The sequence below is a fragment of the Gouania willdenowi genome, chromosome 14 (genome assembly GCF_900634775.1).
Source record: "Gouania willdenowi chromosome 14, fGouWil2.1, whole genome shotgun sequence".
Lineage (NCBI taxonomy): Eukaryota > Metazoa > Chordata > Actinopteri > Blenniiformes > Gobiesocidae > Gouania > Gouania willdenowi.
Genome location: NC_041057.1, coordinates 11,822,584 through 12,080,899, shown reverse-complemented (window position 1 = coordinate 12,080,899; position 258,316 = coordinate 11,822,584). Strand labels below are relative to the sequence as shown.

Below are 258,316 nucleotides of genomic sequence, written 5' to 3'. Positions count from 1 at the left end.
CATAATAAATAGATTAAAAAAAAAAATTAATACATAAATCAGCAACTCCTGCACATTTTTAATTGTTATTCCTTTATTATAATTTATTTTGTTCATACATTTAATTTTCCTCCAAGAATAAGCTCAGTATGTCTGCTCAATAATACCTCGGGGTATATTATTTATGAATTTTTCTCCCATCAGTCTGTACTTATTTCCTCACTTTTTTTCCCTGATTTGTGTTGTGTCATGTATTCACTATCTCTGGAAGTCTAGGTTAGTGTCATTTATTTTATTTTACTTTTTTGTAGATGAACGGGAGGGTTGGATGTTGTGTTCAATTAAGTTCATTTAGTGTTTGAATTTATATATGTAAATACATTTTTTTTCAATGTAAATGTCAGTGACTGTACATGTGTTAACATTTCTAAATATAAAGAATACTAAAAACATACCTACATTTTAGGAAAGCATTTCCAGCCCTGGATTCTCTATTATTTCTGCCACTTTAGGAATCTGTATGATAACACACAACTGTACCCTTTAATAAATAAATCTTTGAATAATTTGTTGAAAATAAATCAATGGATTTCTTTACAATACTGATCTATTTCCTAATTCCAACAACCAAATCTTATCTGTTTCTACAAAAGCAAACCACAGCGCCCTCTAAAGGTCCGTCTTCCTTGTTTGTCACACATAATGTCACAAATAGCAGCAACATCCAACGACTAAAAAGCAATCGCCCATCCCAACCCGCTGTGTATTTATATATGCCCTTGAAAATTATCCAGTAAAGGCTCTCTGGGTGTGCAGGCAGATGAGTGGATGTGGATCAATAGAAGTGAGATAATGGGAGCAAGTGAAATTGGGTGGGTAGGGGCCATGAGTGGTTGAAATATTAGCACTCAGATGTGTGTGTGTGTGTGTGTGTGTGTGTGTGTGTGTGTGTGTGTGTGTGTGTGTGTGTGTGTGTGTGTGTGTGTGTGTGTGTGTGTGTGTGTGTGTGTGTTTGTGTGTGTGTGTGTGCATTTGGAGGGGGCTCTGAGTGGCAGCTTGTGACTGACAGTCGTGCACTGGTAGGCGGCATCTGAATATCAAAGTGTGTTTGTGTGTGTCTACGAGTATACCTTCATCAGACTATATATGCTCGTGCTCGTAGGCATTCAACTGTCTTTAGGAAAGAAAGGCCATTAAGTTCAGATCTTCCGCCCAGCCCATTCACTGTGGTAATAATGAACAGCTTGGGTGTGTAAATGCACACAGAGCCTGAGTAGGCTTTTCGTTCAGAAATTCCACCATATCCTATCTAATGGAAGCTAATTACAGCATTTAGGACACGACACAAAGCCTTTCAGGAAACAATCCAAACTAATGCTGCTCATTTCTGCATCAGAAAGAGAAGATTTGCAAAAGCTACAGAAAGAAAGCTGCAGAAAATAGATGCAAAAAGTGTTGCTGATGATGACATAATCGTCTTTTAAGGTCTGAAATTGACAATCACAGTATGTTACGGTTTAATTTTTTAAGACAACTGTTCATCAGGAAATCCATTAATATGGAATTATTGCGAGGAAGTCAAGGAAACTTCAAAGGAAACATCAAAGCGATCAGCAGACACCTCTGAAGAAGACTGGCTTTCCTGAGGAAAAGTTGTCTGAATATTATTTAAATTTATTTAAATCAGCATAGTTGCCTGTAACTGTTTAGTATCTGTCTCAATGAAATCCATGTGTCCAAACCTTTGACTGTGAGCAACATGCTTAATAACCAATGAGCCAACAAGGGCAATTCAGAGATCATAAACCAGGACAGAATCTCTAGATTTTCCTACACTCTGAGTAAAATTGAAGTCTGTAAAAAAAGGAATGAGAATTTTGGTGTATCCAATCTAATTTCAGCAATCTGTATTCATAAATGGTAGATCCGAAATCAAATTTCAGCATTTTGTAATGGGCGTTGTAATTGTTCATACATTTGGAAACTAAGTTGGCTTTTGAGGATTTTGATCTGAGAAAAGTTAAAGAAGGTCCATATTTATACAATAGAAGAGGTCGGATGAAATATAAACATAGCATGTTTTTGTTTGGAGGCTTTTAATAATAATTTATGACTTATGGGAGGTGAGCAGGGCATGGCCTGGCTTAATGCAATCCTTATTGATCTTTATCACCCCCACTTCCTGTGCATATGATACCCTAGACCTCCCTTCTGCTTTGCTAAAAGCCCTCTGCCTCTTGCTATTTGTTGCTTCTTGCTCAAATTCTCTCACTCTTTGTTTTTTGGCCTTTGTCACATGTTCATATTCTCTCTCACCACTCCTCTTGGATCGTCCTCATTTTTCTCATCTCTCTATTGTATTATTGCAGCGCCACAGTACCTTGACACCAGGAATGCTGTCAGGCAGTGGTAGTCTATTCCCAGACTGCAAGGCTGAGGTCAAAACAAAAGTACCAAGGCCTATGAGAAAGGGTTGTGATGCCATTAGCTCACCTAACTAAAGGTCATTCTATTAGTGCAGGGAAAACAGTTCCATCAACACAATAGGGTACAAAGAGGGCAACCAACGAATGTTCCTTTAAGGACAAACAAAGTTCACACCTGCTTATTTGATAATGCAGTATTTTAGGATAAAATGTATTCCAATAAAAGAAAAAAGGAGACTTCCATATCTCCTGCTCCAATTTTAGTGGTATTGTTATGCGTGAATAAGTTGGGTTTTAACATAGTCCAAACTTTGATGGTTTTGACCATTTAAAAGGCACTGTTTTTTTTTTTTTTTTTCATTTTTTTGATGTAATTATCTTTTATTATGGACAAACAATGACAAATACAGCAATAACAGCAATCATTTTTAAAGGATGGTAAAAAGAGGGAGAAAATAACGCAAGATCAAAATCACAACAGTGGGCACAAAAACGACAATGACAGCAGTAATCAATGTTATAACCACCTTAGCAACAACAATAATATAAACAACTGCAGCGATGACCACAGTAATAATAGCCAGTAACAAAACACAAAACTAAACCAAACAGACAAAACAAAATGCACAAGTTACCTCAGGTAAATACATAATGGTAATGGATGATTTTGGATGAATGGTTCCAATTTTCTGTCACATGCTTCTGTCTGCAGCATGAATTCAAAGGTCATTCTTTTGTTTAAATACATTTATTTTACTCCATTCAATGCCAGAGGGTTTTGGTTTAACCTAAATTAGCCTTGGACACAACTGTCACTGTGGGAGCCAATGGGTCTATGTATCTGTCAGGTTCTGTTTTGTTTGTGTTTAGCCCTTGTGGTTCTTTTACTTATTCCGAGTCTTAGTTTATTCTGATTTTCTAGTATGATCTCCAGTGTTTACTCATCTTTGTGTTTCCAGGTCTTCCTGCTCGTGTATCCACCTCCCGGTGATGTCAGTGTGTTTGGGTTGTGACTGATTAGCTCCCTCATGTTTCCACCCAGGTGTGGTCCATTACCAATCAGGCCTCTTCCACTATTTAGCTGAGTGCTTGAACACTGAATGGTTGCTGGTTCATTGTCAATGTCTACACTCCTCGTGTCCTGCTGTGTTTGTTCCTTGGTTTCTTTGCGCTGCCCTTCAGTTTTTTTTAGTTTGGAATAAACATGGACTGGTTCCAGGAACGCTATGCCTGCATTCTGCCTCCATCTCTCTCTACATTTCTCTACCAAACCCTGACAATATCAGCCTTTGTCTGTCTAAGATCTACAGGCTTGGGTTATATTTGATCCCGTGACCACTCGACTACCAATGACTTAATTTTTACTGCAACTCTAAAACTCCATTTTAAGTATGAAAGGCTATTCTATAAATTCTGTTAACCTTTAAACAGCAATTAGGATTGTGCATTTACACACATTTTTAACTGCAGTCCCTGACTTAATGATTTTACCCAATGGAACTACAATTAAAGGAAATCAACTGCAAAGGTTTTTAAGGCACAATATGCTAATTCAACGACAGCAGCCACCTGAAATGATCTTATTTTAATAACTACTCTAGATGCATTTAATCCCTCAGTGTAGCAACAAAATACGCTCATCAAGAAAATGAAACTTGGTACTCGTACTGTCAGGATGAAGTCACAGTTCTGATTATGCATCAATAGACATATCAAAAGAATAATCCATCTCCATCCCATTCAATACAAGTCGAGAAGCGTAAAATGATCATTCAATGATGAATCAATGTTAGCAGTTAACTGTAGTTTAAAAATAATTTAATACTGGTCATTCTAAAAAAAAAAAAACAAACACCAAAGTGCCTTTTTGAGTCCAGACTCTATTGCACGAACCCTTGATTTGAATAAAGTAACTGCTAAAATGTACAAGATTTCATGACTTATTGTCATTATGTGAAAATTACCAACATTTTCTTAATATGCCAGATAATGGTTATTATTTCTACACGTCCAATTGTTTGTCCAGTGCTGCATGGTTACCTTAGTCCTCGTAGAAAAACTAAATCTAAAGACAGTTGCTAAAGTCTAATGGTTAATACTACTAAAAAACAATGTTTATATGGCTATAAAAATAAGAATATAGGTTGTGTTTGAAATGGCATACGCCGTACTAAGTACTACAAACTCAATGAGTATATACTGTCTACTATATATAATAGATATAGTAAGGAGGAATAGGATGGTGACCGTTCCCACTGAAGTATACTTCAAAGTTTCCCCAAGATGCATTTCAAACCTAAAATGACAAAAACCAGAAGCACACTTAGGCTAAATACCTCCATTGATTCTCCACCTTTGAAAGTTCTGAAAACATTTTAAGCTAGAAAGTGGCCAAGTAGAAGATCAACATGTGCTCATTTGATCCATAAAACTCATGTATACACATTTCATGCCGACATTTTGGAGATTTTCGGAGACCCGCCATTGTGCTACTGACAAAACTTCTGGTATACTTCAAAACAAGAGCCCTATTTACAAAAAGGTTAAAAAATAAAAATAAAAAACTAATGGAAGACAAGAAGTGATGCTTTTGTTTGAAAAGGGGATGTTTGAGTTTTTTTTACTCTGAAGTCGGTCCCAGGACGAATTTACATTCCGCTCGCAATGCATCATGGGGCAGTTGAGTACGAGTAGTGTGCCCACCGTACATACAATCTAATGTGAGCGCACTACATACTAATTTTGACGTCAGACTTAGTATGAGTAGTATGTTAGTATGCGATTTCAAACACAGCCATGGTATCAATGTCAAACCAACCTAAAAACGTGCTAACAAGATTGAAGTTACGAGGAAATCCAAGCCATCTGGAAGGTGATTGATGAGGGGTAAGTGATATCAAAACAGAGCAAATGTTGCATTTGACTTGATAGAGAGTTCAGGAAAGAACAGAGGATTGGGAATGTTTCCCAGGAAGTCAGCACCTACAACAGCAATAAAAAAGTAGCAGCAGCAGCAGTTGGCCGACAGCAAAAACAACAGACCCCATCATTGAGTTAAATAATAGATGGGAACACGTGGATGGAAAGGTAGAGACGTATAAGGGAGTCTGAGTGGACGGTGGAAAGAGAACCAGAAGCAAAATTAAGAAAGGAACACTTAGAATGACTAAGAGGACATGGAGAACGTTTGACAGACAGCATGGCGACTCAGAGGGGACAGGGATGGGACATTTTAACTTCCAGCATCAAGAGCAGTGTACAATGAGGCTGTGTTCTTCTGGGATAAGCAGGATGTGATTTAAAAGGACACTTCATCCATAAATGCAACACAGTAAATTGAAGAATAAAAAGTACACAGGACAATAAAAGGATTTTAAAAGCTCTCACCTCTGCTGCTCTCTTCGTCTAATTCAAAGCTCTGTGTTTTATTGCTCAAGTAAATACATCTAGATCTCACAAGTGCTCCATGCCACAGAAATGAAATCCCTCATGCCCCATAAAAAAAAAAAAAAACTTTGGTCAACTGGTCTACATATCACCCACTGCCATTCAATGCCAAATTTCCAGTCATTCAGTCAATACTTCAATAATAGTCCTCTGACATTAGAAACTGGAGCAGCAGAGTGGAGCTGCTGTTTGGAAGTATAGAGGCGTAAAAGGTGTCTTGTAGTGCGATTAGAGTAAGTGATTAGCACGAAACCAAAGAAAAGGAAAGAATGACCCACTTAAAAATGTTTTTTTCTCTTTGATCTTTTCTGGTATCACGTTTAAGTAAATAAACCAGTGCCTTGTAGTAGTTGCTATAGATGGGTGACACTGGTGCTATTTATGCCAGAAAGTAATCCGAGACTATCAGAGAAAAGTGTTTTTTTTTTCCTTCTATTTTGTATTATAGCAAAGGCAGCTATTATATCATTGCATTCCATTTTTAAAATGATTTTGAAGCTTTGTTGCACTTCCTTGTCGACCTTCGTCTCGTTACCTTTCCTCAAATCTCTAATCTTAACAAAAAGCTTTCCATGCAATCCTCTCTTTTTCTCCCCTCTCATCGTTCCTTCCTTTCAGAGATCCTGCCCAGTGATGTTACAAAACTGTCTCAGAGAACTTAATTCCCATCGGAGACCTCCCACATACACGCGCACGTCGCTTCTCCTTTCAGCAACGGGCCCTGATGGGAGGAAAAGTTAATTAACCTTTGCGAAAGGTGGGCTCATTGTAGAAGCTGACCAATTAAGAACAAACTTCAAACAGGTCATGTTGAATGAAACCTCAGCCGCTATAGACGCCAATAAATTAGCAACACTCGTGCAGCCAACATTGCTGTACTTCCCTAATTACCACTCGCTGATATATTGCTTTGCAAAAAGTTCAGGAAGAAAAAAAAAAAAGAAAGTTCCAGTAACAGACCAACTCGTTCATGCTCAGAAACATTTGCTCCACAGATTAGGACAACATTATCATTTTAGAGGTATCTAACTCACTAGGGGCAACTAAAAGTCAAGTTTAATATCAAGTGGGATTTACAACGAAGAACATAGCACACCTCACTTAATAGATGACCTCCAAATAGAGCAACTCTTGCCTATTTCTCCCCCGTCAACTTTATTTGTATAGCGCAAATTACAACAAAGTCATCTTAATGCGCTTATCTCACAGACTGAGACAAAGATCTGCCATTTTCATTTATCTTTCTCTTCTTATTTTATGTACTTGAGTAATTAGCCTTAGTTTAGCAAACGTAGCGCTCTGTAGCGCTGTCTGTATAAATATGAACTTGTTGATATTAAATGCTGAAATTCAACTATTTGTGATTCATGTCATCAATATTGTCTTTCCATAAAAGAGTAGATAGTGTGACACCCTGAGCGATTATGAATTATTAATAACTGTTACACAGAATTTTTCCTCTATTAAAGAGGTGGCACCCCAAAATCTGTTACAAATAAATAAAATACTTCTTCTGGATTCCTATTCTGAGCCTTGTTTTGCTAAGTAGATAAAACTGATAATAAATGGTGTTTATAGGACTTGACTGGCAAGCTCACATGATCTACTACAATGACACCTTATTTAGCACAAAATGACTCTCAAACCTTTTAGAAAATGCATAATTTGCCACTCACAGCGGATGGAAAGCAATAAATTGGCGTAATAAAGTATTCAAGATATTTGTTCTGTTCCTACTTGAGGGACACATTTATTATAGTATTAAAGAGTGATCATCTCCAGGGATCTAATTATTATTTATCCGACTCAAAGCTTGCACACGCACGACACATGCACTCTCACAACACACATACATGATACAGACAAGGATCTCTCAGGCTTTCACCACCCAGACTGATGCTCCCAATGAGACGGACGTAAACGGATCTTATCCCGCTGTCAGTCTGTCGCAGCAGTCATTAGCACTAGTAAAGTGTTTCAATAGATACAAGTGGAATTTTTCCATGACTTTTCATATTTTGTTTCGATTTGGGTTTTTTTTTTTTTCTTAAGAAACGCTACACAAGTGACCCAAAAAGGCGACATTTCAAATTGTGCACTATTACTGCGTTGCATCATCAAAAAACTCGCCAGGGGCAAACTGTTGCCACTTATTCTGGGAAGCCAAAACTGGGACATGGAACTGTTAATTAAAAACAGCCACATCATTGCCAGTTTGACACCTTTTTTTTTTTTTTTTTTTTTAACTGGGAGGCAATGGACAGATTAGACTGAAGTTGCATTAGAATGAGCATGGCAGGGGTTTTATCAGTTCCAATTGTTTCTTCTTTTACTGAATGAAAGCAATGAATGGATCCTCTCACTTTCATGGGACAAAAAGTGCATGTTTTTACAGGTCGGTCCCATATTTCATACTATACCTGTTAACAAGTATAGAGTTGGTCCTTTAACTTGGGCTTTCTGCCTCTCAAACAAAAGCTATCGGTTGCACTCACAAGGACGGAGTGCTGTGATACCTAAATGTAAATTTTGGAAAACATAAATGCTGCAGTTCAATTCATAACTTGTCTAAGTAAATAAATATAAAACATTAAAATGTTCCTGCATCTTAAACATAACATCTCTAACAATACAATACCCATTTCGGTTTATGTTCTCAGAGGACGAAACGCGTCATAAAAATGTTAAAATAATAGTAGGGCTTCTACCAGATTTTAAATAAAAGCCAAATGTGAATCAATCTTGCTTTTCATCACAATATCTCTGTTTCACACAAATACACATGAATGTACAGGCAAGGAAACAGCATCCTAAGCCAGAAGCTAGAGCCAGAAACAAGATTACGACATTGCTTACTTTGGAAGACCACGGCTGCAAGCAGTTGGCATAGCAACGAACCAGGAAAGCCATTTCTACAGAAGGGAGGGAACCAGCGATAGGAAGTTTTCCCTGTTTTCACCCAGAGAAGACACAAAAAATAAAAGATAAAAGGCAAAAAGGGCCGAAAGCTGATTCTATTCTCTGAGCTTTCAACTTGTGTGTTGATTGTGGCAGGAAAAAAAGGAGGATCAGCTGATGACAGTCAGATGTGACTTGAGGAGACTTAAAACCAAGACGAATCCATTTATGCTGAACATTCTTGCTCCTACTGAGCCAATCGCAGAAGATAAAATAGATGGCTGTATGTGGAGCGGTTCAGGAAAATAGTCAAAAGTAAATCCTTGGAAGGAGGTTGCGTTGTTGGAAATATATCATCCAGTTTAAAATGCATGTTCACCACATTATTCTTTGGAAAGTTAAATGCAGGTCCACATCTGGTCAGTATTGTCTTTCTCGGGATCAACTTTCTTTAAAAAAACCAAAGAGGTTTTCCTTTCCCGGAAGATGAGCCCGTCAAAATAAATCGGAAGAGGTTGTCTGCATCTGCAGCCCCTGGGGAAGCACCCTCCTGTCTGGATCATCTGCCTGCAGCTCTGCACTTGTCCCAACTTACTGTCAAAGTCCTCTTGCTTTCTATTTAAAACTCTTTATCGTCTATACGTAGCCCCGGCAGTGCATGGTAGCGCCCCAGCGGTGCGGTCCAATAAATTACAGCAATCTGGAAATCCCGGTAAGCGGGTTTGGTGCTCACACTTCACGCCGGCACTCCCCCTCCCATCCTCGAAAAGAAGCTACCGAAAAAGGGATGCTGCGCTGTGGAGAACCAGCCACTAATGTGAAATGAAAAAGGAGCGGGAGCAGAGAAGGACAGAGGAGGGAGGAGAATCCAGCTGAAAAAGAATGACATCACCTGTACTGGCAGAGAGAGAGAGACAGAGAGAGAGAGAGAGGGAGAGAGAGAGGGGATGGGAAGGGGCTCGAATGAAACCAGCACAGGCAAAACTGCATTAGATGGATTGGCTGCTGAGCAGATGTGGAAATGGAAAGAGAGAAAGTCAAAGGCAGATATAGAGGAAAGCAATGGAGCATCTTTATTGATCTGCTGGTAACATAAAGCTGAGCTCATAAAACACCCCCTCCTCTTTAACAGGGAGCTGCATAAATTACAAAAAAAAAAAAAAAGTGTGTGTGTGTGTGTGGGGGGGGGGTGGGGTGCATAAATGCATAAATCACTAAGCTCCTATCAAATACAAAGACTGACTGGCAGGATTTGCCAAATGTTAAGATGCAACACAATGTGTTGAGCTGATCTCCACATGCAAAAAAAATAAATAAACCCAAAACATCTGGATAACATGTAACACATCAGACTGAAATCTCCACTAACTCTGTCTGACACACTACAACAGAATACTGAGAGAGTTCTGTGGCTGATTATTTTAGGCAGACCTGGATGTGACAATTCCATTCAAGGCCGGAAATGTAAGATACCACCCACGAAAGTTGAGACATTTTCCACTTCTTTTCAAACGTTATCTCTCTGTAATCCATTTATTGTTTCTAGGTAAATGAAATAAATCGACACACAAAGTGAAGAATGAGAAGAAGAAGAAAATGCAAAATCCCTTTGATTTAATTCAAAAATAGTGTCACATAGTAACAGCTTTTAAAAGCAAATCCTACCCCAAAAAGCGACGTATAACAGGGGTTTGGATGCATAATTACAATGTAAAATGTCCTTAACAGTACAGCTTTAGTTAGTGCAGTGGGTTGTTCCAGGATAGAGGAAAGCCTTAGACATAGACTTTGATGAAGACAACAGCATTTTTAGAATGATTTCATGCACAATTTTAGTTTTCTGCACATATATGGAACTTGGAAGGATTCAGATAAGGAACACATTAAAGACAAAGCCTGAAGTACCCCAAGAATCATACATTTTGATTGGTACACAATCTGATTTCCCATTAGGGAGAAGGAAACCTAATGCACACTAAATAAAGTTGAACAGAAGTTGTTGCTATGTTATAGGATGAGTCCGGACTCCACACAGAGTAGCCGTGGTAAACGCTAAAATGCTTCCGGTTAATTTAAGTAGTGTACCGGTTCATTTTTAGACACGTTTCCTCTGCGTTTCTATAATAAAACATGAAAACTGATAGTGTTTAACAGTATGGTAAATGGAAATGTTCCATGTTCAATAATCTAATGTTTTCTGATCACATCTGTCTTGAAATATCTTGCTCGTATACTGCGAGAAAAGTCAGAAACAATAGAGGATGTCTGCTGATATGTGCATGTGGTTTGCTAATAGAAACATCACAGGGGGATTCCACTTTTTCTCCATCTAACTCTTTCTTTGCTGCTTTCTTAACTCCCTCATATGAATAACTGTGCTATTCAAGCCCTAAACTATGTTAATGTAATCCTCTCGACCTAAATACTCACTGTGATATGTCTATGGCTCTCGTTTTGTTGTGCATACATATGTCTATCAACACTGACTCTAGAGTTGTGCCTCCTTGCTTGTATTTTTACAGTTTCTGTCTGCTGCTGTGAACAAGGACTCCTACATCTGTGTGTGTGTGTGTGTGTGTGTGTGAGCGCACAGAAAAGGCGAAGCGCAACTCCCAACTAGGAATGACATCATCCTTTTACTCAGCAGCCAATCGGATTTGAGCACATGGAGGCCTGCCTTCAGAGGAGCCGCATGTACATGAGCGAGAGAGAGAGAGAGAAAGAGGCGGATGCAGGGACAGAACAGCAGACAAAGAGATGGGATGGATAGACAGACTTAATAAAGAGGGTGCTGGTTGAAAAACATGAAACACACAAACGGTAAACAAACACACAGCCGTAACCCCACACCCCCCGTTCCACATGAATGAAATTACCCGGCAATGAATGGATTAAAGACTCCAGGCTTAATGGACGGGTCTGACACTGAGTGTATACAACATTGGTACATTTGTGCGTGTGTGTGTGTGTGTGTGTGTCTGTGTCTGTGTGTGTATCCCTGGCGAGCGCCTGAATGCAAGACACGTTATCGTCTTTATTTCTTGTGTACAAAGCTGCAGGTCTAATAAACAGACTGAAGCAGGAGGTTATTTAAAATATACAAAAAACACAAGGTGATAAAGCTTTGCAGTTTGAGCTGCAGTGGGTTAAAAAAAAGTTACACCGAACAATTTAAACCATCAATACAGGACACATCGATATGTTGGTTATTTAGGCAGAAAACAAATGGAACTACGTATCAATAAATTCATATAAAAACTCAGCTTTTAAAACATTTCATTTTGTTCAATAATAAACGACTCACAGCAGTCTCCTAACCTTTAAATATGTAAATATTACACAATATTACACCTATGAAAAAGAGATTTAACACAAGCTGTTTTTTTCCAAAGGACATATTTTGTCTTAAGAAATAGTCAATTTTGAATACATTAACATATCCTTTCATTCCTTTTTAAAAATGTAGGATTTATTTTTTATTCTATTGTCTGCAGATGTTGTTAAGGTTAACACTACATATCGTGCATTATTTTGTGAAAACTACTGTATACATATTTCATTCTTGCACAACAAAAAATATTAATTATGTTGATTTGTTGTGAAAATCAGTAGGAAGGGAAAGCTAAACTTTATTAGAGAGAAAATATAAAAAGAAAGGGTTTTACACACCCGAGAGGGGAGATAAAACAAGGGAGAGGGAGTTAGGGAGGACAAAAGGAAGGAATACAGTGAAAAAGTGAATGTTTTTGTTGATTCAATGTTTTCAAAGCACAAAAAGAAACTGTTAGGACTGAAAAATATGTTGTAAGGGAATAGAAAATAAAATATGTATAATTATTATAATTATTGTTCTGTTTTGCTCCATTTTAAAGCAAAAATAAATGATGAAGCATTAAAGGAAGAAAAAGTTGTGCTGCAAAGTCTGATGTAAAACAAATAGGTTACCACCACACATAAACAGGAAACGCGTCACACAGGAAACACTTCCTGGAACAGACGAACGTGATTGCGTGTGTGTGTGTGTGTGTTGGAAAGGGCTAGCCTTCCCAGGTAATTAGTTCTGTAAGGCTAATGAAAAAGTGTCAGCCAACTGCAGCTCCTGTAGTTCAGTGACAGTAACAGTGTTGTGTGGACAGTACACACACACACACTGAGGGGTTTGTCTCCACAGCATTTCTTTTACAGAGCATCTAATGAAGCCCACATCACATGGGGGCTGTTTTTGCAGCGCAGATGTGAGAGTTAACTTTGCAGCATCAATAAAGATAATAAGTTGCTGTGCTTTAAGAGGCTGTGTCTAGGACACGTCACACATAGTTTAAGATTTGAATATTTAGGTGACGGTCAATTTCAATAAGTCAGTACCTCCCAAACTGGGGAGTACAGCCTTGTTGATCATTAAGCATGAAAAATAGAAAGACGTTGTGTGGTTTTCTTTGCACTTAAATACCTTTATTGTTACTGTTCGAAAACATATGATTGCACATTTTGCGTTATTTTCAAGATTTTTCAACCCATTTTGTTAAAACTGTGTCACGATCAGAGGACCCTAAAACAAAATGTCATTCTTCAAAGGGGGGCTCAACAGAAAAAGTTTGGGAACCACTTTCTGTGTAAATATGTCATAAGAATCAAACTGCCTGCAGACAAAACAACGATTTGGCTTCATTTGAGTTTTAAACTGTGATATTATTAAAAACATAAAGATGAGAGTGTATTACATTTCTTGGAGGAGTATCAGGATGCATTGGTAACTCAGAGCTAAAATGACACAGTTGCTGTATGTGCCCCAGTAGGCCCTGTTAGAATCTGATATGTAACAACAAAAAATGTAACAAGACCCAAATTGTTATTAAGAATAAAAAAGGAATAAAACCCAAAAATCTAAAAACTGGTCAATAATGTAACAAGATGCTGAGCTCAAAACGTAAAAACTTTTTCTTTACGTTTTGTTATTACATTATGGGCAGGGCAATTTTTTTCCCCCCCAATAGTGTACGGTGATCATTTCATTACATCATAGAGTGAATCAATTATTTATGGATTAAAGGGCTTATTGTTTCAATGTAGAGAGTAGTATCATCATTATTATCCCCCGCCACAAAGTGGCAGGGGAATATAGGTTTGAGCTCAGTCCGTCCGTGCGTCCTTCCATCCGAGTTAAAGTGAACAGCTTTTCACAGAAACCGTTAAAGATACGATAACCAAATTCGGTGTGTGGCTTCAGGTTATCAATACCTTGATGGAGTTCGAAAATGAGAAGCGTGCAACATTTTTTCCGGAATTATTGCCCTTGTTACGTTTCTCTTTACTCTGGGTGAGTTTGTGTGTTTTGACCTGACACTGTTGCCGTAGTTTTCGGAAGTCGCCATCTTGAAAGCCCATGGCCTACTAGTCTCTACTAACTAAGTTCTGGTATTTTCGATTTGAAAAAACAAAGTGTACTGTTTGAAAACACCCCTAAGACTGTGTTTGTGAAAGTTTAGCATAAACACTATGTTATACAAATCACTGCCGATCGCTGTAAATGTTAGCATGAGCTTATACATGGGTTTTCCCGTAGACATTAGCATGAAGCTAGCTGACTTTTTGTATAGTGGAATTTCATCCCCAGCCACAAAGTTTGGAAGGGAGATGAAGGTTTGAGCTCCGTCCGTCCGTCCGTCCGTCCGTCCGTCCAAGTGAAAGGGGACAGATTTTCTCAGAAACTGTTTAAGATACAATAACCAAATTCGATGTGTGGCTTCAGGTTATCAATACCTTGATGGAGTTCGAAAATGAGAATCACGCAATTAATTTTTCCAGAGTTATTGCTCTCGTTCTGTTTTTTTTTTTGGCGGGGGATGTTGACGACTACGTTTTCTTGTTATTATTAAAGATTTTTGGAGACCATTGACATTTTTAGTAACTTTTTTCATATAAATATATGTGTGTGTGTGTGTACAGTATACATACATAAAAAATTTTAAAAAATTTTGCGCTCAGCATTTTGTTATATTATTGACCATTGTAACATTTTAGGTTTTATTGAATTTATTTTATTATTACATATCAAGCTTAGCATTTTTGTTACAATAGTGACCAGTTATTAAATTTTTTTATATATAAAAATTTGGGTCTTGTTACAATTGGAATAATTGTTGCATATCGGGCTCTAAAAAATTCTAAATTAAGACTACGTGTTTTAAACTGGCAACATGTCCTAAGGATGAACACGACTGACCACACCATGTGGCAATAAAAAGCATTGATGATTGATAATTAGAATGATGAGTATCTATTAAGTCCTAAATTATAAACCTACTTGAAACTACAGCTGCCCAGTAATGTCTGCACACAGTAATTGTGTGTTAAACAGTGTGTGTCCTTGTAAAAAAGGACACAACAGGAATTCCTGCACTTCCCTTTCCTCCTGTTCCCTGCAGGGATCGACTGAGGAGAGCGATGAGGGCCACAAACATTAAACATGCAAAATAGTTATTATCCTGCCATAAAAGAGCCAGTTACAGTACAGGCACTCTGAGTTTTAACTGTCAGCTGCATCATAAACAAAGTGTTGTGACAAAAGGAAATAAAATGTCGCAGGAATGATGACAATGTTTCACAAAATTTCAGGGAAAAAGATGTTTGTTTTGATGAGGTGTCCACAATACACTTATTCTGCCATCAACCTGAAAAAAATAAAACAAAAACAAAAAAAACACGAGAGAAAAGAAAAAACACAAAGTAAGAGGAAGGACAATTTAGACAAGCAGAAAAACAGAAGAGACATGAATTGAAGTGGAAACACTTTGCAATCCTCAATGACAGCCTCTGTTTAACAAATAACACACTGTTTTGATTTCCGTGGGGTGCTTTGCTTCTTCACTCAAAATAGAAACCTATGGAAACAATCATTTGGATCAATGGATGAAAAAAAAAAAAAAAACTAATAAAAACCACAGGAAGTTGGATCTGGAAAGACCGGCTTATTGTAATATCCAGTTTCTGTAACACATTTCTGTTTATCTGCAGAACATCAGAAAGGAGGTGGAAAAAAAAATCTGCAGAAAAATCTGTTTAAATAAAGAAAAAAAAAAGCACAGTGTTCTAAGTAGGAACAGCGAGTAACATCCAGTGCGAGTTCAACAAGGTTGTCATCTTAGAGCAGCTGATGTAATCCCTAAAATTAGCAGCAGCAGCAGCAGCAGCAGACAGTGTCCCACTGGTACACTGTGCATACTGTACCTTAGATGCACATGCACACTGTCTGAAAGCAGGCAGCCTTCAGACGTGCATCGGAAAAATATAATCAATATGAAGAAAACGGACGGTGCTAACAACCTCACGCACATACTATTATGTCTAAATGCAGCAACAAAAACTAATGTTGGTTTTGTTGCTATACAAATAAATGCATGAGGAAAACCTTTAACAAATAAAAAATAAAAAAAGAATTATTATAAATAGATTAAAAAAAATTGTGTTTGAACATGCTGTACATCAGAATGCTATTAAAACAGTGCGTGGCAGGGTGATGGAGCTTTGTAAGGTAACATTTCAAAGCATCCGCTCAAGAGAAGAAGAAGAAGAAGAGTAATACCAATGTTTTGAAACCAAAGATACAATTTTAAAAAGTAAAAAAAAAATCATTAATAATTGTATGTTGGCTCTACTTTTTGCCAACAGTTAAGGTTCTACATTAGTATGGGCACTGTAAAGAATAAAAAGTTGATTTTACTTTTTTACAGTGTGTTGACAGATTCAGATTTACAGTATTGTCTGTTTGTTGCACATTGTGGTGGACATTTTCAAATGTTAAGTGAGTTGGAATGAGTAAAACACACCACAGAAAACACCATGAGAACAAACCAGTGGTTTCTACAATGGTTAGCTACACTTCTAACATTTCTATCCTGACTAGAGTCATCAGGTTCTGGAAAATTAAACTGCAAACATGAACACAAACAGCTGCAGTTTGCTCATTCACTTCGCGCAAAAATATGCACAGAACAGTTTCAATTCAAAGATATTCATTCAAGTCCGTGATTGTCCTGATCTTATCTAATGTTACGGAGCCTAAAAGTGAAAGGAAGGATTGTTAACCTCTGCAATGTATTCGTGAGAAGAGAAGTGACATGAAATCTGAGAAGCAGATAATCAAAATGATTCTTTTTATTCCACGTCATTTGGTTGAAAAGGTTTTCTAAGGACATTTACGCCTTTTTAAATTATCTTTTAAAAGTCGTCTTTTGAATTTCTATGTATGCTTTCCGTGCCTATTCTGGCTTATACTCAACAGGTCATAACATGACGTATTTACATGGCTTTGGTTTTTATTTAATTGTTTAATCATTTTGCCCTTGTCTTAAAAAAATATATTTCTTGAATTGATTTTGCATGGCATGCTCACATATACTGTATAGGTGAGGCAATAAAAGCCAAAGTAAGTAAAAATTCAATGCTACTCTGAATATAGTTTTTTTTTTTTGCCTTTCCCTTGACCATGTGCATTGTATTTAATCTAATCTATTTTTCTTACCACATTTTAATATTTAATAATCCACTGTATATCAAACTTAAACCTGTCACATCTAAGAATTTAGAAGACTTTCAATCTCAAACAAATGTCATATTGGTATTGATATTGCAGCGTGTTGCCTTTAAGGAGAACTAACCCCAGTTGGACTCATTTGTTCCTCACATATTCCTGCACTTCCCTTCCTTGTTATTTCGCCTTAACAGCTACCCTCACCTTTAACACCCATTTCTTTTAAATCCCCCTCTGACCTCCTTACAACCTTCACCTCCTTGTTCCCTGCCTAACACCGCTCCACCCACAGTCTCACACATTTTTTTTTCATTAAGGATGAACCCCTATTACCTTCGTTTCCTCTTCCCTTTATCCTTTTACAACCCCTCCATCTTCATTTCAGTTTAATTCTCCAGGAAATCTAAACCCTCAGTTTTGTTCCATCTCTTCTTGCCAGCTCTGCTTATAATAGCCTGGAATATCTTTACTTATCTACGTCATTCATGTGCCCTTCTAACACTCCACCTTAATACCATCCTCTTTTCTGATTACCCACTCCTTCCTTAGAGCGTCCTGCCACCTTTCTGAGTTATCATTATTATTATTTGTTTTGTAAGCTTCCTCGAGGTGCTGATTTCTACCTTGATTATGCAAATTTATTGCTGAATTTCAAATTCTTTGAGTTTATTATGACCTTTTGGAAATTACATTTTCAAAAATATTATTTTAAGTAGTTATTTTATTTTTTGCTTGCATTTATCATCTTATGGTATGAAACTTATATATATATATATATATGGTTTTTTTTTACAAACGTGTTTTTATTTTACAACAAAAATGCACAAAATTATTTGCAAACACACAAAAAATGAGAACAGAAATATACAAACTGACTCCAAAAACACAAAATTGCACAAAATGACTTGCAAAATGCACAAGATGACTACAAACGCACACAAAATGGTAAAAAAAACAAACATAATATATAAAATGTATATACAAAAAACGACAAAATTAGTTCCAAAATACAAAATTAATTAATCAATTAATTAATTGAAATTATGCTTTACTTAACATATTTTATACAATTACTCCATTAATTGGAAAATCGATAAAATACTCTATTACCAAAATAAATGATAGCCATCAAATATTTCGTTTTTGAAATAACCCCACAGGTTATTTCAAAAACAAAATAACCTGTAGGGTCTCCTTTCTTTTCACTCTTTGACTCATCTGAACACAAATAAATTCCTACAGTTCCTATGTTTTTTCCAAAAACACGATTAATTTGAAATTTTAACCACAAAAATGGTTGGTGTTGCACCATGTTGGGATGTAACCTTTTCCTGCAGTACCACATGTAAAATGTGCCCAATATGATACATTTTGAATGCTGACAAGTTGTTATTGATTCATCAGTTGTAGATTATAGAAAAATCCTGCCACACGCAGTAGGCGATTTTTTTTTTTTTTTTTTTTTTAAATCATAGTTCCCCAATATTTAGGAGTAGAATTCTTGGGTGATGAAACAAGTGTTTGGTAAAGGCTTCAAAGAAAAACAAACAGGAAACTAGCTAACCACATAGATTGCAGCAGACATGGATTTTCTCGCTTGCTTCTTTAAAGTCTGCAAAACTGCAAAATGCAGGTTGGTTAATGCTTGACAAACGTGATAACAAATGAAAAAGGATGCGTCTACTTGCGAACTATTGATGAATTACAATACAAGTCCATTGGACTCCTGAGAAAGTCTATATCGACACTCTCGTGGTTCAAATCTGGACTGTGCATGCTGGATTTTCCCAGGCAGATGGTTGAAACTGCATCATGTTAAATTAATGATCCCAGGGTTCTGTGGAGTAGCCTGGCTGTAAAAGCCCTAACAGCAGGTTTCCCCTGAAAGGCAAATGAGGTTATGGGGCGTCTATCCATCTTCCTCCAACAAGAAGCCCAGTAAGTGGGCCAAATATTCAAAGTCTAAATGAAACCACTGCCTGTGTGTATATGGATCCATGTCTGTGCCTGTATGTCATTTATGCATCATATCTGTGGGTTATAGTAGGAAGAGAATGTGAAGGAACCCTGTTTGTTTGGTTTTTGAGTGTCCTGCATGAGGATTAACGTTTCCTGATCCCACTTATCAATAACAAAATAATTTCTGCCATTGCACATAAGAAAAATTAAAAAGTAGGAAAATCAACCATGAATTTCATCACTTTCTGCCTCGAAATATCATAAATATTGCAAGCAGACTAACACAAGAGTGTCAACACAATGTGTTGGATTCTCCTTTAAACATTTTTTTTTTCCTTCACATTTCTCAGGCCTTAACCCTTTCAATTCATAGATTCGGAAACTTCATTGACTCCACTATAAGCCATTAGGAGAGACAAAGACACCAGACACCAGTGAAGAACAGCTAAAATGGATTACTGATGTTATTATGGCTCAATAACGGCACTAAACAACATCACCTGATCTACTGCCCCTGTTCCCGTGTGTGTGTGTGTTTGAGCAGTACATGTAATACAGCCTTACTATCATCACGCATTCATAAAAGGAATTTGAGCAATGTAAAGAAATATCATGCAGTATTCAATGCTAGACAATGGCTGTGTTCAAAAACACTACTACTCATACTACTACTCATAGTATGAAAAGATTGAGTATGGATGTATACTATATCGGGACATTTTTTTAAGTATGCACGTTGGGCACGAGTCATACTTAACCGCCCCGAGCCAACATTCAGGGAATGTAAAACGGTCCTGGGACCGGCTTCAAGCTAAAAAAGCAAACGTCCCCATTTCAAAATAAAAGCTTCTCTTCTTGTCTTCCATTAGTTTTTAACACTTTTGTAAATAGAGCTCTTGTTATGAAGGTAACCGGAAATCTCTGAAATGTCGGAATGAAATGTGTATACGTGAGTTTTATGGATCAAATGAGCACATGTTGATCTTCTACTTGATTACTTTCTCCCTTGATATCAATCTCAATCAATCAATCTTTTATTTGTATAGCGCCAAATCATAACCAATGGTATCTCAAGACACTTTACAGTAGAGCAGTCTTAAGGACGGACTCTTCATTTTATGGATACACACATATGCATATATACGTCTATACACATACATATGTATCCCACACCCAACATGAATTCATGTTGATTTTAGAACTTTCAAAGGTGGCAAATCAACCGAGATATTTAACCTCAGTTTGCTTATCTTATTAATTATCTTATTTCATTTTATTATATCTTTTACTATTGTAATGTGTGCACTTGTATTTAATCCTTATTTAATTAACAATATTTTACTTAATTATGTACGTTTCTCTTTCTTTTTCTTTGTTTAGTGTTTATAGTTTTTATTTGTAATATTTTTCTGAGCAGCAATAACACAAGTCATTTCTGATTCTGATTCTTCTGATTTTTGTCATTGTAGGTTTGAAATGCATCTTGGGAAACTTAGAAGTATAGTTCAGTGGGAATGGTCATCATTCTAATCACGTAGTATACAGTAATTGAGTTTGTAGTATATAGTACAGAGTATGGCATTTCCAACACAGCCAATGTCTTCTAAAGAAAATAAAGTAGCAGCAGACACAGTCTGAACCTAAAAATCACACAAAACACCTCAATGTAATATAGGTTGGCTGTGCACACAAATTAAAATGAGCCATGTTATTCACATTAAAATGCTACAGAAAAAAAATAACCAAAGTAACCACGCTGTGCATGAAGCACTGTATGTATAAGAAATTAAATGCTAATAATACTTAGATACTGATGCGTAATAAAAGGAAATTAATTAAGGCATGGAATGATGGGATGCTATCAACATAGTAACATTAACTTTTACTAATACGACTCTATGGACTATACCAGGTGTATTATTCCAAAGGCAATTTGTTTATATGCTATCATGAACTGTTTGGAAAGTACAATGTCTGTGCTATCTGCTATGTAATATATATTGTTCATAACAATCCCAATACAAAAACATGTTTTTTGATGGTGGAAAGAAATGTAAAATATAAACAGCTTTGGTCTTAAAAAGGGGGGAGAAAAAAAAAGAAGATTTGATTCAATCACAAGTTCCCATTTCTAGACAACAACACCGTTTTTCCATTCTAAAAGAGGCTTAACATCATGTCATCAGCTCATTCTAAAGCCATCTCTGCCCTGTCAAGTTTGACAAACCTTACTACCACCACCCCTCTATTTGTTATGCAGGCAGTTGTTGCTCTTCCCAACATGCATCTGTTAGTTCCTCTCTTAGCCTTCTTCCTAACTGCCACCCACAGTGTCACCAAACAGCAGTGCAAGCATATTAGTGTGTGTGTGTGTGTGTGTGTGTGAGTGTAGGTGTGTGTGTGTGTGTGTGTGTAGGTGTGTGTGTGGCGGCAGCTTCCAATTGACCTGCTTTGCCACCAACATTGCCGTTTCAAAACAACAGGTGTGTTTGTCAGGAGGGACTGAAACACGCTACTGACAAATCAACGCCAGAAGTGAGATAGATGTGGGAGGGATCAGGTTACAAAATGATATTCAGATGTGGAATATGTTCATCTTACCTGCTTGTTGACATAACTCTGTGTAGAGGCAAACCAGGGCCAGAAATGAAAGAGAAACCACAAAATGTAGTCAGTGTTTCTTAAGTTGCTTAAAATGGACCATCATTGTTATTTTAAGCTGTTGCTTCAGAGCAGCTTTGATTTGACCAATAAAACAATGGGGTTTTTTTTGTTTTTTTTTTACTAAAAAGCAAGTGGAGACATTCTCTACTGTCATTGAGCCACGAGTCCAAGCTTCACGTCTGAGCGCCTTTTTTTTTTGCACGTTTGCGCCTTCGTGTCAGAGTGTGCTTTCTAGTGATTAGTTTAAACTGTAACGGACACGCTGCTGGCTGATGTGATCCTATCAGGAAGGAGGGAAATGTAAACCTGTTCAATGTGTACTGTATCTTAATAATTCTCCAGTATGAAAACAATGTCGTTCAATAGCAGTAGGAATGCTTTCAAAAGGATTGGCCTTGATGGTGTTGACGGTATTTAATAGTAACAGTCATGTTATTCATTTTAAGGGTTTAACTTCTTTGTTGAGGCCAAATTTCAAATTGCAATGATAAAAACTAGTGTTTGTGAAGCTTTTATTGATTTTCAGGTCCCTTAGACAAATGGTTCTCAGACGTTTTTGGCCCAAGTACCCCCTTATTCTTATATCTGAATGCAAGTACCCCCTTTGCCCGACTGCTGCATTTTGTTCAGAATTCTATGAAAACAACAGCTAAAGAGCATAATGATGGAATGAATGATGATAACACACATTTGAAAGAATCCCACTGTAAATAAGTGGAATGAAGCAGTATTTAGTGTCTCCTGAATTAATATATTTCTATAGTTTTTATCATTTCTGGTCATCTCCCACCTGGTGTGGGACCAAGACTAACACTTATATTTTCAGTTCATGTTCTAATCAAGATTATTTTCATCATCATATGATTACTATCATTTTTAACTAAAAATAAACATTACAAAACCCCATATTTTGTTTTTTTTCCTCTCTTCCTCCTCTTTTTCTCCACGTACCCCTATGGGGCTAAGCCAGTGTTTGTCAACCTTGGGGTCGGGACCCCATGTGGTGTCACCTGGAGTTTAAATAGGGTCACATATATTTCTAGTAATTGAAAAAAAAAATAAAAAAATTGAAATGTCCTAATTATCATTCTTTGACAAATTAAAACAACACAATCTCCAATAACAGTATTATGTACTTTTACTTAAATATAAATCTAGGTGTTAAGAATATTAATAATAAAATGCAGTATAAAAATATCTGAGCTGGCACAACTACATTTATAACACAGTGTAACAAACTTAATTAAAAACTGATTCTAGAAAAAAAAAATGTCTTTAGGGTTGCCAGAAATTCTTGATTACAAAACGGGGTCATGACCAAAAAAATGGTTTTTCTCTTACCGTGTGGTGGTAACTGGTTGGGTCTTGGCCATCTGTGATCAGTTCCCGCTCTCCTTTTTGGTTAATCCTCCTGAAGCGCCGTCTGGATCTCCGTTGAGCTCCCTCTCTACGCAAGAAGTTGTCATCCCCCTCGCTGCCGTTATCCACCTGCAAAACACAGTCAAGACTCTCCTCAGGTGGGCAGCTTCTGCAAGGCTGGTATCCACAAGCTTCAGGTGGAGGCTGATCCTGGTAGCTTAAGACAGAAGAGCCTGATTCAGAGCTTCTGCGAGTTACAAGATCCGACAGATTTGTTGATTCCACGTTTTGGCTCTCGTTTTGTGATTCCTGTTCTTTGTTAGGGGAGTTTTGTGACTTAATATCGATTGAATTCTGGAAATCTGAGTTATGATGATCCGGAGACATGCTCTCCTCGCTTTCCTTTAGATCTGCTCTGTTTTCATGAGAGTTTGAGATCTGGCCATGCTTTTCAGCTGGGTCTTGGTTAAAGATCCAACGCTTCCATAGAGTGGAAAGACGATGCCAGCGGAAGACACTCATCCGGACTCAAAGATGGGATCAGGTGACGACATAAAAAGCAGGAAATACCTCAGGGAATGTGAAAAGGGATAAACTTTCACCAAGTTCAAAAAATCCAGAGAGGAGTCCAAAGAATTAAATCCTTCATGTAAAAATACCCCCAAAACTATTTAAATAAAGAAACAGATCAACAAATTCCACAAAAAAGTCCAAATGTGACAGAAGATGTTCTTTTGTCGGGGCAGCGGCGCTCAGCTGCTCAACACGTTGCATACTGAGGGACTTACTCACATGCTTTCTCGCTCTCTGTAGACATCTGACACACACACACACACACACACACACACGGAGCCCACAGTTTCCTCCAGGAAACACGTAAATACACAAATATCCTAAGCAGACTGAAAAAAAAAAAAACAGATTCCGGCCATTCAATTCATTCCCCACAGGCTTTATGTGCTGGACTGTTGTTGCTTTATTTCTACATTGCATAAGGATCAACAAGTCGACATGTTTATTTTGTCCCAAATCAAAATCTTCCATAATGTTCCTTTCACTTTTTCTTTTGTTTCTTCAATGTGTTATAAATGTAATATTATGAATTGCTATATTAATACTATTAACACTGAATAAAAACAGCTTTCAAACAAACAGATGAATGAAGCATGAACTAAAATGACCTGTAGATTGGCTTTACTGTAAATCATTTCAGAATAAAAGCAGGAGACCTGCTAAACAAATTAATCTCAGGTGTCACAACTTAGCATTGTACTTCTGACACTTTTTTAGATTTGATTAAAAAAAAAAAAGAAAAAAAAGGAATTTAACCATGATTCGACCATTTGGATTGTTTTATACAGCAGTTTGTGAATATCTGGTAAATGTGTCACAGATATGTAAAATCCAATGTTCCCATAAACGTGGCATAAGTCTTCATCGGATTTCTATCTGAACCATTTAAGGCTGTCTAAAAAATGTACAAAAAAATATTCAAGGTTTCAGGTGTTTTTCACTTTAAAGAGTGTTTCCATTAATAAAAGCTCAGATGTATTAAAGCAGCGTCAGTGCAGGTTTTGGTCTTTTCATTTTCCCTTCAGAAAAAGATGTTTGAAAAACAAAAAATGAGAATTTTTGAATTTTGAAGTGAAAGTTCAATAATCAAAGATTTTATTTAAGGCATTTTTCTTTATCAGGGTTAAGAAGAGATTCAATTATTTCAAATTTCAAACTTATTCAATTTTTTTGCTTCTAGAGACAAAATAAAATGTTAAAAGAGAAAAACAACCTTTTCTGAACGGAAAATCCAATAATGAACAAAACATTCACAGAGATCTATACAATAAGATGGGCTACACCAAACTATCCCTATTAAATGAGGAGTAGCTCACATGATAATTGCTTATGAAGCATGGGACACTGACAAAAGATGTGTTGATCGAAAAAAAAAACATCTTAAAGTACTAGTTTATAATCATAATAATAATACTTTGTAACTTTTTTTACATTTATTTTTTTATTCATATATATATGTAAAGCTCTAAAACTAATACTGGTGTTTAATCTAATAAATCAGTCGTAAATCTTTCCATTTTGGAGGATGGAATACGTACTGTATACTACAATCATAGTGATTGTAAGTGACCATTGTGTGTTTTCTTCAACAATCCAGTCATGTGTATTCATCACTGACCTCATGACTTACCATGAAAAAGGATAAGGAGACAGAATACAGTGTTTGTGCTGAGCAAAAAAAAAAACAAAAAGGGAAAACAAGCAGCTGAATGAGTAAATCATGATTTACTGGCTACTTGTCTTCCTCCGCAAAACACATATAATAAACCTCATGATAGCTACAACTGGACTATATTCATCCAAGGCAAGAATAACAGCAGTTTGAGCTCAGCTGATCTCTTAAATCGATCAGAGCTCGCTTTTGAAATAAAACCATAATAGAGAAGACAGAGCCAAAGATTTTCTGTCACGGTTTAAATGGGACTCAATTGCTGCGGTGAGTCCAAACAGAGAACACAACAGCCTGGCGTTGCACGAATAACAACTGCATCATGGGTAGTTTATCTTTAATGGACTCTGAAATAACTGCATGAAGGATAGTTCAGCTATAAAAAAAAACAATAACAGTTGTAAAAGGGCCTCAGTGTTGGTGTTGATGAGCCTCGGCAAGTGTCGTGTCGCCCTGCTTAACAGTCTGCATGAGACAAACCGCCTTCAGGTAATACAAGATATTCTACGGGGAAAGGTTAGAACATTCTTTTATTCATGTTTCCACCGTGACCTTATAATTATACCCTATTTTCAACAAGAACATAATTTTATTTTTTTTTTACTGCCAATCTCTGGAGCACGGTGACCACACTTCCTGTTTCCTATGTGCACATGATTCCCTTCTTGTACAATCACAAGTCAGTATACATTCCTCCCCCAACTACATGTGCCTCCAGCATGTACACGCTGATTTCCTGTAGCTACTATTCATTCATACATCTCTTATTATCACTGAGTATTTCCCCTCTTTTTCCTCCATTCCCATCATCCCCCTCCACTGGAATGTGAATGTCCCTCTGGTCCGTCCTGTGACCAGTTGCAAAAAGCCACAAATGAAATGCCCTCTCGTTCCCATTGCTCTAATTAGCTGAATGCTGTCTTCACGATGATATTCAAGTATGGACTTTGTGTTTGTATTGTGCTCATTCCAGTTCGCGATTGTGTTTTTCTTATAAATATCAGTCTTCTTCTTCTTCTTCTTCTTCTTCTTCTTCTTCTTCTTCTTCTTCTTCTTCACAATGTACAGTAAATGGTGAAGCAACAAAATGAAGCAGAAAGTGAACGCCGACCTGATTTTATCATGAATTTACAACATTAAAAGATGCGCCGACACATATTTTTGTAGTCAACACAATCAATTATGTGACTAATCATTTTTGCATTATTGTATATGTTACACACGTCTCGAGAAGGTCTATACAGTAAATTTAATTCTCTTTTTTTTTTTTTGTCGCCCTGGCAGGAATCTCAAACTCCACCTATGGTGGTAACCCTTTGCAAAATGTGTTAGAAAAAAGCTCAGCAAGCCCAGCCCTTAAAGGGATCCTCCACTGTTTTTCTGAGTCTGGCCTAAAATCTTTAAAATGTACTTATTAGAAGATCTCTGACTGTTGAAGACACACAAACAAAAGTCCTTTTAGGTGGGACGGAGCCATCAGAGCGTCAGCTATACACACTGTTTAAGGGAGAGTGAAGGCCCCTTAGGAGAGCTCTTATTCTCTGCTTCATTGTATACGACTAAACCCCAGAGTTGGAACTGTCGCCCCCTGCGGTCATAGATTTTTTCGGGTCACAACTGTTTTGGTAATCGACATCTTTAACTTTTCTTGATTATTTACAGCAAGGGTGTCAAACTCCTTTTAGTTCAGGGGCCAAATACGGACCAGTATGACATCAAGTGGGCCACAGATTTAGGTGGGGAAAAAGAACAACTTTAACATTAATGCACTAGTTTTCCTAGTTAGTTCAGTTCAATTCCCTTCAAATTGAACTTGATTTTGTTACCAATTACTGTGTAATTTAGAGGAATTGTGAGAAAATGCAAGATTTGTGGATACATTTTGTTCCTTCCACAATTTGCAATTAAAAATGACTGCATTCATGTGATATAAACAAAGGAAAAATGCAAGCCCCTAAAAATATTGTGGAGTTGGTGAATTTCAGATATCTACTACAACTGGATATTAGGTCCTTTACAGAATAATGAATGTTTTCTGTCATTTTTACTTTCTCCTGCAGGCCGAATTGGATGCTCCAAAGGGCCAGATTTGGCCGCCGGACCTTGAGTTTAACACAAGTGATTTAGAGCAACCAAAAGCACAGGCAGCACAAGTTAGCATTTTGACCAAAAAAGCTGCTAAATGATCTAAAAAGCAGGCTGAATACTAAACTCCAATAGAAAACAATGGGATGTTTGAAGGCATATGTGCCGTGTGACATCATCAATCACGTGATTTCAGAACTGTAAAGTCCCATTTTCAAAAGGTAATAAAATGAATATTTTTGTATTTTTGTTAGCCATAGATCTTCTAATAAGTACATTTTAAAGATTTTAGGGAAAACTTGTAAAAACAGTGAACAATCCCTTTAAGGGAAACCTTGAATCTTTGAAAATATTGTATAAATAACAAAGGACCTTTAGATTGTTTTGTTTATCAGATTCTAAGCTATAATCTGACTCCATCAAGTTCATTTGAGGTAAAAAAAAAAAAAAAGGAGAGAAAAAAAAAAGCATTTAAGGTATTAGTAAGAAATGTATGACAACAATGTTCTGCTGGTAACCAAACGTAGAACCACTTGATCTAAGTCTGAAAAAATGCGAAATGATCGATAGTTTTCTTGATAAAATATTTCTAGAAATCCTAATTAATATGTGATTTATTCATTAAGGTGGACGGACACTTAAAACACAGACAGAGGTGATCCTGACGAAGGGTTACATAAAAAAAAAAACTTGCAGACGATTGCCTCAGTTTTGCCTTTCGAAGGATGATACGGTTTCATCACGTCTCCCAGAGCAACAGAAACGATAGCGTAGCAACAGAGATCTTAAACGTATGCTTCTTAAAGACACTGGAATAAAAATGCCCCGCGAGACATTACTTTGTCCTTACGATACGAGACAAGGTCAAGGTTTGTTTGTTTTTATTTTCTCAGAGGAGCTCGTGCTGCCGCCGCTTTCAGGGGAAAACTTTACAGCTTATTTTGTCTCATTCTCATCTGATGTTTTACGTCCTCGATGCACAAAGTCGAGGGAGAAAAGATAAGACAGAGGGAAGGACGTTTAGAGAGGAAACTGAGGCGGGATCACAATAAGAATGAAGGAAACGGGACTCCACATCCCACAATGCATTTTGAGAAAAGGAAGAAAAGAGTGTTTACAGTGGAGATCAAAACAAAGTTCCGAGCAGTAACTTCAAACTTTTGCATCTTTATTTAGAAGAAGTGATTTTTAATTTATTGATCTACGACCAACAATGTCTTTATATGGTTAAAAAAAATTGTTTAGGCAAATGAATAGAATAGAAACTGATATATTCCCTGAAATTCCTTATATTTTAAGCTAAACATTACAAAAATGTCAATATTGTTTTCATTACTTATATATTTATTTACTTATTATTTTTTGTGTTGCATTCAAGATGTGTCCCTGAAACGTCCTTTGGTTGCCAATTATGGCTAAAATGATAATCACGATCATTTTGATCAATATTGTCATCACAATCGTTTGTCATATTAGGGGAAAATCTGTGTTTTTATTGCACTAGTTTTGAACAAACAATATGTGTACAGTTTACAGTGCAAAATTAAGCTTTGAAATTGAGAATTAAGAATTTAAAATGCACCAAAGGCTAACTGAATAAATACACTGTTACAGAGAGCAGAGCCCGTATTTCAAATAAATATTGCCAAGGATCAGGTTAAGTTAATCGTGATCACAATTCAAATTTGATTAATTGTGCGGCTCTACCTGGATGTATCAGTTAATTGGAGATTAAAAGAGCATAAGCGTGTATGCCTGTGGCCATCTGTGACTGGGAGGCACTGGGACCAGGCCAAAATGTGCACCGGCTATTGATCTTCATCCAACTCTTTCTGTTAAAGGTTATTTCTTACCCCTACTTTTATGGGATCATCTGAAATTGTTGGAGTTTATATTCTTGTTTTTTTTTTCTTCACATTTTGTCCTCAGATGACTTTGTTTTAATGAGCATTCAAACTAAAAACAATCTTTATCACATTGACATACCACGCATCAAATTTAAATTTGTAATATTTCTTAATATATGTTATTTAAAAAAAAAAAAAAAAAAAAACAACAGTGCCTCCTATCTCAAAGATAAGAGAAGAAAAGATAAGCGTCTACATTTTGTGAGAAGATAAGAGTTAAACAAACGGGGGAAAAAAAACAAAATACAAGCATCAAATAATCCTTCCATGTCGTGGTAAAACATGGACGACTGTCAAAAGATAGAAAGGCGGGAGGATGAGAGGACACAGCATTGCAGGGAGACAAAAGTAGCCTGAGTGTGAAACAGAGAGCGAGGAGGAGGAGGAGGAGTGCCTTCACTCACCACAATCATTTCTGATGGCTCCAAAGTGATGCATTCACAGCCTCGTCTGCCCCCCAGCTGCTTGCCAAAACTGCAGAAAGAACACAAAGAGCAGCCGGTTGAATAAGTCCTTCAACAGTGACTATCTCAATGCAGGATACAACAATTTAGTGGAGATAAATGTATTTAATTATTGTCACACACCCACAGATGAGCCATTATTATAGGATGCTGAATCACAGTAATTGCCCATATCACTGCAATGGCCTCGGAATAAATGCAGCTCGATGCTTACTTCTTTAAACATCCTATTTTGTTATGATGGTTATGTCGATTTCATAGTATTAATCTAAAGCAATTAATTTAAAGCAGTGGTTCTCAACTAGTGGGTCGGGACCCAAAAGAGGGTCATGGACCTGTACTGGGTGGGTCACGAACAGCTGGTCAAAAATAAATAAATACTTAATGTCTCATGTTGAACTTCTTTTTTTGACAGGGATGCTGTGAAATGTTTGTTGCACAGAATATATATGTTGTAAGAAAGATTATATGTGTGTTTTCAACATCTAATTTTTGAAAAAGTAAATTTGTTTGGTTGAATTCTTTTCTAAAAAAAAAAAAAAAAAACGTGGGTCGCAATTTAATGACGTGGCAAAATGTGGGTCCACTGATTTAAAGTATTAAATAGGCACACACATTTGATGATAACTTTCACTTTTCTTTTGGAAAATAAACCACAGTGAGTGGATAGTTTTGATTTTGTGTTTGCGCTAAATTTGTCAGCTGATATGATCAAAGTTCATGATTGTATTGCACATCATTACCAGAAAAAAACACATTTGTATTGGGGAAACAACACAACTGGATATTCTGTTACCGAACATTTGTAATGCAATTTGAGGTAAACATAAAAAGACTGATAACAATGACCTACACTGTCAAAAACAAAACTAAAAAACATTGAATCGACTGAATAGTTATACTTTTGATATGCTAGACTTTTCTGTCTTGGCTGGTGCATTCATGGTTGTGCTTTTTTAGTTAAACTGTTGTGTTCCTGAAACACACCCTATTTCATATTACACAATTTGTATAAAGCATAATGAGGTAAAGACTCATAAATGAGTACCGTGGCATACAATTATTTACAATTGTAACTAAGGGTGTGAGAAAAAATTTGATTTGGCAATATATTGTGATATTTCACCACACAATTACTGTATTGATCCAAAAAATGTCCAAATCAATTTGAAAAAGCACATAATCGTCCAGTCACCAGGTGTCAGTGAACCACATCAGACCTTGTTGAACCAACTCACTCCTTCATGCATTTTAGCTTGGAAGCTGAGTGCACTTCATTTTCATAACACATACTGGAAATTTTTACATGACAGTTTGATAAACATGCCACTTGTTTTTGATATTGGTACTATTATTACTATTGCTAGTTACCATTTACTTGTTCTCGAAAGTTTAAAAAAATTAAATAAATGCTAAACTTGTAAAGGTGAAATGTGTAATTATTGATATTGCAATATATCGCGATAAAAATCCTATTGTTTAGTGTCGGGATATATTGTGGCGTGCAAATCGTGAATCGCATCATATCGTCAGATTCATCCCCTTAATTGTAACACTGCATGAGCATGAACAAGACTTAAGACTCCTCGTGTTACGATTGTTACTCATGGTGACACCTAATACTGCAGGATGTGTACAAGTAGGAAACTTGAAGACAAAGTTATTTTTATCTTTGCATTGAATAACAAAACCTTGAAGCAAATATCCTTCATTGATTCAAAATCCAATTGGAAACCACAGCACTGCAATGCATGGTGGGAAAGCAGCACAACCCGTGCATCATTCGTTCATTCGTTTTTCGTTATGTAACAAAAACATCAAAAAACAAAAAAAACAATTATCTGATATTTGTTTCCAAAACTAAAATGAAAAAAACAGAAAACGCCTTGTTTTTCAAATTCAAGCGCTTTTGCTTCGGTACAGAAAACAAAAAACGGAAAACGAACACCTTTATTCATTTTCTCCATTACCGATTTGCCAAACTACGTGACCCGGAAGCGAAGCGTAACACATTCCGAGATATCTTTAGCTCTGCAACACTTAGGAGTCTCTAAATCCTCCCAAATGTCCGTGAGGAGGTTCTGTGCCCAACACCAGCAAAAACTAAACACGTTTCGGATCCACAGTTGGAAGCAGCAATCTTGTCATGCCGAACTGCCGTTAGCATAGCCGTTAGCGTCGGATGAGAGTACACTTCCGGGTCACGTACTAAGCCAAAATAGAAACAACTACTTTTCGGTCTAAAAAGAGAGGGAAAGAACTTCAACCCCACACAAAGATCACATTTAGGCATATTTGTTCATGCATAAATATGACATCACTTGTTTGAATTTTACCAAATGTTCAAGTCAAAACATTGTGTTTCAAAGACACTTTAGATTCTCCAAACACCTTTGAAACTCCCACTGTGCGCGCATGCCTGTGTTTACGCACACTTTTTCTCAAACACGTCTGTTTTTCCTCTGCACCTTAGAAGTGTCTGAGGGACCTCAGCCTGCACAGCTCGCCCTGCTGTATACGCAGTGAACCTCCGAGAACGGACCGAGCTGTAAACACGTCTCACTCCCTTTGGATCGGCGAAAGTGGTGACTCAGCATTGTTTGAGGACTGCGGGAGCGGCTGGTTTTAATCATGCAGGCGTGCTGAGCTGAAAGAGTGCCAGGCTCTTCATGCACCGTCTCTTTGATTACACTGTTTCATCCCACTGGTTCACATCTTCTCATTTTTCTTTCTTCATGCAACGTAGGTGTATCTTAACACCTGATAGCATCTTTTAATGCCTGTAAACCTATTTTGTTTTTTTTTTATCTTAGTAAATAACTTAAATTATTTCCTATTTTTCTTCTTCTTTGCTGACATCCTGTCTGCTGCTCCTCTTTCTTATGCGTTTATTTTTTTCTTGCCTTGCTACTTTTTATCCCCACGAGCATCACTATCTCCAGAATTAGATTTTCTCTATCATTAAGGATTCCTTTTTATCCCCTTTTCTTCTAAAAATCTATCAAAAATCTAACTTTTATCTTTGCCCCTTTATTTTGCGCCGCTCTCCCTCAGATCCTGTTCCCTAACGTCAATCTTCTGTTTCGGGGCTTAGATGAAAGTCTGTCGTCATAATTTGTTCTAACTGCAGAAACAATGATAACAACAGCTATTGACATACAATTGGCTATTTTTTCTTTTCCAAGACTAGCATTGTCAGTGGTTTCATAGTAGTTGAGAATGTAAAAAAAAGAAAAAGACGTCTATCTTGGTTCTGATGTTTTGTCCAAAAATACCCTTTAAAGAGTAACTAAATCAAATGTATTTGGGTATTAGGAAGTGCTGTTGATTGATCCTGGTCAACTCTCAACATTTTAGTCAAAGTATTTCAATTTGGCGTATTTTGTTGTAAAATGTAAGAGTGACTGCCCTCTATGGGTTGAAACCCAACTACTCCAAGAGAATGTTGCTATTGGCTGAGAACAAGATTCTGTGATGTTGGTGGACCATCGTACGTCACAGTTAGCCCCGCCCCCTTGTAAAAACTAGAACTGTGTTCGAAATGGCAAACTCCGTACACTACAAACTCATTGAGCATATACTGTCTACTAATATAATTAAAATGTGGTTAGTATGACTAGGCTGGTGAGCATTTCCACTGAAGTATACTTCCAAGTTTCCCAAGATGCATTTCGAATTTACAATGACAAAAACCTGAAGCACACTGAGGCTAAATAGCTCCGTTGATTCGCCACCACTGAAAGTTCTGAAATCATTTTCAGCGAGAAAGTGACAAAGTAGAATATCAACATGTGCACATTTGATCCATAAAACTCGTGGGAACATATTTCATGCCATTGTGCTACAGACCAAAATTCCGGTTCACTTCAAAATAAGAGCTCAATTTACAAAAGTGTTAAAAAAAAAAACTAATGGAAGACAAGAAGAATTGCTTTTGTTTTGAAAAGAGGATGTTTGATTTTTAGCTTGAAGCCGGTCCCAGGACCATTTTACGTTCCGCTCGCAATGCATCATGGGGCAGTTGAGTAGTGAGTACTGTGCATAGTTAAAAAATGTCCCAACATAGTATACATCTGGGTATTTCTTGCGTATTCAATCATTCCATACTATCTAATGTGAATGCAATACATAGATTTACTATGAGTAGTACGTTCGTATGCGATTTCAAACATGGCCTGGCACCTGTAAACTCTGCAATCTGTGGTGAGTTGGTTGGACTGAGAATATTGTGAATAGAGTAAAGTATAGTTAACATGACATAGATTGTTTTTTGGAGATTTCATAGTATAGACCAGAGGTGGGCAACTTCTATCACAGCCGGGGCCACAAAAATGTGTTTGTTTGATCGAAGGGCCGCATGATCAACATTCATGTCATCATTTAGAATAATTACCAGTCTGAGCATTAACACAGGAAACAACAAATAGTTTTTATATTAATTTCATGTCTTTGTCTGTCATTCTGTGTATTTTTGTTATTGTCTTGTTTGTCATGAGGCATTTTGTGCATTTCTGTTGTCCTTGTGTATTTTTCCTGTAAAATGTATGTTTTTTGGGTCATATTGTGTGTTTGTGTTGTCATTTTGCATTTCTTTGAGTAATTTTTGTGCATTACTGTTGTTTTGTTCTTTTTTGCAGTAGTTTTGTTTGTTTTTGGAGTATTTTACTGTATTTTCCTGGAATGCTGTAATTCTTTGTCATTTTTAATGTATTCTTGCTTTCGTTACATGTTTTTTTTTCTGTCATTTTGTACATTCACTTTGGGGGCTGCAGAAAATTTGACCGAAGGCCGTATGTGGCCCCCGGGCCACCAGTTGCCCATGTCTGGTGTAGACTGTGCGTGTCTTGACGGCTCCAGGAGCCCCGCCCATAATCAAGGCATTTTTTTAAATTTCCCCCGTAGTGGCAGATCAGCCAAAACCAGGGGGTTTAGTTACTCTTTAATTCCTTGAGGATAATACGCATGATTGCTCATATTAGCAAATTTAAAAAATATATACGGAATTTATCTGAAAATACTGCAAATTACCATTCAACAATTACATGCTGGCTCATTTTTTGACTATTCCTTAAAGCCCTGGGTGGAAAAGAGATCCAGGAGGACTTGTGACTTTAAAGTAATAAACATTTCCATCTCAGACGTATCCTCCAACCAGTCACTGACTAGTTTGGTCATCAAGTCCCACCTCCTATAATCTCCTTTCACACAGTCTGTGTTATTTGATAACAGCTATCTTTTATTGTTTTTTTATCATCTAAATACATACTATGAAACACAGTATCAGTGTGAAAGTTCCCAGCAGAGCGAGGACACTCAAGTGTTTCAATGAAGGAATGCAGTGTGCGGGGCTGAGTTCTCCTGCAGCCCTTAGCCTGGAGGTCAGCCTGACTCTGACAGATCTCTCCTCACTCCAGTGAGGCGAGACGCCTGGTCCCTGTCAGAGCGCACGAAGTCTGCCAAGCATATTTATTCTCCTTTGTGTATGTGTGTGTGTGTGTGAGAGGCGGTGAGAAAGGTTTCCAGAAGCACGTGGAAGAACAGAAGATAGAGTAAGGCGTAGATCACGTGTCAAACTTGTGGCCCGGGAGCCAAATCCAGCCCTTTGGAGCATCCAATTTGACCCGCGAGAGAAAGTAAAAAAGGCAGAAAAAACATGAATTATTGTGTAAATAAAACTCAACAAATATTTTCCCTGTGCTTATATTGCATGATTGCAGTCATTTTTAATGTCAAACTGTTGAAAAAAACTCAATTTTAGTAATCGGTCACAAAATCTAGGAAATTTAAATTGAAGATCCTGTTGGGACTGATATCTGTCACTTATTGCTTGGATACTGTTGGTTTCTTACATATTTTGAAATGTATGTATGTATACGCAGAAGTGTAAACTAGGGCACAATAATGTTGAAATTACTCGTTTTCCTGCATAAAATCTGTGGCCCACTTGAGCTGCTCCGTCTTTGGTCCCTGAACTAAAATGAGTTTGACACCCCTGACGTAGATGGACAAAGCTGTGCATACTGCCCATGTTCATCTTCACCTTCTTCCTCTTTGTTTGGCCTTGTCCTCGTGTGGTGAGAGATTTAAGAGCATACTTTCAAGACTTTACAAAAAAAACAACGTAAATGTTGTTTTAAAAACACTGATTCTCTGCAAGGTCTTTTGGGCGCCCGTCATTTTTTGAGACTTTCTTTCTTATCAGTGTATTTTGGCAACTGGAATACATGCTTTTTAAAAAGAATTTCACAATTAATGTTAAACGACTGACCACCAACGCAGAATATCACTCTTGCCTACAAACTGCCTGCTTTCACAGAATGCTTTTGGGTCATTTTCCATCTGCATTGTAAGACGCTGTGCATTGAATTTAAAAGCAAGAAACAGTTCTGTATTTTGTGTAACAACATCATGTACTGTATTCATATTCATACCTCACTGATGACAATTATTTAAATTTCGGCTTCTGATATAAGGTGACCTTTGAACTCTTTTTCGAGCATAGGGCAGGATTTAGAAATCAGACTCCATAGTGACACCACGGTGGTTAGTGGAACTGCAACCATCAGCCAAGCCACCGCGGGAACGCACATCAACTGTTTGTTTATCAACGGAGCACAGCTGATACTGAGGATAGAGGATGGATACCCGACCAAACCCTGACAGGACCCGACGGCACAGGATCGGTCAGATTCGGAGAGATATTTAGAACTGGTGGTCGGGTTTGGTCACATAGTGTCGTTTGCATCCAGTCTGAAGTGAGTGCAGTAGCAGCCACAGCTGATGTAGCCTTGAAGATTGTACAGTGAGAGCTGTGATCCGCGGTTGATGTAGAATGAAGCAGAGAACAATTTTAAAGGAATACACCATTGAAACATTACTTTTACTGAACAATAACATGAATTATCTTTGATACATGGATTATGTAAATACTGTAGATCTGATGGGTCTCTTGCGTGTCTCTGGTTTGCGTTTCACTTTCGCTTTATAGCTGTGCGCTGATCTGATGCTGACATTGACAGCTTTTCACTGTCTGGTTGGACTCCGCACTCTAACTGTGACACGGTTATTTATTTACTCACTCTCCGTTCATGTGACTGTTTACTGCAAGACCTGTGCACATGCCTCTGCATGCATCTGTGGAACCAAACAGTAGTTTAGTCCACCGTGCTTGTCTTCTTTCAGTCTCCAAACCATCTTTTTCTAATTGTTTTTTTTTATTTCCATGTTATTGGGCCGCCTCTCCAAGCCGTCGTGAACGCGCACCAGCGTCATTTGACGTCATCATCAGCGTCATTTGACTCCACGTCAGCTAGCTGTATATAAGAGTTACAAATGGTTTCCACCTTGTACTAAACCATCTATATGAACTTTACCAGGTTCAATAATATTATAGGATTTACCTAGCACTTACTTATCTCCTTAACGGGACACAATAAAATGTAGCACAGTGTGCGTTAAAAGTTTTATAAATAAAAAAGTGAATAAAGAAAAAGAAGAATATATTTATTCAAATCTACCGCACCCATGTGCATGTGGACAAGGCCTTTGACAATAACAGAAAAGAAAAGAAGAAGCAATAAACCTGTGTGTTTGTACTTCTGTATGTTCACTTGCTCTCATCGGCTTACACAAGATACTTTGTTAGCTGGTGTGAATCCGTCTCCCACAGAGGATATTAGACAAACTTCCAAAACCATGATAAGTCTTCAGTTTTGTGTGCTTGTAAAATAAATGTGCTCAAAAGCATTCTCAATTAAAAAAAGTAGAAAACACTGAAGCCTGAACGACAACATACTTTCCATGAAAGACATCAGATTTTTGCTGCTTTCCTAAAAATACATTATTTTTAGGTTAGTGGTGGTCTGTTGCTTTTAGAATTTAAATTATAGTGCATAAATATTCTCTATATTTCTAATTTTATAGGACTGGCTCCGAGCCTTGGCAGGTCCTAGCAGGTGAGGATTTCTCGTCCGTCTTTTTTTCCAATAGAAACAAGTTGTCGTCAGAGGGGAGGACAGGTTCAGCAAAGGTCTGGTGACAGCTGCGGTGCTGCAGGCAATAAACTGTGACAGCCGGCAGAGAAACTAAGGCCACACACACACACACAGCTGATTAGTAAATTTGAAAGCCAAGACCAAAAAATAAATTAAAAACTCAGAAAACTAACCAAAACTTTGAATACCAGACATCTGTCAGCTTTCAGGAAATTCGAAATTGAAAACTTTAATGTGAAGCATTAATTTATTCATTTGGAAACAGTTTTTTTCCTGTTCTCATTATTATTGGATGCAGCAAAAAAGTATCTCTTAGAAGTAGTATTACTGTTTATTTTGACCTTTTGGGAGTATGAATATGTTTTTAGGAGCACTGGACACAATGATGAAGACTGGTCTCTGATGCTGTAGAGTCCAGAGCTTGAAGCTGCGCTACGACCACACAGGTAAAAAGTTACTGGTGTTACTCTGCCAGTTCAGAAAAGCTACTATGTAACAGTTAGTTTGCTCACAATATTGTGCAGTAATCGTAAATAGTTTGTTTATCTGATGTGTAAAAATCCTCCACTTATGCTCCTCTGATCAATTTTAACACTCCTTTAACCCCCAAAGGTTCCTTTGAGGACTTTGATAGAGATTTAATCAAACAAATAAAGCATGAACTGAATGTGAATTTGCTTTGGGAATAATCAGCATTACAATATGTCAAATAAAAGCCTGTAATGTGCTCTCTATTTAATACAAATGTAGCAGAACTTGCTAGCTTTTATTTATTTGAATGCACATTTCATGTTAGCATGCTATTTAACTACTAATGTGGCACTTTAACACTACTGTGAACCCTTAACTAAACATCTTCTCAAGTATTTTTTATTGTTTGGATTGAAATATTCTAGTTTAATGCTAAAATGAATAAAATATTGTTTTACTATTTTTCTGCATGTGTTCCCACCCAAATTATTAGACTTTAATCAAATACCGCAGTACACTTTAAAAACAGTTTAATAATATACACTTATTTAGATTTTAGTTTTAGTATTGCAGGTAACAATACAGTTAAAAATGAGTTAGAAGAAGAAGTGAATGCAGTCACAGAAGATTATGCCAAATTAACAAAAATATTTTTTGATCAACGGCCAGTACTAGTTAATATAACACATTAACATGTAATTGTCTGATGCAAGCAGTAACCAACTTGTTTGTAAATGCTTCCGCATTAAAATGAAACAGACTTATATTTTAACATGTTTAATTCTCTAAATACCACAAATAATCACTTTGTTTGTTGAAAGTCAGTATAGTCGCAGGTACTCGGAGTGTAAAGTTATTATTTGGCAACTGACAACCAGTGCAGCAGTGTCTGCAGTTATTGTAGTTGTTCTGCTCTTTTCAACAATGGAAAGCCAATAAGAGTTTGACGATAATCAAACCCAAAACGGCATCCTAATGGCATCTATATATGTGGAAAACTGCAAAGAAAAACAAGCACATCCCAAATAAAGGTCATCACAAGCTACGACTACAGTACTTCCCTCGTGCTTTGTTCTTCCTCTCGTTTTTAGCGCTTTTTTGGCAAACAGTGATCACTCTGACTCACATGAACTTCCTTTAAAAGCAGACATGGAGAGCTGGCCAGCAGTCTTTGCTGGAAATAAGTCACCAAAATACACACAAACTGAGAAACTGAGTCATTGGGAAAACGTGGTGGATGAAATTTAGAGTACCGGACATGTTCTATTTACTTTTAATGTGCTCATAAAACACAATAATCAGGTAAAAACCTGTTGGTTCAATGAAATTCTGCTTTATTATTCATTATGACCGAACAGCAGTTAATGTGAAAAGGCATGGTTATATTGTTCTTATTTTCATATTTTTCTGCTACACTTTTCTGTAAATCCTATTCCACAACTTGCTATAAATCATTAGTGTCACAGGGAAAACACCAACATACTTAATGACATAACCCGTAAATAAAAAAAGATGTTAAACACACGCCGGGCGAGTCAGTGACGCACCAAAGCGACAACATGTAGTAGTGCTTTACATTGCTGTGGGGCCCAGCGCTGGAATGACGTCCGGCCACTGTGCTGTGGGGAATTTCTGCCAATCCAGTTGCCTAAACTATGTCAAAGCAAGAAATGTAGCATTCTGAGCTGAAGAATGCATAAAGAAAGAGCGAGGGAGTTTTGAAAGCTCAAGTAGATACCTGAATGAATAAAAAAGGCAGCTCTGTGTCGGAAGTTATTTGATCAAACTAGAAATTAAAAAAAAAAAAAAAGAAAAGCAAACTTGCAGGATTACTGACCAGGCACAGGAATGTCAGGGGTCCGCTTCTTTGTATTCCTTGGATGTGAAATAATCCACATTATCCTCAAAACGCATGGGGAAAAGTTCATAATTCAGATAATCCAGGATTAGATCCAAGTGTTTGTTTTGGTCTCCAGTGTGTACAAGTAAAAAGTTCCCTCAGCAAGAAGAAGTAAGTGACGAGCACGCCTTCAGCTTGTCTTTAATGAAGGGAGGAGGGAGTTCTCCCTCTGTTCACTTCTGTCTGTCTGTCGGCTTCAGTGAGGTGTATGCTTGTCAGTGTGTGTGTGTGTGTGTGTGTGTGTGTGTGTGTGTGTGTGTGTGTAGCCTGCTCATTTCCTGCCTGGATGTGCTTTTCGGGCTCCAGGCGGGCAGGCTGCTTAGGAACACATGGCCAGTCACTGCTTTGCCAGAAGTTCCGCATTCCTCTCACACGCACACGCGCACACACACGGACACACACGCACACACGCACACACACGCGCACACACACGCACCATCCCTCTGTGACCATTACTGAGACTCCAAATTGCTGCTGCTGCTACTCCAACAAACACATATACAAACACCCTCCGGTCTGTTACACAGCACCCCCCTCCCCCACCCCCCCACACTGTTATCAACACAACACGTCACAAAACAACTGCAGATGTAGAGATGCCCTGAGGTTGTTGACACTCTCATCTGTTCATTGTGGTACAATTTGTCAGTCAGCGTTTTGTTGTATTCTTTGTAGGTAATCAATGGAAAAAAAATAAAGCGATAAAAACTAAGCAGTTGCTCTGAACGTACAACAGGAAAAAATATATATCACACATAGATTGTCCATTAATTGTAAAAAATTGGGAAACCTTGTAGGACCTGGATTAACAAATGTGTCAATGACGTATAAGGATTACATCGCAGATGTTTCATAAATGTTTGTATGAATATTATGATGAAAATAAATATATAAATAATTTGAAATCTTATACAAGTCTATAATATAACTAAAATAGGGCAGGAAATACATTTAAATAGAATTAGAGTAATAACTGATTGATATAGACGTCCAAACCCAGATGTTTTTGTTGCATTAGCACATGTGCTAATTTACAACCTTTAAAAAAGGTTAAAAGTAACAGAAAGAATAAGAAAGTAAGGAAGAAAATATGCACTGTGCAAAACATTACAAAAAGAAAAGCAATATTCAAAGTTAAATACAGTCATCAGTTATAGGGCAGAGGTAACGCGTGTAAGAGAGAAACAAGGTCAAACTATCAATGTGAACACCGTTGAAAGAATGAATTATGAAGGTAATTTAGTACGTCAAATCTAAAAAGAAAATCAAAGTGAGCTCACATGTACTAAGTTATGTACATAATTGGTATCTTTTTCTGCATTTAAACCTTTTTTTAATGAAAAGAAATGCAGTTAGACAGAATATTTAGGTGTCACATCATTTACCCAAACACATGATGTTGGATGTCAGTATTTTATTGCTTTCATTGATCCTATATAGGCACAAGCTTGGACAATATCACTTTACACACATTTAAAGTGAATGCTTGTCACTGTGTGTACGTCTCTATTCAACCTTTCCAAATGAACACATCTCGACAATAACCCGCACGCATCCTCACACACTGTGTGCAACAAATGTGATTTGTAGTTGTGTGTGTGTCTGTTAGTACGGTACATACCATCGTCTTGCAAGATACATGTGCTCCTTGACAAAGACGGAGCCTGAGAGCAGGATGTACCAACAGGTAGCGATGCTGTCTGGGCTGGAAAAGACAAAGAAGCAACAGGACAGGTTTTCATGTCAGATATTGCTGCCTTTATGTTCCTTTAGTTCAATAAATACAACACAGTCTATTCATGAAGTCATTGAAGAATAAGAAGTCGTATGAAAGCATAGTGAGCTCATCCCTCATTGATAAAATGATCACTGGTAAACAAAACAGGGGGCAAAGAACAAACAAACTGTAATCAGGCAAAGCTCGAAATCTGATATTGCTTAGAAAAGCGTGTTACAAGAATTATACATAAAGTTGGTTAAATCTGGACTTCTGAAGCTCACTGATTTGGTCAAACTATATACTGCTAAAGGCCAACAATAATGTATTGCCATGTAACATCCAGAAATTATTTTGTAAAAATGAAGGGCAGTATAACCTGAGGGGATGTAGTAACTTTAAAGTCAGGGATCCACCAGGAAAAGACAGTGTGTGTCATTGTGCTTAGTCCTACTCTGGAATGGTTTGGGGAACAATATAAAACATTGCACAAATATTTACAAGTTTAAAAAGAAATATAAAGGGAATATATTGTCAGAGTACAGAAATGAAGAGTAATATTGACTACTGAAAGTGAATTTTGTAGGGATATATATATATATATTATAAAAGGCAATAACAGTGATAAAAAGATTGTTGTGCTTGAAGACGCTGAACTATAACAACAGTAGTGATTTTTTTTAACTAAGAAATAAATGAATACATATATACATATGTATATATATATATAAAGGTAAAGGGTGTATATAGGTGAACAATGAAGGAGGTGTTCTTAGTATAAGAATGACAGGAATATACATTAAAAAAATAAAACTGTTACATATAAGAGCTTGCCAATAGATTGTGATCTACTAAAGTACGTACCAATGTTGGTAACATATCCTTTTATATATTTATGTGTATATACAATTATGTGTAGATGCATATGTATGTTTCTTGCATGTAAACTGTTTATCTGTTATGTTAACTGTTTTGTGAAAGGAAGCAACTACTGATATGAATTATGACAATTACAGGGGTGGGAATTAAGTTAAGTTATTAAGTTATTAAGTTTACTTCCTCCCACTCCTTTTCGAGTTTATGTATATATGAAAGTATGTTAATTTGAAAAGAGTAATGTGTATATGTAATGTACATTGAACCCGGAATAAACAATCAATCAATCAAAACTTATCACAGTTTTCCCATTATCACTAAATTTTGGATGTTATTCTTGATAGTATTAGTTTTTCCATGTCTACAGATTAATATAGAGGGCTACACAAGACAGAAAAAATGTGCCATTAGTAAAGTAAAGCAGTGACATGTTAGCAAAGCAACGCAAGGTTAATGCTGAAAGATTTTTCAGGTAAAGGCATTATTGAGTCGTGACGTTAGATATAACGGTTAGCACATAAATTGGCCAGCATGGATTGCCTTTACATTTTTTACATCCTTGGTATGATATGCGCTATAGGGCCATAAATGCAATCAATGAGAGCTGGAGAATATCTACTGTATTACGATTCCAGTTCACAAATGGAGAACCAAAAGGAACAGTGCCAAAAGCCATATAATACCATCTGCTAAAGACAATATGATTATATCAGGGTTTACTCCTCCTGTACAAATATATTACCAGTTACAAAATCAATTGATGTTTCCAACAATTACAAGTAAATAAAGTGAACATTTGCTAATTAGTTAAAAATATCTGCATAATAAGATGGAAAACTGTCCTTCATGAAGTTTCTATGGGTTTTGACGTGTATTTGTTACTTATAGGTAAAATGCAGTAATGACTGTAGTAACTGTGTGTGTTACTTTAAGACCTGGTGAACCTGTGAACTACATAATAAGAGAATCATTAAAGATGGACTGACTGGTTTTTTTCCTTTTTTTTTTGCAAAGGAAAAGTCAACTTGAGTAAGTACTCTTGTGCTTTCATTGCAAAGACCCTTAATTATTTTCATCTGCTGTCTGTGTAATTTGAGTGTGAAATTGGAGAGAGCAGCCGCTGTGGTCAGAGGTAAGCGACTGAAACTCAGTGGAGAGTGAAAGCATTCTATTGTGGAAGGACTGAATTTGTGCCACTTCTTTATTTGATGATGAATTTAACCAGTGTGTGACTGATGTGATTCCAGCGACCATGCTATTACATTATTTAGCATGTAAAGCTGCTACGTAATCCTTCCATCCATCTCTGTCCTCCCTCCATGTCTCGCACTTCCTCCGGACCTTCATCCCTCCTCTTCCTCACTGTTATCAGCCACCCTCGGTTCGTTTCTCATCTCGCCTTCCTCCCTCTTGACATCGCTCTCCTGTCATCTTTCTTCTTCTTTAGCATATCCGCCTCTTGTTTTCATCCCTCCTTTGCATGTAATTACCTCCTTATAATACATCTCCATTAATCTTGTTTTTGTTTGCTTTTATCTTCTCCCTTTTTATTTCTACTAAGTCTACATTTTTTTTCTCAATACAATGATTAAATCTCCTGCTTTCAACCTTGTACCTCATCCGTTTCATTAATCATTTCTTCGCATTATCAATTCAATTCATCTGTATTAATATCGTGCCAATTACAACAAAAGTCATCTCAAAGCGCTTTCAAAATAAAACATTTGTAATAAAAAAAAAAATAACACAACAAATCCACATGAACAAGCATAAGCGACAGTGGGAAGAAAAAACTCCCTTCTAATGCTGCGTTCACACCGAATGCGTCTTCTGCGGTACTGGATGCATCTGCCACACGAAAACATACCGCAGGGTCTGCGGGATTAAAAAATGTCCCCATTCGCTTCATACGCGCGTCTGAAGTGAAGCCCCGCCCACTTCAGACACATGCAACTCGATAAGTTTCACTGCCTGTTGAAGCGAGGAGCTGCGCTCCTTTTTCTCCTCTCATAAACATAAACCACCAGTGAAAAAAGCCAGTGTGATTAGCGGCTAATGCTATGCTAGCTCAGTGCCGACTTTCAAAGATGAAAACTGCAGAGAGAACTTTTACCTGCTACTACCACCTTCTCACTGATTCTCCTCCACGCCAAATCCTTCCAAGTCTGGTCCCGGTTATAAAGGCCGTGTCATACAGCTCCAGGTGGTCACACACAGTGTCTACTCCATGGTTGAATGGGTGAACAGACCGGTGTCCGTGTTGACGGCCTGACGTCATCGTCAACAAAGACTCTGATTGGCTTTCGTCATGCGAAACAGTCGCAGGAGTTCAATATTTTCAACATATGAGTAAAATCGGGAGTGCGCTCGCACGGCCAACGCTCTTGACGTGCAGATCGGACTGTACCGCTGCACAGGAAAGATTTCGCATCTGGGACGCATCTCTCCATTGACTTTGTATGTAATCTGGACGTTCTGACATTTTGTGACGTATCCGGTGTGAACGCAGCATAATAGTTTCTCTTTTAACAGGAAGAAATCTCCAGCAGAACCAGATTCACTCGGTTTAATTGGACTGAGTTTGTTCCCATTTTTGTACGAAAGGGCTTCAAAGCGATTATGAAGAATAAGCGGAGGAGGGACGCCATTTTCCGTGTTTTTCTCTCGTCCGCGGACGACAACCTCGGCCCACGATGGCAGGCGTGGTGTGAAACAAGACAACCTGGATTCTCCCAGGGAACTGTACCGTTGTCACATAGAGTACTATGGAGGAAGGACAACAGCGGTATTGACTGTTTTACGACTGTGTCCTTATACTTGGTGAGTAGTTCATCTTTCCTTTTTAGCTCCTCAGAAAGGCAACAAATGACAACATGAGATCATTAAAGAAGACAAACAATGAGGAACCATAGTTTCTCATTAGGCAGTGGTATTTTGAAACCTATGGGAGTACACTAAAATGGATTTCTAAGAGATGAACATAAACTGTTCATTTAAAATGTACCTGAGATAAATAATGATTACACACCATCTATAAAGCAGTTAGTAGACATCCCCACGCCCTGTTTAATGAGGATGGCTTCAGATGGTATTAGGAGACATCTGGCTTGTTCCTTTTTAGTTTTTTTAAAGTCATTTATAACTGCAAGGTATCATTTGCCTCATTACAGGTGATCTAAATACTGTTGGTGTTTCAAGGCCTGAGATTTCAGGAAGTGGATAACAACTAATCCACACAAAACTGGATAATGGTAAAGAGGCACAATTATTTGGCTGAAATGTCCCATTGTGGAAAGGGCAATGGTATATACTAGCATGCTTTCACACAACTACATACACAGAGAGAACATGAAAACTCAACACAAAGGACAATAACTTGAATTCAACCCTAAAATAATCTTCTACTGCTGCTGACGACTGTTGAGACAATGCCAAAATAAGATACTGTATATATGCTTTTGTTGCTGATTTGTCTGAATTTGACATTGATTCCTATTTATCATTGGGTCACAGAACAAAATCTATAAAATCTAATAAAAACGAGAAAATCTTGTTCAATCCATGCGTTTTTTTTACCATTTTCAGGCACCAGTCTCTATCGCCATTCTTGCACATAGTCTAGTATTGTCTTCTGTCCCATGTAAAATTGGGCACAATGCTAATCAGGTACGCTCATTCAAAGAGTATACTTACTAGAAGAGGATGTGGTTTGCTTCATGCTTCTCATACCTGGCAGAGGAACACATTGACCTGAAACAGAACAACAAAAAAGGAAACTTTTGACTTTTGTTCCAACACCATCTGTCAGACACTTCTCACTCTAACAACCAAATACACTTTGTCCTGTGAGAAGAATCATTCTGCCTGTCAGAATCACTCACAAATGAATTTCTGGCTGCCAAAAAAAAGTCCCATTTCTTGTTGTTCAGTGTGAGATATGACTGAAGACTTTGGCACTAAACTTTTTTGACTGACTAAAGACCATTTTCTTTACCTTTTCCGGCTGTGTCACTAAATGTCTAGTCTCAATCAAAAATACAGCTCATTAAGAAAGAAAGACGTTATTTGTTAGTGTTGTTTTTATTAGATTACGTAGAGCATAGGAGCCAAACTCAGTTTAGCTCAGGGGCCAAATAAGGACCAGTTTTATCTCAAGTGGGCCGCAGATTTTAGGCCAAAAAAAGAAGCCTTTTTAACGTCAATGATATTTTTTTTTTTTTTCTTTTGTTCTTTTATCAATTTGTGATTAAAAATGACCACCATCATGTGATATAAGCTTGGGAAAACTGTAAGCCCTACAAATATTGTGGAGTTTCATTAAATATATCATTTTGAAGAGATTGACCTATCTACAACTGAATTATTTTGTAATTTTTACAATAATTATTGTTTTATCAATCATCTCTACTTTCTCCTACGAGCCATATTGGATGCAGACACCTTGGCCTAATTCTGTGTGCCCCCCCCAGACAAATCCACCAAAAATTGTAATTCAAGATATTGGAAGTAATACAAAGCCCAACATAATACACAAAATAATTCCAAAAACACACAAACTAACAGCAAAATGCACAGAATGTCAACAAAAACACAAAAAAATGACTCATGATAGACAAACATCAGACACAAAAAAAAACCACCTAAACTCACAAAACAATGGCACATATACAAAATGACACATAATGCTAACACAATTGCATATGATACAATAAATGAAAAAACTCCAAAAAGGCACACATTGACAATAAAGAGAAATACAGGAGAATAACAAAAACACAAATAATGACTCAAATTACACAAAATGTCAATAGAAATTCCCAAAATGACGCATAAATACGCAAAAAGACAACAAGCAACCACAAAATTCTGTTCTTTCCTGTATTAATGCTCAGATTGGTCGTTATTCTTAATACTGGCATGAACGACGGATCGGACAATGACATTTTTGTGACCCCGCTGTGATAAAAGTTGCAAATCCCTGCTCTAAAGGGTCGGATTTGACCCCGGGGCCATGAGTTTAACACATGATGTGACTAAGAGAAACAAAAAAAGGCAAGGAGGACAACATCTCAAACAAGAATGGTATTAAAACCTGAGTGTTTGAAACGTGTTTGGGATGGATGCGTTCTATATATTGCATAACAATGCACAGAATGTACAGTAAGTCCTATGGGTTGTTTCACTAACGTAGATTCTAACAGGGAAAGTTTGAACATGAAGGTAAGACTGACTCACCTGAGCTGATGTTCCCGAAGGTGTGAGAGCACATCCATGTGATAGAGGTGGCAGTAGATGGTGTGTAAGTCCTGGAAAACAGCAAAATGATAAATTCAGTGCGGTTCCATCAATCTGAGAAATTTTAAGATGAACATGCATCTGAAGGTTTTACCGTCCCAATAGTAGGGCTGCACATTTAATCGAATATGAATCGTGATCACGATTTTGGTTGCCACGATTAAATTAGCCTGATCATCTGCAATATTTACATTTAAATTTTTTTTAATTATAATACCATTTTAAAGCTTAATTTTGCACTGTAAACTGTACACATATAGTTTGTTTAAAAGTAGTGCAATAAAAAGACAGATTTTTCCCTAATATGATAAATAATTGTGATTATAATCATGATTACAATATTAATGAAAATAATTGTGATTGTTATTTTGGCCATAATCGTGTAGCCATACTCAATATACATTAGGAAAAGCAAGGAAAACTGGTGGCCCTCAAATTGCAATTGTTTGATGGAAACGTTCTTTACACGTTTAAATGAATTTGACCAAATTAAGTAATTGTTTTTGTAGTACAAAAATTATGACACTCAGAAAGAATGTGAAATACAACACAATACACAAAGTAACTCACGAAAAAAGAGAAAAACAAAAACGACAAAAACGACAAAAATACACAACACAAAAGAAGACAAAAAAACACGAGAGAGAAATAGACAAAACGGCAACATAAACACTAAAAATAAGAATAATGAAAAACAAAACGACAGCAAAAACAACAAAACAACTGAAAAAATATACAGAAGAGAAAAAGATCACAAAATAACAATAAAAATACAAAATGACTGCAAAAATACACAAAATACCAAAAAAAAAAAAAAAGAAACGACTAAAAAAAAATACACAAAAAACAGAGGAAAACCATTTACTCTTTCATTTTATTAATGTTCAGATTCAAGTCATTATTCTGAATGCTGATTAAAAGCTAATGTTGATAATGTGGCCCTCGGATCAGACAATCTCATTTTTGTGGCCCCCACTGTGAAAAAAGTTGCCCGTCTCTGCATTAGGACATACTTAAATCACCGATGTGACAATAACTAGAATTTAATTATCAGAGGCTTTTAAAAGATTAGCTTGTTGTTATGTCAGAGTGGATTTCTGTGCTGTGTGTAAATCATCTTAATGTTTGTGATTTGGCAGAAGCTGTTACGACTCTACGATCCCTGCAATCAAAACACATCCTTGAACCAAGCAGACAGGCAAGTCACTGACAATCTCAACTGACAGCAGCGAGGCACATTTACAGTACATACACCCACCTAGTGCCCACATAAAAAAATTGTTCCATCAAAGATAGCTGTCAAAATATTAGGAAGATGCTTACATACACACAAAGTCAAGCAACATAAAAGAAATGGTCTGATATCTGAGGAACTTATGTTTATTAGTTTCACATTTTGGATTAAATGTTATGCAATGTGGCTAAATTAACGGTAATTTAAAAAAATATACCAGGTTAGTTGTTTTTAAGTACAATAAAAGGGGAACATTTTCTTAATCTTAATGGATATTTTTTTAAGTTTGAAACAATACCAGAAAGTTCATTTTGTCTTCTTTTTGAATAATATGTTAAGGTTTCATTTTTATCAGGAAATTGACATAGATCTGACATGTTTCGACTGTCAACTGCCAGTCTTTTTCAGAGGCATCTGCTGATCATTTTATTAACAACATATTATTCAAAAATAAGACAAAATGAACTTGCAGGAATTACTACGCGGAAGTCAAGGACACATCAAAGTGATCAGCAGACACCTCTGAATAAAACATGTCAGGAGATCAAAGTCAATTTCCTGAGAAAATCAGGAATAATTGAAACATATTAAGTGTGAAACATAATTAAATAAAAATGTATGTTTTATAATAAGGTTGTTTTAAAGCTTTACTTTTAGCTTTTTAAATTACGAGTGCAGTGCCCGTAGAAGTCTGTATTCATAGATGCCTAGGCAGACTATCTATATTATATAAATAGTCTGCCTATGCATGTATGTAGGCGTTTGTGTACATGTACTGTATGTATGTACTTGTGCAACTGGGCGCATATGTGTCTATATTGATATTTGTAAAATTCTGTACCTAACCTTTTCCACTCATAACTTAATTATAAATTTGTTACACATATACAGGTATAAAGCAAAAGCCTATTTCTATTTTTATTTTATACTTTTATGTTATTGTTTTGCACATCACAAATGTAGCTGTACAATGTAGCGGCTGATATGAGTCCACACACACCGTGTACTGAGGCCAGGAGGTGGGCTCTCCAGCGATTGGCTCTGGCGGGCACATTGCTACGTGGGCGCACGTGACTGTGGTGCCTCTGGTGGACGAAGGACAACGGCATTTATGAAATACAGTTGTCCCTCACTATAACGCGGTTCACCTTTCGCGGCCTCGGAGTATCGCAGATTTTGTTTACAGTGCAATTTTGAATACCTTTTTTTTTACAACGTATAAACGCGCATTGTGTTCTGTGTCCTGATTGGCTAAGAGAGAACCCGCACATTGTGTTTTGCGTCCTGATTGAAATTATCAGAGTCAGGCCGTCAACACGGACACCGGTCTGTTCACCCATTCAACCATTGAGTAGAAGCTGTGTGTGACCACCTGGAGCTGTGTGACATGGCCTTTATAACCAGGACCAGATTAGGAAAGATTTGGCGTGAAGGAGATCAGCGAGGAGGTGGTAGTAGCCGGTAAAAGTTCTCTCTGTAGTACTGAGCTAGGATAGCAACTGATCACACCGGCTTTTTTCACTGGTGGTTTATGTTTATGAGAGGAGAAAAAGGAGCACAGCTCCTCATTTCAGCAGGCAGTGAAACTCACCGAGTTGGATGTGTCGCTGGTGGGCGGTGCTTTGCTTCAAACACGCATATAAAGCGAATGGGGACATTTTATGATCCTGCTGTATGTTTGCAAGTTTTCTCCCTGACAAAACCCCCACAATGTCGACGTCTGTTTGAGAAAAGTGTATAAAGTGTGTGGTGAGGGGTTTTACAGCCTTAAAACATGTATAATAATTGTAAAAAATAAAGCTGACTACTTTGTGGATTTTGCCTATTGCGGGTCATTTTTAGAATGTAACCCACGCGATAAACAAGGGACTACAGTCATGTCTTAACGATATTATTGCAGTACAACAAAATTCGACGTGGCACACCCTTGAACCAAGCAGCAGCCATGTTGAAAGTCTTATGGCAGTCTGAGCCTTATCCGCAGAGATAAGGGCTATATGCACAGTGACGTGACGTATTTCCGGTTGAAAATAAGACTGCTGACGTATTTCCTGTTACCGCTTTCAGACAGTCAAAACAGTGGAGAAGTGAGCAGTCACACTTTTGAAACATGTTTTTCACAGCTTTGTTTTATTGTGCCTGTGTGTGTGGTTGTGTGTCTACACAATGACATTCAAAAAGAGGAAGTTTACCTTCCAAACAAGAAAAGATAGCACATCAAGATACCACTGTTGCATCCTTAAGTGTCCTGCTTCAGCTAGATGTAGTTCTGCTTTGTTTTTTTACGTTCCCTGAAGAGGATGAGCTGCGAAAAAAGTGGGTCATCAACATCTGGAGAGATAAATCCTATCTCTAACCCTGACATAAAGGAGTGATCAAATGCACAACGGCGTCGGTGAAGCTGTCCCCGTTCTTTTTGAATGGAATAATTACTCCCTTCTTGCACCTCGTCCTGGTGTTTGGGAGTGAAGCAAGCGACCAACCTCTCCCTCTGAGGACCCCGAGGAGGACATGATGTACCATGTCCTCACCGCGACTACCGCGACTACTGTGCTGAGCTTGGTGCATTGGACTTAGCCCTCAGTGTTATCGAGATGGTCCGGGTGGAGAACGCAGTGCTCCGGTGACGGTTTGCAGCTTCAGATGAAGACATTAGGTTTTATACAAGGTAAGAAATGCTATCAAAACATAGCTATAGCTAGTAAAGTAGCATTAGCGCCTAGCTAAACATAAAACAAGAGGAACAACTCTGAATAAAATTATCCTCATTGTGTGTTTTTAAGCCAATTTTATGTTTCATTGTGCTGAATGTGTTTCATTGTGCTGAATGTGTTGTTGTGACCGTGTCAAAAAAAAATTTCTGTCACTGCTTCAGGCCAGACAATAAAGTCTATCTATCTATCTATCTATCTATCTATCTATCTATCTATCTATCTATCTATCTATCTGTCAATCAATGGGAAAAACAGTTTGTCGGTGAAAGGCCAGTAGCTTATGCAAATAATGTATAAGACGTCCTTTGCTATTTACTGCTATTTTTGAGTTGTGTGAGATTAATATGAAAACTATAGTCATTTGTAATAATAAAGAACCGGAAGTTCTTTAACGGTCTTCACTCAAACACGGAAGTGAGGCGTGCATATAGCCCATTTGAGGAACACATAGATAGACAGACAGTCCTTGCTTTATAGATAGATAGATATTATTATAGAAACATTTAACATGATTTGTATTATATGATTTAAAGATACTTTTGTGTTATTTTATTATAATTACCCATCTAATAGTTCCCTGCTTTAGATAAGCTTTGACTTGTTTCATTATAAGAGATTAGATGGTCGGCTAAGACTGAACAGCATAAGCAAAGCAACACAATGATATGATCAAGAGTCAATAACCAAAATAATCAGCATTCAGACAGAACACGCATGAAATGCTCTAGTATGTAACTTATGAATCAGAACAACACTTGAGGATAGAATCCTGAAGCAGGGTGGAGTCTTTCCGCTCATCATCGCTTTTGTTTGTATAAGGCAAAGTCACAATGACATGTATATAAACTATGTATGTGTTAGTCCAGCTATTGTCTGTGTGTACTCAATCTTTTGCCCTCGGCCCTTTGCTGTCACTTGTCAATCCTTTTAGAGGCCATTTCCAAATTCTTGGGAACAGGGGGTTATATTCAGATGAGGAACGTAATCTAACCACCAACCTTAGGCAGTGACTAGAAGGCGGTCATTGGAAAAGCCCGGTTCACAAGTGGAACAGTATTGACTTCAAATAGCATTTAACTGGGTGAGTGAGCACAACATCCTGCTGCAGTCCTGTGAAGCTGCTGAGCGTGCATGTGTGTGTTTGTCATCGTACAGCTTTGAGGCTACAGGTCACTCTTTCACCATGTGAGCTCAGATTGAGCCAAACGGACCTGACACTCAAGTTCCTGGTTTTCATTAACCGTAGAGCCTGCTTTAAGTAAGAACCACAACATAATGTAGATCAGCAATTCTTAACTGGTGGGTCAGGACCCAAAAGTGGGTCGCGGATAGCTGGTCAAAAATAAATAAATACTTAATGTCTCTCATGTTGGACTTGTCTTTTATTTTGAAAGAAATTTTTCTTTTGACGGACATGCTGTGAAATAGGGTTGGGAACCTCTGGGCACCTCACGATACAATACGCGATACAAAGCTCGATATGACAATGCTGCGATTATCGATATATTGGTCAGAAATCAATCTACAATAATCTATGACATAACCAGAAGAAAAAAAAGATTAAGTGAAAAAAATAACTTATTTTATATCTCTGAAAGACAATAAATGAAAAAGTGTCCTATGAACAGTGACACTATTTTAGTGCAACATTTCTGTAAATAAGTGTCAACATAACAATGTAAACAAATAAGTATCTCCAATAGTGCTTTCTGTAAACAAAAAATAGGGTCTTTCTTACCAGTGACACCATTATAGTGCAATATTCCAGTAAACAATATATTGGTTCCTTCAACAAATAGTGACAACATTTCTATGAAGACCTACCTGCACATTTTAGTGAAAAAGCAGAAAAGTTTTTCTAAAATAACAAAATAAATCTTAAATTTCCCCGCAAAAAAAGAAATTTTTTTTATTATTTTTTAAAATCAATACTTAGCGCGAGCATATCGATAATTGATCTTGCAAAAAATAGCCGTATCGAGATATTGATACACTCCTACTGTGAAATTCATGTTGAACAGGAAAATACATAGATTTATGTTTTAAAAAAAATATTATATATGTAAGTAAGTAAACTTTATTTATTGAGTGCTTTTCACAGGTAAAACCACAAAGTGCTGTACAAACATTTCAGTATCATCCCGTCAAAAGAAAACATCACACATATAACAACAAATGACAAATAACGTGGGAGACAAGAACAGGAGAACTGTGGGTCGCCATGGGCATTGGAGACGCCCTGAATTTAGATGAAAAATGGGAAAAACAACATAAAGGAGAAGTGAGGAGAAAAAGTAGATTTTGAACTGAATTAAACATGAATTAAATATTTTATTGCATAATTGTGTCCATCACCAGCCCTCCCTAAGGAAGGGTAAGAACCACGTTATTAAAGGGAGAATATAAAAAGAGAGGGAAGTGTTACACCTAGGTGGGGGGGAAGGGAACAGGGAAGAAGGAGTCAGGGAAGGAGAATCAAAGGGGTGGGGAAGAGTTGATTCTTTTAAGGTGAGAGTGAAATGTAATGTTATAGTTGTGCATCTTGCATCTTGGTTCGCGATTTAATGACCGTGGAAATGTGGGTTCCATGGTGAGACCAGTTGAGAACCCTTGATGCAGATCATTAACTAGATTATAGACTAAATTATTATGCTGTTGCTTGCGAATACAATTTACTACTATTGAACAATTTTGACACTAAAAAGGCAAGCTTAGCCTCATTGAACTAGAAACCTTTCTGTAAATGTTGACACATATTGAATAAGAGTAGGGGGGTCATTATTCAGGTAAAAATCATGTCTTGATCACAAAGAAGACTAAAGACAAATATATGTCTAGACCATTAATCAGACTACCTGTAACTTGTGATGTTTGAAGTTTTTTGTGCTATTTATTACATCAAAAATAACATGAAGAAATATATTTTTAATATTTATTTGGAAATTTTCTTCAGACTAGAAACATTGTTAAGACAGGTAACAATGTTCACCACACAACGGGGGATTTGAAATGAGGTCGCAGCCGTTTGCTGTGAAGTGAGATTGATTCTCCTTTAAAAGGTAATTAAGTTTCCGCCCACACGTCAACAACAGGTTGGAAAGAGCCACAACTAGACTGAGCCACAAGCCAACCTCCTTCTGATTTTATGTGCCCCTCATACAAATACATATATAATAAATCCAAAAGCACATTAAATGAAAGGAAAGATTTAAAAAATGAGTCCAAATTAACACAAAAAGGCAACAAAAATACAAAAAAGGATAGAAAAATACACAAAATTACAGAAAAATACACTATTTAGAGGTCGACCGATATGGGATTTTCAAAGGCCGATGCAGATACCGAATTAAAAAAAAAAAAATTCAGCCGATGACCAATATCTAAAGCCGATATACTTTTTCTTAAAGCACATTGATTATGAAAGACAATTGAAACGATCATGATAGAAACGTATATATTAGAAATTAAATGAAATACACCAATAGAACTCTTAACATTTATTGAACATTAAATATACCCGTACACAACCAAGTAAAACAAAAATCCTTATCCTATTAAAGATATAATAGGATAAGGATATTTGATCAGGCACTATTATATTATATCCTTATCCTATTATATCGGCTTTTTATTTGTAAGCCTATTGGCTTCTACTTCTCCCATGCACATGCTATTATAATTATTACTTTTTTGTTTTTTCCTTTAATGGCTACTCTAAAGTGCTAAAAAACTTTGGCCGATGGTCTATTTTGAAAAAAAGTCCATATATCGGCCTGCCGATATACAACACAATTAATGACAAAAACAGACAAAACCTTTGTTCGCTACTGCATCAATGCTCAGATTGGTCATTATTCTAAAGGTGGATATGTATTTTAATATTGTGGCCGTCGGATCAGACAATCACATGTTTTGGGCCCCCACAGTGAATAAAGTTGTCAATTTCCTCCCTAGAGTTTAGCACCCCACAACCAATAATGAAACCGATGTAGAAGATAGTTGGAGAAATGAGGACGACGCACATCCATTCATTGATTCCAACCTACATGGCCTAACATGTATGAAACTGGACTGTGGTAGGAAATTGGGGGTACCAAGAGAAAACTCTTAAGGTCCCAGATGTGACAACAGCTGGACGACAAAAGGTCTCAACTCCAAGCTCAATTTAAATTGTAGAATAATTTCAGAAACAAGTGCTAGACTAATAAAGATTCATTCAGTTGATCAACTACACTCTAATATCTTTAAAATGTGTCCCACACATGACCAACATCAACTAAAACAGAAATAAAGAGTATTACATGGTAATGCAAATACCATGTAACATCTACAACACAAAATGTCTCTACTAGACACTAGACAGAAATTCATACTCTATACAACCGATCTGTAGGACTCTAAATAACAAATCCACCAGATGACTTGTGACAATAGACAGCCATTGTACTGAGAGCGCCATCACTAATAATGCACACATGACTCCAACTGTCCTCCTTTTTTGTATTGATTAGAGTGAGGCATGTCATCAATTGGCCTAGGATGAGAGCTTTGCTTTGACATTGTCCTTTGAGACACACTCACAGTGAGAGGATGGTAACGTGATCCCAGCCTGAGACCAATGCCAAACTTTCTTAAACGCTGAATAAAACCAGTACAGGTTGGTCTGGAAAAGAGCTGATTCCAGGACTTTGCTCTAATGCTCCAAAACCTACTGTATACAATAATGAAATTCCAATCCAATCACAGAGTTTTGCATTGGAAATCGGTAAAATTAATCAACTGTACCTGCCTTTAACAGGCACTATGAGCACCTTTATATACACAAATATTGAACTTGATTTTACGAGGATGAGTTACATGTCCATCCTCCTGCAGAAAAGCAAATGACGGACGATCAATCTCCTCCTGGTGGCTCCTGACCTCTGACCCTCCTCCCCAGAGTCTCATGTGATGGCCTTTATGACCTTATTTATGATTACGACGTCACATAGACAGAAGACCCATTCATTAACTCATCACCAGCTGAGTTTAAAGCATTTTTACTTGAAATCGACTGATGGAGATTAAACAGAAATGGAATGCTTGGAAACCACTGAATGTGTTACAGGATTGTGTTAGCAACACACAAAGGACAAACAATTCATTATAGGTGTTAAAAAATCAATATGCTATATGTTTAGGAAAGAACTGGAAATACACAATTGCTGAGTCATTTATTATTTCTCTTTCATGTTGCTCAGGCCAAAAAATAGTTGTTGGGTGATTTAAGTAATGTGTTTTTGTAGGTGCAAAAACTAGGGAATAACTGGTGAATGAACTGTATGGCCATCTGAAGTGAGCATGCATTGCTGCGTGTGGTAACCTATATCTCAGTACAGTGCTGCTGCCACCTCCTGGTAGAAACGTCACAATTAGAGACTAATGGACCAAGAGATTAAATTGCATGATACCACAAAGCATAATGCAATTAAAAGAAGAGAAAGATTAAGATACTGGTACTTTGAGGACTGCTGGTTTTCTAAGAGAAATGTAGCTTTTTTATTGTACTAAGATTTAAAAAATGAATTATTATCTAAAGAAATGATCAAATAAAATCCCTTACACAAACAAGAATAAATTAGTCTTTCATTTTTTCTGGTTTGTTTTTTTTAACATTGGTTAACCAATTTAATCATATATTTATTTTTCATAAAATGACTCAAACCTGGGACATGTTAAAGGTATGCAATTAGAAATTTGTAAGGTTCTTACTTTGATGTGTTTTTGCTTTTCTTGGTTCGTTGATTAAATTTTTCTGTATAATATCACATTGGATTGTTATTGCTCTTTATTAATCTAGGGAAAAAAAAACTTAAAGCTGTTGGGTAGAATCCCTCACATTTTTTAAACCATACCCATGTAAATCATCCAAAATTTGTTCTCATCCACTACTAATGCCAGTGTGACCCCAAAGATGCACTTTCTGGTGTTGTGCCAAAACAATGACGGGTATTGATGTTGTGGCTTTCACGGAAACACCAGAGTACCGCCAAAATGTAATATCTCTCGCGAAGTCACGTCATATCACAACAGAACACCATAAACAAACCAGAACTAAACTGGTGTCAAGCGACTCAATGTCTTCCTTGTCTGCCAAAAAAACACAAGTAATCACAAAAAGAATGAAGTAAAAATACTTATTAAAGAAACTTTTCTGCTTTGGTTTCATCTTTGCATTCTTCAACAGGATTCCCAATCCCACATTGCAATGCGGAAGATTACCAACATTCAAGTCAAATGACCATTTGTCAACAAACTCAATGTTTGTGATGGCGTCAAAAACAAACTTGCGAGCGGTATTTTCAACCTTTCACATTGGTTTGTGAGTAAATTCTTGAGTTTTCCGGAAGAAATACTTTTGATTATTTTTATCCATGACGCGTAGATGATATCTGTGTTATAATCAATGTTTGTTATTAGGTATACGGCCTGCCCAGCTATACTGATGGGGATAAGCTATGTCAATAAGCACAACACCTACATACTGTACATTCACATTTATACAATGTGCCTAAGGACACAGTAAAAATGCCATTGTGCCCCTTATTATTACTCCTTAACTCACATTACATGTTTGTGGTATAATTTTCCGACCTATCCTTACTGTTGTTTCCTACACTTACATAGCAGACGGAGGACAAGAGACCCACCTAAGCACTAACATGCTTATTAATGCGGTGTAGCCTTTTTAACTATGTTTTGCAATAATTTTAGATCCGTTTAATAGCTTCCAGGCCCCTAAAATCTGACAGGATACTAAGGACGAGACATGCAGCTGCCTGAAATATGTATATTACTCACGCACACACAAGCTGTGGCAGCACTCAGCCACCTACGACTAGGCATACAAAAGCAAGTTGTTACAATACTGTACAGAGGTTTTGTCCCACCCACCTCATTTCTCCCTTTCCAATCCACAGTCAGCCTTCAAGCAGAGATTTATTATAGCCAGAGCCCCTCCTACATAAGATGAGTGGCAAGGAAAGAATGTTACTTCATTGCCAAACACTACCAACTTTACCCTTAAACCTTTTCAAATAATTGTATATTTTTAAGTTTTCAAAAGCAAGTGGGTTTTCTTTGTGTTAAAGTTAAAACTTTGCACTTTTCATGATCCGATAAAGAAAGAAAAACTATTTGGGACATGTTTTAAGGACTTTTGAAGATAATATTTTGAGAAAGCGGAATTTCTCCCACTTGTGTAGTGAATTCAATCAACCATATGCCCACACCCACCTCCAACCAGAATGAACAATATCCCTCACAACGGATACAGAGGATATTGTAGACAGACTGAACAGCATGTCCATTCAGACGGGGTAGAACAAACAGCTTAGCAAACATCCTGCCTTCATAATCGGCCTTGAACATTGCATTACATAAGGGCACTGACAACATCTGTGTCAATACTACACGGGCATTTACTCACAATGAAGAAAACAAGGCTTTTAGTGTTCAAATCAGCTTCCATTAAGGATGAGTGGGTTACACAGTACGACAGTGAATCTGCCACCTTATTGTTTATGAGGACAAGCTGCTTGTCATAGTCTCATGCTAATAAAACAGGCTGCTGTTTGACCTACAGCATCAGAAGAACTTTCCGTCTCATACAGATGTCACATACTTGCAAACACACTTTGTTAGATGAGGTTTCTCGGAAGCTCATGTGTCCATATGGTTGTCACATACTTTAAACCTACAAACACACAATACCTCAGTGTAGAACTTTTTATGGCAACACTTTTTAGATTGTGCCCCCATTTAATTGAATTATTGACAATCCTATTCATTTGCTGTTTCCATTTCCATTTAAAAGACTGTTACAGACTAACACTGGTCAGCCTAACTGTAAATAACAAGAACGCCACGATAAGGATTTGAAAGTAAAGCAGTTGCCAATAAGACGTTGCATGAGAAAGATAGGGATTCAGCTGGAGTGTTATCTAATGTGCTATAAATGCTATCTATGTGCCCTGGCGTGTTGAGGGGAATTATAACCTGTGGTGAATAATTAAAAGCCTTGAGTCTTATTGAGAGAGTGTTTGAGTTTCAGACCCATTTTGTAACAAATGATCAACTTGAAAATGTGAGTAATGCGATACTGATTAGTTTGCTATCCACTTCCTAAAGGACACATACAACACTTTTTAGTTTCAGTGGCTTCTCTGGTTCTAGTAGTTGGAATTTCTAAACATTTGTGTACTGTTGGCAACTGCTGTTTGTTATTTGTGCGGCTAATGGTAGAAGATGAAGGAATCTACTGCGGTTTCAATTGCCTTGATCTGAGAAGGAGAACCTAGAAAACTGCCAACGAGGAGCAATAAAACACTGAAGAATCACTCTTTCCTAACATTCACAGTAATGGTAATGGCAATATAGCGACCCATTTCTGTAGCTTCTATACACCAGCAGTCTCATCCTTTAGTAACCATCCTCCGAGATGACAATGGATATTGTGCTATAACTGAGACGGATGATAAATACTCACATTCAGTCTTAAGTTTTTTGTTAGTATCTTTGTCTTTTTGTTTCATCTAATTCACATTTCATACTAGGGATGCACCAAAATGAAAATTTGAGGCCGAAGCCAAAGCCGAATAAAGTATAAACGCTTGGCCGAATACCGAATACCAAATATCGAATGCGGTTAAGTTTTTCACTATTTTTTAAATAGTGCATAAATAGCCTAGAATACATTTTTATACATGTTTTTTAAAGTAATGTTTATTGAATATTATGACATTTTTTTAAATATTCCAGTAGCAACAAAGTTTTTCATTTATATTAGGCCTTCAAATAAAACAAAACATGCATTCCAAAAACAGCTAAACTGCATTAAATGGGAGGTATGATGAAAAAAATCACTTTCTAATGGTTTTGCGACAGTGATATAATCCCTTTAACCTCATTCAGGGGTACAAAGTTGAAAAAGTTCTTTCCTCCCTCCCTTGTTATTCCACATTTTGTAAAAAGTCAGCTCCAAATGGGACAGATGGATTTTGCTGGTAGGTGACGTCACCTCCTAGAATGTGAGCTCCTCCCTCTCCAACTATCTAACAGCTAAAACACTGCGGTTTAATATAGAATATAAGTTATACTTTATTGCCATATATGTAAATACAAACTGCACTACTTTTTCTGCTGCCGATCGTGTTGGGAGTCACTGCTTGGAGCCATGGACCCATTGTTTACACACATCAGCTGATAGCACTGCATGCTAATGCTACACCAGTCTATGCAGCAAGACCCGGTGTAGTGCAAAGGAAACAATGGGGATGTTAAAGGATTCGTAGCTCACAGCACTAACAACGGACTTGGTTGTGGAATTGGACGGTTTCCAACTTTTACGTGGTGACGGACGATGGAGAGCAGAAAGGAGAGAGTCTGGTTGTGTTTGTGTGCGGAAAGGAGCTGCCGCTGCTGGTTCTGCAGCAACGCGCACACACTTTTCCGACTCAAGATCACTGCACGTTGTTTGATTGCGTCACACGCTACTATTCGGCCTTGCTTTTAACTCACTAAACCGAAGGCCAAATGTTGGTGGCCGAATATTCGGTGCATCCCCATTTCATACATTTTCATGTTTGAAGATGACAAAAGACAAAAGATAAAAACACCATGATGAACAATAGATCTCTGGCATAAACCACACACAATGAATCAAGAAGTTAAAGCTTAACATTAAACACAACACAGCATTATTACCGCTTAATAGTTTGACCATTAGTTCAGCTGTGATCCTAAGCTGGTTTCATCCCTCGAAACACAGTTAAACTGGAAATCCCCTGCTTAGCAGTGGACCACACTCTTAACCCTATTGGCATTGGTAGTGTTAACTTTTAATCACCCTTTCACCAATTAACTGTTTAATCCTGCTCCGTTGCTCCCAGCTCAGCCTGCTCCTTCTCTCACACAAAGACAATACTTCCATGAACAAAGGTTGAAGGAATAGACTTGTGACAGAAAGCTTCAAACCCTGCGAACACAAAGTCATTCTGAAAGATAAAAACAAGCCAGAGACTGTGTGGCAGACTATTTTAAGAACAGACTGACAGCATTTGATTTCTTGTGAGCAAAAGTGCTTTTAAAAATCAAGAGAGTCTTGTAAGACTTTCCGTGCAGGGGAAGAAAGAAAAAAGTCGGATACATAAAAAAAAGTCCAGTGACGACAGTGGTGTGAGCGACTTATTGAAAACCATAGAAAGGAGGGAGTGAGTGATGAATGGAGAGGAGAAGCATGCAAAACTTGAGTCTCAGATGGACACCAACTTGTTTGTATTAAAATGTAGAAAATGAACCAAACACCAGTAAAATGTTAACTTAACATTGTTCTATTTTCAGGTCACACTTATATATATATATATAAGTTCATATGCAATTTAAACATTTGTCTGCAATGCGACCTCACATTTTAGTATAGTATTCGAAAAGGTCTGCTATCTTTTCTCCAATTAAAAGAAAGAAAGGCAAACACGGGTAAGTGCGACACCAGCTGTGTCTTCACCAGCCAAACCCAACCACCAGAGACACACAAAAACACCACAACGGAAAATCTGAAAGTTTGTCTAATCTTAGCTGCAGTATGTTTCTTACCAAAGTGTATGAATGTATTGACAGAAGTAAACTTTCTTTTTGGAAATAAAAGGTCACTGGCGTCATCAGGTATAATTCAGACTTTTCCATCACTCCAACAACTTTTAATCTCTTGGCTTTACAGCAAACATTAACCATTTAGCAAAGTTTTTAAGTTGTTGAAAATATTTTAGTTTTTTTTGGACCCAAAAAATGTGAGTGCGGATGGGCTGAAAGACTAAAACATCAGGAGCATTAAAAATCTAAACAGATAAGCAATAAACAGGTATGCACAGTTATGGATCCGCCATAAACATATTTTCTTCCAGATTACAAAACAATGTTTCGGTGTAGTGTGTACATCACTTCCAGCTTTACTAAGAAATGTCTACCTCCAGAGACTGACTGGTGCCTGGCAGCGCCTGAGATTTTGAGTCTTTAAAAACTGTTCATGCTTGAAGGTGTAGATTGGCACAGAAACACAAATTAAAAAACATCAATTATGTTCTTATCAACAGGTTAAGACAGATATTTTTGGGATTTTGTTTGACTTTAAAGTATTTTTCGTCAACTGGCAGCAGGGTATGTATGACATATGGCAGCAGATGTTATAATGCTGGTGTCAACGTGACTTTTTGCCTGTTCTGATAGAGGAGAATACTGAGGGTGGTACTGTGTATGTAGCTCAAGAAAGAAAAGGTGTAAATGTGAGCATAGAAGTTGCAAACGAACACTGCAGCTCTTGCTCACCACTCACTTGGCGCTTCTTGAAAAGCTGTCATCTACGTCTCCTCACAGTCACAGGCAGGCTGTCAACTAGCCAAGATACGAAAGAGATATCCTCCACCAATCTGTTCAGACAGGCAGCCCTGCTACGTTTCTCACACTCTTACCTCAACGCCATGAATCAAAGACACAAACAAGCAGACCAGCTATACAATTTATTTCCTTATTTCGGACTGCAGAACCAATAAAAACAAGCGTCTGACAGCTGGGTTCACTTGCTTCTGCCTGCCTGCGGACTGAAAGAATTACTCCTGCTTATATTTAGGGTGGTTTGGGTTCATATGAGCCTCAGATGTTAGAAGCCCCTCGGGCCCAGTTCAAACTACGTGAAGTTTGAATGCTTGAATTTTCTGATGATGGTAAATATCAAGATTATCTAACCCTGAATACCATTATACAAACAGGTTTAATTCTTTATTTTCAGTTATTTTTAAACACAAAATCAACTATGCTTAATGGGTTTTTAATGACAGCCATTCTGATTAAAATCTAACATTTATTCGAAGTTGAAGACCAAAAAAACAGACCTTTCAAAAGTTCACACGGTTAGTGAGTTTAAGATATGTTACACTGACTCACTAAACAAAGAAGCTCAAGTGCACATTTTGTATGAGTTTGCATTAATTTGCATAGAAAATACCTTGTTTTGCCAGAGTGAAACTGAAATATTAAAGGACAAGGCAACACAAGACAACTAGAAACACATCCTAGTGTACACCTTCATGTCTTTGCAGTTTGCACCCTATTCAACCCTATTAAATCCAATCCAGTTGAAGACCGTCTCGCTGACCTTGGCGCCTGTGGTAAGTAGCCACAGAAGTTAGTGAGAAAAACACATTTCCACTGAACTGGAAGTACATGAAATATTTTTAGTACTATGACATTTATTTATCTCCTAAAACTAAGAAAAGCGCACATATCAGCACAGGCAACTTAGCCTATGTACAAACTGTGGAAAATGCGACCTAAATCCGTTTTTATTTTTGTCCATATGCGACATGTATACAAACTGTTTCAATAGCACAAATCCGATTTTTTTTTAAAATACGAACCAGGCCACTTTTGTATGTGGTCCTAAATCTGATAGGAACCCGATATTTTGCAAAGTGAACGAGAAGGTCGCATTTATCCGACCATTACATCATTCGGGAAAGGGAGGGGGGGGGGGACCGTCCATCAAAGTTGATGTAATAAGTGTATGGCCATGTATTACCTCAGTACACCTTTTGGTCACCCCAGGGTCACAATCAGTTCATACCCTGTGGCCAAAGTCTCTCGTATGTGAAGACTTGCACAGGTTATATGAACTTTACACCAAGCTGTAATGGTAACCCAAGAAATGTGGTTGCTTTGCTACCGCATTAATGTATGCTGTCAATCATGTTGACTGCTAATGAGGGAACTATTCACTCTATGACGCTAGATAGTGTATCGTGTTTTCAGAAGGATAGAGAAGGCTTGGGAGTAACAAAAGCAAAAACTTTGGTGGTGAAGTCTACGTTGGAGTTTTACTTTGCTTCTTGTGGAGGTGGGTGGGCACATGTGAAGTTGTGAAAAATTGTCAAAAAAAAAATCATAAAACATTGCAAAAGTATTTTGCACGCAGATTTGCTTTGTTCTCAGCAGAACTCTGAGGTTTTTTTATGTGCACTAAAGCAAGCCGGAAGAAAAGAGAATGCAGTAATAACATTGCCAGCATTCCAGAGGTGAACACGGCACATTCTTTTCAGACATGTCAGTAAAGAAGTTGACCATACAAAAGTCAAGGGATCATTAAATCAAAGGAGCGAGTGAGTCAGCGAACAAACAAACTCATGGTAAGCACAATGGTGAAGAAGAAAAAGGAAACTAAAAATCAAAGTGGTGTTAAATGTAGAAAAATGAAAGCGACAGCATGCCAAGCTAAAAACATTATGTGTACGCTAGTACCACTGCTTGTTGTTCTTGTTACATGCATACTTCTATTCAAACCAACTTGTGCCAAGGCATTCATTCACACTCAAATATTTCAAGAATTCTTGTTGTGCTGCTGTCATGCAGCTCCATCACAGTGCTACTCTAGACTTTCAACTGCTGCATTCCCCCATTGGCTGAACGTAAATTTTAGGAAACTTCACTGCACATCAAAAACATCTCTATATTAATGTGTCGTAATGTTAGAACAGTAAATTGTTCTTTTCCTGCTCTGCTTCATTCTTTTAAGAATCTAGATTTAGCATTTATGCCATCAGGCAGAAATGTTATTGGTACAAATCCTCATCAGTGGCATGCAAGTTTTCTTTTATTGGAGACAAGCACACGTACTTGTGACTTTATCTCTACCTTTAAGAACAGTTCAAATCTATGTCTCCAACCAAAGAAACGGGTAAAGCACAGAAAACCAAATGCTGAAGAAGTTTTATGTCATTGTAGCAAAATAGTACGCAACATAAAACTAGAGGTCGACCAAAATATCGGGCCAATATATGTGCATACACAAAGACAAGCGTTTGAAGAGCTGACAGAGGCATGGAATCGAACATAAATCAACTCCAAATGATCAAATTGGTGCGGAGAACCAACACATCTTGACATTTATTTCAGAATATATTTTAATTTTGAAAATAGGACTGTTTCAAGTATGCACCTTTCAATTAAATACACAAGATATGTCCTTACAGTATATTCAAATTTAGTGTTTGTGATAAATATAGCTCGTTTTACATTATTTGCAAGTAGTTGTTTTAAAATTCTCCTTGAAGGAAATGGAAAACACGTTTGGCCAAGCTGAAGTAGTTAGTTTTCAAAACGTGGACCAATTGAGTGAGTAATTGAATAGCCATGGTTTTAGGGCTAAAAGAAGGAGAGTAGAGAGTGCAGACAGTAGTCGGCTGCTCGTGGTTGTGATGTGGACAGTGACTCAGTGTTTCCACGGTGGGATCTGCCAAACAAGAGACCTCCCACCTTACTGCCTCTGTCAGCAATCCAGACTTAATCACATTCAGTAGGAACGGCTGGCAGTTCCTCGTGTCTGAGGGATTTTTGCGGACATTGAAATGTTACTGAAACCCGAAATCAATCTGACAAACAATTGGTTTGTGATTGTGACATTCTGAACTTATTTGAAGTCTCTTTTTGGTAGACAGTTCGTTGCCATGTATCAATAATTGCACTTGGTAACTTTTTGCTTCGACGATATTGTCTAGTCATGATGACTATTGTAAAAACGTTTTTCGCTAACTCTCCTAATAAATTATTTATGCAATGCTATTTTAATTTACTAGAATGATGCAGCCATTTCAAAAAATTCTGTTTCTGATTTGAAAACAATTTAAAACAAGGCTTGATACAAACAAGTTTGACTCAAGTCTGAACACGTCCTATCCAAGTTCACATCAGGTGCCATGCTGCATAGTCCCTGGCCTGGATAGGGTGCCATTCTGTTGTAGACCCAACGCATAAATACTGACATGACATTAATTTACCCAATCAACAAAAACAAAAAATCTCCAACATTTGACCTTTCCTACACTTGATCTTAGCCAAAAGGCAGAGAAGCAATAACATTTGACCTTTCCAAGCATGAAAAATCAATGGGAGACTGGGATGTGTTATGTAGCCAAACAAATGAAACTCAAGTCACTCTGTCACATATTAAAAACATGTGCAGACTGCTCTGGACAACTGACGATGTTTGTAATGATCCATTTATTGACAATAAATCAACAGTCTTACATTGTTCTTGTACTACAAGAACATTCTGTATAAAGTCAATGCTTGAAAGTAGACCTTGTGGTGTTTCTCGGCCTGTCCTCCTGACGTAGAGCTCCAGGGTTTTTTTTTTTTGGCTATAAATGTCCGTTCATTGTGTTGTACTTGTGTTGTGTAGTCTGCAAAGTAACATGCCGGGGTTTCTAAAAATAAGACTTAAAAATCCTGACCGTCAGCATGCTCCATAACTCACCGTCAGCACCACAACCTGGTCGAGAGCGAGTTGATGAGCGCCTATGAATTTTGCTGCTTTTTATCTTTCAAATTTTCACATACAGCATCAAAATATGTTGTACAAAAGCAGTCCCATCAGCTATTTTTTTCCCTGGTTGCCTTGTGTATCTGCGGTGCCTGGCTACAGTGGCTACCGTAAGGAATGTTGCTGTTGTTGACCTACTAAAGCCTGGTCTCTGAGGATCTTAAACGGTAGAACATTGGGTAGTTAAATGCAACATATTGCCTTGGCTCCTCCTGAGCAGGCCACACATGCTTTATCACTGTGACAACAACGCTAGAGGTGAGAAAAGCAAGAGCATGTGTGAAGCCTCCACTGCAGAAATGTCACCTGATGTCTGTTATGTATTTAAACCTACAGATGTAATGAAGTTAGTCCAGATTGACTTTGCACTGTCAGGAAAGTACAAGTTGAGGATAATGCAAATGGAAATGTTGCACTATAATGCTTTATGTTTGAAGTGTTTGTTCCTTCCAATGAATGTTTATCACGTCAAACTTTATTACAATACCAAAACGTTTTCCTAAACAAGTTTGAACACAGTTTTTTCCCGTTTGCATGTTTCCTCTAGTAGTTACTCATTTTTCCTCCCATAGTCTAAATAAATAGCAAGTCTTCCTTGTAAAAAAAAAAAAAAAAAAAAAAAACAATATTGGGATATAATTGTAGCTTTGACAAATAAATGGAAGCAGGTTGAATCCATTGACAATGTAATGACATTAAATGAAGAATCTAAGGTCGTAAAAAAAAAAATGAAAAAAAAACCCTAAATCCATTGTTATTTCAACAACTTGGTCACACACACATACACACAAATACATATAAGTAATAATACCTCAACCTTGATTCTGTTTAACCGCAATCAGTGCAACAAAGACAAACACACAGCTGGAAGCGTCTACTAGTTTCCTTTATTTGACACACATTCCAGACCAGTTTTGCAAGCTTGTAAAACAGCCGTAATAAAAGTATGGCAGCAACAGGTTCCTGCACAAGTTGCTGCCTGGCTTACTTCAACTCAGATAGACATTATATTAGTGGCGATAGTTAGTTACCTTCCAAATGATTGCTTGTAACCAACTTTTTAGGGGATATTTGTTACAATAAAACAAGTATTTGAATTTTTATTTATTGTATTTAGATCGGACATGTGCAGCTAACACATGCGGCCCTCAGTCTAATTCTGTGCGGCCCCTCTAAGATTAATGCCAAAAATTACTCCAAAAATACACAAAATGACAAAAAAAATGTGAAAAAACAAAAGGAAATAATACACAAAATGACAACATACACAATATTACTGCAAAAACACACATCACGACAAGAAATATACACAAAATGAGAAAAAAAATGTGCAAAATGACAACAAACGGAGGCTCTGCGGCAGAGCTGCCGTGAACAGCGCTCTGCTCCAGAGAATAATAAGGTGTTGACAACAAACTTGTGGGCAATTTTGGCCCGTGGAACAAGGTTTTTAGGGGCATTATTGGCCAAACTGAGGGACAAATGGCCCGTGGCCCTCGCTAATTTCCGACATGGACATTTATTGTTTCTATCGTGGGATTACATATTCTTAACGGTGAGAATGTTTTTGACGATATATCGGGAACAACGATATATGGCACATTCTTAGCTGACATGAATGTTGATAATGTGGCCCTTGAATCAGACAATCACATTTCTGTGCCTCCCTACCATGATAAGAGTTGCCCATCTCTTATTTAGATACTACAATCTAAAAAAAAAGAGAGATAACAAAATTTGTTTTCATTACAGTTATTCTTAAGACATGTGATCCCTTTAGATTCCCCGAGCCCAAAGTGAACATCTGGCCAATGAGATGCATTTAAAAACATCCATCTTCAGATATAAATCTGTCATCGTATTCACAATGGGACAGTCAACACACAAGCCAGAGACCAACCACAGGAAGCAAGAAGTAATCTTAGACACTGTGTTGATGCAGGAAATACTTCATTTCTGAAGCCTTCATCACAAACTATTGATCCACTGGTTTTTCCAATTCCAGTTCTGAAAGGCTTGGCGAGGAAAAGTTATATTAAAATGGAATGATTCTTGAACTTTACCAAAAAGTTTGTGGCCATAATTAGAAATGATCATCTGACACACAGCATGTGAGTGATTCCAAGGTCATGTGTGACAGGCTAATAAAACTATGCTTGATGAGTCCACCTGTAGCCATGATCTGCATTCCCCACAAAGCAAACAGGTCAGAGCAGACATTATCAGCCTGTCCATGCCTGCCGTCCTGCGAGGAATGCAGCTGCACACACGCACACACACATACAGTAGCAGTGACGTGTTAACACTGTTTGCACATGCACGACCAGGCAAACATGCGCACACACCTTGGGCAGCAGGGTAATCGCATGCGGTACCCAGAAGGACAGCTGATGTGTTTACATAAAAACAATGCCCAGTGTGAACCGACACGGCTGTCATTGTGGACTTCTGTACGAAAGCAGCTTTTAAAAATCTGGCAATTAGAGCCTCACAATGACTCACATCTGTCTATAATACAAGCTTAGACGTACAAGTGGATAAAACATGGTTAAAACAGCAAAAATCTGTGACAAACAGAACTGAACTTACTTTGTAATGAGATATTCTTCTTGTTTTGCAGCTAAAATATATATAATCGTAAAGGCTTTATAGTTAAATATTTGTTTTATTTTAACATCTGTAAATGCTCCTTATTATTCTCAAAAAACAACGGAAATTTGAAAGACTTCAGTTGTAATACTTCACTGCCTGAAAAACTCCAATAAATCAAGATTTAGCAGTAAAATAAATATTATTTACTACAGGAAAATTTAATGCCTATTTCCTCTGTATTCACACACTGCCAATGCGCTTGGCCAAAAATGCTTTCAAACAGACTTCGGAGAAACTGTGAGCTTCAAAGATCGAGATAAATTTTGTAAATCCAAAAGGAGAACAGGGGAAAAAAGTCTGCAATAATTTACAAAAATGGAAACTGATATATCTCAGAAGTATTACTCGCTTCCGCGAGTAACGCCTGTGCTGAATAACAGCACAATATGACAGAAACGGGTATGGAAACACTAGAGTAGGGCTGCTCAATTAATCAAAATTCGATTTCGATTATTACACCCGATTACAAAAATAACATAGTCGAGAAAAAACAATTATATATATTTTATTTTATTTTTTTTTAAAATACATTTTGTTTGCTAAATAAAACAAACCCACTATTTCGGACATCTGGAAATAATAAAGCTTGGCACACACGTCATTAATATTAGAGTTATTTCACTAATGCACATGCAAGCTCCTCCCCTCCGCTCCGCCCCTCTCAAAGTCAAAGCTAGCCTGCAGGCCAACACGTAGAAAGATGTTGCAAGCGGTTTTGAAACATGGCAGGAGAAACGCAGCAAAAACACTTGGTAAACAAGCAAAACAAGTCAAATTGTCCGATATGGGAACACTTTGGTTTTGATGATGAAGACGTAGAACAAAGACACATCACGTGCAAAATGTGTTTTGTTTTGTGCAAAAGTGAACAGACTTGATTTTAGTGTTTTTTTGTACAAAAAATAAATAACTGTGGTTGACAAATAATCGATTATTTTATTTTCTATAATCGAGCAGCTCTAATGACATGACACCTGCCATTAGCATGAATAAGGTGTCATGAAGGTTGTCAATACCCTAACTCTACCTAACCCAACAAATGCCAACATAGCTCCAAAGGTGTCACGATTTAGCAAAAGGTGTCAAAATTTAACACTTAATGAGTGCCTTCATGACACCTCATTCATGCTAATGACAGATCAATTATGACAGCATAATGTCAGCCTTGTGTATAAAACTTCAAGTAAAGTGTTACCCCAAAAACTATACGTACAGTGTCCTACTGTGGAGGTCTAACTCAAGTGTTACCTTTGCAAGAGTCAGCTTTCTAAATACATGCATTTACTGTCAGCGCTGACCAGATGTTGGTTCTTACAAAACTATGGTTATTCATAACATCTGTCAAGTGAACCAGCGGAGTAACGGCGGTCTTAGATATCCAAACAACACCAGCGGCAGCGCACCAATCACATTGGAGCCTCCCGTAAAATGCACCAACCCCATGAAAATAAAGGAGCTGTACAAGGATGACAATAAATTATTACAAACTCTGACTTGTGGAAACAGAGAACACACACTTAACAACACTTTATCAATGTTGAGCAGCAGTGGGATGTTGTCATTAAAGTTAGCACACTTGGCACAGACAAAGCTACAGACAGAGCTACAGACATTTTACTGCCAGACACCTGCCATTAAAACATTTCCCTTCCATCCTGCACAGTTTCCAGTGCACAACAGTATATTTGACACTGTGGTCCATTATTCATGTCTATTTAATGTTTTTCAATTGTTAAAGAAAGGTTAAAAAAAAATCTATGTGACTGACATTATCATTATTATTATACCAAATAATTACCCTATTTAACCTAACTAACATTCCTGTATCCCTTTCATTCATTGAGTCATTTAATCACTGTTATGATAATGATGATGGATAGATATTAATGTATTTTGAAGGAAAAACACCCCCCAAAAAGAAGAGAATTTTTTTTCATAAAACATGTCTTTTCAAAAATGAATGGATTTCTGATGCGATTTTATGATACTAATGAAAAACTAATAAACAAATTCTGATAATGAGACACAGAGGCAAGCTACAATGGCCTCATGAAAAGGATTTTCAATATCGGCGAGTGGTGAAATAACACAAAGTCACATAAAGAAAAATAGTTTAATATCCCAAGAAAGAGTAATCTTTAGACTATAAATTAAAACAGATTTTTTTCTTACATTCCCACATGCAGTTATGGGCCAATGAAAATGTGTCATAAAAGTACTTTTTTGGATTCCAAGAGAGTTTCAGCCAAAAACCAATGCATATATCGGACTAATCATTAGTGATTTGAACAGTCTATATACATAACTCAAAGCTGATCAAAATTACAATGATCTGAGAGATATGCAAAGTAGTTTACTGAAGGCCCAAACGTGTTTGAGCCCGAAACCCTGACATACTTTTTTCCAAATTTGAGGGGCTGGCATGTCCACCAGATAGGATGTATTGCAGATATTTCTTTATATTCTGAGAGAGTAGGTGGAGGCTGTATTATTATACCAAATTTCAGTTTCCTATGTGATGGAGTTACTAAAATATTGGAAGCTGAAAATGGAAGAAAAATAAGGACAAGTGAAAATTGATATATACAGTATACTGTACCCACCTCATTAAATTGGCCATATCTCAAAAAGTTTGTTGAAATGACATAGAATGACCCATTTATCCAATTTTTAAGGCATCATCCAGCTCACAAAATTCTCTAGTTCATAATGGAAAACTAGCGAGTACCACCACACCCCGTACAGCAGACAGGACCAAGAGTTCACTCACAAAACATTAAGTCATACAAGGGTATTCTTAGAGTGCGTTGGCTTTGCCGGGCACAAGCTCAGTTAGAAGCAGGTTTTATTTTATCCATAAGGAGGGCTTTCATCAGCACGCTGGGTCAGGAGAAGGCTGTGTTTATTCACTGATTCAAACACAAACACACTGTCTTCTACTATTTCCACCTTCACTTTGCTCGTCAATGCTGCTACTAATGCTCGCCTGTGTGCGTGCTTGGGAGGAAAGCTGCTGTGCATATTGGTTGACACAGGTCAGAATATACTGTATATAGCTGTGAGCAATCCAAGGTGAAATGCAAGCTACAGTAAAGCAATCAAGCCTGTATGAAAGTGATGTGCCACTTTCTCTTTCCTTTACAGCTAATCAATTTTTACCTTTTGTATTAACCCGTCATTTCCAAACAACACATGTATGTTTACTGTCAATGTTGTAATCATACATGCTTGTCGAGCAAGTTTGTCATTGGCTGTGTCATGTGATTTCAAGTATGTTTGAGTGACAGCAAGTCACAAGTTGTCAGTTTGGTTTCACATCTAAAACATGTGTTCTCCAACAAGGTTGGAATCAGAACCAGAATAAAAATGTTTTCTCTCTGCAAAAGTTTTTGGAAAATCAAAGCATAAATATTAATTGCTTTATAACGGAGGTGGCATATTTACATTATATTTATATATTAGGAATCAATAGGATGTCTAAAGTTTCCATTCACTCAGGTCAAAAAGAATAAAAACACTGAATAGAGGGGTATACTTTTTAATGCAATAATTGTACGGTTATCATTCAATTTCACAATATATATTTACTTAGAAACATCCACTAAACAAATAAACACCTTCTATATATAACTGCATCCTTTAAAGGGGACATATGATGCTAAATCCACTTTTTTAGCCCTTAAATGCATTTTGATGTATATTTAGATTGTTTAGAAGTACAGAAAAGTTCAAATTAATCTCTTCAGGTGCTCCGTTGATATCTTTATATTCTGTTTTGGTCATATTTTTCAATCTGTTTCGATTTTTCGATTCTCTATTACGTTTTTGAACAATAACGTCACAGTATTTGCAGCGGAACTGTCAAATTAGGACATCAACTCCAGGCCCAAAACTTCGAGCAAGCCACCATTTTATGTCTCGCTTTTATTTTGTAGTCCAAGCTCAAGGATGCCGAAGTTACGAGAGGATAAGTCAAAATGTTTGGTTGTTGGAACCCACAAGCTTCATTACAACGTCTCCCAGCATCAGAACCTTTTCAAAGTGCCTGGTTGAGTTTTATTTTTTATTGAAATGTACCCACATCTGTGGGTAAGGTCATTTTTGTGTGCGCTAAGCACTTCAAGGATGACTGCTTCTGCAACCCCCGCCAGTATAAAGAAGGATTTGCCGAAAGACTTCGTCTGATTGAGGGTTCAATTCCTTCTATCTTTGGAGACGACGAACAGAGCACTTCGGTAAGCTGTAAATAACGCTAAAAAGTGTGATAAGACGTCCCTGTCATTGTTTTGTTAGCATTAGCAGTTGCACCGTCTTCAGACTTCATATGTTAGCGCTGTGTGCTCGTTTTAGATCCTTGATGATATGGCCTACGTGATTTAATTTAAGTCTAAAGTTTTCATTAGTCATTTCATTTTGCCGTTTTTGTCTCCGAAAAGACTGTATTAAAATGCATTTCGTGACGTTAGCTTGGCGCTAGCGTTAGCTCGGTGCTTGTGTTAGCTCACTTGTTAGGGTTCTGCAGGTTCATCATCTTCATTTTCATCTCGCTCCACCGGGTCCGACTCTGGCTCGAACATGTAAGGCTGGATGGACAAGTCTTCTGTTGTTGACATTTTGTAAATAACCTCTGAATAAAAAGTTTATGCGCCGCTACAAAATCGTATTTCTTCTGTCAAACTACAAAAATGGCCGAGCAGGTTGGAGTTGAACCGAGTGTCACCTCTGTAACCTGAAGAGGGGGCGGGGTATGGAGTGTCTCATTTGCTTTTAAAGAGACCGCACCAAAACGAGTTGCTCTCAGAAGCACATCAGAAAAGGGGTAGAAAAGGGGCCTGTGGAGCTATAATAATGAGGAATTCAGACCCAAGCATTGCATTTCCGCTTTCTATAGACCACAACTGTATGATTTATATGTAAAAAGAAAGGATTTAAAACCATGATATGTCCCCTTTAAAGCAACACCATGTAACTTTTGGCCACTAGGGGCGCTAGACCTGTAACTTTCATGTCAAGCGCCCCCTAGTGGCCACAAGTGCCGCAGCGCTGTCACAAAAATCAACAGTCAGTCTGTCGGGCCAGCCTCCCTTGTCTTTTGATTGTGTATGCAGACAGTAGTTGACCTGTTGGTTGAAGAGATATCATCGATTCATTATTAAACAAAAGTAAAGTTAGTTTTATGTCAGTAGGAATCTGTCGCTTTTTAAGCGACAACTCTCCCATCCTTCACTGTCTGTTGAGCTGCAGCAGTGCAGAGGGCTGTTCGGCTGTACTACACTTTTAAATTAAAGAGATTAACTTCCTAAATAAGCCTACATTCTGAATGAACTCCGTAAGTTGATAATTTAAACCGTAAAGGCAGAGCTATCTATGATAAGTGATGTAAACATATGGCCGGAGTAGAAGGAAAAGAAGTGATCAGACCGCTCTCTCTCTCTCCTCTGTCACCGCGCACACACATACACACACACACACACACACCAAAAAGCACCACTTAGTGAAAAATAGTAGCAAAAGCCTTAGCTTCATTATACCAGAGCCTGTGGTCACGTGACTGCCATAAAGTGAAACATTCTCCAGGTCACATGACCTGGTCAAAGACGGCCCGTCTTCTCCAAACTTACATGGACGGTAGGGCTGGGCGATATATCGAATATACTCGATATATCGCAGCTTGTAGTCTGTGCGGTTGTGTGAAAATGACCATACCGTTAAACTCGCGGACTTTTTTTTTTTTTTGAAATGTCATCTTAATGACAACATGCACAAAAGGGCACTATTTTTTTTTAAATATTGTAGTGGCATTATGTACAAAAAGTGCACTTAATTTGTGTGTTTGAAATGCCATGTGAGTTGCATCCTGCACTAATGTCTTGTTTTGAAATGTCTCTGTGACAATTTTGCACAGAACGTGCACTTTCTGTTGACAATTTTATGTTGAGCCACTCACTGTTTAATAAATACAGTTATGTCAACTTTGACTTAGTTGTGATATTCCCCTTTTTTGCATGAAAGTTTAAAATTGGCATATATAATGCAGTATGATCAAGAATGTTTTAATGTAGACATATAGAATCATCATACTGGTGTGATTTTGTGCATTAAAGTGTTAATTCAAGGGTAATGCAAAATATCGAGATATATATCGTGTATCGTGACATGGCCTAAAAATATCGCGGTATTTATAAAAGGCCATATCGCCCAGCCCTAATGGACGGTATTTCAAGAGGGAAGCCCCGCTCAGTGCATTGATAGTGTCAAGCTCTGAATATTGGCCTGAGGAATCGTTGAAAAAAGCAACTCTTTAGGTCACAGAGTCTGCTGTGTGCCTTTAAACATTTACTTATTTCTACTCAAGAGCTGACAAACGTGTGTGTGAAAGGTGAAGTATGCCATTTGCATCATCAGTTTTTTGTTTTAGTTTTCACCTCATTCATTGGAGATTTGTCCTCAGGCTAAAATGACATGGCACACTTCTTCAACATGTCAGGGCAAAATGATTTTACCAGGTTACAGTCATGCTTTAGTTCAAATGTGTTGAGTAACTGTGTAATAACAGACTTTTTGGTAGTATTTTTTTAGTTGTTTTTTTTTTGGGGGGGGGGGGTTATGCATCTGTCAAAAAAAAGCAAGTTTGGCTTGTTGATAAATTCAAACGTACTGGTAAAATTTCACGTTTTGACCAGAAAACAGACTGAGAACCTACTCTTCTGGAGTTTGCATTTACACTAAACTTTTTTAGACGTACACGCAGCTTGTAGGCTGTAGTCGAAGATTACTTTAGGGACAATCAGATTTTCACACAAACCTTTAAAGTCTATAATTAAGAGGATAAAAGGGTTGTATTTACAGAATCACAATCATATAGTACTTGATAAATATGGTCAGAAAGAACAGAGGGGAGTTCATCAACATAAAATATGCATCATAGAAAGTTCTACATACTCACGCTCAAACCTAGTGATATATTTTTTTCTTTAAATTTACTGAAAATCAAAGGATAGTACAAGTTATGACGGGTCTGTGTTGACTAACATCGCCAATGCTGTGCCGCTTTGATTTTCTAGCACTTTCTCATGCCCATTCCCATTGAATAAGTAAACCTTCCCCTGAGTCATGATGCTAGTCACCTAATGTAGCAATAGACATTAAAATACGTTATATACAAGGATAAGAGTGTATTTCACATAGCAACACTTCTGACTACCATCCAAGTATGCATCTGTTTCTTTGAGACTGACATTTTATTCCATTCTTTATTGAACCGTTCTATAGAACAATTACATCATAGCTGCATAAAAAAACTAGATCCTGTTTTTGCTTCTGGACTATATCGTCAGTTCTGACCAGTCCGTGCTGGAGTGAAAACCATTAAACTGAAAGCATTCAGTTCAAGCCTCAGCCTAGAACTGTATGATTTTAGTTTAAGATAAATATTACTCTACAATGTACAAGGACGTTATAAACTCAGGAAGAAACCCTAAAAAGTAGGGGTGAGTATTGGCAAAGATGTTGCAATATGATACGTATCACAATACGTGGGTCACGATACAATATTATTGCGATATATTGCAATATTCTACCCGGTTAATATCAAAATTAAACGTAGAGATGAAAAATCAAGTTGCTGTATATGTACATCAGAAGATATTGATCATTCAGAGGACAAATTGAGTCAGAGAAAATGCAGTGTTACACACTGCCATCATAAAATAAAGTGCAACAAGAGTTCGACTCCTGTCGCATCAAAAGTAAATTTGGACGTACCTCAGAGTCATTACTATTTAAACTCCCAATGAACACCAGTAGTTAGGGATGTAACGATTCATTCAACTCCCGATACGATTCGATTCACGATACAATTCTCTCACAATTTATTCTACAAAATGGGACTCTAGTCAAATGATGACAGAAAAATATTCCTTTATATTTTTTGGGAAAAAAACTCGAAAATACTGTATTGTTTTCCTTTTATTTTTCATTGTCAAAAGAATCCCTTGATAAACTATTCAAAACAATGCAATTTAACTAAAAATAAATCTTGAATGAAATAAATAAAGGAATAATACAAATGAAGAAGAAACCTATTAATTTAAATTCTGGTTCTATAGTAAACAATGCAAAACTGCATAATAGGTCTTTTTCTTTTTAAAAGTGCAACTGAAAATGTATTTGTGCCTTAAACAATTGGACTTAAAAAAAAAAAAAAAAAGGCATTGCACTGATTTACGTCCGATATTTGTTTTGACCAGCAGAGGGCGCTGGTAACCCCAGTGTCGGTTGGCATGCAGATATTCATGCAGTGAAGAAGAGATGCTATGCTAGCAGACAGAGCTAATAGAAAAAACGTGACTTTACAGATATTCACGTAATATTACAGATATTCTTTGGCGCTAAAGGAGCAAGGTAGGGCTGGGCGATATATCGAATATACTCGATATATCGCAGCTTGTAGTCTGTGCGGTGTTGAAAATGACCATACCGTTAAACTCGCGGACTTTTTTTTTTTTTTTTTTTTTTTTAAATATTTTAGTGGCATTATGCACAAAAGGTGCACTTAAATTTAGTGTTGTTTTGAAATGTCATCTTAATGACAACATGCACAAAAGGGCACTATTTGTTTTAAAATATTGTAGTGGCATTATGTACAAAAAGTGCACTTTAATTTTGTGTTTTGAAATGCCATGTGAGTTGCATCCTGCACTAATGTCTTGTTTTGAAATGTCTCTGTGACAAAATTTTGCACAGAACGTGCACTTTCTGTTGACAATTTTATGTTTGAGCCACTCACTGTTTAATAAATACAGTTATGTCAACTTTGACTTAGTTGTGATATCCCCTTTTTTGCATGAAAGTTTAAAATTGGCATATATTAATGCAGTATGATCAAGAATGTTTTAATGTAGACATATAGAATCATCATACTGGTGTGATTTTGTGCATCAAAGTGTTAATTCAAGGTTAATGCAAAATATCGAGATATATATCGTGTATCGTGACATGGCCTAAAAATATCGCGGTATTTATAAAAGGCCCAGCCCTAGAGCAAGGAATCATTTATGAACATGTTTAAGAGTAGTTGGCGGCCAGAAACAAAGTAGTAGCAGATTCCGCCCGCTGTGTACACTGCTGGACAAGAAAAGGGATACATATATAGCGCCCTCTGCTGTTTAAAAAAAGTACTGCGATTCAATTTTCAAAGTATCGATGTCAATCGTGATACCTATGAATCGATTTTTAACTGCCTTACGATTAATCGTTACATCACTACCAGTAGTATCATATCCATTACTTCTTGAGCAATGTCAGCATGGTGCAAACCTCCCCTTTGTGAACTCTGCAGAAACAAAAAAAAAAGAACACATTTCGCAGCAAATACAGCAGGAATACAGCAAAGCAAAGAGCGACCACACACTGGTCTATCTCTCCTTTACCGCAGCACGGACGATCGGTCAGAAAGAAAAGACTTTGCCACATAAATCTGAGCTTAGCTCTCTTCCCTCCCTTGTTCCTGTGGCTTCGTGATGACTGGAATTCCCATAAATGTCCAATCTAGACTGACTGGGCACGGTCAAAACCCACCATGAAACTGTGAACTGATTATACCACCAAGTAGTCTGGCTACAAACAGGTAAGGAAAGGAGAGATGAAAAATCTAACTGGGAAAGATTGACAAGGCAATGAAGTTGCGGTGGGAGAAGTTGCTCGTGAGCCAAACTTCTGCACATGAGAGTCACTGTTATAGCAAAATGATCCATTCATGTATTCAGGAAATATAACTGACACCACAAAAACATAAAGGGAAAGATAAATAACGGATGTGCTTGAAATGGTACATTAACTTACTACACTATAAACTCAATGAATATATACAGTCTATCTACTATAAGAATGATGAGGTTAATAACCATTCCCAATGAAGTATACTTCCAAGTTTCCCAAAATGCATTTTGAACCTAACCTGGCAAGAACCAGATTGATGTGTAGCCCTCCCTCTAACTCGAGTTTTCCACATCGATTTGGGTCTGTGTCGGCGAATCCTTTCGGAACCAGGGAGGGACATGAACAAGAATGCTTGAAGCTGATTGGGTGAAGCGCCTGTTCACCAGATTTGTTTTAGCCAATCACATGTCGTCATCGGCATGTGCCGCAGAGACGAACAACAACAAGGCTCCGTCTTGCCGTCTTTACCGTCCACAAATGCACAAAACCACCTCTCGCTGTTGCTCTTTCAAAAAGGAAAAGCTGGATTCTTCTAAAACTGAGTTTATAGCAGCTTCCACCCATTCATCCTCCTGCGTCAACATCTTTCTCTTTTGATTCGGAGCTATGCTAATAGCGGTAGCCCAGTTTCTTCCTCTCCTCGCAACTGCGCATGCGGCAGTTTGGCTTCGGCCCTTCTGCATTCCTCACACCCGGATATCCCGTCCTAAACCACAACACTGCCTGGTTTGAACCGGTTCGGTTCGCATTCGAAAGGCAAAGGCGCTAACAGCACAAGATGGATTCTGGTGTTTTGTGAAACACCAGAATCCATCTCGGAGGAAAGGTCATTTCAAACCTACAGTGATAAAAATCTGAAGCACACTGAGGCAAATCTCCATTGATTCTCCACCTTTGAAAGTTCTGAAAGCATTTTAAGTGAGAAAGTGACCAAGTAGAAAATCAACACGTGATCATTTGATCCATAAAACTCACTGGTACACATTTTATTTCAACATTTCGGGGATTTTTGGAGACCCGCCATTGTTCCCTAAGTTTAGAAAAGAAAAGCCCTCTGCACATGCGCAAAACTCTACCTGCACAAGAGGGAACGCCTATGTGTGCGAGAGAGCGTGCACAAGCCCAGTTTTCCACATGCACAGCTCTGTTTACAAGTTGGGGTTGGCATCGCTCATACAGGATTTCCTTCCAAAAGAAGATTTGCACTATTCCCACTATGTCAGACTCGCCACCAGTAAGTGAAAATCAATTTTCAATAGATAAGATGATTCACCCAAAAGTTGAAGCCAAAACAACATCGTCCACAATACATTTCACTTCAAAACAACAACCCCAATTACAGAAGCGTTAAAAAAACATGGAAGACAAGAAGAGATACTTTTGTTTTGAAAAGGATATGTTTGATTTTTAGCTCCAAGTCGGCCCCAGGACGATTTTTTACGTTCCACTCGCAACGCATCATGGTCTGGTTGAGTATGACTAGTGTGCCCACCGTGCATACTTCAAAAATGTCCCAATATAGTATACATCTGTGTATTTCTTGCCTACTCAATATTTTCATACTATCTCTAATGTGAACACACTACATACTCATTTTGACGTCAAACTTAGTATGAGTGGTACGTTAGTGTGCCATTTTGAACACAGCCAAAGAAACAAAAATTATAATTTAGCAGAAGATTCCTTGGAAACCTTCACCATGTCAGACGACTCCACTGGCTTATAATCAAAGTGACTTCCCTGACATTGATTCTTGTTGATAGCAATTTACGTTTGCGAAAAGCTTAGGCTAACGCTAACTTTAGGTGAGATGAATGATATGTAATCAATACAAATAAGTGCTTTCAACACAGGTTAGTGCTAGCTGTCTCGAGACCAAGAACATCATGGCTCCCTAGGACCCCATTATAACATTCCTACATTTATGGACTTCAGATATCTGGAAAGGAATTGGAAAAAAAAAAACACACAAAAAAATGCATTAACTAACTAAATAAATTGTTTGAAAAATAAAATCAAGTTTTTCCAAAAAGTAATGAAATATTTTTAGCATACAAACTAAAGTCCATGTGCAAATAAAGTGAAGTGCTTGTACTTCCAACTAGTGGCAAGGAAACCCCCCAAATAATTGGTCCAAGACTCATTCTGGGTCCTGATCCAAGGTGGATCATATGTGAACTATTGCTGTCTACACAGCCCAGATTTCATATATGGAAATATTTTTTTTTTTTTAAATATCAGCATGTCTACATTTTCTGGCAGCATTTGAGACCTTTAGATATCGACTATGTCTTCTGCAGTTGAAAAGACCCCAACACACACACACACACACACACTATGCGTACCCTTGACGATAGATCTTCTGACGTTATAATATAGTGATTTAATGTCACACAAGATATTGTTCTACCTTTAATTATCACTGTCAACTCTGCGTCCCAACACCACTGCTTAACAACAAAGCATTTTATTGGATTGAGTAAACAAATGTGTCATTTCTGCGTGTATTAAACACGCCTGATATGGTACGTACAATAGCCCACTATGAAGGCGTGAAAGAGGCTTTCTACCTCTTAAACACCCACAAACAAACAGAGGATCAACACGTTTAAAAGGGACCCTTACAGATGTGTCATGCAAAGCTGAAAGGCTTTTTTGAGGGGAAAAAACTTGATACTTTGATACTCGTTCTTGCACTAGTTTAAAAAGTGATTACCAGCAGCAGAAGAACATGGAAGGGAATACGGCGTGAGCTATTTTTGAGCAGAGAGTGTAAGTGAAGCAATGACAAGCCAGCTGTGTTTCCACAGCTTCATGTGGGGAGGAGGAGGGGACGGGAAAACAGCGATGATTACATTTAACTGGCTCCATTCAAGCTCAGGTTTACACAAACTCACTTGTGGGATTTTGGGGCATAAGCCATCCCATGGGAAAGTGTGACGTTATGTTTTGTTTGCAAAGCCTGGGTCCAAGATGTAATGCAGTCGGTTCATTTTGTCGCATCAAATGCAGGAAAACCTTTACATAATGTCGGATTTGCATCTTTTAATGCACACGTTTTCTGTTTTTAATACCTCATACAGTGCATATATAGTCCTTGGAAGCAACTTTTCTCTTTTAAAATCAATTAATTCAGAAAGATGCAAAGTGCGACATTTACTCGCCTGTAACTTCTGGAGGAAATTTGAGGTTCACCGAGTAAATCTACAATACAAACATTGATTAAATGTGGAACATTTTAGTTGCTCTGCTAAGATTTGTATTACCTTTTTAACTTCACTTCACTGGATACATTTTTTTTCCCTCCCAGAGTAATTTGTCAAGATGCATAGTCATTCCCATTCCATATCAAAATCATTGATAATCAACCTGGGATTATGAGTACGAACAGGAGATATTCCCCTTTGCTGGCATTTTTCTAGGCTATGCTGCTATATGTTTGGCTGCAGGGCAGAAATAAATCTGTATTTCACCAATAAAGTGCAACTAGAGGGTAAAACCTGAAATATTAAAAAGGAACTGAAATTTAAATTGCAAATAAAGTTAAAAATTTGAGATTTCGACATGAAAGAAACAAAAAAAAAAAAAAAGATCCTTGAAAGCTAATTTGGTCAATGAACGTGTGCATTAGCATAAATCACCTTAAGGCAACACAGGCTCTCCATAATAAATGTAGAACCTAGAAAAGATGTCTTCATATAAACTAAGTCAGGGGTGTCCAACTCATTTCAGTTCAGGGGCTAAATGCAGACCAGTTTGATCTCATGTAGGCCACAGATTATATTTATAGGCAGAGAAAATAAGCAATTTCCACATTAATGTGTCCTAGTTTACACTTCCCTAAATAAATGATATGTAAAGCACTGACAATATGTGGGCCATATCAGTCCCTGCAGGATCAACGCTAAATTACCTTGATTTTTGTTAACAAATTTCTATTTATTTAAGGGAAATGTTGTGGAATAATTTAAATATAATTGCAGGATTGATGTGGAGTTTTGAAAATGATTGGCATCATGTGATGTAAGCGCATCCTGCTAACTGCAGCAAATAATGACGAGTGTCATTGAGTTTTTGTGTTTGGAGGGGCTGAGATAAAACTTAATTTGTTGTAATAAATAAATAAAAATCTGTTATTTTGACTTTCTCCTGCTGGCCAGCTTCAAAGCAGACATGTGCAACCAGCGGCCCGGGGCCCACATGCGGTCCTCGGACTAATTTGGTGCAGCCCTCAAGGTAAATGCACACAATGACTCCAAATATACACAAAATAGCTAGATTAAAAAAAATGTAACTTACAACAAATATACAAAAGACAACTAAAATAATCTAAATCAATACAAAAACACACAATATGACTAAATAAATAAACCAAAATAACAATTTTTTTTAAAAAAACAACAAAAACACAGCAAATGAGAAATAACATGTACAAAACAGCAGCAAAAATGCACACAATGACTTTAAAAATACATAAATAACATAATAACATAAAAATACAATTACACAAAAAGACAACTACAATAAACAAAATTAATCCGAAAACACACAAGATGATGAAAAAATAAACCAAATGACAACAAATTGTGCAAAAATTGCAACAATAATACACTAAATGACTCCAAAAACACACAAAAGGAGAAATAACATACAAAACAGCAAAAACACACAGTGAGTGACTACAAAAATACACAAAACGAGGACAAAACAGAAAATACTTTGTTCTTGCCTGTTTTAGTCATCATATTAGTCATTATCCTAAATGCTGACTGAATTAAAGTGAATAATTATGGTCCTCGGATCAGACAGTTTTTGTGGCTCCAGCTGTGATTAAAGGGCCCCATCTCTGCTCTAATTTGGACCGAATTTGGCTCCCCTGGCCTTAAGTTTGAAACTCATAAACTGAAGGATTACATTTAAATATCCATACAAAGTGCTGGTGTTTTGCAGGCCCGTGATGCACAGTATGCACTCTTTATCTTTATGGAAGGGCATGTTGTAAAGTTGTGATCATGTCTTTACTAAATCGCGCCACGCTGATTAAAGAAGCGATTGATTTGTTTACCTCTGCTGTCCGCAGCGGGGGCGGCTTCTTCAGGGCCACTTTAAAAGAACTTTCCATGACTCCGGTCATTTTCATAACTTCAAATCCAAGTCAGTACTCCTCTGTTTCAAAAAAAGCGTCCTCCTATTCTCACTTCCACGCTTCTCCTCGCTGCTCCGGGGGTCTGTGGTCACATCCCCGTGATTTGTGTTCCCACCGGACGGAGCATGGATGGAGTTTAATCGGAGAACACCTTCACCTCCAGCCAGCCTGCGGTTAGTTACAGCTTCTCCACCAAACTACAGCTGGAACCAAGCCGAACGGAGAAGTAGACCGGAGGGTTCCGCCTGCTTGGTTTCCGTACATCGTTACCGTACAGTAAAGTCCACCGGCTCGCTAACGATAGAGAGATCCAGGAGTTGAGCTTTTAGTCCCTCCTCCTCCAGCGGAGCGCACGGAGTTAACGACATCTGTCGACACGGAGGCGGTGATGCGTTCATGTAAAATGGGAAATTAGACAGATTATACCAACCAACACTCATGATTATATATTATATATTTTTATTTTTTTTTTTTTTGTGGCCACTATGGATTTTTCCCTCTGGAAATGGAAAAAGCCTAACATAATATTTGTTAATAAATTGATAATAATAATAAATTAAGAAAAGAAGAAATAATAGAAAAAGATGAAGGAAAACAAGCAAGAAATTGAAGCATAAATGAATATTATTAGTAGATTATAGTATATTATTATATTAATTTATTTACAAATAATGTATGTTAGGATTTGTTAGTTTATTGACATTTTTATTATTAATATTAATAATAATAACAATAATAATAATACTTTAATTAGCGTGTGTGCTTGTTTATAAAAGATACAATACAATAATAAAATAAAATAAGACACCAGTCGTGAATACTCTCACTATTCAGTTTTCAAAAAGATATATTCATAAAGCCATTTTATATTGTTATTATGACATCTAACAGTCTGTGATGTTGTTATTTACATGTGTATAACCAATACCCAAGTTCTTTCAAAAGGCCTGAGGCAAAAGTATTTTTGGTTTTATTTTATTTTATTTGTTTAACCTCTGTAGGATGCATATTCTTGAAAATATAAGGTATACGGCTGTTCACTCTTCTCTCTTTTTTTCATGTGTTATTAGTTACTTTGATGCAACAACAATCATCTCTATGGCTTTGATGTAAAAGTTAGGAATTACATTTTTTAAAGTTATTTTTTGACTAGTATAATAAGAATAAAGTAATCCTGTGTGATCAGAAAGGTGGTTTAATTGGGAAGAGAACATGCAAATTGCTGGTTCATAACGCCACCCTATGATTGAAAATGTGTCACTGTTTAAAGGAGGGCGTGACAGAAATAATGTGAGAACCACTGCAGTTAAAGGAGACAGTTTTAGGTTGGTGCATTTTTAGCTGCAAAAAAAAAAAAACGTGTGATCCAGATGTTCACCACCAGAAGCTTAAGAAGCAGCGATGTGAACAAAAGAGCTATTCAGACAGTTGGCTCTTATTTAAAGCAACTGTACAGCTTGTTTCATGGCCATTAATGTAGCATTGGGATTAGGGCTGCATATACATACATGAATACCTCAATTACAAAAAATGATTGGTGAACTTTCTCAGCTTCGAAGCCACCTTTTAATAAATAAATAAAAACACTTTTTCAAATTATTAATATATATATATATATATATATATATATATATATATATTTTACCATGCCTTGGATTTAGGGGATTTCTGCGACAAATAGATTTTTTCGACTTTGCATGATACATAATAAAAAAAAAATGTTTATTTTTTTCTTAAAAAGGAAACAAATCAATTTGTATTATTATTACTTGTGCAGTGGCCGTAGGAAGTACATATATATTTAGCACTGTAATATAAGCTAGCATACATCTACAGTCTGCTGAGAGTTAGAACTACAAATGAACTTTCTTCTGTTAAATCTTTTTTTTTCTTTTTTTTCTTCACTAATCAATCAATCCTTATTTGTATAGCACCAATTCATAACACGTGTTATCGCAAGACACGTCACAGAAAGTCAACATTGAGCTGTTCTAACTTATCCCGAGTTACCATGACTACAGGTCAACATCAGTTCTCACAATTGTCCGCTCCCGTGGGGGTTGGGCGTCCGAACAAATCTGACGTTGTACACTATTGAACCAAGCAGCAGCCATGTTGAAAGTCTCAGCTCTGTCTGTCCCTGAACCGCAGAGATATTTGAGCCACTGACACAGACAGTAATTCCTTGCTTTATAGATAAGATATGATCGGTCTTACTTTCTATTGTATATTTTAAATATAGTTTTTATTAAGCAAAAGCACATTTGATCTGATTACTTGATATAATGAAATTATTCGATTGCTGCAACCCTTATTGGGATTGTTAAGGTCGATCAAAATGTGTTATTTGGTAATGATTACAATGAAAAATAAGAAAATATTAAGTGCAAACAAGTCGACACTACACATGCAGTTTGTTTTTTCCGATTAAATCACTTCAGTTTTACATTAGAGAAATGTTTTTATTAATCTGGATCACTTACTGTTAAAAAATAAAACAAAACATACAATTCACATAAATTCTCATCAGCAAATTTATTGCACAACATTCCCATAAAATTGGGAAAAAAAATATTCCAATGACAGATCGTAAAAGACATTTTGTACAAATGCATGAAAACAAAACAAAACACAATATGTACAGATTACAATGAACCGTTACACTTTCGCATCAGCAACTAAATAATTTAATCATATACAAAGGGGGAAGAGCAGATATAAATTCATACCTTAGAAACGCATTGTCTGTACAAAATGGATACCAATATAGCTGAGCATCTTACATACAGTAATAAGCGTGTATGCATGTAGCTCACGCAGCTAAAAAAAGAAAAAAAAAAAGCTCTGGAAAACTTTCTACGCCCCTTTTTCCTTTTAAGACTTGGGTTGCATTGAGGATGCGATTGGAGTCAGGAGACAGAAAGGTACACATGGTGCAGTTTAGAGGATGTTGGTGCAAACGATTATTTTTTAATTAAACAAAAATATTTTCCAGTCACCAAGCGCCTACAGGAAGCTTCAAACCACCTCCAACTCTACTGTAATTTAAGAAAGTAGCTTTGACTACTCTTTGTAATCACGTCTTTTGCAATCACATGTTTTTACTAAAAAGTCATCCAGTGAACATTTTTTTCCTGTATAAATTATGGGTGCGACTTGCACTGACAATGCCAAATATGCTTTTTTTTTTCTTCTATTGAAAACAAACAGGATGACTCAATATATGGCAAAATTACTACTTTCACTTCAACAAAATCAAAAAAAACTGAAATAAATGTGTTGGTTCACAATCTCTCGAGGAGAATCCCTGCTGTTAAATAGAATAAACAGAATTTATTTCAGATATTCATTTAAATGCTGTTAACTGAAACTAGACAAACTGTAAAAAAAAAAATCCTGTCGTTTTAATTAAAACCAAATTTAAATCATATTTTTGTGATATAAAAGCAAAAAACAAGACCAAACTAAAATGAGATATTGTCAAAAGGTTTTACTACAGTTACAGAGTACCTGGTACTTCTGGTATCACAGTGAGACGTATTTATATTTGTATGTACTATAGCAAAAACAAGGCAGAGGATTAGGTTAAACTTTGTCACATTTGTAAATATGGACAAAACACTGCCATGAACCTCTGTGTGCCAACTGATGAGGGTGGTGTCAAATTACATGCAAATATATATAAAAATAAGGGTGAACAGGAAATATTGAATTATATTCCAACAAAAATGCCTTTTAGTGCAAAACAAACCCTGACATGAGTGTAAAAAGTTTTCTATACAATAAAATGAACAGAAATGTAGTTAGTACTTTAACAAAACATGTCTATTTTTTAATTCGTAACTCAAAACTCAGATGAGTTTGTTAGCGGGTTTGACTTTATTTCAACTTTCCTTTCTGATGTTGGAAAAAAAAAACTTTGTAAAATAGGTCAAATGACCTTGAAGCTTCAATAAAACTACAAAACCTTAATTTCAAACTCAGTAATTGCACCCTGCTGATCCAGCATGACAATTAAAATCTTTAATCTATCAATGTTTGTGTGACTGTCATTTAAAAAGGAGCAGAGAAACAGTACGCACTGTAAGGCCAACAACTGTGCTCCTCTCAGCAAACATTAAAGCCATAAACATCATAAAAAGGTGACAAAGCTAGAAAAGTGTGAAAATATTTCAGCATTTTGGTTGTAAATTAGGAGCTAACATTTTAGCTTTTACATAGTATAAAGGGGCCCTTCTACATCACATTCGGATGCTAAAATTAGTTGTTTTTTTTTTATTACTACTACTGAGTAACAATCATCCTTGGGAATGAGAAAACCTTCCCTTATTTAAAGAACACAGCATAGAGTCGGCACAGTTTGACATTCCTCTGATTAAAACTAAATAATAAAAATCAGCTCTGGGTTTTTCTCCTATGCAGATCTGAGGTAGTGCTGTACCTATGATAAGAATGTCAAAGCCACCATCACTAACCAAAACAATTCTCTGTAGAGCTAAAAATCACAGGGAGCATCAATGGCTCAGCCTCCGAACGCACGTGGGCTCAGAATTCTTCCTAAGATGACTCAGCACATCTCATAAGCAGTGAGAGTAAAGGATACATAGGCCTTGTAAACAAACAAAAGGACGATAAACAACGATAGGGTTGGCGTGGGACAAAGGAATTTTCAGTAAAAATAACACCTCCGCCAAACAAACAAAATAATAAAATAAAATCATCCATCCTTTATCCTTTCATTCGACAAGGTTTAAGATTGTACAAGAAAAAAAGCAACTGAAGCGACATAATTGTTAATAAAATAAATTGATATTTGTAGGTATTTTCAACTTTCTTTCTCACCAGGAAAAACAAAAGTCTTTGGCTTTTTTATGTCAAAAATTTTAAAAAGTTCTGGCATGTCAACATGGAACATTCAAAAACAAGAAAGTAATTGAGGGAGGATTAGTCCAGTCCCCCCCCCACAGAGATCCTCCATATCCACATCTGTGCTCACCCACTCCACCCTGTGGTTTAACGGCCACATTGCTCCATGTTGTCAGCAGTAACAGCTGAAGTCTCCGTGGTCCAACAAAAAGTCTCCCCCCCCATGACTCTGCACAAAGAAAGATCAGGAACCCATGATGGGGCTCTGCTGGAGAACATGGATGGCAGATGTTGGGTGCTGTAGTGATGTCACCTACAGCTGAAAGCTCCAGGTCCAGGCTCAGAGTAAGATCTGGGCAACATAGGGGGAGTGAGTGCTGGCCACAGCAGCCAACAGGGGAAGGTCACTGGATTCAATCCTAAAAAAACAAGAGGGGAACAAACAGTGTCAATAAATGAAGTCATAAATCAACCTATGAGAATAAAGAATACCAACAAATATGACTGGTTAAGTAGGATTTCTACAGGAATTCAATATAGATCATCTGTTGGCTTTAAATTGAGCTGACCAACACATTAATGTGGGTAACTGGGCATCTTCTACTCACGACTCATTGCTTATTAACCTTGACTAATTATTTATTAGAATGTTATTATATTTAAGTTAAGTTGAAAAAGTTCTGTTTCCTCCCTCCCTTGTTATTCCACATTTTGTAAAATGTCAGCTCCAAACGGGCGAGTTGGATTTTCCCCCGTACCTGATGTCACCTACGGGAAACTCCTCCCCCTGACAATCCTTTCTCCTCCTACCATGGACATTTTTTGAGCAAATAAACCTGATTTGAATTAATTAACATGGATTTATCTGATAAATAAATTATCGTCCTTAGCAGCTTTAACCACAGCTGGTGCATTTAGATGATTAAACAAAGATTTGTACTTTAGGATTTTTAACCACCACATGCTCCACCATTTAGCCTTAGAAGCTACTCTAAATGTAGGCAAAACTTACCCTAAAACCATTCCCAGTTCTTTTACATGAACTCTCGTCTGGCCTTTCAAATACTCTGCCAGCATCTTACTCTTGAAATAGATCTCCTGCAGGCGGTCCTCAAGGTGCATTATACACTGAGGGGAGAGAAAGGCAACATTTAGAAAGACGTGCTGTGAGCAGAAACCACGGGATTTTGAAGGTGTGGGAGGAGCATCATACAAAGTTGGGTGAGACGTTGAGTTTGTAGAGCTGGTGAGTGGACTGCAGTAAACTGGACACCAGGTTGGACACCAGCACTTCTTTGCCCAGCTTGTTGACGTCTGTGGCTCGTCTCTGGCTGCTGGCCACCTGCACCGTCCACTTGTCTGTGTCTGCGATAATGCAGACGGCCTCGGCTATGGGCTCATCCAGTACTGGATGCTGCAGAGGAAAAAGTGTTGTTAAAGTGAGGAAAGGTCAAAAGCATGGTTGGGGCCAATTATAATTGTAATCATGTAATTAATAATGAAATCCAATTATAAATGTAATTTTAAAAATCTGTTGCTGTTATAATCATAATGAAATTGTAATTGAGTTTAGATCATTGACACTGACCATGTTACAGTTGTACACATATGTAGTTAATTATTAAAATATGTTTCATATCAAGCATTCCCACATCTTATTTAAAAAAATATATAAATCGAGGGGTACACCGACACAAAAAAGGCTCAGACGCTCACACCAACAATTTCAAGAGCTATATTTTCATTGATTAGGAAGCTTAACAAGGCAACCAATAGATAGGAAAGTAGATGATAGATATTGGTTTTTAATTTTAGTCTTTTTTACAGCTGATTTAGATGCTAACACGAAAGCTAGCACAAGAGGAAGGCAAACTTTTACTACGTTATTTATTTCTGGCTCAGTAATTGTGATTAATTGTAATCGAACTTTAGAAACTGAGAACGTAATTGTAATTGACTTTCTGATGATAAATAAATAATTGTAATTTAAATTTTAACTGGAAAAAATGCTGGTCACTGTAATCGTACTTGAATTGTAACTGAATATGGGTAATTGAAAAACGTAATTGTAACTGAAAAATGGAATTGACCTCAACCCTGATCAAAAGTGATACATTTTACAGCACATTTTAACGTCAATATGTTATGCATGCACATTGTCTGCTCCTGTACCTGAACAGCATGAGTTAATTCAGTGGTGAGGCTTTGCCGTAGCTTCTCATCACTGGGCATCCCGTGCAGTACAAAGTCTGGCACATATGTAGGGCAGTAACCGCCAAAGAGAGACCGACCAAAGTTTGCAATACTTGGTTTGCAGTAGTTTTCCACCAACTTTGACCTATGTATCAGACAACAGCTGTGTTACTAAAATCTGTAAATGTCAAATGGTTTGTTTTCCTAAACATCGTAGTACTCACCCAGGGAAGGGCAGCAGGTGCTCCTCCTGCCAGTCCTCAGTCTCCTCACTCTCACTGTCTCCCAGAGCGCTGTCCGAGCTCTCGTTCCGAGGTATTTCCCAGTCATTAACGGGTGCAATTTTGCACTTTTGGTCGTCTTTGCTATTTCCATTCTGCAGATTAGGAACCGTCAGCACAGCATCCTTATCCTGGCCAGCAGGACTGCTACTGCAGCCGCACACGTCCGACGAGTCCGTAGATCTACATCTGCACCTTCTTTGAACCGCCAAAAAAGGGTTTTCTTTCCTGGATGAGGGAAACTCACCACGACATGAACTTTGGACCAAACTGGGACCCCTGGCTGTACTCTGAAATGTCCGCTCTGCTGAGTCATTGAGCTGGGGACCACGTAAAGGACCCAGCAAGCCTTTGTGCACATTGTCCGTGGTGCTAGTCTCCAGTCTGACCACATCGTCGATTGTCCTCGTCTCCACGGCGTTATCTTGACTGAAATACTCATCGAAATGGTCAACAGAGTTGAGGCTCCACTGGGGCATCTTACTGGAAACCCTCTGCAGCCCTGGAGCCACCTTGGTCAGTTGATTTTGGTCCTCTAATATAGTAGTGCTGCTGGTTTTTGAGTCTGCTTGGTGCTGTGGTGATGGTGGTGGTGGTTGTGGAGCTTGCTGGTGTGTTTGATATTTATCCTTGAGGTGTTTCTTGTGCTTTTTGAACTCCTCCTCTACCTTCCTCCTGCGGCTTTCCGTGTCGGACTCAGGTGACATGGAGTCTCCGATGAGGAAGGTGACTTTAGTTGCGGGCTCGTCATCTTGCGTTAACGTCAAAGCCATGGGCCTCGTCGCCGTGTTTCCTGTCATTACTGGTACTGGTGCCGTAGCAACCAGGATCTTATCTGGGGGCTTTTTCTCCAGACAGATCCCCAAAGGCCGAGGAGTCAGTGCTTTGGTTGGCTGGTCCCTTGTTGATGTTGTTGTTGTTGTTGTTTCCTCAATCTCAGCCTCCACTCCAAAGCTCATCACTGGACTCTGGTTTAGACTCGTTGCTATGGATGCAACAGTTGATTTCAGGTCCCGTGTGATCTCCGTGTCCAGCACACAGATCTGCCCTCCAGAGGCGGCCGAACCAACAGGCAACACCACCTCCACTCTGGTCTCTGGAGTCACTGGACTGATGGACTCCTTGTGCACCTCTACAGTTTCTACAGTCCTGGGACCTGACTGAAGCAAACTGCTCCTAGATCCCTGACTCTCACAACTTTCTTGCTCATCTTCCTCCTCCTCCTCATCTTCCTCCTTAGGCGTGTTGTCAGTGCTATGTTCCACCTCATTGTCTGTGCATGTGCTGCTTTGGAGGCTGTTGTCTGAGGGGTAGCTTCCATCCTCCAATTCACTCTGTAGACTGTGGGTCCCCTGGGACAGATAGTCCCCACTGGGCTTGTGTACCGTCACCAGGATGTAGTCCGACTCTTCCACCTCACCCTTCCTCAGGGAGGTGGTGATGAGGGAGCCGGGTATGACGATGGCCTCATCCTCGGCGCTGTCCAGCATGTGGGTCTCCAGCAGCTCCGAGCAGCGGATGAAGTACGTGAGGACGTAGAGAAGTCTCTGGACCAGCTCCTGTCTCCGGCCGATCACCACCGTTCTGGACAGACGCACAGGTGATCCAATGGCCCCATACAGGTCCCCTAAAAACCAGGGAAAGGTTGTAAAATTGTCAACAGTTTTCAGAGATACTTGAAAATATGAATACACAATTTGATACATATGTGAATGTAATACGCTTTCTTTTTTGCCGTTTGGTATTTTGGGTATATTTTGGTATATGTGGGGCGGCCCCCCTGGCGGGAAATAGAGACATGATAGGTGGGGTGCGAAAAACATGAGGACATTTCACTTTTACATTTGTTTTTATGCCGGTGATTAGTTTAATTTATTTTTTGAGTTTTGATTTATTTATGAAATATGTTACTTGTTCCCAGTTAGTTAATTTCCTATGTGCACTGAATTTCCTTTTTGCTTTCTTAAAGCTAGGGTAAGGGATTTTCTCCAGATACACGCTGACAGAGTTAAAACAGAGTTTTTGGTCACGTTTTTTAACATATATGATGGTAAAGTTTATTGTTTACTTACTGCTGAATGAGACATGAGACAACATAATTTCTACACAATAAAAGCGATGAGCTGAGCTCCTCTTCTGCAGCAGCTGTGCGCGTGCATGTGAGTGAGACGGAGCACAGAGGGGAGGGGGTGCGGGGGGAAAGGCGGAGCCTTCGGGGAAGCTACATTCAAAATCATGCTAGCTTTCGAAAATCACACAAATTGTGGAATACCCAGAAAGGTTTTAGAACCACTGGTGTAAGGGCAGAAAAATAATCACATGTAAAAAGATAGAAACTTGTGTGTGTAAGCCCAATAAACAAGAATGGAATGTTAGGATTTAACTTATTGACCCGAGTAGTAATGCTGAGTGTGGATGATCTAGTTTAAGTTGACAGAATATAGTAAAAGCTGGGTTCCCACACTTTTTTTATTACTAAATTTCTGTGACTTAGTCCTGAACACTAAGATATATTTAAGACCTACTAGTGTAACAGAGGTCTGTGAGTGAGCCACGGTTCATAACAAAAGTATGGCCCAGAGAATTGTGTCCATCACTTATTTATCATATAGCATCGTACAAAGGTGCAATTGCCTTTAACACCCAATTTGCAATATTTTTTAAATAACAATGCATCAGTTATTGAATGTATTATTAAACAATAACTAACTACGTTTAATGTTTAATTATAAGTCGACAATTTCATTTAGCAGACACTTTTATCCAAAGCGACATACAACACAAGGTGTTACGGTTAAGGAACTTAACTGATGATTTTAAATTATGTTCTTATAGATTTTAAGCTGTTGAATGTTTTCTGTTCATTTTTGATCGTGTAAAGCACATTGAGTTGCCTTGTGTATGAAATGCACGATACAAATACATTTGCCTTGCCTTGCCTTGAATGTCCCATAGTAATAGCAAAGGTTGGAGTTTAAACATTAAAATAAAATAAGCTATATTTCCAAAACAGTTAAATTATTCCATGACTTTTTAAGACTGGAAAAATCAGCTTTTCAAATCCCATAACTTTTCCAGGATTTTCACTACCGTGGGGACCCTGGAAAGATAATGTTTTACTGGATGTTTTTCCAACTGTATGTTTCAGTTTCCACTGATGTCTGGTGTAATTGCATATTGCAAACACTAGGTGTCAGTAATGTCCAACTTTCCCACCGTTAGGGAGTCACTTAAGGTGAAGTTGCAGAGCACCCGATCACATGATGCTCCTTTCTATAGGCTCCTATAATCAAATGCTGGTGTTCAAGATATCAGCAATTTTCATTCATATCTTATCTTTGCATCCTGGTACTTCAGAAAATAACGTTTGCTTTTCTAATTTAGAAGATTCTATTTCCTGATACTGTGATGGTTTACAGTTAATTATATTTAACACATAGTTTGGGAGAACCATGTGAGGTGGCATGTAGTCCTGCCCTAACCTGAATCCATGCACTTATATTTAATAATGGAACATTTCAACTGAAATACAAGCATCACTGTTGCGTTTTTCCTTCCAAATACTCATGATGCACATCTCTGAGGGTTTGTCTCACCTAGCTGTGCCCACAGGGGGTTATAGGGGTGAGTCTTAGCCAGCATGTTGACACTCTGCGAAGAGTGTTTTTCTAGGAAGATTTTGATTGGAGGTTGTCCGTTGGGCATGACGGTGGGGACCCAGGCCAAATGATTGGTCAGGATAGCCGTCAATAATGCAGGGAGGAACCTGAAATAGAGAACAGCGTCACATATAGGTTTTACTAATTTACCACCTGAACTCCCTTTTTTCAGCGAAACTACAACTGCTGACACTCATGCACACATTCTTTACACATGATTCATTTCTGATTTTCAACCACAAACGTCTACGTGTGTTCCGTCTCGTGAGTCAACACTGCTCTGCAGACAGAGTTCAGTCACATGCTAGAGAGGAAATGCAGAGCCAATCAAAAGCCACAGGGGAACAAGGACTTTGCCTTCAAGAATATATGATGTAAAAGAGGAAAAATGTTTGTTTCCATGGAAACGCTGCTTCATACGCTGTTCATTCAGCTTTGTAGAGGCATAGCTGTGTCATCTATATCCTGAACAACAGTGATGGCATCGCTAAATGCTTGCTCGTGTGGATCTTGTTGGGTTTTTTCTTTCTTATTATGAATTTTATATTTCGATAAGCGCATTGAGATGACTTTGTTGTAAATTGTGCTGTACAAATAAAGTTGAATTGAATTAATAATAAAAAAAAAGGCATGGGAGAATTCCATGTGTTCTACACAAAGTATAAACCCAAGAATGTGTTTCCTGTTTGGATAGGCAGTTTTCCAAAACAGGAAGTCCATCCAAATAAAGTGCTTTTAAAGCTTTCTGACACGTAGAGCAGTCCTGTCCAACTTTCAGTGAGCTGTGACACCAAATGCATTAAACACCATCAATATACTTAGACCGCATTACAGCGCTATTGTGCTACATAATCCCATCTACTGACGTGGAAAATAAGCATTATCCCTATGCATGTTAAAAGTACTAAGAGCTTTGGAAAGCAAAATATTGCATTGTATTGCATGTACTGTATACGACAGACAATACGGTTTTTAAAAAAAACTTCAACATCCGCACAAAAAATTTAAATTAGGAAAATCTAGAAAATATATTTTTAAAAACACACTTTTGGAGTTATTTCTGCATATTTAAAGGTTAACTGTGGTATCCTTTTCACACACTGTTGCCAAAACTGGCTTTGACTTTTTGCCAGTTTAGTAGATTGAATGCAATTAATACAGAAAACAGCAGTGAATGTATGTCGTGTGTTCCATTAAAGCCTTTTGTTACCAATTCATTGGTGTACAATCAGCTCATGGTGTGCTTTGGCTTGGCTTTGTAACCACAACAATCAGCAGTTGGAGGCTAGCAGGGATCTTCTCATTCACAGATTCTATTTAAGCAGCAATATTACACTAAGAGAGTGAGAGGAGAGATAGTGAATAGTCTGTCAGTGTTACACTGCTCATAATTCTGTCACTGAAAGAGAAAAATCAAGAGGAGACGGGGTCTGAAAGTGAAAATACATGCTAGGGCTGCACGATTATGGCCCAAATTATTTTAATCAGTATTGTAATCACAATTATAATCATATTTGTTTATCATATTAGAGAAAAATCTGTGTTTTTATGGCACCACTTTTAAACAAACAATATAGTTTACAGTGCACAATTATGCTTTAAAAGGGAATTATCATAAAAATATAATAAAAAAATAATTAACCAAAGAATTTAAAATGTACCAAAGGCTACCTGATTAAAAACACTATTACAGAGTGCAGAGCCCCTATTTTAAATGTAAATATTGCCGACGATCAGGTTAATTTAATTGAGTAAGAAAATTGTGATCACAATTAAAATTTGATTAATTGTGCAGCTCTAATGTGCTCATCTTTGGAATGGTGGCAGTCTGATTGCTTCCTTTTCTCAGGACACTTTGTGATTTTTTGTTTTTTTTTTATTGTTGTTGTAGAATAGGGTAGAAGGCAGAAGACGACACTCAACTGGTTTTTAAAAGCCTGCTCCATCAGCAGAGAGAGCTCCCTCATGAAGTGACCACAGAGCTGGTTCTTCTCTGACGCCCCGGACATCATCGTTAACCAGACGGGCTCGGCAACGCGAGGCATGGTGTAGAGATCGCAGATGGTCATCCTGTAGGTGAGGTGTGGGGAAGAAGCAAGGCATGGAATGAAAGGAAGAGAGGGCATGGAGGGGGCAAATGGTAGGGAAACAAAGAGAAACAGACAGGACAGACGTGTTATTGTCTCTCAGGGTGAACAAAGAGATCTCAGCTCACAGAGGCTAATAGGGAGATCCTCGCTCAGAATGTGTTCGTGTGAGCAACAAACTTACACACACACGCACGCACACACACGCACACTTACTGTACAATCTCACAGTCTGTGGAGCATGAGTACTAGTGTATGCGTGGGAGCGCTTGTCTGTAGATCTGTCTGTGTGCGGCTCAGCTAGAGCGTTTGTCCACTGAGAAGGAGTGGAGTTTCCATGGAGTGTGGGACATGTTGGTCAGCATGTCTTGGCCACAGGTCAAGCCTTGACACAAAGAGGGGGGCTGGAGGGGGTCTGTGCAGCCTTAGAGCTGTGGAGACTATTTTTCCTTAAAAGTTGCAGTATGAACCAGGGTTGTATACCCGTAGAAGTGTATGATGTTACAAGCACATACTTAATGAGATTTACTTGAGCTTTCGGTTTTCATTATTAGCCTATCTAATGTGGCTAAGCAGACTTGTGCCAAAAGGACAATAATTCATTTGTTGTGGGTTTATCCACTTTAATACACTTTAGTTTTTTTGGAATGCATGTTTTGTTTTGTTTGAAGGCTGAATATAAATGAAAAACTTTCAACTTACAACAATGTCAGAATATTCAATAAACATTTACTTTTCTTTAAAAAACATGTTTAAAAATGTATTCTAGGCTATTCATGCACTATTAAAAAAAATTGTGAAAAACTTAACCGCATTTGATATTCTTTATTCGGCTTCAGCCACAAATTTTCACCTAAAAAAGCCTTTATTATAATTCTATTTTAAAAAAAAAAACTGTACTAAACCAATGCATGACGCATCAGCAAGTGTTTTAGACTAAGATTTAGTGAATCATCAAGCACAGCACTTAGCAACACTAACAGGGATACGTTTTGTCAGGTTGCATCCAGTTGATCCTGGTTTAACATTCTAAAACTTATTGCTTACTCTTTACACCAGCCTGTCAGCACTGCAGCACAGACGTGTCATTTTAAATGCAGCATTAAATGACTCCATTACGCTTTGTTCATTCCTGTTCCATGAACAGGTTGACTCATCAGCGAACTCGCCACTTTTTTTTTCCCCCTTGACTCCATCGCGACTCAAGTGCGCTTGTCCACCATCGAGCTCGAAGCCAAGTATTTGTTGGTCTGCTACAGCTGCATGGATAAACTTTAAAGTACATACTTGTGATGTACGCAACCTAAATGAGGTGTCAAGCAATCAGAATGGATTTAAATTACCTCACTATAAAGGGCAGTCATTTATTTATGACCTTGTTTTTTTGGCATTGCTCAGTTATTTTAAGCTACTTTTAAGTTAAGAACAAAAACAAAAAAAACAACTGCAATGTAAAACTGCACAAAATAAGATTTGCATCGCTTTCTAGCAAATAAAAATGGCTTTTTCCCTTTCTTGCAAGCAGAAGAGAATTTGAACTGCTCTTTTTAAAATTTCAACCAAATTTGCATTATTTTCTATACACATGCACTAACAATTCAATACATTTTTATTATTTTTATTATTTATAGTCAGGTGACGCATTTTGATTGGTCCGAGAAAGGTGCAGAAATTGATGCTGAGGAGGTGAAACGAAGGCTGGCAAATAAAAAATATTGTTTTCATTCGGATTCGGACGGGTTCAGCCTATATTCTGTCAAGCTTGGGCCGTGTCGGGTCTGACTCGGGGAACAGCGCTACGCTATACTTATCTAGTCTATTTAAAATGGTACCGGTACATTTTTTAACGAAGAAGAAAAACAAAATTTCAAAAAGAAGCTGGACAGTCAACTCCCACATTCTGAGTGATACATCACATATTTCACCTTTACAAGTACAAAACGGTATAAAATACAATTTATTTCATTATTTTTTTATACTTGCGAGAACAAGTAAATGTTACTCAACTTCCAAGCTAAAATGCATTGAGGAGTGAGGTAGTTTAACAAGGTCTGATGTGGTTCACCTAGTGACCGGGCGTTTACGTGCTATGCATCTTAGCGCAATTACATGTTTTTTTCGTAAAAAAATAAAATAAAATATCCATTCTGATATTTTTTGGATCGATACGATAATCGCGCTGTGAAATAAAGGGACTACTCTTTTTTTATTCCTGAGGGTTTCCTCACCCAGGAGTCTGACTTTTATAATCAACTTCAAACCCTGACATAACCTTTTATGAAAGCATGCCTTCACTAATAGCACAGCTTATCTCTCCCAGCATGCCTGGGTGTATATGTGCGTGCCCACCCAGCAGCTACGTCAAAGCTCAACCAGCATTGGGGGAAAAGTATTTTTTCCAGTTTCCTCCAGCACTGTTCCATGAAATCAAACCCCTGGAATGGTAAAGGTGGGTGCTGGTATATTTAGCGCCAGACTCAAGGTGAGATTTTACAGATATTGTCGTTTCATAGCACAAACATTCTTTCTGCTGGCACTTGCATGTTATTTACTATTCTGGAGCTCGTGATAAGTGTCTGGGGTGGATAGGGTTGCTACTCTGCGGCTTTGGGTTGCAGGGAATGGCTGCCAGCAGGCGTATAACTGAGGGGAAGACGACACCCCAAACAGGGGACTGACAGCCACTGTATTGTGAGTGAAAGCTATGGTGGGGCCAAGCATGTGTGCTCCCACTCATAACGCACATAAACTTACTTTATGACTATTGAACGGTCATACATCACTGTGGAGAATGTCCCCTGAATACACACACACATACAGTTGATCAAGCCTCATTAGTGCAGATTTATGAGTCTTTCCTTAGAAGTTACGTTTTCCAAAGTCCAATGAAATTATGAGCAGAAACAAATGTGCGGTTTGTAACGCCTTAATGAATTAAAGGTATTATATTTGATTGGATTTGTGTTTTCTGTTTTTCAGTCTGCTTTGTTTTATATTGAATTCTGCACAAAATTGTTTTTTCTACACCAATAATGACAAAATGATTATCATTCATGAAACACATGATAATCATTTATCTTTTTTTTACTCACAAGATAAAATCTGAACATTTTCTATTAGTTGCAGCTTTTTCAGTTAGTCTGATAAAAGGAGTTAACATAATTCAACAATTTAACACTGTTTCAATAGATAATAGAATTCAAACTGGTGGAAAACCAGTTATTTATTTTAAATTGATTTCCTTTTACAAGAATATTTTTGTATATAAAAGGCTTGCTGTGTTTGTTCTATTTGTAGATTAAGTTACAAGACAGATTTGGATGAACCTTTGGATGTAGATCTGAGAAAAGCTTCATTGACACAAATAATTACTCCACCTGAACTCGTTGAGTCCGTCCACCATTCGGCTGTATGCCAAAGCTCGCTGGCTAGCATCAGCTGACCGTCTACTCATCTTCATGGCCTTGGAAGTATAAAAAAACAAAATTAAACATCCATGCCGAATTACACAGGGAGGGGCTGACATAACTATGGTGGGCCAAACTGGAGGAAATCCAGAGGCTTGTGCCAACGACAGGCATGTGTAAACTGAGCTAAATATATTATGTGTAACTAACCACTTTATCTGACAGCAACCGTACTCAATACAACAACAAAGAATAGAGGGGTCCACCTTATTTTGTCATATGCACAGGCCTTTGATGTTTCACCTGTTCAATTGCGCTTTTAAGTTTGTTCATGTGGCTCTCAAAGAGCGGGAAGTGTGAGAAGAAGAAGTCCTGGAAGCGGTTGTTCTCCTCTGTGTTAGGCGACAGCATGAAGATGACTCCGATGGCAATTTTCTTCTTACGAGCCACGCCAAGGCCTGGTCCACCGCTCTCATCGGACATGTTGAAGCTCTCCTCCACTGACCTGCGGAAGGCCGGGGTCAAAGGCAGGGGATGTGCTTTTTCAGTTCACGGCTTAGCCCTTTCATTTATTATTTATTTGAATCTCATCATTTTATTGTGGAAAATGCTTTTGACCTCCTTTAATTGGAAAAAAAATGATGCAAACCTCCCTCCTAAAAAATCAAGGAGGAATACTTCCTAAATCCATGTGCATTTTTCCCCTCGTTAAAGTACAAGTGCATTTGCATGCTTGACTGTGCATTCCTCACCATCGAGGAAAGACGCCATTCTCCAAGCTGGTGGTTTGACTGCGGAGCCATCGGCGCTGGTAGCTGGACGCACAGCTGCTGGTCAAGGAGGAGCCGGGGGACGGGAAAGGAGTGATCAACAGGCTGCTTAGAGAAGCTGAAAGGACAGACGGAGGAGGGGAGAGAGCAGATGAATAATGAGCACAGAGCAGGAATGAGGAGGAGGAGGACAGAAGGGTGAGGGGAACAGATGGAGGGAATGGTCAAAGACAGAGACACAGGAGCAGATCGGACAAGACTCAGTCACACATTCTGTCAGACAGACACCAAAGTCATTGGGATTCTCAAGAAAATGAAAAAAAGCATCCTTTCAAACAAAGTTGGATGGGTCCACTAAAAACCAAAAAAAAAAGCTATTAGTCAAATGTGTTGGCTGCTGAACAACATGGCTCACAGGGTTGCAGGCTCAGCTCAATCATCAGATGACTTAGGTTTAAAAAAGGTTAAAAGCAAACTCTCACATTAGGAAATTAAAAAAAAGACAAAAACTACTGGGCTAAAACCATAAAACAAAAAGGAAATTACAGGAAAAATATGTGTGTGTGTTTGTGTGTGTATGTGTGTGCGTGTGTTTCCTATGTAATTTCCCTATGTAAAGAAGGCCTTTGATGTCTTCCATGTTTAAGCTAATAAAAAAATAAATAAATGAGGTTTTCAAATATTTACCAGTAGTATTTTTCTTTTTTTTAATGCCTAAAAGATCTTGGTAACTTAAATACAGTTATCAGGTTCAGCGATCAATTTGTTTTTCAGATTGATTTTATTATCATTTGTATCAGTTATTGATGATAAAACATGTTTCAATGGATCTCAAACATGCATGTGTGAACTTAAACCTAGTTGGTTAAAGTTAGCTTTGCTTTGTAACCATGTAAGCTTTTCACCCTATTCCACAAAGAACATATAATATTACTGAAATCATTTTAACTCATTGTGGATCATCTCAAAAATAATATAAATAAATGTCTTTAACCATTAAAATTACATCTGAGGGCAAAGTGTAAATATACTTTTGACATTCCTGGGTTCTTTAGTCCTGACCAAAATAAACACGTCATGAGTCCAAGCTTGGCTACAGCACAGAGTGAAGGGCAATCCAGGCTTTGGCTTTTAGTCTCATTAGCCTACCTGACCTGGCGATGCCACTGTCCCTTTCATCATGCAAACCTCGACCAGGCATGTCCATTGGATGACTGTGGCCTTGAAGAAAGAAGAGAGAACGAGAGATGTAATATAAGGGTAAATTGGTGATCTGAAGTATAACGGAAGCAAGTCAGATGATAGTGAAGCTATAGATAATTGTATCCTCAATTATCAGCAGAACTACACACCTTTCATTAAAATAAAAGTCGAAAGTTATTTGAAAGTAGGGCTGAACGATTAATTGCATTTGCGATGTTATCGCAATATAAAACGAGATTTTCTAATCGCAAAGGCTGCAATTGTGAAAAAAAATTTATTTAAAAAAAATATATATATTATTTATTTTTATTATATATTTTTTATTATTATGTACTGTCCTGTTAAGTTCAGAGTTTAAGAAATGCAGTCCACATGTTTCATGAAACGTGAAGTTAGTTAGATATGTAGAAGAGGTAAAGCCAGCTTAAAATGTATATTTTATATAAATTTAAAGTTTAAATACATCTGAAATAGTTTATTATGAAACAGATTGATTTATTGCCTGTGTTCATTGAAAAAAAACATGACAAGATGCCCTTGAAAAAAAAAAAAAAAAAAAAAACGCATATTAAATCGCAATATTGAGGGGAAAAAAAAAAATCGCAATTACATTATTTTCCAAAAATCGTTCAGCCCTAACAAAAACTTATGCATCAACCAAACTTTGTCTTAAAGTTTGCAGCAGGTTAAAAAAAATCATCAGTTCCCATCTAATTCTGATCTTGTAACATTATGTAAACGACCAAGCGGGATGTGTCACAAAACGAGCTCTTCTGTTGCAATATATATACCGTACTCTAACCACCGACCTCAGTTCTGACTTCTCTAACTTTCTACACACGTCACATGGCTGTTTGTCTGCCTTGTCAACACTTTGGAGTAGAACATTGAAAATGTTGGTGCTGCTCACAGCAGACAGGTGGGAAAAATGACACTTATGTCGTATGGTGCAATGTGAAGCTGGCTAAGATGATGGATGAGTGAGGCATGTGACATATTTTACACACTTCTGTGTGTTCCTGTAGTTTACAACCACTAGCATGCCATCCATGACAGCTCAATGGAACATGGCAAAGAAGGTTTCTAATAATCAATCCTGACCTTACAGACTTTATACGGCTTATTGCATTAATCAAGCTACTTTTCTTAACAAAACTATGGTATTTTGCATTTCTTAGGACAATTCAAAGAGATTACAAAATTAGCCAAAAAGTAGTTTTTTTTTTTTACGCTGTTTATTCCAAAAGTGACGGCCTTATTTATAAGACGTAATTGGGTTTTAAGAAGTAATAGTTCTGAAAGAACATTAGGGCTTGTTTCTACTGCTTAGCACAGTTATAATAAATAAATCAAAATAAAGATGGGACTTTTTTCCCCCAATGTGTTCGAAACACTGGGTTAACAAGAGGAAAGAAATAACCACTGACGTTAATGACTTTTTGAAGGAAAAAAAAAAAAAAAAAAGCCACCCAGCTGTGAGATCGATTGTGAATATATGATATGATACTAGAGCTTTTTGTCAATGAAGTGAGTAAATGAACTATGCTTCTGGATCTGTGGAGTTGTGACAGATTCTACAAAAAATTTGGACTAAATAATTTAGCGAAATGAATAAATATATAAATAACTTTCTGGCCTAATAAATGACTAGCTCCTCAGAGGATTTTCTAGTGTATGGTCAGTGCCTTTTCACACTTTTTTTTCCAAATTATGTTATATAACATTATTCTTGACACTTGGAGCATGACATGTCCAATAGGGATGTCCCGATACAACTTTTTCATTTCCGATATGATACCGATATTGCAGCCTTGCGTATCGGCCGATACCGATATTGATCTGATATCAGCATGAATCATACATACTTTTTTTTCCTCTCTCTTTTCTTTAATAAAAAATACTTATTTTGTAGTGTGGAATGTTAGAAAAGGTTTGATCAAGTGATGTTACTCAAACAGAGAACAATAGTCAGCAACAGTAGGTATGAGTAAAACTGAAACAATTATTCACCAATTGGTTACATACATTTTTCACCTTCAACATAATATCCACAGTATTCTACAATTGAATAAAATAAATAAAAAAGGAATTGACAAAAATTAATAAATAAATAAATCGGAAAATCCGGAAATTTGAATCCAATATCCGATATTCGTTTTCAAGCTAATATTGGACCGATATCCGATATCAATATCGGATCGGGACACCCCTAGTGATAAACACAGAGAGAGAACACCAGTAAACTGATCACCAAGCACGCGAGACACGTCAATCCATTTCTTCCCAGTGGTGATACATGAACAACTACTGACGATCAATTACAAGTACTCTGCACTGATAGTACATTATGAGTATGAACACAAGGACACAGGACATATCACATGGCGCACTATTTCTGCAGTGGGGCTGAGGGCGCCATGTTACTGGTTTAAATGTTTGAACAGGCTGAGAAAATGTTCATGTAGGATGTATCTTTCTTTTTTTTTTTTCCTTTAAGCACACAGACACACCTCGCTACTATTTGCTCAATTATTGGACTGATAAAATGTGTGGAAAGGCATCGTGCATTAGTTTACAAGCATTGCCCAGGTACCACCAACACTGAGGAAGACAATGTGTTAGTAGTACAAGCGAGTGGAAACCAACAAGGAGATGGGAAAAGACTACTTCTAAATACAGCGCTAATGCTCCAGCCACCAACACCACTGAAACCCTCATGCATGATGTGTGTAAACTGCAGGCCTGGGTCAGATACTACAGTTGACACCCAATGATAACCATTTGGGCACTCTTATTATGACAAATTGTTTGCACCTGACACAAGCAATTAAAATTAGAAAATAAAATAAAATACAGATTATTTTTAGTGATTTGGTTTCATTTGGATTTGAATCAAAAGTACTATCTGACCCTGGTTTTTGCAGAAACTAAGTATATGCATGCCATAATGACTCCTAGCATCACACGAGCATGCAACCACTGGAAGAGAACTCCTCTAAATCCAGTACTAAAGCAACTACAGCCTACACACACACACACCCATGCAACTGGCACTTGACAACGTGGCCAGTTTTAAGCGCCAACCTGAAAAGAAAGACGCGCTCTTGATGAGGCGCAGAGGCCCCTGTTCAGAGAAGGCCCGGCGAGGGCTGCAGAGCTGCGAAAATCCTGCGCAGCACAAAAACATGGAAGGGAAGGAGAGGAGAGAGAAGACAAAAAAACAAAACAAATAAACACATGAGCCATGATTAGTGAATGGACAAGGGTGGAAAAAAGGGGGGCTGCTTCCTGTTGGCAGACCATCTTAGTAACAGAAGACAGTTGTCAGCATCCATGGGTCAATCAGAGAAAACACAAAAGCATGCGAGATCACTCACAGAAAACAATAATTAAACTCCAGAATGAGATTTGCTGTAATGGTCCCACTTTATGGGACTTTCTTATTCAGGTTGAACTGGTTATAGCGAGGGTGGCAGTGGGAGGCCGCTGCTAAAAAGTAAAATTTTGTCCACGTTTTGTAAAATGTGCAATAAATACCTGCTTTCTTCAGTGCAACTGAATTATACAAAATGTTGCTAAACTTGTAAAGCTATGATAAATTTTAACTTTCTATGTTTTGGCTGAATTAATGCTAACAAAGGAAAGCAAATTGGTATGTGGGCGATGATGAAAAAAGCACCAATAACGAGATAACAATAACAAATAACAAAATAAGAGGATTTGTTCTTTCCTAACACCAGTCATAAAATGATTGGTGTTAGGAAAGAACAGAATATTTTTGCAATTTTAGAAATACAGAAGTGATTGATTAAAAGGGCTGATTGTGTTATGAAAACTGTCAAAGCTAAATTTTAGAACTATGTATTTTTAAAAAGCTATATTTGTGGTTTTGTACAATAGCATTATTTCCGTATTTTCTGTGAGGATGTCAACACGTGTGTCAAACAGAGGATTGCCAACAATTCTCTAAAGTTAATTTCAAAACATTTTTAATCCATAAAACGGAAAAAAAAAAAAAAAAAAAAAAAAAATCAACAAGATTTGAGTTTACCAACTTAAGGAGAAGCTGTTAGCAGTGTGTGTCCAGTATTTTAGGAATTCAGACAAAAATGTTAAATGGTTAATTGAACCCATTCAAGAAAGCCTTTGTGAAGCTGTAGTTAACCTGATAATGTCCGCTTTGGCAAGTGTTTCACAAGTGATTACTTTTTATTTAAACTCTGGTCTATCAACATCAAATATGAATAAGTGGTTGCTATGGTTACCAAGAAGACTGCTGGGTCCGGTGTTGTGCTCAGGTCTCAGAGTGTTGCTATCCTGTCCTATGAACTCCAGACTGTCCTGTAACCTGCGTGGATGAAACAGATCATGAGGCTCATAAAAAGCAAAAAAATACAACGGTGTAATTTCACTAAAATGACACTGATAACATTGAAATTGGGGAAAATGCCTACGTGTTGAGGCTGCCGTACACACTGCCTCCCGTCCTGGCTGTGAAGACCTTGCTCAGCATTAGCTGAGGTGGCGATCTGATATGATGAGAAAGCAGGGACAAAGATCACATGTCAGAGTTGCTGCTGAATTCATGTGCGTGACTGGGTTTCACTTTATTATTATCTTCTGACATTAAAGTCTCACCTGATTTGGTGGATTTTGAGAGTGGAGCCTTTGTAGCTCATGGCAACAGAGCCAAACATCATCTCCCCCAGCATGTTCGCTTCAGACGAACACTTTGAGCCCTAGAAAAAAAAAAAGAAAGTTAAAGCTAGGGTAGGCAATTTTCTCCAGATACACTTTTTAAGTTATGCATGTGAGTGCATGTGAGTGACGGGGCACAGAGGGGAGTGGCGAGGGGAGTAAAGGCGGAGCCATCGGGGAAGCTACACTAAAAATCATGCTAGTTTTTGAAAATCGCCTACCCTACCCTAATCTTTTAATGAGGTGGTTACCCTCATAGTCAGACCCTCGTGCAGGGTCCAGGCACAGTGTGTTACCTGAAAGCGGAGGCCCTGCTCCTTGGTTTCAGAGGTGCATGAGGAGGAGCTGTCCAGAGAGCTGCTGCTGCCTCCTGTGGGCCGCAGCTGGCAGCATTTGCCAAACATCTTCGCCTGGCCCTCGGTGCTCTGTGAGACACGTGAAAAATACTTTGAAATTAAGACACACTGCCACAAACACTGATCGATAATAATATGGCTTCTAATTATTACCAGTCAGGAATACTCGTTTAAAATAACTGATAAAAACTAGTGATGCACCGAAATTCCAGCCACCAAAAATTGGAGATGCACACGGTCTGGCTCAGTGGTAGAGTGGGTCGTCCATTAACCGAATGTTTGGGGTTTGAATACCGCTCTAACAAAGTAATTTGCCTTGGGCAAAGCAATTTACCCATATTGCCTCGTATAAATGGGTATGAATTGTGGATGAATGGCGCAAAATGGCAGCCACGCTTTTGTCAGTATGCCCAAGGGCAGCTGTGGCTTCATTGTAACTTACCTCCACTGGTATGACTGATGTGAGTGACTGGTGTGAATGAATAATGGTTTCTGTACGTGTTTTTGAGTCTCCTTGAAAAAAGCACTACATAAATCTAAGCCATTATTATTATTATTAAATAATGTATGAGTCGGGTCAAGTTAAACATAGTATTATTTTTATTTTATTATATATTGTCCATTGTTGGAATGTCAGTGCTAAATAAATATTTTCGTATCTTTAATTGATTTTTCATTTTAAGTACAAAATTAATTCATACAATTTTTGGTTTTGGCCAAGATTTTTCATGTCAGTGCATCCTTAATAAAAACTACAATGTTTTCAATTGTTCATGAAACTGAACGGCTGCTCTCTATTCTCCATGATCTGGTAAATAATGTACATCAGAAAGTGAATGTTTGTAAAATATTTGCCTCACGTGAAAAGAAACAAATCAATAAAATCTTATATTGCAATATTAAAAAACTAATAGATGATTTTAAGAGAACAGATTGTACAAAAAAATTGACAGGTTGTGCTGGTAATCTAAATCTGCCATCAGCCTACCAAATATGTAAAAAACCTTGTTATTCCTGTGAATTTCTACGATAGTCTACACAGGCCTGCTCCTCCTGTCTGCTCCACGTCTGAATAAGAGTTGTTTAACAACACTGTATGGCCATTTTTCAGATTAAGGTCACCGGGCAGGAATCGAGGAATAGAATTCAAGATTCGAAGACATTGCTGCTAGCTGGGACCATTACCCCAATATTTGATGGAAAAAATATAAATGCTTTTTGTAAAAATAAATAATTCAACCCCAACTGTTTACAGTTGCACATTAAAGTGTAACTATAATGCTAAGGAGGTAATTGTGTCACTAAATAACCCCGTAAACAGCTTTGATGCCAGTTAAAAGGGATCAAGCGGACTCAACTTTACCCTTATGACCTGACATTTTAGTCCCAAAAATAAAAGGTCATAATGGAGTAGACTTCTTAATGGAAGCCCATCCATGAAGCATAATGTTGGGAGTCAGAAGCCAAAGAAATTGAAACCTGTGGCACTTATGTAAACAGCAAGCTAAAAGCAATGTGAGCTCAATCAGCCTGTGTCATGTGCCTTCTTAACTTGGCCATCTATTCAGAAGGAATGCAAGGGGGGGGAACGCCTGTGTGCGTGTGTGTGTGTGTGTGTGAATAAGAAAGAGAGAAAAAGCAAGAGGAGACATGATTATTGCATTCACCATGTTGCAAACCCCATAAAATAGCTGAACATGTATTAAAATTGTTGCACATTAAAGGATTTTACTTGAGCTATGTTTGGGCAAGCACATGGGTGTGTATGTGAGGTATGTACACAGAGTCCAGCAGCATGTGACTGCCAGTCATATGACTCTCGCTGAGAGCTCGTGACTGAACAGCACTGCAATCATTCACCCCTCCCTCCTGCGCTCGCTCTTCCTCTCCTTTCCTTCCAGCTTCATTCCTCTGAGCGTAGCAGAATTTTAGCCCTTATGTTTACATCTAATCAAGTGCATCTACTTTCTTGCTTTTAAAACAAAATATTTTTGCACCTCTTTTTTTTATCCCTTTATTCCCTGCATTTCGTCTCATTTTGCTCGACAGCATCTCTATTGCTTTTTCTCTCAGTCCTCCTGTGCTTTGCATTAGAAACTGTTGATCTCTACACACACACAAACACAAAAAAAAAAACTCAGTTGACGAAAAGAGAAATCTTGTGATACAAGTCACATGGTCTCTGTCATTGACCAATATTGACATGGAGCCAAGTAACACTAAGGCAAACTATAGTGACCTTTCTTCCTGCGTTTATCACAACAGTAGCTTGTGATTTAGGAATACACATCAAACCAAATTCACAGTGAAAATAATGATAGCGCTACTCATAAAAAACAACTGCACAACAAGTTTATTCAGATAAATTAAGTGAATAAATAGAAAATGCTTTTTGTATTTGCTTTTTTTAAAAAAAATAAATAAATAAATTGATTAATTAGATTGTAGCGATAGAGTGATTTGTAACACAACATCACCCAAACGGTCATGGTCAAAATAAAAATGATAAACCGAACCAGATCTAGCCAGTTTGTTGGTTAAGAATAAAATCACATGGTCAGGGATATTTTTTCAGTTTTTATTTGAAAGCAGCCAGGTGACCAACAATTCTAAAAAAAAAATATTGTTTGGTACTTTTTAAATATTTCTGTGAAATTCAATTCAACTTTATTTGTATAGCGCAAATTACAACAAAGTAATCCCAATGCGCTTATCAAAATTCCAGTTATTCTATTTTTTGAAATTTCTCAAAAAAAAAAAAAAGAAAAGACAAAACAGACTGATGAGATTTTTTTTAATCAATAAACACTGAAAAGTAGCTTAAGTTAGAAAGATTAAGGGACGGTAAACAAAAACGAGATCACAAGAGACTGACACTGGACAAGGAAAACAAAGAGTAAATAACTTCAAAGGGGTGGATAAGGCAGACAAAGGTAAAGGGTGAATGATACGTGTGTCATGTGAAGATGAAAGAATGCTGCTTAGACGTGGCTGTCAGCTGAGGCCATTGTCATTGAAGATAGGAACACCAGAACAAACCGGCCTGCATTAATCACAAAGCAGCACTGTGAACATATTCTATTCAAGATGATTTCCATAATACAATGAGACAACGTTTATCATAGTTTGGTCAAGAATACAAATCTCAAAACACCTCAAAGCTAGATGTCAAAACAGATCAATAGCTGGGTTTCAGTCACGTCATTATGACAACGCGCGAAGTGGGTATGATTTCAGATGGAGGACAGGAAGTAAAAATAGAGAATACACCTATCGAGGAAACCGTTGCAGAGAGTCCGTATTGTACTGATTTAGATTAAGTTTCAAGACAAAGATACAAACAAACAATTAACAAATATGTTAGGCATGACCAGTATCTCATGAAGATGAGTGAGTTCTGTTAATATCAAAGACTATCTGGTCCTTCAGACATCCTAATACACCAAACAGCAGACGAAAGCCTATACAAGTATGGAGAAAATTCCCTTTTTTTGTGAGTGGGTGGGTCCACAACCTCGGTACGGAACGGCTCCACGATGACTGTAATTTGGTCTTCGCCAGGGTGAGTGTTTGTTCTGATATTATTTTATGTGTTAAGATATTAGCAGCAACGGCTATTATGTAAACAAACATGCAAAACATCTTTACGACACCATTAGCCTGACAGTCAACGATACAAGAGGTTTGACGGCGTTGTTCTGTGAGCTTTTTACATTTCTCACCTTTGTGAATGACAATCTTTGGTACTCTATAAAATCTCTTTTCCTTTTCTCAGTTAGAACGATTGAAGCAGCCGTAAACAACACAAAACATGGGCATTTTGATTATTGTAGATAGCAGATTCTTAAGCCTCACTTCCTGCCCTCCATCTGAATTCCAGGCTCTCGCGATACAGCAATGTGACGTCACGTGAAAGCAACCTATTGCTAACTACAGTTAAAATGTACTGCAAAACAAATCATTATGCAGTATCATGTTTTCCTGATGTCAAAATGCCTGAGACATGTGCTTACCATCAGATCACATGTTTATAAAACATAATGACAATGGGTAAACAATAGAGGTGGAACAATACACTGTTGTTCACATCACAATATGAAATATTGAGTTTATGAGATTGATACAACACTAATTATTAACCTACTACCTTTTAATATTTTAGAAAAGATTATTGTATTCATTTATCATTATTATCGTATTTATTAAATTTAAATTTGTTTGACTGAAATCCGTGTGAGCTTTAAAAGTTTCAAACTTAATTTGAAAATAAATAAAACAATAAAATGAATCAGACTTTCCTTGTAAAGTGCAAAAAGTTTAAGTTCCACTGCCAGTCTGACAATTCATGGCTGTCTGAGACTAGGACCATTTAGATGTCATCACAGCAGCAGGACTCACAGTAATGGGGGTTTCTTCCGTGGCTCTTTTCTTGGCATTGGAGTCGAAGAGGATATTTCGGCCACGCCTCTCGCAGTCCTGGTACACGATGAGCCTGATCTGACTGGGCTCCAGCTGGGGAAGTGGCCAGCTACCAGAAGGAGGAGAGCATAGAAAGGAAGAGGGATGGAAAATGGTAACAGGACAGCATGGAAGAAGGGAGGGAAAACAACACAGTAGATTAGTTGTATTATTAATAAACAATGTAAATAATTAAAATAATAAGTATTATTTACCCCTCTAGAATGTATTTGGGAGACCACAGTTTTAGTGTAAATCCTTATGTATCGATGTTCAATTAAACATAGTAAAAGTTATAATTCCATCAAATTCATTTTGTCTTCTTTTTTTAAATAATATGTTATGGTTTAATTCGTTCAGACAACTTTTTCCAGGACATTTACTTTGAAATGTATTTTACTCTCCTGACATATCTCAACCCCCAACTGTCAGTCTTCCTCAGAGGCATCTCCTGATCGCTTTTATGTGTCCTTGTGAGTTATTTCCGGGCGTGTCCAACCTGAGAGTTCTCATAGGTTGGCCACGCCCCCAGTTTCTCGATGGTCTCTGGAGAAAGAGAAAGAGTAAAACTGTTCCTTCATTCCTGTTGATGTTTAACCTCCACTTCCTGATCTCGATGGCTTCATCAAAACGATTAGTAGATGCCTCCGAGGAAGACTGACAGTTGGCAGTCGAAACATGTCGGGAGAATAAAGTACATTTCAAAGTAAATTTACTAAAAAAAGTTATCTGAATAAATGAAACCTTAACATATTATAGTGAAAGTTACTAAACATCCACTAAAGCCTTACGATGAGCTACTATTCACTACAATATTTGGTCATTAACATCAGAATAAATAAATAAAGTTAAAACATTGATGTACAATTACAACAAACCACACACTTTTAAAAGTCATTGATGTTTTGAAGGGACTAAAACAGACCTAACAGAAGCTGTGTAACAACAATGTAACCACACTACTTAAGTTGAGTGAAACATAAATGAGTTCATGCGGAAACTCTTAATAAGTAAGAGCAAGTACTGGGTAAAGCAGTCTTTATCGTGACTGGATAAAATGCATTTGAAAAGGTAAAGATTTGAGCCAGATGACCAAATAAACCAACTGAATCATCCTTCCTGTTGTACACAGACATCATTCATCTCACTCATTCATAAAGTTATTTTCCTCTCAGAGTCAAAACTGAAAAAAAGGGGATTTCTCGCTCGTCTCTGAAGAGGAAGAACAATAAACCATCGTGCTTCCCCTAAAGTATTTAAGCTGCCCCCTACCCCAGTGGGGAGCCAATGGTTTCCATAGCACAGCTGCCATAAATCTGTCTCATTCCTCTATCACTAAGCATCAGAAAGCATGACATGACAAAGTGACACCAACCATCATACTCCCCCAGTCAACAAGCAGCTGCTATAAATACATGCTAGGATTGCTGAAATAAAAATACAAACAGTCTTTATATAGAGAAATAAATGGAAAATGTTCAAAGTAGATGTATGAGCCACTATAACGCCATTAAAAGCACAACACAGTATATTTGGTACAGATTAACTTGTGGTTGTGGGGTGTCTGTCCAAATGATAAAATAAAAAAAGAGACTAAGTGAACAAAAAGCTTGTTTGTCCACAAAATTGAATTTATTCAAAGGTAGTCCATTCAAACAATAAAGTAGGTTAAAACAAATGATGTTTTCGACATTAAAGAATAACCTTAATAATTCTGGCAGGAAAAACTGAACAGCTGTTAACTCATTTAGTGCCATTCCCATCTATAGACGTAAATTACGTTTTTCAGCTGGGGTTGTTAGGAGACAGTGTGACGAAGCTCTAACATGTACCATGATGTAGTGACCAACTGGTGACATGTAGGTGGCAGCAGCGCACCTTTGCATGAGAGATCACCCACAATAGGCAGAGCTCAGAGGGAGAGGAAAGGAGTTTACGAGACAGAAATTGCCGCTACGAGAGTTGATGCTGAAGTTTCCACCAGCTCACAGCAGCGCACACTCGACCAGAACATGTGTGAAACCTAAGTGGACTATTGAGAGTGTCGCGATGGTAAAATAAAATGTTAAAAAATGATGGGGAAGAGACTTGGAGGATGGCCAAAATACATAGTCTCTGACATAGATAGCAAAATAATAATAATGTTGCCATCAAAAGCCCGGTCTCAGTGTTTTTTCTGTAGTTTTATAGAATGAAACCAATGTTGAGGTGTCACTGAAGCAAAAAAAAAAAAAAAAAAGTTTCAAAGTCATTAAGTTTTTTTTCAGAAAAAGCCATTTTTCTCAGCTTTTTGTCAAACTGGTGATTTGTGTGAAACTTGCCTCTATTCAACTGCTGATTACAGAAGAACAAAACAAGCTAGAAACAAAATTATTTTTCTGATGAAATTAGAGACTAATCTTTCAGAGTTCAGATCGTCATAGTACAAAATATTCTGTGGGTCTTTAAGAAATAGTCAACATGCTCTAAAACGGCTGGCACTGAGTGGGTAGAAATTTTGAAAATGGCTGGCACTGAACGAGTTAAGCAGCAACTCATTTTTATATTCTAAGATCGTCAGCTTTTTGCATTTTGTGATAATTGTTGCTTTAATTCTGTTCTCATCAACAATGATGTGCTTATAAAAAGGGTATAATATTCTCCATCTCGTTAGGGCAAAAATCACATTAGCTTTTGGGGAAACCCAGTCCTTTTGTTGATTTAGTCAAGGCTTTAAAAATAACAGGAGACAGGACAGAGGGATTAAGGATCTCTGTCTGATCTCATGGATTTGACAGAGAGTTGGGCCTAAATATAACTTTTCATTGGGTCGTAATGAGTCCCGAGGACCAGTGTGTAAAGTAAATTAATGTGTAGAGAGGGATGGAAAAGGAACAGTTAATACCACTTCAACTGCCAGTTAAAGATCAAAATACCGTTCAACAAAACCACTGTTCCAATACTTAACCAATCAGACCCAAAAATATATGGTGATGCATAGTTGAGTTTGTGTGTGAGAAACAAAGCTACATGTAACATGTCCCTGTATCTGAGCCACTATTTACCCAACGATGCATGTTCTTCAAACCAAATGTTCAGTCGTGTCCAGGTGGAAAATGAGAAGTGAATCATGTGCTTCAGCTTTAGTGTTAAGTTGCTGAGCCAAAGTCATCCAGTGTGCAAACTGGCAAAAACATTACACTAAACAGTGGGCAGCCTGACCAATTATTCCATCATAAAGCTTTTATTACTTACATCATACCACTGTGAGAAAGTCTAAAAGGGAGTTGATGAATTTTAGTCAGTACTTGGGCTAAAGTTCAGATCATTTTTTTATAAAAACCAAAATCTTCTAAATATTACATGGTAAGAAAAAAAAAAGAGAAACTTATTTACCCAACATTTTAATTTTACATTCGTTGATTAAGCTAATGACAATGTTTTCTCCACCGTCTACAAAGGAAAATCTTTTAGGACACCAAATTCTGGTAAAGGTGTGGTAATGTGCGTTACTATAGCAAACGTTAGAGTTTTATTGTATTTTCGTTGACTATGAGTATTTTTTTTTGTTTTTTTATGCATTCCTTTTGTTTTAACAAAAATAAGCCTGTATTAGGAGTGGCTGGGGACCCATTTAAAGGTATTACTGTACTAGAGTGACACTACTTCTTGCCTATCAATTTAATTCAAATTATTTCTCACTTCCTCTAAAAATAAAATCAAGTATATCATTTTCAAAATTTTACTCCACATTTTTTCAGAAACTAATAGTCACGACATATTGTAATAAATATCGTGTGTAGAACATGAGTCAGAGATTTGATTTCCTTAAAGAGTAGAGGAAAAATTAGCCACAGATAAAAACAGACCTGAAACTATGTGCAGAGACGTCATTAATAACAGAAACTTCAAACCCACTGACCAAAAAAGCGATCTGAGGGAACGACGGGACAGAATGTGTGAAAGAGGAAGTAGCACATCAGAGAGCTTGTGACAGTCACAGCGCTGACAGAGGAGAAAGGGGAGTCATTCATAAAAGCAGCACATGACCTCATGACTGTTACATACTTGTACTGCTTTGACCTCAACGTTTCTAAAGTAAAAGTGCCTGAAAAACCAGTTACAACTGTTTCCTTTTAATAAATATGCAGTGTGTATTACTTGAAAGTCAATAAAATATTCTAGTATCTAAAAATCAAAAGAAGGGCAAGCAAAATTAACTTTTTTGTGATTATTAAAAAACTTTTCTTAAAAAAAAAGGGCCTCCACTTAAACAGGTATGCTACAGAAACTTTTTGAACTCCAACTCCATCCAATCACAAATCTGCCAGACTACATCGTTGTCATCTTGAATGAAAGCATTTCACTTAAAACCATTAATCTATGTTATATGAATATCAAAACCAATACAATTAGTAGTCGCTGAATTAAAAGAAATTTAAAAAAAAACTGCTCCTCCACGAGTTAAAACCATGGCTACAGGTGAGCTGGTCACTAGCCAACATTCGTCAACCTGTGGTGACATACTTATACGCTCCATCATGCCTGCTCTGCTCGGATGCAAAACAAACCAAGTTAAATATTACCACCGTCTCCTACCTGGGCATCATTGTGAGTTAGCCAGGGTTCTCTCAGCCCGTTCTCCCTCTCCTTCTTGCTGTACCTCTTGCTTCTCCTCTCCTCTCCTCTCCCAGTCAAAGCACGATCTAAGAATAGCGGTGAACTAAATTCACACAACAACATGAGACTATCAGGTGATCACAGGGACGCTGTGTGTGCTGGACAGTAGAGAGGCAGGAACAGCACAGTGGACTTGGATTGCTGACAGCCAGAGAACAATGATGAGTGTGATAGAGGAGGGAGGGGATTTGTTTGTTGTTTCTTCTTCTTCTTATCTACCCATCATGACTGAATAAATGCTAAAAAATTCCACCTTTTTGGCAGAAAAATAGAGTGAGGTTTTAAATGGCTTACACTTAAAGGTAAATATTTCTTTATATAAATATTTTCATTTTGTGACAAGCTCACTTGAGGCTATAGAAAAGCAATGTCAGCAGAAAGTTGTGAGTAAAAGCTAAATATTTATCCAAATATTGGCTGTTTCCACAACAATTGTCATTAAAAAATGCCTGAAACGTAATTACTTCTCGAGTGCGGTTTGTGTTTTGATGTTTGCATGCCCCACTGCTTCATTGCACCCATTGAAAAACCTATTGAGATAATAGCTGCTAAGATCCTAATTGTAGTTCATGTTAAAGAGGTCACAAGAAAAGATTCATTTCCTGGACTGCAGAGTCTGACATGAGGCCTGCACACAGTGCTCTCTCTTCGTGGCCATGTGAACGGTTGGGAGTGTGCATGTGTGTGTCACAGAGAGAAAGAGTGAGGCAGTTACATAAACGTCCCCACTGTCCAAGCTGTGTGGCGTTCCCGCTGTGTGCTGCAGAGGACTCCGCACACTCAGGTTCAACAGGATCGTCTATTTCCAATGATATTTCTGGACATTCTGCTTGTGCATTCATGATGTCACTGCATTAAACTAATATGTATTATTTGAAAAAACCTTAAAAAGGTAGGATTTAAAAAAACTCCTACCAAACTCAGTATTGATCCTGAAGAGTCTACTTAACAGATTTTGCCACATTTCATTAATTAACATTAGGGCTGGGCAAAATTGATCAAAATTCATATCTCAATATTTTTTCTCAAAATGCCGATTTCCGATATGAATCTCAATATTTATCACTTAATAAAGCCTTAACAGAAAGACAATTCTGGGTTAAATTTGCTAATACAAAATGCTACACAAGCACATTTATTAACAAATAGCTGCACAATACATGCCACTATTGGCTTTTTCTCCTATAAGGATTAATATATACAGTATATATTGCATATGTGAATGTGGAGGGGTTTTTAAACTTTGTGCACTTTCCAAATAACTCATAAACAACGCACTTTAACTGTAATTCTTATATTCATGCACTTTGTATTGTTGATTGATTGTATTGTATATATGTACTTCAAGCTTTGTAAATAATGATTGTTTTTTTTTGACAAATGCAAATTAGCATTTTTCCAACTCTGGTCAATTTACAATATGTATTTTATTTACCATTTGTTCATCACTGTGCAACGTCCCTTTCAAAAAAATCAAAAAAATAAATACAAATAAATTTAAAAAAATTGGACAGCAACTGTGCTTTTCATGCTGTTCTATGAAGTAGTAAAAGTAGCAACTCCTAAGATTAGTAGTTTAATAAAAAAAAAAGAAGCAAATTTTCTACATCACCAAAACAGAAATCGTGATATGGCTTAACTGTCGATATATTGCATAGGCCTAATTAACATAACTACACATTATTTTTTCTATATCTGTCCATAGTGTACAAACTACCAAAAGGGCACTAGACTGTAAATCTGTGATCACCTTTTAGGAGCCGTCTTCCATTTATACTGTATTTCTTTGACAATTTTTTATATTTATTTAGCAAGTTCTAATTATTTATCTCTAAAGTGTAACGATAAACTAAATAGTCCCTCTGGGTTTAATAAAATACTTGGCAAAACTAGTTTGCTTCTCTGAATTTAGCAAATAAAACCAAATTATTCAAAACAAAATGCTTCATCAATCAGTTAAAAGTCCCAAGTCATGAGATTTAAAAATCAGATTATTGTTCACAATAGCACAAGCACCACATTGTTGTGCTTCAACAAAGTTCTAATAAATGGCAAACACATGAAGGAGTTGGCTCGTACACTTTAAAACCACCTGACAACCTGAATATCAGCGGCTTCCTTTACTTGCTCTGCTGCAATTGAAACTTCTGCATTCCAAGGAGCACATGAGGCAAAGAGGCGGCGTGTGATATAAACGCTGATTAATTATCGGGTGCAAAACTGTGTTGCGTTAAAAAATTATCATAATCATTGATTTAGTTATGAATAGTAAGTTGTTGAAATGCGGCCAAAAGCAAACCCTACACTTACACCTTTCCTGTGTTACAACTTCTGACTCAACGCCACATGACACAAGAGGAGTGCTGGGAGGGTTTGGTGTCATGAGTGTGTGGCTGTAGGTCTTACACGGTGTCACAACTCACAAGAACAAATAATGAAGTTGGACAAGGATGAAAATGTAATATGACTCAGGTATCCAGCTATCCAACTCTGGGCAGCTATTCTCAAACTAGAAAAAACAACAACAAAAAATATAGCAACTAAATATTAGTCAGTCTCTTTCTATAGCTACTAATCTCTACCATCATTGTGAAACCAAAAAGAAAGGGCAGTGTTACACCTAAGTGAGGGGGAAGGGAACAGGGAGGAGAGACTCAAGGTAGGAAATGGAAAAGGTGGGGAAGAGTTGATTATTTTAAAATGAGAGGGGTGGTGTGTAGCTCAGTGGGTTGAGCGCCTGCGCCATGTACAGAGGCTATAGTTCCTCACCTGCAGCGGGTCCAGGTTCGATTCCCGGCCTGGGACCCTTTCCTGCGTGTCATTCCCTGCTCTCTCCAACCCCCTTCCTGTCAAGCAACTGTCATATAAAGGCCACTAGAGCCCAAAAAATCCTTTTTAAAAAAAAAAAAAAAAAAAAAATGAGAGTGAAATGTCATAAGTGTGTCCCGATCTGATATCGGTCCGATATTAGCCTGAAAACAAATATCGGATATTTGATTAAAAAAATTTCCGGATTTCCAATTTTAAATTTTTTTTTTAAATATATATATATATATATTTTTTTTTTTTAATTCATTTTTTATTTATTTTATTCAATTATAGAAAACTGTAGATATTATGTTGAAGGTTAAAATTATGTAATCAATTGGTTAATAATAAATGTGTCAGTTTTTCTCATACCTACTGTTGCTCACTATTGTTCTCTAACCTTTTTTAACATTCCACACTACAAAATAAGTTTTTTTTTTTTTAATTAAAGAAAAGATTGAGAGAGAGAGAGAGAGAGAGAGAGAGAATTAATGCTGATAATGGATAAATATCGGTATCGGCCGATATGCAAGGCTGCAATATCTGCATCATATTGGAAATGAAAAAGTGGTATCGGGCCATCACTAAGATGTGAAGCTTAGGTATAATGGTGGTGGCTGTGAACAGAGGGAAGGAGTGAGTGGTTATACCTAAAACAGGTATTTAGTTTAAACTGACTACTTTCACATTGTGTATATTGTTGTCATGCTTTACTGCTACTTAACCGTCCTGTACTTTTGGTTTTACTAGGTTGTGTACGGGTATATTTAAAGTTCAATAAATGTTAAGAGTTCTATTGGTGTATTTCATTTCACTTCTAATATATACATTTATATCATATGAGTGTTTCAATGGTCTTTCATAATCAATGTGCTTTAAAAAAAAAAAAAAAAAAGTACATTGGCCTCAAATATCGGCTTCCAAAATCAGCTTTAGATATCGGCTGAATTTTTTCTTTTTAAAATCGGCATCGGCCTTTGAAAATCCCATATCGGTCGACCTCTATACAATAGTCATGTGAAAGAAAGAGTCTAAAGTCTGCAGTAATTGTTCCTCTTATCACTGCTCTGTTAGTCACGTTTACTTATCTTATCAAAATATATTTCATCAATAACTGTAAAGGTAAACCAAAAAGCAAAACACAGCATTTCATTTCACCAAGTTTTCAATATTTCTTTGTCATGTACTTTTGCGTGAAAGTAATAACAAATCCTAGTTATTCCTAGTCAGCAAAACAAACCAAGTAATAGGACAACACAGCATGAATACATGGACAGGGCAGGCATGAACACATGTTGCACTCACATTTTGACGAGCTTTTACGTAAAACCATCTTTCCCATGACCCTGTGATTCTTAGAAGCCTGTGTCTGTGTGAACACCTAAAATAGCTCTGATAGGAACCTGATGACAGCCCATGTCTTTGCAACACTTTGGGCGTCCTGCAGCTGCAGCATTAACAGACACACAAGCATTAGAAGGCATGGCTGAGACACATCATGATGATTCCATGCATGTATTTTTACAACAAGTACAAGTTTATAGTAAGTTAACGAACAAATGAGGTTGGACTTATGGTTTCACCAAAGATGACCAAGTGAGGTTGTACAGCATTAAACAGCTCCAATAAATCAATGATGTGCTTGCTGAAAGATTTTTCTAATTAACACACAGGTGTTTCTCCACTTTTCAAACTCACTTCAATGCGTCGGTGATGAGGAACAACACAAACGTGCGATTATCCCACAACTGTGACAGTGAAGTTGATGAAGCTTCACATGACACAGTGAGTAATGAAGACACAGGGGACAATGGAAGTCGAGCTGATCAGAAACCTGTGGATTGACTTTTGTGGTGGTGCAATTTCTTGTTGTTGTACCATATTATAGCTCATTATGCACTATACCACAGGTTGGGAAACCATCCTTCCTTCCTGTGTATGTGACACATGGGGGCGTAATGACCACAATATCACTTCAAAACATCAATGTGCCTTACAAATGAAAGTTCTTATTGAATAGTAGTGTCACAAAAAAATTGATTCGGAGATATATTGCAATATTTCACCGTGCGATTATTGTATCGATCCAAGAAATGTCCAAATTTATTTTTTAGTCGGTAATTGTGCTTACATATGCACAGCAAGTTAACGCCCCGTCACTAGGTGTCACTGAACCACATCAGACCTTGCTAAACTTTGTAGGTAATTGGTGATAGTGCAATGTACCGCGATGCACATCCATTTGCTTAGTATCAGGATATACTGTATATTGGAATCGTATTGTGAGATGCAAATCATGAATTGTATCATCAGATTCATGGCAATGCACACTCGTTATTGGAGCTATATCAACAGATTAACCGATATTATCGGCTGATTTTTGCGTTTTGTACGTGTATTGGCCGATGCGGGCTGCTGCGATCACCAATCCGCATTATTTACAGAGAGCAGAAACAGATGTTCTACATCACCTGTTTTTAATTACGGATGTCCCGATACAACTTTTTCACTTCTGATACGATACCAATATTGCCTTGCGTATTGGCCGATACCGATATCGATCCTATACAATATCAGCACGAACCATACATACTTTTATTACTTATTTTGTATTGCGGAATGTTAGAAAAGATTTGATCAAGTGATGTTACTCAAACAGAGAACAATAGTCAGCAACAGTAGGTATGAGAAAAACTGACCCATTTATTAATAACCAATTGGTTACATAATATCTACAGTATTATACAATTGAATGCATATAATAATTATATATCGGAGATTTGAGATGCAGTTCGATAAAATCCGATATTCGTTTTCTGGCTGATATCGGACCAATATCAATATTGGATCGGGACACCCCCATTTTTAATATTTGTTAAATCATTTTTTACTTGTCGTTCTGCCTCACCTTTGTTGATTTCAAAAAATGTTCTTTTTTTAAAAATTGAGAGCCATTTGTAATCATCATTGTGTCATTTTTATGATGTAAATTGAGGAACCAAAAGTAGTATTGGCTCCAAATATAGGCTCAAGAAAATCGGCAGTCCGACTCTATCGGTCATCGGCTAAAGCTGATGGGGGGAAAAAAATCAGTGATAGCCCTAAAAAATCCATATCGGTCTGTCCCTATTCTATACGCCATGCTAACTTTACATTACTGTAATAAAATCTGTTGTACATAGAAGGAAATGTGATTACTGTACAGCATTTAATCAGTTGCAAACATGTTCTACTTTAAAAATCACTGTACAAATGTGAATATTTTAAACTCTTGGTGCCATCAAGAAGTAAGTTGGCCCTCAACAAGCAGTTTGGGAGGGTGGAGGGTAGACACATGTGATAGCTAATGCTCTCGCCACTGGTTGGCTACAAGTTGAGCCAGTCAATCCTAGAGTAATGTACAATATGCCGTTCCCAGTCAGGTGCTGTACCAGGGGGAAAAGGAGAGGCTTTTCAGGCTTTCAGCCCGCTGCCCCCTGTGGAATCCATCAGGACACGGGGCTGCACTGGGCAAAAGAATGTTTGGTGGTGGGTGGTATTTTAATAAATATATGGACAGAAACAGTGTATGAGACCAGCAACTGTGATTATTAACACAAAATGCCATTGCCACGTATTTATCTCATCATATAAAAAGTATATAAAATGATTCAGTAATGAAAGCTGCTGTTTAAGCTCTGTAATCTGATTTCAAAGACTTATTTTTGGATCATAATTTGATAGCACAAAAGTGGGCTAATGAGGCTGGTAATATTAGTAGTACACACTTGAAAGTAAGCCTTGACCGCAAACATGTGGCTAATTTCATAAAATGATTTTTTTTAATGCATTGAATTTTATGTATAATTATGTACAGATTTTTTTTGATATAGCTCTTTAAGCAAAAACAAGTAAGTAGCTACACTTCCATTCTCTCCAAGAGTAGTTCATGTTCCATGAATGGGGAGATGATGCCAATGTCAAAGGTATTAAAAGAGCCCAGCTGATTACTGGAGGAGAAACGCCGCCCGCCCATCACTGGTACAGGGCACTTCTTTAGTGAAAGTGACGGCGGTGGGGGGAAAAAAAATATGGACTAAGTTGCAAAAAATGCATAAAAGAGTCCATTCACTTAATTCACAAGTATTTCCACCAAGAGCAAGAGGATGAAACCTTTTCTGGTTTCTAAGCAATGCATTGGAACAGTTGGTTTCACAATATTTGAGTTACAACAAAAGATTCTTTAATTATTCTATTTCCCCCCAAGCCCACCCATATATTTGGTTGTACATATTAACAGCTACCTGTTTCTTCATCACATTAAACTTTGTCAATGTGGCAAAAAAAAAAAAGTCACAATTGACCTGATGTGACATGATTGAATGCTTAGGTTACCTTTATCTAACAAAAAGTAGAATGTGATGATGACTATTTGGCTGCTAATTTTAAAACAACTTTTTTCTCTTCCTTACAACAGAAATTGTCAGCGAGAAAGTATGACATCATATTTTATCGCTGACAAATCTCTCCAATGGTTACACAAATGTGACATTTGTGTAACCATTGGAGATATTTGTGTTGGTAAAACAAAAGCGTGGTTTCAGAATAGGCTGAGCAAAAAGTGTGAAACTTAAACGCACAATGGTTCTTTACGAATGTGTCATAAAGCACAAGGATCACAACGACAATGTGCAGCAGTATGAGAGGTTTTCTTACAGAAATAGACATCTGAAAGTGGTTTAACCATCTGGTTAGTGGCTTTTCTTTAATTTCCCCCTCTGTTTTTTGCATTTACAGCTATAAATTATTGTCACTCAGTTCTAACATTCACGAGAAGGTTTGGCCCTAAATTAGTAATTCACTTCAGTTGGGTTGGACCAGAAAATTGGAACAAAATACTTTTAAAACCATAATTTCATGGGCTCATAATGAGGCTATGCAAGATATATTCAAACAAAAACAAAACACCACTAATGTTCATGATATTGTGAATTACAGATTCTATCAAATTTAACATATTTCACTCAGATTCACAATTCACTTTCAAAACTTATATTTGCCATTTAGTTTTATTTCTGATCACTTTTGAAAACAAAAAAAAAAGTTTAACAAATACCAACAATTCCAACTGACTAATGACATAAACAAACCTTACTTTGTGTATCCGAAACTTAAAAAAAATAAATAAATAAACATCAAACAGCCTGATTTGACCAGGAGTCACAGTTCCAAAGCTTTATGATGACATATTTACATTAACAACTAACCATGAAAAAAAACAAAACAAAAAAAAAAAAACAATAATAATCACAGAATTTTAAATAGTTAGGAAAAAAACAGAATCACAAATAAAATGAAATTATTACTACAGTGGTGGAAACCAGGTTAAATCTGGATTTTAAAGCATTGATCAAAGTGATCAGAGACAAATAATAATACTTTGCTTTATCGATTGATTTATCCAATTTGTAGAAAAAAAAATATTTTTATTTTGCAAATTCCAGTTTTTATAAAAAAAATATTTTAATTAAAAAAAAATAAAAATTCCACCACAGTTTTTTCTGACTTTTTTGGGTTACCATAGTGGGATGTGAGCTAGCCCCCTCTTTGTTTACCCTTTGAGTAGCATTAAAGTTGCACTTTTGACAATATATCTGATGTCTGAAGTCATTTTTAAGTGCATTAAAAAAATAAAAAATCGAATCGAAACACGAATTTTTCTTTACAAAAATCCAAGATTTTTTTATTGATTTTTTAAAAGCAAAATCGCCCAGCCCTAGCTTCGCGTTAAAGTCCCTTTAATCTACATATAGAAGCATGGCTATGCTTTCCTGCAAACACAAAGGGGGGCAATGGGGGGAAACAAAGGAGCAGTACACTACTACTTCTGCAACTTCTGAGCACATACCACAATCCCACGCAACAAATTGGCCCAAACTGTTTTAAACCAACTCAGTATGAGCCATGAAACATGAGCAATTGATGAGTAACGGTATGATTAAGAGTGAGCTGGTCACGTTCCAACAACAGGGAGCGTGCGGTTCGTCCAGTCAGCTAGCATTAGCATTGAAGCTAACCAACAGGCACAACACGTCTGTCACGTCCCTCTGCTCAGTGTTGACCCAACAATACAACACAGCATCTCTGTCATAATGCGGGCATGGGTTTATTTCCCACCCCACATTAAACACGGTATATGCAGAGTATAGACGGGACAGACTACACTCACAACAGTGAACACACGGCAGGACCGCGCAGACAGACAGCGGTGCTGTTACCTGAAAGCTGGGTCCTCTTTGCTGCACCTCGGCGGTGGCGAAGGAAAGGCATTTCTTTTGTTGAAAAGTTTTTGGAAGAGAGTCGGAGGCATTTTGTAGCAAACATAAATTCGGCACGGAAAGTGTTTTCTTTTCAAATCCGCGAGCAAGCGTTGTTCCTTGAAACTGCCTCCATGGGTGTCACGCAGTCATATGACAGGCATTAGTCACACGAGCTGCTTGGCAACCCGCTGCTTTTTTCTGATTGGTTGAAGCCGTGGTTGCCGCTGCTGCGAAAAATCCGCCATTGGCTCGTATTTTCGAGCTTGTGTACCACGTGTGCAGTGGATTCGCTGTGTTGATGTTTTTGTCAGACGTCTTTATCGCACAATATGCAGAATCAATAAAATGGACAAATAACGATTTGGGACAGGCGAGAAACATACATGACATAATTTGTTGTTATTGAAAGTATGTGCTGAGTTTTAACGATTATTTATTGTATTTTTTATGTCTAACCTATTTTTTTGGGCTGTCATAAATACAAACGTTTGCAAAAAAAAAAAAAAAGGCACAAATAAATACAAAACACGTTTCTGGTCCAGCTGCCAAACAATAGCTTTTTATTTTATTCCATTTTTGCTTTGAATTTTTAAAACAAACATGCTCTTATACAGATAAAATTAAACAACGACTTCTGATAGGTTGCATTAAATATAAAATGTAACACTTTTTTTGCAGGAAAGAGCATTAAACCAGTTAAATATCAGAACCTCTGACCAATTTAATAAAGAAAACATTTATATTTTTAATCAAAATCTTACCACACGTTTGTTGTCAAAAATATGTGTTTTTAATTTTCAAGTACAGATACACAAGAAAGGCACAAATTAAATAAACAAAAAAACATTTATATGCGAACATTGTTATTTGTATGCTTTTCTGACATCTAGTGGTCTAAAAGCAGAATGCACTTTAAGGCATCTATTATATGGATTTTAACAATCTATTAAACAATAATGTTGAAATTCAACAGCTTAATTTAAAGAAACAGTGGCAGGGTAATCACATCAGATGAGAATTACATCTTCTCATCCCTTCAATGGGTAAAAAAAAAAAAAAAAAAAAACATGCCTTAAAATATCTTGCTTTTTTTAGGAATGCATGACAGTGGGAGATCTGTTTTCTTATTTTTATTTTTACAATTGTGCTTTAATTTAAACTATACATTTTAATACAAATAACTTAAACATATATATTTTCTATAACTGGCATCCTGACACAAGGCCCTGTTCGTTAGCAGATACTGATGGATAAAACACCATAGTAGTGAGTCTCTCATGTCTTTCTCTCATTTTCCTAAAGAATTCATATTTGTCCTCGTCATCCGCAAAATCAAAGAACTTGACTTTTTCTGCTGCGCTGCTCTTCACAGGTCTTCGCAGTGCCACCTTCAGAGGCAACGTTTCTTCTTCACTGCTGATCTCATCAGCTCCGGATGCATCTGCGTCAAACCTCAGCTTCTCATTTGGGCTCGTTGTTTTGGAGGAGTCGTTGCTGTTGGGAACGGTGACTGTGGTGTCCGCTGGGACGTCTTTTACTTTGAAGGTCTCTGATATAATAGGGCTCTTAAACCACACTTTTTTCTTGAACACAATGGGTCTTTTTTTGAAAAACTGAGAAGTACATCAAGATTAGAATTTCAACAACAATATTAATTAAAATATTACATTTCAATAAGAAGAAAAAAATAATGTCAACAACAAAAATATTCAGAGATGAACTTAAGTAGCCATCTTACCTTTGGTGTCGAATTCTTCTCGAGTGCTTGGACTTCCATTTGAAGTTTGTAACACACACACACACACACACACACACACACACACGTTAAAAGTCTGTGGTTAACTTTCAAAAAACTAGGGCTGAATAATTAATTGCATTTGCGATATCGCAATATAAAATGCAATTTACTAATTTCAAAGGCTGCATTTTTTTTTTCTTGTCCTGTCTTGTCCTGCAGTCCACATGTTTACATGTTTCATGAAACATGAAGTTAGTTTGATATGTTGAAGATGTAAAGCCAGATTTGTTTGCTTTATTGTTGTAATCTGTGCTTTTGTTAGGTATTTGCAAGTTTCTTTGTGTTATATTATACATTTATGACTTTAAGACATTGTTCTTTTTATTTCTTGGTTATAAGGTAGTTTTTGTTGTGATTAAATTACCTCTTTTTTATTTTTGTTACTGTTTTCCAATTTGGGGATTTATTTTTCAGGCGCTTGAAAAGCCTACGGCTCCGCCTATAAATAGGCTGGGCCTGGAGTGCACTCTCTCTCTCATTCATCTGCAGACGCGGAGCTGGGCGGAGGTCTGTTCCTGCTCCTCCACCTGCGCTTCTCTTTTTGGGGTTTAGGTTTGTTTTGTTTGTTTCTGATGGGACCGGCTGTCCTGTTTTCGTTTTCAGTTGATTTTCAGGAGTAGATTGGGTTTTTTTCTTTCTTAGTTTGGATGTGGTACTGGCTACTATGGCCCTGTATAGGGTTGGCCCAGTACCGCATCTTTTTCTTCTTTTTGGCCGGCCCACCAGGTTAACTTTTGGTTAAAGTTAATTAGTTTAAGGATATGGGATGGTTTGGGTTTTTTTTTGTGTGTCCTTTATTTGTGTTTAACATTATTCTGTTCTTTAGGTTCCTGAGCTTTCTTCTTTTTTTTCAGGAGCAGTAAAATAATAGTTAATAGTCACGAATAAAAATTATAAAATCCTAATTGTTTTCCCGTGTCCTTCCTAATGTGTTTATTCCCTTTTCGGGGTGTAACAGCTTTAAAATTTATATTTTATATTTATTTAAAGTTGAAATAAATATGAAATTGTTTATTATGAAACAGATTGATTTATTGCTTGTGTTCATTGAAAAATACATGACAAGAGTCCCTTGAAAAAATTATTGCATATTAAATCGCAATATTGAGGAGAAAAATAAATAGTTCCAAAATCGTTCAGCCCTACATAAAACACAGTTTGTTATTTCCACTGACAGACAACAACTTTAATTTGACAGAAATAAAGCATCTGCTCATATTTACAGTACCTGATGAGTCTGCTTGAGTTTCATTCTCAGGTCCAGGTTCTCTACCGTATCTTAAAAAAAAAAAAAGGAAATACAGAAGGAAGCAGTTGACCTTTGTTTTGAGCAGGCCGACATATTTATTTAAACTACATCATCAGTGCTGCGTTAATGGGAGAGCGACTCACATGAGCTCACATTTCTTGTCAGGAGGAATTATCGAAGCATCTGCAGACGAGATTGTGTACAACATAAAAACAACAACTGCCTTTTTGCTTAAAAAAAAAAAAAAAAGAGTTCCCCATGAGTAAGGATTAAAAGTGTTAATAAATATGTATTTGAAATGATTATTTTTTTTAAAGCGTTTAGAGTATAAATCTTAAATTATGCTATAAACAAAATGCAACATTTTTTTTTTTAATGATAGCATTATGTTTTAGTGCATTTTATCACTTATTACTACAGATCTATATATAAAAAAAAAAGATAATTTCTGGAAAGTACCGTCAACCTTTTTTTGCACAAGCTCTGTTTTTGTTACCTATGATGGTGGAAAGATCAGGGGAAAGATGCATGTGGATGCTCCTAGCATGGCTCACATCCAACAAAGTAGAATTTTTATTGTGAAGATGAGGCTCAGCGATGGGGTAAGTCACTGGCGTAGCTGTGGAGATATGACAAGATTAACACACAATGTCAAAATACATAAATAAATAAAAAACACGGACAACGCGTTACACACCATCACTATCTGTTCTGAAGATTTCTGGTGATGCGAAGCTGCTGGAAAATGTCCGATCTTCATCTTCATCACTACGGCTGAAACTGGTGTCTGGCTCGACGCTAGGAGATGTGACGCTCTCACAAACGTTACCGTCTTCCTCACCGAGTATTAAAGAGCTTTTTAATACTCTTTGAATCGGACTCACCCGGAAGTTTGCTTGTGGTGTTCGGAGATTGGGTCTTTGATTTTTGGGTGTGGTGGATAATTTGTTTCTCAAGTTGTCACTAGATGCAGGTGTCACTGGGCGTGATTTCGATTCACCGACAGCAGAGATCGCCACTTCCTGTGTGTACAAATAAAAGGTTTTGGCATTTCTTTTAATGAAGTGGGGAAATACACCAACACAGGATTGTAAAGTTCATAACTGATTTAACACTTTAATCATAAAGCCAAACTTTGAAAAATAGATGTTTAGATCTGGAGAAGGCTTCTTTGAATACTCCATTAAAATCATTAATGACCTTCCTCCTGCAGCAAGTATAGCCCATAAATACAGTATATCTCAGTATTAATATCTACTCAAATGATTGCATCTTTATCCAACACTCAGCAAACTTACTTGCACTTGATGTTTTTGCACGACAGGAGATTTATCTGTATCTTTCTCTTCAGGGACCTCATGAAGTGTTTCATAACGCCTGGGGTTCAAAAGTCTTCTTTTTCCTTTAAAAAAAAAAAAAAAAAAAGAATATTAGAGTTTGTTAAATATTGGTGGCTACCAATTATTGTTTGCATTATTCCTATTACACTTTAATTTAAGACAACAATATTCTATTCAATTTCTTTCCAAGTCTAAAATGGATATTGGCAACTGGAGGCGACAAGCGGCCCTCAGTCTCGTGTTGTTCGCCCCCAAGATAAACTTACAAAATGACTCTAAAACCATCACAATAACAGAAAAATACACAAAAAGTCTTTAAAAAAAATACACAAAAAGTCTTTAAAAAGATACACAAAACATTGAGGAAAGTACATCAAAATAACCCCCAAAATATACAGATTGAGAAAAAATACACAAAATGACAAGAGCAAGAATAGGCATGGTTACACATTTTTTAAACAAATGAATCCGAAAACACACAGCAGAATGCCAACAAAAATACACAAAATGACAGAAAAACACATGACTTGACTACAAAAATACAGAAAAATACATGACGACTCAAAAAATTCACAACATGACAGAAAAAGACACACAATTACTCAAAAACACAAATTACCAGAAAGAAAAATACACCAAACAACAACAAAAATACACAAAATGACAGAAAAATACATGACTTGACTCCAAAAATACACCACATGACAGAAAAAGACACACAATTACTCAAAAAACACAAATTAACAGACAGAAAATGAGACCAGACGACAACAAAAATACACAAAATGACAGAAAAATACATAACCTGACTAAAACAATGCACAGAATTACAGAAAAAGACACAAAAATACAGAAAAAGACACAAAATTACTCCAAAAACCAATTAAAAAACAGAATAATAAAATAAAATAAAAATATAATAAATTACATTAAATGCAACCAAAGGACACAAAAAGCCTTAATGCTTTCCTTCATTCATCTTTATACTCGAACATTATACTTTTACTCTAAATGCTAACACAAATATTGATAATGTGGCACTCAAAAAAATAAAAATTAAATTAAATAAAATAAAAAAAATTTTAAAAAATCTGTGGCCCCCTACAGTCCTACAGTGATAAAAGTTGCCCATCTCTGGTCCAGAAGCAGTTGTTTTTAGTTTTACTTCAAGTATTATAGGTTGTATTAGAACAGACCCTGGCTCTTTGGGTTAAATGAAGCAGTGTATTTCTTACCGTCTCTACGGCTGACTATCTTCTTCGGAGGGGTGTCATGTTTGTTCGGTAACCCGCTGTCCCGGCGAGGCCTCAACCTACGATCATACCGATCCATTGACTGTCAAAAAACAACCTACTCGGTCCTCAATTCAGGTTTAAAACCGCTGTGGTGGAAAACTATCTCATTAAAGTTAAATTGCCATCCATTAAGCGTCCACTAACAGCTGTCACGTCACACATTACTTAGGCTAATTGAACTTAGCATTGACGCTAATAGGAGGAAAGCGGTGCCTAGCAACAAGCAGCACACCTGCCGTGCCGTCAATCAAGGGCGGATGTTGTAAAATCTTCTCAACAACGAAGCGAGTTTATTGTTTATTATTTGTTTTAAACTCCTTTATTGGATACAACATAAGAAAATAAGGTGTCTAACTTAAGTTTAGATAGTCCAAAAGTTTTAGATTTTTTTTTTTTTTTTTAAATTTAAAAAATAAGAAAATTAAAACTGCTTTTAAACTACAACTTTCTTTTTTCAAACCTTTGCTCAGCATATTCTTTCTATTAAAAAAATATTAAATATATTTTAACTTTAGTAAATTCATTAATTTATTTTATTTTTTAATTCAATGATTGCTCAGTTGTTTAGCTTGTAATCACTGAGAAAAATACACATAACTTACTATCAAACATATCAGAAAAGCACTTGTACGTTTAAACTACTTGAATTATGTAAATCAATGCAAGTAAACCCTAAAAATAAGTAGTGTTTAAAAGTGTCAAAATGATTTTGAGGAATCAAGCTTACTTTATCTACATAGAATCAGCTATATTGCATGAATGACAGTATTTAAAACACACTATCTAATTGAGGTGCCATATTGATTATTATTAGATTTTAAGGTACATTTAATATAGTACAACAAATGATCATTCTGTTATAGCGAAGTGTTGTATTTATTCTGCAACAAAAACAACACAAATAAATAACACAACAAACCCAAACATTTAAAATCATTCCAGAGTGTCTTTTAATTTCATTGCCCTGTAACTTAATCCCCACCACCCCCATCCCTATTGCTGCACTCAATCATTACAAGGATATGGTGCTGATTCATTTTACAGAATAGATAAATAAATAAGTACAATTCATCTCACTACACACACACAAAAAAGAAGAAAAAAAAAAATCCATTCAAACAATTGATTCAATAAATAAATGTACAACTAACTGTCCTCGCTTATGTACATAGTTAATGCTTTGGGACGGGAATCAACTTAAAAAGCTAGTACATTACTTCTAATTGTAAACACCTTCGTAAAATGTTGAAGAAATCAATGTTTGTTCAGTTCATCGTAAGAGAGTGAGAGGAATTCATTCTTTGCTTTAGTTAAAAAGCCCTAAAAACCGACAGCAGCATCCGACCTGCTTTTAATGGCCACAAAGAAACACTTCAAGTCAGATACCAATGGACACAGCAATGCAGGGCAGACTTCATGCACCGCCCTGAGCCCTGATCTGGCATTGTTTGTTTTTATTTTGTTGTCTCGCTTGACAAACTCATTGTCCAAAAAAGAAAAAATAATAATAATAATAATAATAATAATTGATCATAGGTCTGATTGTACCGCTCGGTAAAGTGTGGACACCGATGAACATTGCACAAGGTCGGTCCTTTATATTTCTGTGGAGCGTGCATGCTGAACTCCTGACCCACGGGTGTAATAATGACAGTGATTACATGACGTGATCTGTGAGTTGAACGTGGCTTAGACACAGAGATGATCTACATAAAATGGCGCTGGCAGCACTGATTTAAATAGGTAAAAGTTGCTATTTTATTGAACTAATTGCGTAATAACCACTCAAATTAATTTTAATTCCTCTCTCAATTTTTTTAGCACATCTAATTTAATCAGATAAGCTTTTAACTAATTAAATACACCTCTCTCTTTTTTTTTTTCGTGTAATGCTATTGGCCGCATTTGCAAACACATCACGTATGCCGACGCATAACTTTCGTACAATTGTCGTGTTAGTTATAATCTGATAACGAAGAGTCGGTGGGAAATGGAGAAAGAAATGGATGTTTTAAGAACTGCCGAGTTTCCTCATGTATTGGCAGCATTGCATGGACGATTTTTAAAAGCCTGCACTCATTGTTCTGTGCATTATTTACTTCTTGCAAGTTACTGTGTCAGATTAATATTCAATGTGTAAGGACAGATGACTGAGAGTTTGGCTTTATTAAAAGCCTCATTTTCTAACTGTTGTTTCAAAAACACATTCATTAAACTGAAGGAAAATCAGCAGTTTTCGTTTAAGGCAACAATTCACTTCATTATTCTGCCCATTATCTGTATTTACTTTCTTAAATGAAATTATTCGATCCGCTACCCTTTAAACCAAGCACTTATCTGTAAATAATTTTGTCCAAAATTAGTTAATAAATGGCTAGTTTGCTCACCAACATGTACAATTGTTGGGACTGATAGATTAATACTCTTTTCTAAATGCATTTACTAGTTTCTTCTGCCTTCTAATGGATAATGACACTTAAAGATGATTGCAATCTGACACAGTAAGTGAATATGTTGTCACGAATCATGCGTAAAAATGTGAATCCAGATGATTTTTATCTTGAGCAATTTAATGCATGAATTGAAACGGAAAGCCTATTTTAACGCACACAGACATGTAGGAGGTAAATAAACACCTTCTATCACTCCAAAATGAAAATCATTACCTCCTGCATGTCTGTGAAGTGTCTGAACTCAAGTAAATTGAAGGTCTGCTGAGTAGCTGCCCATCATGGTGATATCGTGATGCACAAATGGGTTCCATTTTTATCTCATTTAAAAAAAAAGGAAGAATTACATATTATTCCCCAGGGTCTTTTTTTTAAAGCAAATCAAGCCTCAGGCAACGCATTGCGGTCCCCACTGCTGGTCATTGGTTAAAGCCGATTCCAGTTACGGGATGCTTGCAGGAACATGAGGTTTAGTGGCCTTTACATGGAGATGCTGCTGTAGAGCTCGTCGATCTTCCCTTTAAAGAACTCCTTGAGTTCTGGTCTCTTGGCCTTTAGCGTCGGTGTTAGAAGGCCGTTTTCAATGGAGAACATTTCACTGTGGATGTAGATATTCTTCACCTTTAAAAGAGAATGGAATCCATTACATTTAGGTAGAAAATGATTATCTAGGTTCACTTAGGTTTAAGTGTATTACTTGGCTTTGGTAAAGATTGCAATAAATTCAACAGAATTTCATTTGTACAGCGCAAATTACAACACTAGTCATCTTAAAGCGCTTATCAAAATATAAAATTCTTAAGAAAAACCCAACAACTCCACATCTGTCAATATGCTTTTGAAAGTTGACTCGGGGTGTGATTTGTACATTTGAATTAGTCATTTTTAGGTTATTAGAAAATTGTGAAAATTGTGTGGACTGACACGGGAAGGTTGGTGCGGTCATTAATTATGTATTTATTAAGTTAAGGGGCAGAAATATGATAATTTTATTCTTCTTACTGCTCCTTTCCAATCATAAAAATGTTTAATTTGGGCTGTGATATTATTTGATGTAATAATCTATGTTGGTTTGCATTTTCATGAAAGGAACAAATAATAATAAATAAATCAATCAATGAACATGCATCAGCTACAGCTTAAGATTTGTGTTTGTTTATCTAAGGATAGATCTGGAATTACAGATTGGGATGTAATAAAATGGCGATACATGATAAAAGTGTTTGTTCATCACATTCTGGAGTTGCTCGATTGTATTTATTTTTTCAGGGGCTGAAATCGTGAAATGCCAAGAAATCACCTCAAAAACATCTTTGCGTTCCTCAAACAATTCAGAAGAAGATTCCTCTACGCATCACACTGCCTTCACAGCATCATGCATTTCGATTGGTTTATGTGATCCAGAAATTTTAATAAATATGCAATTGTTAGCTGACATATATTACATAATGTTTAATGGTTTGATGTTTCTTACCAACCAAAAGATAAAACCTACCTGCTCAAAAGAGTGGAGGCCACTGGCTTTTCCCAAACGCACCAAATCTTCAAGAATTGCTTTCTTTAGTAGCTGTAAAACAATAAAAAATAAAATAAAAACATCATCAGACGTGTTTAACATTCTTCCAGGATCATTTAATCAGACAAATTTAGTGTCTCTTACCGTGTTTTTACATAGATCCTTATATGTACCCAACATGCCTTTCTTCTTGGCCCATTCAGGCATGACCTCAGGATCAGGAACGATGATTCCCACCAAGCAGGACTAAAGACACCACAGGAAACATTCAGGGACAAGTTAAAGAAAACCAACTTAAACAAAAAAAAAAGGACAAATCAGATCGACATCAGATCACATGTTCATTGTTCTGACCTGCAGACTGTCTCCATGAACATACAGCTGTGTCACTGGTTCACTCCTTATATAGATGTTCTCGATCTTCTCAGGGGAGATGTACTCGCCCTGCGCCAGCTTGAAAATGTGCTTTTTCCTGTCGATGATTTTAAGTGTACCATTCTGATGAAAAGATAGGAGACGAGAGCAAACCATGAGAACACAAGTTCTGATGAACTACGGACGGGCCTGCGCAACGTCCCCACGCCGAATAGCACGTACTACGTTCCCGAGAATTCAGTCAAATGACTCGGTTCTACGAGTGAAACAAATCAAATTGTGTGATGTAAAACTGTAATCTACGTTGAATTGCCTTTGAAACGAGATATCACACAACTATGTATGTTTCGATAAATATAGAAATGACTGGAAAAGGGGTGGGCCCCCGTTCCTCTCTTTCAAAAAGGTTCTCCAAGAGGTTCTTGACAGCTGCTCATAGAATATCCATGTCAAATTACAGCCCGAATCAATGTGCATTAACGAAGGAGTAGTCATTTGATATTGAGGTCCCCGGGGGGCCCCTGGCACCCCCGTGTCACATACGGAGTAATGGGCCCCATTCGTATAGTGAAGACGACTTTCATGGAAATTGCCGAACAAAAGGGGGTGGGCCCACGGGCCCCTAATCAAAAATCGGGCTCCGAGCATCTATGCGTACACATCAATAAATTATACGTACCAAATTTCAGCTCGATCAGTTTACGAATAACAGAGGAGTAGTTATTTTAACTCGTGTACACAACAATAAGAAGAAAAAGAACAACGTAAGTGGCATTTTGAGTCTGGTAGCCTGGCCTAAAAAGAGACAGCCAAGATAAAGCCCAATGGAAAGCTAAAATAAATATCTGTGATGTGGCTTTATTGTTGTAATTTGACTGTAAATGTCTGATGTTGCGTGCACCCACATGTAACCATTTGCCGATGTCTCCAGTGTGGAGCCATCCTTCTGGATCCAGCGTCTCCGCTGTCCTCTCAGGGTCTTTCAGATAACCCTTAAAGACGTTTGGTCCCTTCACACAAACCTAAAGGTCACATGCACAGACACGTAAAAACCATTACGTCAAAAATCAATACTTGTGAATACATTTGCCACAATAGTCTAAAACTTAAATGAATGTGAATACTCCACTTACCTCACCCTCTCCTTTCGAGGCAAAGTAGTTCTTTTCTGGGACGTCCACCAGTTTGATGAGGTTACATGGCAACGGAGCCCCGACATGACCTGTGTGGACACCCAGGAATGACTCATTTCTAATTCATCTGTACAGTTTATACACTGCTATCCAACCCCTACTAATCCTACAGCATTATGTTTATTATTCTCTTTGCAAAGACAGAAACTCATATCTGAATGCAGTACTTGAAGTGGCCAGTAGGGGGTAATACTAGTCTGCCTTTTAAATATCAATAAACCATGTAAATTACTATATAACTATGTTGACTTACGTACTGAGACATGCTCTTTATGTAACTGGTAAATATTATCTGATGAAAGAAGTGATGAAATATGTGTGATGTCCGTTTTATCCAATCAATAATCTCACTTTCTCAAAAAAAAAAGAACCCTCAGTTTATTTCCAGACTTTGTTTAGAAGTTAAAAACAGATTTTTTTCTTTGAAGTTTTTAAGGAATACATTATTTATTGTATTTTATATCTTATGACGTACATGAAAGTGAAATGTGCAGTTGTCAAACAACAGACTAAACATCCAATGGATACCATAGAACTAACCCGGCATTGAAAATTCAAATTAAAAAAATAAGAACAATCCTAGCCTTACATTAGCATTCTTGTCATTACGGAAAGCACCAAAACAGACATTTTCGCAAAAATACTCTTTTCCCTACTGGAGCTATTCCAAACCTCTGCCTGTCTCTGACTCACCACTGTTTCCTATACATTTCCACCATAAATCATTGGTGCGACTTGAGCTTCAAGTTATTATTTGCTTTTTCATGTGTTTGAACACGAATAAAAACATCTATTGATACACCCATTACGTCCTCTCTCAAGTTAAACTCTTTGGGGGCAGGTATTGGATCTTTTCCTCGTGTTGCCCACCTGGCGTCCAGTCTCCGGGTGTGGTGTAGGTGCAGCCAGCTGTGCACTCTGTCTGCCCGTATGCCTCGTACACCTGCGCGCACACACCCACACATACAAACACGCAGTGTATCAACAGATCTTAAGGATAATATAAAGCAGGGCCGTAAAACTATTTATAGTTCAGGGGTGAAATACGGAGCAGCTTGATCTCAAGTGGGCCACAGATTTTATGTGTAATTTTAACATTATTGTGCCGTAGTTTGCACTTCTACGTATACATAAAATACTAAATATGTAAGAAACCAACAATATCCAAGCAATAAGTGAGAGATATCAGTCCCAACAGGAATAGGACTTTAAGTTTCCTAGATTTTGTGATAAATTGCTATTTAATTAAGGTATATATGTAATAATTTGAGGAAAATGTAAGGACTTTTGTAAGAATTTTGAGTTTTTTCAACTATTTAACATCACAAATGACTGAAATCATGCAACATAAGCACCGGGAAAACTGTGAGCCCCTGCAAATATTGTTGAGTTTCTCCTGCAGGCCGAATTAGATTCTCAAAAGGGCTGGATTTGATGAGTTTGACACATGAAGTGTTACATATACCATACCAACCCTGTAGTCAAATGCCTGAGTGCATAACTTCATCCACCATATGCAAACAACTTCCTGTGTAATAGAAGTGGTGGCATCTAGCGAGTGGCTAACAAAACATCGGCAGTTCATTCTAAAATGAAGAAATGGTTAAATGTTGTAAAAAGAAAACAGGAAACAAAGAGAAAAAAGGAACAACTTTTGTGTGAGAATGTCTGACCTGACACCCCAGAGCTGTCCTGAGGAATCCCAGGACTGTGGGTGAGGTGGGGGCTGCTCCTGTGATAATCATCCTCAATCTTCCTCCCAAGCTGGCCTGCATGAGATCAGCCCAGATAAAACACAAAGAAACCTTTATTCTGCCGTGAACATAAATATATATGAAGCTACTGAAGTGACAAACCTCTATAGATAGTATGAGAAAACCAAAGCTTCATGGTTAAAGTTTAACACCACATTAAAACACAATAAGTTTATGTACACAAAAGATAAGTTTTATTATAGGAAAAAGGCTTTAGTGTCCTTTGAAAGGACAAAACAGTTTTTCTTAAGTGAAAAATATCTATATAGCTCTTCACAGTGACACGGATCTCTCCATCATTATTTATCTTGAATTTTACATTTCTGTTTTATAAATGTACTACATGGACTCCTGGCTCTCATATGCCCTGATATGGTCACGTGACAGCGGTTCACCTGAATCCTGTTGAAAAAGATCTTGTCCCACATGCTATCGCTGCGTATGATGCCGCTGCTGACCTCAGCACCTTTTCTCTTAGCAGCAAAGTTAAGCAGCCATCGCTTAAACTGGCTGTTTGCCTGGCTGAAAATCTGCAGAGGACACAAAGGCGAAACACACCATGAAATTGTTGGACTTCACCCTCTGAGACATCCTCCCCGAGTCAGTCAAAATGTAAATAAGTGCCCCGCATATTGTCCTATCTGATCATCAATTCATTATTGATGAATATGCTTATAAAGTAAGCTTGAACGGAGATGGTCTCACCTTGTCATACATGCGGTTCAGCAGTCGAGGCACGACAGGAAAAATGGTCGGTCGGAGCGCCTTCATGTCGTCTGACAGCAGGCGGATGTCACCTTGATAGAAGCCGATCCTTCCTCCATGACAGTACACCACAGACTGCAGAGACAGACGGGACACAAACATATCACCAACAAAGAAGAAAAAAAACCATATATTTATGGATCGAACAAACACTTGTGGTGTGCTTACGATGACATATTGTCCAGTTTATATTAGAAATGACTTTTGAAAAGCTATAAAGGAGAAAAAGTTGCTATAATACCGATAGAGAAATAGAAGTGATAGGAGACAAAACAATCTAGTCATTTTTCTTCTGTTGTGTTCTGTTCGCTGCTGGTCCCAGTTGCTGCTGGTCCCCCCCACCCCCCGTAGCATACATTTCTGTCCTGGAATATTTAGCAACATTTTATTGTATTTCATAGTGAAAAGTAGGAAGTCCCATAATAACGTGTAAAAATAAAACAATAATTATTAAAACCATTAAAGGTAAGTACTTTGATAATGTTCAAAAGTAATTTTGCACCGAAAAAACAGAAATGTGCATTAGATCAGTGTTACTCAAATGGGGGTATGTGAACCCCTAGGTCTCACAGAGAGAGAGAGAGAAAGAGAGAGAGAGAAATGAAAGCATTAAAAATATGGGTTTTTTTTTAAATGTATATTTTTAGTTAAAAATGACATTCGTAACACTGAAAATGGAAAAGATCTTGATTAGAACATAAACTGAAAATACTCGGCTCAGTTTTAGTCCCACAGTAGTTGGAAGTGACCGGAAATGATGAAACTATAATTATACTCAGGCGCCACCGTTTCTTTGCACTTATTTACAAAATGAGATTCTTTAAAATGTACGTTATCACTCATTTATTCCATCATTAGGCTTTATAGGTATCTTTTCACAGTATTCTGAGCAAAATGTTGTAGTCGGACAAAGGGGGTGCTTGGATTCAGAAATAAGACAAAGGGGGTTGTTGGGCCAAACGAGTTTGAGAACCACAGCATTAGATTATGAAGCCGAACAGACGAAACTTTATTTCTAAAAAAGACACAAAGACTATTTAAAGTTCATTAACATCAACAACGTTAATGGAAAAATATTGGCATTAAACTTAAAGTCTGAATGCACAAACAAAAAAGCAACGAAATGTTGATCTGCTGGATAGCTGTTTATCATATCGTGTAGAGATTGCTGTAAAAATCCAGGCTGTCACTCACACACACACACATTTAGAACTTTAAGCTGCTGAACAAAGGTTTGGCGGTGATGGTATATAGTTTAAAGAGGTGACCGCCTCAGAAGGAATTTCTCACACACTGGATAGATAATCCCAGTTTCATTTTGTGGCTGTTTTAGGAATCCAATCCATTGTAGAGCATGGTTAGTTTATGTTGCGTTCAGGGGCCATTAAATCCATTAAGCTGCTGAGGAAGCCACTTAGTGACTCACCGACGTTAATGATGATCTCTGTTTTAGAAAAAAAAAAAAAACACCCTTTATCTGCTTTGTTTGTTTTGACTGGTTAGAATGTTAACTTGGGAATTTAGGTAGTTTCCTGCTGGTCGAAAGAAAAACAAGACACACCCTCACTATCACAAACATCCAGAGCGCTCCACCCCAAAATCTTAACGTTGGCATGAATTAAAATGATGGTTTGATTGACTGACATTAGCCTCACATTCTCATGGTAGCAAAACAACCCCATTGTCTGTAGATTTAAAGGTCAACTTTAAACTCTAAGCCAGTGGTTCCAAAAACCTTTTTTGGATCGTGACCCCCATATCAAGAATTTCTGGCGACCCCAAAGACTTTTTTTGTTTGTTTTAGAATTAGTTTTTTATACTGTATTTCAAATAGAGTAGCCAGGATTAGTGACAAGTTGTGCCAGCTTAAATATATATATATATATATATATATATATATATATATATATATATTTTACAGCATTTTTTTTTAACTATATTCATATTTTACAAAATAAAGTATAGAATACAGTTGTTTAATATTATGCGTTGTTTTAATTAAAAATAAGAATAATAATTAAAAAAAAAATTTAAATCTATTTTAATTTATCAGAAGGGGCCTCGACCCCAGGTTACATGATATTTTAGGTTGAGTTTGTTTCTGATAGAGGCTAAAAATAAAATAAATAGTTTGATACAATATATTTAACGCTACAAGAGGAATAAAAAATTTTTTTTTTAAATTTTAATTTTCGAGATGACTATTCGTGTAATTTGCACTATATAAATAAAGTTGAAATAAATTGAACTAGTCTTTTTATTATTATTATTATCATTATTTTGTCTGCATGTTCTCCCCGTGCTGCGTGGGTTTCCAAAAACATGACTGTAAGGTTGATTGGAGTCTCTAAATGGCCCATAGGAGTGAATGAGTGAGTGAGTGGTTGTCTGTCTATGTCGCCCTGCGATGGACTGGCACCATGTCCAGGGTGTACCCTCGCCCAGCGCCCAATGAGAGCCGGAAATTGGCACCGGCAGACCCCCGCGACCCTGATAAACGGCAATTAGCGGGTTTGAAGATGGATGGATTATTATTATCTTGTTAAATTAAATGCCCTGATCAGTTTGGATATTCTTCTGATTAAATAAACAGGCTATAACTGGATAAATCCTAGACGTGAAAAAAGCAGCTCCAGACAGGGATAGTATCCATGAATGATGAAATAAATGGAAGTTCCTGGAAATGTTTCACTAGTTGGAGAATGAAAACTGAAACTGAAATAGTCCCTTTGCCTCAAAAAGGGGGCCATAAAGTCTACAAAAACCTCACAGAACCTCTGGCTATATAGGAATATACAGTACATATGTGTAGTCTGATGTCACTGCTCTACGGTAAAAAAAAAAAAAAAACGTGTGAGTTTTTTCTCCCCCAGATCTTATGCAACACAAGCACTACTAGTTGTAAACTGCAGCTTTGGCATCAGAGCTGGAAAGTGAAACTTAAGGAAATCAGAGATCACATGAGAATCCAGTCACTGTTCCTCCCCCTCACCATCCAACCCACGCACAGAATATTTGTTGCCCACCATCCGGACGCACCTATTGGAAAATTCTTTCCTCTGCTTCCACAAGCTTTGTGACACACACACACACACACACACACTATCATTCCTGTGATCACATACACGTTGAGCCCACGTACCTCAATTAGTCTCTCAAACATGTGAGCCAGGGGCAGGAAGGAGATGAGGCAATCGTCTTTGTTGGGAAAAATGACTTTCTGCAGCACATAAAAAGAGGAAAGATGACACACTTGCTTATCAAAGGAAAGTCCTTGAATTACAAGTGGTTATATAAAACTAAATAAACACTAACATAAATAGGTGAAGAGAAACGAGGGCTTGAACTTACGTCTGTTACTTTAAGGAAGCCTGAGAAATCTGCCACCACGTTCCCATGGGTCAGCATGACTCCCTTTGGGTTACCTGTGTGTGAAAAACACAATAACTTAACTCAGCTGCACTAGTAGAACATGTGATCAGAGAAGCCATGAATCATTGTGTACTAATTCAGTTGTAGATATCTCCAAATTAATACGCAACAACAACAATATTAGCAGGGCTCACATTCTCCCCATGCTCATATCAATGATTCATTTAGATTTGTTGAAAGAACTCTCGATTTTTTCCAAAATCCTGCCATTTTCTTTTAATTATTCCCCAAAATTTCTTCAAATTACATAAAAATAGGTTATAAAATCAAATATATTGAAAGTAAAGATCCTGCAGGGACTGATATCTGTTACTAATTGCTTTGATATTATCAGGGCCACACATATTTTATCAATTGTTTATACGTGGAAGTGCAAACTAGAGCACAATAGTGATTAAATGACTAATTTCCTGCCTAAAAGCTGCGGTCTTCTTAAAATAAGCTGTTCTATATTTGGCACCTGAGCTAAAATGAGTTTAACACCCTTGTCCTGTGCAATAAAAGAGGTTAGCTGGTAGTGAATCATTAACAATGATACAATCTATTTATTCAGTGGTTATGGGTTGTTTTTCAACAAATGGAAGCTTCTTCTTTTTGTAACAGTATTCAGGAGTTGACGTTTTCTGACTAGTACCAGTGCAAAACCTATAAGAACTCCAACTTTTATTGTGAAACGCTAAAAGCAGTAGGCGTTATTGTGAGAATCCCTTAACCTTCTTATTATCCTTGGGGTCAATTTGACCCCATTTAATGTTTATGTTTAAAAAATAATAGCTGACATTATTTGGTTTGCTTGCGTATTTTATGACTTTTCCTAATTTGATGAATACAATTGATTAGGCATAAAATGATCACGATGATATATATATTTTTTCCAATGTGCTGAACGCATATTGCATGCAATTGTGTTCCTCGGAGGTCAATTTGACCCCAATCTCTTTTAGCGGTGTAAAACGTGTCTGTGTGTGGAGGTGATAAATGTCAGTAAATATGAGATTTGGATGAAAACTATTCAAAATAAATGAATTCTAGTTTAAAAATTTGTGACGATGGTGGCACTAGAGAACAGGTCAAGGTTTCATTATAAAGGGGTTATTTATGTACTTAAAAATAATTTTATGGAGGCAAATTCCCCTGGGGTCAGATAGACCCCAAAGGTAAAATGTGTTAGTAATATTTGAGGATAATACGAGGGTTAAAGAGAGTAAAACCACCTATTTACCTTAACAAAAAGGTATTTTATTCGCTCGTACTCTTTTTCATGTGGTTACACTTCAGTCTAATACAATAGTGTTTTTGCTCGTGTGTTAGAAGCTCCTGTTTTTAGTCACAGATCTTAAACATGGAAGTCAGGTGACATCCCAGCAGCTGAGATCTGAGGACGTGTTGAAATAAAAGAGGCTGGTGATAGGAAATGCAGTGGTTTGTGATGAATGTGTCTTCATCAGGAGAAGCGGTGGAGCTGATTGTCTGTATAACACCAGCAGGTGGCAGCGTGATCAATCCTACCTGAACACCTCATTTGGTGACACATGCACAACAACAGTGTCCTCACATGGCCCCACAGTTGTTTCCATGCCTGCTGAGATTGTTGCACTATGAAAACTTCACCCATTGTTGAAGGCTACCAGATAATTAAGTGTGCAGGGTGGATATTCTCTTTCTTAAAGGTCAAATCTATGTTATTATTACTATGTAACAATTAAAGATACAGGTTTTTTTCCCACAAACAATGCATTACATACTCTACAGTGCCATTTCATTGCTGGAAAACACAATTTAATTAAAAGAGAATTTTGTTGTGACACAAAATGTGGATTTATTGTCTGTTGCTAGTAGTTACAGCATGTTATGCGTTATTAGAGGCATGTTAAGCAATAGTGACAGTCTGCAACATTAAAATTTCAGTGCAACCCTCTCCGTTTCCTGTAAGTCACATGAGTTCCTGTCTGAGTAGCAGAAGATAAGCAGGGCTGCCAAAGGTCTTTGTTACTGCACTGTCATGAGTTACGTTATGTTATTCACCTTTAACAGGGAGGAATTGCATGTTAATTGGGCTTTTATTTGTTGTTGTTGGCATATATACTTGATGTCAAATTGATACTGAATAATGTTTTAGTTTTAAATGCAGAATGTCATACTTTACCTAAAGTAACTCCATCATATTTATTCATTCAATTTAGTTTTGGTTATACAGTACATGCAAAAGGGGAGATAAAAAAAGAAAAAAATATATTGGTAAAAAAAAACTTAAAAACTGCAGCATGGTTTTTAAAATAGAATAAATAGTAGGCCAGTTTGCATTTATGCAAAAAAAAAAAAAACACATTTAAAAAAACTTTAAAAACCAAACCAAGGTAATAATTATGATTTATTAAGCATGCATGTGTGTTTTGTCGTTGTTGTTAATGCATTATATCTATAGCCACACCCTCCCTCTGTAATTCATTACCTCAAGACATTCAAAGCTGTACCACTCTGGACTCTTTCAAATTACGCATCAAAACCCATTTATTCAGACTTGCTTTTAACTGCTTAAATCTACTTATATTACTTTAAAGTTACAAAACTTCAATTAATTTCATTATTGCACGTACTCTTTTTATTGTCTGTACTTTTATTGTAAAGTGTCGTTGAGTTTTCTGAAAAGCGCTATATGAAATAAATATAATATTATTATGATTTTGTTTGTTCTATTTAAGGCTACGTGTGGTGATATAATATTTAGCACAACAGATGCAAGGCTGTCACACAAACCTGTGGTTCCACTGGTAAAGCACACAATCGACAGGTCATCCGGTGCTGGCGGCTTTTTGGGGGGGAAGAAATGGCACGAGTCAAAACATGTGCAACTTGTTGACATGGTAACGTGAATCTAAACAACAAGACGTAATAAATACCACACTGAACTTCAAAAGAAATAAGCTCTGGGTCGGCAGATCAGCAAAGACTCTCAAAGCATTTGTTGAACTGTTGATCAGGTCATTGACTTAACCGACCTCTTCTGTCATTACACCAGCAGCACCAGCAGCACCAGTAGCAAGCAGCAGTGGTGGTATTTGACTACAGTTGGCAATAAAGTCCACTATATATATATAGTATGTGAGATTATCAAAGCACAAACTATTCATTTTACCATAGAGCAGTGTTTAGGAAATGTATAATTATTTAGTTGGGAAATAATTGCATAAATGCTTGAAACTATTTTTCATAAGTGAAAAAAAAAAAATATACAAATGTTTTTAACTATGCAATATTGCATAATCAGAAGTAGGGCACGATACAAATACTAGACATATTTACACTGTCGTCTTTCTAGAAGTATGGCAGAAGTACATTTAAAAAATTTTTTTAAAAATTGCTTTTTACAATTCCTTTTATAATTATATTCCCAGTTTAATTTTCTCCAGTTTAACATTTTTAAACATTGTGATTAAATTACTTAAAAAACATTTGACTTTGGCTATGATACCAAAATCTTTATGTAAGATCTGATAAATATGAAACAATTTGGAGAATTATGTATATAAATTAAATTAAATTGAATATATTTGGAAAAATTTAACTATGTCATATAATAAAAGTGTTTTTTTTTTTTTTTTTTTTTTTTTAAATAACTTTTTATAGTTTTTGTTCACTCAGCTAAGTGTTTCCAATAAACAGAAGATGAAGAAGAAGAAGAAGAAGAAGAAGAAGAAGAAGAAGAAGAAGAAGAAGAAGAAGAAGAAGAAGAAGAAGAAGAAGAAGAAGAAGAAAAGCAGTTTTACTTACATTTGGTTTTCTGTGGTGGTCTCTGCCCAGAGCCTAAAAAAAACAAACAACACAAAAACTCAATAAAACAAAGACTGTTACATTTTGAAATGATGAACATTACAACAGAAGACATTGTTTTATTTCTAAATCCCTTTACACGTCACAACAGTGGAATAACATCTTTTTTAAAAGTGTGTATCTTCTGTAAAACATTTTTTAACTTTTTAACTTTTAACTTTTTAACTTTTTTTAACTTAATGCTGCAATAGTGTGTCAACAGGGGTATTGTTATCATGTGACTGAACATGTGCAAAACATCAGCAATGTAATATTTTGTGCATAATACATTTCTATGCATGTTATTGGAAATGATGCATTTCCCGTAAACGTATCAACGACTGTTGAACCAGATGAGTTAAGTTGACCTCACACTGGCATTGTTCACACACTTTGGTGACAGGTTATCATTACACAAGCATGGGAGTCATGCATGTAAACACGGCTTTGGTGCTACCTATAATGTGCGTCCTTTTTCAAACCATGTTGCTTAAAGCAGGAAGCTGGACCTGTTTTACATGAATGTTGCAGTGACAGTTGCTAAAGAGGCTTGTCAAACTTCTCCAAAAGTGTAGCTTACACACAGTCTGGGCCACAACAACCCGTGACTCCATCTTCAGTGGTTGCCCACAATGACTGTCAAGTCATTTTGCGCAAATAAATATCACTCGCCGTCCTTGAAGTTACAAAAAAAAAAAAAAAAAAAAAAAAAACAGCTTGTTTTTTTCATTATGCATCAGTCCAATCGCTGCACTGCTTTGTTTTGACTGGCTGCGCTTTGTATTTTAGACTGTGCATAGCTGAGATTCTTGGCTCTTAAAGATGATAAACAGGCACCACACGCCACATCAGCCAATCCAAACAAACGTATTCATACACTGTTTAATCCCGATGAAAGAAGCTGATTTTAAAAAAAGATATATTTCCTCATTCCAACCTCAGTACCTACGGTTTTGCCCTTTCCGTATAGACAACAACAACAACAAATATAAACGTTATTCATAAAATAAGAAAAACAAAAACAAAAACAAAAACATGCACAGGCATGAATATTATTATAAAACAATTAAAAAGCAAACAAACTGATGTTATGCTTGACCAAAAAGTTGGAAATATTCCAAAACTGTAAATGATATGTTGATTCTGTGAGTGTCCTGCAGTAGAACTTAATGCTGTTAGACAATGCTTCTGGGACACAAAATCAACACACACACACACACACACACACAAAAAAAAAAACGTTCAGAGTACTTAGCAAATGCATGATGTGGGAAAAAAAGGCTGCTCTACCAGATGACTGTTACAAAGCATCTTTTCATGCTGCATCATGATATGGTTTACAGGATGCACTGCTGCAAATAAGGAGCGTCTGCAAACTGTCCTTAAAGCTGAAGAATCACAGTCCTTAAAGGATTCATGTCATTCATGTCATGATCATCCCTTTTACCTGCTGTCATTGACTTTACACAGACTCCAATGTCCCACAACCATGAATGTAATCAAACAGATAGTATTCAAATACAACACTTTTCTTTAACCATCCATTCAGCACTTCTCCACTTTGATTATAAACTGTTACAGTAATAATAGTTCATAAAGGGGCAACTTTTATCACAATGGGGGCCACAAAAAATGTCATTTTCTGATCCAAGAGCCACATTATCAACATTCATGTCAGCATTTAGATTAACGACCAGTCTGAGCAAGAATCATTTAGTATATTTTTCGATCATTTTGTGTGTTTTTGTTCTCATTTCATTTGTTTCTGGAGTCATTTTGCATACTAAGCTGCAATTTTCTGTAATTTTCTGTTTTTTTGTGTGTTTTAGTGTCATTTATGGTGCCTTTTTATTTCATTTTCTGTCCTTTTTTGTTGTCATTTTATTTGTTTCTGGAGTCATTTTGCGTATTGTGTCATTTTATTTATTTTTCTGTCATTTTAATGTCATTTTCGTTGCCCTCTCTGTCATTTTTATTGTGTTTTCAGTGACATTTTGTTGCCCTTTCTGTCATTTTGTGTGTTTTAGTGTCATTATGTTGCCCTTTCTGTCATTTGTGAGTTTTAGTGTCATTTTTTGTGTTTTGAAAGCCCTTTTTTGTGTATTTTTTGCCCCTTTTATGTATTTTTCCGTCATTTTGTGTGTTTTTAGTTTCAATTTTGTTGCCCTTGTATGTATTGTTATGCCATTTTGTGTGCATTTGGAGTTATTTTGTGCATTTAATTTGACCAAACGCCCCATACTCCCCAGGGCTGTTAGTTTCCCATGTGATTAAAGGTCTTCCAACTACCATGTGAGCTTTGGGGCAGTTGGTCCAGGAGTTCAGGAAATGTTCTAAGGAATGAAGTCTAACTATGTGCTTTTCTTTTGAAAATGAAATGATCACAAATCAATCTGATTGGTTATAGATTAAAGGAGATTTCTAAGTCTCATACCTCTACTTCTTGCAGGGCCTGCACATGAACGCCGCATCCCTTCGCCTGTTCCACGAGGGCAGCATCGAAGGCATCCATCAGGATGATTCTCCTTAGGCCGGGAGTTTCCCGCCTTTCCACGTTTTCCAAAAGCACCTGAGCTTTCTGCGTTTTGTCACAAATGACTGTGGAGATCTCGGCTGAAAAACACAAGCACACAAGAGCACACGGTGCCTTGTGTGAGGATCAGCTAAATAAGGTAACACACGTAGAGTGGGAGTTCAGTAGATATTTGGTCAGGTAATATTTGTTCCTCTCTGTGATTAATCCACCATTACAAAGTGTGTATGTGTGTGTATGTGTGTTCTTACCCGTGTTGATGATGAACCGTATTGCATCTGGGCCAAGGGTGTCATAAAGGGGCACCACCACCATGGAGTAGGTGTAGCAGGCAAGTTCTGAGATGATCCACTAAAATACACACAGACGTCAAAGTTTAGGTCGACTTTCAGCAGCAGTTTTAGAAAAAGGAGGAAAAAACATCAATATGTGACGGTGTGTGTCATTCTAAATATGTGCTCTGATGGTACAGAGATATCTGTTCACACTCACCTCAGGTCTGTTCTGTGCAAACACTCCAATGAACTGGTTTGGAGTGGGCAGGCAGCCCTGGTGCAGCAGGCCTGAGCCCAGATGTTCCGCTCGCATTGTGACCTAGGAAACAGGAATGTGGCACAGCTGTTTGAATACAGACAAAGTTAGAAATACAGTAAAACTCTTCACATTACTTTCTCCAAAGATTTAAATGGGATGGATATAGTGTTGTTGTTGTTTTTCCTCTATTGATATAGTGCTTTTCATAGATAAAATACAATTAAAAGTGCTTCACACAATGAAAACTTCACATACCCGACGCGACAATCCAATTATTATTAACGAGTAATAACATACACTTAATTGTTATTATTATTATCATTAGATAAACATTTAGCATTAAATACAACATATGTTACTGGAAAATCTGAGATTGCATTAATATTTAATAATAGAGGAATGTATTAATCAAGTAGTGCATGTACAGTGCACTGTAGTGAAATACTTAGGTTCATATTACAGTACATGCTTATTCAGCAGTTTTTGTCTAATTGTCTGGCGTCTTGTCCCGGATGCTCCCTGACTGAGTCACACATGGGAATCCTATGCACATTCTTAGTTTTCTTTCACTTCTGAACTCTTTACAAACATGTCCTGACTTATTAAGCTGCTCTTTCAGGTACACTGAAGCCCAGTAAATGCTTCTTCTATTATAAATCCATCTGCCTATTGAGGTTGAGAGGCTGTGTTCATTTAATTTTCTATTTTATTTTGCCTTTAAATTCTGATGTTTGGAAATGGTTTCAAACTAATGGTTCCATATCTCTGTAAAATAATATTAAAACACAGCATGTGCCACTATTCCCTTAAAGGTGCAGTCTGCAACTCTCATAAAAGTGACTTTTTGTCATATTTACTAAAGCTGTCACTATGTAAGGACAGCTTTACATCAAACTAGTAGTTTGTGTGAAAAAAAAAAACAGAGTCGTTGAGCCCTCCCTGCTGCTCCTGCAGCCTTTGGCAGATTGCAGAACGCACCGTGACCGAGCAAAATGAACCAATCAGAGCCAGGATTGTGTTTGAGGGACTGTCTGACAGCTGTTGCTCACAGGCCCCGCCCCTCTCCCGGAGCTAGAGTGCCGTCTTTTTTACAGTGTATGGTCTGGAGGAGTAGAAGATGGAATTGGTGACTTTTCTGCTTGAAAGGTAATTACTGCTGCTTGATTTACATTATGTTTGATTTGTAATTGTTATACTAGAACTCTGTAGTGCACGTGTTGTTTGTGTGCGCGCAGCAGCCTCCGTGTGTGGTTGCTGTAAGTGACATCGTGTTGTTGCTGCTGCTAGAATGGTGTACTGTGTGCACATAGAGAGAGAGAAGCGCTGCAGTAATATGCTTTTAACAGAGCATGTTATATTACTGTGATGTTGCTGTCGGACTAACGTTAGCTTGCTAGCTCCTCTGAGGGAGGGACTTTGGAAGGTTTGGAGGCAGGGCAAGAGAGCAGCGGGGAGGGAGGGGGAGAGAGGGATCTGAGAGTTGCGGACTGCACCTTTAATCCATATCCTTATATCTACTCAAAGTTTCCCTCGAATCATAAAAAGACAAGTCACTGACCTCTTTGTAGGAAATCCATTTGTAAGGCTGATTCGGGAGCCGTGAGCCCAAACAAGGTCCGTCGCCTATGTTAAAGCCCCAGAGAGACAAAGCAGTTATTAACAGAAGTGAAGCCATGTGAGAACACTTATTTTCTATCTACTCCATTAACCAGCATTATAGTCATCATCCAGCATTATACAACATTATTCTAAAGGAGTTTAATCTGTCGGAATCTGGAGTTGGAGTGCTATACGGATGACAATTAGGTACATATCAAATAATAAAACACAAATCTCTTGTGAGTTTCAGGTATCTCCTAATACACGATTGGAACATCTCCACATTATGACTCAGCAAGGTTTTGTCGTGCCTTGGTCGTGAGTTGAAACACATTTTTTTCCCATTAGTAATGCTGGCCGTCACCGTGGCAACAGCAGGGCTTCTTTCCACCTCCAGCAACCGAGGAACTAATTAGATGTTTCAGAGTCGGACCACAGTGCTGTAGGCCTGCGTGCTAAATCTGTCAGCTTGTCTCCAAGACTGTACAGTACTGCAGTGTGAGCGTCACTATATTGATCCATATTCCCGACAAAATGTAATGGAATCTTCCATGGCCTAAGGGAGATGTATCAAACTAAAGGCCCGGGGGGTAAATTCGGCCCATTTGAAGCTTCAACCCGGCCCTCTGAATTATTTCTGCACAGAATTTTATTGCAAAAGTTAAAAGGAAACCTCTTAAAATTGAGCAAAATGTTATAGTTTTTTATTCTGTATGATCTTCAATAAATGCTTGCACTTTGGTTATTACAAAATATGATTTATATACTTAACAGTGTATTCATTTTTCTAATTCAGCCAATTTGGCAATTAATAAAAAAAAGTTTGACAGCAATAAAATCGACAATAAGGAAAAAAAAACTAAGTGCAGATCTAAAACCAACCTATTGACAATAAATATCTGGGTGTTAAACCCATGGCCTGTTTCCCCAATTAGTCCTACCAAATAATTACCAAATAATTTTAAGGACGATTTAGCTTGAAACTGAAAATTGCAGGGAATGTAGGAGCTATATAAAGTTGTTACTTATACATCAAAGTGTTCAAGTTATGGCACAAAAATGTTAAGAAATTCAAGCTTCTAATAACTAGAAACACTGTCTGTTAAATACTTTCAAAAATATGAATGTATTATTATTAAGTAAAACAACGATTAATTCCTATTTAATTTGAACCCTATCTTTTATTTAATTATGTACATTTTTATTGATTTTATTTTCTTACTTGTCTATGTTTTAGTGTTTGTTCTTTTCGTTCAATAATCTGGAGCATCTGTAAAAAAAAAAGCAAGTTCCCCCAGGGATAAATAAAGTACAAAGTGTCTATTTGTACGGTTGCCGTACGGACAACCCCCCGGTGCTATTGGTACGGTTACCGAAGTAGTAGAAGTACGTAGCGTCTTAGGTTTACGGTTAGGTTGTAACCCAATATCGCAACCATTTTTAGAATTAGGGTTAGGTTTAATCTTAGTTACGCGATCTAAACTGGCCAATGACTGACCTATCACGTGACCTAAACTGGTCAAATAGGGGCGCTGCGTATGGATAGAATGTCGGTATATTGATACGGCAACTGTACGGATAGCTACTGCCAATAAAGTACATCTGATTCTGGTGAGGTTGAAAAATGTAGTGCACCTACATGCTTTCATATTACGTTTCAATTTCCTGATATACATGAGAAGTCTAGTAATTAATACCTTTATTGTGAAAGTCTAAAACCAATTGTCATTTTGTATTTATCCCTCTTTTTCATGTCCCACTCACCAGAAATGTGAAGGCCTCTTTGGAACACCTCATACATGGTCCTGGCGTCATCATGGTAATGAGTCAGCAGTTTAGCTGGGTCGCCCATCATGGACCTGCGACCGCCGTCTTCATGCTGACTCATGGGAACAGAAAGCGAAAAGACAGACAGTTTAAGCAATTAGCTCTGGTGCTAGGATAGAAAAATGACGGGATCCTTGTTTAAAATACAAAAACTGAGAAATGAAATTCAGTTTGATTCAAACATATTGAACTGAATATGAGAAAATGATGAAAGGATTTGTCAATAGGCTTTAGGATTAGAGGGCGTGGCAGGACACGTCCCTAATGAAGACACGTGAAACCTTTGTTCAAACACACACACCTGCTCATGTGTTACATGCAGTCTGTTGAACAGCATTGTTTCTCCTTCTCAGGTTAGCAAATAAAAAAAAACAACCTTTTCAAATGATATTTAGAACACAAATGGTTCCAGGCTCACTTGTCAGGTGCCGAGGTTTACGTGACGCAAACTGACAGGATCAGCTTTTCTCTGACACGCCCATCAAAGCTTTAGGTAAAGGGTTTGAACAATGTAAATTAAAAAAAAAACAAAACAAACAGAAAAACTGTTCTACTAACGTCAAAGTTCAAAATTAAAAAAAATAGAAAAAAAACAAAAAACTTTTCTTCTTAGAGGTTTAGAGAAAAAGGAAATATGAATAAAGAATAATAAAAATAAAATTAAAGAAGTTTTCTTTCATTTTTGTGTTAATTACTGCACTACAAAAATTAGATTTGACAGTATTTTTCATTATAGTTTTAAAAATCATCTAATAATTACATGTTTCTCAACATTTAATAATTCTTATTTGTTTGAAATGTTGAAAGATTTTTTTTTTTCTTGGTAAAAGCTAAATAAATAAAAACACTCTAGCCCAGGGGTCGTCAACTGGTCTCGCCCTTAAACTCAAAATTTTGCCCAATTCATTGAATTTAGATTTTCAAAACTAGCTGTTGAAAACAGACATACATCATATTTTTTAAAACATAAATCTTTATATTTTTCTGTGCAACATACATTTTATAGCATGCCTGTCAAAAGAAGTTTCTTTCAAAATAAAAGACAAAATAAGTGTTTATTTATTTTTGACCAGCTGTCTGCGACCCACCCGTACAGGTCCGTGACCCACTTCCACGTTGAGAATCACTGCTCTTGGCATGAAAGGTTAATGTAGCAGCAAGCAGAAAACTCAAACATAATTGAATTTCTTTTTAAATATTCCACAAAATGTCTCGCTTTCAATTCTCGAAATCATGAAGGGCTGCAGTCCTGCATGTTGTGCAAGTCTCTCTGCTTGATAATAATAATGGGCTCAAAACAAAAAAAGAGTGTGAAATCACTCCTCTATACATTCATTAGACCTTATAAGCTCTTAAAGCAACACTTGCACCTTAAATCCCTCTGCCGTTCATGTGAGGTTAATTGCTGAGAATTAAAAAAGTAAACTTCAGCATTAGTAAATGGATCTAGAACAATAATGTATCTCACCGGGACCTCCTCAGACTGGTGCTGCAGGCTGCAGGGGGGCTTGATGGGACGAGGCCGAGTGGCAAACCAGTATCCCAGCACCGCGGTCAGAGCTCCGATACCCAAAAGCGTGGACGTCGGCAGCGTGCGGAAGAAATGGCCGAACTCTTCCATCTCTGGGATCCTGAGGCCGCTCGTCGACTCCTGGGCCTGCATCTTCTCCATCAGGGTGGAGCTGAGCTCTGTGAGGAGGAGGAAGTTCATCACGTACACACATAAGTTTATCTGTATCTATGATATACATAAATGGGATTTTTATGCTCGACACGGTTATAATGTATAAACCAATGCAAAAAACAAAAGGAAGTCATTTCCCTTTAATTCAAACTATTCTTCATAGTTTTGCACTGAGAAGGAAATGCACTGTTTGGTCTCTGTTAAAGTGAACTAAGCAAAAAAAAAAAAAAATGAAATGAGGTAGAACTTAAAATATTTACCCCAATAAAATTAGAAAATCATGTTTACTGTCTATAAGAGTTTTTCTCGTCTGTACAAAAAAAAAAAAAACATGAATTTCCTTTAACACTGTTCTATAAATTACACATATTTTGCATTTTTGCTGACAAAAGAAACAAAATAAAGTTAAGTGAGTATAATCATTAGTTTTTGTTGGTTAAAAACCAAACAATTAATGTTCATTACTAGACTTATTTATCTATGCTCTCAAACTTCAGCTAGAAATCCGATAAAAATGGTTTATGACCATATCCTTCACAGTACTCAACTTCCTGTGACCTTTTTATGCCCTTGAACGGCAAATAATGAGCAGGTGTTCCCTCACTGTAAATCAGGCAGATGAGTTTATTCTATTCTGTAGCACAGAGAATGTGTGGGACGGGAAAGTAGATAAAAACCACAAATTCTACAGACAGGGACTATTGAGGCTGTGCTTACACTTTACACACACACACACACACACACACACACACACACACACACACACACACACACACACACACACACGTTTTGTTTAATACTAATTTTCACTGCTCTTGATTTAGCAAATTAAGAGTTTTCACAAAATAAATCATGTTTTTAAGATGATGGTCTCCACTGTCTATGGAGTTGTGAAATTTCTAAAATGCATTAGCTCATTAGAGTTTCTAAATTCACATTCTACGTGTGTGTGTGTGTGTGTGTGTGTGTGTGTGCGCGCGTGTGTTCCCAGGGTCGACTTTGCCCTCTGCAGTAAATCATCTCTGATAGGTTCAGGCAAAAATAAGGTGTAGGAGATGGACTTTTTTTTAATCAGTCCATCTCCTACCCCTTATTTTTTGCCTCGCCTGTCTGATGTCTTTTCCTTTTCCTGCAAAGTCAGTGGGCTCATACTCCCACAATACAACTTCTCTAAAGGAATGTCAGTTGGCCTCAGTTTAATCTCCAAGGCCAGAGCACGTCCAAACCCACCCCAGACATTATATACACACACACATACATCACATACATACACACTCACTCACACACCCACATCTAACTTTCACCCCGACATCGGCGGTGTCACCTCCGGCAGACTGACCTTCCCCCCCTGGTCTCTTCTTTATTGTCTGTGGAAGGGGGGAGGTGGGACAGTGGGGTACAAATGTGTGTGAAAGGAACTTTTGGTCTCCCTCTTCGTGCTTCTCCTCTGGCCAGAGGAGACCACCTCTTTGTCTATCCCGCTTTGTATCTTTTTATTTAGTTTAGATTAAATCATTTTTTATTACTTCATCATCTCTCCTGTCTGGTCTTCATCATTTATCACCGCAGAGTGTGTTTTCAAGTCAAAGACGAGGTAACTGTAAATTTCACCGTAACAATATACAACCAGTAAGCCATTAACTAAGAGTTTTCCCTCAATAACCTCAGAATTATTACTTATTAGTATTAAGTAAGGACCGTCCTGTATGAGTAATGAGTAGAAGCTCTACTTTGAGCTCCTCTGACAAAGAATGGAACTGATCGTCAAACAGATCGTTCCCTTAGTTCCTAATAAGAACTTTAAATAAATCCCCATAGATGGACACACTGAAAACAATCAGGCTGTTTAAACGTGCGGCTCATGTTAGTTTAATGTTTGGTGACAGATGTGGCTGCAGATTGTTCCCGAGCATTGGAAAAGCGAGGCAGAGGAGGGGGAAGCAGCCCTCAGCACTCAGCAGCTCTAAATATAGATATACTCTATAACCCACTGACAGACACTACATGTGTACAGTGGTGGAATCGAAGGGGCTGCAGACAGAGCGCTACTGGATATAAAAGCATTGCTGCACACACACACACACACACACACACACACACACACACACACACACACACACACACACACACACACACACACACACACACACACACACACACACACACACATGCTCCATCCCAGTCTGGAGACAATGAGGAGTGTTGGGATGGAGCTGGAAACCCTTGGGGTAGATGGAGTCACGCTACATTTTCTAACCACATTATTATCAATAGGGAACAGTTTTTTTATGGTTGTTTTTTGATAATACGATTAAACAGCTTTAATGATTCTAAGCTAATGTCATTATCAAAATAAGCAAACGATAGTTTTAATTATAGATTAATTATATATATATATAAATCCACCATTCATTCATCAATCCACTTATCCAGAACCAAAGGGTTGACTTAGAATGAAAGACTAAATCAAGGGCAGAATTGAACCCACAAGCCTTTAGCACAGTGTTTGTTAATCTTGGGGTCGTGACCCCATGTGGGGTCGCCTGAAATGTCTAGGAATTGGTAAAAAAAAAAAAAAAAACACTGATTAGAATTATATTTTGAATTTTTTTTTAATTGCTATTCTTTTTCAAATTAACACATCACACACAATAAACACCAAACAACTGTATTGTATAGTTAAAATTTCCCGAATATAAATCTAGGTCAAATAAAATGCAGTATAAAAAATATCTTGTCACTTTGTGCACTAATACTGGCTACTCACACTTTAATGAACATGATTAAAAACTAATTCTAGAAAGAAAGAAAGAAAAAAACGTCTCTGGGGTCACCAGAAATTTGCGATCAAAATGGGGTCACAACCCAAAAAGGTATAAAACCACTGTCCTAGCAAACGCTACACCAGTTGTTGATTTATGAATGAAGATCAGTGTCATTATTAGAACGAGGCATCATGGCCAGTTTCCTGAATCGATTTGATTCTGATTATTTTGTTTAGAATCGATTATTCACAATTCGATTTCGATTCAGTATTGATTGATTGATCTTTCACATTTTTCTTGGATATTTATAAGACGGTTCCAAACTTCAGACTTAAGTTGCAGCAGAGGTTCGTCTGCATCCGCCATGTTTGGACTTTTGCATTGCACAAGCGCAGTAGTAGTAAGAGACTACTGGGGTTACAGTAAAACAAAACTGATTCAAGCACCTATGAATAGTTTTTGGAAAATTTCAATGAAATTGATTAAATCGATTTCTTTCACTCAGCTCTAGTCATTATGGGCTCTATTCTCCCGTACAGATAAGTAAAAAAAGCCAAGCAGCAGTAATGTTTTTGGCTGCGCGCTATTCTCCCACTGTACTTAAGTCAGTTACTGCGCGCCTCCTTCCCAGTTACGCACTCTGGGCGAAGCGGCCCTGAAATGTGGGCGTTCCCATTCTCAAATCTCCCATCTGCTTAAGTTCTTGAAACATTATATTGCACTAGAAATATGGACTTAGTTACAAGTGAAGCCACACACACACACACAATAACATTGCAGAAGAGACTCCCGGAAATAATCTACCCAAACTGACACTGTCACGCTGTCACGGGGGTGGGAGGAGTCACACAAACACGCCAAAGAATTGAGCATCAGCAATCAGCATGTTCACATTTACCAGTTCTTCTACCAGTTTTACAAAATGTGTTACATTTATTTTTTTCGGTGCCGTCCTTGTCCTGGACAGGGGTGCGTCACGGAGCTGATCAGCTGCTGCAGCTTGGTAAATGAAACTCTGACAGACGTCAGACTGATGAAACAATTTTAACACTGTGTATAACGTAAAGCCACAGTTTGATCACTATAAGAGTAAATAACAAGTGAAACATTAATGATGATACGTGCAGGAGTGAGGCACGTAACTGCAAGCGCATAAAAAAAACGCTTAAGTTCAGACAAGAGAATAGGGCCCCATGCCTAGAATGAATTTTCTAATCTGAGAAATTCCTTGCGTTAATGAACCATCTATCATAAGTGATGCTAACTGCAGCATAATTCCCAGCAAAGTTTTCACCAGGAATATTTCACAGCATAGGGGGATCGCGTGGCGCACGAGCAAGCGCTATCGGTGAGGAGCATTTTAAAATGTATAACTCTCTGAGGGCCAAATTTTGTGACGTAAAGCTAAATTATTATTATTTTTTTTAAATTATTTTGTCTTTGTTGCTACATTACTTTAAAGCCAAAAGTTAATTGTTAAATTTATGAAGGGTCATGATGAAAGTAGTTTGAGAGTTACGCATGCTTGGTATAGGTCCTCCACTAATAAATACACATAACATTTTATTCAAAAGACTAATTCCAAGACTAGATGAGGTATTATGTGGAACCGCAGTAATATTAGGACTGTTATGGGGATGTAGCTAAGTGGCTACAGGGTTCCTTGGGGTCCTCAGTTAAAGACGGGAGCATCCAAGCAAATCGCCTGTATTAAAAAGATGGTGCGGCTGATGTTTGTGTTTCTCGGTCATGCAGTTCACAAAGAGAGTTAAAACAACCCGTGTACGCCTGGAAGTCCCTTTTGTGTCTAAGTGTGCAACAATTACGGATTAGAAAAGGAAAAAACAACTGAAAAGCCCCCCTACGCTGCTGAAAACACATCGTTGGGGATCAAAATGAAAACTTCGGGGGGGCCCCTACGCTAAACAGCGCTGGCGAAAACCCTTCCTAGTGGTCACATGTAAAATACAAGATTTATAAGACTATATCCACTTTGACTTCCAGCAGATGTTTCATGAGGACACTGAAAAGTCCACCAGCATACAAACGCTTTTACAGCAACTGACACTTTACACCTTCCCGCCACTCTGCTGTCCTGAAATATCTCCATGGTGTCAGCAAAGCCGAGCAAAGAACACAAAGGCCGCGGATTAAATTGCAAAAATACCTTTGCCTGTTAAAATACAGGATCTGAGTATTTCCCTGTCTGACAGCACATGAATAGGAAACACTTTAGTGTCATTCTGAAAAAACCCACAAATAGGAAGCGGGAGGATTGCTGTGAAGACACTGACACAGACCCGACCACCACAAACCAAACTGTCTGCTCAGCAAAAACTCAAAACAGTAGCCCATAAAGGGAAATGCTTCTCTTTATATGTAGATTGAACCAGGGAAAATTAAAAAAAAAACTCACAATAAAGAAGGGAAAGCTGGAGCTCCTGCTTCTTAAGAGGAAGATAGTCATGCAACAAATACAGGTGCGACTTTGACTCAGAGGTAGCCGAGCAAGAGCAACGAGACTCAAACACACTCACTCAGGGCGAGGAATTAATTACCGTGAGTACATGAGGAACAGAAGGAATGAATAGTGCATGAGGACAGAAAGACAGGTTGAAATGAGGAGAATTAAAGCAGGAAGACAAGCTTTGACCTCATCAGGTAAAGGTGTGGAAGTGGAATAATGTTCAAAATAACAAATACAGAAAAACATTCCCCAATTTTAATTTAGCTTTGGGACGCATGATAACGTCTGCGAGGTTGAAGATGCTCCTTAAAACGAACACATTTATTAAGATTTCAGATACATCGAGTTTTCTATTTTGGCGATATAGAAAATTACAATATTGCCTATATCAATATATATTATATGTATATTTATATGATTTTAGAGCTCATGTTTTATGAAAATTCTCATTTTAGAAGTCGCTACTTTCACTACTTCTCAGAACAACATGAAAAGTTCCGTTAGATGATCATTGAGTGCGTCCTAACCCACATCTTTTTTCCTAAACAAACCACACCACAGAACTCACTCACACATGCTGTCCCTTACAGGAGAAAAACAATAACTCTTAATAAATGTGAGTGTGGTGTTTTGCAGCCACAAATTTAATCCAGAACTGTCTTTCTGGTCTGACTTTATTTGAATTAAAAATATTGAGATGTATATTGTATATATCGTCATTTTCAGGAAAAATATTGCTCAGCCTTGAATTATTAGTCCTAATAGAGGAGGAGATGAAGATTGCACATCTACTGAAACCTTAATTTAAAAATAATATTTCTCAGTTTAACATATATATATATTTCTTTATTTTTTGTCTTAGTGGCTCTCCTTGAGTCCGTTCCTGTAGCTACAGTAGAGCTACAGTGTTTCTTCAGCTGGTCTGAGAGATGAACCGCAGGTCATCTACATTCCTGTCGGCAACAGCTATGACCTTCATCAGCGTGTACACAGAATAAAAAAAAAAAAGAGAGACGACACTGAAGTTTCTCAAGTTTTTACGAGCAATGCAATCAACAGACAAAACCATTTAAAAAGCCTCCTTTTTAATTACAAAAAGGCTGCCAAAAATGGGAACAAATGAATATAAAGGACTCAAAAAAAAAAGAATCAAACACATTGGAAACTATTTCTATACTGTTTTGAAATGACATGGAGCTACGGGGCTTATTCACAGCGGGATGATCTGTGTTTCAACAAAATAGCGTCAGGACTGCAAGCTTTGCACGATCTGCAGCCTGTGAATGAGCTAACAACAAGACTTCCTGTCAGCTCTGAGGCTTAGCAGGAGGAAAGGCATCCCTTCGCCCTTAAGCCCCGCCCCATCAGCCCATACGATGTCCATCACCAATGATTAGAGTCCAGAGTGGCGCGATTACAGCCTATTAGCACAGAGGCAGGTGACCAGCTGCACTCCACTAAGACTCAACCTTCTTGGCCTTCACCTATTATCTCAACTGTTTCCATTTTTAGCATCTTTCCTTACGCCGCTGCCTTTAATCTTTCACTTTGTCGTCGTTTTTGCTTTATTTTACTTGTTAATGTCTAATCCCCCCTGCATGCTGCCCTTATCTCTTTCAGCCATTCATCCTCTTAGGCCCTTCACCAAGGGGCTGAAAGCACCACTTTTTCTTGTCGCTATCATTCAGATAACTGCACAGACACTATGTGACATCTTGTTTCAACTTTAAGGGAGGTGAGAGCACAACATTTCATTTTATATTCAAAACACAAATTACGCAGCGGCACTTACAATGACGTCTGAGAGAGCCAGGCAGCCGCTGAGGTCTGATATACAGTATGTCTGTATCATGTTGTGTGTGTGTGTGTGTGTGTGTTTAGCATCACATCACCTGCTGCAAACTGGTGATTACCTTGTCCCTGCCATCAGGCAGATTAGGCAGCAGTGAGAGGCCACTTGGCCTAGTTTGAGCCTTCCTGGCTTCCGTATCACACCACTCTCACTACGTCTCAGCCTCTAACCACACCCACAGCCAGCCCTCCCCACACCTCTTTCTCTCTGACTCCACTCGTGCTTACCTTCACACACAGACTCGTCTCCTCCTCCTCCCACCAAAATGGAAATGACACACTGGCAGACAATATGCATATGTGTTGAGATGCATTCATGCAAATACAGCCGGCCTACACTCAATTCTCATACTTTAAACAAATCACACACACACACGTGCACGCACACACTTTATTTGCAGCAGCTTTAATGATATTTTGACTGTCAAAACGAGGTTGGAAGTAGGATTAGAGCTCATGTTTGTGTACAACTTTAGGCTTTAGATCAGGGCCGTCCAATTTGGGGCCCACAGTTGGCCCACAAGCGATTAGTTTTGGCCCGCTGCCCCTATTTGAAATTGTTATTTTTATTTTTTTTTTATTTTTCAAAATATTCAACTGATTTATTAGGGAAAAAAATCTTAAGCTGATGTCCAATTACATTATTTTTCCTGAGTTTTAAAGGATTGTTCAAGGTAGAGGAAATGTAGTGTTTTGATCATGTAGGTCTTATTTTGTTAATTTTACAATGCACTAAATGAAAAACACATAGAAAAAAAGCTTTTTCCTCCAATTTTGATGAGTTAGAAGCAGGAAAAAGAGAGATTTGAGCAAGTTTGAGACGGAACAAAAGACAACAGATTTAGAGCATGTCTACGCTAGAGCTCCAGTGGAGTTTTAACTGTTAGTATCTATTAAACATGATCCAAAAAAAGGCAAAGCAGTGAAGTGGCTGAATGTCCATTTCTACACGTGTAGAGAAAGAAGCTGTCACTCACTCTGCCTTTTCTCACTAGCTAAGGAAGCTAAAAACTGCTGAGCAAGTGGAAGGCAGACAGTCATGATGATATCAATAGATAATAGTGCACAGACAGACATTGTGCAGCGCCATCTTTCCTATTACCCAGAATCCCACATGACAAGGAAGAGAGTGTACAAAATGCTGAGGCAGCATTAACTCACCAAAAGAAGGACTACATGTTAGCTCTGAAAGCACCGGCACTGTATAACATTACAGATTGATTTTACACGAAAAATAAAGTATTTGAGTTTTATCATAATTCATCAAAAACTTACCTATTACTCGCTTAACTTCAGCCATCAGAGCATCAGCCACTCACTGTTTTAGGGGGAGTTAAGGTCTCTTAGGAGAGCTCTTCTTCTCTGCTTCATTGTCTACTACGAAACTGCAGAGTTGGAACTGTTGCACCCCCTGCGGTCACAGATTTTTTTTCGGGTTACAAATGTTTTTACTAGAGGGTTACATTGACATCTTTTCCTTTTCCTGATTATTTAGAGCAAACAAAAGCGGCACAAATTGGCATTTTGACCGAAAAAGCTGCTCAATGCACTGAAAAGCAGGCTGAATGCTTCATTCCAATAGAAAACAATGGGATGTTTACAGGCAAATGGGGCTGTGTGACGTCATCAATAACGTGATTTCGAGATGACGGAACACAGGGTCTAAAACGGTAGAACATTTCAATTCTTTTAAAGTCAGTCAAATTAATATGGTGCAAAATAATGAATTTTGTTAGCCATAGATCTTGTTCTAATAAGTACATTTCAAAGGTTTTAAGTCTCATTTGTGAAAACAGTGGAGAATCCCTCTAAGAAATGTTTATGTTCAAGGTATCTAATTTTATTAATTATTGTTAATCTAAAAAAAAAGAAGTAGAAGAAGCATCGTTTTTAGAAAAGTGCTAGCATGCATGGGATGTTTGAAGTTTGGATGGTTTTTGGGAAGAAAAAAAAAGGCCCCATTGGTTGATAAAGCAATACTACACTCAAATGAATTATTAAGGTAGGAAACAGAATAGGTTTACCTGCTGTGATGCTGCTCTTAAAATAAATGATTTATGTTCAGGGGCAGCAGGGTGCAAGGTGTGATGACAGGTGCAAAGTGTCAGTAATCCTCCACAACTATTGTATCCAGAGTGGTTTTTAATTTATGAAACATCTCCCATTTCTGATAAGATATTGTTGGAACAGATAAGTTCATTACGAATGATGGGTGCTTGTACTTTTTTGAGTATATTTCTCAATCGGTAATTTTACTTGTACTTAAGTATGTTTTAAAAGAAGTAATTTGTTACATTTCTAAACCCAACCGTTACTGAGTAAATTTTGCTTTGTTTTGTTTTGTTTTTAAATGATCAACAAACATTGTGAAAAAAATTAAATGACCAGACGACAATCAAATGCATCACATCATAGCCAACCAATCAGATTAAACGTAATGCACCGTGCCAAAACAGCTTTGAATCAAGTTTATTTTCTCTGTTTTAGAATTTATAAAGTTAGCATGAGATTTTTTTTATTTATTTTGAATTGAATTCATTGGTTTTATTTTATTTTAAAAAAAAATTTAAAAAAAAAAAGGAATTGTACATTTTGATCAACCTTTTATTTTATGCAGATGTCTTTGTGGGAAATAAGTTAAGTTCCAATTGTGCTAGATTTGGTCTCTTTCTTTTTAGAAAGTGTCTATTTGCACAGTTGTCGTACGGAGAACCCCCGGTGCTATTGGTACGGTTACCGAAGTACAAGTATGCAGCGTCTTAGGGTTAGGGTTAGGTTATAACCCAAAATCGCAACAATTTTTAGGCTTAGGGCTTTGGTTTAGTCTTAGGGTAAGTCATTGTCACGTGACCTAAACTGGCCAATGGCTGACCTATCACGTGACCTAAACTGGCCAAATAGGGGCGCTGCGTACGGATAGAATGTCGGTATATTGATACGGCAACCGTACGGATAGCCACTGCCTTCTTTTTAAGTTTATACATGAGATGTTTACTGTATGCAAGAGAACTGTGGCGGGAGTGGGCGGGGGGTAATAACTTGTATTTTATGTATGACTTACTTGTACTTGTACTTGTACTTGTACTTGTACTTGGACTTTTACTTGTACTTGAGCACAATTTCAATCAAGCAACCTGAGCAGTACAGTCAGTACTCTCGCCCTGTGCACACCGTGCTGTGCTCTCCACGTATATTTTATGTATGAATAACTTGTACTTGTACTTGTACTTGAGCACAATTTCAATCAAGCAACTTGAGCAGTACACGTCAGTACTCTCGCCCTGTGCACACCATGCTGTGCTCTCCAGTTTGCCGGTAGGATTTTCAGCACCCCTCTCTCCTGAACAGCTCCGACCAATCACCTAACGTGCTTTGGACGCGCGTCATCCTCCATCATCATCCTCATCCTCCTCCTCCCTCCGTCACTAAGGCATGGCGGAGGACATCACATACAAAACGCTGACTTTCACAACCGGCATTCTGTCAATCTCACATGGATTGTTTAGTATGAAATGTGCTGATTAAGGCTTTCACTACAATCTCATGCACCAAGCCCGTGGCAGAAGGTCATTCCTGGCTTTTAAATGACGCGTGTCCGGTTTTTTCAACGCACAATGTCACACGACCTTAGCAGCTCGTCCGCCCTATATATATGCATATATATATATATATATATATATATATATATATATATATTCTCCTCCTTTTCCTGACACATAAAAGACGCCTTAAATATCGATAAAAAACCAACACTTCCATAGAAATAAATGCAACATTTCCCAGCTAAAGTAGAGCCATGGCCTACCTACATATTTACACCACATGGCATCGTATTCACCCAGGCTAATAACAAATAGCACCACCAGCCTATATATTAGCCAATGATTTCATCTTATCATCATCATCATCTGATTATAACATGTTGGTAAAATGAAGGTTAAAATGAAGGTAGCTGCACGGGGCCTGCACCTGTATAGTCAAAGAAAAATGTGTGATATCCAGGGAACAATAGTGACACGAGCAAAACGTGCGATGCAACATCTAATCGGGATCATTCTACGGTATTTGAATGCTTCTGTGATAAAACAATAGAATGGAGGAAGGAAAAAGCCGGTTGGGAATGAATGAAGCCACGATGCGCCATGCACGGCGCAGCCTCCAGAGAGAGAGAGAGAGGGGGAGAGAGAGAGAGACAGGTGCAGCACCTTTCAAACCATTATAAGAATTAAAAATAAAAAAACAACCAATACCTTTAGGACTCACCTAATATGATCCAAAGCGAGCCAGAAACCAACACGAACGCGAGCATTTCTTTGTCATTGAGTCATGTGTCCCGGTGCGGGAGCGGCTCAGGGCTGCAGCATCGACTGCAGCAAGTCTCCGACAATCCGGGAGATTAAAGGGTGGAGGGTGGAGGGGGTGGTGGTGATAGGGATGTGTGCGTCTCCCAGTCCACACTGGGAGAGAGGAGGTGGGGTGGCCAGCTGGTTTGGTTTCACTGTGCAAAATGACCTACTACAGGTTACTGAAAATGTGGAAATTGAATCGGATATAGTTTACTGGAGCATCACCTCCTCCCCCTTCCTTCACCTATGGGTGGTGCGCAATTAATGGAATTAAGAGCGTTGACGGGAGCATATCATGGTTACAGCCAATTCTAAAACAAAGCTATTCAATAATCCTCACATTTCATCTAAATAAAAAAGCACTTCATAAGGCCTAGTAGCCTATAATTACTTAGCCTGATTTATTTATTTGTTTTTTGTTTTTTATCAATTGCCCAATAAAACAATATAAAATGGTGACAGCAAATCCTATTTTGAGCATTTTTTTTTTTTTTTTTTCAAATTGAGATTTGCTTACAGCATCACGCCATCCTGCAGCTTTGACACCCAGCAACGGTTTTTTTTTTTTGCATCACAATCACGTGGTACACTAAGCCCCGCCCAGTGAACTAAAGTAACCTTGAGAAAGGCTGACCAAAGTGTCAGCGGTAGGTAACCGCATAACAGTAAAGATGAGAGGGGAAATGTTTGATTCAATGTCAATTGAATGCAAAATGTTTATTTAGAAAATATTGTGGGGAAAGGTACGGGTGTAAGATTTATATATATATATATATATAGGTTTTGTGCAAATTGGCAAAAAGGTAAACAAGTAATATTGTTGTTAATTGTTTTTAAAGGAAAAAGTATTACTATTTACTGTATTTATTACAAAAATTATTTTTTTCAAATTTCAAAAAAGAATAGTAAAGTAAAGCAAGAATAAATAATAATATTTCATATAGATACATGTTTTTAATGACCCCAATCTCACAAGCACACACATTTAATTCATTGTGAGGAGTGCAAAAATATGCATTGTCCCGTTTTTTTGGTTATAGAGAACAACTAGTCAGCCTTGTTTGAATTTTGATTAATTTTTTTAAATTATTTATTCACTCTAAAATTATAGCTCTGTTTTATCATTTCCCTGGTTATCTAGAATTCATTTGCATTATCATGAATAAAAATATTTTTTATCACAGTTGTGAAGCCGAACAGGCTGTGAGGCTTCCTTTTCAAGGAAACGTATTTTATTTTCATATCTGCCAACGCCCCCCTGATTTTATCTTGAAAATTGACTACTTCCGCTTTTGCACTCACAGTCTTTCACTTGATTGAACGCGGAGCGGAAGTGAAGCAGGAAGTAGCCGCCAGGGAGAAATAAACAACAACCGGTATTATGGTATCTGGTTGTTGTTTATTTCTCCCATGAGAAAAAAAACCAATTGTTTGGATTTTTGACGCATTCATTTTGTATCAAATGAACCAATCACTGTTTATTTATAGAAGGCTGTATACAAGCGCTGCCAGCCATGAGACATACTTATTGTCTTCCTGTGTTGTTGTCACATGACTGACCTGATTTAATGGGTCACGGTTATAGAGCAGTAATCTGCCTTTTAGCAGCAAACCAAGTCTCCACCTATCTGCTTTCATTATTTCATTAATAATAAAGTGAACCTATTGCTGTGTACTTTGTGAAGATAGTTATTGAAGGTTTTGATGGCATGTCATTAACCTGAAAAGTGGATCCAATGCAGGTCTAAGAACACATGCATGCATGCATGCATAGGTTTATGTGTCATTTTATGCAACCATGCTTTAAACCCTTAACCCTATACCAGGGGTCTGCAACCTTTACTCTCAAAGGAGCCATTTTGCCTAATCTCACCTGGATTAAAGTCCTTCCAGGGGTTGGAAAAAAATACCTTCTCAATGAAGGTAATACAGTGTATAACATTTTATACAGTTAAAATAATTTTGAATAATTTGATGAGTTAATGGATTTGAAGGGCTACAAAAACACATGACAATGTCAGTCAACACACGCTAATTTCTAATTCCTTGCAACATATCAAGCATGCATATTAAGACAGCATATGTTGGCAGTTAAATAAATGTTTCCCCACACAAATTACATCTCTATTTTCTTCCAGAATAGTCTTTTTGTTAGTTTAGCAGGGATTTAAAACTTAAGGTTAGCCACAAGTGCAGAGAAAGTTGATGATCTGTAAAGGTTGCAGGAGGTGGAGTTATTGCACAATGTGATTAGTTTTACTCATCATCAATACCCTCTGTAAGAGTTAACAATTCATTATTTAATTTTTTTTTTTTTTTAAAGCTATAAGGAGCCATTGCCAAAGAGTCAAAGAGCCACATGAGACTCCAGAGCCGCAGGTTGCAGACCCCTGCCCTATACCCTACATTCCCCAACCAGAAACTGCTCTACCACTCTCCAATGTCTCCTTATCTTTGCCTAGGCCTTTATATGGTCTTTCTTTACTGCACAGATGATATAACTTACATAACATGAAACCTCTTATCAGACTGACCTGCCCACATGAACAGCAATATTTTGTATTTTACTGCTCTGGGTTTTGGAAAATGAGTTCAGACTTTAGAAGAGAAAACACAGGCTCCTGAAATGAATCAGTCAACTGAAAACAAACCATGTCATCATTTAAAGTCAAATGTATCCACAAATAGTATGAACGTTATGACATGGGGCAGGTTGAGAGCACAGGAGTGCATGAGGGGGCAGCTCAAGGTCACAGTGAAACAGTTGAACAGTGAAAGTTGTGCTTGAAACAAGAATCCTTTGTTTTTATATAAATGCATAATTTTGAAAATCCTTCCTTTTAAATAGGCTTACGAGCCTATTTATTTCAACACACACGCACACACACAACAGTGATAGGTGTTTCACTTTGCAACAAAAACACCTAAAACAACAAATACTTGCTGCTTGTTACAACTCTGAGTAAATCTTCTTAACCCTTTGGAAAATAAGCACTAATTTAACTTTGAAATATGTGCATTTTTTTCCTTACAGGGTTACTTTTCATGTTGGCCTCTTGATTTTATTCCCTACAACCTGCTTGCCATTGGGACTAGATACCGCCCAAATCTGGGAAATTGTTCAAATTCCTAATATATGAAGAAGAGGTTCCATATGGACCTTGAGAAACAAATTTAATCTAAGTTCTGATCTTCTGATAAACATAGTTTAAGTTGATTTGCTCATCTCTAATTTACGAGACAAAGATTATTTCAGACTCGCTCTTTTAACATCATGTCCCATTCTTTTACACAATAATCGGCTTTAACTCAAAAAATTGCAAATTAGATTTGACAAAAATAGATGACATAAAATTTGTAACAGTGTTAAATTTATCGACTAATTTTTTTGTCATAGATTTCGCCGACTACATATTTTTTAAGTGACAATAACTAGACTATGACTACATTTAAAAAAATGCCTGTATCAAAAATATATGCATATTTTCATAGATTAATAAAAACTAATCAATAATTTCGTCACATGAGACAAAATCCAATCAGAACCCATAAGATGTATTTACAAACATTAATACCATAATAAATGGTTATTATTTTTTGCATAAACTCTTATGTGCATATTTTAGTTGACTATATATTTAGCAGATTTAGTCGACTAAAATATTAATGTCATAAGTCATAATTGAAACTATCCTGATGACTAAATTTTGAAATTTGAACACTGGTTTGTAATACTTGTTTCAGGAACTAATCCAAAAACAAATACAAATCTAAAGATTTAAAAATGAATTTAGATAAATATACAGCGCATTAAAGGATGTAGAAAACACATTTTTGAGAAAATAGATTCTATAAATTAGACAGTAACGTGCTTGCTGTTGAAGTGAAGTGGAAACGTCCCGAGGCAGTACGGCCAGGTTTGTTTGCAGCAGACAAGTCACAACAACTACTACAGTATTAGTCATTATGAGAACGCTCCCTCCTGTGTGAGCTATAGCAGTGTAACTGAATGGCTAAGCTAAGGAGACGTGATCCAGTGTCAGCGAGCCGTCAAAGGAAGCAGATGGTCAGAGGGGAGATTGAACGCTCAAGCAGATCGTCTCATGCCAAAGCCTCAAACTACAGTTGTATCCCTGCAGGTATAGCCTAAACCAGGGGTGTCAAACTCATTTTGGTTCAGGGGCCGAACACGCACCTGTTCGATCACAAGTGGGCCGCATGTTTTAGGCGGGAAAACAAACAATTTCAATATTAACGTACATAAGTTTTCACTTCCAGTTATAGATTCAGGGTTGGGGTCAATTAGGCTTTCATTACCAATGTTCAAACACACTTAAATTATGATTTGTTTTCAATTACATGTATTTTTTATCCTCAGAAAGTCACTTACAATTACGTTCTCAATTACTAAAGTTCAATTACAATTAATCACAATTCCTGAGCCTGAAATAAATAACTTAATAAAAGTTAACCTTCCTCTTGTGTTAGCTTTCTGTTAGCATCTCTTACTTTGTTTGGCTTCCTAATCAATAAAATTATAGGTTTTAATATTTTTGGTGTGGGCGTCTGAGCCTTTTTTTGTGTCAGTATACCCCTAGATTTATATTTTTGTAAATGGTAAATTGTATTTTTAATAATTGTTAACTACATACAGTATGTATATAATTGTAACACGGTTCCTCAGTTTTGCCTTAAATTATAATTGACAATTTTCATATAATTTTCATTACAATTACAATCACAAAACATTATCTAAACTCAGTTATAATTGAATCACGATTACGACAGCAACAGATTTTTTAAAATTACAATTGCAGTCATAATCACAACATAATTGTAATTAATGATCAATTACTTGATTACAATTATACTTGACTCCAACCCTGTATAGATTAAACATAAAGTATGGAAGGCATCAACAATATCAAAACAACACGTGACACATACTTACTGTAAATGTCCGTTTTTGACCAATTTCTTTAATAATTTGGGGAGATTTTGTGGAATAATTTGAAAAAAATTACAAGATTTGGGAAACATTTTGAGTTATTTTCACAAATCACGCCTTTTTTTCTCTTCTTTTTAATTTTATTGGTTTCCAGTATCTATTGCTCAGCATGCACAACTATTTGTTTAACACTATTGTTGCTATTATTCCTACTATTTCTATAATTGCTACTTTCATTATTGACTTTACTGAATTGTTTGGTAATTTCCAGTGGTTCCCAAACAGGGGTATGTGTACACGGGTACAGGAGCACATTGCAGGGGGTACTTGGAAAGATTTAACACCACCAAACTAACAGTACTATTGCTCAATAAAATACTATATTTTCTTATAATTTATTGAAACTGGATTATGTTATGCTGTAGAGGCCAATTTATCACACTTCTGACAATAGGAGATGTGAATTAGTGTAATTTTACAAAGGAGACTGTATTTACTTACTATTGAAGTCATCACATAAAAGTTCTAGTTTAACTAAATTCCACTCATTATTTTTGAATTTGTAGATTAAGCCTTATGGGAACCAATGATTGAGACACATTTATGGGTTTAGGAGAATCTTCTGTTCCGCAAATGAAAAAGTATCTGAAGAGGGGGTACATATGATTTTGCAAAAATGCGAATGGGGTACACGGGACGAAGAAAATTGGGAACCACTGATTTACACAATGATTCATGTTTTTTTTCTGTCATTTTCACTTTCTCCAGCGGGACAAAACAGATGCTCTGAAGGGCCAGATTTGGTCCCCGGGCCTTGGGTTTGACACATGTGGACCTAAACAATTTGTCAAGCTATCCCATTACAGGCTGGTTTTAACAAACTGATCTGACAGTTTTGGTGTAAAAACAGAACAAAAGCAGCGACTGATGCTAAAAATAGAGAATCAACAGTTTAACATTTTTATTATTCTATAGACATTTAGAGTAAAACAAATGCTGTTTATTACTAAACACTCTTGTGTTATGAAACAGTATAAGACATTGAATCTATAATATGTTATGGTTTAATTCATTCAGACAACATTTTTTTCAGAAAATTTACTTTCCTCTCCTGACATGTTTCTGTCAGTCTTCCTCAGAGGCGTCTGCTGATCACTTTAATGTGGCCTTTCTGGGTGGCCACACCCCCTGTCGCCCAATCGTCGTTGGCGAAGAGAGTCAGTCAAAACATGTGAGGAGATCAAAGTCACATTTTCAAAGTAAAATTCCGGAAAAAAAAGTTGTCTTAATAAAATAAAACCTTAACATATTTATTTAAAGGGTTCGACAAGCAACACTTTTCACATGAGGGATTAAGGGAGTGATAATTAAAAATATGTTCAACATTTTCCATCTGCTCCATTATTTCTATATTTGTAATTACAGGTCCAGTCTAGTCCTTAATAGAAAACCCCTCAAGGCACTCAGAAGTGAAGATTCCACTGGAAAACTCCCTGTCATTCCCTGACAGAAACGCGCGCGTTTCCATGCCCTGGCCTCGGGAACGCGCACGCACTATCACGCCGCTGCACGTGGGAAACCCCTCACTGGATTTCAGACTGTGAATAAATCCCCGGTTTTTCCCAAAGCTGCAGCCTGCCCTCATACTGTTAGTGACGTAAAAACGAAACTAAAAACAACATCAATCATAATAAAAATATAATAGTAATGAAACCCAATAACATTCATGAGGGTGACTGCAGGTATTCGCTCTTTAATATTTCTACATGAAAATGCTTAATATGGACTGTGATATTGTTTGATGTACATGGGGAATCAATGCTTGTTTACATTTTCATGAATGGAATAAATAAAAAAATATAAAACATTTCATAATTATTGATACATTTATTATTATTTTTCAAATATTATTGATACAAAAAAAAAAATTTTCATATTATTTTGCTCAAGCTTCCTGGTTTATGTAGAAGTTATGTTAACAATTTAACTATTTAAATTTATATTTTCCACAGCGATAGTTTTTTTTGTAAATGAATTTACATTTTCAAATTTTTTCAAATTTTTTTTAAAATTCATCAATAAATGTTATTCTCGTGTTCATTGAGAAAAGTATGGAGGTAGATTTGTGCCTTATTATTCAATCAAAATGTTTTACTTCAATTAAAAATAAATATTTTCAATCAAAGAAAGTGCAAAAAAAAAACAACATATATTGCATTTGTACGGAAGAGGATTAGGGCCAAATATGATAGGGATTTTTTTTTTTTAATTAAAGTTGAAATTTTGAGAATAATGTTGAAATTGAAGTTGAAATTTCGAGATTAAAGTCGAAATTTTGAGAACATATACATTTTTACTTTAATCTTGAAATTTCAACTTTAATAAAATTATTTTCTCCATCAAAATTGGCCCTAATTCTCTTCTGTACATTTAAACATTTTTTTTTCTTTGATTGAAATTGTTTTTTTTTTTTTTTTTTAATTGAAGTAAAAATAAAAATAAAAATAAAAATATTAAAAAGTTTTTTATTTGATAGAAGATATTTTTCTTTTTAAATTATTATTATAATATAAAGACACAAATCTACCTCCAAAGAAAACAATAGTTATTTTTCATGCTCTGAGTCTCTTTTCTATCTGATTTTGACCCACACAACCCGCTGCTGCAGCGGCTGCTGCTGCTTCCGTTCAGTTGTAACTGCTTTTCATGGTTTCCCTCTATGTCGTCATCTATGCTGAGCGGTGTGAAACCAGGCTGCCTCTAGCGGACACAGAAATTACTACATTTACTGTAAATACTTCACTTCCCCGACAGCGAGATGTTTATACTAAAGGCCTGGTCCCTGCTCACATGTTAGTGGGCGGGGCTAAACTTCAGCATTGATACTCGGCGTGCATGTGCACGTACACACCACGCACTTTTAAAGTCATCATATTTATTGAAATATATTTCTGTTGTTGAACATTTACCAAACAAATGTTGTGTGTTTTTTTTGTTTTGTTTTTTATTTATTAATAATTTTTTATTTATTTATGTTTTGTATTTTAAAGTCATTGATTTATATTTTTATGTTTTGTGTGTGTGCATAAAACGTGATTTGTAAAAGTAATTCAAGCTGAAAACAGGTGTTGCAAAGCATGCATAACATGTTGAGGGTTGACTAGATAAATAAATTCTATAAATAATGTATAATATTTTTTAAAATACTATTAAAATAATTGGGTGGGGTGGGTTTCATGTAGGCTGCAGAGCTTTCAAACCTCCTTCAGCGTTTACCTTCTGATTTCTGGGAAATGAACACTGTAAAACATCCACTCTGTCAAAAATAATAACAAAAAAAACCACAGGTTGCGCAAAAACATCATGATTAAAATAATAAGTACTCCTAAATGTATTAATTAAATGGTGTTTGGTAATTTATTTCAAAATCGTATTTGCATAATCACACAATACAGTGCACTTTAATTTAGGCGTGCGTTTTTTACAGTGCACAAGGACGAGAGTGCTGCTGGTGGGGAATACCCACTAGACACTATAAAAACCAGTCATATCTTCAGTCAGAGAACACTTGTACGGAGAACAAGTTAGAGACATCATCAAAAAAAAGGTTTTCTGGATTATTCCGCAAACCTGTGGACTATTTTACAGATTTTTTCCCTTTTCTTTTCGGATCTAAACTACAACAGCCTGTAAGTGCATACTTATATTTTGCACAACTACATGCGGAAATACATTTTTTAAAAATTGTATATATATATTTTAACATACATACGGGATTTTGAATAGTAATTTTACAATTGTAGTGTTGATTTTATTGTTAGTTTATTGCAAGTCGGAGCAACAATATTTACCAACATGTGTTTTGTTTTTTTTCATACCAATTCTTCAAACAATCTGCGCATGACACAAAAACAAAACCGGATGTCTGTGCAACGGTTTGTAAATAGTTGTTTTTGTGACGGTAGATGAAAAACAAACTCCATTTGAAGTGTGTGAACGTTAACATAAGCGCGTAACAGACCGGGATAACCGCGTGCGCTCCACCGTCTCCCACGCGACGACGCCCCCTGCCCGGTCCGTGAACCTCCCCATCATCCACTGGAGCAGAATAAATCTTCCCACACTGAGGCAGATGTGGGAGTTTATTTACTGCCGCTAGTGGAGGAAACGGAACATTCTTGTTTTATTTACAGATTCTTTGCTCTTTTTCTTCTCACTTTAGGTGAACATGCCAGTGTCCAGGATGAAAATGAGGCCATGGCTGGAGCAGATGATCGAGTCCAACTCGATCAAAGGCTTGAATTGGGTTGATAAGGTGAGAGACTTTTCCAAAAAATATTACTAGTATATGAATATTTCCATTGCATATAATCAGATAACCCTGTTAAAAAAATTGATAATAAGTTAAAAAAAAAATCAGTGAAGTTTTTGCATGATTTAGTTCAGTTTAGTTATAGGAGTCAAATCAAAGTGGAATGGATTTTTAATTGATAGGCTGCATCCTGTTCTTGGTCAAAGCTCTCTCAAATGTCCAACTAAAGTGAAATCTATTTGATTTTTAATGTAATTATAAACTTATTTTTTTTATTGTTTGTATCATCAAACATGAAACATCTTTTAGTCTTTGACGTGCATAGGAAAACACCATGATATCAAAATTTACAAGAGACTGAACTTAACAACAAATTTAAAGAATATAAAGTCATCACAGCAAAATATAGCACAACTGAGAAACTGTGCGTGTCCTAATGAACCTTTGTTATCTAAGTGTTTCATTTAGTATTTTCTTTTTTTTTTTAGGAGAAAACAATGTTTGTGATTCCATGGAAGCATGCGGCACGACACGGCTGGGAGCTCGACACGGATGCCTGTTTGTTCAAAAAGTGGGCCATTCACACCGGTGAGCAAACATGAGAAGACAAGCCTTAACAATGAGACACCAAACTTGTTTATATCATGTTACAAACTATCTATCTATCTATCTATCTATCTATCTATCTATCTATCTATCTATCTATCTATCTATCTTGCAGGGAAATATGTTGAGGGCAAAACAAGTGACCCAAAAACATGGAAAGCCAACTTTCGCTGTGCAATGAACTCCCTGCCCGACATCGTGGAGGTGAAAGACAAAAGCGTCAACAAAGGCCACCAAGCTGTACGTGTCTTCAGGATGCTGCCGCAGACGCAGAAATGTCGAGGTAAGACAAAAAAATCCAGGAAGTGCAGCTGCAGGGTCATAAATACTGAGCCTGAAATAAAAAACCTAATAAAAATTAACCTTCCTCTTGTGTTAGTTTTCTGTTAGAATCTCTTATGATATCAGGTCCAAAATCTGCTGCAAAATACACACAAAAAAATATTTATCATTTAATTAATTTTCTATATTTTGGTTACCTTGTTAGGCTTCCCGGTCAATTAAATTATAAGTTTTAATATTTTTGGTGGAGGCATCTGAGCCTTTTTTGTGTCAGTATACCCCTCGATGTATATATGTTTAAATGGTAATATGTGGGAAAGCTTGATATGAAACATATTTGAGTAATTTCTATTTACATATGTGTAGAACTGTACATAGAACTGTAACATGGTTCCCCAGTTTTTTTCTCTAGCAATTTTTAAAGAATTTTCATGGCAATTACAATTACAATGTCAATTATCTAAACTCCATTACAATTTAATTACGATTATGACAGCAACCCTTTTTTTAAAAAAAAATTACAATTACAACTATAATTATGCCATAATTGTGATTAATTATCAATTACGCAATTAAAATTTTAATTGATTCTGTGAAAATACTTAATTTCTGTAAATTAATCAACGAAAATGATCTTTCCTCTGCGCAGACAAAAGGAGCAAAGCAAGAGAGACAAAGACAAGGAAGAAGGTAAACCCAGAAATGATTTATTATTATTATTATTATTATTATTATAGCTGCAGTTGTAATATTTACATCCGTTTGAATCGTATTCAGAGCTTAAGTGTCAAGATGGATGAAGACATGGAATACAGCGACACACAGTCTCCTGTCACCCCGTCACTGCCTGATGGACCCATGTTCACTCAGGAAAACACAATTGACAGCACCGTGAAGACAGAGCAAGGTGATTAAAATTGAAAACATCTGTGTGTTGTTATGACATAATTATGTTTGTAAAAGTGAAGATACTAAGCTATTCTTTCTCGTGTCGGTTATGTTCACAGACTTCCCACTCGTGCCCCCATCTGAAGTACCTGACTGGTCTTCATCAGTCGAGATCGAGCCCGACAATTTTACAAACACTTTCTTCCACAGATTTGAAGTTTCGCCTGATCATTCACCTGGTAAGACTGTTGCACAATACTGTACTCTACAGCAGGGTTGAGGTCAATTATTTTTGTCTGTTACAATTACATTTCCAATTACTCATGTTCAATTACAATTCAATTACGATTACAGTGACCAGCATTTTTCCAATTCTCACGATTATACATACTGCAGCTTTAAGTAATAAGACAACTTGTGGTTCAATAGCAGCCAGGGTTAAGGCCACATACATTGATCAGTTAAACAAATATTTTCTATTACCCATGTTCAAGTACATTTCAATTACGATTACAGTGACCAGCTTTTTTTCTAATTACAATTCAATTACAATAATTTGTATGATTGATATGAAACATATTTTATTAATTGTTAACTACATATGTGTAGAACAGTAACATGGTTCCCCAGTTTTGCATTCAAATATAATTACTTTTATACTAATATCATTAATTATTATAAGTTTTATAGAATTTCATGGCAATTTCAATTACAATGTCAATTATATGAACTCAATTGAAATTGAATTAAGATTATGACAGCAACAGATTTTAAAAAATCTAATTACAATTAAAATTACACCATAATTGTAATTAATTATCAATTAAGCAAATACAATTCTAATTGATCCCAACCCTGCTCTACAGTTACATTTCTTTCATTTAGGAAACATTTGTTAAAAACCTCTCTCTTTGGCTCTCTTTCTGTTTTAGGTTACGACTATGAAGACATCATTGAGGTGAGCATTAATGTGAAGTCCTACTTCTACTTTTGCAACAATGCATCTTCATTGACAGGAATACCCATGTTGGTTCTGATTTAAAAAAAAAAAAAAAAAAAAACCATATTCTGACAATATGCATCACTACGAGTGACCTTTAAACAAAATCCAAAAAGATCTGGCCCAAATTTGAATATCATCTGATAATTAACCGCTTTGCTGTAAAAATCTGTAAGGACAATTTCTAGCCAATACTTAGTCTAGTCTCATTCTTTCAGCTTTGCCGGGAATTGGAGATGAACTCTCCCTGGATTGTGGAAAGTTCAGACAGCAGGGTGTTCCTGAACAATGAAGCATGCACCAGTCCTGGGAGCCAATGGAGCGAAGCATCCTCTTTAGGTAACTAAAGAGCTAAACCATAGATGCACAGTAGTTAGCTAAAAAGTGCATGCTTAACATTTTGTTTCAAATTTGTAGAAAAGTGAGCAAATTTAAATGCATGTGCAGTGTTTTCCAGATTGTCCAATAACTGTGGATTTGTCTTTGTTTTGCAGCCGACGAGCTAGATGAACCTCTCCAGTATACGACGCTGAGCTCAGACTTTACACACCCCACAGACGACCTCTCAAGTTATTGTTCAATCTTCTCCAATCTCTGAAATCCACACAACTAAACAAAAAAGACTTTTTTTCCCCCACAATCCATCATAACCTGGAGTCGTCCACTCAGCGGAAATACCCACTTCCATCCCTGTCCATCCCATCATCTCTTTTACTTTCATCCTGTTTGTAAAGTTGTGAATGTAGGGAATCAGGTGTTATGTAGTATGGAATCATTCCACATTATTATTATTATTATTATGATAAAAACATGTTTTTGGCTGGTTCAAAGCATTAGGTGCTAATTTGTTGGTGAATTTGCAGCCAGATACTGTATACACTTCATAATCCTTGCCACGTTGCTTTTTCCTGGTATTCACTGTAGTGTGTTAAACGACAATAGCGCATAACTTTCCTTCTTCAGCAAACGTGTGTTTCTTCTGGTGGTAAAATAACATACCTGTATGATGTAACTGTAAATATTGTACATATATTTTTGATAAAATAAAAAACTTTTCTGATACAAAGAAGTCTACAGATTGCCTGTATGTTTCTTTTTTTGATGGAAAAAAACAATTAAAACATAAAACTGGATCATTAGTTGGCGAAACTTTGCATCCAACACAGACTTCAGGCTTCACCCATGTGCACATAATTGATGTCAATATTTATTTTTTTAATCAACCTGATAGTAATGGATTTTAATGCGATGAATAATTCAATTACTTTATTATATCTGCATTGCTCAAATTCACATTAAAGAAAAGGTAAGTAATTTTCAAAAACTAGTTGCATCCTCCAAGTGCTCTGCTTTTACCCGTCCCTCCCCTCTGTGCTCCCTCTAAAGCCACGCCCTTCACACACATGCACAAGCAGACTTTGGTCTTTTCTCTTGCTTTATCCAAATTCTTTTTTCTGCCACCATCTTTCTTTTCATTCCCTTGTTAGCAGGGCAAGCCATGACTTATGCATATTCATGAGTAGGCGTGTCTGTAGGCGCTGACTTCATGCCTCCTCTTGCGAGGGAGATCAGCGAGCACCAGAGCGATTTTGTTTTTGCTATCCACACCACAAAGTTACATACATTATTTTGACACCTATTTGTTTCCCAAATATATGAATGTGTGTGTGAATGGGTTAATAAAAAGTAATAACTAATATCTTTGTAGAAAGGCACTTTATGAACTTCAGTACAAGCAACGCCCCCTATAAACCACGCCCACGCAAGCAATTTTTCAATGCGCTGAGCCTTTTCAAAACGCTCATATGTAACCTCGAATTTAGCCAGGAAGTGAAGGCTGTGGCGATTGAGGTGAGTGTAAAGGTTCATTCCCAGGTAGAATAAAAGAGAAAGGCTAGAAAAGTATAGGTGGAAGTGGTCGAGTGGAGGTGGAAGTGGTCGAGGATTGTGGAAAGGTTCATGTAGAGGTATAGTAAAAAAGGAGGGAAAGTATTGCAACAACGGAAATAAATCGTTTGCAGCGTAACACTCCGAAATAATGCGTTTGCAACAACGGAAATGAAGCGTTTGCAGCGTAACACGTGGAAATAAAGCATTTGCAACAATGAAAATTCAATCATCAATCAATCAATCTTTTATTTGTATAGCGCCAAATCATAACCAATGGTATCTCAAGACACTTTACAGTAGAGCAGTCTTAAGGACGGACTCTTCATTTTATGGATACACACATATGCATATATACGTATATACACATACATATGTATCCCACACCCAACATGAATTCATCATGGCGGCAAGGAAAACCTTCTGTTAAGCAGCAGGAACCTTGTGTGGATCCCATTCCTATGATGAACAGCCATCCACGTTATGCTGTGTTGGGTGTGTGCAGAGGAAAGGGTGGAGACAGAGTTGTTGAGACTCTGTAATTCCACACTGAGGATCCCACGGACCTGCAAGACAAAATCCAGAAGGAGTACAGGAGCAAACACACAAGGGAAGAAGCAGACATAGAGGGAGTGTTCGAGAGAGGAATGGGACCCTCTCCGGTCCCTCTCTAACCTAAATGACCTCTCTCTTAACGCCCTCTCCAACCTCTCTCCAACCGAGCATGCCAGACCCCCCCGGCAGTCTATGCCTATTGCATCTTAATTATGAGCTATGAGCTGGTTCCTAACTAAAAGCTTTACCAAAGAGGAATGTTTTGAGCCTAACCTTAATGGTAGAGAGGGTGTCTGCCCCCCGAACCGTGGTTGGTAGATGGTTCCAGAGAAGTGGGGCCTTATAACTGAAAGCTCTTCCTCCTATACTACTTCTAGAGACAAATGGAACAACGAGTAGTCCAGCATTTTGAGAGCGTAGTGTTGTGGGGGGATTGTATGGTACTACAAGCTCCTTGAGATAGACTGGTGCCTGTCCATTTAGGGCTTTATAAGTGAGAAGAAGAATCTTGAATTCTATTCTATATTTCATGGGAAGCCAAAGCAGAGAGGCTAATACAGGAGTAATGTGATCTCTTCTCCTAGTTTTAGTCAGTACACGTGCTGCAGCATTTTGAACCAGCTGAAGTGTCTTAAGCGACTTGCTCGGGCAGCCTGCTAAAAGAGAATTACAATAATCCAGTCTAGAGGTAACAAAAGCATGGACTAGTTTTTCCGCGTCGCTCTGAGACAGGATAGATCTGATTTTAGCAATGTTACGGAGATGAAAAAAGGCAGTTCTTGAAGTTTGTTTTATGTGAGAGTTGAAGGATAAGTCCTGATCAAATAGAACCCCAAGGTTTCTAACAGTTGTGCTTCATGCCAGAGTAATGCCATCTAGGGCAGTTAGGCTAGCATAGGTTTCTCTAAGGTGTCGTGGGCCCAGTACAATGACCTCAGTCTTGCAGCGTAATACATGGAAATAAAGTGTTTGCAACAACGGAAATCAAGCATTTGCAGCATAACACGCGGAAATAAAGCGTTTGCAACAAACGAAAATGAAGAGTTCGCAGCTAAACGTGTGGTAATAAAGCATCTGCAACAACGGGAATGAAGAGTTTCCAGCGTAACACGTGGAAATAAAGCCTTTGCAACAACGGATTTTAAGCGTTTTCAGAGTAACACGCCCACTTTGAGAGACAATAGTCTAAGTAATTAAATCAGAAATAAATAAAAAATATTGTTGAAAGTAACAGGGTTAGGGGTTAGGGTCTCATTACATCGTTAAACCACGAGTAAAGTTCGCTTATAGTTTCTCTTTATTCAAACATTGATTAATAAGCTAATTTTAGCTGCCACATTGCATGGGTGAGCACATGTGCTACCGAATTACCATATTTGGAAGTTCAACTTGCTTCACGTTCGTGGGCTGTGGCTGCAGATGGACCATAGTCTCCTGCAGAGCCTTCAAACTTCCTTCAGTGTACCTTACCTTCTGATTTCTGGGTTATGAACACTGTAAAACATCCACTGTGTCAAATAAAATAACAAATAAACCTACAGATTGCACAAAAATACCACATTTAACTAACAAGTATTTCTAAATATAGTAATAAAATTGTGTTTGGTAATTTATTCTAAAATTTGATTTCCATAATCACACAATACAGTGCACTTAATTTAGGTGTACACTTTTTTTTTTTTTTTTACAGTGCACAAGGATGAGACTGCTGCTGGTGGGGAATACCCACTAGACACTATATAAAAACCAGTCATATCTTCAGTCAGAGCACACTTGTACAAGGAACAAGTTAGAGACATCGTCAAAAAAAAGGTTTTCTGGATTATTCCGCATACCTGTGGACTATTTTACAGATTTTTTCCCTTTTCTTTTCGGATCTAAACTACAACAGCCTGTAAGTGCATACTTATATTTTGCACAACTACATGCGGAAATACATTTTTAAAAATTGTATATATATATTTTAACATACATACGGGATTTTGAATAATAATTTTACAATTGTAGTGTTGATTTTATTGTTAGTTTATTGCAATACGCTGGCACAGTATTATGTTAATTCTGATATGAGTGTATGTGAACTTTTTAAAAATCTATTTATATTGTATATACATTGTTTATTCTTATGTTTGTATTTTTATGGGGAGCTCTAGCTCATTACATGTTATGTAATGATAATAAAAGGCTATTCTATTCTATTCTATTCTATTCTATTCTATTCAAGTCGGAGCAACAATATTTAACAATATTTTTTTCATACCAATTCTTCAAACAATCTGCGCATGACACAAAAACAAAACCGGATGTCTGTGCAACGGTTTGTAAATAGTTCTTTTTGTGATGGTAGATGAAAAACAAACTCCATGTGAAGTGTGTGAACGTTAACATAAGCGCGTGCGCTCCACCGTCCCCCACGCGACGACGCCCCCTGCCCGGTCCGTGAACCTCCCCATCATCCACTGGAGCAGAATAAATCTTCCCACACTGAGGCAGATGTGGGAGTTTATTTACTGCCGCTAGTGGAGGAAACGGAACATTCTTGTTTTATTTACAGATTCTTTGCTCTTTTTCTTCTCACTTTAGGTGAACATGCCAGTGTCCAGGATGAAAATGAGGCCATGGCTGGAGCAGATGATCGAGTCCAACTCGATCAAAGGCTTGAATTGGGTTGATAAGGTGAGAGACTTTTCCAAAAAATATTACTAGTATATGAATACTTGTACATGAGTTTTTGCATGATTTAGTTCAGTTTAGTCAGATCAAAGTTGACTAAACTTTGATTTGAGGCTGCATCCTGTCCTTGGTCAAAGCTCTCTCATATTCACAACTAAAGTGAAATCTATTTGTTTTTTTTATTTAGTTATTAACATTATTTATCATCAAACATAAAACATCTTTTAGTCTTTGACGTGCATCGTAAAACACCATGATATCAAAATTTACAAGAGACACAATTGGATACTGGATTTAATCGTCACTAATAATGAAATTCATTGTTTGCAAATTGAAAGAATATAAAGTCATCACAGCAAAATAAAACTCAACTGAGAAACTGTGAGTGTCCTAATGAACCTTTGTTATCCAAGTATTTCATTTCATATTTTCTTTTTTTTTTTAGGAGAAAACAATGTTTGTGATTCCATGGAAGCATGCGGCACGACACGGCTGGGAGCTCGACACGGATGCCTGTCTGTTCAAAAAGTGGGCCATTCACACCGGTGAGCAAACATGAGAAGACAAGCCTTAACAACGAGACACCAAACTTGTTTATATCATGTTACAAACTATCTATCTATCTATCTATCTATCTATCTATCTATCTATCTATCTATCTATCTATCTATCTATCTTGCAGGGAAATATGTTGAGGGCAAAACAAGTGACCCAAAAACATGGAAAACCAACTTTCGCTGTGCAATGAACTCCCTGCCCGACATCGAGGAGGTGAAAGAGAAACGCGTGAACAAAGGCCACCAAGCCGTACGTGTCTTCAGGATGCTGCCGCAGACGCAGAAATGTCAAGGTGACACAAAAAAAAAATCCAGGAAGTGACCAGCTGCAGGGTTGGGGGTCAATTACATTTTTCAGCTACAATTACGTTTTCAATTACCCACGTTCATTGACAATTCAATTACGATTACAGTGACCAGCAGTTTTTCCAACTTCAATTACATTCTCACTTAATAAGTTCAATTACAATTAATCACAAATACTGAGTTGAAATAAATAACCTAATAAAAATTAATTCTGTTAGCATCTCTAATGATAACAAGTCCTAAATCTGCTGCAAAATACACTAAAAACAAATATCTATTATCTAATTAATTTTCTATATTTTGGTTACCTTGTTAGGCTTCCTAATCAATGAAATTATAGGTTTTAATATTTTTGGTGTCAGCGTCTGAGCCTTTTTTTGTGTCACTATACCCCTCAATGTATATATGTTTAAATGGTAATATGTGGGAAAGCTTGATATGAAACATATTTTAGTAATTTCTATTTACATATGTGTAGAACTGTACATATAACTGTAACATGGTTCCCCAGTTTTTTTCTCTAGCAATTTTTAAAAAATTTTCATGGCAATTACAATTACAAAGTCAATTATCTAAACTCCATTACAATTTAATTACGATTACAAGAGCAACTGTTTTTTAAAAGTGGAGCCCAGAGCTCACAGTAAACATGGTGATGCTGCGTTTAGTTGTTATGCTGCAAAGAAGCGGAACAAACTGCAAGCAGAGCTGAAGTCAGCATCACATGTGAACATTTTTAAATCAAAGTTAAAGCCACTTTTTTCCTCTACTGCATATGATTGAGAGGGAGATTTTTGGTCATGTTGTTGATGTAAAGTGTTTGTTGATGATTTTAATTGATTTTACTGATCATTTTAAATGTTCTTATTGACTTTAAGCTGTTGAATGTTTTATCATGTAAAGCACATTGAGTTGCCTTGTGTATGAAATGCGCTATACAAATAAATTTGCCTTGCCTTGCCTTAAAATGACAATTACAATTATATTTGACTCCATCTGCGATTAAAAACAGTGTACAGCCAGGATCAGCATGTGCCAGCAGCTCTTCTGTGAAAATACTTAATTTCTGTAAATTAATCAACGAAAATGATCTTTCCTCTGCACAGACAAACGGAGTAAAGCAAGAGAGACAAAGACAAGGAAGAAGGTAAACCCAGAAATGATTTATTATTATTATTATTATTATTATAGCTGCAGTTGTAATATTTACATCTGTTTGAATCGTATTCAGAGCTTAAGTGTCAAGATGGATGAAGACATGGAATACAGCGACACACAGTCTCCTGTCACCCCGTCACTGCCTGATGGAGCCATGTTCACTCAGGAAAACACAATTGACAGCACCGTGAAGACAGAGCAAGGTGATTAAAATTGAAAACATCTGTGTGTTGTTATGACATAATTATGTTTGTAAAAGTGAAGATACTAAGCTATTCTTTCTCGTGTCGGTTATGTTTACAGACTTCCCACTCGTGCCTGACTGGTCTTTATCAGTCGAGATCGAGCCCGACAATTTTACAAACGATTTCTTCCACAGATTTAAAGTTTCACCCGATCATTCACCTGGTAAGACTGCTGCACAATACTGTACTCTACAGAAGGGTTGAGGTCAATTACATTTTTCAGTTACAATTACAATTCAGTAACAATTACAGTGACCAGCAATTTTTCCAATCCTCACGATTATACATACTGCAGCTTTAAGTAATAAGACAACTTATGATTCAATAGCAGCCAGGGTTAAGGCATACATTTTTCACTTAAACATATATTTTCTATTACCCATGTCAAGTACAATTCAATTACAATTATTTGTCATCCTCAGAAAGTAAATTACAATTCTGATCTCAATTACTAAAGCTCAATTACAATTAATTACAATTGCTGAGCCTGAAAAAAATAACCTAATATAAGTTAACTTTCCTCTTGTGTTAGCTTTCTGTTAGCATCTCTTATAATAATGACACCATAATTGTAATTAATTATCAATTATGCAAATACAATTCTAATTGATCCCAACCCTGCTCTACAGTTACATTTCTTTCATTTAGGAAACATTTGTTAAAAACCTCTCTCTTTGGCTCTCTTTCTGTTTTAGGTTACGACTATGAATACAACATTGAGGTGAGCATTAATGTGAAGTCCTAGTTCTACTTTTGCAACAATGCATCTTCATTGACAGGAATACCCATGTTGGTTCTGATTTAAAAAAAAAAAGGCATATTCTGACAATATGCATCACTATGAGTGACCTTTAAACAAAATCCAAAAAGATCTGGCCCAAATTTGAATATCGTCTGATATTTAAGCGCTTTGCCAATACTCTAGTCTCATTCTTTCAGCTTTGCTTGGAGATGAACTCTCCCTGGATTGTGGAAAGTTCAGACAGCAGGGTGTTCTTGAACAATGAAGCATGCACCAGTCCTGGGAGCCAGTGGAGTGAAGCATCCTCTTTAGGTAACTAAAGAGCTAAACCATAGATGCACAGTAGTTAGCTAAACAGCTGCTTACCATTTTGTTTTCGAAATTTGTAGAAAAGTGAGCAAATTTAAATGCATGTGCAGTGTTTTCCAGATTGTCCAATAACTGTGGATTTGTCTTTGTTTTGCAGCCGACGAGCTAGATGAACCTCTCCAGTATACGACGCTGAGCTCAGACTTTACACACCCCACAGACGACCTCTCAAGTTATTGTTCAATCTTCTCCAATCTCTGAAATCCACACAACTAAACAAGAAAGACTTTTTTTCCCCCACAATCCATCATAACCTGGAGTCGTCCACTCAGCGGAAATACCCACTTCCATCCCTGTCCATCCCATCATCTCTTTTACTTTCATCCTGTTTGTAAAGTTGTGAATGTAGGGAATCAGGTGTTATGTAGTATGGAATCATTCCACATTATTATTATTATTATTATTATTATTAATAAAAAAACATGTTTTTGGCTGGTTCAAAAAATGAAGTGCTAATTTTTTGGTGAAGTTGTTGCATTTGCAGCCAGATACTGTATACACTTCATAATCCTTGCCACGTTGCTTTTTCCAGGTATTCACTGTTGTGTGTTAAACGACAATAGCGCATAACTTTCCTTCTTCAGCAACCTGTATGATGTAACTGTAAATATTGTACATATATTTTTGATAAAATAAAATAAAAAAATCATTTCTAATACAAAAAAGTTTACAGACTGTATGCTTTTTTTTGTTGTTGTTAAAACATAAAACTGTGTCATTAGTTGGTGAAACTTTGCATCCAACACAGACTTCAGGCTTCACCCATGTGCACATAATTGATGTCAATATTTATGATTTATGATAGTAATGGGTTTTACTTTAATGAGATGAATAATTCAATTACTTTATTATATCTGCATTGCTCAAATTCACATTAAAGGCAAGGTAGGTCATTTGTGAAAACTGGCATGATTTTGAAAGTAGTACCACATACACATATATACACAAAGGTTCTATCCCCCTTTCTAAACACATTCACACAGTGGATAAGGAAGTGCCTCTCTATTCCTACTCTCCATTGACTTTAGCAATAACTAAGGCTCATTGCGCAGGTGGCATCGATAACAGGTAATCTGGGGCACTCTGGGGGGCTCGGTCGGTACGCCTGGGGGCCGGCGGGGTGACTTGCTATGTCCCTTTGGTGTCGTAGGCGGCTGGGGATGTGGTCGTTGTCCCTGGGCAGGCTACTCCCGGTGCTGCTTCTATTCCGGGTCCTTCTGGCCTGGGGTCCGGTCCCTAATGGCTTTGGGCTTGCCGGAGGGTGCCCGCTGGCAGGGTGCCCGCCAGCTGCCCATGCAGCGCAGCTCTGGCCATCTTCTGGGCGTGGGCCTTGGCTCCTCTGCTGGTGGTCGGGGCAACACTTGGGTTTGCAGTAGCGGTTTTTGCACATACATTGGCAGTGATGTGCCGTGACCACTAGGGTTGGGTAGGCACGTTGCAAATCGAGGCCACCAATGACAATTTCATATGTTTCTGCTGGCAAGTGTTATTTAAATTCAAATCAACTTTGTTTGTATAAAGCAATTTACAACAAAGTCATCTCAATGCGCTTATCAAAATATAAAATTCATAATAAGAAAGAAAAAACCCAACAAGATCCACATGAACAAGCATTAAGCCATCTAACAAAATCAACATCATAAACATCATTGAAGAAACATAAACAATTATTTTATATAGCCTCCATACTCTCCAACAACATATATCTCATGACACGGCAGAGCATCCGTTGTTTGTGTTGGAAACACAGAAACACTGACAACAACAACTCGGAACAGCCTCAATGAGGATCATCCACAAAGTCAATCCTTCCTTTTGTTCCATTCACTGTGGAAAGTATGAAACATTTTGTTTTTACGTCCAAAGGCAGCATAGAGAGCTGCCTTTAGACGTAAATGGTTTTCATCTTGGGGAACTGACAGAGCATGCGCAAACACATCAAAACACATTATGGGAACAGAGTCAGAGCAGCCATGTGCTTTTGGGAGGGGGTGTGGCCTCTTCCTGCCTTACAGCGGAGTGAGACTGCAGCTGTTCCAGGAAATAGCGCTGTTCAGTAATTTGGGATACGAAACGTTCAAAATGCAAACACTTTCAAACTTATAGGTACTGTAGGCGATGGGAAATGGAAAAATAAATAATTTATAATTATATTATAATTAAAAAAAATAATCAAAATATCAATTCACCCTTGAGTAGGCACTGCCTACCTTGCCTACCCTGACTGCACGTCACTGTACATTGGTCAACAATGCACTGGCATGCCTTGGGCTGTAGGATAAAACTCGTACTGGGCTTAACCTTAGACACGTTGATAACAAATAACTGTTTTATGTATTAACACTCACTCCTTCCCTCTGTCCACAGCCACCACCATTACACCTAAGCTTCACACTTGTCACCAGACTGGCTTGATTACACAACACAATATGCACAACTACAACTTCACTTCTTACTCTCACTTTAAAATAATCAACTCTTCCCCACCCTTTCTATTTCCTGAGTCTCTCTTCCCTATTCCCTACGCTACCTAATGACCATATTTGGAAATTCCACTTCCTTCACATTCGGGGCCTGTGGCTGCAGATGGACCATTCTCCTGCAGAGCCTTCAAACTGAATTCCTTCAACGTTTACCTTCTGATTTCTGGGAAATGAACACTGTAAAACATTCACTCTGTCAAATAAAATAACAAATAAACCTACAGATTGCACAAAAATATCATCATTAAAATAACAAGTACTTCTAAATTTATTAATAAAATGGTGTTTGGTAATTTATTTTAAATGTATATTTCCAAAATCACACAATACAGTGCACTTAATTTAGGTGTACATTTTGTACAGTGCACACTAGTAATGAGCCTGCTGCTGGTGAGGAATACCCATTAAATGCAAAACCAGCCAAATCTCCAGTTAGTGCACACCTGTACAGAGAACAAGTTGGAAACATCATTATATATAACTAAGAAAAAAAGGTTTTCTGGATTAATCCACAAACCTGTGGATTAATTAACAAAATTAATTAATTTTGATTTTTTTTATCTAAACTACCGCAGCCTGTAAGTGCATATTCATATTTTTGCAAAACAACATTCTGAAATGCATAAAAAAAAAGAATCATATATATATAAGCCTTTTCACACCCTCGCTCTGGTTCAGTACTTCCGCATTAGGTCAAAGGTCAAGAGGGATAAACTCGCCATGTCTGACGGTGTAGGAAGCGAGTCTGACAGAGATTTGGATTACTTGAAAGATTTTTTGCGTAAACATAGTATCAACTCTGTGGCAGAAAGACCGAGTTAGCTGCTAATGCTAATGCTGCACACAGGCCGACTTTTCAAACTGTTTCAGCTGATGGCGTTACTCCAGTTTACTTATCCACCTGTCCATCTTGTGCACTTTTTTCAAATTTGTAAAGTGAATAAAATAATAGCTTCATAAAAATAATCAAGGACCTGGTTAGTGAATGGTGCAGATCGCACACGCACAGTTCAAGAGTGTGAAAAGACTTATTGTGGACATTGTTAAACTTCCATGTGGATCATCAGAACTATTGGTCCTCCTATTTGTCAATCATTCTGATGATATGTTTATGTAAGGCCGTCGTACTTGCTTGTGCTTATGCTCGGTGCGCACGTTCTTTAGGTATTCCCTCTTGGAAGCAGGTGTTGCGCATGTGTAGAGGGCGTTTCTTTTCTAAACTTTGGTAAAATCATCCTCTAAGTCTATACCTTTTTAAAAAAAAAAAAAAAAAAAAAAAAATCAGTATATGACTTTTTACATGACATAGTGCAATTTAGTTATAAGATAATATAAGATAGATAAGATGAGACTTTATTGGTCCCCCAATGGGGGAAATTTAGATGTTGCAGCAGAAAAAAAACCCAAAAAACAGAGAAACAGGAAATATAACAGAATCAAACAATAATTAAATAAGTAAAAAAAAATACAATAGAATTAAATAATACAAGGCATAAACACGATGTGGGAAACAGGAAATATAACAGTTCAGTGGAATATCCGGTCCTTGTTCAAAGCTCACTCATATACAGTATACACATGTATATCTTCATTACTTTCTTAAATTATTATAATTATTGTTATACTTTTATTTTCTTTGTTTAGTTTTGTTCTTTGTTTCTAATGTGTTTTGTTTGTGGCTGTCAATGTGGACAGCAAAGTAAGAATTTCATCGTACAGGGAAACAGGTTTTCTCACTGTGCACATGACAATAAACACTTCAATCTTGAATAAATCATGCAAAAACTCGTTTTCTGTACATTTATCAAAAACAGTTATCTGCTTTCGCAAATTCACTCTTTACATGTAAAAAAGTTAATAATTAACATGTTTTTTTATTGTTTGCATCGTCAAACATTAAACATCTTTTAGTTTTTGATGTGCACGCACAGTCATAATCAAACACCATGAGGACAATTTACAAGAGACATAAATGGAAACTGGACTTAGTCATCTCTAATAATAAAATTCATTGACATTCACATGTTTAATAGTTATCACAGCAAAATAAAACATTGTGTTTTGTATAAAGGTGTGTCCCAGCTCAGTATTTCATTTGGTATTGTCTTATTCTTTTCTAGGAGAAAACGATGTTCGTAATTCCATGGAAGCATGCAGCCCGACACAGCTGGGAGCTCGACACGGATGCCTGTCTGTTCAAAAAGTGGGCCATCCACACGGGTGAGCAAACATGACAACAAAACAAGTCTTAAGAATGAGAAAACAAACTTGTTTTTTTTAAAATATATAATCACGGTTAGACATGCATCAAACTTTCATGTTACAATCTATCTTGCAGGGAAATATGTTGAGGGAAAAACAAGTGACCCAAAAACATGGAAAGCCAACTTTCGCAATGCGATGAACTCCCTGCCGGACATCGAGGAGGTGAAAGACAAACGCGTCACCAACTGTAACTGTAAATACAGATTTTCTATGTTTTTTTTGTTGGAAACTAACAATTAAAACATAAAACTGGATCATTAGTCGGCAAAACTTTGCGTCCCACACTGACTTCAAGCTTCACCCATGTGCACATAATTGTTGTTAATATTTTTTTTTTTTTGTTTCTTTAAATCCACCAGATTGTAATGGGTTGCTCATTATCGTAGGTTACAATGGGGTCAGGTGACGTTGTGGATAGTTAGCTTTAAGACAATCCACCTGTGAGGTGGCTAATGACAGTATAAGAGCACCTGTGCATCACAATGTCACTGATTAAAATTTTGATGGAACAGATCCCTGAGCGGCCTCGACCCTGGAGCGATAGTCTCTTCACTCAGATAACTATGGTTACACATTGTAAACTATGTTCTCTATTGTATCGAGACTATCTCTCCACTACATATTCCATATGTATGGGGCTCTGTAAGGTACACGAGGGGATAGAGCTGCACCCGCCCATAACATGAACTGTGTGTCCTTTAAATGAGACGCTGCCGCCACCAGTGCTCCGAACAAAAGAATCACCAAGTGGATGTCAACAAACTAAATACAAATGTGCAAGATATACACACCCCCAGGCTAGCAAGTACAGCTGACTGCCAGTCATTGCCGCCTGATGCCAAGGTGCCAGACTATACCAAGGCAAGCCTGCCCTGCAAGACGCTAAGGCTCAACTGGGGAGGTGAAGTTGCCACTCCTAGCAGCCACGCCAGGCTGATGGACAAGGGGAAAGTAAAAATGACGCTACTGCTGGGGTGCACCAAGCACCCGTTCGCCAAATGACATGCTTGAAGCCACATTAATCCGGTAGAACCAAGCAAATGTGGATGGCCCCGACCAAGGAGCAACTGTGCAGATCTTGCTCAGAGATGCACCACGCCATAATGCCCAGGAAGCTGCCATGCCCCTGGTAGAGTGCGCTCAACAAGGGACCCCTGCGCTCATATATGCCTGCTGGATAGCCTCTACAATCCAATGGGAAAAATAGGCTTTCGACATCAGTTTACCGATAACCGCTTAAAACTGACAAACAACTGATTTGTCCTCTGGTTTGTCCGTGTCCTGTGTACATACATCTCGAGTGCCCTAACCACACATAACATTGAGTGTCTGCGCTCCTCGTTCTCTCTCTGCATGGAGTAGAGAGACCGGAACTCAACCCTCTGACTGCTGGATTCTGCTGCAGAGCCACCCTGCACCCTCTAGTGGGTACCTGCAGAGATCCGCATGAAAGGAGAGAGCTTGAAGCTCTCCAATCCACCTGGCGGTGGCTGACGCCATCAATAGGGCAGTCTTAAGGGATAGCCACTTTAAGTCGACCAAATCCAAGGGCTCAAACGGTGTCCATTCCAGAGCTTTTAGAACCAGCTCTAAATCCGAAGGTGGTAGAGCAGGTCTACAATGACGGCCCTTATGTCTTCTGGCCCCCTTGAGGAATTGGGACATGAGGTCGCCAACTTCCTTAGGCAATTGGCATCGGCCTATACGGGCTGCCTTGATAGCTGCCACTATCCCCCGTAGTGTGGAGGATGACTTCCTCGCATCCAGGAGCTCTTGCAAAAACAGCAGAATCTCCAGCATGCCAGAAGATCCACCTGCTGTTCTTTGCAACATGCCATAAAGACCCTCCATCTGTGACCATAGAGTGCCCTCGTTGACAGCGCACAAGCACCCTGCAGAGTCTGGACCAACAACCATGACAGCCCCATGGCTAACAGCTGCGGGAGGAAATAGTGGAGGGCCAAGTGGATCGCCTTCAGCGCCAACATGTCGATATGCTGGGTATCCTGATCACTGCTCCCCAACCTGTCAGCGAAACATCTGTTTCTAGAAGCTGGCGATGCATCACTAGGCTCCCCCTGCCAATATTTGCCCTGTTCTCCCCCCAACGGAGTGCCAACCGCAGCCGTCTGGTGACGCGCATGGGGGTTTGCAGGCGGTCTCCTGGGCTCAGCCCCAGCTCTAGGAGACACCAACTGCACTGTGCGCATATACAAAAGGGCTAACGGCACAGCCTGGACAGACGATGCCATAAGCCCCATGAGATGGCGACACAGTCCCTATGTGACCCTGGCTCCCAGTCTGAAAAGTGAGGGCCACCTGTCTCTCCTGAGTCAATGTTAGTTGTGCAGTCTGGGAATCTACCGTCAGGCCCAGAAACTGCGTCTTTTGTGACGGCTCCAGCCTACTCTTGTCCAAGTTGATACACAGACCTAGGTGTCGTAGGTGATCCAGAAGCAAGGACAAATGAGTCCGACATTGCTCTACCGAATGTGCACACAGGAGCCAGTTGTCCACATAATTTAAAATCCTGATCCCTTTCAGTCGCAGTGGCAACAGGCAGGACCCCTTCTGTGCCCCTGGTAAAGGTGTTGGGAGCTAGCGAGATCCCGAATGGGAGGACCTGAAATTCGTAAGTCTTGCCTCCGAAGACAAATCTGAGGAACCGCCAATGACCTTTCCAGATGGGAAACTGGAAATAGGCATCCTTCAGATTGATGGTGAAGAACCAATCCCCTCTGCAGATGGACTGTTTCACCCTCGGGACAGTCAACATCTTGCACGGTAATTGTCGAAGATGTTTATTCAGCCCCCTCATATCTAAAATGGGATGGAGATTCACGTCCTTTTTGGGGATGACAAAGTAAAGAGAATAAAACCCAGCTTGCTTGTTGCTTGGTGGAACTACTCTGATGGCCTCTTTCTCCAACAGAGTGGAAATGTAATCCTGGAGCACAGTCTTGAATTTCAGATTCACTACTGAAGATCGTTAGATTCCTTGAGGTCGTAGGACGGTGGGCAAATTGAATACGATACCCCTGGGTCATTGTAAAAATGACCCAGGGGCTTGTACCCAGCGTCTTCCAAGCTGTAAGATGTGCACCAGCCAGGCAGTGGCAGGCCTGACCCGGACTGGCGTCAGGCAGGAGGCGGGGGCTTAGGTCGTCCTTTGACCTGGGCCCCCTCGCGCTGCTTGCCACGGCAAGCATCGAGGATAACTCTCAGCTCTATAAAGTCCTATCTTGGCCCCTGTATCTGGGCAGGGGGTCTGCTGGCCTGTCCAGTCCCCCGCTTTACCAGTACACCAGAAACCTCATGGGCACAGCAACGTGCTTCCTGGGCCTGCTGTAACAGAGCCTTAGCACCTGGTCCAAACATGGCTGAGGCATCCACGGCCAGTTTCAAAAGGCAGCTTTGGTCTTCAAGCTGCAATGCTCGAAGACCAAAGTGACAACTTTGGTGTGACAACCACAGTTGCCGCCTCATCACCCAGAGAGATGCTATGCCTTTCCCAGTTGCTGCCACCTGCTCCTTCATCAACTGTGCCATGACAGATGACACAAGCCGTAGTTCGAATACAATGCGCCTATCATATCCGGCCCCCAGCTCACCTACCAGCGCTAGTATGGACCCTGTATTAGCCAGCTGCACCTGCACTGCCATTGTCCTTTGCCTGCATCAACTCTTCCACATCTGGGAAGAGAGACACCAGAAATGGCGCTGGCTGCGTCTCCATACCCTCATCAAAGCGTGATGGCGCAGAAGCCTGGCCTATTGTGGTATCTACCCCTAATGCCTGGGCCGCCCGCCCCATCAGTTCTCTGAATAGGCAGAGCTCACTGGACCTGTCTACCTCCTCATGTACTGGGGAAGCCTCCTCTTGCCATGGAAGAAGGTAATCAACAAAGTGGCCTAGCACATCCACCTCGACCTCTTCATTGTCCTCTTCCCCTTCTGCCTCAATATTTAAATCAGGCAACATCATCCTGAGAGGAGGGACCGGGAGGGGATTCCTGGTGAGAAAACTCTCTTACACTTCTTCTCCTAACACACACAGTTGTACTATTCACACAAACGCCAACCTGCTCTCGTGGAATCAAAATGATTAGTGACAGTGTGGTGCACAGGTGATCCTAAACTGTCAATAGCCACCTCACAGGTGGATTGTCTTAAAGCTAATTATCCACAACGTCACCTGACGCTGTGGTCAGCCCTGTACATATGGAATAAGTAGTGGAGAGATAGTCTCGATACAATTGAGAACATGATTTAATTAGAGCTGTTTTAATGAGATGGGTAATTCAATGATTTTACCATTTCTGCATTGGCCAAATTCACATTAACTGAGCTGAATTGGTGCTTAATATAAAATACTAAATGTTTATGTAGCATATTAAATTCAATGTCTCCATAGCTTTACTTCAGTTAAAACCCAGATGTTGTGTTTTACTGAATAACTTCTGCAGTCTGACATGTCGAACAGTAAGTAACCTTAAACTTACATATTCATAAATAATAGAGAAAATACTCTTACAATTTTAATCACATTTAAAATCCTAAAAATACAAATGCAATGCATTTTATTGTCTGCCTTTAATCAACAAAAATTCATATATATTGCACTTAACTATTTAATAAGCTTAAATAACTTAGGCATGTTAATTTTAAACCTGTTTAAATGTTATAAAACCTGTTTTAAATCCAGGTCAAACTTCAATAATACAGAATATTATCTTCTTGTGTAGAAAGGTTTATCATTAAAATAGATATGATACTGATAGTGTCTTTTTTTTTAAAAAGATTTAACCACATAAATTGCTTTTTCTTCTTTTTTGAGCAGTGAAACATTCTTATTTAAATGAGTGCAACCCTGAAAAAGATTAAGCGGGTTGGGAAATAGATGGATTATGAATTACATCAGCAGTTATTAATGTAAAACTTTGGATGAAACAAAAAGAAAATGTATATACACGAACAAGAATGAAAGACAAAATACTGCATTGCAACGAATTGTAAGTTATTAGTAAACAATCAAAATAAATAAGTTGATGAATAAATTAATAAAAATACATGTTGATAAATACAAATAAATATTACTGGTGGGTCGGGGACCTGTACTGGGTGGGTCGCGGACAGCCGGTCAAAAATAAATAAATGCTTAATGTATCTCATGTTGGACTTGGATTTTGAAAGAAACCTTTGTTTGACAGGCATGCTGTGAAATGCATGTTGCACAGGAAAATATATATATTTATGTTTTAAAAAAGATTTTATAGGTGTGTTTTCAACAGCTATTTTAAATTTGTTTGGTTGTATTTTAAAAAAAAAAAAGAAAAAAAAAAGTGGGTCGCGACTTAATGACCGTGACAAAATGTGTGTCCCAGGGTGATACCAGTTGAGAACCCCTGACCTCGGTACAGCATTACCAGTCCCTGCTAATGCTTTAAAACATTTTTTAAATTTTCTATCTTTAGGATATGAACTTTTCCATGTTGAATAATGCACATCATTAATATTATAAAATGTTCTTCATGTAGAAAAACAACTATTCCACATTTACTGGAGTATAACATTATCAGTTCAAACCAGTCTTTTTGGTCCTTTGTCCAACTCTGTACACGACAATGAATGCACTACATTTTGAGTGTTGTGCTTTGTCCATTTCAAAGACACATCAGCTAAACCGTCTCCATGAATATCAACCCGATCCTACACTAGTCTGTTTACCATTTGTCTTCATCACTGCAGCTGTTGGGATTGTAAACATTGACACAATCCCATTGTCAGACTTCACCGCAATCCACTGTGTTCCAAAACAGGAGACCTTCAAATGCACAAAACAGAATATTCACCAGTTCCGTGTCCTGTAATAAATAAATAAAAAACCAAAAGCCAGATTTTCAGCTTTTATTTGTAATACATCTAGTAACATACAACAATTTCAGATTAGTAAATACATGACATTTTAATACAGTAACAAGTCAGTGGCGACATTAACTATACACACATAATTAATTGATATATCTATATAATTATACAATTCACATAATCCACTATCTATCCACACACACACAAGTATATGCATTATTTACATTTTTTTCCTTTTAACACTTATGCTTTGAGAAGATAAATTTCATGTATTCATATTTAAATTGCTTTAAATACAGACTGTTTTTTATTTCAACACACAAACTTTTCTACAACCTGGTCCCGCTTACTGACACACAAAAGCCTTTATTTTTGGTTTTTTTCTTTTTCAATCAATGCTCAGTGCACTAAAAAATCCCTCTCCTTTGCCATTATACTTCAAAAGTGAACAGATGGAAGTTAAAAAGGTCTAGAGGCACCATTGACCATATGAATGACTAATATAAATTGAAGTTTACAAGCTGTTCATGCAAAGGCTGGTAAAAGTGAACTGTACAAATGAACTACAGTAAGAATGGCTAAAATGCAGGAAATAAAAACCCCTTTACTCTCGTTTTGCTGATGCACATTTTTTGAATTGCTTCCAGAGTCTGTTTCCTTCCAAGTTTCACACCCTTTCTGCCACGAACAGCGGCCATCGCAGTCCCTACTTCCTTCTTCTGCTTGGGACGACTGGGTGTAAGACACCAGGACTGGTTTCAGTTATCCTTCAAAAGAGGAATGAAGAAAAAAAAAAAAAAAAACATTTAATTGTCACAAGTAGTTTTTTTGACTGAAATTACACAATTTTCCATCTAATTTATTTACCATTGGAAATCAAATTCCACAGATTCTGCTTTTAACTGAACTCATGATAAACCGAAGAACACACATGAGTAAGTTTAGAAGGCTAAAAGCTGGTTCCCACAAACAAAAAGGGAAACCAAATCCAGTGAATGTTGTTAATGCATCTCACCATCGATCAAAGTAATTGAGATTCTTCATAGTTGCAAATATTAAGTGATAGATTTGTGTAATGCAAATGCTAGAGTTGTTAGCTAGAATCGTACATTTGCACCTCAGAATTTTATATGGAAATGCGTTGGAGTGGAGTTTCTCATTGGGGCAACAAACCAGTATATGTACTGTTTGTATCTATGCTTTTACTTTATTTATTTATTTTATTATTTACTTATTTTGTACAAGCAAAATCTACTGAGCCCCCAAAGGGACACAAATATTTTTTTTAAATTGCGTGCTCACGTAAAGTTTGCACGCGAGCGCGTTAAACTAATACGTGAGCGCGTAAAAGTCGTTCTAAGCGAGCAAGTAATAAGTTTAAGCGCGCTTAAAAACGGTCATTAGGCTGCATGCTCTGCTCGTAAGGAGTTAATCATGTTAGAGGATCTAGTAAAGCTTTATTTCAGCTTTAGGGTTAGAATTAGGGTTAACAATCACTTTTACATGCTCGCTTACGCAATACCTGTATCAAGTGCTCACATGTAACTTTTAAGTGAGCACGCAATTAAAAAAATAAAAAACAAAATCCTTGCCCCTTACGTGAACATGTAGTAGCATCATATGCTCGCATGGGACCTTTACGTGAGCACGCAAGAAAAAAAAATAAATCTTTGCCCCTTACGTGAACACGTATTAGTATTACGTGCTCGCGTGACACCTTTATGTTAGCACGCAAGAAAAAAAAAAAAATCTTTGCCCCTTATGTGAACACGTATTAGTATTACGTGCTCGCGTGAAACCTTTATGTTAGCACGCAAGAAAAAAAATTAAAAATAAATATTTGCCCCTTACGTGAACACGTATTAGTATCACGTGCTTGCGTGGAACCTTTGTTAGCACGCAATTAAATAAAAAAAAAAGAAAAAAAAACATCCTTGCGCCTTACGTGAACATGTATTAGTATCATGTGCTTGCGTGGAACCTTTATGTGAGCACGCAAGAAGAAAAAAAAAAACATCCTTGCCCCTTACGCACACACGTATTAGTATCATTAGCACGCAATTAAAAAAAAAAAAAAAAAAAAAACATCCTTGCGCCTTACGTGAACACGTATTACTCGCGTGGAACCTTTACGTGAGCACGCAAGAAAAAAAATAAAACTTTGCCCCTTATGTGAACACGTATTAGTATTACGTGCTCGCGTGGAACCTCTATGTTAGCACGCAAGAAAAAAAATAAAACTTTGCCCCTTATGTGAACACGTATTAGTATTACGTGCTCGCGTGGAACCTTTGTTAGCACGCAATTAAATAAAATAAAAAAAAAAAAAACATCCTTGCGCCTTACGTGAACATGTATTAGTATCATGTGCTTGCGTGGAACCTTTACGTGAGCACGCAAGAAGAAAAAAAAAACATCCTTGCCCCTTACGCGAACACGTATTAGTATCATTAGCACGCAATTTAAAGAAAAAAAAAAAAAACATCCTTGCGCCTTACGTGAACACGTATTACTCGCGTGGAACCTTTACGTGAGCACGCAAGAAGAAGAAGAAGAGAAAAAAAAACCATCCTTGCCCCTTACGTGAACATGTATTAGTATCATTCCATAATTCCATACAACCAATAAATAAAGCACTTTGAGTCTGAAAAGGAACCGGAATAAGCAGAAGTGTATTGAGTCCTCCTCCTCCCACTTTCTCTCCTTTTATTATAACCACAAGCTTATATTACTCTTTAACATAACCCCCCTCACTCATCCACCCCATTACTCACTTACTCATTCCTCCTCCCATTCATTCTGAAATGATGCAAAGTTAACACAGTCAAACTTGATACCAGATGTGTATCTTAATACGTGACGAGTGTCTTAATCACAGAGTCCAACAGTTCCAACGCAAAGAAAATCATAATATAAAGAGCACTCAGAGTACAAACCCCCTCCAAGAGCCAAATATCTTCTTTGCTAGATGTTGGCAGTTATCTGGATCAGTGATCCTGATTATGGTATCATGATCATTCACACTTTAAAGGCTTGAAAGAAATCTATATCCCCATTAATGTCGATACAGTAGGTCCAAATACATTTTTGAAAAATTTGCCATAAAATGCGCAATCTGGATGAAGCTCACCATAACTGAGTCAAATTTCATAAAGTTTGGTTAATTGCAAACCAATACATTTTTTTTTAATTTCACCAATGATGAGAAATAGGGCTCTTTAGAGTTTTCAAACTGATCCTGAATCAAAACATTGACCTGGATCACTCCAAAATGCAATGGAATCTTCTATGACGTAAGATCTATCTTTAAACAATATTTTGTCAAAAAAGTACTTGAAAAAATACATTGTTTATTTGTAATATATAATATCACCTCCTTGACAAATACATGAATTCAAACAGCCCTCAGGCACACATGAGGAGAACTTGGTTCTAAGTTAAAGGTTAAGTTAAACAATCATTTTATTGTTGATTTTTAAACTTTTTAATATTTAATATTTTCTGTTGCACTTTGAATGTAAAGCACATTGGTTGTGTATGAAATGCTCTATACAGATACATTTGCCTTGCCTTGAGTTGTTTGACATTTTTCCGCATTTTCATGCCATTCCATAGTGTCATCAATGACAACAGGTTGCATGATTTATCCGTGCACAACAATCAAAACCGTGCACTTGGCACAATGCAGTCAGGTAAGGCGGTGGCATTCTACTGGCACACAAAGAAAGTCATCATGTATGACCCTGTCAACGCTAAATAATTCACTCCATATTAAATATGATTCATGCTGAGTGGCAAGCAAATTGATTTTTATTAGACAATACAAAACAAAAAAACATTTGAGAAGACCAAGACTGAAACAAGACCAGGAAAATAAAAATATTTTTTTTTTTAAACTATGACAAGATTGAACAATTAGTATTCTATTTTTTAATTTTTACTTTTCTTTTAAATACATTTGATGGCTAAAACCAAGTGTCAGCAATGCAACTTTTTTTGAAATTACAAAATGCAAAAAGCTTGAAAAACTTGTTTAACATTCATATTTTGTTAATTATAGAATATAAGTTATTTTGTATAGGGACGATACAATTTTAGAGAGTAACAATGCTGTGAATGTCACTGATATTTGGTATAAAGAGTTTATAGTTATTACTCAATTCCAACTCTTGTTCCTAGTTGGGCTTTAACATAACATATAAACACATACAAAGACTGCATACAATCATTGCAACACTATATGGATAAAAGTTAGTCAAATTGTAATGAAACTTTAGTAATTGAGAAATGTAATTGTAATTGACTTTCAGGGAAAAAATAATAATTGCAATTTATTTATAATTGGAAAAAATAATAATTGCAATTTATTTGTAATTGAAAAAAATACCAGTTATCGTAATTATAATTGAAATGTAATTGAACATGGATAATTGAAAACGTAATTGAAAAATGTATTGTCCCCAACCCTGAGTCCATTTTTTTGCTATCAGTTAACAGTAGTTGAAAGTTGTGGCTAATAAAATAGAAACATGCCGTTTTCCTATGAAACGTAATGAAAATGAAACAATAGCAGTAAGTCAAAATAAAGTGTTACATGTTGAAACTTAAACGTTTCCTACCTTTGTAAGTTACAGCTAATCTTCCTTGATTATCTTACCCTCTAATTAAAGTGAAACCGTAAAAATGTGATGTTTTAGAAGTGAATATCAAACTGAATATCAGCTTCTTTAAAGTAGTTTACAGTTTTAGAAGAGTTGGGAACCTCTGCTAAAAAGGGCGTGTGCCCTGTTTGATAGGATGTGGTTTTTACACCGCAGCGGATCTAGTGTGTGGGAAGAGATAATAGAAAAGCTCTACTATCAGTGACGTGCAGTCAGGGTAGGCAGTGCCTACCCAAGGGTGAATTGATATTTTGATTATTTGTTTTAATTATAAATTCATTATTTTTCCATTTCCAATAGCCTACAGTACCTATAAGTTTGAAAGTGTCCGCATTTTATGCGTTTCGTAGCCCAAATTACTAAACAGCGCTATTTCCTAGAACGGCTGCCGTCTCACTCCGCTGACAGGCAGGAGGAGGCCACGCCCCTTCCCAAAGGCACGTTGCTGCTCTGCCTCTGTTCTGATAGCGTGTGTTTTTATGTTTGCGCATGCGCAGTCAGTTCCCCAAGATGAAAATAATTTACGTCCAAAGGCAGCTCTCTACGCTGCCTTTGGACGTAACCGCGCTAAATGCTATACGTACGTTCACAGTACAATAGTGAATTGATCCCATGTGACCGCTGCTGCTACGTTCTCTAGCTAGTGGGCGGGATAACACTACAGGCAGGATGATGGCGCTAGAGATGCTAAACTTTGAATTACCAAACCTTCAGCAAAGGTAAGGTCAGAACATGTTTCATACTTTCCACAGTGAATGGTACAAAACGAAGGATTGACTTTGTGGAGGCTCCTCATGCGTGTTTCTGTGTTTCCAACACAAACAACACATGCGCTGCTGTGTCACGAGAAATATCTTGTTGGGAGAGTATGGAGGCTATATTGAATAATTGTTTATGTTTCTTTAATGGTGTTTACGATATTGATTTTGTTAGATGGCTAAACACTTGTTCATGTGGATCTTGTTGGTTTTTTTTTCTTTATTATGAATTTTATATTTTGATAAGCGCATTGAGATGACTTTGTTGTAAATTGCTTTATACAAATAAAATTGATTTGATTTAATTAACACTTGCCAGCAGAAACATATGAAATTGTCATTGGTGGTCTCGATTTGCAACGTCACTGTCTACTATGATGGTGAACGTTTGAAGTCAGTCTCTCTGTCGTGCATAAACATCTCCTAACTATCAAACCGGCTTCATGCATGAGTGGTGAGTAAAGGTGTGGCCAGGCATCTTGGCACAGTCTGGGTTTGGCATCAGTTTTAAAAAAATGGCTCTTCCACTCGCCTGTCAGCGCTCGTCTCTGCGTACACACACGCACACATGCTACACTCATACATTTGCATTCAAGGATCATCTTTAACTGCTGTTACCAATCTGTTGCCCAACTTTCCAAAAGTTTTATTTAAAATATTTGCATTCCTAGTAAACTCCGACAAAAATTGTCTGTAATTTGAATTATGATATTTTTTGGGCCTGATTAATCTGTCAGATGTGATTGTTGCTGATCGTCCTCCTTACTCTGGCAGGTCACGTCTGTAATACTAAAGGTAGATAAAACGGACTTGAGGAACTGGTTCACCAGGCTATCAACCAACCCTGCTGAAGCTACACATAACAGCTGCTAAAATATTTTGAATACACAAATGTGGCCCTGCCTTGTTAGCTGGAGGCTAACATCTTTAGGTTTTATTCATGTTTTTTTGTGGTTTTGTGAACAGTAAGTATACAGACTGAGTGCATGTGTGTGTCTTCAGCTACTCCAGCCATAGAGGTATATACACATAGATTATCCTCTTAAACAACTAGTACTCACATTACTGTAATTGACTTGCTTTTATCAGGAAATTTTACTTGTACTTAAATATGTTTTAAAAGAAGTAAAGTAATTTGTTACTAAACCAAATCGTTACTGAGTAAATTATCATTTTTTGTTTTAAAATAATTAACGGACATTGTGAAACTACAAAAAAATGAAATGACCAGACAACAATCGAATGCATCGCATCATAGACGACCAATCAGATTAAACTTAATGCACGGCGTCAAAACAGCATTGAATGGAGGTTATTTTCTCAGTTTTCGAGTTTATAAATTCTGCATTTTTAATTAAATTCATTGGTGTTATTTTATTTAAAAAAAAAAAAAAAAAGTATTGTACATTTTGACAAACCTTTTATTTCATGCAGATGCCTTTGTGGAAAATAAATTAAGTTCCAATTGTGCAAGATTTGGTCTCTTTTGAAGTTTGTACATGTTTGCTGTGTGCAAGTGAACCGTGGCAAGATTTATTACCAAACATAAACATGTGGGGTGAAAGTAACTAGTAACTTTTACTTTAGAGTACTATTTAATTAAGCAACTTTTTACTTATACTTGAGTATTTTATGTATGACATAAGCCCTATTTGCACAGTATTAGTTTCACCTAGGGACCACATGCAATTTGTAATAATTGCGAAGAATGTCTGTGATGTTAATCCCGAGCTAATCTGCCATGACAGTAATTTGTCAAGTAAAAATTCCCCCTCAATTTACCTACTATATTTTGCTGAACTCCGAGGTCCTGTGATAATACTAATCCAATGCGAATAGGCCTCTCTGTGATTTGGACAAAAATGGGCGGGATCTGATGCGTGATTGCGCGTTGTTTTGTTTCCGGTGTCTGTGTTTACCTCGTACTGAGATCGATTATGAGCATATATGCGCACATGCAACCCTAACCCTAACCTAATCCAATAAACTAATAAACGCATGTCCGTTCACTTTGAAAACAAAAATAAACAAAAATGAATTATTTATATATAAAAAAAGAAAAAAAAAAAGAAGGCACTGACTACAGATGAGAATAAATCCTACACAAAAAAAGCAAAAAAAGGACCGTTCAGAACAACTTAAGAATGTTTGACCAGAGAGACATGTAAACCCGTGTAAATTTTCGATGTACAAAACAGGGGACGGGACCTGAATAAGCAAATTGCTTCTCTCGTCTCCTTTTTCGGCATGTACAAAAAAAAATGAATGTAACCAAGTGAATGTAACCATGTCGGAAATAAACTGAATAAATAAAAATAAAATATATTTAGCAAAAATTCATTTTCCGGTAGAGCGCATGCGCATATATGCTCATAATCGATCTCAGTAGGAGGAAAACACAGACCGTGACGCATGTTTATTTACTTATGACAACGAATGGAGGCTGCATTGGAGTGTTTAGAAAACCTTTTGGGTCCCGGGCCAGCAAAACCTTATCGTAACCTGTAACGTACGGCAACAAAAAGAAAAGAAGCAATATCAGAAGCAAATGGTGGATCATGGCGTACTTTGCACTATTTTTCTGTTTGTAGCCTTCTATTTAATACAGCTGGCTAGCGCTAGCAGTAACACAGCACCGAGCTGTGGGCAAAAGCCTGCACAGTTGTTTTAACATCAACTCACACACTGTTTCACGTTTTCAGATGTTCGGTACATTTCAGCAAAATCTCATGCTTCGGTAATCCCATGCAAATTCACCACATAAACAGCAGACGTTGGGGGGGGGGTCATTAATTTGCCACATGTGGTCCCTAGGTAAAACTAATCATGTGGTAATAGTGCTATACTTGTACTTGAGTACAATTTCAATCTAGTAACAGTACTTCTTGTTGAGTATGATAAATCAGTACGCTTTACACCTCTGAAAAACAGGACATGCAATATGTCACAACCAGCAGAATGTGGCAGTTGGTGTGATAAACTGGCATGAAATGGAAAAAAAAAATGCTGACAAATTTGTATTCGGGAAAAAAAAACAATGCGGTGGATGCAACTGTCATGAATTTTGTGGGATACAACAATCAAATGCAATAATGATCCACCCAGTCTGTCTGTGTCTGGCAGTCCAGACAAGCACTGGGGATATTTCGAGTGTTGGGAAAGAGTTTGTGTGTGCCGCTGTGAGCTATCTTTAACTTTTCGATGTGAGTCAGATTTAACTAATGTAGCTGCTGCTAACAGAGGAGTGGTGGTAGCACGTCCACCTCACAGCAAGATATTACTGGTTCAAGCCCTAGGGGGGGACACTTGGGTCCTCTCTGTGTGGAGTTTGCATGTTCTCTCCATGCCTGCAAGGGGTTTTCCCTGAGTACCCTGAGGTTGATCTGAGTCTCTAGATGAGTGAATGTGAGTGGTTGTCTGTGTGTGTGTGTTGCCCCCCGATGGACTGCTGCTCTGTCCAGGGTGTACATCTGCCTAACGCCCAATAAGAGCTGGAGACAGGCACCAGCAGACTCCCGCGACCCAGGAAAAAGGAGGAAGAGGGTCAGAAAATGGATGGATGGATCCGCTGTGGGTTCTTATTTTTTTTTAAATATGTATTTTCGGGTTTTGGTACCAAAAGACAAAAAAATAAAAGAGAAAAAATGCTGAATTTTAATGAGTAAGGGCAGAATTTTTGTCTTTTTATAAATCTATTTCACAGTTAATATTTCACTAACTTTTTCTGATAAAGTGTTGGTAATTGTTTTTACTTTATTTCTTTCAAATAATATTTTTGCGATGTCATGGTTCAGATCTTGCATAAAAATTTGAACATGACCCCCATGAGAACGGCTTTATTCTGGCCGCTATTTTACCAGGGACTGACTACGCCAGTGGCTCTCAAATAAAAAACCACCACAAAATAAACAAACGATGAATAAAAGAAATTTTTCTTTTTTTGGCTTTATCATTATGACTTTTTCTTTGTCGTTCTAATATGTGTGATTTCACATTCTATTTTTTCCATGTGTTTTGAAGAAGACTAATTACACCTACATGATTTTTCTTTTTAGAGCCACTGGACTAAGCACAGCAGCTAGCTTCTGTCTATGTAATTAAACAGGACAGATAGGACTGTCAGATCATCAGTATTTATATACATATATATATATATATATATATATATATATATATATATATAACCAATTAGCCAGTGCTTTTTTTTTTTTAAATACTCAAAATCAAAATGGCTGACAGAGAGCCAAAAATAAAAAATACCTCAGGAAATCCATGTAAATCTTCCTATACCAGAATCAAGTAACATCTAAGAATCAATATAATTGTTACATTTTCTAGATATTTGTATTATAATAGGATACATTTGTAGTTAATCATGTGTCCACTAACGTGGGACGCCATGGATCACAGGCAATATTTACAATGCAATTCAGGCCAGTTGTATAACTTTGCTTTTCTTGATGAATCTGATATCCAATGACATTTATTAGTGTAAATCATCTTATATTTGTTAACAGTATTTAGTAAACCGCTTTTTAAAAACAAAATCATTAATGTTCACATGCCATCTTGATAAAGTGAATAACAATTAGTATCTCGATATACTGTTTTATTTCAAATAAATGCAGAAACAATACAATAAACTAAATTATTGTATAAAAAACAAAACAACAACTCAATATATTACAGGACACACATACTATTGTGTATGAAAAGGAGTGACGGTGGAAGCATAAACTTATTAGTCCCACCCCTTTTCCCGACATTACAGTAACAAATAATCTAATTTCAGCATCCTGTTTTCCCACCATTGCTGCTGTTAATAAATTCATTTGTAGCGTTTGAAGCAGCATGTGAAAGGAAGGGCTACAGAATAGTGGAGCATATATCATCTGGTCTGGCTCTGTAATAATGTGGTGCTTTTCAGCTCTGGGTGGGACCTCTTTTAGTTAAATCTATTCAGTATTCTTTTATTTATTTGTTTTGGTTCCTCGATGATGTTTTGTTAACTCTTGTGTCTTTGTGCTTTCAGGTAACCATGCTTGTGTCTCCACCTCCCAGTGACCTCAGTGTGTTGAGCGATCAGACTCCTTTCCTTCCTGTTTTCACTCAGGTGTGCTGCATTACCAATCACGCCTCCTCACCAGGGGTGGACTGGCCATCTATCATACTGGGCAAGGCCACAGTGGGCCGTTCACCCTAAGTGGGCGGGTCTGACTGGCCATGTTCAGTTTTTTTTTAAGAGCCAGTGGAGGCAGACATGTTAACAGGAGGTCAAAAAGTGGCTAAAGTGACTAAAATGGGCCAAAAACTGTCAAGAGTGGTCAAAAAATGGGCAAATAAAGAGGAACCAGGTGGCATGTAATGGTAAAAGGTAGCTTAAATGAGCAAACAATAGTGAAAGAGGGAAACGTGGCAAACAATAGTGAAAATGTGAAACTTGTGGCAAACAATAGTGAAAAAGGGAAACTTGTGGCAAACAAAAAGTGCAACAAAAAGAGGCCAAATGTGCAGAAAAAAGAAAAACAAGGAGTATTTCTTGGTCAAAAATTTGCTTATTTGGATGAAAAGCAGCCAAAAAAATTTAAAAGGACAAAAATTGGACAAAAGCGTCAGAAAGAACTTGCAAAAATGGACAGAAATAGGAATAAAAAGGATCTTTATTGGCAAAATGTAGCTAAAGTCTGAAAAAAAAATATCAAAAGGGGTAAAATGGCACAAAGCAAATAGTTATACAGAGGTGAAAATGTTTACAGCTTTTAAGGTCTTGCTGATAATGGAGTGGACTGGTCTGGACACCAAATGCCAGGGCTGAATTTTTGTCCCTGCTCCTCACTATAGTATTGAGCTGAGCATTTGAACACAGAATGGTTGCAACATGGTCTGGTTTTGGTTCTACTTGTGCATTTATTTAGTACTTTATAAACCTGAGTTTTGCCTCTAAAATGAACTGGTACCACAAACACAACGCCTGCCGAGGTCTCTGTGACTGGGTGTTACCTCTACCGCAATCCCTGACAGAATGAAACACCACCCATACTGTGTGCAAACACTCAACTTAATAGTGAGGAGGCATGATTGGTAATGCAGCACACCTGGGTGCTAAACAGGAGGGCGTCTGATCACTCAACAGCACAAAGCTCACTGGCGAGACTGAGACACAAACACAATACCACAAAGACACAAAAGTTACACAAATCAGAATCAGAAAATACTTCATTAAACTCCGAGGGGTAATTAGAGCGGCATGTTAAAAACAACACTAATAATAATAATAATAATAATTATACACACACACACACAGAAAAGGAGCAAGACTACACAGAGGAAATGTGTAGATGAAAGATAAGGTGCAAAATATTAAAAATAATAACAATGAGTACAAATAAAGTATTTGTACATATGTAAACAAATATAACTAAAGGAACCAAAAGAGGCTCAGTTCATATATAGACTATAATTAGGGGTGTGTATTGCCTGGTATCTGGCAATACGATTCGTGTCCCGATACATAGGTCACGATACGATACAATATATCCCGATATTAAAGTATAAGGTGATTATTGATACATTTTTTTTTTAAATATGACTCAAGAAACAACTAATCTGTAAATGTGTACACCTTCATGAGAACATTATGTATGAAATATATTTTATTGGCATATTTCACACTCAAAACATTGGCTTTAACATGCATGTGCCAACTTAAAATAAAAAAATAACATACAATCTATGGCTTTTAAACCATCTTTGACTTTAGTGCAACATGACTTTAGTGTAACTTAACTGAGGTATATGTCTAGAACAACAATTAAATGTAGAAAGTTAGTACTTTTTAGATTTTATTGAAATAACACAAGTTGTTTCAGTACACTTCTTTGTACAGTTACAATGCCTCCTGCAGTGGAAAATACTTTACTGGTTAAATAAAGGTAAAAAAAAATTATATATATATATATATTTTTTAAATCGATATGGATGCATTTTGAATCAATCCGAGAATCATACAACTTAATATTGCGATATATCGCCGAATCAATTTTTTTCGACACCCCTAATAATATAATAATAATTATTTATAGTAATAATAATAATAATTATTATTATTAATCATTTTATATTATAGTATATAGTATATTGTCACAATTATATACCGGTAATAGTATCTATTATATAGCACGTATGCTTATTGCATCACAAAATGAATAGTTGATATTTATTTATAAACAATAACTGTATTGTGATATGATACCTGTGGGTCTGAAATAAAATATACATAAATATAACCATCTGTTGTCATCAAAGTGTCAGTGACGTCTCAATTGTTTGATCCGGTTACCGTTACGGTTACACGGTTAACATCGCTGCTTTTGATTTCAATTTTCAAAATATGAAATAAACATGACACAATAATAAACACTTGTCTTTCATTTGCTGCCAATCTTTGATTCTGGAATCTTGTTTAATGTGACAGAATGGTTCTTTAATGTGATGAATTTGACAGTTAGATGCTGGATGCTATGCGTACTCTCTTTATATACAGTGCATAAATCTACTCAGTTTCCAAGCGGCTCGTATGCAGAGCTACATCATCAGTGGTGAAACATTCATTGAAAGTGTTTTTAAAACAAACAAAATAAACCATTAGAAAATACTATACAGTATTTGATATGAATACAGATTACCAACCACTATCGTGGGTCAAATTAATGATTAAATGATCTGTTTTACTTTACTTAAAAAGCTTCTTTTTTAATGTGTTTGTGCTACGTAATGTTGACTTGCCTTGTTGGGCCAGTAAAAATAAATACTTCCCTGAATAATGACAGCTTTAAATCATAAAAAACATTATTGTGTTTATTGTAATTATAACCTCGGTCAGTCATGCTTTTGAGATATACGGTCATGCTGTTTCTGAAGAATGAGATCGGAATTTTCAACTCAGAAATTCAGATTTCGCAACATTAACGTAGCGTTTGAGCCTCAAAGTTTTTCCTGCGTGAGGTTTGTAATTAGTTAACTCAATGCAATAAGTCTTCTCTGACTTTATGCTTTACGTTTCATCTTTCAGGTGATAATTACGCAAACAAACTAGTAATAAAGCTTGATTTGATTTATTAGTTGGATATATGGTTTATTCATCTTAAACTCTTGGGGTAGGACATAATAAGCAAAACTGATTAAGACACTGAAGAACTGCTTTTTTTTTTAATTTTTTTTATTTATTACAAAAACGTTCTTTAGAGATAATTCATCTTTTCACCTAAAATCATTTTACAACTTCCTTTTTGTTTGACTCAAAAGCAATGCTGGCTGAAAATGCATTTGGAGGTCAGAAAAATACGACTGAAAGCAACAGTCTTTGTGCCACAATCTTTAAACAAAGGATCGGGAGTAAAAGACACGAAACGTCCACCACCTTCGACTGTTTATCAGATGCTCACTCAGAGCAGATGATGATGAGTCAGCACATTCGTTAATCGATACCAGATATGTCGATGACGACAAATTACAAATCACAACAACAACCAACAGTCTTATGACTTTGTACAGTCATGATTAGAACATTTATGAGTGACTTAACCTAGATGGCTGACCTTGATGCCGTATTATGCGTCTGCTGCTAAAATCAGACATACATGTCTCATCGTGCACACTCGTGTTAAGTTTCTGTGGTGCGTTTAATTATCGTCTGGCAGCTCTTCGGCCTTTTTTTTTTGTTTTGGCAACCGTATGCTGGAAAGTCTGAATGGAAACTTGAAAACAACATTGTAGCTATTTTTTCCCACCATGCTTCGTCTTGTGCAGTCAAAGTGAGGAGCTGAAAATAACTGAAACTTTATAAAAAAGTTGTGCCTCCCTTCGCTAACAGCACAACTGTTCTTTTTCCACTGATCAGGGGTTTATTCCTAAACGTGAATAACTGTAAAAAAAAAAAAAAAAAAAAAAAACAGCACACAAATAAATATAACAATAATGAAATAGACAAATTAGGGCTGGGCGGTATGACCAAAAATGTATATCACGGTATTTTTCAAAATTCGGTTTCACGGTGTATGACTTTTTTTTATTTTTTATTTATGCATAATCAGGTGTTCACAGCATTTTCCACTGGCTGAGAGATGAATTTCTGCCGTAGATTGACTTAGGATGGTTTATTTTACTGTCATGAGTGAATATTGTAGAATGATTCCACACTAGTAGTAATGCAAGTTTGCAACAGCAGCCCATTGGCTCTTTGCCGCGCTAGCATAGCTTCAGTATTAGCTTGATTTCTAACATTAAATGCTGCATACTCAGTGGTGTGGTGGTTTCTTATGGTGAATAAGGTAGCGTTTTGTTTCCAGCTCCACCAGGACTTATTTCTGTGTCATAAGAATTACAAATTGCGATCCTTTGCTCTCTTTTTTTGTGTATTACTGCTAAACTGTGTCATAACTAAAATACATACCGGTATTTGATATGAACTGGCATACCGCCAAGCCCTAAGACAAATATATAAAGTGTACATGAATGTCTTATTTTAACTTTAAATTAATACTATAAAGTATATAACAATATTATTTTATCCTTAACATATAACTAATCTTACACAGATCAGGATAACAACTCTATACAAAGAAATACCAACGTATCCTGCTAAACTATCATGAATAAATAAGTATTTGTCTTCATTCACCTTTAAACCTTAGCTTTCCTCATATCATTAACTGAAAATACTAAAGCCAACAAATACTGAACATCCAACAAAAAAAAAAAAGTTGCCAACTTATGTTGTGGAATGCATGAAAATTTTACCCAGTGGTCAATTTAAAAGTAGGGCTGTCACTTTATCGCGTTAATTGCCATTAAATCATTACAAAAAAAAAAAATAACACTCTAAAATCAATAATGGCGCTAATCGCTTTCTTTTGCACTCCAAAATGCGATGAACCTTTCATTTCTATAGTTCCCGGTATACCCATAATACTGATGCACAGCGTACAACTGCCGAGGTTCTCAACTTCGTTTGCGTTAATTTTGGCTCATAAAAACACCGGATAGAAAACACAAGCTAAGTTGTGTGCAAATTGAGCAAGAAAGAGTTTGCCGACCGGAGCTTTTGCCGACTCCGCTTCCACCTCAATGTCGCGGCGAGCACGGACAGCGAGCACGAACACTTGGGCAGTGCTAGCTGCTACATGCTCCTAGCACGCCGTGTTGCCAAAACTGGACAAGATGACAGGGTTCAGAGCCAAAATGAATAAGTCCTGGTGTTTTATTTAATTTGTATTTTCTATTATTTAGAGATTGACTAAAGTTCTCATCAATATGACAGTGCAATGTACAATGGCTACTCCTGCATCTGTTTAAATCTGTTACTTTATAAAGACACTTTGTTATATACCAATCTTTTGATCCGCCGCAATAATGTGATTTAAATGAAAATACATGAAATTGAGGAAGTTTCTCAGCATTTTTTTTTTATCTCTTGACAATACTTTTTAAAAGATTTCCAATGACCAAACTTACATGTTGTGAAGAAAACAGCCTCAACACTTTAGGCTAAGCTAACGCTTTGACAGGTGCTACCTGTTTACCATAGGTGTGCAGGTGCAGTAAACCCATCTACATAGTTAGATGGGACAACATTAATTATTTGGTGAGTGATGATGACTAAGTAGAGAGAGAGAGAGAGAGAGAGAGAGAGAGCGCACACAGCAGGTGAAGCCGTTTACAAGTAGCAGCTCATTTACAGGAAAGGGTAGAGCCTGCTTTGTGGCTCTCTCTCACTCTTTATATGATAAACAAACCCACTGAGGGCATGAAAGTCATGCACTCACACACTGGCACTTTTATTACTATGAAGCCAAACATCCCAACAAATGCAGGTTGAACAAGTTATTGACAAAGCACGGGCAGCATGTGACGGTTGTAGCTGAATACGTACCTCGCCGACTCGTTTCATTTCATTCATTTGCCATAAACGACATTTGAACAAGGGAACAAAAAATTAATAATTTGTCTCTGAAGGACTTTCATGATCAAAACATAATTTGCTTTTCAATGTCGCATGATGGTTTCTATAGCTACCGTAGTTGTGTTTGATTTCAAACTTCTTATTTATTTATTTGGAGAGTGAGAAGAAAATAATGGGCAGTCACGATAAGGTCAACACTTCAAAAATTCTTCATAAAACTGGAATCTGTAGAATGGCATGTGGCCCAAACTCATTTTAGTTCAGGGGCCAAATACAGAGCGATTTGATCTTAAGTGGGCCACAGATTTTATGCGGGAAAACGAGTAGTTTCAACATAATTTTGCCTGAGTTTGCACTTCCACTTATACATAAAATACGAAAGTGATAAACATCAGTCCCAAAATGATCTTCACTTTAAACTTTAGATTTTGTGACCAATTTCTATTCAATTAAGGGAAATATTATCTCATTAGAGGAAAATTGAAGAATTTTGTAAGAAACTGGAGTTTTTTTTTTAACTGTTTAACATTAAAAATGGCTGCAATCATATGATATAAGCACTGGGATAACTGTGAGCCCCTGCAAATATGATTGAGTTTCATTTACAAAAAGATTCTTGTTTTCTCTGTCATTTTTACTTTCTCCTGCGGGCCGAATTGGATGCTCCAAAGGGCTGGGTTTGGCCCCCGAACCATGAGTTTGACACGTGCCCTAAAGCATGTTTCTTTCCCATTTTTTCACTCTTTGGGCCTCGGATTTTCAATAACTCCGTTTCAGGGTATAGACATTTGCATATTATTTCTGTTTTATCAGTTTTCTGTCATTTGATGAAATTACTGACTTATGAGACGTCCCTTAACTAAGCCAAATTTAAGGGATAAAATAAATAGTCAAAATGGTTCACTCAAATCACACAAACTCACTCGAGATTAAGCTTGACTGCAAAGTCTCAAAGGACTTTGCACTATGTATAGAAATAGTCCATTTGTCTATATATTCTAAAGTTACACAGCTAACTACCTGTTTAATGGGAGAAATACAAGAAAAAATGCTTGATATTCTCCAAAAACATGGTGTTTGAACATGTTTTATTATTTCCATTTCAGAAAGTTAAAGCCGCTGGAGACAATAATTTCTTATCAGATAAAGGCATAGTGTCGGCACAATAAATCGAATATCATTTGCTCAAAAAAAGATGCAAAAAGTAGGAAAAACCACTTGAAAGTTTGTTGAATGAAGTAAAAACACTTGTACGCATCCGTCTACTGGACTCCACATCCCACAATGCAATTATACACCGACCGCTCAAAACATTACAAAAAGAAAAGCAATATTCAAAGTTAAATACAGTCATAAGTTATAGGGCAGAGTAGGGCTGCACAATCAATCAAATTTTAATCGTAATCACGATTTTAGTTGCCACGAATAAATTAACCTGATCGTCGGCATAATTTAGATTTAAAACAAGGGCTCTGCACTCTGTAATAGCGTATTTATTCAGTTAGGCTTTGGTACATTTTAAATTATTGGGGAAATCTTTTTAAATTATATTTTTTTAATTATAATTCTATTTTTAAGCTTCATTTTGCACTGTAAACTGTACACCTATTGTTTGTTATGAAGTAGTGCATTGAAAACAGAGATGTTTCCCTAATAAGATAAGTAATTGTGATTGCATTATTGATCTAAATAATCTTGATTATCATTTTGGCCTTCACAGTGCAGCTCTAGGGCAGGGGTAACACGGGCAAGCGATTAATGGTAAAAACTTAAAGTAATTAGTTACGAGTGGCAAAAAAGACACAACGGGCATTAAAACTAGTGCCACTTTCTTTTGCACGAGCAAATGCTTTGTGATGTAGCTCTGATTTCTGCAGATTTTCATATGTATGACTATCATATTATTCCACTCACCGCATACGTGTGTGAGATTATCTGACTGACAGAGCTATAAATACGCTACACGAGGCACAAACATTTCCAACAATGTAATTCAAACTCTGTGTTTGAGCCCACTACATATCAGCCCCCGCCCTCGTGAGCACTTGAACTTTTCACTGCGTGTCTGTGACGAAACTAAAACATGCCGAAGCTGCCGCTCCTGTTGCATGTCATAAAATCTTACAGAGACCTGAGTCAACATAAGCAGGGGTCAAAGATTACCTCGGCAGAAAGTCCACAATACACAGCCGTCACACTCAGATCAGACTGTAAATACTGTACAGCTTTGGGCTTTAGACTCATTGCTACACTCGATGGGTGCACAGATAATTAATTACAATTATGGCGTAATTGTAATTGTCATTGTTAAAATCGGTCCAGGTAATTGACTTTGTATTTTTTAATTGCCATGAAAATTCTATAAAAAAACAATTGTCAATTGCAATTTAACGTAAAACTGGGGAACCATGTTACAGTTCTATGTACAGTTCTACACATATGTAGTTAATAATTATTCAAATATGTTTCATATCAAGCTTTCCCACATTTTGCCATTTAAAAAAATTTCAATCTAGTAGTATACTGACACAAAAAAGGTTCAGATGCTTTATTTCAGGCTCAGTAATTGTGATTAATTGGAATAGGATCTTTAGTAATTGAGAACGTAGCTGTAATTGACTTTCTGAAGATAAAAAGTAATTGCAATTTAATTGTAATGGGAAAAAATGCTTTGTCACTGTAGTCATAATTTAATTGTAACTGAAAAATGTAATTGACCCCAAATCTGACTCACAATATATCGTGATTCAAGATATATTGAGGTTCCTATTTTGGTGATATAGAAACTGACAATATCGCCTATGTATAAAGATATACTGTATCTATATTTTTTTTACTTGTTTTTATTCATACACTCACACAGTACAAATCACATCATAGAAGTATTTAATATTTTTCAAAGTACAGCCAAACAGTGTCCTTTTTTACCATTTTTCCACATTTCGGAGATATATATTTTATAGCTTTTTTTTTTTAAAAAAAATACTTGTTTTAAAAATTGCTGCTTTCATTGCTTTTCAGAACAGCATGAACCATTTAAATGGATTGCTGAGTGCATACTAACACAAACCTTCCCCTAAACAAGCCACACTACAAAACACACTCACACGTACTGTCCCTTAGGGTGAGAAAACACCAAAAGTGGCACATATTGTGCAATAAATGTGCCTGTGTGGCATTTTTCATCAGCAAATTTAACGCAGTATTGTCTTGCTGGTGAGACTTTGAGTTAAATTAATATCGTATATCGCAATTTTGACAAAAAATATCGAGATATGAGTTTTGGTCCATATCGCCCAGCCCTAAATGCAACACAATCACTTGCTATTTCTCTTTTTTTCCCTGGTGAGTTGAATAAAGCCACTGGCAACACCTGCATCACTAAATATAGTCTTTTTGCATTGCCAAATCCTTTATTTACCTATTCGCTCTGGCAAAGGATTCCACCTGCTGCGGTGGGTGTGGCAAAAAAACAAAACAAAAACATTGAAAAGTTGTTGCAACAAAAATAGAATGCCTAACGAAAACAGAAGGATGAATCATATGGAGGTAGATTTGTGTATTTATTATTCAATCAAAAAAACAACAACTTTCAATCAAAGAAAAAAACCGTTCATATGCAATTATCTAATTTTTTTTTGATAGAGCATGATTACTGAATTCCAGATGTTACTTGTGGAGACATATAGTCACATGAAGTAGAGACATTTGCCAAAAAGTTTTGAAGAAATGTACAATATCTTATTTTCTCTGACACATCTATATATAATTTTGTCACAAACTCATAAGAAAATGCACAAGTGCAATTTCATTTAGTGACTATTTTTGATTTATAGATAGTGATGACGTAGTTGTAAAGTCGAAAGACAGAATATCTCATTTTGTTGTAATCTTAGTGCTGTGTGTCACTATTTGAACCCATGTAAGCAGATTTGTCTTTATTATTCCATCAGATAAAAGTTGCTTCAATCAAAAAACACCTTTTTAATCAGGATGCAAATAAATGTTTGACACCCAAAAAATTTAACTGCATTTTAACACTTTTTCCTTTTGATTAAAATTTTTTTCTTTTTTTTTTTGATCAGTGTTTTTATCAGTGTATATATTTTTTTTTTATTGAAAACATTTTTATTTTTTTTATTGAAGCAATATTTTTTTATGGATTGAATAATAAATCGGAATCAGAATCAGAAATTCCTTTATTAAACCCCGATAGGTAATTAGAACGGCAAAGAGTGACATATTGAAAACAAAAATAAACACTAATAATAATAATTATACACACGCTGAAAAAAAGCAATGACGACACAAAGAAAATGTGCAATTGAAAGACAAGGTGCAAAAATATTGAAAATAATATAAACAATGATAATGAACATGAATAAATAAGTATATACTGTATACATAGGTAAACAGGTCTTTTTAGGTCCATGGCAGGCCAGCTGTTGTGAAGAAAAAAAAAAAAAAAAAACACTTGTGCCCTACCATAAATGACTCAAATACAAAAAAAGATTACTTTTATTAAAAATATATTTTTTTAATGAAATAATAACTCACCTTAATTGAAATAATAATAAAAAAAAATCTATTTTCAATGAAGGAAAAACACATTTTTTGAGGGGATTTTGTATTCAAACACATTTTTTCTTTGACTAAAAAGTTTTTCTTTTTTGATTGAATAATAAAGACACAAATCTACCTCCACAGAATTAGGCCATGGTGGTGTGCTGTCCACTGACATGCCTGCTACCTCCTTCGGCAACATTCCTAAAGCAGAGCTAAAAAAAAAAGGATCTACCTTTTCTTAAGATGTATGTATTCTCTTAAAAATGTTCTTTCAAAGAAGGAGTAACCAGCCATATAATTAATAAGAACAATAGAACCCCATCAAAGCATGTGGCACCACATAATAAATATATCAGTCACGTTACAGTGTTGCCTCATGTTTCAGTCCGAGCCCAAACTGTACCAGGGTGAAACCCCTCACATGCTTAAGCAGAGATTTTTCAACAGAAGTGAGAAAAACACCCTGTGTGTGAAATTCTGAAATAAGGAGCTGCCAGTTTACTGGAAACCACGTGACTTGAAAGAATGAATTGTAATTGTGTTTTTTGACCAGCAGGGGACTGAGTGACTGAGTTCAAAGAGACTCACAAGCATTTATAGGAAATGAGCCACTTGTTGAGAAACAACAGTGTCTGTTTGCTCAGAGCTTTCTGCTCCCAACCCTTCTTAAAGCTGCACTGCTGCATTCTGCCAGTTCTACACCTTCGTGAGAATCTACAGGAAAACACGCAGAGGCAACAAAGACAACCTGCTGACGTTTAGCATTAGCTGACTTTGAGGATTCAGAATGAATCAATCGCTGCTTTATCTTTTTAATCAACGACGTGTAAAAAAGAAAGATAAAATAAGAGAGACAGTGAAAAACCAAGTATCCACCATGTCTGTCAGATTTGGATCATCATAAGATCATTTCATTTTACATAAGGGTTGATTCATATGAAGGTAGATTTGGGTCTATATTATTATTTCAAAAAAAACATTTTCAATCAAAGAAACACCCCCCCCAAAATAAATAAATACAATTAAAAAATAAAATAAAAATGAATAAGTAAATACATAAAATGCATTTAAACACTTTTTTTTTTTTTTACTTTGATTGAAATATAGTCCTTTATGGTAGGACACAAGTGTCTTTATTATTCAATCCCCCAAAAGATTGCTTCAATAAAATAATGAGAAAAAGTTTTCAATAATAATAATAATAATAATAATAATAATAATAAAATTATTTCAAGGAGAAATTTCAATTAAAGAATGAAAAAAAAGAGTTAAACTGCAATTTAATATTTGGGTGTCAAATATTTATTTGCATCCTGATTAAAACAGTGTTTTTTTTATTAGAGAAAAGTTTTTTTTTTTTATTGGAGCAACTTTTATCTGACTGAATAATGAAGACAAATCTACCTACAGTGCATGGGTTCAGGAATCCTGAACAGGAAATCACAGCACACAGATCACAAGAAAATGCAACACTTCTGTTTGTAGACTTTGCAACTACATCACTACGTCACTGAATTCAATAATCACCCTCTGTTATGAATCATTTGAATGTTGTATAGTTGTTTTTTTTTTTTGGATCAACATGCTTGTATTACTTACTGTATATCACTGTCTCAGATTGGATCTATTTCCTGGTTTTACTGCAGGGCTGTTTTATAACCACCTGCAGGTTAACTGATAAACTATGTCATTATGTCTTGGTCTGCAGCACACAAAAAGAGATACAGTACATAGGGCATCTAATCTATTTGAAATCAATTATTGACACGTGAAAAACCCAAGTTCGTGTTAGTTTGTATAATACAGACTTTATCGCCCTCTAGTGGATATTCAAAATACTTTTTCCGCTGCAAACCTCGCCATTAAATGTTAAGAAACAGTGACCCCTGGTGTTCAAATGTTAGACTGCATCACCGTTCAACGCTTCCAGGCTTTAAAAATACACCATATTAACGATTTGTAGCGGTTATAACTCAGTGTTATTGTTTGCTTGTACATATAACATTTCTGCTCAATATGAAACTCCACATGTATACACAAAAAAGGTTTACACCCCCCCCCCCAAAAAAAAAACAAAACAAAAAAAGACAAATGAACAATTAGATGATATTAAATTCATGTACTTAAAGGAAAAAGGTATGGGGTCACTCATAAAATTTACATTTAAAATATTCTTTTTTTCCCCCCATTCAATAATAATTGTGTATTTATGTTTATTCAATGTTATTTTATTAGGAATTTTGGAATGCAAGTTTCTTTTTGCTATTTCCCCCTATATGACTGAATAAAAATGACATTCTAAAATGTAAATGAGAATAAAATTGTTAACTACAATTTAAGAAGTAGGAAGGTATTTTAAAATTGACAAGGAAATCTCAAACTAGGCAAAATGTGTGTATTACACTTCAATAAATGTTAAAGCAAGTCAACAAATGATTGTAGATTAAATAAATTGTAGTGGGTGTGAGTGAAAGAGCACTAAACATTAATAATAATAAATAATAACAGAACTAGTTATTGTTTTTAACTATATAAATCAGAGCATTTAAAATAAAAATTGAAAAAAATAGCAAGACACGTTTGGACATGAATGAAATGTATAAAATAGAATAAAATTTAAAAAGTCTTTTGCTCTCCCCCACTTACCAAGTACTACTTTTAATAGTTAATAAATAAATAAATAAATCAATATTTTAACATTGAACTTTAAATAACAACTCTATCTTTATTAGAATAAAATGTAATTATAAAAGCCTTTTGCTTTTTACCCCCTTCGGAATTACTACTTCTTTTAAATTGTTGTTTTACTTTAAACATTGACCTTTAAATAACAACTTTGTATTTCATGCTAATAACGTAGCCTTTATGACTCAGTAAATCATTGTATAAATGCAATGTTAATTAAAATTCTAGAAGTTTTATTTTGAAAGGTCTTTTATGGAGAACCCTTACTAAGCCCCACCTTGTGGTTACACAAAATAAAGCAAACAGCACAATTAAACTAAATATTTCACTGTAAAAACCCGACTATGTTGACAAAACAAATAAATTAATAAATTCATTCATATAGAATAACATTTAAAAAACAATGTTTGCTCCCCTCCTCCTTTAGCAAATACTATTTTTCTTTTGTTATTTTATTTTAACATTGAACTTTAAAAAACAAATCTATATTTCATGCTAATAAAGTAGCCATAACGACTCATTAAACCATTGTATATAATGTTAAATAAAATTATAAAAGTTTATTTTTCCAGTCAACAAATGTCCCTTTTTCGATTTATTTTTCCAAATAAGATTTAATAAGAAACGACATTCTAAATCTAAAATATATCTCAAATTGATGTATTACACTTGATTAAATGTTAATAAATGCAAGTAAATAAATTATTGTACATGCAAAAATGGAGTGATTGGGGTGGAACATTATAACATTATAAATAAATAAATAAATAAATAATATGTATTAGCGTGTTTAAAAAAAAAAAGACAAAATAGCCAAATACGTTTGGACACAAATGCATGGTTAAACTTATTAAACGTATTGTTTCTTATATATATTTCTTATTTCTTTATCCGAATAGAATTAAAAAAAAAAAACGTTTTGCCCTTAGGAATGACTACTTTTTCTTATTTTACTTTAAACATTGAACTTAAAAAAAAAACGTTAAATACAATTCTAGAAGTTTTATTTTGAAGGCCTTTCATGGTGAACCCTACTAGCCCCACCTTGTTGTGACACAAAATACAGCAAGCAGCAGTGAAACCCAATATTTTACTGTAAAGACCCGCCCATGTTGACAACATATTACAGTTTCTAAACCTTTTCTTCTGCTTACTACACTTTTTTGCTTATAAACACGAGTAGAATTAGTGCAACTTACAGGAAATGGATTTAAAAATCCAACTAATGTCAACAGCTTTAATGGCCTGAGGACTTTTTCCCCAGTCAACAAATTGACAATAAATCAAATATTTCCCTTTCGATGTCACAAAGTAGTGTAAAAATCAAAGTACTGTATACGTCAAAATGTGCACAACCTGTGTCCATTCATGGTCCTGAAACCGTGTTTGTTATTTTAAAATTTTGACTGACGTCAATTTGGACTTATTAATTTAGGCCACATTTAAAAGTGTGAAAGGTTAAACTTACCGTCATGAGTTATCCGTGCATTGTTTGGTCCCAAAAAAACGTACTGTTTATGTGCAAAATATAGTCAGTGTGAAAGAGAAACGATGGATAAAAGAAAGACGCAGACCAACGGTTGAACGTAGCAGACCAAACCACTTTCACTTTTGCTTCAGTGAAAGCCCTGAGGGCGGAACCACGTGACCGCATCACCACCACAGCTTCCGGCCCGTTCACCTGCGCGCATGCGTCTCTCTGGCTGCATCCCTCCTATCTCCTTTCCTATCCACTTTTCCAAGGAAAGGTGTTAGGAGAGGAGTTAGGGAAAGGGGATCACGTTTGTTTCGTCAATCAAGATGTACTTCCTCTACGTGACGTCATAATCAGTCGGCCGCAAAGGTTATGTTTATGTTTATTTGTTAGGATCCCCATTAGCCACAGTCTGTCGAAAAAATACAAAATATACAATTACAGAAAGATAAAGTTCTGGACTTTAAAAGATACATAACTTGAACAACTTGGTTATGACGTATGCCGTGGTGAAAAAACTACAAATTCACAAAAATGGACGACTAAAAACGCATTTATAACACTTTCCGCCGATATAATCTCAAAAATCACACGGTTTGAATGTAAATCAAAGGAAAAGAGGCCACCAGGCTACGAGGAACAAAAGTGAAACTAAAAGAAAGTCACATAGATCAGGGGTTCTCAACGGTCTCACCCTGGGACCCACATTTTGCCATGATCATTAAGTCGCAACCCAATTTATTTTTTAAAAATTCAACCAACCAAATTTAGTTTTTCTTAAAAAGTTGTTGAAAACAGACAAGTCTATCATGAGAGTAAGTAATTTATGAATTAAAATTCAATTTGTTTTAAGTATTTATTTATTTTTGACCAGCTGTCCGCGACCCACCCAGTGCAGGTCTGCAACCCACTTTTGGGACCCGACCCACTAGTTGAGAATCGCTGACATAGAGAATGGTTGTTTCACTCACCTTCCACTCATAAATATTAATTTTGTTGAATATAACATAATGCAGATAAAAAAATGTCTCTGATCCCTTTTTTCTTGAACCACAGAGTGTCTGTTTTATGTCAGTTATAATCTGATCATATGTCTTCCATATAACAAGATATGGGTTTTAGATTATTTAAAGTTGTTCAAAGCATATTAATGCATTGGTAATTTACATGATCTCCGTCCCTTGTCGGTCATCGTGAGTTTCCGTGTGCGCTCGGGTGTGCATGTCCCTTTAAATGTTGTCGCCGCAAGAAATTGTGGGTCAGCATTATCTTGTCTCCTTTCCTAAAGGATGCATCAGTGTTTCCTAGGCTAAAGGAGGTTATAAAGGAAGCATCGAGCCTCCTTTCTTCAGCTTAAAGAGAACTCGAACACTTTTTTATCATGGCCACCAACTAAACACTTCCAGGGTTGAAGGAACAGTGGATAGGAAAGGAGATAGGAAGGACTATTCAGACGCAGCTTTTTTCTCTGGCGCGTGCGTGTGCACAGAAAAGCGAAGCTATAACACTCATAACAATTATAATTGACTACTGAAATGTAAGAGTGACGTAGCAAGACCTTTTCTAAAATAATAAAAACCTTCACAGACGCGTTTATTGTTTGACGAAAAATGAAAGTGTCGATTCATGTTTGCGTTGCTTGGTGATACAATGTTGAGGAAATCTTCAAATTTGTGTCTTACATTTGAATAAATAGTAATAAAAGCTAGTACATAAATGGTTCTAGACGCAATAAGTTGTAGTGGGCATGGGTGAAACAGCACTAAATTATTAACAATGAGAAATAATGAAAATAAGAAGAAAAATAGTAATTGTTTTTAATTATATGAGTTAGTGTTTTTTTTTTTTTTTTTAAAGACAAAATAGCCAGATACATTTGGACATAAATACATGATTAAAAGACAAATGTATAAAAACAAGTCAACAACAATATTTCTTAATTTGAATAGAATACAATTATAAAAGCCTTTTGCTTCCCCCTTAGGAATTACTACTTTTTATGGCAATTTTCCTTTAAACATTATCCGCCATCAATATTTTCAACTGATATTTTCCATTAAATGTATTATCGGTTGACATCCGTATCAGCTTTTCCGCCAATATTGACAAAGAATATGACATTTTTCTTATTACTATTATACATGATTTTTATTACTAAAGTGGAATAAGTATATTCGTGACCTAAAATTTGGGTCTGTGCATATATCGGTATGAATAAATATCAATAATCAAAAATGTTGCGTTGGACAATACTTGCCCCACATGGTGATTTCAATGATTCACATGATTAATTTGTATTTTTTCCTGTCGTATATTTTGAATTAGAGAAAAACCATAATCAAGGCCCCCCATTCTCCGTCTGTGCTCAGTTAAATTCAATTAAAATTCAATTTTGTGTCAATTTATTCCAAAATGTAAATGATTAAAAAAAAAAAAGAAAAAGACAACGTCGGCTTCTGGATTTTTAAATTTGATTATAGAAAGATTCTTTTTGAAGCATTACTTTTTAAATAATCAATCAAAGAAAAAAAAAAAAAGAAAAGTTTTACAAATTAAAAATAGACAGTAGACACATTTCCAGACTATAACTTTGTCACTTTATTTGGAAAATCCAATGTTTGCACTTCAAGTTCTACGTCAGGTTCTTTTTTCCTCCGATTCCTGTTAAAACAAAAAGTATTTTACAAATAATGAAATAGGTGTGTGATTATTCTCCATCTGGTACGCATATGTTTTTCTTTCATTTAAACTCACCAGCATGTCTGCTCCATCTGTGAAATAGTCTCTGGTAAGGGTTTCCCAAAAGTTTCTGGCAGCAACAAACAAAGAATTGCACCGAAAATGGCCAAAGATCCCATTAGTATATATGGGAGGGCCTTATAGTATTGACCTGCAGGAAAGAAAAGAGAAAAGCAGGGATAACATTTTTAATACATCCCAAAAAGATTTGTGAGAATTACTCCAATAATAGCAAAAATGATCAATATATAGAATTTAAACGTACCTAAGTAAATGATGAATGGGGAGATAATGGTTCCGATACGAGCTGACATGGAGCAACATCCCATAGCTGAGTTTCTTATAACAGTGGGGAAGAGCTCTGACGTGACCGCGTACACCACGCAGAAAGCTCCAGTCATGCCAAACTTTCCCAACATCTCAAGAAACACAGCGACAGCCGGTAAACCTAACAGGAGAGACACAGCGTAGGAGAAAAGAAGTACAAACTGTAGATAAGACTCTCCAGTGCACTGTTTTTTCTCTATAATTGGGCTCTTATGGGCACGAGAGGCTACTTTAAAGTTTGATTTTCAACACTGAGTTGCCGGCCGGTGCAAAGGTCAAGCTGGGACCAAGTGAGGCCGAAATGCACCGATGATTAGTGTGCACGTTATCGCCTGCTGACGTTATTTGAAGCGCGAAGCTTTGGTATTACTTGATCCCAATCTCCCCGGAACAGTAGAAGGACAGAAAATTTACTCCGTGATGATGAGTTCCAGACTTTCTTCACGTTAGTCGCTGACATAAACATCCAACGTGGGTTATTGCTACATTCGAGCTACATTCTTTGGCCACGAAGCTTTTTTGGTTGCATTCTATGTATTATAAAAAATAGGGTGTCCGATTTTACTTTGTAAAATTTCCCTAATTCCATTTCAGGTATACTCATTTACCCATTTTTTCTGATGCTTATATCGCAAGATTCCACTCATTTTTAATGTTAAACAGCTGAAAAAAACCCAAATTCTTACAAAATCCTTCAATGTTCGTCAAATCATTACACAATATTTCCCTTAATTAAATAGAAATTGTTCACAAAATCTAGGAAATTTAAAGTGAAGATCCTGTTGGGACTGATATTGGTCACTTAGTACTTGGATATGGTCAGTTACATATTTTGTATATTATGTATACGTAGAAGTGCAAACTGTGGCACAATAATGTGGAAATTGCTCATTTTACCACAATAAAATCTGTGGCCCACTTGAGATTAAACTGGTCCGTATTTGGCCCCTGACCTAAAACAAGTTTGTCACCCCTGGTCAAGGCATTCAATCAGACGTTTTTCTGTGAAAAATTGCTTCTAAGTTTGTGATATTGTCCCAAAACATGCATGTGAGGCTTTTCCGTGTCATGTTGGTGCTCGATTTTAAACAAAGGGACAAAAAAAGAAATGGGGCAGATTGCTTTTTCCGTCTTGTTTCCCGCGATCACAGAAAATCAGAGGCCCTCCTTTCTAATTGTGTCATCATGACAGAATAACCACCACCCTTTCCGTGAAGGCTTTTTGTGCATTACCTATTGGAATAAGGTTCACGCAGAAGATCACGACGCCTCCGAGTGTGAGCGTGGAGGACTGGCAGATGTGCCTGGAGCAGTACTGGAGCATTAACATGGCAATGACGTACGCAGGAACCTCAGTCACTGCCGACAGGAAACAGTTTAGATAAGGGTCTCCATTCAAGTTTGAAGTGTTGAGGATCAAAGCGTAGTAACTAATGGTGACGATAAACCTGCAAGGACAGTGGGAACAGAAACATCAATGATCAGAAAAAAAAACAGCAACTAATGTAACATCTATTCAAACAATCAGTTTGCTATTATGTAGACATGAGTGTTGAATATACAACAAAATAGAATAGTGGATCTCAAACCTTTTTGGCTCAAGTACCCCTTTCTGAATCCAAGTCCCCCCTTTGTCCAACTGCTACATTTTGCTTAGAAAACTATTTAAAAACAACTTTAGAACATATCGATGGAGTGACAACACACATTTTAAAGAATCTCATTTTGTAAACAAGTGGAAAGAAACAATATTTAGTGCAGTGGTTCCCAACATTTTTTGGATTGTGACCCCATTTTGATATCAAGAATTTCTAGCGACCCCAAAGGCATTTTTTCCCAAGATGTTTGAGCTCAGATTCATTAATTTTCTTTTTTTTTAATTGCATTTTAGTTTAACAACATTTATATTTCACAAAGTCAAAGTATAGAAATACAGTTGTTTAATATTGTGTCTTGTTTTATTATTACTATTTTTTTTCCAAAAGATTAATTATGAATTATTTTTTTTAAATCTTTAGATTTTTTTGGAAAGTTCAGATGACCCCATTTAAACTCCAGGTGACCAGACATGGGGTCCCGACCCTAAGGTTTAAAAAAAATACTGATTTAATGGCTCCTGAATAGATTTATTTCTATAGTTTCTATCATTTCTGGTAACACATACCTCCATTTGAGAAACACTGATATAGACGTACCACAGAAGTGAACAAATAAATGTTATGTAGAAAATATTGCAGTCTTTTAGAATTACAAGGATGTTGTATTTATTCTCCTTCATAGCCATTGCATCTTCAACCTGTCAGCAAGAAAAAGAAAAAGTTCCTTCATAAAGTTGCAGAGCCGGTCAAACTTGCACACATCATGCTGTCACAGTGGGTATGAAACAAAATCCTCTTTTTACAGTTTGTGAATTCCAGAGATAATGTTCTTGTATGGGTTCAAAGACGTAATGTGTCTGTGAAAGGCATTTTGGAGCAATACAGTTAAAAAATAAGTATAGATATGTTGCAACTAACACACAGTTACATGAGATGCTTGTTTACTTACTTCAGCTTGAGTAAAAAGAGTCAGCGGAGCTTCGACTTTGTTAATCTTTGCAGCTTTTCTCAGAATCACCTCAGCCTCCATCACCCTGCCCTGAGTAAAGAGCCAGCGAGGAGACTCTGGAACCAACCTGAACAAACACACAATATAACACATAATAACGTACCAATTGTTATCCTGGATATTTTCTTTTTCTTCTTCTTCTTCTGAGGAAAACCTACTTACAAAGGTCCAGTCCCATGCCAGATTGGTGGTGCTACAGCAAACCTCTAAAGTTCAGCATTTTGAAAATTCACAACAAATCAATTCAATGTGCTACAGATGTGTAACTTACCCCAAAATGTGGCCCCAATACTGAAGAAACTATTCTACATTTAAACCTATTGCAAATTATGAATTATAAAACATATTAAACCTATCTACTCTCACCAAATTTGCCATCTTCAGACTGTGTTACACAAACCATCTACACAGATTCTTGATTTAAAAAGCATTAAGCCAAGGGTGCATCAAATATTCGACTATAAACAGCAATGTAAAAAACATATTTGCAAAATCCAGCTAAATACATTTTTAATGTTTATTCAAAACGGTTACAAAATGTTGGAGTCATTGCAGATAATGTTTAGAAAATATCTGAATAACTGAATTTTCTACAGCATTTTCAATTTCGGTCTCATGCAAAGTTAAAGCCGCTATCCGGAGTTAATTGAGGACGTCTCAATGTCCCGCCCTCAACAGCTCCACTTCCTCCCCTTGCCTCTGCAATCTACCAGAAGCCACGCCTCTACTTTTCTGCATGCACATCGCAGAACAAAACCAGGTCGCATCGGGTCACATTGATATAGGTCTATGGGTCAGGTAAGAGCCAAAATCATATTTACCTGTTTTCTGTTGTGATGCGCGGCCTTGTTTCCGTGCATTCACTTTGATTGACAGTCTCAAAAACATTTCATGTCATTTCATGATTTCATGTCTTAATAACTGCATTTTGACAGTTTGCCATTACAAGTCAACAGCGGTCCTGTTTTGCCTAAAATTGCCGGCGCCCCCCGACTCTTGCTGCACAGCAGCTACAATTTCCATGTTTTATTTGCAATTGTAAATAATTGTTTTGTAAAACGAGGAATCACGTGATAATAGTTCACCAGTTTAAAAAATTGACTGAAGGCAACATACTTACCACCACAAAGGGACATAAATAAGGCTGCAGGCAGCCATGGGGATCAGCAACGTCCACCACTCACGGAGAAAGTACGCCACTGCTGGCATTGCCATGTATCCCAAGGCTGAGCTCATAAAAACACCCACGGAGCAGAATACCACTCGGGTTTTTGGGCTTAAAATCTCTGCACCTGTAGGTGAACGTCAAAGATTTAGAAAATACTACGATCGGAAAGAAGTATGTTACATGAATGTAAACATTTAGTGACAGGCTCCACTCAGTTCCTTGGTTTAAAAACCTACCCAGGACAAACGCAACAGTAAGGTTGGAGAATCCACCAGCACCAATGAAGAAATAAATGGCAGTGAAGACCTCCCAGCTTGGAGAGAAGATCTGTGCAGTGGACGCCACGGCCTGAAGAGACATCATGATGAAGAGCGCGGGCCTCCTCCCGTACCTGTGCGACAAACTCAGTGAAACACTTTCATCACAGTAGTAGAATAAGTTTATAAATAAAAGTCCTTTACAATACAGACCTGTCCGACATTTGTCCTGAGATCAGAGCTCCCACCAGCACACCCACGTAATGTATCGAGGTGGTTAGTGGTAACTTGTAGGCATCATCGCACACCAAGTCCCACTGGAAAACAAACAAAATCTTTCATTATTTTAATAAAAAAAAAATCTCTTTTTACTGTTTGGGACTAGTGTTGACACTTCACTGGAGGACGGACACTCTTGCAAAATGCTCTTGCTATTAAAATTAAAAGTAAAACGCAATTAAACTAACTGTAATGTAAAGCCAAATGGTTTATCTCACAGGAGTCTCCTGTCAATGCAAACATTCATTTAAAGATACAGTAGCAGTACCGGATTACAGAGCCAAGAAGAAGCTGTGAATGCTTGGTAACATTAACCATGGCCCCCACAATCTCCTGCTGTTAATGTGTAACTGAGCATCTACTGTAGTTTGGTGCACAGAAGCCTGTCCTGAGCAAGACTATTACCTAATGATTTTGCCCTTCATGTTCTATTTAATGTTATTGCTATTATTACTGTCTTAGTGTTATTCAAAGTGTGTGTTTGTGTAATGAAAGTACAAACTGAGCATTTTATTATCTGGATTGCAAAGTATAGCTTACCTCCGTTACAATAGTTGACTGGTAAATGTCCTTGCTGTATGTCCAGCCATCCAAGCACTTCTCCAAAGGGATTTCACTTACATTCACATCCAAATGTGGGACAAAACCAGTTAGAGAGTAGTTCCTAACTATTTCCAAGTTCAGCCTGGAGCAAGAGCTGCGTTGTACCTTTTGATTGACAGTTTCCACAGGTATGGTCACATTCCTCCACATCTCACTGATTTGGTGGTTTTCAGGAATAAAGCATTGGTGAGGTGGAGTATCACCCACAAAAACGATGTAAATTCCAACAAATCCATTTGGTAAGATGCTGACAGCAAGTGCCAGAAAGACTCGTCGTTGGAAGGGTCCCCAAGATCCAAGAAAAGAGGTGATGGAATCGTAGTCTCTGACTTTTCCTTCACTCATTATAGCTTTAAAATGCCTATTGCTACTTCCTAATATAAAAGAAAAAACAAACAAATAAAGGGTAAATGTTGTCTTCTGTACTAGCACACTGCTTCAGTCTGCTCAGCTGCCATGACATTTATAGCAGGGGTTGTCAAACATTTTCTGTCACGCCTCGTCTTTAAAAAGGGGTTGGTGGTGTCCTCGACCCTGCACTGCACTGCAGGGGGTGATGTCCCACAGTTTGAGGATATAAACTCTCATGAATGCTGGTTCCAAGTTCACTTTTTATTATAGCCAAGCATTCCTCCCCTGAAAGAGTGTTGTTACAGCTAAGCAGTTAAGTAATTCATATTGTATAATCTTAAAGTTTGCTGCACCAAACACAATAAAGATGTGTAAATGTGCATGTTTAGTTGCTTTAAATAAAGGTAAATTGGGGCAGTTTCTTTTGAAAACTGTCTTTCCAAGAATCATTGAAAGGAAGGTTAATGATCTTCAGGAGTGTAAAACAATGATAAACACTGTCAATGAGATAAAAAAGTTACCCTTCATTCTTTAAGAGCCTTTTTTCTGAAACTTTTGTTCAGTTTTACACTTTCTGTCATGTCCACGGTACACTTTTTAACCACAGGAACAATGAATATCTCCATTTGTCCTCCTTATTCCTTCCAAAACGGACAAAAAGAGAGCCTACAGGAATTTTATGAGCACATGTTTTCTCCCCCTCCCCATTTCTTTCCCAGAAACTGAGACATGTCTTGGCAGAAACTCTTTCTTCGTACTGGCTCTGTTCCATGGATTAACAAGAAACAATGAAATGTATTTTCTACACTGTCATTAGCTTTGTATTCACACGAAACCCTTAGAATACTGTAAAGTACGGTTTAAGTGGCTTAAGGAATAAAATTGTATATCACGTTTAGTGTGAGACTGGCCTGGAAAATATGATCTCTGCTTTCATCTTGCTTTGAAGGTTAGAATCTAACTATGTTAGATATGCGCCCCCGTAGTGCATATGGAGTAATGGGCCCCATTCATATATTGGCATGTGTCAATGATTAGATACCACCTACTGTCGCAATATTTGACTCACAAATAAATGAGAAAACGACTTTAATGGAAATTGCCAAAAAAGGGGGGTGGGTCCCCGAGCCCCTCATTGAATTGTGCCATGAGGGAAAATCGTAATCTAAGTTGAATTACCTTTGAAACAATATATCACACGACTATGTTCCCATAATTTGAAAATGATCAGAAATGGGCTCAATTTCAAAAAAAGGGCTTAGAGCGTCTCATCATATTCATTCATAGAGTATTCATACCAAACTGCATTCTGATCTAATGAGAACTAACGGAGGAGTAGTCATTTGAAAAAACGTACGGGGTAATGGGCCCCATTTATATATTGGTATGTGCCAATGATTCGGTACCACCAACCGTCATAATATTTGAGTCAAATAAATGAGAAATCAACTTTTGTTTTTCTTCTTCTTTTGGGGCCCCAAATTAAAAATCGGGCTCCGAGCGTCTACGAGTACACATCCATAGATTATAGCTACCAGATTTCAGCCCGATCTGTTCATGAATAACAGAGGAGTAGAGATTTTAACCCCATCCATCCATCCATCCATCTTCTCCCGCTTAGCCGTTTCCGGGTCGCGGGGGCAGCATCCTCAGTAGGGAGGCCCAGACTTCCCTCTCCCCGGCCACTTCCTCCAGCTTTTCCGGGGGGACCCCGAGACGTTCCCAGGCCAGCCGAGAGACATAGTCTCTCCAGCGTGTCCTGGGTCTTCCCCGGGGCCCTGAACGCCTCACTAGGGAGGCGTTCAGAGGGCACCCTAATTAGGTGCCCGAGCCACCTCATCTGGCTCTTCTCGATGCGGAGGAGCAGCGACTCTACTTTGAGCCCCTCCCGAATGACTGAGCGTCTCACCCTATCTCTAAGGGAGAGCCCAGCCACCCTACGGAGGAAACTAATTTCGGCCGCTTGTACCCGTGATCTTGTTCTTTCGGTCATGACCCAAAGTTCATGACCATAGGTGAGGGTTGGAACGTAGACCGACCTGTAAATAGAGAGCTTCGCTTTTTGGCTCAGCTCCCTCAGGGAGCTGAGATTTTAACTAGTGTACACAACAACAACAACAACAACAACAACAAGTGAGAGGCGTTTTGAGTCCGGTAACCCTGCCTAAAAATGTAGATTGCAAGATGCAAATAAATATATAGTATGAAAATAGATATGGATCTGGTCTCCTAATATACTCGTAAAACCAGCTTCAAAGGCATCTCTGTGAAATCTAAATATAATGGGACACTAAAATAAACCCTGCCTTACTTTGTAAGTCAACTTAGTTAGAAACCAGTGACTGTTGACTCTCCAGGTGCTGAGATGAATGTCTGACATTGATGAAAATCTACATCTGTGGACAAGTTTAGGTCGTGCTGATATCCTGCCAGTTTATTACGTGCAATGATACAACTTTCAGTATATTTTATTTAGTGCTTTCAATATTTAAAATGCAATAGTTTGCCAGTCAAGTCTTATTTATTATGAATTACTACACATTGTTTAGCTACCACTCCCATTTTTGTGGGTTGTTGCACTAGTTATTCATTTTCCTTGAGCTCATCTCAACATAGGCAACATCAACTGTAGCATGGTGTGCAACCACTTCAGATGGGCTTGGTATATATTGTGCATATGAAGCAAATTGGCTTTATTTAGATTTTTGTTTTGAGGGCTTGGAATAGTTTCCATGGAATTTGTTCTCAACTACACTCTCTGGTAATTAAAACAATAGAATAAATAAATAAATAGTGGCAGCGTGCACAGTGCAGTTGTGTTTATGATCACTTTTACAGCATAAAGTCCTGTTTGTGGCGTTTGCATGTTCTCCCACAACCTTGAGTATATCTCCATGTACTCTGGCTTAACAATGACTGTCAAATATTTTTATATAGTAATATTTATGTTACAATTATCAGTGCCTTAACTTTATATGTAACATAGCAGTGAGAAGTGTGTGTATTGTTGTGTTAAATGACTGCTTATGAGAGGAACTCTTATCTCATCTTTGGTTCATCACAGCTTTTTGCTGACCATGTGTTCTGTGTGATCATTATTGTAAAATATATAACCGGCATAACAGGAGGTGTCAGTCAACGAGCCAGCAGTGAACTTTCAACTTTAAAATGTTACTTAAACCAAAAAGAGGAAGAAAGAAGCAAAACAAAAGCTTATTACTGAAGATGAATTTAAGATGTGCTTCAAATGCATTACTGTTATTTAATGTTTTATGTGTTTGCTATGATGTAAAAATACTATGGCTTACTTGTATTTACAGACACTGATACAGTCTTGATTTGCCCTTAACTAAATCAGATTAATTTTCCAGTATAACCAGTAGATTTACTGAATTTTGTAAAGGTTGAATTGTTGCTGTTGCTTCATTTTAGTACAAAATAAAAACCCTTTATTTTGAAAAAATTAATGCAAATCTTAGAGCAATAATTTTTTTAATTATATTATTTAATCTATTTTTATTAGAGTCTATATGTATTAGTGTTAAACAATAATAATAAAAAAAAAACATGATTACTTATTGATTACAATTTTTAATTATGGTTATTTAGGCTAATTTCAATCCTGAACATAATGCAATTTATATAACTTGTGATTTCTGAAAGGAGTTAAATGATCAGACTGCTCTGATTTGTGTAAGTAAAATATTTGTAATTTCTGCAAATCATCATGTAAAACTTGATTTTTAATGACAGGTCAAATAATTCTTTTTTGGGTATAGATATTGCAAGAAACAATCAATAAAAGTAAAAACAAAAAAAACAAAAACACAACCTTAAAATACATTTTTATTGGTTGTTCACAATGACTTCCATACATTTTCTGCATCACAACAGACGAAAGTACACAACTATGTTTTTTATGTGAAAAATATTTTTCAAAATGCAAAACAGAAGCACTGAAAATACCCTTTTCTTACTTTGGAATTTTTTTTTGTTGACACAATGTATTACAATGACTTTAACTTACAGTATATAAATAATCATTATCTGGCCATACCAAAAAGGCAAAAACATATTTCAATAAAACAAAGAAAACGGATTTCTACAAAGACGGGGTTTTTTGCTCTTTTACAGATCTTTCGCTTGACTTTAATCTACCGCCCACTCATCTATTTAGATATTTCCAGGTGAGAAATTGTGCCAAAGCACTATTCCCTGGTTTTCCTTACCTTCCTCCTGAGCAGCCTGGGACTGAACTTTTACGATTAACCCCCTCACAAAAGTCAATCATCTCTAAAATATATAACAATATTCAATCATATGATAATTATTTAACCACAAAAACAAAAGAAGCCTGGGAGAATGAACTAGGCGTGGTCTTTAACCAATGCTGGTGGGACTCTGCGTTGAAACTTATTCATAAGACAACCATCTGTGCTCGTTTGACACTGATCGAGATTAAGGTTTTGTTCAGGTGTCATTACTCAAAAGCAAGGCTTGCTCGAATTTTTCCAACTACCATAGACATTTGTGATAGGTGTGGTGGATCGCCCTGTGATCTTGTTCATATGTTTTTCTCCTGTCCAACTTTATATACATTTTGGCAAATCTATTTTAATGCCATGTCTAAAGTGCTTTCAAAAAACGTTGATGTTTCTTCTCATGTGGCTATTTTCGGTATTCCCGAGAACTACTCCAACTGTTCAGCTCTTCACCTGCAGATCTTAGCATTCACATCTCTTATTGCCAGACGGCATCTCCTCATACATTGGAAGTCAACAAGTTCCCCATCCAGCACTCAATGGATAAATGAGGTCATGTCTTTTCTGAAAGTTGAAAAGATTAGATATTCCAAGAAAGGTATGACTGACAAATTCTTTCAAAAGTGGCAATTTCTTAACTTTTTTGAGGAAGCGTAACCCCCCCCCCCCCTTCTTTCTTTCTTTCTTTGTGTTTTTTTTTTATTTATTTTTTATTTTTTACTTATGTTTAAAAGAAAAAGAAAAACGAAATGAAACAGTGTGCTTACTTTCACTTGTATTGTACAATTGAGATACAATGTTCCTGTGCACATTAACAAAAACATTAAACAGAAAAAGCATTTCCATAGTGGAGATAACGTGCACATTTAATTTGCAGTCGGGGTGTGGAGTGGTGTGGGTCTGCTCTGTGGCAGAGGAGGGGCTTACGATACATGCATTCATGTCAGAAATCTCTCCAATAACACAAGGTAAAGTCTCAACATTTGTCACTGGTCTCTATTGACAAAATAGTTGCAAAGATCTCCACAGTTGTGCGCGTTCATGAGGATACCGGTGAATCATTGGCGCCCACTCTAGTGGTCAAAAGTTTTAATGACAGTTTTCCCAAATTCATTCAATTCTTATTATAATGTACATAATATACAAATATTTTAGTAGTCGTCAACATCATCAATTATGTTACTAATCATTTTTGCATTATTGTATATGTTACACCCAATATATCTAATTCTATTTTTTCTTTGGTCTCACCGGCAAGAATCTCAAACTCCACCTATGCAGTGAATTCAAAACAGTGAGAGGAGGGGGGAGCATGGTTGATTCCATACAAGTCTCACAATTCAACATACTGCAGCTTTAAGTAATTAGACAAGAGGGTTCAATAGCAGCCAATTATCCATTACACTGTACTTGATACACTTTAATTTTGTGTTTTTGTCTAACTTTCCACTCAAATAAAAGGCTATGTGGAGATTCACAAACAGTCAGTGCGGTTACAGATCTTGGAGAGTTTCCAACTGAAATCACACCTCTGATGTAGAACTGACTGACTAAAGTAAAAAATGCGTTTTATGCAGACTGAATGCAGTAATTTAAGACAGGCGTGTATGAAGAAACTCACAGGAAAGAGCAGGATTCAGCAGGTTTAGGAAGACAATGTTGCTAAGTTTTCATAGGCAGGGATATTGAGCTGCATATCGCACCACACATTACTTTAACAACCTAATAAAAACAATGTAATCAAAATAAACTAATCTACACAAATTGCAACTTTGATAAGTCTTATAGGCCTATTGTTTATTTTGTGACAATGTTGTTCAAGAACATGCACTCCACTAAAAAATTAAATACAATTAAAAAACAGACCCTTAAAACTACAACTTTGTCATTTTACTAGGCAATTCCAATTTTGGCTCCTCAACTTTCTTCTCTGTTTTTCTTCGAAACCTGTTGAAACACAAGTTAGTAAAGCATGATCAATTTTCTCTATCAGCTGCAGCTTCAAGGTGCAGTTTCTAAATGTGTCTTTTCTGTTTAGAACAGTCTGAAAAGGTTCATAGCTATAGGAGATTTAAACTCACCAGCATGACTGTTGCATCTGTGAAATGGTCTCTGGTAAAGGTTTCCGAAATGTTTCTGGCAGCAAAAAACATAGAATGGCTCCACAAATGGCCAATGACCCCATGAATATGTATGGGAGTGCCTTGTAATATCTTCCTGTTTGAAGAAATACAAAAATTTCATAATTTCAAGGTTTATAATATGGATTTTGTTGCAAAATCAGTATATTTAAAACAAAAATAAGCAAAAATATTTATGTTTATTTGACAGGGAATGAACATTTTACTGGTTATAAAACATACTTACCCAAGTAAATAATGAATGGGGAGATAATGGTTCCTATACGAGCTGACATTGAGCAACATCCCATTGCTGAGTTCCTTATGACAGTGGGAAAAAGTTCGGATGTCACCGCGTACACCACGCAGAAAGCTGACGTGATACCAAACTTTCCCAACATCTCAAGAAATACAGCAACACCAGGTAAGCCTAATAGGAGAGACAGGATGGAATATTACAGACTGCCTCATTAAATGAATAAAAAAATAAGATATGTGTGCCCTAAGTAGAGATTCCTTTATACAGAATGTATAAAGGTACATTTCTCCTATTAATGCCCATGTTTTTTTAAATTCTATTATTTTCAAATGGATGCTAATATTTATATTTATGTTTGGATATGATAATTATTTAAATCAGGTTAAATATCAGGTTAATTCCAATTCCAAATCCCAGAAAAAGTTGATATTTTGAATACTCTTAAAATTCAAGAGCTAAAATTCCTGCAGATATTTACAATACATTTTCTGCCCTTTTGCAAGCCTAATCCCAAAGCATTACCTATTGGAATAAGGTTCACGCAGAATATCATCAGTCCTCCAAGTGTGAGTGTGGAGGACTGGCAGATGTGCCTGGAACAGTACTGGAGCAATAACATGGCAATGATGTAAGCAGGAACCTCAGTTATGGCCGACAGGAAGCAGTTCAGATAAGGGTCTCCGTGCAAGTTCGACGTGTTGAGGATTAAAGCGTAGTAACTAATGGTGATGATAAACCTGTAGAGATGTTGAGAACAGAGGGTCTACAATCAGAAATACAGCTGAAAAAACTACCAGGTGAACTGGATTTGAAGTGAGTAAATTTTCACAATATAGACGTACCACAGAAGGGAACACACTATAGTTATGGAGAAAATATTGCAGTCTTTAAGGATGTCTAGGATGCTGTATTTCTTCTCTTTCATGGCCATTGCATCTTCAACCTAGGATAAATTTTATTTTATTGACACCCTGAAGCCTGAAAGGTTATGTGTGCACAATGTAGTAGATCAATGCATGTTTTTCTTTAATAGTTGGACATCTTAGCATTCACATTATATCAGTGTTGGAATAAAAACAAATTGCTTCAACTGCTTATTTACTTACTTCACCTTTAGTAAAAATGGCCGGCGGAGCTTCGACTTTGTTCATTTTTGCAGCTTTTCTCAGAATCACCTCAGCCTCCATCACCCTGCCCTGACTAAAGAGCCAGCGAGGAGACTCTGGGACCAACCTGTAGGATGAGGTTATACAATTTAGTCACATCTGCTTTTATTTGGTTGTAAAATCAAAACTTTGTACTAAAAAATGCATTCAAATTTTTTAAATGAATAGTTTTACACAACAATTCAGTGTGTAAAACAGTTGTTTTTAACCACAAATTCATAATAAATGAAAGCTTTTCAACAAGACAGAATACACACATCTGACATTTCTGTATCATATTTATTTTTCAATCATTTAGGGTTCAAGGTTTGTTATTGTCATTTTCATGTTTCCATAAAAATGAAATTTGTTTTATTTTGTTAATCAGAAAAAAAAGCACACAAAAGTACTGTCCTTTTGGGTGTACGCTACGAATCTAGATAATTATATCCTGGATTAATCTCCATTAGCGGGCTTCAACTAACCAAACATTCCCTGTCAGAGAGAAGCTGTCTTACGATGCTAATTTAAGCCATGTGTTTTCAGCCTCGGTATATGCGCGTTCCCATAAAAGGGGTGGAGATTGCAGCGTCTGACCAATCAATAGAGAACCTGGCACCATCTTTACAATAGATGAACAGCTTATGATCTTAAATAAATACATTTATTTTAATCTATGATGACAGCGAAGAGCAACAATGTTAGCGCAGCGCACAGCAGGAGGCGGCACTTTTATACTCGCTCAGATCTGATTCATTTCATAATTTGGTCCTAACCAGGTTCGGTGTTTAAAATTATGAATAATTAAAATCCATAATTCAGACCAAAAACAACACTGTTGTTACAGAAAAGGCAGGAATGACAGAACCCAGACAGGAAGCTGCTGACACTGTTAATGCGTAAAAGCGTGAGATTGTTCATGATATTAATCCATTGGATGATAAACGGACAGAGCGATCAGTTTCCCTTTATTGCAGCACACATGTTTTTCTATTACAGTAGACCTATTTATCACACACACTGGGGTGAGAGCACATTGTTTCACAGTCTGTAGTATGTTCCTGCTGATACGGTCAGCCTCACTATAGCGTAGGAATGAATGAATTAATTAATTAATGACTTCACCCGTCTGCGCATGCAAAGACACAGGCTTGATCAACTGACTCAGTCCATCAGATATAAATCTATATCTTTCCTAAAGGATGTCATCATCGGTAAATGAAATGATTGCATCGATGTCTAAATATTCTCTCTCCTGTCAGCTGTCAGATCCACACATCACACATCACCTTTACACCTTTACATCAACTTTAGCACTCGCTAAGATCCTAGCCTCCGACCAGGCTAGTCGTTCAGTCTAAGTTACCATTGTGATTTGCACCGTAAATCATTAGCGAGCTTCGTAATCCAGTGCACACTGATTAAATCCAGGAAGTTAGCGCAATAGGAGGTAATCTCGCTTCGTATCTTAGGCCCCCTAGTGTTAGAGTTTGATATGACAGGCTGTGTTATTAAAAACAAATTTACTTCAAAATAAAAGCTCCTTTGTTTATATCCAGGCAAATGTCAGTACACCACTGACAACTTTTGGGTTGTGACCCACAAATTAAGAATACATAGTTCAAAGTTCAATATTTTAACAGAAAAACATTCTGATGTTCTTACCACCACAAAGGGATGTAAATGATGCCAGAAGCAGCCATAGCAATGAGCAACGTCCACCACTCACGGAGGAAGTAAGCCACTGCTGGCATTGCCATGTATCCAATGGCTGAGCTCATGAAAACACCCATTGAGCAAAACACAACTCTGGTTTTCGGGCTTAAAATCTCTGCACCTGTAGGTGGTGAGAAAACTTTATGACCACACAACCTTTTTAAAAAAGGAATCTCTCCCACACTAACTCTCTGAAACACGTATTTCTTCCCTTACAAACATACCCAGCACAAATGCAATGATGTAGTTGGAGAATCCACCAGCACCAACAAAGAAATAAATGGCAGTGAAGATCTCCCAGCTTGGAGAGAAGATCTGTGCTGTGAGTGCCACAACCTGAATGACCATCATAAAGAAGAGTGCCGGCCTTCTCCCATACCTGTGCAAGTGCAACAAACTCAGTTTAGCACTTTAAAAAAAAGTTGTAGACAAGTTTCAAAAAGACTGATACCAACCTGTCTGACATTTGGCCTGAGATCAGAGCTCCCAGCAGCACACCGACGTAATGAATAGAAGTGGTCAGTGGTAATTTGTAAGCATCGTCGCACACCAAGTCCCACTAGAAATAGACAATAAAACACAATAAATTGCTAGAGTGACGTGTGAACGTTTTAATTTTGCTTTCATTAGTTAACAAAAATATCAATATAGTTTGATACAGTTTTTGTTCACGTGTTTTTTAAATGAGTCATAGTCTCTTTATTGTCACCTAAAAAAATGGACGAAAACAATGACAAAGATTTTTAGTCAACAGAAATAACACTGTGCGTAAGTGTCTTTTCTCTTTGGCAAACTACTTACAGTATTTATAGCATTTATAATACTATACTCTTCTAGAGTGAGACATAGCGACCGTGGTAGTGGGTCGTCTTCTGATCGAGAGGTTGGGGGTTAGATCCCAGTACCTGACTATGTGTCGAAGCAACCCTAAGTTGCTCCCAGTGGTCGACTAGCGCCTTGCATGACAGTCCTGTCCCACTGGTGTGTGAATGTGAGAGTGATTGGGTGAATGAGCTGATATGTAAAGCGCTTTGAGACTGCTTCAGTGTGGTGATAAAGGGCTATATAAATCAAGTCCATTTACCATTTACCATAGCGCCATGGCTAATCTAGTTGACATAGAGCAACAACAGTGTAGTTTCAGTCCGGTTCTTCCTGTGTAAAAATATTGTACGTTTATCGACGTTTTTACAAAGATGTGAATGACTGTGTGACTGTGATTGTAATAATATTTGTAACATCATTAATGTTAAATCAACCCAAAAGTGTGTTAAATTACTTTCATGTTCTAGGTAAGGATGTCTTGTTTAACATATGAGGAGCACAACGTAGTCTGTTGACTACAGTGGCTGGGAAGTGTCAGGTGAATGCATTTACAGAAACGAACACAAATGCAAACAGGTCACAACACGAATGCAAACCGGCCACAACGGAAGTGTTTCCGACGGACCGGTATTACAGACGGACGGGTATTATGATTTGATAGCCTGATATGAAAAATATAAGAGTATCCTAATCAACTTTCACTTACTTTCATACGCGTTTCGATGTCTTCTTCTTGTTCTTAACTGTTCTGGTGGGTTAAAAACATCTGCCAGAAACGTGTCCATCTGTAATACCGGTTCGTCGGAAACACTTCCGTTGTGGCCATTTTGCATTCGTGTTGTGACCTTTTTGCATTTGTGTTCATTTCTTTAAATCCATTCACCTGACACTTCCCGGCCACCGGGTTTCCGCAATGGAAGTGTTTCCGACGGACCGGTATTACAGACGGACACGTTTCTGGCAGATGTTTTTAACCCACCAGAACAGTTAAGAACAAGAAGAAGACATCGAAACGCGTATGAAAGTAAGTGAAAGTTGATTAGGATACTCTTATATTTTTCATATCAGGCTATCATATCATAATACCCGTCCGACTGTAATACCGGTCCGTCGGAAACACTTCCGTTGTGGCCGGTTTGCATTCGTGTTGTGACCTGTTTGCATTCGTGTTCGTTTCTGTAAATGCATTCACCTGACACTTCCCAGCCACCGTAGTTGACGATTCAAAGAAAGTGAAAGTGGTCATCTTATTGTGAATTATAGCTTACCTCCGTCACAATAGTTGACTGGTAAATGTCCTTGCTGTATGTCCAGCCATCAAAGCACTTCTCCAAGGGGATTTCACTCACATTAACATCCACATTTGGGACAAAGCCAGCGAGAGAGTAGTTCCTAACTATATCAAGGTTCAGCCTTGAGCAAGAGCTGCGCTGTGCCTTTTCATTGACAGTTTCCACAGGTATGGTCACATTTCTCCACATCTCATTGATTTTATAGTTTTCAGGAATAAAGCATTCGTGAGGTGGAGTATCACCCACAAAAACAATGTAAACTCCAATAAATCCATTTGGTAAGATGCTCAATGCAAGTGCCAGAAAGACTCGTCTTTGGAATGGTCCCCACGATCCAAGAAAAGAGGTGATGGTGTCATACTCTCTGATTTTTTCCCTGTTCATGTTTGAAGGTCAATTTTCTAGAACAAGAAACTAAAGCAAAAGGCTAAATGTCTGTAAAGTTAAGCACACTGCTTGAGTCTGCTCACTACTAGACATGCATTTATAGTCGTGAACTTTGAGGCTGGACACTCATTTATATTCTGGCTTTACTCCAGTGGGAGGGAGTTCAGTCAAGCAGTAAAAAAGACTCATTGCTTTGGCTTTTGTTAGAAAAGTTATTTCTGTAAGAACAGGAAGAAACTGAATTAAAATTCACAAAGTGATTTTGTTTTTTAAGTTTACCTTTGAATGCATATAGATCTCTAGAATGCATACATTTTTCATCTTTTTGAGTTTTATCAGAAACATCAGCCTTGACAAAATTCCTTCCTGGGTTCTCCCTTTTGATTATACTTGTTTCTCGTTATTATTTTATTCTTTCATGTGTACACAGAGTTATTTGACACTGTAGCTTTCTTACAATTACTCACTCTTAAGTGTGCAATTCTCTTCCCCACATACTCAAGTTATTTTGCCTATTTCAACTGTTGGCGAGAACAAGGGTATCTAACATGGTACGCAGTTCAGCCAATCTGAAAATCATTACCAACTCAATGACAACAGTCAAAGCATAACTCCTCTAAGGCCCCCTTTGCTTAAATCCCTGATTCAGTTTTTTTCTCCAACACTAACAGAGATATGTTTTATTTTTATCGAATTTACAGTCTTGAAGTGTAAAAACTTATGTTTAGTCTTACCTTGTGAAACGTCAGGATCCCGTCACTGTCTCACCTACACCGGCCTCTTTTCTCATTGGTGATGTTGGATGTCTTTCTTTCAAAAGCTTCCCCATGCAGTTTCAGGTCCCTCCCGAAGTATGGGCCAAATGTTGGTATCTCGAACGAGCCCCCAAGTATGTTAGAGAAATTATTTCTGTCGGGATAGGGAAGAAATAAAATCTGAATTTACAAATTGAATGAATTTCTTGTATACAGTACACAACAAACAGGATGACCTGGGCAAGGCCTTGGGTTTGGGTGATATCATTGAAGATTATGCGTAATGAGTGAAAGGTTTTATTGAAGTCAAAACATGCCAAATGATGTTATAAGTAAATTAGCCTTAATTTTCAGGTCAGCTTGGTATATGTTTACTGCACTAAAAATTTGTCTTTTCAGATGCTTTGAAAAAAGTTTCACTGCAATGAACTCAACTCAACAGGTGATACAGTAAATAATGCAAACATTTTTCCAAGAATCCTGGAAAGTAAAGTTAATAAATTCCCAGAATGGTAAATCAGTCTTAAAGATCATCCCAACCACTGACGATTATCATGTTAAGGTCCCTACACCTCACTTAGACTGTATAGGCTAATTTTAATTTCAGATTTTCATGATATGCCAGAATTACTACTTTACTTCATTCAGAGGTACTATAGAATTATTTTTGCAAATACAGAATTTTGTAATGTCCACAGATTATCTCTTAAATTATTATCTCTGTCACTTTTCATGCACAATTTTTGTGTAATAGACATTTATATTTCAGTTTATGGTCAGTGTAATCTTCTGACTGTCTTCAGTTGTGCAGGTGTAAAGCAAATGCACAAGTAAACTATAAAGATACTTACCAACTAACTACACTTCTTCAAATTTTATGTAATTTCAAAAACTGTCACATACTGAGCAGCCAAGGGCTGTTACTAATGAACAAGAGACTATTGTCTAAGAGCAATCTTCTACATAATAAGCAGAAATACTGCAATAAAGTCAATTAATATTCTCAGTCATACAACATGTAATAACATTACAGCACTGTGTTGGCCTATCTATACTTGTTGCACATATAGCACTTGAATACAAAAGGCTTGAAAACAACATATATTTTACTATAAGTGACACATATTAAATGACCTTTCACGCACGTCTCTTCTACTGTATGTTGTGATGTTTGTAATCATTAAACCAGAATATGTTAATGTTTTAAACGTTAGATTTGCTTTAGACCTGTTCTCCCAGTGTTGCTCCTCTTAGGTCAGTGGCTTCTTTAAGCCCTGATCACATAAGCTGCAGTATACTTGATAACATTGACTCAAGGTCTTTGCAACTCCAAAATATTTTGTTGCTGTTATCAGAAACGTTTTACTCTTAAATCAGTGAGAGACCGGCAGACTCATAGTTCAACCCTGATCACATTTGGTGAAGCTATGGAGCTCCAGGCCTGTTGCATCTCTGAAAAGAAAATGTGCCTGAGAGATCAATAAGAAAGACAAAGGAATTAGAACAAATCAGGTGCAATTTGGCCAACTATAACTCTGTTATAAAAGTGCTTACTTTGAGAAGTTGTTGTTCAGGAATGATGTGATAATGTGAGGTGATAGGTTAATGGTTAAACACCTGTTTTAATAGTTTTGCCAAGATACTGATTACTGCTTCCAAGCAAACATCCTTAGGTAATATTTCAAGCACATAAACATCTCTAGGGTACATGTGAGAACACATACTGTATACCATTGAGTTTGGACATATATCTTCCTCTGTACTCTGGTCACATCTCCTCCACTCAGAGGGGAAAAGGCACGAAGGGTTTTAGACAGAGACGAGGCTTCACTTCTTAGTGTTAGAGATCTAATAACTTCAATTATCAAAAGCAAAACAGACAATTGGCAACAATTATGAACTGCAAATAAAAGCAGAAAAGATCTAGAAGTACATTTTGAGAGCTCACAGGGAACACCTGATCAGCTGTCATATTTGCTGTTCTCTACAATAAATCTAGTCCTTGTATAAATCAAACTCTTTAATTGGAGTATTGTTATTATTTATTTCACATGCATGAGCAACACATTGACATCGAACAATCACACATTTCAATGTCATACAAAAACTGTCAATTTTTGCAGCATTTGTGAGAAAAACAAACTCAACAACTTTGTTAAACATAGCAATACCACAGTTTTGATACTAAACCTACCAATTCCCAAAGAAAAAAAGGATGTCTCTTTACTAGATTTGCAAAGATCACCTTTACGACATTTTTATGTATGTAGGACAGCCTTAAAAGAAACTAATGAGAAATGGTCTGTATGTCTGATTTGGCATCATAAGGCATGACTGCACCATTTTCTTCACATTTCTTGTTTTTGGGCTGGTGGCACAACCTGAAATAAAAAGACAAGGTTTTGAAATAATAAAAAAATTACACAACCAATAAAAAGTAGATAAACTCCACGTCTCAATGAAAAAAATGAATGTATAACCCCTTGGAATCAGTAACATCCTCAGTATAACCCCTCATTGTCAGAATTACTCCTCAGAGTCAGTATAACTCCTTGGAGTCAATAATACCCTCAGTGCCATGTCCACTGTTTCATAAGGTTTGAATGGGAAATGTTCAATTCAATGTTTCCAATTAATCAATAACCTTTAAAATTATGAAAACACAAGGAGATAGGAGTATTTTTGGTGTTTGGTATGTTGGGGGATGATTTATCAGACAAAAATCTATTCTATAGTATAAATACAGTGATTTTCAACCAACCTTTTTACTGTGATTTAACATTTACAGTGGGTAGAGAAAGAAGTCAGACCACGATACATTTTTCACACTTTCATTGCAGCCATTTGCTAAAATCAAAAAAGTAAATTTTATTTCCCATTAATGTACACTCAGCAACCCATCTTGACAGAAAAAACCAGAAATGTAGAAATTTTTGCAAATTTCATAAAAAAGAAAAACTGAAATATCACATGGTCATAAGTATTCAGACCCTTTGCTCAGTATAGAGTAGAAACACCCTTTTGAGCTTGTACAGCCATGAGTCTTAGGAATGATACAAGTTTTTCACACGTGGGTTTGGGGATCCTCTGCCATTCTTCCTTGTAGATCCTCTCCAGTTCTGTCAGGTTGAATGGTGAACATTGGTGGACAGCCATTATCAGAATCCAGAGATGCTCACTTGGGTTTAGGTCAGGGCTCTGGCTAGGCCAGTCAAGAATGGTTGTTCCGAAGCCAGTCCTTTGTTATTTTATCTGTGTGCTTAGGGTCATTGTCTTGTTGGAAGGTGAACCTTCGGCCCAGTCTGAGGTACTGAGCACTCTGGAAGAGGTTTTCTTCCAGGATATCTCTGTACTTGGCCGCATTCATCTTTACTTCAATTGCAACCAGTCGTCCTGTCCCTGCAGCAGAAAAACACCCCCATAGCATGATGCTACCACCACCATGTTTCACTGTTGGGATTGTATTGGGCAGGTGATGAGCAGTGCCTGGTTTTCTCCAAACAAACCGCTGAGAATTAACACCAAAAAGTTCAATATTGGTCTCATCAGACCAGATAATCTTATTTAGCAGAGTCTGGGAGTCCTTCAGGAGATCACAGTGATCTTTGGGTTCTTCTCCCACTATTGCTCAGTTTGGCTGGATGACCAAGTCTTGGAAGAGTTCTGGTCGTCCTAAACTTCTTCCATTTAATGATTATGGAGGCCACTGTGCTCTTAGTGATGCAGAAGTTCTTTTGTAACCTTGGCCAGATCTGTGCCTTGCCACAATTCTGTCTCTGAGCTCCTTGGGCAGTTCATTACACCTCATGATTCTCATTTGCTCTGACATGCACTGTGAGCTGTAAGGTCTTATATAGAAAGGTGTGTGTCTTTCCTAATCAAGTCCAATCAGTTTAATTAAACACAGATGGACTCCAATGAAGGAGCAGAATCATCTCAAGGAGGATCAGAAGAAATGGACATCATGTGAGTTAAATATGAGTGTCACAGCAAAGGGTCTGAATACTTTTGACCATGTGATATTTCAGATTTCTTTTTTTTCATAAATTTGCAAAAAAATCTCCATTTCTGTTTTGTCAAGATGGTGTGCTGAGTGTACATTAATGTGAAATAAAATGAACTTTTTTGATTTTAGCAAAATGGCTGCAATGAAACAAAGAGTGAAAATAGTAAAGGGGTCTGAATACTTTTCATACCCACTGTAACCTCCACTAATATATTTACAACCGAAGACACAAATTTGAGAAGCAACCTTTTTTGTTGTTTTATGTACAATGATAAAACGTACCTGTGACATTTTTGCATCTGTTCCACTGTTTCTGGAAGATCTTTATTTAAAGTCTCTGGGAGGAATATGTTAACAACAGAGGAGGCAATGGTGAGACTTCCCATTAAAATATAAGGCAAGGCCTTATTATAGGAACCTGTGAATAAAAAGACAGAGAATCCACCATTAGAATGAGAAGTCGGTTTGATGCAATGCTTTTGATGCTTTCACATGCACTTCTTTGTGCCTCAGAGCTGCAGTGTTGCACCTAAATAGATGACGTATGGAGCCGTGATACTGCCTATACGAGCTGCAGAGGAACAGATTCCCATGCCAACATTCCTGAGTACAGTGGGGTAGATCTCCGCTGTGTAGATGTACACGACACCAAAAGCCATGGTGAAACCAAACTTCCCAGTCATTTCCAGTGCTAAAGCAACAGACTGAAGAGCTGAAGAGGATCAAAAGAAAAGAAATAGCAGCATTTCAATATCATTACAGCTAATGTGTGTAGAGCAGTGACGGGCTACTTTTATTACAGCAAGACAACAAAAATGTAATTGTCTGATTCAAGGGCCACATTATGAACATTCATGTCAGCAGTGAGAATAATAACCAATCTGATAATTAACACAGGGAAGAACAAAAGGTTTTAGTTTGTTTTTGTTGTCATTTTGTAAAGTATTTTATCTATTTTTATTGATGTTCTGTATGTGTTTCTGTCATTTTTGTGTTTGTGTTGTTGTTTTATGCTTTTCTGAGCCATTTTGTGTATGTATGTGTGCTTTGGATGTATTTTGTTGTATTGTGTTGTCATTGTATATATTTTTTTCATCATTTTTGAAGTAATTTTGTATATTTTTGGTTGTAATTTTGTATGTTTCTATTTTTGTGCAGTTAATTGTCATTTGGTGTGTTTTTGGAGTCATGTTGTGTGTTTACTAGGAGGGCCAAACACAATTAGACTGAGGGTCGCGTGTGGCCCACGAATGGCCAGTTACCTTCATCTGATTTATATCATATTCAGAATCAAGTGTAATATTGACGGCAGAATAAAGACAAATGTTTCAGATCTTGTGTTTTGGATATATATGAGAAATGTATTTCATATTTTAAAGCCACAATTATTTTTCCGATTATAGCATAATTAAAGTAAATGTGTGAATTTTAAAAATACTGATGAATGGACTCTTTGTTAACGCTCTAGTCTAAACCCTTAAGGAGGGTATCTCCCCTTTCTAAATATACTGACTCATTAACCGGCTTTAACCACCTCTGTAAAAGATGTAATCAGCATTCTGTAACAGTCAGAATTGACCCGCAATGAACTCTGTACTTAGTACTAACACTGACATTAACTCTAGTACTGAGAAATGCGGTTTAGACACATTGAGGCACGTGTCAAACAATCCGAGTCCAGGAGAAAGTAAAAAATAACACAAAAAACATGAATCATTTTGTAAATTACCAACTAATTCAGTTGGAGTTCATCTCAGCCCCTCCAAATACACAAATTCAATCATACTCTCAGTATTTCCAGTCTTATAACACACAATGGCAGTTATTTTTAATCTGAAATTGCTGAAAAAACTAAATTTTTTCCAAAATTATAGAATTTTCATCAATTTATTTGACAATAATTTTCTAGATGATATTAAAAAATGGTCACAATATGAGGGAAACCTAAAGGGAAGATCCTGCAGGAAATTTTAATTTTTTTAAAATAAAAATGCTTGTTAAGTTAAATTGAATGCAACCTTGCCATTCAGTTGTCTTTCCATTTGAAGACTGGGCATTGATTACAATTGCTGAATAAACAAGAAGACAGTCCCCTGCCAGATTGGCTCTCATTATAACTCACAACCGTTTCCTAAAGATCTTTGATGTATATATCAGAAAATATTATCACACAAGTATAGAAAATTACTAACTATCTTAAACGGTTTAGAAGAAAAGCTGTCCTCTTTGAAAATACCTCGAACAGAGTAAAAACAAGTTCTGACGCACGTACCACGTAACCGAGAATTCAGTGAAATGACTCGGTTCCACTGAGTAAAACAAATTAAAATGTGCAACATACAATCGTAATCCATGTTGAATTGCCTTTTAAACAATATATCACACGACTATGTTCTGATAAATTTAGAAATTACCGGAAAAGGGAGGGCCCCCTTCCTCCCTCTTTTGAAAAGGTCTCCTAGAGGGTATTGACATTCCTTCAGAGAATATCAATGTGAAATTACAGCGCGATTCAACGAGAATTAATGAAGGAGTAGTCATTTAAAAACATAGGGCACATACGGAGTAGTGGGCGCCATTCATATATTGGTATGTGTCAATGATTCGGGACCACCAACTGTCGCAATATTTGACTCACAACTAATTCAATTGTGCGAGGCATAATCGTAATCTATGTTGAATTACCTTTAAAACTATATATCACACAACTGTGTTTCCATAAATTTGGAAATGACCGGAAATGGGAGGTGGGCCCTCATTTTAAAAAAAGGGCCCTGAGCGTCTCATCATATTCATTGATAGATTATTCACACCAAACTGCATTCCTATCTAAGTAGAACTAACAGAGTAGTCATTTGAAAAATGGGGCACCAGGGGGTCCTCTGGTGCCCCCTTGACACGGGTCCCATTGCGCGCTTCTCATTTTCAAACTCCATGAAGGTATTGATACCCTGAAGCCACATTCGGAATTTGGTTATCCTATCTTAAACAGTTTCTGAGAAAAGCTGTCCAATTTAACTCCAAGAATTACTTCATAGCTTTTGACATTTGTGACCTTAGAAGTCAGTTGAACTTGAGAACAGAACCACTTACTATCAGGGATGAACTGGATGAGGAGAAGAACTCCTCCTCCCAAAACGAGGAAGAATGACAAGAGACCTCTTCTTTGACATTTCTTCAACAGCCAGGTAGAACCTATGTATGCTGGGACTTCAGTGAGGGCAGATAAAAAACAGTTCATGAATGGGTTTCCGCTCAGGTTGGAAGTGTTCAAGGACAAGCCGAAATAACCAATGTTTATGGCCATCCTGAAAAGACAACAACAGAAAAAAAAAACCTGTAAGTAACATAAATATGAAACATTTGTATGTGAAAAAATATGCAAAAAGGTGGTAAAACTTTTCAGAATTAGAATCAGTACTTTATTGATCCCAGGGGGAACTTTTTTACAGATGCTCCATAAATAATTTCGCATGAAAAGAAGAATATCAAAGATTGTTATTCACCACAAAACCAGACACATTAGTGTGATGCATCGGATGTTCTTAGATTTGATCACATCCAGCATGGTGTACTTCCTGGTTGGCATTTTCTGGGGATGAGGAGAATTATTGAGGTGTTATTTTTCTTTTTGTAGAAATATTTTTGTGTAATCAACTGAGATAATGTAACAAAACCCCCATAGCTTTAGTAAAGAGATGCTCATGTTTCTCATTTTTCTTCCATACGGAGAAAACAAAGGCAGTGGTGTATTTGTGTATTCATTTATCAGTTCTTCTTGTGTTAGATATCAATATGTTGTTGGGTCTAAAAGCTGATTTTCCACACTGTTTGTGCTCTAACCTCAAATTCTTTGAAGATCACAGAAGGGGCTTCCACTTTATTTCTCCTCGCTGCCTCTCTTACAATGACCTCAGCATCGTCCAGCCTTCCCTGAGTAATAAGCCACCGAGGAGACTCTGGGATGAACCTGCGTGATTCACAAAGCTGCTGGTAAAAGCTGGGAAAGCCTCACTACAAACTGATTATTCTGTTCAGCAGCTAATAGTGAAAGCGTACCACCAGAATGGGATGTAAACCACATTTGTTGTCGATAAAACAGCTATCAAGGTCCTCCATTCCCTGATTCCATACGCTATCCACGGTAAAGTCATGTATCCAATGCAGTAGAAAAGAAAGGCCCCAAGAGTCGTGAAGAGAATGCGCATGGATTTACTTAACAACTCAGTTCCTAAGACAGAATCAAGAACAAAAATGCTAAAATGTGACATCACAATAGACAAATTCTTCAATCTTTTTTTCATGATGCCTACCAAGTACAAATGCAGAAATGTAAATGCCTATCTGAGATGCCCCAACACCAAGAAATGTGATGCAGAACATTTGCCATGACCAAGAAAACGACTGAAGTAGCATAGAGACCCACTGGCATCCAAGGGAAATAAAAACTACTGTCTTTCTGCCAAACCTGAGTGGAAAAGAAATGCATGTCAATGATCATTCTTTGAAAAAAGAAAAAGTATTGAAGGTCAAAATATAACTAATTACTTGTCTAAAAACACAGAATCTGACTGAGGACACCATAAATGTGATGGGGAGGCTTTAACAACAGATGGTGCTGTTGTTATGGTCACTGATCGAATACCCAATCACTTCAGTGAATGCAGTTCAGACTGTGAACTGGAATTGTACATGTTTGTAAACTGCAAACTTTAAATAAATTAAAAAGTGAATAAATAAATCACTTCAGTGCAAGAAAGATGCTGAAAAAGTGTAAGTTTGCTCTTCATTTCCAATCCAAATAGAACAGGCTCATGAATGTTTCTTAATAAAAGTACAAACACAGAGAGATAAAGTACATTTCTGTCATTTTCAAGTGAAAAAGACAAATACCAGGGTTGGGGTCAATTACATTTTTCAGTTACAATAACATTTTAAATTACCCATGTTTAATTACAATTCAATTACGAATACAGTGACCAGCATTTTTTCCAATTACAATTAAATTACAATTATTTTTTATCCTCAGAAAGTCAATTACAATTACATTCTCAATTGCTTAATTTCAATTACAATTAATCATAATTACTGAGCCTGAAATAAAAAACCTAATAAAAGTTGTAAAATACACTAAAAACAAATATCTACCCAGTTTGGTCTTAAATTATAATTGACAATTATCTAAACTCGATTACAATTTAATTACGATTATGACAGATTTTTTAAAATTACAATTACACCATAATTGTAATTAATTATCAATAACGCAATTACAATTATAATTGACCCCAACCCTGATCTGACAGATACATTACCTGTCAGAAAGCTGCCCTGAGATTAGGGATCCGATAAGGTATCCCATAAAGAGAGTTGAGGATGCAAAGGGAACTTTCCACTGATTGTCGCAAACAAGATCCCACTGTTACAGATGTAAAATATGTGAATCATTCTGAACAAAATCCAAATACAAACAGCTCAACCATCCACATCAACTCAAACCTCAGTGACTATGGTGCTATGGTAGACGTCTTTGCTGTAGGTCCATCCATCTAAACATCCCTCCTGCTCCAAGTTTGTAACGTTGATGTCCCATCCAGGGATATATCCCTCTGCAGACAGACTTTTAACCACGTCAAGCTTGTATCTGCTGCACTGGTTCAGAACTTTATCACCGTTCACTATCCTGAATGGAATGATGGCTGTTTCCCACTCCTCTGTGAGGTTTACATTCGGAATGAGACAGTGGTGCTTCGGTGTGGCCCCAGCAAAGATAATGTAAAGTCCATTAAATCCAGTTGCGATGAAAATGAGATTTATGAGAAAGAAAGTGGTCCAAAAGTAAGGACCACTTGGTCCAAGAAAGGCTGTGTCTTCATCGTAGTCTCCCATTCTCTGTAAAAAAAAAAAAAAAAAACTCTCCTTGTTCCTGATGTGGATCAAAGAGGGACTTGTGTGAAGTGAGCTGTGGTGTCTCCCCCTGTGCAGTCCTCAGCTCAGTACTACAACTGTGGGGTTGTACCACTGTGGGACAGCATTAGCTGCAGGTCCCTCAGTGGGACATATCGTTCCATTACATCTCAAAGTGAGGAAACTCTTTAAAAGCTACATTTTCCCTTCACGTCACCCTTTGTCTAATAGGTTAATGAGTTAACACAATGAAATAATTCAATCGGTCTTTAGGATTATTTACAGTAAACCCTTTCTCTGAAGTGACCAGTCTGGCCACCTAGCCCCAGCACTTCTCTAGGTTTTTTTTCTTCTAAACAACATTCCGCACTTTTAAATACTCTAAAGTAGTCCACGTGCCTGTACTCTACATGTTGCTAAGAAGCATTAGGACTCATTCAAAACTGTTTTAAAGCCATACTGTCGAGGCAAAACTTTAGGCAAACGTTAACCAGGTTCTGTGACACGTGTTTACACTGACAATGAATACTGTTGTTTATTAATTATTTTATTACTTAACAACATTGACTTATAATTTTGTTGAAAAATCACATTCAGACTTTAGTGCACTGTCTTGCGCTCCTTCTTTGTTACATGGATGGTAATGTAGCAGGTAAAATCCGCAGACAGAAACGCGCCATCTGGGGGCTCCTCTGGGGGTTGGCGCTGCTTTACGCCTTCCCTCGCTGGCCCTGATCTTCCCCACCCTCACAGCGTGTGATCTCCACGATATGTGAGGGGGCATGAGCTGCAGCTTTAACGATGAATAAGTAGCCAATAGAAAAAAGATGCTGTAGGCCTGGCTATCTTAATAACACTTTAATGAAATACCCCTCAGGTACTCGTTTTCTTCCACCATCCAAAAAAAAAACGTACGTTAGCTTATTTAGACAATATGTCAAGGGTGTACCCCTCCACCCAGTGCCCTTTGAGAGCTGAAGATTGGCACCAGAAAACAAAGACCAAAAAAAAGGAAGGTTAAAAAAATGAATGAATGAAATTATGTAATAATAATAGTAATAATAATAAGAAAAAAAATAAGAATAAGAATAATGTAATCTTTTCATCCTTATGTAGTACCTTGCTGTGATTATTCCCTATTTACTCATTTTGTTGCTGATGTAATGTGCTTGTTTCTGATTTTATAGGTTTTTACTGATGATTTTAATGTTTTTATTGATTATTAAGCTGTTGAATGTTTTGTGTTATTATTAATAATAATAATAATAATAATAATAATAATAATAATAATAATAATAATAATAATAATAATAATAATAATAATAAATTTTTTTATTTAAAAGCGTTTTTCAAGACACTCAAAGACACTTTACAGCATAAAAACAAGACCATTGATTAGAAGAAGTGAGTGAGTGGGTGGGTGGTTTGAACATTAAAAGCTGAGCGAAACAGATGAGTTTTGAGTCGTGATTTGAAGGAGGGGAGGTCGCACATTGAGTTGCTTTGTGTATGAAATGTACTGTACAAATGAATTCGCCTTGCCTATTTAGGATTTGCACTGGACACAGATATGTAAAAGCTGTCAACTTGTCCTGAGCTTACACCTGAACAATATGTGGGACAGCTGATTCGATAAAACGTGCGCACAAACAACAGGCAGAGCAGTGAACTCATAAAAAAGTGCACATTGCTAAAAGTCTGCTTGTGATGTCATTGGAAGTAGTTAAAGGTATGTTGTGTGTGCTTCTGATTCATCATCTACAAAAACCTTTCACTATCAGTAAATATTAATCTTTGCAATATTTAACAGTTGCATTTTTGTCCAATATCTAAAATTAGTGATGCAGATTTTTTTTTTCCAAAACAAAAGAGTGATCTTACAGACTGAATGCAACAACAATTATTCCAATAGATATATATTTTTTTTCATTCATGCAGTGTCTAAATATTTAATATTTTAAAAGTTGCAAAAGGTAGCAAATTTTTGATATTGGTAAAACATTATTAAAAATCACATGTCCAATTTGGACACCTAAATTGTTCTATGGGATGCTTTACTGCAGTGTAGACTGATTTGAATTCAGCAAAAATGATAATATTTGTTTACTGCTGAAAAGTTATTGCATTTCTTCATTATTACTTTTACAGAGCTTCTCTTCAGTTGTGCTATTTTTACTCAAATTGCCCCAAAAATGTGATATAAACTCCTTTCAAAGTAAAGGCCAGTGAGAAAAAAAATGTATTGTGACACTGATTGATTTATATATCCTGGAGTCTTTTCCTATTAACAGATTTATGTGTTTTGTCCCCTAGTGTTGTTATTTAGAGTGTTTTAAATCAGATTCAATGATCCTGGTAAAGTTTCACCAGTGATAATAAGGCAAAGCAGTGAGAATGCAGTAAGAATGAGTGTTTTACATTCTGACCTTGTTCTGATAATAATCTATTCCAATCACCTCTTTGGTGATAATAGAGTTCAGAGTGTATCTCCGTCATGGGACTGGAAAAAAGATGAGCCCATGAAAGATCCTGCAATAAAAACAGTGATTGGAAAATCAATACAACACTATCTTAACATGACTTGTTTCAAAATTAGGCAAAATGTGTTTTTAAAAATCATTAAATCTTCTGATCAGAAATGCAAAAAGAATAGGAATGTGGATTCAGTAATAATTTTTATGCAACTTTAGCCTTCTTGCACAGCAATACTGTTGTATTGCTGAAATTTGTCAATTTCTAGGCAAAATTGTCAAATTGCCCAATGATAGCATTCAAAATGTATTGTTTTGGTACATTTTGGTTTAATTTACAATGGTAGCCAAACAGATTAGTTTAGAGCAGTGGTTTTCAATTTTTTTGGCTCAAGTACCCTCGGAATCGACCAATGAAAACGGTTAAACGCGGAAAAAAATATTTGATATCAAAATGTCGACAATGATGAGACACTTCTTCAATAAAACAATTTGAGTCGCTTTAAAATGAATTTTGTCCATAATTTTGACATAATGCAAGAAGGGTTCAGTTAATTCTAGTGAAATTGTTTTGTGGACAAAACATTTTAAAAATAGTGATGTTTCAATTGAAAATAAAGCGAAAGTTTAAAGTCACACAATTTGCATTTTACAGCCTCTCAAGAATTTGAAAGTTTGCATTGAAGCAATGCACATAAGCAGGCAGGGTCAGTGTATGTTTTGGTCATTTGGTCATTTTCCGTTCAGAAAACAAAATCAAAAAACAAAAAGCAATTGGTAATTTGATTGTTTTCAATGCTTTGAAATTCAAGGCATATTTCTTCATCAGGGTCAGGAAGGGATAAAGAAACATTTAAAAATGGTTGATTTTTATTGTTTGTCTCTAAAACCAAAAAACAAATACCAGATGACAGAAACAAAAAAACGTTTGTTTTCATTATGGTGAGACTGGTAGTTGTTCCTTTCAAATTAAGAGCACATATATGAGGATGCTGCTGTTTTTCTCATGCCAAAATAGATGAATTATCTCTATATTTTCCCTGCTGTTTATATATATATACGAGCCTTGTTTTGCCATTTCAAAAATTATTTTGAAGTACGGTTCCAAAGATATTTTTAACAGCAGGGGAAATATAGAGATAATTCATGTATTTTGACGCCAGAAAAACAGCAGCGTTCT

At 37.0% G+C, this 258,316-nt stretch overlaps 9 protein-coding genes and 1 pseudogene across 19 annotated transcripts; 2 read left to right on the top strand and 8 right to left on the bottom strand.

Annotated features, from left to right (window-relative positions):
* Nucleotides 1-21,831: 21,831 nt before the first annotated feature.
* On the bottom strand, nucleotides 21,832-85,426 carry LOC114476030 (rap guanine nucleotide exchange factor 6-like). Its single transcript, XM_028467271.1, has 7 exons — nucleotides 85,005-85,426; nucleotides 48,154-48,224; nucleotides 46,612-46,668; nucleotides 41,947-42,030; nucleotides 29,901-29,970; nucleotides 23,245-23,391; nucleotides 21,832-21,858 (listed from the first exon to the last, which is right to left on the bottom strand). Exons 1-7 carry the CDS (start codon nucleotides 85,077-85,079, stop codon nucleotides 21,832-21,834), a joined length of 531 nt encoding a protein of 176 aa, XP_028323072.1. The 5' UTR covers nucleotides 85,080-85,426.
* Nucleotides 66,965-67,099, bottom strand: LOC114476271 (uncharacterized; annotated as a pseudogene).
* Nucleotides 85,427-88,207: 2,781 nt separating the features above from the next.
* On the bottom strand, nucleotides 88,208-126,993 carry LOC114475464 (folliculin-interacting protein 1-like). Of its 4 annotated transcripts, XM_028466284.1 has the most exons (19): nucleotides 126,788-126,993; nucleotides 113,004-113,133; nucleotides 108,546-108,674; nucleotides 108,190-108,290; nucleotides 108,006-108,080; nucleotides 107,817-107,899; nucleotides 106,636-106,719; nucleotides 103,498-103,569; nucleotides 102,331-102,466; nucleotides 101,882-102,083; nucleotides 101,549-101,634; nucleotides 98,008-98,154; nucleotides 96,022-96,191; nucleotides 92,369-94,052; nucleotides 92,124-92,289; nucleotides 91,165-91,365; nucleotides 90,964-91,079; nucleotides 90,269-90,370; nucleotides 88,208-90,180 (listed from the first exon to the last, which is right to left on the bottom strand). In XM_028466284.1, exons 1-18 carry the CDS (start codon nucleotides 126,877-126,879, stop codon nucleotides 90,292-90,294), a joined length of 3,753 nt encoding a protein of 1,250 aa, XP_028322085.1. In that variant the 5' UTR covers nucleotides 126,880-126,993; the 3' UTR covers nucleotides 88,208-90,180; nucleotides 90,269-90,291. The 4 variants fall into 4 exon arrangements, with proteins under 4 accessions (XP_028322085.1, XP_028322084.1, XP_028322086.1 ...); XM_028466283.1 differs by having other exon boundaries at nucleotides 88,208-90,370; XM_028466285.1 differs by lacking the exon at nucleotides 126,788-126,993 and adding an exon at nucleotides 117,642-117,792 and having other exon boundaries at nucleotides 88,208-90,370.
* Nucleotides 126,994-127,827: 834 nt separating this feature from the next.
* Nucleotides 127,828-132,735, bottom strand: LOC114475928 (uncharacterized). The gene is made up of 8 exons (XM_028467139.1): nucleotides 132,452-132,735; nucleotides 131,175-131,278; nucleotides 130,574-130,898; nucleotides 130,373-130,495; nucleotides 130,020-130,059; nucleotides 129,856-129,905; nucleotides 128,568-128,599; nucleotides 127,828-128,442 (listed from the first exon to the last, which is right to left on the bottom strand). The coding sequence occupies exons 1-8, from the start codon at nucleotides 132,546-132,548 to the stop codon at nucleotides 128,029-128,031; spliced, it is 1,185 nt and encodes a 394-aa protein (XP_028322940.1). The 5' UTR covers nucleotides 132,549-132,735; the 3' UTR covers nucleotides 127,828-128,028.
* Nucleotides 132,736-134,351: 1,616 nt separating this feature from the next.
* On the bottom strand, nucleotides 134,352-167,617 carry acsl6 (acyl-CoA synthetase long chain family member 6). 5 transcript variants are annotated; one of them, XM_028466368.1, is made up of 22 exons: nucleotides 167,330-167,617; nucleotides 164,342-164,477; nucleotides 155,768-155,988; nucleotides 154,237-154,351; nucleotides 152,432-152,496; nucleotides 150,832-150,933; nucleotides 150,591-150,690; nucleotides 150,241-150,419; nucleotides 147,768-147,800; nucleotides 146,754-146,805; nucleotides 143,916-143,989; nucleotides 143,707-143,784; nucleotides 140,505-140,639; nucleotides 140,195-140,329; nucleotides 139,719-139,814; nucleotides 138,916-138,988; nucleotides 137,986-138,074; nucleotides 137,758-137,874; nucleotides 136,832-136,975; nucleotides 136,622-136,723; nucleotides 136,457-136,528; nucleotides 134,352-135,582 (listed from the first exon to the last, which is right to left on the bottom strand). In XM_028466368.1, the coding sequence occupies exons 2-22, from the start codon at nucleotides 164,364-164,366 to the stop codon at nucleotides 135,442-135,444; spliced, it is 2,148 nt and encodes a 715-aa protein (XP_028322169.1). In that variant the 5' UTR covers nucleotides 164,367-164,477; nucleotides 167,330-167,617; the 3' UTR covers nucleotides 134,352-135,441. The 5 variants fall into 5 exon arrangements, with proteins under 5 accessions (XP_028322169.1, XP_028322172.1, XP_028322168.1 ...); XM_028466371.1 differs by lacking the exon at nucleotides 164,342-164,477 and having other exon boundaries at nucleotides 167,317-167,617; XM_028466367.1 differs by lacking the exon at nucleotides 164,342-164,477 and having other exon boundaries at nucleotides 167,330-167,615.
* An 8,293-nt stretch (nucleotides 167,618-175,910) lies between these two features.
* Nucleotides 175,911-180,514, top strand: LOC114475546 (interferon regulatory factor 1-like). The gene is made up of 10 exons (XM_028466450.1): nucleotides 175,911-176,049; nucleotides 176,583-176,675; nucleotides 177,161-177,260; nucleotides 177,394-177,561; nucleotides 178,210-178,250; nucleotides 178,338-178,467; nucleotides 178,568-178,687; nucleotides 179,381-179,406; nucleotides 179,667-179,787; nucleotides 179,943-180,514. Exons 2-10 carry the CDS (start codon nucleotides 176,589-176,591, stop codon nucleotides 180,044-180,046), a joined length of 897 nt encoding a protein of 298 aa, XP_028322251.1. The 5' UTR covers nucleotides 175,911-176,049; nucleotides 176,583-176,588; the 3' UTR covers nucleotides 180,047-180,514.
* A 3,147-nt stretch (nucleotides 180,515-183,661) lies between these two features.
* LOC114475605 (interferon regulatory factor 1-like) lies at nucleotides 183,662-188,485 on the top strand. Of its 2 annotated transcripts, XM_028466571.1 has the most exons (10): nucleotides 183,662-183,784; nucleotides 184,474-184,566; nucleotides 185,009-185,108; nucleotides 185,246-185,413; nucleotides 186,533-186,573; nucleotides 186,658-186,787; nucleotides 186,888-186,992; nucleotides 187,525-187,550; nucleotides 187,769-187,883; nucleotides 188,038-188,482. In XM_028466571.1, exons 2-10 carry the CDS (start codon nucleotides 184,480-184,482, stop codon nucleotides 188,139-188,141), a joined length of 876 nt encoding a protein of 291 aa, XP_028322372.1. In that variant the 5' UTR covers nucleotides 183,662-183,784; nucleotides 184,474-184,479; the 3' UTR covers nucleotides 188,142-188,482. The 2 variants fall into 2 exon arrangements, with proteins under 2 accessions (XP_028322372.1, XP_028322373.1); XM_028466572.1 differs by lacking the exon at nucleotides 187,769-187,883 and having other exon boundaries at nucleotides 188,038-188,485.
* A 37,749-nt stretch (nucleotides 188,486-226,234) lies between these two features.
* LOC114475654 (solute carrier family 22 member 5-like) lies at nucleotides 226,235-232,091 on the bottom strand. The gene is made up of 10 exons (XM_028466647.1): nucleotides 231,578-232,091; nucleotides 230,972-231,075; nucleotides 230,738-230,892; nucleotides 230,454-230,625; nucleotides 229,274-229,400; nucleotides 228,922-229,022; nucleotides 227,960-228,174; nucleotides 226,665-226,847; nucleotides 226,415-226,550; nucleotides 226,235-226,321 (listed from the first exon to the last, which is right to left on the bottom strand). The coding sequence occupies exons 1-10, from the start codon at nucleotides 231,983-231,985 to the stop codon at nucleotides 226,243-226,245; spliced, it is 1,680 nt and encodes a 559-aa protein (XP_028322448.1). The 5' UTR covers nucleotides 231,986-232,091; the 3' UTR covers nucleotides 226,235-226,242.
* A 5,317-nt stretch (nucleotides 232,092-237,408) lies between these two features.
* On the bottom strand, nucleotides 237,409-246,614 carry LOC114475517 (solute carrier family 22 member 4-like). Of its 3 annotated transcripts, XM_028466395.1 has the most exons (12): nucleotides 245,980-246,205; nucleotides 244,732-244,906; nucleotides 243,587-244,215; nucleotides 241,949-242,052; nucleotides 241,718-241,872; nucleotides 241,443-241,614; nucleotides 239,739-239,865; nucleotides 239,475-239,575; nucleotides 239,155-239,369; nucleotides 238,621-238,803; nucleotides 238,335-238,470; nucleotides 237,409-238,200 (listed from the first exon to the last, which is right to left on the bottom strand). In XM_028466395.1, the coding sequence occupies exons 3-12, from the start codon at nucleotides 243,992-243,994 to the stop codon at nucleotides 238,128-238,130; spliced, it is 1,674 nt and encodes a 557-aa protein (XP_028322196.1). In that variant the 5' UTR covers nucleotides 243,995-244,215; nucleotides 244,732-244,906; nucleotides 245,980-246,205; the 3' UTR covers nucleotides 237,409-238,127. The 3 variants fall into 3 exon arrangements, with proteins under 3 accessions (XP_028322196.1, XP_028322194.1, XP_028322195.1); XM_028466393.1 differs by lacking the exon at nucleotides 245,980-246,205 and adding an exon at nucleotides 246,484-246,614 and having other exon boundaries at nucleotides 243,587-244,906; XM_028466394.1 differs by lacking the exon at nucleotides 245,980-246,205 and adding an exon at nucleotides 246,477-246,533 and having other exon boundaries at nucleotides 243,587-244,906.
* slc22a5 (solute carrier family 22 member 5) lies at nucleotides 246,355-255,296 on the bottom strand. The gene is made up of 10 exons (XM_028466397.1): nucleotides 254,258-255,296; nucleotides 254,074-254,177; nucleotides 253,072-253,226; nucleotides 252,818-252,989; nucleotides 252,602-252,728; nucleotides 252,265-252,350; nucleotides 251,852-252,066; nucleotides 249,288-249,470; nucleotides 249,041-249,176; nucleotides 246,355-247,133 (listed from the first exon to the last, which is right to left on the bottom strand). The coding sequence occupies exons 1-10, from the start codon at nucleotides 254,645-254,647 to the stop codon at nucleotides 247,040-247,042; spliced, it is 1,662 nt and encodes a 553-aa protein (XP_028322198.1). The 5' UTR covers nucleotides 254,648-255,296; the 3' UTR covers nucleotides 246,355-247,039.
* Nucleotides 255,297-258,316: the final 3,020 nt, after the last annotated feature.

Excerpts from the sequence above, each read along its gene's own strand:
- LOC114475546 (XM_028466450.1), top strand. The coding sequence starts at position 176,589 with ATGCCAGTGTCCAGGATGAAAATGAGGCCATGGCTGGAGCAGATGATC. Across the intron at positions 177,261-177,393 it reads AAAGTGGGCCATTCACACCG|GGAAATATGTTGAGGGCAAA; the intron begins GTGAGCAAACAT and ends TCTATCTTGCAG. Across the intron at positions 178,468-178,567 it reads CACCGTGAAGACAGAGCAAG|ACTTCCCACTCGTGCCCCCA; the intron begins GTGATTAAAATT and ends TTATGTTCACAG.
- LOC114475517 (XM_028466393.1), bottom strand. The coding sequence starts at position 243,994 with ATGAACAGGGAAAAAATCAGAGAGTATGACACCATCACCTCTTTTCTT. Across the intron at positions 242,053-243,586 it reads AGTCAACTATTGTGACGGAG|TGGGACTTGGTGTGCGACGA; the intron begins GTAAGCTATAAT and ends GTCTATTTCTAG. Across the intron at positions 241,615-241,717 it reads CATCATTGCATTTGTGCTGG|GTGCAGAGATTTTAAGCCCG; the intron begins GTATGTTTGTAA and ends CACCACCTACAG.
- LOC114475928 (XM_028467139.1), bottom strand. The coding sequence starts at position 132,548 with ATGGATCGGTATGATCGTAGGTTGAGGCCTCGCCGGGACAGCGGGTTA. Across the intron at positions 130,899-131,174 it reads TGCAAAAACATCAAGTGCAA|GAAGTGGCGATCTCTGCTGT; the intron begins GTAAGTTTGCTG and ends TTGTACACACAG. Across the intron at positions 130,060-130,372 it reads TGATCTTTCCACCATCATAG|ATGCTTCGATAATTCCTCCT; the intron begins GTAACAAAAACA and ends TCTCGTCTGCAG.
- LOC114476030 (XM_028467271.1), bottom strand. The coding sequence starts at position 85,079 with ATGAAAATGACCGGAGTCATGGAAAGTTCTTTTAAAGTGGCCCTGAAG. Across the intron at positions 42,031-46,611 it reads GCAAACCACATCCTCTTCTA|CCCAGACAGCATCGCTACCT; the intron begins GTAAGTATACTC and ends TGTCTTTTCCAG. Across the intron at positions 21,859-23,244 it reads CAACCAGTTACCACCACACG|AGTTATGTCAACAAGCAGGT; the intron begins GTAAGAGAAAAA and ends GCCTCTACACAG.
- acsl6 (XM_028466367.1), bottom strand. The coding sequence starts at position 167,375 with ATGCTCGCGTTCGTGTTGGTTTCTGGCTCGCTTTGGATCATATTAG. Across the intron at positions 140,640-143,706 it reads TGTTTGAGAGACTAATTGAG|TCTGTGGTGTACTGTCATGG; the intron begins GTACGTGGGCTC and ends CTGTCTCTGCAG. Across the intron at positions 138,075-138,915 it reads ACCCGGAGACTGGACGCCAG|GTCATGTCGGGGCTCCGTTG; the intron begins GTGGGCAACACG and ends GTGTCCACACAG.
- LOC114475464 (XM_028466283.1), bottom strand. The coding sequence starts at position 126,879 with ATGCCTCCGACTCTCTTCCAAAAACTTTTCAACAAAAGAAATGCCTTT. Across the intron at positions 108,675-113,003 it reads CGGAAGAAACCCCCATTACT|AGCACCGAGGGCCAGGCGAA; the intron begins GTGAGTCCTGCT and ends CGTGTCTCACAG. Across the intron at positions 90,371-90,963 it reads GAACTGGGAATGGTTTTAGG|GATTGAATCCAGTGACCTTC; the intron begins GTAAGTTTTGCC and ends TTGTTTTTTTAG.
- LOC114475605 (XM_028466571.1), top strand. The coding sequence starts at position 184,480 with ATGCCAGTGTCCAGGATGAAAATGAGGCCATGGCTGGAGCAGATGATC. Across the intron at positions 184,567-185,008 it reads GCTTGAATTGGGTTGATAAG|GAGAAAACAATGTTTGTGAT; the intron begins GTGAGAGACTTT and ends TTTTTTTTTTAG. Across the intron at positions 187,551-187,768 it reads ACTATGAATACAACATTGAG|CTTTGCTTGGAGATGAACTC; the intron begins GTGAGCATTAAT and ends TCATTCTTTCAG.
- LOC114475654 (XM_028466647.1), bottom strand. The coding sequence starts at position 231,985 with ATGAGTGAAGGAAAAGTCAGAGACTACGATTCCATCACCTCTTTTCTT. Across the intron at positions 231,076-231,577 it reads AGTCAACTATTGTAACGGAG|TGGGACTTGGTGTGCGATGA; the intron begins GTAAGCTATACT and ends TTTGTTTTCCAG. Across the intron at positions 228,175-228,921 it reads TTTATTTGTTCACTTCTGTG|GTTTATCGTCACCATTAGTT; the intron begins GTACGTCTATAT and ends CTGTCCTTGCAG.
- slc22a5 (XM_028466397.1), bottom strand. The coding sequence starts at position 254,647 with ATGGGAGACTACGATGAAGACACAGCCTTTCTTGGACCAAGTGGTCCT. Across the intron at positions 252,729-252,817 it reads GTTTACATCCCATTCTGGTG|GTTCATCCCAGAGTCTCCTC; the intron begins GTACGCTTTCAC and ends TGAATCACGCAG. Across the intron at positions 247,134-249,040 it reads CAGATGCAAAAATGTCACAG|GTTGTGCCACCAGCCCAAAA; the intron begins GTACGTTTTATC and ends TTTTTATTTCAG.